Raw genomic sequence first — 288,358 nt, 5'->3', positions numbered from 1 at the left:
AAGTGGAGTGGGGAATCTGGGGAATCATTGAATAGAATGACATGAGGAGCCAGCCACATAAGTAAGATCTAACAGAAGGGCATTCCAAGCAGAGCCCACAGCAATTGCAAAGGCTTTTATATCAGCAACATTGCTGCACTCTGTCTTTTTATTCCAAGATTGAGGCTAAAGGAGTAGCCCGCCTGTGGGAGACATGGTCTTCTCATAGTAGAGGAGAGAAGCCAAAACCTTGCAAAAGCATTTACAGGTTCTTAGACATGTGTGTGTCACATCCATTGACCAGAGCAAGTCACATGGGCAATCTCAAAATCACTTCTTCAGAAAAGTAGAGGTGAATAACTATACAGAGTAATAATGATAGGAACAAACCAGGTATGTTTGAGGTATAGAAAGAAGAAAGGCTCAGTGAAAATAGGAAACCTTGGTTTGTTTTGTCACTGACATATCCCACACCAAAGGCACCAAAGGGTGCCTTGTACACAATACATATTCAATAAATATTTGTTGCATGAATAAACGAAAGCCAGTGTGGTTAGAATGTAAACACGACATGAGGTTGCAGTCACTAGCAATGTATCAGCTGGCATATAAGAGGAGACTTAATTTCACCCCTGCCTTAGAATTTGGTTCTACAGCCAGCTCTTTCCCCTGGCCCTCTGTTGCAGCAATAGAAGCTTCAGCTCCATGTCTTTAGCTCTGCTACAGATTCAGGGTATCTGCAGCACTCTCCCCATGAACCTTCCCGTTGAGATGGACTGCCATAACCTGAGACCCCTCGCTTCTTTTAAGAACATCGTCAACTCCTATTCCCTGGAAAATGCTCTTTTTCCCATTCCAACCATGTTTTTCAGTAGAAGCTAATTTTTTATAGAGGTACTATCCAGGGGTGTTGACAGGTTCTGGCTCAGGGAGCATACCTGGAAGAATCAGGGATTGTGAAGTCAGGTTTGTTACCTTTATTTGAGTGATAGTGAGCACATGAAAAAGACATCATCCAAAAAAAAAAAAAAGTATCATCATTCAGCTGCGTCTCTATACTTGTCATGATCTTGCTCTACACTGCTTTTGCTGACATTTTTTCACCATGGTCTTAACAACCATACTTACATAGTACTTTTTAAATTATTGGGGAAAAGCCACAGTTTATTAGCCAAGGCCAGGTCATTCAGAGACCTTCCCTAGAATTTTCCAAATTGGAGTAGAGAAAGCAATACTCAGTCCCTCTGGTGGTGAAATTGGGAGGCGTGACTGTGCTTTTGTCTCCAGTGGAGAAAAGCAGACCAAGATTGGGTAGAAATGTAGATGAAGCAGAACCTGGTGAGATTCAGGTTTTCTGGCTTCAGTTACCCATAAGCCTAGCTATACTTCTTTCTTTATTGTGGTGACACGAGCTTTCTAATAAATTCCCCTTTTTTGCCTAAACTGATTGAGTTTCTGTCTGTGCAACTAAGAGAACTGGGTAATATGGCTTCAGGAGCTTCAAAGGCATCTATGCACTGATCTGTTTCTCACACTCAAAGCTAGGAAAGAGTGTAACAAAGTTTTTTAGTCAGATTCAGATTTCTGGCAAACTCTCAAACTGGTAAAGTGTCAGTAAATTATGCAATTTTTATGCAATTATTTGTAAAGTTTCTTTTTATTTTTAAAAAATATGTATTTAGGGGATCCCTGGGTGGCTCAGTAGTTTAGCACCTGCCTTTGGCCAGGGCTTGATCCTGGAGTCCCAGGATCGAGTCCCGTGTCAGGCTCCTGGCATGGAGCCTGCTTCTCCCTCCTCCTCTGTCTCTGCCTCTCTCTCTCTCTCTCTCTCTGTGCCATCAATCAATCAATCAATCTTTAAAAAAATATATGTATTTATTTTAGAGACAGAACATGAAAGAGTGAGCACAGGGAGGGGCAGAGGGAGAGGGAGAGAGAAAACTTAGCAGACTCCTCAATGAGTGTGGAGCCGAACTTGGAGGCTGTTCTCATAACCCTGAGATTGCTACTAGAGCCGAAACCAAGAGTTGGACACCTGACTGCATCACCCAGAGGCCTGCAAAATTTCTTTTTAAAAAAAGACCTGTAGGGCAGCCCTGGTGGCACAACGGTTTAGCGCCGCCAGATACCCAGGACATGATCCTGGAGACCCTGGATCAAATCCCACATCGGGCTCTCTGCATGGAGCCTGCTTCTCCCTCTGCCTGTGTCTCTGCCCTCTCTCTCTCTCTCTCTCTCTCTCTCTCTCTCTCTCTCCGTCTCTATGAATAAATAAATAAAATCTTAAAAAAAATAGACCTGTATTTTTTAAAAAAAGACATTTAGGGAGTAAGTGCTGAGGAATGAAGGAAAATGATACTGTGTTATCACTATGGCTGTTGGAACATCAAATTTTATACCTTACATTTTCCATAAACGTAAACCAAAAGTTGTGTGTTTAGTTAGCTTAGCTGGAACTAAATGACTATATATTGATATATCATCTTTCTTGTGATACTAAATACTTGTGTTTATAGGGCATTCACCTCCATATCAAACTTTAAAATTGAAGGAAACGGAAACAGAGCAGAAACCCTATAATGAAATGCACAGTGGAAACACTACCTATAATTGCAAAACACTGGAAGTAACAAATGCCCAAACGATAAGGAATGAATGAGTAAAGTGTGGTATATAAATAACCTGAAATAATATCTGCTAATTAAAAGTGAAAATTTTATGATGACTGAGAAAATTTGTAACATCATTAAGATACTCTGTTAAAAGAAAAGGCAAATGTTTTAAAAATCCCATGTGATTGCAACTATAAATAATGGATGTTTTGGCTGCCCTACCTGCCCAGACAGCACATTAGAGGGTTGCCCATTATATGGTCATTTACTTTCTGCTCCAGCCTAGACCTGAAGTACTAGAGTCTGTTTCTCATGTCTGATTATTCTCTTTATCTCTCTAACCATCAGCTTTGTTATTTCTGTTTCTGACCTTTTCTTGCACTCTTTATCCTTTTTATGCTTGACTCATAGATGTAACAGCTTCAACTTACCCAGCTTCACCGCACCATTTCAGAAGACTTTCTTACCTATCCTATCCCACCTAAAACCAACAGGTCTTACAGGCAGAGTCCTCAAAATATATACAGTTGAAACTGTAGTATACTAGAGCCATAGGATAACTGGTAATATTCTTTCTTCTTTCCAAGTTTTTCTTGTTCGAACACCATTGCAGTAATCATTTTAGAATAGCAATAAGCTTTTCTCATCTCTGCCAAGAGTGGCACCTAGTGGTGAATTTTAGAACTTCACTTTTCAGCCTCAAGTCAACAAAAAAAAGATGCTACTTATTATTTCACTAGCATTTTTGTGTTTATCCCATATGAGAGCAATATATGTATGCCAGGCATTAATCTCCCTGGGAGCAGGAACCAGCTCATGAAATACCTGGTCCAGAAATTATACAGGTCCTGTATAATTATACAGGTCCTATCATATACCTGAGGCTCATACTTAATTCCCCATAGGATCCAGGTTTATTTTCTTTTTTTTTTTTTAATTTTTATTTATTTATGATAGTCACACAGAGAGAAAGAGAAAGGCAGAGACACAGGCAGAGGGAGAAGCAGGCTCCATGCACCGGGAGCCCGACGTGGGATTCGATCCCAGGTCTCCAGGATCGCGCCCTGGGCCAAAGGCAGGTGCTAAACTGCTGCGCCACCCAGGGATCCCCAGGTTTATTTTCATTTCATAAGACTGAATCTACTCTGACATTAATTCTTATATAGTGCTCATTTGCATCTATTCCTGAATCTTGATGTTTTTATACACTATAGGGTGTCTTGTTAATGTTCATCACTATATTAATTTCCTCTGGCTGCCTTAACAGAGAACTACAAACTAAGTGGCTTAAGCAACAAAACTGTATTAGCTCACAGTTTTGTAGACTAAAAGCCCAAAGGCAAAGTGTGCCAGGATTGGTTTCTTCTGTATGATGTGAGAATGAGTCTGTTCATGCGTTTCCCCTAGTTTCTGGTAGTTTGCTGTCAATCTCTGGCATTCCTTGGCTTTCAAAAGCACCACCTCGATCCCTACTTTCATCTTCATGTGACATCCTCTCTGTATGCCAGACTGTCTCCAAATTTACCCTTTGTGTAAGGACACTGTCATATTGGATTAGCCTCCTTGCAACCCATGACCTTAATTTAACCAATTACATCTGCAACGAACCTATTTCCAAATAAGGTCACATTCTGAGGTAATGGGTGATAGGGCCTCAACCTGAATTTGGAGGGGTACACAATTCAGACCACAATAATCATTCTACCTCCAGACTTGATTTCTGCCATGTTGTTATCAGGCATAGCCATGAATTGCTTTGGCCAATACCGTGTGAGTAGAAATGGTATGTGAACATCTAAGTAGAAACTAAAAATTTTTTTCCCTCTGCTATGAAACTGACAGTATTCCAAAAAGAGGCTATTTCATCAGCTCATGTCTCAGAGTGACAGTGACATGGAACAATGCAGCAGCTGACCTTCAGTGAATATGTAGTATGAAAAAGAAACCTTTGTGATTTTAAGCTACCAAGACCTTGGGGTCATTTTTTACTGAACCATAAATCAACTTAAGCTGATGCAATAAGTACCTAACATAATTTAAGTTAAGCCAACTGATACCATACGTTCACTTCTAATGTGTGGATTTTTGCATTCATTCATCAGATATTTGTTGAAAATTTTCTATGTGCTAAGCATAGTTTTATGTGTTGGACACCGTGATAGTTAATTTTGTGTCAACATGGCTAGGCCAAGGAACCCAGATATCTATATCAGTGTAGATGTCTCTGAAGGTGTTTTTCAAATGAGATTAATATTTAAATCAGTAGATTTTAAGTAAAATGCCCTCTATAGAATATGGGTGGGCCTGATTTAATCAATTGAAGGCCTTAAGAGAAAAAAGATTAAGGTTCCCCCCAAGAAGAGAGACTTCTGCCTCTAGGCTGCCTTTAGCCTCTGAGCTGTAACACCAACTCTTCTTGGGTCCCCAGCCTGCTGGACTGCTTTGCAGACTCCAAACTCTCTGGCCCCCACAAGCCGCATGAGCCAGTTCCTTGAATCGCTGTATATATGCACATCCAATTGGCTCCATTTCTGTGGAGACACCTGATTAATACAGACACATACCAGTGAACAAGCTAGAAATCCTCAGTGCTTACAGTCTAAGGAAGGATATAGGTAAATAAACAGGAAAATTATGTGTTATATAATAAATGCTGGAAAGTACTCCATGTAATAGGAGTACATAAGAAGAGCATATAACCTTGACCTAGGGAATCAGAAAATACTCTCTGGAAGGAATGAAGTCTGACTTGAGAGCTGAAAAGTGGCAAGTGGATTAGGAGTTATTCAAGTGCAGAAACAGGGTGGTGGGGAGCAGGGATCAAATTGAGCATAGCATTCTCAACAGGAGCATTATTGCCCTCAAGGGGAGAAAATTGGTGCGTGGCAGGTGAAATCAACCATAGCTAATGCAATGTTTTGTGACCTTGTAAAGCTCAACCCTGCCTTACAAAATCATACTTCTTATTCTATAAGGCAGTGGGGGAGGCGATTAGAAAAAATATCTAAAAGGTCTCTTTATGGGGGCAGTGATGAAAAAGAGGTTGAAAAACATTGGTGTAGAAAGACCATTATGATAGAGGAATGATCTTATGTGAAGGTACAGAAGTAAGATGGAATATCTGAAATATTAAAATGGTTGAGGCATAGAAGTGAGAGGAGTAGAGACCGGGAGGTTGTGAGAGAGACTGTTCTGGACATAAATTTTAAAATTAAATCTGGAAATGTGTTTTGCCTTCAATTATCCAAATATTTTAAGTAAAATTAGACTTTATGTCTAAATGATATGCTGCAGACTTTGCTCACTTTTATATATGATTTTGTACTTTGTAGCCACATGCTAAGTGAATCATTAAGTTTTAAATATTTTTTAAGTGAAAAGGACAATTGTTAAAATATCTTTTGCTGTCTATCATTCTGGGATTTTTTAGTTTTATAATTGTAGTTTCTAGAATAGCATCATGTTCAGGTGGGTACTTAATCATAATGCTATTCTGGAAGGCACCTTAACCTCTGGAGAATATGCATGTGATTTACTTTATTGGAGTTTCAAGGATTAAAAAATATGAGAATAAAAGATATTTTTCTTGGTTCCATTGTTGGAATAAAATGAGAACAATGATCTATTTAATAACCATTATCATTATCTTCTTCCCAGATTGAATTAAAATTGCTTTAATATTCTATTAGGAAAAATCTTTGTAAAAATGCTGCCAATCATTTTTTTCCCTCGCAGCTTGTTAACAGTGAACTCAACGCTAATTCAGTGCTTTGGGGAGATAGTATAAACTTAATTTTAAGATCTAGAGAACTAAGAAATTGTATGCTGTACCATAATTTTAACTTTTAATGTTTTTCTACCATAACCCTAGCCTGCTTGACGTAAGGAGACCCGATCTAAACGTCTAATATACATTTTTTAGGAGGCAGCATTCTGGTAATATTTTTATAAGGTTTTATTACAGAAAAGACAGTATATAGCAATAGATCTGGGGCACCTGGGTACCAATTGGTTAAGCATCCGACTCTTGATTTCGGCTTGGGTTGTGATCTCAGGGTTGTGAATTGAGCCCTGTGTTGGCGGGGGAGGGGGGTGGAGGTGGGGAGGGTTTTTGCTCAGCATGAGTCTGCTTGAGATTCTCTCTCTCTCTCCCTAGCTCTGCCCCTTTCCCTGCTCATACTCTCACTCAAAAATAAATAAATAAAATCTAAAAAGAAATCTGGGTATGTATTCCAGAGTAAAACTGCCTGGGTTCAAATCCTGAGTTGAATCTATTTGAGTTTAAATGTTACCAGCTTTTGTAAACTTGAGCAGGTGTATAAAGTTCTGTAACATTATCCTCTATACCTCACTTTGCTTGTATGTAAATTAGGGATAACAAGAGAACCACTACATAGAGTTGTTGTGAATATGAAATGAGTTAATTATGTACAACACTGAGAACGGTGCTTGGTACATACTCAGTACTCAATAATATGATCTCTTATTATTTGGGACTCTTTATTGAGTAGTTTTAAAACCTTTTTTTTTTTTTGAATGCTTCCTGTATGCCATACAAGGAGATTATTTGTGGAACTGTTAGGACATCTTACCTAAAACAATCCTCAGAGAATAATTCAAGGCATTTTTTTAAGCTGACTTTTTTTTTTAGTATCATTATTGTTCTCTTCAGTATATTTCAGGCCTTCAAACTGGCTTATTTTTTTAGGCTAGGATGAAATTTTTATTCTTTTGTGATAAACATCCAAGGATCATAAGAAAAAACAGCCCTTAGGGAAGTAGGTGGAAGATGATTCCACTTCAGATTTTTGCACTGGGGTCTGGCCTTTGTCATTATGGTACTTCTTTTTCCATGGCAACAATAGGGAAAAGAGGTAGAGTTATCTATGATTTTCTGGCTTTTTTGAATATTGATTAAAGAAATATTACAAACCTTTCAATAATTATATCTTTCAGAAGATGTCTTTGAAAATTACCAATGCAAAACGAATTGAAGGCCTTGATAGTAACGTGTGGTAAGTATCCTAGAATAAACGATAATAATTTGGTGAAGCTTTTTTCCTACATGTTTTGATATTCTTAGTTGGGAATTGTTAGCCTCCTCTATGGTCTACAAATGAAGACATTATAATTTATTCATCAAGTGAAACTGGAAGGAAGTTAAGAATCCATACCCTGATTTATTCATCTGGCACATGTGCTAAGCCTGCAAATAAGGCAGAGAAAAGGATATAGAACTTTCTTGTGATCCATGAGGAAGCTGGTATGGTTGAGGGAAGAAAATAGATGATGAAACTATGGGTATCATGAAATTGAAATTTGTAAGAAACTTTTAAGTTTATTAGTTCAGCCATCATTTAATGAGATAAAGTCGTTTTGTAGGTGGTAAAGTTTTTGTTGGGAACTCACTTCTTTTTTATTTGTAAGACTAAATGAGATCTTAGTTTCTCAGTTTTATGTTAAAATCATGAGGTATAAAAAGCTAAGTTGGTAATTATTAGTACTAATTAGTATTTTTTAATTTTAGGATTGAATTTACAAAGTTGGCTGCCGACCCCTCTGTTGTGAATCTTGGTCAAGGCCTCCCAGATATATCCCCTCCTATATATGTGAAGGAGGAGTTATCAAAGATTGCAGCAATTGATAGCCTGAACCAGTATACACGAGGCTTTGTAAGTATATGAAGACAATGTGGGGTATGAACTTGTATTTTATATTGTATTGTGTAGAATGTCGTCCTATCACTTCTGTATACTTGACTTGCTGGGACCAGCTGTCCCAACCTGATAATCAGAGGAACCCCCACCATTGCCTTTCTCTACTAAAAGGAGCAGTTCCCAACTTCTAACCCCTCCTATCTTGGTCCTTCCTTTACTGCTGTTCTAGTGTAGGGTCTTATGGCAACAAGGAAGGGAGAGTCGCCTCTTTTTTTTTTCCAATTTATTTAGTATTATTATTCCAGTATGGTTAACATACAGTGTTATATTAGCTTAAGGTGTACAGTATTTTGATTCAGCAATTCTATACATTACTCAGTGCTTATCACTATGTGTACTCTTAATTCCCTTCACCCATCTCACCCGTGCCCCTACTGACCTCCCCTCTGCTAACCATCCATTTATTCCTTCTAGAGTTAAGAGTCTGTTCTTTGGTTTGTCTCTCTCTCTCTCTCTCTCTCTCTCTCTCTCTCTCTCTCTTTTTTTCCTTTGTTTTGTTTCTTAGATTCCACATTTGAGTGAAATTGTATACTATTTGTCTTTCTCTGACTTATTTCACTTAGCATTATACTCTCTAGCCCCATCCATGTTGTTGCAAATGTCAGGATTTTATTCTCTTTGATGGCAGAATAATATTCCATAATACATATAGTATATATACTATATACATGCACACGTACATTCCATTTTATATGTGTATGTATATATATAAATATATACACACACATACACTCTACATCTTCTTTATCCATTCATCTCTCTCTCTTTTTTTTAAGATTTTATTATTTATTCATGAGAGACAGAGAGAGGCACAGACATAGGCAGAGGGAGAAGCAGGCTCCATGTGGGGAGCCCGATGCAGGACTTGATCCCGGGACTCTGGGATCACACCCTGAGCCAAAGGCAGACGCTCAACCACTGAGCCACCCAGGTGTGCCATCCATTCGTCTCTCAATGGACACTTGCGCTGGCTATTGTAAATAATGCTGCTATAAACATAGGGTGCCTATATCTTTTTGAATTAGTGTTTTCAGATTCTTTAGGTAAATATCCAGAATTACTGGATCATATGTAGCTCTATTTTTAATTTTTTGAGGAACCTCTATACTGTCTTTCACAGTGGCTACATCACTTTGCAGAGAATATTCTCTTGGCACACATCATATTTTCTCTCCCTTTAACACATGCAGCCTCAGCACTGGCCTCTTAATTAATATTTTATTTTCAGCTAGTTACTTTCTTCCTCTCTGCCTCTCTGCCAATCCCTGTACTTCTGTGATGAAATACCTAGGATATCCAAAGATCCCTAGATTCTACCAAAAAACTACCACAACTTACTACCACAATTGAGCAGGATTGAAGGACACAAGGCCAATGAACAGAAACCAATTGTATTTCTGTATGCTAAAAATGAACAGCTGGAAAGTAAAATTTAAAAAAAATACCATTTACAATAGCATCCCAAAATGTTAAGTATTTGAACAGAATTTTTAAAATATATGCAAGATCTATACAACAAAAACTACAAAACTTTGAATGGAGTGGTATATGATATTCATGGATTGGGAAATAAAATATTGTAGTCAGTTCTCCCTAAATTGATCCTTAATGGAGTTTGGCAAACTATGGCCTTGAGGCATATCTGACCCAGTCTTGAATTTTGTAAATTAAGTTTGATTAGAACATAACCTATGCCCCTTTATATTTTTAAAAATTTTTGTTTAAATTCAATTTAGTTAACATGTAGTGTATTATTAGTTTCAGGGTAGAATTATCAGTTGTATATAACACCCAGTGGTCATTACATCAAGTGCCCTCCTTAATGCCCATCACCCCACTCACCTCTTTCCCAGCAACCCTTAATTTGTTTCCTACAGTTTAGGGTCTCTTATGATTTGCCTCCCTCTCTGTTTTTATCTTCTTTTATTTTTCCTTTCCTTCCCTTAGGTTCATCTGTTTTGTTTCTTAAATTCAACATATGAGTGAAATCATATGGTATTTGTCTTTCTGTGACTAATTTCACTTAGCATAATACTCTCTAGTTCCATCCATGTCGTTGCAAATGGCAAGATTTCATTCTGTTTGATGGCTGTATATTCCATTGTGTGTGTATGTATACATACCACATCTTCTTTATCTGTTCATCTGTTGGTGAACATCTGGGCTCTTTCCATATTTTGGCTATTGTGGACATTGCTGCTATAAACATTGGGGTGCAAATGCCCCTTTGAATCAGCACTTTTGTATCTTTTGGATAAATACCTAGTAGTGCAAATTGCTGGATCATAGGGTAGCTCAGATTTTAACTTGAGGAACCTCCACACTGTTTTCCAGAGTGGCTGCACCAGTTTGCATTCCTACCAACAGAGCAAGTGGGTTCCCCTTTCTCCACATCTTCACTAACATCCGTTGCTTCCTGAGTTGTTAGTTTTAGCCATTCTGACTGGTAGTTTTGATTTGTATTTTCCTGATGATGAGTGATGTTGAGCATTTTTTCATGTGTCTATTGCCATTTGTATGTCTTCTTTGGAGAAATGTCTGTTCATGTCTTCTGCCCATTTTTTGACTGGATTTTTTATTTTTTTGGTATTGAGTTTGAAAGATTCTTTATAGATTCTGAATACTAGCCCTTTATCTGATATGTCATTTGCGAATATCTTCTCCCATTCCCTGGGTTGCCTTTTAGTTTTGCTGATTGCTTTCTTTGCTGTAACCTATTCCCATTTGTAAAATATTTTCCAGTGTGATGGGAGATAAGCACTGGGTGTTATGCTATATGTTGGCAAATTGAATTTAAAGTAAAAAAATTAAAAATAAATATTTTCCAGTTTTTGTAATATATCTGTTTTTATATTGGAATAAGCACAGGGGATGGCATTTGCACTGTCACCAGGCTGTGGATGACATTCATCACCTCAGGGGAATGGGAAGGAAGTGTTGAGGAGAGATCATAATTATTTTTAACACACATCTTTGCCTAATTTTAATTATTATATGATGCATGCATTATTTTTGTAATTAAAAAATTTTTAGAACACAGACCCTTATCATTCTGAGGAAAGATGTGTAGTGTTTATGGTGACTTTCAGATCATCCTTTGCTACAATTTGTTAGACCTGTGATTAAAATGAAATTCAAAGGAAAGTTTGGATTTCTGGGAGTGGTGACAATCTTCTCTTGCTCTTTTCACAAATCATGTATATTTTGTGGAACTTGAATTTAAGTAGTCTTTTTCTCTTGCTATTACTTTTAAGTTTACTGGCTATGTTCCATCACCTTCCCTATTATTGATTATACCCAGTTTCTCTAATATTATAATATCTCCTAATTTCAAAATATGAAAAATGTGCTATAGCTTTGTTTTTATTGATTTTAATTGGGTGAAGATCTGTGACATACTAGCCAACATTCTACCAAAGGTGACAAACAAAAGTATCTTTAACAAAAGATACCTCCCTTTCATGTAAACTAGAATAGATAACTTAGAACAACCAAAGACTATTTTACTTTGTAAACCTGGGGTATATTCCACTAGCCTCCTTCTTGTCCTGTCTCCTGACCCAGTTTATTCCTCCAGAGCCCTAGGTGCTTTGCAAAAAAGGCACATGCTCTGCACTTGGACTCTCACTTGCAACTGACAAAACATGAAGGTGTTTCTCCAAAAGCAAAAAAAGGAGCCACATGCTAGGCAGGAAAAATAAGAAATACTGACTTCAATGCCAAATAAGACAAGGGGGAGAAAAGGAAAGGAAAAGAAAGAGAAAGGAGGGGGAGAGCAGAGAACATAGAAGAAGAGAAGAGCTAATCAAGGAGTTAAGACTTCCTACATGCCTCAGACTTTGTGCATTTATAATCTTTCATTCCTCCTGAGGAACATTGTTCGCTTGGATGAATCCTCCCCTCTAGGCTATCACAGTGGTGAAGAATGCCCTACTTCCTCCTAACATTTACTCTCACATGAGCACTACTGTGCATTTCTCTGAGGAATTTGCTTTGCCCTCTCTGCATAGTCCATTGGTTGGCATAATAGCCTCTCTGGTAACATGGAAGAATAGATTCAGGATATATAGACAATGCAGGTTTTCTTCTTTTAACTGGGGAAAAAGTCCAACTCTGTCCAATCTGATTTAATTATTGTCAACAATAAAGTAATTGAATGTGATTTGATTGCTATCAAAAGTACATTTGATACTGAAGTCAATTTTTATCAAAGCAAATAGGTTGGAACTTTTTAAAATTCCAAAACCAATTGGGTAATAGGATTTTTATTAGTCGTTAGCAAGTTTTTATGACCATTGATGTAGGAATCCTCTGAAAGTAGGGGAAAATGTTTTTTATTTCCATTAAAAAATACAAATTTTCTTTGGATAATTATAAACATAAAACCCAACTTTTAAAAATTCTTTCATTTTAGATCCAGAATACTTCCAAGTAGATCCCATAATCAAATTCAAGGGCTTTTTTTTTTCTTCTTTTGTACTCAACAGGGTCATCCATCACTTGTGAAAGCTTTATCCTGCTTATATGAAAAATTTTATCAAAATCCAATCAATCCAAATAAAGAAATCCTTGTAACAATAGGAGCATATGGATCTCTTTTTAATGCCATTCAAGGATTAATTGATGAGGGAGACGAAGTAAGTATGTTAACATTATCATCTTACCTATATCAATCGTTATCATTTATACTGCCTTTGAGTCTTTTACTTATTTCACACTCTATTTTTTCCACACTCTTTTTAATAATTTTTGTAGTACACACAAGTAAAATTCATAGATACTAAGTATTCAGCTTGATAAATTTTTTACATGTGTATATTTATGTGTGTGTGTGTGTGTGTATATCCATGTAACCACATACCAGATGAAGATACAGTACATTTCCAGCACCCAAAAGGCTCCCTTTTACCCCTTCCTAGTTTATATTCTCCCAGAGGTAACTACTCTTCTATCTTCTATCACCATAGGCTCATTTTACCTGCTCTTTAACCTGATATAAATGGAATCACACAGTATGTATTCTTGAACGGCTTCTTTCATTTATCATTATGTCTCTGAGATTCATCTATTTTGTTGCATGTGACTCATTCTTATATTTACAGCCTGTTTAGATAAGGGTAACTGGAAGGGGCTAGCAATGATGGGGAAAATGGCTCTTTCATTTGCACTACTAAAATTACCCTTATCTGAACTCAATCAGCAAGCACTTGGTTAGTGTGTTTTTGTGCCTGGCATTGTTAGCAGCACCATGTGTAACAAAAAGGATGAGTGATTTTTGCTTTAGTGCTATGACCCACATGGCCCCAAATTCAGTCTCTGCTCCCATGTCCCCATTATCATTCCAATACCTCTGCTTCAGTATTTTCTGACCTCTTCATTCATTCAGAAATCACTGAGGATCTCCTGTACTAGGCACCATGGGAGATTTTTTTTTTAAGTCTGTGTGGAAGGAGTTCCCCACTAGTAGAAGAGATACTGGCAAACTGGTGAATAGGAATGCATGTAATAGTAACGGAGAATGTGTAAGTTATGGTGGTGATGGCTCTGCTAATGCAGGCCTGGAAAACTCCAGAGAGGCATTGCTTAAGCAGAGTCTGAGGAATGAATATTTACCCTGATCTGTGTTGTTGTTAATTCCTTTCTTTGAGCTCTCACGGCACTTTATCTGTGCCTCTTATATAAAAGATACTGCTATTAACTTTGTATTATGTTATTCTTTTACATCTCTAATTCCCTCTACTATGCCAGACAATAAACTACTTAAGGCAACATCTTAAGGAAGTATAGGTATACTTTCATATACGTAATCTCCTTTAATCCTATAAACTAGTTGGAAGTTTTATCTCATTCTTTGATGTTGTTAATCCTTTGTTGCGTCCTCCTTCTGCACTCTGCTGGAGCATCTAGAGGCTCAGCCCTTGACCTTCTTTTCTTTGTTCATTCTTCCCTGATCACTGTATCTGATCACTTTCTATCACATTGACCTGTTTTGTATTCTATATAGCATTTATTAGTATCTGAAATTATCTAATTTACTTCTGTCTTTTCTGGTTTATTGTGTCTCTCTGTAGAATATAAGTTCCAAGAGAACCAGTTTATTGCTGTACTGCCAGTCCCTAAAATACTCAGTGCTCAGTAAATACTCTTTAAAAAAAGAGAGGGGAATTATTCCCATCATAAAAATAAAGAAATTACGGCAAAGAGTGTCAAGTATATTCTTTCAATTTTACCTCCTTGCCTCCCCAATTTATTTTCCTTTATTGAACTCTCACTTCAAATCAGGCACTGTGTTTCTCACCAGAGTTCAAAGATAGGTCATCCTGGTCCCTGAGAATTTCACAGACTAATTAAGAACTTACAGTCCACCTGAGGGAAAGATCTCTTCCCAAAGGGAACAAACAAAGATTCTGAAATCAAGAGTCGACATTCAGCCACCTGAGCCACCCAGGCACCTCAGCATTGTTATTTATCCAAGCAAATTAAAAAAAAAAAAAAAACTATTCTAGAATTCAGAAGACTCCCAAATAGCCATTAAAATAACAAATATTAAAACTATAATAATATGAAATTTTCATGAAATATTACTAGGTTTCAAAAGAGGGGCGCCTGGGTAGCTCAGTTGGTTAAGTACCTAACTTTTTTTTTAAGGTTTATTTATTTTTAAAGATTTTATTTATTTATTCATGATAGACACACAGAGAGAGGCAGAGGCACAGGCAGAGGGAGAAGCAGGCTCCATGCAAGGGGCCCGATGTGGGACTCCATCCTGGGTCTCCAGCATCACACCTGGGCCAAAGGCAGATAGATGCTCAACCGCTGAGCCACCCAGGGATCCCCAAGTACCTAACTCTTGATCTCAACTCAGATCATGATCTTAGGGTTGTAAGATCAAGCTCCCCATCAGGCTGGACATGGAACCTGTTTAAGATTCTCTCTCTCCTGGACAGCCTGGGTGGCTCAGCAGTTAAGTGCTGCCTTCAGCCTAGGACCTGATCCTGGAGACTGGGGATCAAGTCCCACGTCGGGCTCTCTGCATGGAGCCTGCTTCTCCCTCTGCTTGTGTCTCTGCCTCTCTCTCTCTCTCTGTCTTTCTCTCTCTCTGTGTGTCTCTTAAAAAAAAAAAAAAAAGGTCTCTTCCATTTGGCCGTTAGCTCCATGAAAACAAGGAAGGCCAGCTTTTTCACTGCTGCATCTCAGCATGTAGTATGATACCTTACACATAGTAGGTACACAGAATTTTTTTAATGAATGAATAATTGATATGTTATTTTCTTATTTGGTTTTATTTTAGGTCATAATAATAGTGCCTTTCTATGACTGCTATGAGCCAATGGTGAGAATGGCTGGAGGAACACCTGTTTTTATTCCCCTAAGATCTGTAAGTTTGCCAGTACCATTCACATGCTTTAAGGCGTTTTGAAAATATATATAATTACTTTGTCCCTGATAAAATTTCTACTTTGTTTTCATTTTGGGATTTATTATGTATCTCTACTAGGCTAAGGGTAATCAACATCTTCAAAAGGGCAACTTTTATTACTTTATCCTGTGTTTGCTATGTGTCTCTGTTGTATTAGCATTCATATTATATGTAATGTTATCTTTTGTAGTTATGTGGCTCCCCCATCAACATGAGCACCACCAGCTCAGAAACCATTTCTAACTCACTTTTATAGCACCACTCCCCAGTGACTAACAGTGTATGGTGTATGCTGGGTGCTCCATAAATGCTTTTTGAATTCTGAATGAAGTGATTTTTTTATTTTTTTTTTTGCTATTATTTTTAGGAATTTAATAAAGTGGGCTACCACTGTCTTTTTAAAAATCTTACTAAAATAAATAATACATGAGGTGAATCACAGACTCTTATATTAGCCTTACAGTACTAAACATGTTAACCATAGTAATAGCTGGCTCCTTTGAAGGAATACAGATACTTTAACAGCTGTTTATGTGGACAGAGTTTATTTTCACATTTAATATGTGTGAGCATGAGACTCAAGTCCTCTTGGGCTCACCAGGCTTAGTGATTTCTGTTTATTTTCTTTGTTAGTCATGTATTCAGTTACCTTTGCCTTACCTTTCTCTAATATTTTTCCCAGTTAGGTTATTTATTTGTAAGACAGCAAACATGAATTTTTTTTTTTTTAGCAAACATGAATTAATTGAATTAAATCACATTTTGATTCTTAATTAGAAACCTGTTGATGGGAAAAAATGGTCTAGTTCTGACTGGACTTTGGATCCTCAAGAACTGGCAAGTAAATTTAATTCTAAAACCAAAGCCATTATACTGAATACTCCACATAACCCCATTGGCAAGGTGAGTCTTTGATCTCTTTTTACAGCTTCTGACCTATCATTTTCTCACATGTTTAATCATAATTGGCTCTGCTCTCTTATTTTCTTTATACATATAGGTATATACCAAAGAGGAACTCCAAATAATTGCTGACCTTTGCATCAAATATGACACACTCTGCATCAGTGATGAGGTTTATGAATGGCTTGTATATACTGGAAATAAGCATTTAAAAATAGGTACTGGTTATTACATAGAGTCACAAATCTAAATGTGTTTGGGCACGTGTGGAACAACTGATTGGAATGGATCCCAGAACAGCTTTAAAATAGTCCTTGCAATGGGTAGCTGTCCATATGAGCACTTAAATGGTATTTGAATAAATGATGCTTGAGTGAATTAATAAACAGATTGAAGGACAAGGAGTATAAACTAAGGGGAAGAGATTTTTGGATCATACTATAAAGCTATGAAACCAGAGAAGGCATACTCTGAGCTATATCCTTGGCTTTTTATCAAGAATCCATCTATGATTTGGTACATAAGATACAGGGAGCTTACTTGTTCCCAAGCAGGACTGTCTATGCTGAGCAGGTTGCCAAAATGCCAAATCAACAGGAGAAAATTGCAGGGCCAGTAAGCTATTGCTGCTTGATCCTTGATTCTTGGCTGGGAATTCTTCATCACTACTTGGCCATCTCACAAGTGCTTCAGTGTCTTCTGGAGTTGTTCAAACTGATATCAACTATAAGACTGTATGCTAGGCTGCAGACTTTGAATCTTTGCACTTGCCCTTCCGGTGCCAGAAACACTTTTCCCCCTAGATATCCACATGGCTCAGTCTCTCACTTCCCCCAGGGTTTTATTCAGATGCCTGTTTTATGGCCACACTTAAGATAGTTACAAGTTTTTTCTTGCAGCATTGCTTTGCTTTTTTTTTTCTTCCTGTTCTGTTTTTTCCTTTACAATGAATGTGAAGATCTATATTGTTTACTTCTACCTGCTAGAACATAGTGATTTCTGTTTGTTTTCGTGTCTTCTGAATCTCCAGTTTCCAGGAGAGGATCTTGCACGTGATGATGATCAGATGATCAGAATGCAACTGATGAATAAATGAATAGAAATGAAAAAGGAAAGGGAAATTAAAATCACTGTCACAGAAATCAATAAATAAAAAAATTAGTGCACTTATATATCAATAGTTGCATATATCATAATTATCCCTATGGTGCATTATAAGTTGTAGAAATAGGACAAAGCAAGTGCTTGAGGGCATCAAAAAAGGAGTGGGCAAAAGATGGAATTTGTTTAAGCAGAGAGGTAGAAAGAAAATTCATATCAGATATGAGGCAAGGAGATATAACAGGTCAAGATATAGCACGAGTGGTTTATAAGAATATAACAGGAACAGATGATAATGGAAAAGTAGGGGTAATTCGGACAGCCTTGAATATGAGAACAGAGCTTAAACTGGTGGAGGGGGTCAATGGTTCTGAAGCCCAAAGCCTCAATAGAGAGCACCTCAAAGCCACAAAGTTCACATCTTGAAATAAGGATATATTGTCTTCCACCACAAAAAGCAGTTTTCCTAACAGGAATTTAATAATTAGAAGAATTCATTAGGGGCTCAGTGGGTTGAGCATCCAGCTCTGGTTTTGACTCAGGTCATGATCTCAGAGTTGTGAGGTTGAGCCCTGCGTGGGGCTCCATGCTTAGTGGAAAGCCTGCTTGAAGATTTTCTCCCTCTGTCCTTTTCCCCAGTTGAGCATGCAAACATGCTCGCTCTCTCGCTGTTTCTCTCTCTCTCTCCCTAACATAAATAATTTTTCTTAAAAGTCAGTATAAGGGCAGTATAAGGGCTCACCGTTCTAGCGCTACTTTCAGCCCAGGGCATGATCCTGGAGACCTGGGATCGAGTCCCAAGTCACGCTCTCTGCATGGAGCCTGCTTCTCCCTCTGCCTGTGTCTCTGCCTCTCTCTCTCTCTCCCCCCCTCTCTCCATGTCTCTCATGAATAAATAAATAAAATCTTTTTAAAAATTTTTAAAAATGAAAGTCAATATAAGAATCACAGTTCACTGCATATTTATAACAAAGAGCCATTGAAATAAATACATCAGAGGTTTTGTTTTTTTTTTAATTTTGCCATTAGTATTTACTTGCTAAATGTTCATTTGTTTCACTGATGGTAGCATACACTATCAGATAAATAGTACTTATTTTAAGTGCTTAAGAAAATTTCATGGAAGAAAACTTAAAATTGATTTAAAAAGAATTATCCACATTAATTTGATCACCAAAGTTCTAATGAGCGTACTTTGAGAACTGCTACAAGAGGTGTGCCAAGGCAGGGGAATTGGTTATGTGATTGGATTTGTTTTATTTTTATTTTTTTATTTTTATTTTTTTATTTATGATAGTCACACAGATAGAGAGAGAGAGGCAGAGACACAGGCAGAGTGAGAAACAGGCTCCATGCACCGGGAGCCCGACGTGGGACTCGATCCCGGGTCTCCAGGATCGCGCCCTGGGCCAAAGGCAGGCGCCAAACCGCTGCGCCACCCAGGGATCCCGATTGGATTTGTTTTATAAAGCTAAAAACCGGTATAGGTGAGGATCTGAAATGAGTCAGATTTGCTAGCAGTAGAGTTGATGCTTGTGGGTTATTTAATAGTCAAAACAATGGGCGGGGGTAGGAGAGAGTATAGCATTTGTAGATGGGAAGGGAACAAGCAGGTATGATTCTGAGACCTCTGGTCCGGCCCCCTTGGCAATGATGAGGCTCTTAAGCAGAGGTGGAGATGTGCTCAGGAGGAGATCTGTGAGGAGTAAGGAATATTCCTGCCTCTCATGCTTTAGTCTTGCTAAGTTTTAGTGTCTGTGAGACATGGAGATGTCTGGAGACAAGTGGAATTATAGGCCTGATAGGATCGAATTATGAGGGGAAACAGTTTTGTCAGTCAACAAAATTTTGTTGATGGTGGAACCCACAGAAGAGCATTTTGTCAGAAAGACTGGATAAACAGAAGACAGCCAGAGATTTGCAAAGTGTGGTGGTGCTTTGACACAGCAAACTGCTGTTATGTGTCAAATTGCAATAGAGTTCATCTTCACCCTTCTTTTCGATGATCTCTGAGGTCATTTGAACTATTTCTGGGCAAAAATCAGATCAATATGGACAACTCATTTTTTGTAACTTCAATAATTAAGCAGAGAGAGGAATAGGCATCTAATTTATGAATACAGTTTTTATTTAACATAAAACATATGTCCATGTCTATGCAATAATCCCTCAAATCTTTAGAGTTTTAGTTAACTCAGTTTAGCAATATTTTTCCAACAGATAACTTTAAATGATCTTGGGAACCTGGGGGGCTCTGTCACTTAAGCATCTACCTTCAGCTCAGGTCATTATCCTGATATCCTGGGATGGAGTCCTGCATCGGGCTCCCTGCTCACCAAGGAGTCTGCTTCTCCCTCTACCCCTTGTATGTGCACACACTCTCTTTCTCAAATAAATAAAATCTTCCTTTAAAAAGTTTAAAAATAAAGATAAATGATCTTGAGATTTATTATTTGAACCTTTATTACACTGTTTAAACCTCATGTTATAGAAGCCATCATAGTAGAAATGTAGCAGATATTACTTGCTGAAGATATCAAGACATACATTATTAACTCAGAATTTTTAGTTGTTATAACAGCCCATAAGCAAAAAAAAATTATTTAGAAAGTACAGTTTGGTTCCATGAAAACTTAGCTATTCTATCAAATACAGTGGCCTTTGTTACACGAAAGATGCAAAATGGCTATTTCATCAATTTGCAGAGTGTGATAGTATTTCTTTAATATAACACAATGAGGCTTTCTAGCCATACATCATGAATTAACATCATCCTCATGCTTTCACTGAGAGTTTTCCCTGGGGTAGCACTCATCCTCGTGTCTCTAATCTTTATCTGACTTCCACTGAAGCCTAAGCCACCTGTGAATGACTCATCTAGCTGCCGTGGCTGATTTAAGGATCATGGGTCATAGATGAGAAGTGCAAAGAACAATTAGTTGCCGTTCAGATATAAATGCGAGCAAGCATACCAACACTATAACTGGTGTTTTGGGTTTGGTTTTATTTTGTTTTTATATATTCATTTAAGTAATCTCTACACCCATTGTGAGGCTTGAACTCACAACCAATAATGTCATGCTTTTCCAGCTGAGCCAGCCAGGTGCCCCTAGCTTTTTTTGTTTTTATTTTTGCTTTTGTTTTTAAGTAATCACAACACCCAACATGGAGCTTGAACTCACAACTCTGAGATCAAGAGTTGCGTGCTCTACCAACTGAACCAGCCAGGTGCCCCTAGGCATTTTTTTAAATGATCAGACCTGCAGTTTTTTTTTTGTAAAACGGTCTGTAGATTCACAGACAATGCTGTGGTATTCTGCTCTGTTTACATGAATTTCTGTAGCTCCCCAAATCTCTGAGATGGAAAGGACATGAACATCCGTATGTTTTAAGATTCCTTAGGGCCCTTTTTATTGAAGTAGTAGAATTTGTTCCTGGATCAGATTGATTCAAATGATGTCTCCAGGTTTCTGTAAAATAACCTTTCTGACTGAAAGGTTAACAAAAAAAAAAAAAAAAAAAAAAACAACCCTCTCTAGAAAAAAATTATATTAATACATTGATATTGATATATGAATCTTCTAGCATCTGGATAATTAGTATAAAATTCTTTGTAAGTTATTCAGTCGATCAGTTTACTGCTGAATAAAAAAGTCATCCACTCTCAGATGGCTAAAATAATCATCCAAATGACTTAACCCTTTTTTTAAAAATATTATGCCTATAACTTGATATTTTCTGGGAAAAAAAAACCCTACATTTGACATGTAAGTAGTTTTGATTCCCTTTGTATATAATTTATCACGAAAACATGTTAGGACTGTGTTCATTTCTCTGGGTGATTGTTATTTTCAAAGAATTTTTTTCTAAATATTGTTCTTATTATTTCCTGGTTTGGAATATATATTATTTCTCTTTTTATTCATTCATTCATTCATTTAAAAATTTTATTTATGGGGATCCCTGGGTGGCGCAGCAGTTTGGCACCTGCCTTTGGCCTAGGGCGCGATCCTGGAGAACTGGGATCAAATCCCACATCGGGCTCCCGGTGCATGGAGCCTGCTCCTTCCTCTGCCTATGTCTCTGCCTCTCTCTCTCTCTGTGACTATCATAAATAAATAAATAAAAATTAAAAAAAACTTTATTTATTTATTCATGAGAGACACAGAGAGAGAAGCAGGCTCCCTGTGGGCAGCCCATTCTGAGACTTGATCTCAGGACCCCAGGATCATGACCTGAATCAAAGGCAGATGGTCAACCACTGAGTCATCCAGGTGCCCCTCGTTTATTTTTTTGAGAGTGTGCAAGTGACGTTGTGGGGGGTAGGGCAGAGGAAGAAGGAAAGAGAATCTTAAGTAGGCTCCACACTCAGCATGAAGCCCCATCCAGGGGTTAATCTCACAACCTTGAGATCATGACCTGAGCCAAAATCAAGAGTTGGACACTTAACTGACTGAACCACTCAGGTGCCCCTATATTATTACTTTAAAGAAGGTAATACTCTGCATTATATGTCATTTATATTTTTCTCCCATCAAATAGGTGGGACATGTATCATGAAATTCTTTTAGATTACTTTGGAAGACTAGAAATGTCCTAAAGTTTGAAAGGATATGATAATTAATATCAAATGTTAGAATATTCTTTCTTCAAGTCAATCCTCTAAATATTTTCATTTATCTTTTTGTTTTTTTGGATACTCCACAGAAAATACAACCATAACTTTTTGGATTTATATAATATTCCTACCTTCACAAATATTGGCAGATGTTTCACAGTGGACTGAGATTATGTATGAATCCATTTTGGAAATTTCTTTAGCTACCGTACATTTTAGTAGGCACTTTACTTGCATATGAGACTAAGAAAACCGTAGCTTAGGCCACACAGATACGGCTATTTGTTTTCTCTTTGTGTTTAACACTCTTAGAACAACATAGGTGTTTCTACCGTACGTCTAAAAAACAAGTGAAAAGCTCATGGAATTGCATGTGAAGAATTTCACAACTAAATTACTTGAGGAATCCAAAGAGCAGTGTAAGTAGCATTCTCAAAAGATTAACAAGGGCATCATTTATCAATGCCCAGCAAAAATCACAAGCTTTTACATTCTGTACCTCCATGACTTTGTTACCTTCATTCCCTTTATCCCAAATACCTTTCTTCCCCTTCTGTGACTGGCAAAGTCTATATGGTCTTCCATGTCTCAGCTCAAGCATCACCGGCTGCAGAAAGCTACTCCTAACACCTTCTTCTGTTTTTGTGTGACAGTCCATGTGATTACAGAACTTACCTCACTGTATTATGATTGTTATTTTACTTTTCCCCTTCCCCCACTAGACATTAAACTCCTCTAGATCTGACTTAGTCCCTGGCACCTGGTCATTGCTAATTAGTGTTTGATAAGTTATTAAGTACACGAAGGAATGATTTTGTTAAAGATATCAATCAACTTGAAAACCTTTATGCAGTCATTTCTCGTTATATGTGGAATCCATATTTGTGAATGCCCTACTCACTGAAGTAGATTTTTAACCCCAAAGTCAATACTCTTGGCACTTTGTTCATAGACATACAGAGAGGGGTAAGAAATTGGAGTCACCCGATACACATGTTCTCAGTTGAGATCAACAAGGCAACACTCTGCCTTCTTATTTCCACTGATACATAAACAAGTATCCTTTTCATGGTGATTTTGTTGTTTAAAATAGACCCTAAGTGTAGTGCTGAAATGCTGGCTAATATTTCTAAGGGTAAGAAGGCCATGGTGTGCATTGTGGCTCCTTTCAGGCACAGGTTCTTGTGCTGTTGGCCATGGAGATATTAAAGGGTGATACCCAAAAGGTATGGGCTTCTTTTGGGGTGAAAAAAATATTCTAAAACTGGTTGCCCAGCTCTGCAGATGTACTAAAAACCATTGAATTAAACAGTTTCAAGAAGTAGATTTTATGGTGTGGAACTTATACTTCAAAGGTGTTAGTGAAACACGCATACACCACACACGCGCATGCACACCCAGATTGCCCTATCCCCCAGAGTTTCTGATTCAGTAAGTCTCGGATGCAGTCCAATAATTTGCCTTCCATACTAGTTCCCCACTGGTACTGCTATTGCTGGTGTGGGGACCACATTTTAAAAACTATTGCCTTAGGAATCCTCGAGAAACAGACTCAGAAAATGGGCAGAGTAGAGGTGAGTAAACAATAGCCAGGACCCATAACCAAAACATTGGCACAGGAAGAGAATATTGAATGCGCAGCTACCACTGACACTGAGCCCTGGGTGCCACAGCTTGTGCAACCACTGCCGGGAACCCTGCTTACTGACACTCCTGCCCCTGGAAGTAATTTTGCTCCTTAAAATTATCTAATCTATCAGATATTACAGTGTTTTTTAAAGCACTGTAACATTTTCAATTGTGTTTGGGTTAAAGTTACACGATAGTTTAAAAACCTATTGAAATACACTGATGACTCTATGGTTACGTTTTTAGATTATACTGAATATATATTGCCTGGAAAGCAATTACGTAACCTTATTTTTTCTCTCTTTCCTATTTAGCTACTTTTCCAGGTATGTGGGAGAGAACAATAACAATAGGAAGTGCTGGAAAGACTTTCAGTGTAACTGGTTGGAAGGTAAGATGCAAAAGAATGTGATTGCTTTAAAACAGGCATGTATTTTATTGCTTATAGAGTTTTTGTATGGTGTGTTTTAAATGCGTATATAATCAGTTTACACAAGTTTTTAGACTTAGACTTTGATCTTTCCCTTATTATTTACTAATTTAGCTTTCATGTTGGCCTTTATCCTTTTTGAGACCTGATCGTTTTTTTATTAAGAATGTTTTTATTTGGGACACCTGGGTGGCTCAGTAGTTGAGCATCTGCCTTCAGCTCAGGGCGTGATGCTGGGTCCAGGGATGAAGTCCCGCATCAGGCTCCCTGTGAGGAGCCTGCTTCTCCCTCTACCTATGTCTCTGCCTCTCTGTCTCTGTGTCTCTCATGAATAAATAAGTAAATAATAAAGTTTTTATGTCAAGTTCCAGTTAGTTAACATAAAGTATAATATTGGTTTCCAGTGTGCAATATGGTGGTTCAGCACCTCCATACAACTTCAGCGCTCCTCACAAGTGCCCTCCTTAATCCTCATCACCTATTTCACCCATCCCCCACCTACCTCCCCTCTGGTAACCATCACTTTGTTCTCTATAGTTAAGAGTCTGTTTCTTGGTTTGCCCCTCTCTCTCTTTCTCTCTCTCTCTTTTCCTATGCTCATTTGTTTCGTTTCTTAAATTCCACGTGTGAGGGGATCCCTGTGTGGCTCAGCGGTTTAGTGCCTACCTTTGGCTCAGGGTGTGATCCTGGGGTCCTGGGATCGAGCCCCACATCGGGCTCCCTGCATGGAGCCTGCTTCTCCCTCTGCCTGTGTCTCTGCCTCTCTCTCTCAGTCTGTGTCTCTCATGAATAAATAAATAAAATCTTTAAAAAAACAAAAATTCCACGTGTGAGTAAAATCATATGTTATTTGTCTTTCTCTGACTAACTTATTTCACTTAATACTGTCAGGCTCCGTTCATGTCATTGCAAATGGCAGAGAAAATAGGTAATTTTTCATTTTATAAGTAATGAACTAATGGCACTCATTTCTTTGCAAAGAATGTTCAGATTATTGCATGTTAATATAAAAGGAGAAAAAACAATAATAGCTAATATTTTGGCACTTATCATGTGCCAAGTTCTAAGTGCTTTACACATGCTCATTCTCATGATGGCCTTATGAGGTGAGTATAACTTATTTCCCCTGTTCTACAGGCAATAAAACTACTACAGAGAAGGTAAGTAAGTTGCCTGAGGTTATATTGCTGATCAAATCAAGCCAGTGCAGGCAGTCTGGCTTCAGAATCCCCGAACTTGAGCCCTGCACTATGTAATACAATAGCAATTTACCCAGTTGAAACTTGGCTGTCTGCCAACTGGCATCTCCTGAACATGGTCAAGAAGCAGGGAGTATCAAAAATGGAGCCTGCAGAACCAAGTTATGGAAGAGTCCCTACGGCCCTCATCCAGAGTTACTTTTATGTAATTCAGATAAGCTTTGTTAACAGTTTTTAGACCCTCAGAATATCAGAAGTAGCAAATGAGGAAAGAAAAGGGTAATAGTGATTAAGGATACTGTTTACCTTCTGAAGGCAAGGTTTAGTCCAGTGGGAAACTTTCCCGCTAAAGAACAGTGTTGCAATGATGAGTAAATACTAATACTGCATTACTTTCATGGTGTGAACATTTTAGGCTTGCCTATATTTAATAATTACATTAAGCTGAGCTACTCAGATCTGATACAGCCAGTTAGATTTGTTTTTTGAAATCTGCTTTTTATCTTTTCCTTTTCCAGCTTGGCTGGTCCATTGGTCCTAATCACTTGATAAAACATTTACAGACAGTTCAACAAAACACCATTTATACTTGTGCGACTCCTTTACAGGTAGGTTTTATGGTAACTTGGGATTGAAGCATGGTCTTTTGGTAAAGGTGTTATTTTTTATGCTGTGTATTCAAATTGGCTTAGTTCTTCCCATGATGACCTTTTTGAGGCAGGCGGCTAGTATTGTTTGGGAATTTAGGAGCAGACATGTATTTGTTGCTATCAAGAATAGATTTTTTTTGTTTATTTAAATATATCAAGTTTTAACTCTGAACCCTCGTACATTGCTGGTGGGATTGCAAAGTGCTGCAGATTCTGTGAAGGACAGTGACGACACCAAGCAAAAATATAGATGTGCATACCCCCCAAAGCAGCAATCCATCTTCTGGCAATTTACCCAGTGGCTATTATCTGTACACATAAGAAGCTCTATATGTATATGGCCATTTATTGCAGAAGATAGGAGTTAGTCATTATCCATCTTTAGAATTAATTAAACAAACCATGGTTTATCCAAACATTTACATATAATGTGAATTTTGTATTAGTTTCCTATTTTTCTGTGACAAATTGCCACATACTTGATGGCTTAGCACAAATTTTTTGGCTTAAAGTTCTGGAGATCAGCAATCTGAAATGGGTCTTAGCTAAAAACAGGGTGTCTGCATTCTGGTGTTCCTTCTAGAGGTTGTACGGGAGAATTTGTTCCTTGTCTTTTCCATCTTCTAGGGACTGCTCACATTCCTCGGCTCATGGTCATATCATTCTAACATGACTCTGACTCTTGTGCATAGGGACAGGGGTGGGTGCAAGACTTTCTAATGTATATCTTTTTAACACTGTTTCTGTGTTTTTAAAAATATATTTATAAAACAGGGATCTATGTATCATCATTCTGTGAATAATCAGAACACCAAAAGAAAAAAAAAAAGAAGTCTTTTTCTGGAAGGCAGTTAAAAGGCCAAAAGAGGATTTTGGCTACAGTGCTAAGGGGATAACATATAATATTAAATCGAGTAATCTTTGAAAGCCTCACTGAGAAGGTGACATTTGAACTATGAACTTAAGTTCATAAGTAGTGACATGGGTTATGTAGGGAAGCTTAAGTAGTGACATGGGTTATGTAGGGAAGAACCTTCCAGACTATGAGAACAACAAGTGCAGAGGCCTTGGGGTAGGCAGGCTGGCTATCAGTTTGCATCCACGAAAAGCACAAGAGTGGGATGGGTTGATCAAAGGACAAGAGTGGGAGGAAATAAATCAGAGGGGTAGCTGGGAACCAGATCAAATAAGGCCACGTTTGTCACTGTAAAGGCTGAGTGAGATAGGAAGCCACTGGAGAGTTTGAGCACAAGAGTGGCATGACCTAACTTGTACTATCAAAGGGATTTGGCTGCTTTATTGAGTCAGAACACTGTTGAAGCGATCCAGGAGAGAGACAGCAGTGACTGAACCAATACAGGGATGGGGAAATGGTGGGACGTGATGGGGTTCTGAATACATTTTGAAAGTAGAGTTGACAGTATTAGCCATTAGTCACATGTAGGGTATGAGAAAGAGAGGGAAGTCCTACATAATACTATACTTAGGAGAGATGTTTATGTCTCTTGAGCTTTGACTTTTCTAGGGCAATATCTCCTGCTATGGGGAGTGAATAAGTTGCTGAGAAAAAGAAAGATGCAGCTAAGAATCTGGAACACCTTTTCCTGACCCTCTGGTCCTCCATTTTAGCTAAGTGTCTGGCATTTTCCATGTACTCAGATGACTATTTGGAAACGGGCTCAGGCTTCCAGGGGAACCACAGATTCCTAGGCTGACACAGCTTGATCCTTATTTATCTAAGAATTTGTTAATCCTGGGAATTATTATTAATTCTTTTTTCCTGCTGGCTTCTTTTAGCATACAGTCTTCTCAGTGATCTTACCCTTCACTGTCTCTCCATGTCATCTCTTACCATGTTCTCTTGCTACTCTTTGGCCACACCAGACTCCGTTCTCTCAACAGAACAGACTGTTGAAAAGGTCCTGCCTTTTTCATGTATTTGTTTCCTTATCCCTCCCACTTACCTCTCCAGTAAACATTAACTGGAATCTCCGTAAAAGCAAGGACCATGTTTATCTTGTTTACAATTATATCCCCAGTTTTTAATCACAATGCCAGTATTTAATATTGGTATTCAGTCTGTGTATATTTACTGGGTGAATGAATTTATCCTTTAATTCTTGATATTTCTTGGTTCTAATAAATTTCCTTAAAATTTAGCCACTTTGCTGCATTCTTCTACCTCAACTATTCCAGGTTCTTTATTATTTGCTTATGTCTCCTTCTTTGCACTGAGAACCAGTATTTCTAAGTCATTTCAGTTCACACTTTCCTATCAAGCTTCTGCCCTTCTGCTTGTACAGATCCTGTTTATGCGTGTCCTGTTTCAGACTTATTTATCTTTCCCTGACCTGTTGCCTTCTCAGACACCTACCTGACCGTTAAAAGCATCAGTTTTTTCCCTTGGCCCAGTTTCTCTCCTGCCACTTCTGACTTTCCTAAGGAATGATAGAGAAGTGACTCCTGGGGGGCCTGGGGGGCCTGGGTGGCTCAGTCAGTTAAGTATCTGCCTTTGGCTCAGGTTGTGATCCCAGGGTCATGAAATGGAGCCCTATGTCAGGCTCCCTGCTCAGTGGGGAGTGTTTCTCCCTCTCCTATCCACTTGTCCTCATTTTCCCTCTCTCTCTCCTCTCCCTCTCTCTCAAATAAATAAATAAATAAAATCTTAAAAAAAAAAAAAAAAGAAGTGACTCCCCATACTCCGGACACTCTTTTCTAATCGCTAAGGCACTTAGATAGTTCTGGTATATGAATGCTTAGAATTCAGATTAGAATGTCATACCTACGGGGAGTGACACAGTGGGTCAGCTTTCATTTCCCCTGCATCCTCCAAGGTAATGGGAACAAGCTGGCTAGTTCATCATTTCTCTGGTCATCTTTCAGACTTAGATCTAGCATGTCATTCTACAGCTCACCTCAACGGAAAATAATATATCTTTTCAATTCCAAGCAAGCCATCTTTATACAATACCTCTTCTTCAGTTTGAATCTTCATGGCTCATTCTCAGTTCTTCACATCAGATTTAATCATTTACATGTAACTGATTCCTCCATTAATTGATACAGTCTAATATAAGCTCACAGGAATTCAACTCTAATTCTCTGAATGACTTCAGTCTTTATTATACCAATAAACTTAGCAATAAATAACATTACCATATTTCCTTTCCACATGTTTCGATCTTAAAATGCAGGAAGCCTTGGCTCAAGCTTTTTGGATTGACATCAAGCGCATGGATGACCCAGAGTGTTACTTTAATTCTTTGCCAAAAGAGTTAGAAGTAAAAAGAGATCGGATGATACATTTATTTGAAAGTCTTGGCCTAAAACCTATAGTTCCTGATGGGGGATACTTCATCATTGCTGATGTGTCTTTGCTAGGTTAGTAAGAATTTTTATTATTTCAAATATATGGAAACTTATGGGTGAAATTATATTAGAATTAGGGAGTAAAGATTGGTGTCAAAGCTATATCAGCTTTTTATCTACAGAAAAATGGCTTTTTGCAATGCCAGTGTGTTTGTTTGTTTTAATAATCATCTTGAGTTTTAGGTCCCTGACCTTAAAGTGATTGTTAACATGGCTATGGAGTTAGTTATTTTAGGTATTCTATTAAACATAGAATTTGGGGGATCCCTGGGTGGCTCTGTGGTTTAGCGCCTACCTTCGGCCCAGGGCATCATCCTGGAGTTCCAGGATCGAGTCCCACGTCAGTCTCCCTGCATGGAGCCTGCTGCTCCTTCTGCCTATGTGTGTCTCTGCCTCTCTCTCACTGTGTGTCTCTCATGAATGAATAAATAAAATCTTAAAAAAAAAAACACATAGAATTTGCTATCATCTTGTTCTTGCATGTAATTACATGAAATAATATATGAACCCAATGTTTCTTTGAGTAAAATTTTAGTTTCCTTTCTACTTAAGAAAAATAAGATTACTAGAATGTTGATGCTATCAGAGAATGTTTGCTATTTTAAAATATACTGAAATCTCAATGTGGAGCTGGGCAGGTGGGAACCCCCTGGATGCCTGTGGGGTTGTAAAAATAAAAAAAAATGTTTAATTAAAAAATACATTATATATATATATATACACACACACACACACACACACACACACACACTGAAATGAAGTAAAGAAGGAAAATAACGTTTATTCAGACTCTACTACATGCCTAGCATTTTCAAACACATTTTTGAAGTAAGCTTTGTTAGCTCCATTTTTAAAGATGTGAAGACTTGGGAAGTTTTAAATAACTTACCTGAAGTCACAGAACTAGATTCCAAATAGTTTTGTCTCCAAAAAGCAATCATCTTTATATTACCTAAAGCTGTTTTATGTACTTCTGACATGCCATACTAATCTACAATTAGAAGCATGAAACATTTTGTATAGAACTAATTTTCTTAAAAAAAACTATAATAATAGTACATTTAAAAGCATAATTTGGGATCCCTGGGTGGCGCAGCGGTTTGGCGCCTGCCTTTGGCCCAGGGCGCGATCCTGGAGACCCGGGATCGAATCCCACGTCGGGCTCCCGGTGCATGGAGCCTGCTTCTCCCTCTGCCTGTGTCTCTGCCTCTCTCTCACTCTCTCTGTGACTATCATAAATAAAAAAAAAAAAAATTAAAAAAAAGCATAATTTATTCTGACAGAAGTTATAGCCAAATAGTTTAAGTTTGTTTGTTTCTTTCTTTCTTTCTTTCTTTCTTTCTTTCTTTCTTTCTTTCTTTCTTTCTGTATTCATTCATTCATTCATTCATTCATTCATGAGAGACACAGAGAGGGAGAGACACAGGCAGAGAGAGCAGCAGGATTCCCACAGGGAGCCCAATGCAGAACCTGATCCAGGAACCCCAGGATCACGCCCCGAGCCAAAGGTCAATGCTCAACCGCTCAAGGGAGCCATGCAGGCATCCCTTGTTTTAAGTTTCTAATACAGTAAAGTTAATATTCCACTGAACTTGAAAAGCCTTTTATATACCAAATTTTATAAGGCTGGGAACTTGATTTTATAACAAAACTGTGACTATTATTTTTTTGATTTGTTGTGAGAGAAGCAGAAGCCACGATGCCCAGAGAATTTTGCTGTACTATTGCCTGAAAGCTGTATATATTTGGTTCTCCCAAGCTCCATTCTTATATAAAACCCCTTAAGATGTCCTATACTCTGAGGTTTAGAAATCACTTTCCCTATGTCATGTCTAAATATATAGCTCATTTCATGAAATGATAAAAAAGAAAAAGCTGTTTTATCACCTTTAGTTTTGCTTTTGAATCGGAAATCCATAAGATTTTCAACATGAAATATTTTTAAAATAAGCGATTTATATTTTTGATCTGCTTCCAAAAAACATTTAAGCTAACTTATATTAAAAAGTTTTCTATGTAATAATATATGTGTGTGTATGTAAATGTATATAATAGAAAATCAATGTCACATAGGATGGGGAGAAAGCAAATTTTTCATATAGGTTCATATGGTATTATGAATAGTTTTAACCTAGGACTGAACTTTGTGGCTGCAAGGGCAAAAAGAAAATAGAATTAGTTACATAATTCTTGGATAAAGGGAAACTTAACAGATTTTTAGATAAGAATAATTCTTCCCTGGAACCAAACTTTTACAGATAGTAAATTCTTTTTTTTTTTTTTTAAGATTTTATTTATTCATGAGAGACGCAGAAAGAGAGAGGCAGAGACACAGGCAGAGGGAGAAGCAGGCTCCATGCAGGGAGCCTGACGTGGGACTCAATCCCAGAACCCCAGGATCATGCCCCCAGCCGAAGGCAGACTCTCAACTGCTGAGCCACCTAGGCGACCCCAGATAGTAAATGCTAAAAGGAATTCATTGCAGTATAATTCTAACCATCAAAAAGACAGCAATGCAACTTTTGTTAGGATGATTGCATTAAGCTCTTAAATAGTTTTCCATTTTATCTTCAGTCATTCCACCCTGCTTGAAATACTAGTTTAGGTGTCAGATCCCGAGTATGTGTGGTTGTAATAGGAGCAGAAAGGACTTTGGTTAGAAAACCTTTTATGATAATTGGGGGGGGGGGATGTCACTTCCTTTTCACCTGTGGAAGAAAAATGTTAATTTCTATAAGATATTCCTACATATGAGAACAATTTATTTTATTTTACTCTTTTCATCTGTTCAGATTAATTTGAATGTGAAAATTCTTACAAATACTAGAGGTTGGTCCCACAATTTACTAAAGACAAAAGCAAGAAACAAAATTTTCTTTTGATGGTACCTTGAAAATAAAAATACACCATAAGATTCATGAACATAATAATTAACTCCCTTTACAATTCATAGCAGTGGCCAAGTGGTTAATATTTTTCAAGTACTTATGATATAATTAGTATTATACTAAGAACTTTACAAATATTCCATTCTAACAAAAGCACAATGAGATTGATACTATCCGTTGGTTAAGCATCCATCTCTTGATATCGGCTCAGTCGTGGTCTCAGGGTTGTGAGATCAAGCCCTGTGTCAGGCTTCACATCCAGCACAGAGTCTGCTTAAGTTCATTTCTTCCTCTCCCCTCTTCTTCTCTCCTTTTCTCTAAAAAATTTTAATTAAAATTTTTTTTTAATTAATTAATATAAAAATAACTGTTCTTGAAAAAAAAAAAAAAAACCTATCTGTGAATTCTTTACTTCACCATACAGTATGAAACTCCAGGAAATTCTGTGAATATCTTCTGAGAATATTATTACTTGTGACAGATTTAAATGAAATACATCTTGCCCTCACATATAATACATAGACCATTGAATTTTCATTTTTGTTTTAGATGCAGACCTCTCTGATATGAAGGACAGCAATGAACCTTATGATTATAAATTTGTGAAATGGATGACTAAAAATAAGGTAGTGTTTATTGACCTTTGAGATACTGTGCTATATTTTATGGTTAATTTATGAAGGATACTTGCTGACATGTTGTAATATGATATTCCACTTATGGCTATGTGAAGGATTTTTAAAACATTTTTCTTTTTGGAAGTTGTACATATTTAGAAATATCTATTTGTTTTTAACATTTAACATCCTAAAAATACATTTGAAGTAGAAGTAGTTTTCCTATTTTACTTTTCTATTTATTTTTCAGAAACTGTCAGCCATTCCAGTTTCAGCATTCTGTAATGCAGAGACCAAGTTACAGTTTGAGAAGTTTGTGCGATTTTGCTTCATTAAAGTAAGTTCCTTGTTCTATTCCAAAACACATTTATGATGTCCTTCCTTCTGATTTATAAAGCATTTTTAAAGCATTTTTTTCTATTTTTAGGAATGATGTAGTTATATGCAGTTTTCAAATTTTGGCCTGCTGCCATGAAATTAACTGCCCACCAGAACAAAACCCAACACTTTGAAGTGTTGAGTGTACTGTGTATTACAGCATGATCAGACTCCTTGCCGTGTAACAATACAGTGTCAAGCATGCAATCAAAAATTACTAAACATGTGAAGACATAAGAAAATGTGGCCTTTGGGGTGCCCAGGTGGCTCAGTCTGTTAAGTGTCTACCTTTGGCTCAGGTCATGACCCAGGGTCCTGGGATCAAGCCCTGAGTCCAGTTCTCTGCTCAGTGGGGAGTCTGCTTCTCCCTCTCCCTCTGCCTCCTCCCACTCCTTGTGCTCACTTGCTAGCTCGCTCGCTCTCTCTCAAAAAAAATAAATGAAATCATAAGAAAAAAAGAAAATGTGACCCTTAATAAAAAATTAGTCAGTAGAAATAGATCACAAGGTGACCCAGATATAGGAGTTAGCAGACAAGGACTTTAAGGCAGATACTGTATGTATGTTCAAGAAATTAAAGGAAAATATATTCATAGAACAAATTATTATAACATAATCAAGTGGAAATTCGGAACTTAAACATGTAATATCTGTATGAAAAATGTATGGGGCTTAACAAACACAGAGAATTGAGGATATCAAGAAAAAAGGGCTTACTTGAATTACAGATTCATAGAATTATCCAATCTGAAAAACAGAAAAATTATTTTTAAGAAATGAATAGAGCCTTAGGTCTATCAGACAATATCATGTGATAATACATGTAATTAGAGTACCAAAAAAAGAATGAATGTGGCAGAAAAAGTATTTTAAGAAGTAATGGCTCAAATTTTCTCATATTTCATGAAAAGCAACTTAGAGATCTAAAAGTTAGTGAACAAAAAAAAATAAAAAAAATAAAAGCGAACTAAAAAATTAAAAAAATAAAAGTGAACTACAACAGGATATAAAGAAAGCCACACCTAGACACTTTATACTCAAACTGCTGAAAACCAAGGGCAATGGTAAGATTTTGTAAACAGCCAGAAAAAAAACTATACCTCACATGCATATGAATTTAGCAACTTCTTATCAGAAAAAAACAGAGACCAGAATACAATGAAATGACATCCTCAAAGTGCTGAAATAAGAATATATCAACCCAGAATTCTTTTTTCAGGAAAATAACCTTTAAAACTGAAAATGAAATGTAACATTCCTGACAAATGAAAGCTGAGTGAATTGCTTACCATCAGATCTGTACTAAAACAAAAATCTGAATATATGCATTATTGCTATTTTTAAGATATGATTGCTACTGAAGACAGGCTCAACAAGATCCAGAAACTCTTTTTACCAACACATTCATCTATTAACCTAGTCAGAATGATGTAAACATTGTTTTCAGCTTTGAGAGACAATCTCAAATCTACAAACTCTGGAAGACTGATCCAGAAGACAATAAATATGTTAACAATCTAATAATGTCAACATTTAATTGACTAAAATGTAGAAGAAAGAGTAAGGCCATTAATATTCTCATCTTACAGTGGATCTAGAAATAGAGGTGTATCTTTTGAAGTTATAAGCAGAACTAATAAAAGTAACAAGATTTCCTGTTTTAAAAATCATAAACACAGCCCTTCCCCATTCTCTTCTTGAAAATTATTAAAAACAAGTAGGAGAATGGAAAACAGATTCACAAATTCCCAGTAAATGAAGAAGAGTTGCCAAGTACAATGAAGGTTAAGGGAAGACACCTAGAAAGTCTCTTGTGTCTACATCTTCAAGTTATAACCAGAGCCAGGAGGCAACCTACTCATCTAGAACAATAAGACAGTAAGTATATAAGTACACTGGCAGTGGGAGCTTCTCCGGACTCATTTAGCATCATGCAAGGCAGGATAGAAACATACAGCTATATAATCTAAAGTGGAGCAGGGTGGAAAGGAGATTCTGGTTGGGTCATAGATTTTCTCATTCACTCCTGTCATTTTTGCTCCAAGCTATGTTAGAGCAATGTGGAGGAGATAGATTAAATTGGAAGTAGCCACTTAAAATTAGCCGAGAGGAAAGAAAAATATATATCCCCTTCTTACCACTGAAATCCACATCAATCTTATTAAATTTTACTATGAGCCAAGGAGGATTTCTGCAGTCCTCTAGTGCTACCCTGGCTCCTCCCTTACACATATCTGTAGCTAAGTCTTCAAATCATAAACGAAGTCAGTAGGTGGTATTCATTACCCAAAACAATAGGAACAGTAGGTGTACTAGCAGTAGGAGATTACAAAGGTAATTCAATAAAAAATAACTAATGAAAAGGAATCAGCTGTGAATCTGTAAAATATACTATTAGGAAAAAAGGAGAAAGGTACAAGGAAAACCAAGTGTCGGAAAGAGAATATTTGGCCAGAAAAATGTTGCTATAAGAGCAAATAAAAACTGATAGTTCAAATCCAAAACCTTTAAAATGAGATTAAAGTAGAGATTTAAAAAGTTCAGGGAAAATAATGTCAGATAATATAAGAAGATAATATAGGGGCACCTAGGTGGCTCAGTGGTTGAGCATCTGCATTTGGCTCAAGTTGTGAGCCCAAGGTCCTGGGATTGAATCCTGCATTGGGCTCCCCATGGGGAGCCTGCCTCGCCCTCAGCCTATTTCTCTAGCCCTCTCTCTCTCTCTCTCTCTCTCTGTGTGTGTGTGTGTGTCTCATGAATAAATAAATAAAATCTTTAAAAAAAAAAAGATAAAAAAAAGATGAAATGGCAACTTGTCAGAGCTCAGGCACAAAACTGAAGGAAAACAATGAAGCTATTGGTAATTGTAGTGACATTGGAAACAGCACAGAGAACAGTGAATACTTCTGTAGGCATGATAAGGATTAAGAAAAGGGAGCAAAAAAAAATAGAGAAGAACAATGATTTTAACAAGTATTAGAAAAATCATAGATGTAGAATCCCATGGTGGGGAAACAAATGGAACTTAAAAAGACTTTTATAGCTTTATTTTAAGAATGTTTTCCATTAAAAAAAAAAGACAAATCTAGCAATTGAAAGGAAATGACTTGTCTCAGGAAAAAACTGTCACAGAACAATTAACATTAGAATACATTGGACTTAAAAGATAAAGAATTCTTCAGCATCTGCACAAAAAGACCAAAGCCTTCATGGGGGCAGGGTAAGAGGATCAGTGTGGACACACCCCCTTTACATCAACACTTGATATTGGAAGATAGGAAAGCCATAGCAAGAGGTCTCTAGGGAAAGCTAACATACCTGACTCACCCTCTTGGAAAGGCTAAAAATAAAAGAATGGCAAAACATGCCTAGAAAATGGAAATTGAAAGAAAGTAAGTTCAATTTAAGGCAAAATGAGCCAAAACAGCACTTTACAGTAGTTATGGGTAAAATCCTCAGCAACTATCAAATATATGAAAGGATATCTCACTTTAATCATATTACAAGAAATGAAAATTAAAACTGCAACAAAACTGTATGTTATCTATTAGATTGGAAACAACTGAACAACTGAAAAGTTCCATAAGACATTGCTATAGAGAGTGGGGGTATAATTTATAAAATCTCTTAACAGTGGTTAGTTTGGCCATTCCCATCTAAATGTAAACGCACCTACGTCTTGACACAGAAGTTCTACTTCTGGGATCTTTTTCTGTGGATTTACTTGCACATTTTGAATGACTTATGCTCAAGGATTTTCCATATTTGTAACTCCCTTCTTTGACAGTGAAAAACCCTGGCTCTCATCATGGAATCACTTCTTGAATCACTCTCTCTCTGTATGGGCCACTCCCCCTCCAGCCACCACCCCTGATGGACATCCTTTACCCCGCTCAGGCTTTGACACTTTGTGCTAGACTGCTACTGCTGTCACGTCTTGCAGAAATTCCCTCCTCCGACTCTCCAGCACTTCACACCTGGCACTGTCACCCACTGCATGGAATCCTTCACCCCTCATATGCTCTGACACCCTGTGCCAGTCTACATTGGCAGATGCCTGCATCATCCTGTCTAGGTTCTAACATCCTGCACGGAGCCACCCTGCCATACAGATGCTGGCTTACCCAGCTTGGATTCCAACATCCTGTTCTAGTCAACACCGCCCCTGCCATCACCAACACCTCATGCCACCCACATCGGAAACCCTCCTTACTCCACTCTGGCTGCAACATCCTGCACCAGGCTGCCTGGGCTCCCCCCTGCCTCCATATATGGACACCTGCTTCACTCAGCCCCACCTAATGGCTTTTCGATTACTTCATTCTGTAGAGAGGAAAGAGAAAAGAAGTAGAAAAAGCAGAAGAGAAAAACGAAAGCTTGATTTTCATTGTTTATCTGTCAGTTTAATTTTATACCATGAATATACCTATTCAAAAAGCAAATGGATTTTACTAGTAATTATAACTGAAACATTGAAGGGAGTGGGGATAGTAATGTGAGTGAACAATTTTTCCTCATTCAGAGCAGAGAATTGTGAATTTTGTCTGAAGTCAATAAATAAGGAAATAGGGGATCCCTGGGCGATGCAGCGGTTTGGCGCCTGCCTTTGGCCCAGGGCGCGATCCTGGAGACCCTGGATCGAATCCCACATCAGGCTCCTGGTGCATGGAGCCTGCTTCTCCCTCTGCTTCTCCCTCTGCCTATGTCTCTGCCTCTCTCTCTTTCTCTCTCTGTGACTATCATAAATAAATAAAAATTTAAAAAAAAGAAAGAAAAAGAAAGAAAGAAAGAAAGAAAAAAAGAAAGAAAAGAAAGAAAGAAATAGAACCAAATGCATTAATTACATCTTGGAGATAACCACTAGAACTAAAACCAGAAGTTGTCATAAAAGGTTGTCTTGGCATGGTGGGCATAGTGGAAAGGAGTAAGGAGAGGAGGAACAGATGATTCTTATTCTGTGTAAGCTCTTCTATACTTTCTGATTTGTTTCTATAACTATATATTAATTTGATTGTTGTCCTTTTGTAGGTCTGCCTTTTCATTTTTACTTTGAAAAATTCTCTTCACTTGGGATCAGATATTCACTTAAATCTTCATTTAGTACTATTATGTTTTATATTTTTCTGTTTATTTATGTTTTACTTTACCAAAATCTATCTTTATTTTAAAGTCCACAGATCATTAGAGTACCTGTCCAAAACTTAATTTAATGAATAATGGCTGTAATTTGCTGAACTTGCCTATTTTCAATTAGGCAAACAAATGCCAACTAGTAATACCATTCACCATGATTGTGTGTCAAAGAATTATCTTCATATTTGTAAATGTCATTTTACCAAAGGAGAGACTACAGATTTTAGTGCTTTTAGTGAACTGGCATTTTCAGTAAACTTTTATCAGCAGCAAGGAAAAAGAATTTTTTCAGAAATCTTAGCATTGGATATAAATGTTGGCGGTAAACACAATCAATAAATATCACACAATTTTTCAAATGGAAAGGATTTCACCCTTATTAATTCCTTTCCTAAAGACATTCAAATATCCCAACTGGATATTGAGTCTCAATCCTATAATCTCCCAAGCTTATAGCTGGACATAATGTGGCGTGTCAGGTCATACACAAAAGGGGGTGAGATGAGAGGCAAGAAAGCAAAAATAATAAGTATTGATCCCATCAGCACATCTCTCAGACTCGCTTCCAGCATCATGTCATTTATGAGTCTTGGGTCTTCTTTGGCACCGCGGGTTACTTGGGCTGCTACAATGGTTATAAATAGTAAGAGTGTCCACACTGGTGGATGTGGTTTTGACTGGGATCAAGTTAAACTGTTTTCAGTCTGAACTGCATTTAACAGTTTGTTGATCATTTTTTTCGTGATGTTTTTTGGCCACATGCCAGTTGATTTGTACATTTCTTTAGTGTCAGGATAGTGGCAATAAATTGGCAGCCAGTATCACAAAACAATATAATGTAGTGATCAGTGTCACACTTCTCAGGCTCCTCTAATATTGAATTCTTAGGTTCATTCACTTTTCCAGCCAGGCAGTAATGGGATATAACATTATAAATAATTAATTTGTTTGTTTTGCTGGGCTCCTTAAAGAGCTTCAGACCTGTGTAGTAGACCACCGAGGCATGGGAAGATGCTACAGATGCCATTTTCCAGTTTCTGTCCATGCTCCTCCAAGAGTTGTGGCTTTAAACAGGCAAGGCTTCCAATGACTCATCTGAAGGCATGACCTCCAAATAAACACTCTGGAGTTCATTGCTGCAGAGGCCAAGGACAAGCTAGAGTCCAACTGGGCCTTCCTCAAGTTATCAGGGGTTGAAGAGCACCCAGTTCCCAAATCACTTCATGACTTTTCCTGATCCATTGACTGGTATATTTTTAATATTTAAGGATTTACTTCTCTTGAATTTATTTGATATGTAATGAGATTATTTCATTTATTTACAGAAAGACAGTACACTGGATGCTGCTGAAGAAATCATTAAGGCATGGACTACACAGAAGTGTTAATAAAAGTCGAGTTTCTATTAGATGACCTAATATGGAATTGTTACTTAGTGCTGCCATCTGCTGGATATTGAAAAACAAATATTTCAGTACAAATGAAAATTGAACAATTTCAAAATGTTAAACCCACTGGGGTTTTTTCATTTTGTTGTTTTTTCAGTTAAAATGGTTGAAAACACCTTCCACTACCATTTTACATCAGGCAATGTAGGATTGTGGATAATAATTATGAGGTGCTGGTTGATGCTTAAACCTCTCAGTGCTTCAGTTCCCTCATCCTAAAAGGGGAATAAAATATAGCACCCACTTTATGACACCTGGCTGGCTCAGTGGGTAGAGCATATGCAATTCTTGATCTTGGAGTCATGAATTAGAGCCCCACGCTGGACATGGAATCTACTTGAAATAAAAAAAAAAAAAAAGCACCTACTTTAGATGAAGTTTGTGAGGATAAAATGGATTGATATATGTAAAGCTTCAATAAACACTCAGCTTATTAGCCAGTTCCATTTCTGCACTGTTGTGTAAAAACTCTTAGCCAGTTCCACTCCCTCAACTCCAGGTCCTTGCTTTGTCTATCCACAAGTCTAACCCTCCCCTTTGTTTACCAATGGCTTTGAACTTTGCTCACAATTTTGCTTCTCTTTCCCAAATACTGCCATCATCCAGGGTGACTTCAAGGTACACATGGATTACCTAGGCTTTTGGTACTTTGACCTCACCTTTGGCAATGTTCACCTCCACTCCTCTCTCCACTTCAGCCACCCACCTCCTTGGGTACGCCCTGAACCTTTCATCATTTAAGGCTGTGCCACCTATGAGATAATAAATTAGTCATCTCAGACTGTACCCACTTATCCCTATAGTATTCTCTGTGTGTGTCCCATTTGTTCTCAAAATATCACTTCATCAAACTCACTATAATTTCAAATCCACTCTTTCTCAAAAAATGGTCTATGGCCCTCTTAGAGCAGAATCATAATCAATCTGTGAGAAGAGATGCTGGTCTTCACCCTAGACTTGCTGAAAATAATTTCAAGATCTGGTCCTTCCAAGGTAATTGTTTTACCCACTGAATTTTGATAATCACTGCTCTAGTCCTTGGAACCCTCTATTTTATTCCTACTAGCCCACTTATATTTTCCTTGCCCAGCTTAGATTGCATCATCTATCACTTCAGCCAAGATACTTTTGCTGCCTTGAATAACTTGCCCATTGTTCTATCTCACCCAACTGGTCAAGAAAAACCCAAAACTCCACCCTGGAATTGAAACTCCATGCTTGCACGGGGCTGCTGAACACTGCTGTCACAAAATGCACAATTGTGCAGCTACCAACAACCATGAATGCACATTATTGACCTTAACTAGATTTAATCCTTCCGTGATACCATAATGAGATTTCTCTACATTTTACCACAGCAGGAATTCCTAATACTCTCCTTTTCTCCACCATAAAAATATCCAACCTCCCTTCTCTTTACACCTTAAAGCCCACCACTACCAGCACAATTAAATCATAGCTAATGACCTCATCTCCCACTTCTGTGAAAAACAAAATGTAAAAACAGATATTACCAGACAGCCCTACCAAATGAGAACCTACCAAAACGCCTATGACTTAGCTGCACCAGCATTCATCCTTAATTCATCTCATCCACGGGGATTCGGGCAGAATGTGGAGGATTGGTAGGAAGGCAGAACCAGGACCTCAAGAGCTAACTACTGCGTAGCAGTATAAATCCCATATATAATTTTTAGCCTGTCCACTCTTGCTGGGGATTTGATACAGTTTTTATCAGGGTTTAAGTCTGCTCTTCACAGTCATGGACTTGTCCGGTGCTAATCCTCCCACCATTTCTCACAATCTCATTTGGTTCAGTCTGTTCCCTTGTATCTTCAGCCTCTACTGGCTCCCTTCCTCAGCAGTGAGACACGTCCAAATTTTTCTAATATTAGAAAATCCTTGGTGTGTCTGGGTGGCCTAGTAGGTTAAGCATCTACCTTCAGCTGAGGTCATGATCCCAGAGTCCTGGGATCGAGCCCCTACACTGGGCTCCTTGCTCACTGGGGAGCCTGCTTCTTCCTCTCCCTCTGCCTGCTACTACCCTTGCTTGTGCCCTCTCTGTCAAATAAATTAATAATATAAAAAAATTTTTAAAAATCCTTTCCCTAATGCTATCTACTACTCTATTATCTCTTCCTCTTCAGGGCAAAATTTCTTCCTTCTTTCCTCCTTCCTCCCTCCCCTCTTCCTTCCTTTAACAAATATTCATTGAACTCCTACAATGTACCAGACACTAGTGTATGCACTTAGGATATATCAGTGAACACAAAGATCCCTGCCTTCCAGGGCTTTCCTTCTGACCAGGGGAGGGAGACTAAATCATAAACATAATGAAATATATTGAATGTTTTTTTTAGTTTGTTAAAATTTTAATTTTAACTCCAGTATAGTTAACATACAATGTTATTAGTTTCAGGTGTACAATATAGCAATTCAACAGTTTTATACATTACTCATTACTCAAATGTAATGTATACATTTATACATTACTTATACATTACTCATTTTATACATCCACATCAGGATGAGTACTCTTAATCCCCTTTACCTATTTCACCCATCCTCCACCCATCTCTCTGGTAACCATCCATTTGTTCTCTATTGTTAAGAGTGTTTCTTGGTTTGTTTCTCTTTTTTCCCTGTCTTGTTTCCTAAATTCCACATATGAGTAAAATCATATGATATTTGTCTTTTTCTGACTTATTTCACTCAGCATTGTACTCTCTTGCTCATCCATGTCATTGCAGATGGCAAGATTTCATTATTTTTTATAGCTGAGTAATATTCTATCTTCTTTATTCAATCATCTATAATGGATACTTAGGCTGCTTCCCTAGTTTGGCTATTATAAATAATGCTGCTGTAAATATATCCAATAAACATATATCCTTTCAGATTAGTGTTTTTGTATTCTTTGAGTAAATACCCAGTAGTATGATTACTGGAGCATAGAGTAGTTCTACTTTTAATTTTTTGAGGAAACTCTATACTATTTTCCACAGTGACTGCACCAGTTTGCATTTCCATCAACAGTACACAAAGGTTACTTTTTCCCCACATCTTCACCAACACTTGTGTTTTTTATGTTAGCCATTCTGACAGGTGATATCTCATTGTGGTTTTGATTTGCATTTCCCTGATGATAAGTGCTATTGAGCATCTTTTCATGTGTCTGTTGGCCATCTGAATGTCTTCTTTGGAGAAATGTCTGTTCATGTCTTTTGCTTATTTTTATTTTTTGGGTGTTGAGTTGTAGCAGTTCTTTATATATTTTGGTTGCTAACCTTTTGTCAGATATGTCATTTGCAAATATCTTCTCCCATTTAGTAGGATGACTTTTAGTTTGGTGATTGTTTCCTTCGCTGTGCAAAAGCCTTTTCTTTTGACTTAGTCCCAGTACTTTATTTTTGCTATTTCCTTTGTCTCAGGAGACCTATCTAGAAAAATGTTGCTATGGGCCATATCCAAGAAATTACTGCCTGTGCTCTCTTCTAGAGTTTTTATGGTTTCAGGTCTCATATTTAGGACTTTAATCCATTTTGAGCTTATTTTTATGTATAGTGTAAGAAAGTGGTCCAGTTTCATTCTTTTGCATATCAGTTTTCCCAACACCATTTGTTAAATAGACGTTCTTTTTCCCATTGCGTATTCTTGCCTCTGTTGTTGAATATTAATTGACCATAATATCATGGATTTGTTTCTGGGCTTTCTATCCTGTTCCATAAATCTGTGTGTCTGTCTTTATCCCAGGACCATATTGTTTTGATTATTACAGATCTGTAGTATAACTTGAAATATGAAATTATGATACTTGCAATTCTGTTTTCCTTTTTCAAGATTATTTTGGCTATTTGGAGTCTTTTGTAGTTCCATACAAATTTTAGGATTATTTATTCTAGTATTGTGAAAAATGTTCTTGGGGCTTTGGTAGGGATTGCGTTAAATCTATATATTCCTTTAGGCAGTATGGACATTTTAATGATATTTGTTCTTCCAATTCATGAGCATGGGTATCTTTCCATTTGTGTTGACTTCAATTTCTTTCATCAGTGTTTTGTAGTTTTCAGAGTACAGGTCTTTCTCCTCATTGTTTGATTTTATTCCTAGATTTTTTTATCCTTTTTGATTCAATTGCAAATGGGGTTGCTTTCCTAATTTCTCTTCCTGTTGCTTCATTAGTAATGTATAGAAATGCAACAGATTTCTGTATGTTGATTTTGTGTCCTGCAATCTTACCAAATGCTAAACTTATACATGGAAATTGTATGAAGAAAAGAAGTAGAGCAGGACAGAGGAAAATGAAAGTGTTAGGGAATTGGAATTGCAATTTGGAATGTTAAGCACTTGGTCAGGTAGGTCTCAAGGAGAGGACATGGAGACAGACTTAGAAGAGAGGAGGGAGGGAGCCTCATGGAGAACTTGGGGAGGAACATTCTAGCCAGAAGGAATAGCAATGTAAAGACTCTGTGACACGAAGGTGTACTCAGCATGTTTGATGAGTACCAAGAGTCTGTTGTGGCTGGATGTAATAATCAAGGTACAAACTAGCAAGCATGAGGTCAGAGAAGTAACACAGTATAAGGATAGTGCTAGGATAACAGTTTTTTTTAAGATTTTATTTATTTATTCATAAGAGACACAGAGAGAAGGCAGAGACATAGGCAGGGGGAGAAGTAGGCTCATCCCAGGAGGAGTATATATATACTCACACACACACACACACACACACACGCACTGGCTCTATTTTTCCGGAGAATTCTGACTGATACAGATGGATCAGTAAAAATAAGATAAGTTGTCTATAAATTCCCAAAGTTTAGTGAGAAGTCATTCAGTGACATCATGCCATATGATAGTAAGAGAAATGGACTTTGTAGAGTAAGCAGTGATGAATTTAAGCACATTTTTATGGAAGAAAGGGAGTATGGAAAAAAGTATGGGTTGGTTAACCGAAGGCCAGCTACATATCCTCCTCCTCTGACCACTTGTACATGGAGGCTAAAAAGCCAAACTTCCAATTTCTCAGCTTCCCTTACAACTAATCAAAAGTGCCTGAAAAGAGCTTCCCTTCATGGAAAAACATAAAAGGCAAAGTCATCCTGAGACTTTTTGTCTTCTTTGTCCTCTTCACCCTTCTACCTTCTTCCTGCCTGGAATGTCAAAGTAAAGTCTGGAGGCACTGCAGCCATTCATGCAGCAACTGGCATGAGAGTGAAGGACCACATGATAAGGATAGAAGAGCAGAAAGATAGGAAGAGACTGGGACCCTGGACTCAATTTGGAGCCACTGTACCTACTCCCAGACTTTGTACTGAATGAAACAAAATAAACCTCTAAGCCACTATATTAAGGTTTTCTATTATTTACAGATGAATGTATTACTACTTGATGTAGAGAATATAGCACAAAAATCACATTTTTCTTCTGGAAGATAAACTGATGAAAATTCCTTTAGTCAGAAAGAGATACTGATCAGAAAGCTCTTGCTCCTGCAGGAAAAGATGGTGAGAGCCTGAAGAATCCTTCAGTACCAGAGAAAGGCAAATAATCACAAATCTTTGTCAAATTTGTGAATTTTCCCCATCATTCTTATGATGAAAACAATTATATACTACATAATTACCAAATATTTAAATCAAAAATTATTCCCAAATAAAGCAAGAGTCTCCCTGGTCTCAGTTGGATAAACCCAAGGGTGAAACAAAACAAAACAAAAACCTCAACTATGTTCTTGAGACATGAGAATTGGATTTTATTGCTGCTCTGAGAATGCATCTAATTACTCAATCATGCCAATTAAATAGGAAGTTCACCTGCTGACAAACAGCTATCCTGGGATATAACAGAATAAATTGTAGAAATAATTGAATTTTCTAATCAATATTAACTTCATCATATTACACAGCTGCTACTTTCCTTTACATTATTTGGATACAGCATTTTTCCCTATAATATGTAAAACTTCATTTGTAGCAAAATCTCAGGGTTAAAAAGATGAATAATAACTTTTTCCCCTTGTCAACGAGAGTGGTTATACTGTCTGAAGCATTATTTTCACTCTTATCCTTCTCATTAGTTACATTAAAAGTATAAACACCATATTTTAAGCTGAAACTATACAGCTGTATCTTGTAACACCACAACTCAATTTTGTGTGTGGGTTTCTGAGATAACTTATTATAACATCACTTTTATAATTATTCTTGGAGCATTCCGCCCCAGTGAGGGGCTCAAACTCCTAACCCCAAGATCAAGAGTCATATGCTCTACCAACTGAGCCAGCCAGGCACCTCCAGATTAGGTCCATTGCACCAGAAGTCCCTTCTGCCTGGAATATTTTCCCCTGATGTCCACCTAGCTACCTCAAATCTTTACTCAAATGTCACTTCAGGAGAACTTAGCTGACCATATTTAAAATTGTAAACCCTGCCCCTCCCATCCCCTTTCCCTGACTTATTTTTCTCCTTAGCACTTAGCATCATGGAACTTACACTGTGTTTCTCTTATTTAATTTATCATCTATATCCTCCCGAAATATACCTTCCATGAGGCCAGGGATTTTTTTTTTTTATGTTCTGTTCACTGCGGTATCTTCAGCACCTAAAGCAGAGCCTGGCATATGGTAGGCACTCAACAAAAATTTGAATTTCTGCAAATGGAATCTGACCTTCAGAACACATTGGTTCTTTGTTGTTGTTTTGTCTTCAACCATTGGCTCTCTCTTTGACTCATGTCCTTCACTTATGAATGATTTCTTGAAGTAACAAAGATTGTTTCTAAAACTGCAGATATGACTGGCATGTCTCAGAGTCTTCTTGGTTTCTGAATCATTTGTGTTGAGGGATCCAGCTAATCAGTAATGGACTTGGTCTAATCTCTGAAAGCCCAATCCCAAAATACAGAACCCAAAGTTGCAATTGGCTTCTGGCCCCAAGATAATTAGTGGTCTGCAAACTTTTTTAAGCCATGTGGTGCACATATACACATGCAAATACACACACATGCACACACATAAGCTTGAAATTACATGCTATCTCCCTTTTGCCTGGCAAATAAATATTTCTCTATTTTTAAGATTATTTATTTATTTGACAGAGAGAGAGAGAAAGCACAAGCAGGGGAGCAGCAGGCAGAGGGAGAGGGAGAAGCAGCCTCTCCAGTGAGCAAGAAGCCCAATGCGGGGCTCAATAGCAGAACCCCAGGATCGTGATCTGAGCTGAAGGCAGATTCTTAACTGACTGAGCCTCCCAGTGCCCTACAAATAAATATTTCTAATCAAGGTTTGCTTTTCTGTCTAGAATGATATTGAAAGGTTATCTCTGCCCCTGCTCTCCAAACATGGGAAAATAAACACTTAAATCAGAGCAACATTTCTAGAAGGCAATTTCACAATACCTAGCAAAACATTTCAAGCGTGCCATTCAGAGCCGTGATTCTACCACTAGGTATCTATGCTCTTTTTTTCCCGTTAACATTTTTAAATTTAAATTCAAGTTGGGTAACATATAGTGTAGTTTTGGTTTCTTGAATAGAATTTAGTGATTCATCACTTACATATAACACCCACTGTTCATCCTAACAAGTGCCCTCCTTAATACCCATCACCCATTTAGCCCCTCACCCATCTCACCCCTATCTCCCCCACCAGAAACCCTCAGTTTGTTCTCCCAACTGTAGAGTCTCTTATGGCTTGCCTTCCTCTCTATTTTTATCTTATTTTTTTAAAAAGATTTTATCTGGGGCACGTGGGTGGCTCAGTGGTTGAGCATCTGCCTTCAGCTCAGGTCATGATCCAGGGGACCTGGGATCGAGTCCTATATCAGGCTCCTTGTGGATTGCCTGCTTTTCCCTCTTCCTATGTCTCTGCTTCTCTGTGTGTGTGTCTGTCATAAATAAATAAATAAAATCTTTTAAAAAGATTAATAATAAATTTTTAAATTTATTTTATTTAATTTTTTTAAAAAATCTTTCTTAAAAGATTTTATTTATTTATTTGTTTGTTTATTTTAGAGAGAGATGGATGGGGGGAAGGGAGAAACAGACTTCCTATTGAGTGGGAATGAGTGGGCCCAATGAGTCTCAATCCCAGGACGCTGAGATCATGACCTGAGCTAAAGGCAGGTGCTTAACCAACTAAGCCCCCCAGGCACTCCTGTTTTTATCTTATTTTATTTTTCCTTCCCTCTCTTTATGTTTACCTGTTTTGTTTCTTAAATCCCACATGAGTAAAATCGTATGATATTTGTGTTTCTCTGACTGATTTGTTTCACTTAGCATCATACCTTCTAGTTCCATCCATGTCGTTGCAAATGGTAAGATTTCATTCTTTTTGATGGCTGAGTAATATTCCTGTGTGTGTGTGTGTGTGTGTGTGTGTGTGTGTACAAACACCTTCTTTATCCATTCATCTGTCAATGGACATCTGGACTCCTTTCTAGTTTGGCTATTGTGGACATTGCTGCTATAAACATTGGGGTGCATGGACCCCCTTGACTCCTTTGGATATATACCAAGTAGTGCAATTGCTGGGTCATAGGCTGGTTCTATTTTTAACTTTTTAAGGAACTTCCATACTGTTTTTTACAGTGGTTGTACCAGTCTGTACTCGTACCAGCAGTGCAAAAGGGTTCCCCTTTCTCCACATCCTTGCCAACATCCGTTGTTTACTGAGTTGCTAATTTTAGTCATTCTAACAGATGTGAGGTGATATTTCACTGTGGCTTTGATTTGTACTTCCGGATGATAAGTGATATTGAGCATTTTTTCATAGTCTGTTGGCCATTTGGAGAAATGTCTGTTCATGTCTTCTGCCCACTTCTTGACTGGATTATTTATTTTTTAGGTGTTGATTTTGATGAGTTCTTTATAGATTCTGAATGCTAACCCTTTATCCAATATGTCATTTGCAAATATCTTGTCCTATCTGTTGGTTTCCTTTTAGTTTTATTGTTTTTTTTCACTGTACAGAAGCTTTTTATCTTGATGACGTCCCAATAGTTCATTTTTGCTTTTGTTACCCTTGCCTCCAGCGATGTGTCTAGTAAGAAGTTGCTACAGGTGGGATGCCTGGGTGGCTCAGTGTTTGAGCATCTGCCTTTGACTCAGGTTGTGATCCCGGGGTCCTGGGATCGAGTCTAGTATCAGGCTCCTTGTGGGAAGCCTGCTTCTCCCTCCGCCTATGTCCCTCTGCCTCTCTGTGTGGGTCTCTCATGAATAATATAAGTAAAAGTTAAAAAAAAAAAAGTTGTTGCAGCCAAGGCCAAAGAGGTTGCTGCCTATGTTCTCCCCTAGGATTTTGATGGTTTCCTGCCTTACATTTAGGTCTTTTATCCATTTTGACTTTATTTTTGTGTATGGTATAAGAAAGCTGTCTAGGTTGATTCTTCTGCATGTTGCTGTCCAGTTTTTTCCAACACCATTTGTTGAAGAGACTCTCTTTTTTTCCACTGGATATTTTTTCCTGCTCTGTTGAAGATTAGTTGGCCATATAGATGTGTGTCCATTTCTGGGTTCTTTATTTTGTGCCACTGATCCATGTGTCTGTTTTTATGCCAGTACCATACTGTCTTGATGAATACTGCTTTATAATACATCTTGAAGTCTGGGATTCTGATGCCTCCCACTTAACTGTTCTTTTTCACCATACTTTGGCTATTCAAGGTCTTTTCTGGTTCTTTTTTTTTAATATTTATTTATTTATGATAGTCACACAGAGAGAGAGAGAGAGAGAGAGAGAGAGAGGCAGAGACAGGCAGAGGTAGAAGCAGGCTCCATGCACAGGGAGCCCGACGTGGGATTCGATCCCGGGTCTCCAGGATCACGCCCTGGGCCAAAGGCAGGCGCTAAACCGCTGCGCCACCCAGGGATCCCCTTTTCTGGTTCTATACAAACTTCAGGATTGTTTGTTCTAGCTCTGTGAAAAATGATGGTATTATTTTTATTAGGATTGCATTGAATGTGCAGATTGCTTTGGGTAGTATAAACATGTCAACAATATTTGGTCTTCTAATCTATGTGCATGGAATGTTTTTTCCATTTCTTTATGTCTTCTTCAATTTCTTTCATAAGTGTTCTATAGTTTTCAGTGTAAAGCTCTTTCTTTTTATTTTTATTATTTTTTTAAGATTTTATTTATTCATGATAGACAGAGGGGGGTGGGCAGAGACACAGGCAGAGGGAGAAGCAGGCTCCATGCAGGGAGCCGGACACGGGACTCAATCCCGGGACCCCAGGACCATGACCCGGGCCAAAGGTGGCGCTAAACCGCTGAGCCACCCAGGGATCCCCAAGCTCTTTCTTTTTTAAAGATTTTTAAAAAATTATTTATTCATAAAAGACACAGAAAGAGAGAGGCAGAGACATAGGCAGAGGGAGAAGCAGGCTCCTCGCAGGGAACCCGATGTGGGACTCGATCCCCGGACCTCGGATCACGTCCAGAACTGAAGGCAGATGCCCAACTGCTGAGCCACCCAGGCATCCCCAGTGTACAGATCTTTCACCTTTGGTTAGGTTTATTCCTAGGTATCTTATGGTTTTAGGTGCAATTGTAAGTGGGATGAATTCCTTAATTTCTCCTTCTGCTTTATTAATATATAATAAATATTTATTTATAGAAATAAAACAGATTTCTGTATGTTGATTTTATATATTGCAACTTTTCTGAATTCATGTATCACTTCTAGTAATTTTTTGGTGGAGTCTTTTGGGTTTTCTACATCATGTTGTGTGCAAAGAGTGAAAGTTTGATTTCCTCCTTGCGGATTTGGATGACTTTTGACTTTTATTTCTTTTTTTGTCTGATTGCTATGGCTAGGACTTCCAGTGTTATGTTGAACAACAGTGTTGTGAGTGGACATCCTTTCATGTTCCTGATCTTAGGGGAAAAGCTCTCAGTTTTTCCCCACTGAGGCTGAGTCTTTTGTATATGGCCTTTGTGATGTTGAGGTATGTTCCTCCTGTCCCCACTTTTTGAGGGTTTTTAATCAAGAAAGGATGCTATATTTTGTCAAATGCTTTTTCTGCAACTATTGAGAGGATCATATGGTTCTTTTCTTTTATTAATGTGGTGTATCACATTAATTTGTGTAGGGTGTCAGAAAGTTGTTCAGTTTCATTCTTCTGCGTGTTGCTATTTTGGGCTTTCTACATCATGTTGTGTGCAAAAAGTGAAAGTTTCGCAGATACTGAACACCCCTGAAGCTCAGGAATAAATTCCACTTGATCGTGGTGAATAAGCCTTTTAATGTACCATTGGATTCTATTGGCTAGTATCTTGTTGAGAATATTTGCATCCGTGTTCATCAGGGATATTGCTCTATAATTCTCTGTTCTTAGTGGGATCTTTGTCTGGTTTTGGAATCAACGTAATGCTAGCCTCATAGAAGGAGTTTGGAAGTTTTCCATCCATTTCTATTTTTAGGACCAGCTTCAGAAGAATAGGTATTTTGGGGCACCTGGGTGGCTCAGTGGTTGAGTTTCTGCCTTTGGCTCGGGTCATGATTCTGGGACCCCAGGTCCCACATTGGGCTCCCTCCCCACAGAGAGCCTGCTTCTCCCTCTGCCTATGTCTCTGCCTCTCTATGTCTCTCATGAATAAATAAATTAAATCTTTTTTTTAAAATAATAGGTATGTTATGCTCTTTTAACATGTAAACATTCACTCATGGACAAGAATGTTCATGACAACATTGTTTATAATACCAAAAAACCTGGAAAGAACCAATTCCTCCATTATTGGTGGTGTATTTATGTAAATTATGATATCTTGTCAAAGAATGCAATTCATTTATGTCACTTGAAAAATAACTAATAGACTACTGAATATGATCTGTTTGTACAAAAAAAACAAAAACACATAAGTAGATTAATATGCCTCGGCTACAATATGGGTACATTTACATGAATCTGAATGTGCAAATTAGATATTGGAACATGTAAAATTTTTAACACAGGTTTTCTTGTGCTCAGAATTATAAATACTTTTAATTTCCCCAAATTAAAAAAATGTGTTTAATATTTTAAATAGGCCCAGTGCTTATGCAATTGCAATATGGCAGTGTCAACTGAGCTGTAAACAGCGCCATCATTTGACCAAAGTGCTGAGGTGGCAAGGAGTTTGGGAAGTCTGAGGAAGTGAATGGCCACCAGTGTGTTACGGTGCCCCCTCCCTGTTTTAGGCTTCAGGTTTTGTTCAGGATATGGGAGTAGGTGTCTACAGTGTTTGACAATTGATCTTTAGAAGTCACATAATCTTTCTCTTTCTTTGATTTCATAATTAGGATTTACAATTAATGAAAAAGTAAATTTCCATTAATAGATCCAAAAACTTTTGAGTTCTAAAAAAGTACTTAAAAATATGATCACAGTGTAGTTTAGTAGCTTGAAAGCAAACCATACCTAAATTCTCATTAACTTAACTTTAGCTCTTGTCGAAGTGGAGCTAATATGTCACCCTGGAACAATTTTATGAAAATTTGGAAGAATCAAACAAGTCTAGTTATTTTAGATGTAGAGACTTTGACCATATAGTTTGGCGGGAAATTCTCAGGATTTCTATTGTAAAATCAAACTCATGACCTTGGGCTTGTGGGGAAGGGTTTTTTTTTTTTTTTAACATTAGTTTCCACATAACAGGAAAGAAAGCAGAAAGATATAACCAATCCCTCATTTGCAAAATAGGCAATAACGTAAGAGTATGGCAAGAGTTTAACTGGACTGAAAGAGTAAAGATGATAATCCACAGACCTGCAAGAAGAGAGCATTTGATGAGAGGTTCCATAGTTAGCCTCAATGTTCAGAACTGATAAATGCAAAAACCGGCATGGGCCTGTTACGCAGGTTTTACACTACATCTTGATGCAAATGTCATAAAATAAAGTAATTAAAACAATGGAAGATGTCTAACCCATTGCGAGCTTTGTCATTTTAATTAAGAAGCTACATTCAAATTTACTTTGGTTTTGCTTTAACTTGAAAAAAGTCACCCCAAGTAAAAGAATTCTATATAACCGATGGTGTACCAAACATCACCTCTATTAAGCTCTATTTGGGAATTGGTTATCTTACTGTCACACTCATTAAGAGACTTGGTTTAGCAGTGAGTACACTGTTAGTACTCAGATAATAATAATACCAGTAGTAATAGCAGGGACTCTTGTGATGTTTAAACATAAGGCACTGAGCAGTCTACACATTTTGACTAAGATCACTGGTACAACAGTGGGTAGCAAATGCTTTACTTTCCAAGTGTGGGTTAGGGTCTTCTCATCTTATTAATGTGAAAGAGAAAAATAGAAAAATGCTAGGTAGGAAAGGTCAGAAAATAGCTAGAGTGAGCTGGTATAATACATAGTTTTGTAGAAGGAAGAAAGCATGAAGGAAGCAAAAAAAGAAAAAGGAAACACTACAATTGGGAAAACCCTCTTGGTAAACCTCACTAATTTGATCTAATTATTGTGAAGAACAGTCAGAATAATGATATTTTAAATATATTATTTCATTCATTCAACCAATAACCCACACAAACCAACATATACTGGATGTCTTCTTTGTGCAAAGGATTAGTCACAAGGTCGGAGGAAAATTATGATGACTCAGCCCTCCGTGAGCTCACTGCAGCTTCCTTCCAGGCATCTGAAATAACAGAATCAGCTGTGGCCAAGCATTGCTTAGAACAGATCCTTGGTATATACATTGGTTTACCACTTGAAAAAAAGACTTAAGGGACCTTCTGTATATTGTTCTCCTATTTCAAAGATAAAGATTGCTTCCTGTTTTATAGTATTATTACCAAAGCTACAATTTTCCTATTTGTAGCATTTATCTTGCTTCCAATCTTATATTATCATAAATAACATTGCAATGGACATCTTCATGAATACAGTGTCTCATATTTTAGATTATTTCCTTACTCTGGTTCTCAGAAGTGGGATTACTGGCTCAAGAGGCTTTAACCACTAAATCATTCTTGGGGTAATGCCAGATTGCTTTCTAAAAGGTTGTATCAATTTATAATATTGAGCAATGCATGACAGTAATGAAAGGAACAATTTTATATTCTCATCATGTAGTCATTCTTCATAATTAATACTTTCAGAGTTTTCATTTAATATTCAAATCGCATGAGGTTCTTTGAAAATAGGTACTTTTTAATTTAATTTTATTTTAAGATTTTGTTTATTTATTCATGAGAGACACGGAGAGAGGCAGAGACATAGACAGAGGGAGAAGCAGGCTTCCCACAAGGAGCCTGATGCAGGACTCAATCCCAGGACTTCGGAATCATGACCTGAATTAAAGGCAGACACTCAACCACTGAGCCACCCAGGTGCCCCAGATACTTATTTTACACAATAAGATTTTTAGCATGTGATTTTCATGGAAACAGCAAATATCTAATGTCAAAAATTTAGTCTGTAAGAAAGTGTCAGTCACAGGTCCCATGAATATGAACATGTTTTATGTTCTCATTTTCCCCCATAGTTCATCAGGGCACTCAAAAACCATTTAGAGAACTTTAGAGATAAATCTTATCTAAAAACACATTTTTAGGAAATTATAATCTAATATATCATTCAATTTCCCCTTATTTTTCACTGTAAAATGAGAAAGTTGGTATTTTAGGAGCAACATTAGTTTTAAGACAGAATAAAACAGCACTTAACAGGACAGCATAACTTTTGATGCTTAATGCCAAATGATATCTTTTTGGAAAAATATTAATTTTAATAGTCATTAGGCTATCAATATGAATCTTTTAAAGTTCTTTTGTTCTGTTTTGCTTTTATCAGAGTAATTTAGAGTTTAAAAGAAAGTTACTGCTCACTGAACATTGAATTAGAAAATGAATTAAAAAAATAAATAAAAATAAATAAAATAAATAAATAAATAAATAAAATAATAATAAAAAAAAGAAATGAATTAATTTCTAGGAATCTTCCTCCCTGATCCTGTAAGGAGATAAGTGACAGTTAATATTTTCCATATATATTATTAATGTTTTAAGCGTAAGTTCTACTTCAGCATGTGGAGAAGCTACTGACTTTATTCAGTGAAAACCAAGCTTTATTCTCAAGTGGAGGACAAGCTGCCAATACTGGGGAATAAAAGATGTCACATAAATCAACAAACAAATGGAAAAGTTAAATTCAGGATCACATATGCAAGTACATTTAGTGATGGGATATGAGCCAGGCACATTTCAGTGTACACAGCGCATGGGCTGACAAACACAAGTATCCTTATGCAGACAGCTGATCAGAATATTTTACAGCACAGCTGTCCCATAAAATCAAGCCCACATGATTGCTGCAGGTACACTGTTTGTTGAATCCATTCCCTGATATTAAAGTCTGTAAACTGAATTTCTGAACAATGAGTTTATAGTAGGAGGCATATTGCATGGACTGTGATGCCAAATTGCAAGGGTTCAAACCCCGGGTCTGCCATTTACTAGCTGTGTGATTTGAGGCTTTTCCTAACCATCCTGTGTCTCAATGTCCCTATCTATAAAATGAGGACAAGCAGAGTAGACAACTCATAGAGTTGTTGTAAAGATTAAATGAATATGTGCAAAGTCTGAAAATAGTACTTAGCACATAGCAAGCACTTTATGAGCATATGTTACTATTACTAATTTCACGATTATTAATATTTATTACTACTTCTATGTGAATTTAAAAAAAAAACTTTGCCTTTATTCAAGAGTCAAAATGATAGTGAATGCCTCTACAAATATAACCTCCATTTTCCGAGGCACAGTCCTTTGGGCCCCAAAATACAGTCCTGCAGTATCAGTTATGCAGTTGGCCTGCATAGAAGGGGGAAAATTTTAGAGTCAGGCATCTCTGGTTTTGATTTCTACCTCCACCACTAACTTATCATGTGACTCTGGGCATTTTATTTACTCAACCTCTCTAAGCCTTTAGAAGGAGAATAATAGTATCTTGCCTGATGTGATAACCAAGAATGAGATAACTGAAGGAATGTGAGGTACCTTACAGGTGGCCTGATGCATAAGGACCTCAGTCCTTGCAGTTCCATGTGGAGTCCTCCTTTTCCCTCTCTGGCCCCCTGCCACCTTCAGCAGGGTCTTATTTTTCTGCCTGATGAAACCAAACCCCCACAAAGCAGGCCCAAGGACAATCACCAACTGAAAATTTAGTGTGTAAAGATATCATTGGTAATATAGTAAGCATTATAATGTTATAATAAAAAGGTTGACAGGTCCATATTTTTTAGACAGGCACACTAAAATATGTATAAGTCAAGGTGATAGATGAGATGTGTTTTTAAAATGCTTTAGGGGTGCCTGGCTGGCTCAGTCAGTGGAGCATGTGACTATCTCAGGATCATAAGTTCAAGCCTGACGTTGGGTGTGGAGCCTATTAAAAATAACTAAAATAAAATAAAACGCTTTATCAAGGGAAGACATGAAGGAAGAAAAGGATACATGATACAAATGTGGCAAAGTCTTGATAATTATTCAATCAGGAAGAGAGGTACATAAAGATTCATTACATTATACCTCTAAAAAACTCACACATTTCTAGGAGTAATATATATTACACAGGGCACATGAAGTTTATCTAATATTCTAGGCATTTCATCCCATTTCCAAGAGTCCAAGTCAAATCTGGTCAAACATTTCACTCAATCCTCCTTTCTTCCTTGTCTAGCAGAATATGTCATACAATTTCCAAACAAATATTTGTCAAACTTTGCTTAGGTTAGGAAAATGTTATTTTCTCCAATTTCACCATAACAGATACTTCAGTATCAATGTTTCCAATAGTGAGGCCACAAGAGAGATTTAATGAACCTCCGCAACATAACGCCAAGTTATGACAGACATAAGAGACAACATATTGTATGATTCCATTTACATGAAAAAGTCCAGAAAAGATAAATCTACAGAGACAGAAAGTAGAAGGTTGATTCCTGGGGCTGGAAGTCCAACTGGCATGAATTGTACATGGGCATGAGTGCTCTTATTGGAATGATGGAAATGTGCTAAAACTGGATTAGGGATACAGGCACAAGTTCTTAAAATTACTAAAGGGGAGCCTGGCTGGCTCAGTCAGTAGAGCATGGGACTCTTGACCTCAGGGTTATAGGTTCAAGTTCCACATTGGGTGCAGAAATTACCTAAAACTAAAATCTTAAAAAAAAAAAAAAAAGACACTTTCAATTACCAAATGTCATTGATTTCTAAACAAGTTAATTCTATAGTATGTAATACCTCAATAAATTTTTTAAAAATATACCTAGATGGATCACAACTTGTAAAAAATAATTTATTAGCTATGTAAAGCATTTTATACTTTAGAAGTACTAGCACATCAATTTTGACTTCATTGTAGTAATACGAACTTTTAAAATAAGTATTTAAGTTAAAAAGATGAGTCAATTTAAATAATTGATTTGAACGAGTTATTTTACTTAATTCATTCACAGATTTAAGTTAACTAGAAATGACGATACTAACAAACCGGAATTTTATGTAAACACTAATCTGGATCATTGATTCCTATGTGATAAGACCCCAACTCTATGTGCTTGTGTGTGTGCGTAGTTGTGTATTTTAATCCCAGGATCAGATGTAAAGATTAAATGGGATAAATGTTGATGAGATGCTATATAAATTGCCAGTGTTGTACAAACAAAAGAATGGCCTACCTAAATTGTTTCTATTTTAACAAAAAGAAATCCTAACTGGCTTATGACAGATAAGAGACTCTCCAGGTGGGGCAGAAGTAATGTAACAGGCCGTCCAGCTTCTTTCCTCCCGGGTTTCAACTTCTCTGATATCTTTCTTCTGCAAACATTACTGAATGCCCACCACAAACCACTAGGTGGTATAGGTCCTTATTCTTGATCTTCCAGAAGGGCCTAGCTGTCCTCCTTCTGGTCTCCCCCTTCTTCTTCCAAGTCTAGGTGTTCTATCTATAGAACATCTATCTATAGGGGCACCCCAAACCCTTTTCTGGTTGCATTTGGCACAGCTGAAATGAACTGTTATTTGTGAAACTTTTCCAGGTATTAAGAGAGACCCTCACCTCCCACCCCCCACCAGCCAAAGTACAGTCAAGTAGTCAAGTTTTTAAATTACAGAATTACAGATTGGAAGACTGGGAGAAGAAAAAAAAAGAAAAAGAAAAAGAAAAAAGAAAAAAGCGCTCTCTCCTCTCCCGCTGGATTTCAGTTCCTAAACTTCTGCTTCTTACACCCTTGTTCTAAGGAAGTGAGCCTTTCCCACCTTTCAAGAATACAATGAGGGCTCAGTGGCATGTAAGCCCCAAGCCCAAGTGAACAAAGCAGCCACTATATTCTGTCTTCATCCCCATAGAAACCTGGAGCACCCTCTTTCCTCTGATTCCCACAGGGTCAAGGTTGGTTTATTTTCAGCAGATGGGTGGCGAGGTTATTGTTATTTATTACCACTGTCCTGATGTTAGTTTGGCTAAGTAATAAACCGAGGGTCCTACTGGGGTATGGAACCTTCCACGGAGCTCTCTGTGCTTCGGCTAATCAGCCAGATTTTGCAAAGGCCACAAAAAAAAAAAAAAGAAAGAAAGAAAGAAAGAAAAAAATCAGGCCGGCGCCGACCTCTCCCGGCCTCCCCTCCGAGGCCCGAGCGCCCTCCCAAGGTCCTGCTCCACCTCCCGCCAACTCGGAAAGCGCCTGCAGAGCAGAGGGGGTCACCGCTTGCACCCAAAGGGGAGAAGAAACAGCTCGGTAGCCGACGGCAGAGCCGACATCGACACCTGTTCAGGCGGACTTAAGTGAATCTCTCTCTTTACTCCTGATTCCTTACGTGGAATCGCCCCTAAGCCCGAGTAAGGGCTGCGCTCGAACCCCCGGCGGGGAGGGAGCCGGGCGGTGCAGGGGGAGCCTTCGGGGGTGCGGGCTTTGCAGCCACCGCCAGGCCCGGGCTGTCTCCGCGTCTGAACTCCGTAGCCCGCCCCTAGAGTCACCGCGAACCCCCCCCCCCCCCCAGGTCGTCGAGCGGGCTCGCGCCGCAGCACAGCGAGTCAAGGCAACGCAATAGGGAGATTAAAAAAAAAACGCAAAGCACGTGGCACCCAGAAGCTCACTTTTGTTGGCCCCTCTCCCGACCCGTAGCCGCGCCCTATTAGGACCACGTGGGCGGCTCGCTCTATAAAAGCCGGGCTCCAGCGTCCCGTCGCCACAGTCGCTTCCTGTTCTTGGCGCGTCGGTCGGCTCGTCGCTGAGGCCGCGGGGGCCGTGAAGATGGCGTCTACCAGCCGGTTAGTATGTCCGGCCGAGCCGCGCTCGCTGAGGGGCGGGCGGAGAGTGCCAGAGTGGGCAGGCGGGCCCCGGGGGGCCGCGTCGGGCAGAGCGTTCCGGAGGTGCGGGGGGAGGCGGTGGACTGGCTGGCCGAGCCGGACAAAGGCGCTTGCAGACGGCAGGGCTGTCAGGGGCGGCGCAGGGGCTGCCGAGCCGCGGCGTTCCCACAGCGGCGCTACCACCCGACGTCCTGGCTCGAGGGCTCATCCGGACGCCACCCTGTGAGGGCCGCTGTGTCCCCAGCCCCCCCTCGCTTCGCGTCTTTTTTTGGGGGTGGGGGGTGGGTGGGTATCTTAACCGTCGTGTTTTTGTTTTTGTTTTTTTTTCGTGTTGATTTTTTTCTACGCTCGTTTTTCCAGCTGTGGCTCAACCAGCCCACGATCCTTTCCAAAAAGCGGGAAAGGGTTAGTTCCAGGCCCCTGTCGGTCTGACAGCTGTAAAGTTAGGGACGTCAGCCCGAGGGGAACTGATTGCCGTCCCAGAGGCCTTCCGAAATGGAAGCTGGGGGCATTTCCGAAGAGTTGACAAGTTCCCTTCTAAGAGGTCTATATTTTCACAGAGGTCTTCTGCATCCTCCTGAGGAAAATCTTGCCTGCAGACAGTTGCTTACATACGCTGGGAAGTTACTAAGTTTTTTTTTGTTTTTTTTACACTAAGATAATATTTTTTTAATGTGATATACTCCTATCTGCAGGAAATAAGTGCAGTGCCCTTAAAGACAGCCTTTAATCCTGTGGTCCGAAAAAAATGTTTGTAGACCCTAATTAAGTCTCTCATTACCACTACGAGGTAGATATTAGTATTTTTGCATAAGTGTAAACTGAGTCATGCCGGTGTTGACTTTTCCAAGGTCAGTGTCAGAACAGAGTGTAGAATCCCTTATCAGCTTCCTGTTACCACGCAGCTGGCCTCTAGTTAGCTCATAATGTATTGAAAGTGTCAAGTTCTGTAGCTTCTGGGGAGGTAACCGGCATAATTTTTTGAATTTGTTATCCTCTGTGAGAATTGAGTTCCCAGTGAAAGCCAGTATCACAAAACAGCAAACTGGAGAAGTCCGGGCCCTTTTGTGGTACTGCTAAGACTTACTGCTTTATGTTACTGTACTTTTTAAGGGAAAAAAAAAAAGTGTTGGGGGAGGCAGTGTTAGCTAAAACAACTTGGAAACCACTCAAAGCCAGGGACACTCTTGTTTACTGATTGTACTTCTGTGATTGAATACTCAATCATTCGGTCTGGGTGTGGCTCTGTTGGGAAAGGCTTTTCTGGTAGGTAAGTGGAAAACTTGAGCTTCCTGAAGACACCTAACTACCACGTCTTAGGGCAGTAGGTCTGAAAAGTAAATGTGGTCACACTTGGGCACAGCTTTTCCATAGGATAGGACAGGAATTTTGTAAGAAAAATTTGCAGCAGTTAACTGTAGTTAAGTTCATGTGCTAGATTCTTTATCAAAAGAATACACTTAAAAAAAAAAAAAAGAATACACTTACCATTGTGTGCCTTTATTTTCTTCATTTGTTAAAAAATAATTTTTGGAATAAATTGTTTCTGGACACGTCCAGGTCTTAAATCTATGTGTCATTGAGTTGTCCATCTCTAAATTTTCTACGGGTGAGAACAAAGGTAAAATGTTAGTATTTCTGCCTTTTAGCTTTTTTTTTTTTTTTTTTTTTTTTTTTCCCCTTGAGGGAGAATAGTTACTAGGTTATGAAACTGCCTGGTGTTTTCACAGAGAAAAACACAAATGTTGTGAGTTCAAGTCTAAACTCCACCACTTATTCTGTAATTTCAGGCTTATCGTTCTGTAAGCTTAATCTTTAGAAGGGAAATAACCTTTATTTTGCAGGGTTGCTATGAAGATGAATAATATGTGTAGCACTAGGCACACAGTGGGGACCCAATAAGTGATCGTTATAAAGTGAGATTTGGGTTTATCTGGCTCCTTAGGTACTCTGAATTGTTTTAATGTCTTGGGTGGTTGTTTACTCCATTCTTTCTCTTTCATTTCTCTCTCTTCCTTCCCCCACTGCCCTACTCTTGTGGCTCCTTTTTGATTACTCTTGTGGATATTCTAATTAAAGTTGACTGCTGTATCATGATTCGTTTTTTTTTTATTATTTTTTTATTTTTTAATATTTATTCATGAGATACACAGAGAAGAGAGAGGCAGAGACACAGGCAGAGGGAGAAGCAGGCTCCACGCAGGGAGCCCGACATGGGACTCGATCCCAGGTCTCTAGGATCACCCTGGGCCGCAGGCGGCACTAAACTGCTGCGCCACCGGGGCTGCCCCTCATGATTCATTTTATTTTGGATACGTAACACACAGTAGTACAAAAACAAAAGTGAAAAGAAGTTTCGTTTCTTGCCTAGCTCTCAGCCATCTAATTCTCCCCTGAAAGCAGCCATCATAACCAGTTTCTTGGTGTTTTCCTAATAGTTTAACAAACTTGTTTAACAGTGCCAATCTCTCTTGTTCCCCCAAAGTCCATTGTAAACAGTATGCTACCTTTTTACCGTTTTTGTGAAGTTAGCACACATTTTAGGTGCGCAGTTCAGTTAAAAATGAGCGCATAGACATAGCTACCACCCCGGTCAAGAAATTAATTGCCACTAGCACCCTGGAAGCCTCCTTGTGCCCTCAGCCATTACCCCCTTTCCAAACATAACCATATCCCAACTTCTAATACCATAGATTTATTTTGCCCACTTTAAGGTTTATATAAATGGTTTGTTTTCCTCTGCCTACTTTCTTTTGATCAGTATTTTTGAGAATCATCTTTGTTACTGCATATAACTGTAATTCATACTTTTTCTAGTTTTGTATAAAATCCCTATGGGTGCCTAGGTGGCTCAGTCGGGTAAACGTCCAGCTCACGGTTTCAGCTTAGGTCCTGGTCTCCTGGTTGTGTGATTGAGCCCTACATCGGACTCTGTGCTCAGTGCAGGGTTAGCTTCAGATTGTCCCTCTCTCTCTCAAATAAATAAAATCTTTAAGAAAAAAAATCCCTAACTTTTTTCACTTACCGTATCTTTGAGATGTTTATATATCATTTGTATGCATACATACAAGATAATTCTACTTTTTTTTTTTAGATTTTTTAAAATTTTTATTTATTTATGTATGATAGAGAGAGAGAGAGAGAGGCAGAGACACAGGCAGAGGGAGAAGCAGGCTCCATGCACTGGGAGCCCGATGTGGGACTCGATCCCGGGTCCCCAGGATCGCGCCCTGGGCCAAAGGCAGGTGCTAAACTGCTGCACCACCCAGGGATCCCGATAATTCTACTTTTTAATAGTGCAAAATATATGGCCTTATCTTTGTATGCTTTGTGCCATATGGCTGCCTATTTGTAATTATTGTTACTCTGTTAAGATTTTCCTTTATTTCAACATAGTTTTTCATAATTTATACTAACCTCTTAATTTATGTCATAATTTTTAAAATATTTTCCTAATAGGAATTTATGGAATAAGTACGATTATAAAACAAACTTCTATTTCCCCATTTCCCAATGAACAGATCCAAGACATGTTCTGGTTAACTTGAATTTATACATTTTGGGATGTGGATTATTTTATCAGTTATTCACTGGGAATCACCTATGTTGAGAGTTGATATTCTGAATTATATTTGCTGATATTAGAAAAATTTACCCAAACCACAACTATCTGCTTGCTTACTGTAACAATGTTTAATAATGTCTTTTAGATGTATATTTGCGATGGCCATAATTTAACCTTGTGTTGTAGTATTTCAAGTGAACTTTTATTTTTATTTTTTAAAGATTTTCTTTATTCATGAGAAATAGAGAGGCAGTGACACAGGCAGAGGGGGAAGCAGGCTCTTCACGGGGAGCCTGATGCAGGACTCCATCCCAGCACCCTGGGATCATGACGTGAGTCAAAGGTAGACACTCAACCACCGAGCCATCCAGTGTCCCTCAAGTGAACTTTTAAAGAGGGCTTATTTTCCATGATACCAAACGTTTAATTATTGTGAGAGAAATAACTACTAAATCTGTGTTAAATATCTTTGTTGCTTTTTATTTAAAAAAAAATTTTTTTTTAAGTAAGCTTTATGCCCAGTGTGGGGCTTGAACTCGCAACCCTGAGATTAGGAGTCACATTCTCTACTACCTGAGCCAGCCAGACACCCCTCTTTGTTGCTTTTTAAAACTGATTTTGTGTCATTTAAGATTGATGGGTCTTTCCCAAACTGCTTTATTTTCAAAATAGAATAATTGAGCACATTAGTACTATCACAAATAGATTAAAAAGTAGCTTTTGAAACCATTTCTTGAATGGTAGCAACTCATTTTTTTGACTAAATGAAATCTTCAGGTGCTAAGTTCAGCAGATGCAGGCACATCCTCCGTTCTATCTACCTGTTAGGTTCGGTCTGCTATTCTAAATCTATTACTAAGATATTCAGCAAGTAGGAAAAAAAAAAAAATTGAAATGTATTCTGACCAGAAAAATAAATGGTAAGTCACACAAACCAGATGATTATATGTAAATGTCACAGGTTATTATGGTAGCTAGTCATTTCTATGCTAATCAAGATTTTTAAAAATCGAAATAACCTATGTATTAAAAGAAAATTCACTTGCTTTCCCCTTAGGTTTGTTTGTTTGTTTATTTATTTATTTTGAAGATTTATTTATTTATTTATTCATGAGAGAGAGAGAGAGAGGCAGAGACACAGGCAGAGGGAGAAGCAGGCTCCATGCAGGGAGCCCGACGTGGGACTCGATCCCGGGACTTCAGGATCGTGCCCTGGCGCTAAACCGCTGAGCCACCCAGGGATTCCCCCCTTTGGGTTTTTAAAGCCTTTAATGTCTGCAGACCTGAAACTGTTCTTAGAAAAAACAATTGTAATGGAATCTATCTGTTAATTAGTAGTTGGAATTAAAAGTTAGCTAACTGGGATGTTTACTTTGCAGATTTAGCTTAAGTGTATTACACATGTATAGTATTGGGGAATTGTTCAAATCTTTCTTTACCCTTTCACCCTAAAAGATTACTTTGTTACATTGGGAGAATATAAAAAAAAATTTTTTTTTCATTTAGTTTGGATGCTCTTCCAAGAGTCACGTGTCCAAACCATCCAGATGCGATTTTAGTGGAGGACTACAGAGCTGGTGATATGATCTGTCCAGAATGTGGCCTGGTTGTAGGTAAGCAGTTACTATGGTTTTAAGTGAAATCACTATTTTGGGTACTTTGCTTTTGTGCATTTCCTGAAGTTTCTTTTAATGAATACATTTTGTTTTTTCCCCTACAGGTAATTCTTAATTATTTTACAACCAACATACAAAAAGAATTAGGGAAAAAAGTCTAAAATCAGAGATACCATATTTTATTGCCTATACAAATGCATATATTTCATGATGTTGGATATGAAAGAACATTTAAATTTGAGACAACCAATCCAAAAGACCTTCAGTCCTTAGTCTTCTTTTTTTTTTTTTTTTTTTTTTAAGATTTTATTTACATGAGAGAGTGCAAGCATAGAAGGAGAGGGAGAAGCAGACTCCCCGCTGAGCAGAAAGCCTGAGGCGGGGCTGGATCCCAGGACCCTGAGATCATGACCTGAGCCAAAGGCAGTTACTTAACAGACTGAGCCACCCAGGAGTCCCTCCTGAACCCCTCTTAGTCTTAAGTATTTGTTGAGGGTAGAGTGGGGGTGGTGGTGACACTTATTTTTATAAAATAATGAATTAGGGGTGCCTGGGTGAAGCATCTGACTCTTGGTTTTGACTCGGATCATGAACTCCAGGTTGTGGGATCCAGCTCCATGTTGGGCTCCATGCTCAGTGCAGAATCTGCTTGAGATTCTCTCTCTCTTGTTCCTCCTCCTCTGCCCCCTTCCCCCTGCTCTCTCTCTCTAAAAAGAAATAAATACATCTTTTAAAAAAATGAATAAATTTAATCCAACTTTTGTGGCTTTTAGATATTTAAACAAGATTTGTTTTAGGGTAATAAAGGTGTATCTGCACTGAATCTTACCCAAGGCCTTTTAGTTAACGGATCCAGTTGCTTATATAGAATGATTTATTTATGAATTTCTGGTATAAGATTGTTATTGTCAAAAACACTGCTTAACATTTTCATTTTGTTTCTACTTGCTCACTTATCCAGATATATAGCCAAACTTTTGAAGAGAAATGGTCTGTTCAAAAATTATTCTTATGGGGGGGTTGTAGCTAGCCCTTGAAAAGAGTGGGACTTATTAGCCAGTTGAAATACTTAGAAATGAAAGTGCTAGTAGGATTATGGGAGGTATAACAGAAACATTGGTGGTGATACATTGTGGAATTGCCTTACTTGGAGGACATTGGCAGTATTCATCCAAGTAGACTGCTCTCCTCAGACCTCCAGTGGAAGTTTTAAATCATACAGAGTCACTAATAGGAATTATAATCCACTTATAATTAATTGAATTCTATTCAGGAAGCAATATTAATAGCTTAAATATGCTGGACACTGTTTTAAATGATTTATGTATTCACTCAGTTTATCCTCAGAGAAACCTTTGCGATAAGTACTACTAATATCTTCATTTCAGAGATGAGAAACTCAAGTTTAGTGTGGTAGTGTAACTCCACTGTCTGCATGGAGTCACATTTCTATCCTAGATTGCCTTCTGTAGTAAAATGAGTTCATTTTGAGATTGGCATTCTGTGACCCACCACCTTTTATTATATATGGCCTGCCTGCTAAGAATGGCTTTTACATTTTTAAGTGGTTGAAAAAAACTCAAAAGAACAATAATATTTTGGGATATATGAAAATAATACCAAATTCGAATTTCAGCATTCATACCTAAAGTTTTATTGGACACAGCCACACTTGCTAGTTATATATTGTCTGTGACTGTCTTTGCATTATGACAGCAGAATTTAGTAGTTGCCACAGAAACCATATGTGGTGCTCTCTTCACTTCATACTGCTGCCCAGTGCACTATAAATCCCAGTAATGCAGTTAAAATTCCTTAGCGTTTTGAGTACAAAGCCTGTCTCCATACTGCAACATTTTATTTTGTTACCATACCCATCATGTCAAAACAAAAAGAAAAAAGTGAACTTTGAAAGTCATGCTTTTAAAAGTACATGCTTTTAAGGGTTATTTTGTTATTGAATCAGCTGGCAAAACTTTGAATTTATTTTGCATTGATACTATAGCTCTGCTAAAAGAATATAATAAACTTTCATGTTACCTTACCAGATAAACAATTCTCATACCAATTTAGTAAAACAATGATCAGAAAATTTAGAAAATGTGTAGTGGAATATCTCATCACAGCAGAATTTCTTCACAACAATACAAGAATACAATAAGGCTGCAGTTAAAGTAAGTTTCTGAGTGGCTTATTTGTAGCCCATATAGGGTAAGCCATTTACCAATGATGAGTTAGTTAATTTGTGTTTGTGATAGCTGAAGAAATATGTCCAGAAAAAAACTTATTTAAGACAATTAGCCTCTCAGCAAAAACAGTTGCTTGAAGAATTAAGGACCTTGGGAGCAACACTGATAGTCGATTAAAAGTCCAGGCAAATTTCAAGTATTTTTCCTAGACTTTTTTTTTCTTCCCTAGACTCTTGATGACTAGATAGATGTTACTGAGTTGTTGATTCATTGTGTCAGTGCAGAGTTTTTAAGAGTTTGAATCATCTGCATGGAACAACTACAGGAGAAACTATTTTTAAAGAAGTTAGAAAAATGCTAATTGAGTACAATCTGAAGTGGAATCTGCTAAGATGTGTTATAACTGATGATGGTAAAAATACATGTGGAAGAAGACTTAGTTGGACAGAGATTGTGAAAGTGTAAGATTTGTAAAGCCTGTAGTTATTTATTGTATTCGTCAGCAAGTATATAGTAGAAGAGATTTGAATCTGTTCTGTTACTGAGCAGTATATCAGTAGTGAACTTCATTCACTCTCATGGACTTAACTGTCAGCATTTCAGTGAATCATTGTCAGAAATAGAAGCTGAGTATCTCAACTTGCCTACCACAGAGTAATTTGATAGCTTAGTGGTAGCAGTTTTCTTAAAATTGTTTTTGAGCTCAGGGCCAAGGTTGAAATTTTTCTGAACTGAGTCCTGCCTTCGACCACTACTGTTGAACACTGGATGGCTTAGAAATTAGCTTTTGCTGCAGACTTGCTAATATTTCTTAATTCAACCTAGAATTACAAGGCAAAATAGTGCCTATATGTTAAGATTGCACTGTAATAAAATCAATTTGGCAACAACATTATTTGAATCACAAATAACGTCAAGTTGCTTTAATATATTTTATAAACTTTCATTACTGTCAGAAGTTAAAACAGGAACTAGGATCTTCATTCCCACACAAATCTGCAGCAGCTATATTTTCCAAACTCAAACTATAATCAGTGTTTTCCAGACCTGGATGCAAAGGAAATTTTCATATTTCAGAATCTGTTTAACTCTGCAATTAAGGACCTTCCACCTAACCTTCAATTGGGAGTGATTAATCTACAATGTAATGACATGTTAAAAGGCAAAATATCAGAAGAATGTAATAAAATTCTATAAATGCCTTTCAAGCAATGAATATGCTCAATTAAAATCATATGCTTGCAGATTAATATCAGTATTTGGCAGTTCTTATCTGTGTGTGAAAAAGACTTTTTAAAAAATGAAATACATAAAATCCTTTTAACACAGCATTGACAGATGAACATTTGTAATTGATTTTGATGATAGAGAACACTAACTGAATTCCAATTAAGTGAAATATTATCACCCCAAAAGAGAATTCTCTTCTTTCTCAGTAGTAGATATGTATTACAACAAATTATACTCAGCTATTATTATAGTTTTAATTTCATCAATAGAAAAATCAGTGGAATTTTCCTCTTCATGCAAGTGCCTCAGTTTAGCCTCTTGACCCACAAAGCCTAAAATATTTACTATATGGCCCTTTAGAGAAAAATGTTTTCCAACCCATAAGTTAAATGAGAACATTCTAATTCCATAGTATTAGGATCAAACTGGTAGTATGTAAGAGTTAAGAGATAGAGGTTGCAGATAATTTCAGCTTCTTGGCTCTCCTAATTTAAAAAGCAGTTCAGGAATTTTGCATTCTATTCCCAACCCTTCCATCAGCTTCACTTCAAACTAGCATGATAGTTCTGTAAGATTAATCAACTGGAGAAGGAAGATCTAATTCATAAGGCTTAAGTCCTTTTTTTGTGCTTGGAATCTCTAATCTTTACTTGCATTTTTCTGCTTATATCAAACCAAACAAGTTAGTTTACTTTTAGTTTTGTTTTATTTACTTATCAACCTTGAACACCAGCATTGAAACTATTATATTTTATCCTAACTAAAGCAATTAGGCTAAATTGTAAGGCCTGAAAATTAAAAAAAAATAATAATCTGATTAAATTTCCTTTCTGTATACAGAAATATCTTTTTATGGTAATTGATTTTTCTGGGGATACCTGGGTGGCTCAGCAGTTTAGCGCCTGCCATCATCCCAGGGTGTGATCCTGGAGTCCTGGGATCAAGTCCCACATCGGGCTCCCTGCATGGAGCCTGCTTCTCCCTCTGCCTGTGTCTCTGCCTCTCTGTGTGTCTCATGAATAAATAAATAAAATCTTTTTTAAAAATTGGGTTTTTCGGACAAAAATATAACAGACACCTGTTTTAAAATACACAGTAGCTTCATCCATGTATTTGTGGTTAAACATGTAGTGTGTCCTGCAAATGAAGTATCTATTCCATGAAGGTGGAAGGCAAGAGTCTGCTAACAAAGTTCCATTTTGCTGAAGAGATAATCAAATTATGTTGAAAACTTAAATGAACATTACAATCCATGAGTCTAAATTAAAAAATACATGTACATGTGTACATATATACATAAATGCATATGTTACTGTCATAGATTGATCATAAATTTAGATTGTATTATATATTTAATTGGCTTTGCATCAACTTGCTGATTTAAAGGAATATGCTCTTTGTTTCCAGTTCAGTTCTGCCTTTATCTTTTATGCTATAGAGACAGGGAAGAAATTAGTCTGGGCAGATATCCTCAACCCACTAAGGGCATAAAGTTTGTGGCATTTTTTATATTTGAGATATTGATGTTCACAGAGATTTAAATACAGATGTCATTCTGTGCTTCATAATAATCTTGGTTTACATGATTTGAATGTGCTTGCTATAACATTTTACCTTGTCTGAAACTTTTTAGATTATGCCATATTTATTGAATAAGCATTTTCAATAGCTTTTGATTTAAATAATCAGACAACTATAGAAACTGGAACTCTTAGATTTGTTTTTGAACAACTCAATACTTAATATTTAATTTGTACTTAAACTTAGGGCAGACTGTTGTCACTAACTCCTCTTAATTTCAAACTCAACACTAGATACTGCTCAACTGTTGATGAAAGGTATTGCTGCCATCTTTGGAGATTACATTTTGTCAAACCTCGAATGTCTTTTAATTTTCCCCCCCAGTATTTAAGTAGTTGTGTGGTATTTAGTTTCACCTGTAACTTGGGTGGTTTCCAATATTTTGTGGCTATTTTTAATACTATTTAATGTGTAGTGATTGCCTACTTGACTTCTCTTTTATTTGAATTACGAGACTTTTATTTTAAACATGGGAAGTGTTATGATTTGTCATTGGCTGTTTAATCTTACCAATGATTCTTAGGGTATTGGTAGTGATCTCTAAGGCCAATTTTTGGGCAGCCCTGGTGGCTCAGTGGTTTAGCACCACCTTCAGCCCAGGGTGTGATCCTGGAGACCTGGGATCAAGTCCCATGTCCGGCTCCCTGCATGGAGCCTGCTTCTCCCACTGTGTCTCTGCCTCTCTCTGTGTGTGTCTCATGAATAAATAAAATCTTTTTTTAAAAAATTAAATAAAATAAGGCCAATTTTTAAAGCAAAGCTTTGCCATTTCTACCATGCAACTGTTGGCTCTAACAGCACTGTTTTATGGTGTTTCTCCCCCCAAATCCTAACTGTGGTTGTGTCACTAAAAATTGAGCACTAGGTGGCAGTGTAATCATATTTAGATTATCTGTTCAAAATTTCACCTTGTACATTGTTTATAGCCAGCAAAGTATTAAGTTAGTAAGCTGCTGTTAAAGCATAAAATTGGTTATGATGTTTATAAATTAGGATTTCAAATCAGGTGGTGTTTAGATGTAGTTATCATTTCCAGTTAAGCCACTTTTTATGTGCCGTTTAAACCTGAATTCTTTCATTGTTCTTAAAAGGAATATAAGGAAACTACCAGTAAATAGTATAGGTATATTTGAATGAAAAAGATGAGCCAACGTGACTTCTTTTTAAAGTCATTCTGGATATTGTTTATACCAGGGCATCTGAAGTATAAATGTGCATTAAGAATCAGCTGTTTAAAGATTCCAAACCCCATTTCTAGAAATTCTAGTTCAGATCATAATCAGTAACATATTAAGAGACACACATCTGTACTATTAATTTACCACATTTTTTGAGATCTTCTGTACATTTGGGTTTTCATCTTTTCCACGTCAGCAGACTGCAGATCCCTGTGGGGCAGATAGCTTATGCGTGTCCATAGCTCCTAGTATAACTAGTGGCCCTCGAATCTAGGCTTGGCTCTATAAGTTAATGAGCTATGTAACTATAAGCAAGTTACATAATTTCTCCAAGCTTAACTTTCTTCATGTGTAAAAATAAGTCATCCCCCCACCCCCACCGCGCACCCCAAACGGGGAGCAGCTACCATACCTCTCAGAATTGTTAGGAGTTGTTAAAAATCAAATGAGATAATGTGTAAAATGTATAGTATGAGATTTCTGTGATATTTTGGGGGTACCAGTACTCCTTTTCTCTTAACCTTGTAGAAAAAGCAGGTGATTCTGAGATGCCATTCATCATAGCACGTCAGTTTGCAAAATGTGTTTGGGTGAGTCTACCAGATTGAACGCTCTCCCTTTTAAAGGATTTTATGGGGTTTCTCCCCCCATAAAATTTTAAAGATTACCAGATTACCATTTTTATTTTATTTTTTTCTTCTCAGATTACCATTTTTAAATTTGCATTAGCAGTGTTTCCTAAAGGAAAAAATTCAAGAATATTCACTTTCAAATTCTTGCTTAAGCCCTCAGAGATAGCGGCCTTCCTTCCCCTCCCCCCCCCCCCCCCCCAAATAGCTGCCTTAACCTAAATTTAGAATTTTTAATTTAGGTGCTATTTTACCTTAAGCATCAGAGCATTTCTAAGTTTATTTGGTTAACACAGCCACTCTTTGGGGGTAACTGAAGCTTGCAATTCTTAGGTAATTAGTGTAAGATTTTACATCTAGTAGGTGAAGGAGAGCCTTTCAAATCCAGATCTGTAGGACTTAACAAGCCTGTTTCTCTTAAGGTGCTATGCTGGTCAGGGAGAGGGAGGGAAGGATCAGATGCTATAAGCAAGCTCTAGAGCAATTTGGCTACTGTGTGGAAGGGAGGAGAGTGTATTAATACATCACAGCATGGTAAAAGCTCTATTCCAGATCTTCCAAGTTTGTTGAGAACACAAAGGAAGGAAGCAGTGACTTCCTGGGGAAATTATTGTTTAATTTACATTGAAACCTGATCGTTAAGCATGAGGAAGGGTTTATGGAGGGAAGGTCATTCCAAGTGGAAGGGTAAAGAAACACGTCCCATAGGATAGAGGCCTGAAAGTGTTAGTATGTGAATGACTCAAATTATTTTGACCAAGGTTAGGATGCATCTTCCATCAGGGTTGCAGTTCTTCAGTGTAGACGCTGCTGCTGCAAACCTGCCTGTATTTGAGGAAAAAAAGAGATTTATTCAGATACACAGGGCTGGAATTTACAATGCATTTTCCTTTACAAATGGTTTTCTGAATGGTAATTGTACTGACTTATATGGATTTTTGTTTAAGGCCCCAAATCAGGGTAAAGTAGGCTTTTGTGGGCTGGTCCGGGAAATTAACTATGATGTGGTTCGTTTCTAAGTGGTAAATCATTTTGAGTTTTTACTCAGTTTACATTGTGGGAACATAAACTGTGATTTAGAGACTTGCTATAGTATTAATGGTACTTCTTTTTAAAGTATCTATTGATCAAATAGCTCTTGAAAATTGTCTTTAATGCTAGCTTTCTTTTTTAAAAAAAAATTATTATTTGACAAAGAGTACAAGCAGGGAGAGTGGCAGGGAGAGGCTCAGCTCAGTGGGGAGCCTGATGTGGGGGCTCGATCCCAGTATCCTGGGATCATGATCTGAGCCAAAGGCAGGCGCTTAACTGATTCAGCCACCTAGGTGCCACATAATGCAAGCTTTCTGATAAGAATGTACAGAAACTAAACTAAAAAATCAAGGTTCTTTGAAATAGCATAAGGAGGAATGGTAGAAGGGTAGATGACTAGGAAGGTGTGGAAGCTAATGATGCATTTCATTTCAGCGTTAGACTAATACATGTAGTGTGTTGACTTAAACAATTTTTCAAAGCACCTAAATTATCTTTAAAAAACCTCAATGCTTAGGGTTTGTCCACCTTGAGTAATACATTCTGATTATTGAACTTTCAGACATGACATGTTTTGAAAAAATTTGTAGTTTCAAATCAAATCGTTTTAATTTTAATCTTTTGAAAACAAGTAATTTGCAGAATGTTGTTCTAAGACTCCTACTTCTGAATTCTCTACTGCTAGTTGTATACCAAAATGCTCAAATCACTTTCTAGGAAGATGGCAGAAAGAATTAAAATTTAGGGTAACTCATTCTAATACTCTTTTTAAAAATTTCTTTATTAATTTACAGTAAGAAAAATCTGAGGCTAGGTCAGGCCTTAAAAGATCAGACTCTTCAGTATTGGTTTCCTGGCTGCTTTTGGTATATTGCAGTTTTCCCCTGCACTGTTCAGATTGCTACTATAAGCCATTCTGGTTTTAATATTGTACTACAGAATAACCTCTGGTTGGATTTCTAGTTTATAGCTTGCATGGTAAGAAGGTTAGATAAGTTTGTCTTGAAGTACTGTTTCCTTTAGACTATGAGGCAAAGTACCTTAGTTCTACTGGACATTCTTTCTCCTTTCTCTCCTACCCCATAATTCCTTGTAGTAGTAGAGGCCATGGGTTGTTGGCCTGCTATCTATTTCCCCACTCTTTGTTTAGTAGTAGAATCCCCACATTTTAAGCAGGCGTGTGGCTGCCCAGCTGGACTGTATTGCCCACCTCCTTTGTAGCTAGGCATGACCATGTGATCTAACCAGTGAGTTGTAGGTAGAACAGGTATGTGCAACTCTGGATCCTGCCATCAGGGATGTACACTCCCTTTTTCTCCATCCCACTAGGTAGAATGCAGACATGATAAAGGGAACCACCGGTAGGCATCTTATGCTGCAAACGCTAGTCATGATCAAGATGGCTTATTAAAAAGGTAGAAGGTGCCTGGGTCACACTAGTCTAGTAGGACTGTTCACTGTGGTCTCTTAATGTGAGGAAGTTCTATCTTGTTTAAGCAATTATTATTTTTGCTTTAATCACAAATCTGCCTGTATCCTTCCTGATAAGTTTCTAGAGTCATCCTGGGAATTCATTTTATTTAGGTCATCTGTTAACTGCCAGTGGCTATGGGTACCCAGAGAGATTGGGAATTCCTGGTGGCAGTGGGTTAGGAGGTTTTCCACCATGACTGCCACCACTGGGCATGGATTAATCGTTCTTTAGTACAGGATGGATAAGCAGAAAAGTCAACCTGAGGCTTATGAATAAAAACTACAGTGAAGAGGAACAGTGATCCAGTGGACTTAACAAAATTCTGCCCCTGGCATAGTTTACTAGAAGAAAGTTAGAAAATAACGGATATTTGGGGGATCAATGAAATATAGCTTCCATAATATTTCTATTAAATGTTATCAGGAAGAAATAAGATAACCCAAGGAGACAAACACAGTAAAACTTTTATTTTTTAGTTCATGAGAGCCAAAGGCAGATGCTCAACCACTGAGCCACCCAGGCGTCCCAGTAAAACTGTTTTAGATAGTAATTAGGTGATTCAACATTCTAGAAAATTGAATCAGCAAAGCAGAGAAGCAATCTGAATATAAAGAATGAATGAGGAAGTGGTAAAGACAAGATAGCCATTATGGTACTACTTGAAGATCCAGGTGAATATGATAAAGTATTAAAGGTGCAGCAGAAGAAAATGTACATTTGTGGCAGTAGACCCTCATGGTTGCAAATCAAGAATCCTGCACACCAGTTGGGAGTGTGTCTTTTAAACACTTAAAAATATATTCTTGGTGAAGACTTGCAAATCATGAACCAGTAATGTTAACTCTGATTCCTTGGTTTGTTGTTTGACAGAAAAAGGAAGTCCTAGAACAATTTCCCACAAAATACAGTGCTTAAATTCTGTTTGCTAATTGTTGTATGGAACAGCATTGATGACTATTTGCTGATATTCCTGGTTCTTTGAGCTACCTGGAATTTTATGCTTTTTCACCTTCTTTGAAGTTAAGCATCACTCCTTGACTGGCTTTGGCCAACGGCATGTGAGTGGAAATATTACTATTCGAAACTATTAAGTCAGTGCATAACTTAACCACATTCTTTTACCCCCCTAGCTTGTCTCAAGTGGTAGGAATTCTATCATTTTGAGTGAGGATGGCATAGCAAGCTGTCCTATCCCTATATAGAGACATGTGGTATGAATAAGAAAGAAACCTTTGTTTTAAGCCACTGGCCTGAAATTATTACTCAAGAACAACTTAATTTATCTTAATGCGTAAGCACTAGAAGAATAACTCACGAAATGCTGTGCTTTGCTAAGATGACAAACATTTAATGAACTCAGCACAATCCCAATATAAGATAGTCTGCATTATAGTAGACTGATGCTTTAATAAATGTCTATTTTAGTTCACCTAAAATAGTTCACCAGTTCACCAGTCTGTTACTTTTATGCATAATGTTGAAATATTGGAGACATTTCTGTTTTAAATCAAAGGCATTGTTTTGAAAGTTCTGACAAGTGCTGTAGATATAAAATAGAAACGGAAGTTAAGCATTGGAAGAGGAACAAGTTCTTTGCCACTGATGATGGGATTCTATATCTAGAATATTCAGATCAAATTTTAAAAATTAATAGTCTATTAAAAGTGGCTGAATATAAGCATATAAAATATTACAGCAATTACTAGTTAGAAAATGGGATTTTTACCGGAAAAAAATTAGATCTAGTCATAAATGTGACATACATATAATCTGAAAGTAGAGCTTAAGAAAGTATTGCCTTGTCCAAGAAGATTGATAATTGTTCTGCCATTGCCAAAATAATGGATAGGTTTGGTGCAGCTTAATTCAAAATCAACAGTATTTTGGTGGGAGTGAGTTTTCATTTGTAATTTATTGATGTATAATTGCATGCAGTATAATGCACAGATCCCAGATGTAGAGTTTGCACCTTGACACTGCATATACTGCTCTCATCAACACACTAATCAGGATGTTTAGACCATTTCCTTCCGTTCTCAGAAGTTCCTTTATGTTTCTTTTTAGTCAGTCACCTCTGTTCCCCTACCCAGTGGCAGCCACTGTACTGATTTCTATCTTCATAGATTATTTTGCATGTTTTTGAACTTCCTATAAATAGAATCACGTAGTATGGTTTTTTAGTGACTTTCTGGGCTCAATAGTGTTTTTGAATGCATTTACATTACTGCATGTCTCAGTAGTTTATTTGCTGAGAGATATCCTATTGTATACATTTTCCTGTTAATGGACATTGGATTGTTTCCAGTTTTTAGTAAAATGAGTAATGCTGCTATGAACATTCTTGTATGAGACTTTTGTAGGTAAATATTTAAGAGTGGAAATGCCAAATCATGAGGTTGGTGCCATAGCAGTTGGTGTGAATGGTTTTGGCAATTATTCTCGAATTGTTCTTGAAAAAGAAATGAAACTTACTCTCTTAGAATATGGTAAAAATATTAGTTTGCTCCCCCAACCTAACGTCTCTGCTGCAGGCTTCCACACTGCCGCCATGGCCAACGTAGAAGATGGTGAACAACCCTGCACCGGGTCCTCTCACTCTGGGAGCTCAGGCTCCAAGTCTGGGAGGCAACCAAATGTTCTGTCTCAAAAAGTGGAATGCGGTGGCCATGTGGAGCTGGGACATGGAGTGCAATAGGTGCACCATCTCCTGGGTCCAGGTGATGGATGCCTGTCTTAGATGTCAAGCCAAAAATGAACAAGAGGATTGTGTTGTGGTCTGGGGAGAATGTAATCCTTCCTTTCACAACCACTGCATGTCCCTTTGGGGGAAACAGGACAATCACCACCCTCTCTGCCAGCAAGATTGGGTGGTCCAAAGAATCGCCAAATGAGAATGGTGGAGGACTTTCTTAGTGCATTTGTTTAGAGCCCTGGTGGATCTTGTTATCAAGTGCCCTGTGAAGGCCAGAACATTCCAGGAAACTAATTCTTCAAATAGGAGGAGATGGCTATGTGGTCTCTTGGTACTCATCAGAGGCGTGTTAGTATTTGTCAGTTTCATTTTCAGAAATCCTCTATAATAAGACAATTTATTATATTAAAGATGGTCATTCCTACCTCTGTAGTATATGTCACACATACTGCTTAGAAGTACTTTAAAGGAGAAAAGAGCCACAAATTGAATGACTGTAATTTATTTATTGATATCCAAAGGGCTGTGGAAGCAGTTCCATTTGGAATAGATGTATGCTTATAGTTGATCGGTTGGGAAAAAAAAAAAAAAGACAATGTTATAGTAACAAAGTGAAATTTAAAACCCAACCCTTATCCTTTATTATTTATTTTTGGCTGAGAGGGGGTGATTGATGAAATTTGACCTCTCCTTCCTGAAGTCATTCTGGATATTGTTGATAACCAATAATAATAATAAGTTTGGGCCAGGGAAATAAAATTTAACCTTTGGCCATATGGGATTTCAGTTGTCTTTTAGGCTGTCATCCTGTCTTTGGTTCATCAAGAAACCCTAAATCTACACTCACCTTACTGTTCAGTCATGAAACAGAAGTATTTTCAAGTTCCAGTCAGATTATGTTGTAATTAGACTGTGTTTTAGGTAGGAACGTTAATGAGGGGAAATTGTTTACCACTGTAGCATTGGATCAGAAGTTTACTTTGTAATAAAAATAAATGGTTTATTCTGTTCACTTCAAAAAATTACTTCATTCTCTTCCGACAGCTCTCTATACATGGATTGAGAAGTGTACCTGTGTGTAATGTTATGATATACATATTGAATGTGTTTACTTTTTTGGCTCGGGAACCTGGTCAAAGTGGTAGCAGTCCCACTCTAGATGGAGGAAGGAACCGTTCTGTGTTCTGTATGTTATAGTAGTGGTTTTATTTTGGCTATTATAAATTTTCATATATAGACTTTCTATCTGGTGTTCATTTTACAAAAATCAGTGTTTGGTTAAGAATGGAACTTGTAAAAGTTGGCCTGTTCCTCTGTTCATGTTCCTCGAACATGAAAGGATATGGGTGGGAGGTTTTGTGTGTGTGTGTGTGTGTGTGTGTGTGTGTGTGTGTGTGTGCGTGCAAGTGTTTATTGGCAGGCTGCTGCTTTTTCAAAGGTTGATTATACCCAAACATTATGGCTGCCTTGTGTACTTACCCTTGAAAAGTTTATGTATTGTAGTTTTCTTCCAGAGCAACTTCTAAAATGCTGCCACATTTAGGTTTTCTTCAAATGAAAATCCATTATGCACTCTGATTTTTTTGAATGGTCAGCCCTATTTTGTTACTCATGCACTTAATCTGTTGGTCCGGTTACAGTTTCATGATATGCTATTTGAGTTATTTTGGAAATTTTATTTCTTACCAATGCTATGTTTTGAGCAGTAAAATATAAAAAGAGGGAATGGCTCTTAGCACAAATCACAGATTGTTGAATGAGTCATGTAGATTGTTCCCACGTATGTGGGAAAATTACATCACTACCAAGTTTTGGGTTTTCTATTTATACTATCCTAGGCCAGCTTCCTTGCACTCCTCTTTTCCCACTAATTCTGTTTCTTTTTAAAGGCAGTACAAAGCAACCAATAAAAGAAACTCATGGTAGGTTATTTTGGGGCCAAAAGGAATATGCTATGAAGTAAAGTACTAGTTAGCCAAGATGCCTCATTTTTAGATTTCTAGAGACACTTGAAAGATGTGAGCATACCTCCCTATCTTTTCATTTATGCTGTTCTCTTAATACATTCTTTAAAATATTACAAATTAATGATACTTGATTTTTTTAATTTAGAATTTGTCAAGTAATCCCAAATATGAAGGCCATAGTAGTTTTCTGTTGCGTGCATGTTCCTGTGTTTTTATTTCTCTAACTAGCAAAGTTAGATTCCCATTTTTCCCTTTGAAAACATTGTGCATGGGGAACCTGGGTGACTCGGTTAAATGTCAGACTTTTGGTTTCAGCTCAGGTTGTGATCTTAGGGTTCTGGGATCCACTGCACAGATGTCCTGAGATGTTCTGCTCAGTGGGGAGTCTACCTGAGATTCTCTTTCTCCCTCTCCTCCCCACCCGACCCCCCGCCCATTCTCCCACTCATACGCACCTGCGCACATTCTCACTCTCCCAAATAAATAAATAAAATCTTTAAGAAAATGAAAATGGGCACCTGGGTGGTTCAGTCAGTTAAGTATCTGCCTTTGGCTCAGGTCCTGAGATCAAGCCCTGCATGGACTCTGCTCAGCAGGGACTCTGCTTCTCCCTATGCCTCTGTCCCCCCACCCCACTCCTGTTCTAGCTCCTTCTGCTATCTCTTAGATAAAAAATATTTTTTTAAGATTTTATTTATTCATGAGAGACACAGAAGCAGAGACATAGAGGGAGAGAAGCAGGCACCTTAACAGGGAGCCCGATGTGAGACTTGATCCCCAGACCCAGGATCACGCCCTGAGCAAAAGGCGGACGCTCAACTGAGCCACTCAGGCATCCCAATTCTTTTTCTTCTACGAGTTAGAATATCTTGGCATAATGGTTAAAGAGGGTTGTTATTGGACTGGCATAATAAAGGACTGTTTGAGGATAGATGTCTGAGACATGAAACTTAAACTGGAGCCCAGATGTCCATGTTGAGATTTCCTAGGAATAAAAGGTCTTAGACAGTGTTCAGTAAATCCTGTCTTGACAAGACCATTTTGATTTGTGTTTATATTCTTAGGTGACCGGGTTATTGATGTGGGATCTGAATGGAGAACTTTCAGCAATGATAAAGCAACAAAAGATCCGTCCCGAGTTGGAGACTCTCAGAATCCTCTTCTGAGTGATGGAGATTTGTCTACCATGATTGGCAAGGTAATAAATCCACTTGGCAGGAAACAAACTGTGGACTGAACTCCCAGCCTTTGAGAGTTTGGGAACTTTGCAAAAGTATCCTTCACTGCCCGCCCCCATGAGGAATTTTGACCTGAGAATAAAACTTACCAGTAATACTATTGTGAATGATTGTTCCCTTACACAGGTCTTCTTCTACCTTAAAGGGGAGACCAACAGATTGAAATTACAGTCGATCTCAGGCCCTTGTTTCCATGAGGCACATTTTGCACAAAAATTGAATGTATGATGATCTTTGTGAGTTCATATTGATATGTTCCTTGAATATTATGGATGTCTTTCCCTCCCCCCCGCCCCCCACCCCCCACATTACCTAAGATAAATTATAGCTCGGAATAGCCTGTTTTCCAATGGTGGATTCATGACTTACCTAAGCAATGTACGTTCGTCATCAGTAAGGTGAGAGTAAGAGTATTTATTAGAAAGTTGGAAGGTTACATGGGAATGTATGTAAAGTATTTATAGCCCAGCATGTAGCATGTGTTTAGTAAATGGTAGCTGCTACTGTTAGATAAGACAACAGCATAATTTGTCTGGCAGCTTGGCTGTTTTTTGCTCTCTTATCTGAATTGGAAGGAGTGGTGGCAATAATCCAAAGAACTAATCAAAGAAGGGGTACTATTTCAGGACTTGAGCTATACTACTGCATAGTCTGTCTTCAAGAAAATGTTATGAAAAAGCAGGCTATTAATTCTTTTTTCATACCCTATAAAGTACATATAAAATTTGAAAAACATAATGTAGACTTGGGTAAGAGTTGATAGTGTTATATTCAGAAATATCTTTAGCTGATTTCTGCATTTGTTTTAGCCTTATAGGCTTGGGGGAAAAGTATACTAAGGACATTTTAAAATCTGAGATTGCGACTAATTGACACTCTTTTTTTAGTGTTCAATTTTTTTTAAATAGAAAATTCATGAGTCAAACGTCAATGGGAGACGAACACAATTTTCCAAGATTTTCTTCACCCTTAACCCCCAAACTCAGTTCCCACTGCAGCCCTCTTTCCCCATCAGAAACCAGTAACCACTATCGCTAGTTTTCTCCTCTGTCCTTTGACAGTTTATCTTATGTGGCAAAAGAAGCTTTTTAAGATGCTACATTTGTCCTGTATTAGATTCTGTAGGTATTTGGGAATATTTCCGGACTTTGTATTTCTCTGTCCTGGCCTAGTCAGTCGGACATCAAATCACACTCTTAGTATCCAGTAGCTTTAGTTCTCCTCACTGCTCTGCCTTCTCAGCATTTGCTTCATTCATCTTTTCCATTTAAAGGTTAGGATCACTTTATTTAAAAAAAAATAATTGGTTATTATTTTCAGTGAGGTTTTGGTTAGATATATTTGCATATTGACTTAGGGAAGATGAGCTTCTTCCTGATAAATCTTCTGTTCACAAACATAGTATGCCTTTCCATATGCCTTTAGTCATATGTGTCCTTCTAGATGGGTTTTCTTCATAAAGGTCTTGCATGTGTAAGTTGATTCCTAGAGACTTCTCTTTTTTGTTGTTTGTTTCTTTCAGGGCCTTATAACTGATTAGTTATGCATATGAAGGCTGTTGATTTCTGTTTAATTTTGACTTTGCCTCTAATGAATTCTGTTATTTATAGCAGTTTTACAGTGATTTTATATACAAAAATACTATCTGCAAAAAGTTTATCACTTCCTTCCCAAATTATTCCTCCTAATTTTTCTCTTGCCTAATTTTATTTTTATTTTTAATTTTTAATTTATTTTAAATAAACTCTACCTCACAGTGGGGCTTGAGGCTTGAACTTAAAATCCCCCCAAGTTTGAGTTGCATGCTCTACTGGCTGCACCAGCTAGGTGCCCCTCTGCCCTCCCTTGCTCTGTTGCCTAACTTTAAAGTAATTATACCAGTATGGTTACATAAGTACATTATGTAATTACATCACATTGGCCAGTTTTCCTAGTATTCGCATATCTCAAGACACTGTGGGTATAGTTCCAATCCACCATAATAAAGTAAAATACCACAATAAAGGGAGTCAATTGCTTTTTTAAGCTTCCCAGTACATATAAAAGTCATATTTACACTATACTGTAGTCTGTTAAGGGTGTAGTAGCATTATGTTTTAAAAAAGTAATGCGGGCAGCCCGGGTGGCGCCGTGGTTTAGCGCCGCCTGCAGCCTAGGGCGTGATCCTGGAGACCCGGGATCGAGTCTCGTGTCGGGCTCCCTGCATGGAGCCTGCTTCTCTCCCTCTGCCTGTGTCTCTGCCTTTCTCTCTCTCTCTATGAATGAATGAATGAATGAATGAATGAATGAAATAAATAAATAAATAAGCAATGCATATACTTTAGCTTAAAAATAGTGCTAAAAAATGCTAACCGTCATCTGAGCTTTCAGTGAATTATGGTTTTTTTGCGGGTGGAGGGTCTTGCTTCGATGTGATGGTTGCTGAATGGTAGGTGCCTGTGGCAGTTTCTTAAAAAAAATGAAGTTTGCCCCATCAATTGACTTTTCTTTTCACATGTGATTTCTCTGTGGCTTGTGATGGTGTTCACTAGCGTTTTACCCACAGTAGAATTCTAATTCCAGAGTTGGAGTCTGTCCTCTCAAACCCTGCCACTGCCCTGTCAACTAAGTTTATTTAATATTCCAAACCCTTTGTTGTCATTTCAACAGTCTTCACAGCATCCACACCAGGAGTAGATTCCATCTTAGGAAACCACTGTCTTTACTCATCTGTAAGAAGCAGCTCCTCATCCTTGAAAGTTTGATCCTGAGATTGCAGCCAGTCAGTCCCATCTTCATTCAGTCCCTTCTCTTCATGAGATTGCTACTTGTCCTCTTGCTGCTTTCATCACATCTGCATTACTGCCTCCAGTGAAGTCCTGAATCCCTCCAAGTCCTCATGAGGGTGGGAATCAGCTTCTTCCAGTCTCCTGTTTATGTTGATATAATGACCTCTTACCATGAATCACGAATGTTCTCAGTGGCATCTAGAGTAATGAATCCTTTCCAGGTCTTCAGTGGACTCTGCCCAGGGCCATCAGAGCAAACACCGTCTGTGGCACCTGTAGCCTATGAAATGTGTTTCCTAAATAAGAAGACTTGAAAGTTGAAATTACTCTTTGATCTACGGGCTGGAGAATGGATATTGTGTGAGCAGGCACGAGAACAACATGTAACCCCATCGTCCAGCTCCATCAGAGCTCTTGGGTGACCAGGTGCATTGTCAATGAACAGTCATATTTTGAAAGCAGTCTTTTTTCTGAGCAGTTATTCTCAACATTTGGGCTTAAAATAATTAGTGAACAGATGTGCTATCATCCAGGCTTTATTGTTCCATTTCTAGAGCACAAGCAGGGATCCCTGGGTGGCGCAGCAGTTTGGCGCCTGCCTTTGGCCCAGGGCGCGATCCTGGAGACCCGGGATCGAGTCCCACATCGGGCTCCCAGTGCATGGAGCCTGTTTCTCCCTCTGCCTGTGTCTCTGCCTCTCTCTCTCTCTCTCTCTCTCTCTCTGTGACTATCATAAATAAATAAAAAATAAAAAAAATAAATCTAGAGCACAAGCAGTGTAGCTAGCATAACTCTTAGGGGCCCTAGGATTTTCAGAATGGTACATGAGCATTGGCTTCAACTTAAGTCACCAGTTGCATTAGTCCCTAACAACAGAGTTAGGCTGTTGAAGCTTTGAAGCCAGGCATTGACCTCTCCTCTCTAGCTAAGGAAGTCCTAGGTGGCATCTTCCAATAGAAGGCTGTTTATCTACATTGAAAATCTGTTGTTGAGTGTAGTCACCTTCATGAATTCTCAAAGCTTGATCTTCTTGATAACTTGCTGCAGCTTCTACATCAGCACTTGCTGCTTCACCTTGTGTTTTATGTTTTATATTAGAGAGAGAGCTTCTTTCCTTATGTCTCAGGAACCAACCTCTGCAAGCTTCCAACTTTTCTCCTATAGCTTCCTCACCTCTCTGAGCCTTCACAGAATTGAAGAGAGTTAGGACCCTGCTCTGGATTAGGCTTTGGCTTAAGGGAATGTGGTGGCTAGTTTGATCTTCTGTCCCAAAGCACTACAACTTTCCCCCATATCAGCAAGAAGGCTGTTGCACTTTCTTATCATTTGTGTCTTCATTGAAGTAGCACTTTTAATTTCTTTGGCATTCACAACTTGGCTGTTTGGCACAAGAGGCCTAGCTTTCAGCCCACCTTGGATTTTGACATGCCTTCCTTTACTGAGCTTAATCATTTCTAGTTTTCAACTTAAAGTGAGAAACGTGTGACTATTCCTCTGACTTAGAAGCCATTATAGGGTTATTAATTGGTCTAATTTCAATATTGTTGAGTCTCAGGGAATAGGGAGGCCCAAGGAGAGGGAGAGAGATGGGGAAACAGCTCCTCAATAGAACACACAAATTTATTAAGTTTGCTGTCTTAAAAGTGTGCAGTTTGTGGAGCCCCAAAACAATAGTAACATCAAAGATCACAGATCACTGTAAGAAATACAGTGAATAAATTTGAAATGTTACAAGAATTACTAACATGTGACAGAGACCTGAAGTGAGCAAATGCTGTTGGAATAAGGGCACCAATAGACTTGCTCAACTTCGGGTTGCTTTAAACTTTCAATTTGTTAACAGTACAAAAACACGGTCTCTGCAAAGTGCAGTAAAGTGAAGCACAATAAAACAAGGTATGCCTTTTCTTCCCATTAATAATTGTGCTGGCTTTGGGCCTGGGAGAATGATTTTCTAATACAAAGAAATACCCATTTGTAATATTTTGTGAGTTTGAAATAAAAAAATGGCTTTTGAGTTTTGTTTGCTTGCCTTTATAGCACCTTTGGAGATGATCCTTTCATTTTTCTCCTTAGGTCTATTAGGTGATGGTTTATACTCTTGAGCTCTCTCACAGTTACTCATTTACACCATCTCAACCTGGTACTTACTCTACTGAGGATTAGAGAGGAGGCACAGGGTAGATTTCTTGGGCTTACACATTCAGAGCGTTTAAGTTATGTTTCCTTAGAAATGTCTATTAAGATTCAAAAATTTTTTTGCATAAAGTTATAAAACCTTGTTTTACAGGGTACAGGAGCTGCAAGTTTTGATGAATTTGGCAATTCTAAGTACCAAAATCGGAGAACAATGAGTAGTTCTGATCGGGCAATGATGAATGCTTTCAAAGAAATCACTACTATGGCAGACAGAATCAACCTCCCCCGAAATATAGTTGTAAGTTTTTGTCTGTCTCCTTTAAGCCATTCTGACATTGACTTAGTGTAATTTATTGAACACATGAAATTTTGATAATGCAACTAATTAAATGGCCTAGAGTTAATTAAACTTAGTTTCTTTGCTTTGAAGGATCGAACAAATAATTTATTCAAGCAAGTGTATGAACAGAAGAGCCTGAAGGGAAGAGCTAATGATGCCATAGCTTCCGCTTGTCTCTATATTGCCTGTAGACAAGAAGGGGTTCCTAGGACATTCAAAGGTAAGTTTTTAATTGCAAAGATACAAATATTCTCTGTGTTAAAGTAACAGACCAAAGTCAAGGAACTTGGACACCATGTAACTAAGTCAGGTTTCCCTGGTTACATACGGTATCCATCTTGGTATCATTTCCAAATACCTCTTTAATTTGTTCTCTGACAAAAATTAATTCTGTGATCTGAACCATGTTCTTCTCAGGCTCTTTCCCCATGTAAAGTCACTTTAGTCCATGTAAGCTCTGTGTTCTTTGCTTGTGAGATCTTTTGAGCTGACTGCATTTTGTGGCCTTTGAGGCCTGGTATCATAAGCCAGAGTATGCCTTTGTTACTGGTTAAGTCTGTACACTTGATGCACAGAAAACTATTTCTAAGACCATGCACAGGTCTCTACAGGTGAAGGAGTCAAGCCTTAGAAAACATCAGGGACATTTTTCTCAAGTTATACAGTTTGCACATTCACCCTTAAGTTGGAGGGTTTGAAAGAACTAGTATTTTTCATCCAGTTTGTATTCAAGATGAATATAGGACAGCTTATTCACAGTGCTGCTGTCTGTGACCCTTATTGCTCTGACTTTCTCTGCCAGAGTTCATTTCAGCTTAAGATTTTCATTACCTTTCATTCACCCATGAATATCTTACAATGAAGCAGTGGCTTTTTTTTTTTTTTTAATTTTTATTTATTCTTGAGAGATAAAGACAGGCAGAGACACAGGCAGAGGGAGAAGCAGGCTCCATGCAGGGAGCTGATGGTGAGACTCGATCCCAGGTCTCTAGGATCACGCCCTGGGGCTGAAGGCGGTGCTAAAGCACTGAGCTAAACCACTGAGCCACTGGGGCGAGGCAGTGGCTTTTATCCTCATCATCTTTTTGTTTATTACAACTAAAACTAAGGCTTTTGTTAAATTTGTGTTTGGTAGTTTAATTTTTAGAATAACAGAGTCAAATACTTAATCTCGTTTTGTTGTTATAGCCTATGACCCCAGGGATTGCATATACATATGACATTGGGTAGCTTGAGAAGTATCCTTTAGCTTTGAGTATATTCTTTAATCTCCTTGATACACACTCCTTACAAAAGATTTATACATAAATATCAGTGGAGTTTTGGATTATTTGAAAAAACTTGTTTCTTTGAATTGAAACTTGTTAGTATTTTGAAATAATAAAAACCGACATTTAACTCATTTCAAAGACTTCTTTAAAGTGTGATAAACAGGGATCCCTGGGTGGCGCAGCGGTTTGGCGCCTGCCTTTGGCCCAGGGCGCGATCCTGGAGACCCGGGATCGAATCCCACATCGGGCTCCCAGTGCATGGAGCCTGCTTCTCCCTCTGCCTCTCTCTCTCTCTCTGTGTGACTATCATAAATAAATAAAAATTAAAAAAAAAAATAAAAAAATAAAGTGTGATAAACATTTAAATTAATTGAGGGGGTGCCTGGGTGGCTCAGTCAGTTAAGTATCTGATTCTTGGCTTTGGCTCAGGTCATGATCTCAGGGAGATCATGTAATCTAGATTGATCAAGTGCCGCATCAGGCTCCAGGCTCAGTGCAGAGTCTGCTTGAGAATCTCTCTCCCTCCTCCTCCCCACTGCTCATGGGTGCTCACTCTAAAACTAAATATATCTTTTTTAAAAAAATTAACTGAGAAATTTTAAATTAGCTCTATGGGAAGTATTGAGAGGATTAGAGATTCATTTTTAAGGCATGTTTTGTTCTTTATTGAGGTAACTGGTATGTTATATACCGGTGTGTGTGTGGTGTGTGGTGTGTGTGTGTGTGTGTATACACCATATATACCATATGTACCATATATGCCATAGGTGAGTTCTGGGTGCACAATATTATACATTTGACCCTTGAACAACACAAATTTGAACTTCACGCATCTAATTATATGCAGATTTTTTTTTTCACATAGTGCAGTACTGTAAGTGTAGTTTCTCTTAGCGATTTTTTTTTTTTTTTTTAAGATTTTATTACTCATGAGAGGCACAGAAAGAGGCAGACACAGGCAGAGGGAGAAGCAGGCTCCATGCAGGGAGCCCGATGCGAGACTCAATCCCAGAACTACAGGATCATGCCCTGAACCAAAGGCAGATGCAACCACTGAGTCACCCAGGCGTCCCATCTCTTATGATATTATTATTGTCTCTAGCTTTTTTGTTAAAATACAATCCATAATATACAAAATGTTGACTATTATTGCTAAGGCTTTCAGTCAACAGTATGCTACTGGTAATTCAAGTTTTGGGGAGGGTAAAAAGTTATTCATGGATTTTTGACTGTGCTGGGAGTTGGCACCTTCTAATCCCTGAGTTGTTCAGGGGTCAACTGTAATTTGACATATGTTACATACTACAAAGTAATCGCTAAAATCCAGCTACCAGCCATCACCATTTGGTTGATTCCCTTCACTCATTTTGCCTACTCCTCAACTCCTTTCCCCTCTTGTAACCACCAGTGTGTTCTGTGTCCATGAGTTTGTTTTTGTTTTATTTGTTAATTTTTTGTTTTCGTTTTCCACATATGAGTAAAATCATATGGTATTTGTCTTTCTCTGTCTTCGTAGCATAATGCTTTCTAGTGACAAGATTTTATTCTTTTTTAAGGCATAATAGTATCCATTGTATTGATATACCTCCTCTTCATCCATCTATTAATAGACTGTTTCCGTATCTTGGGTATTATAAATAATGCGCAGTGAACATAGGGGTGCATAAATCATTTTGAATCCTTGTCTTTTTATTCTTCATATTCTTTGTATAAATACCCAGAAATGGAATAGCTGGATAATATGGTATTTCTAGTCTTAGTTTTTTTGAGGAACCTCCATCTTTTTTTCCATAGTGGCTGCACCAATTTACATTCCCACTAACAGTGCATGAGGGTTCCCTTACTCCATGTCTTCTCCTCTCCAACAACTTGTTATTTCTTGTCCTTTTGATAATAGCCATTCTGACCAGTGTGCAGTGATACCTCATTGTGGTTTTGATTTTCATTTTTCTATAATTAGTGATGTTGAGCATTTTTTCATGTGCCTATTGGCCATGTGTATGTTATCTTTGGAAAAATGTCTATTCAGATCCTATGCCCATTTTTTAATCAGGCTGTTGAAGGCATGATTGCATTTTTGCAATTAAAATTTATTTTATAATCAGAAATGACATATTTTTAAATGAATCATATGACTGTGGATTTAAATTTTTTTTCTTTCAGAAATATGTGCCGTGTCACGAATTTCTAAGAAAGAAATTGGTAGATGTTTTAAACTTATTTTGAAGGCTTTAGAAACCAGTGTGGATTTGATTACAACTGGGGACTTCATGTCCAGATTTTGTTCCAACCTCTGTCTTCCTAAACAAGTACAGATGGCAGCTACACATATAGCCCGTAAAGCTGTGGAATTGGACTTGGTTCCTGGAAGGAGCCCGATCTCTGTGGCAGCGGCAGCCATTTACATGGCCTCACAGGCATCAGCTGAGAAGAGGACCCAAAAAGGTAGGATTCTTCCTCAGAAGGAGTAGTGATGAAATTGTGAAGGCTTGTAGTATATAATTGTGTTTCATTTTAAGCACAAAGCAGGTAAATAACTCGATCCCACATTTAAGAAAGAGTTTCTCAGTTGAGGTGCCTGGGTGGCTCAGCCAGTTAAGTGGCCAACTCTTGATTTCCGCTCAGGTCATGATGTCAGGGTTGTAAGATCGAGCCCGATGTCGAGCTCCTCGCTCAGTGGGCAGTCTTCTTGAGAGTCTCTCTCCCTCTCTTCCTGCTCGAGTTCAGTCTCTCTCCAATAAATAGATCTTTTTTTAAAAAAGTAGTTTCTTAGAATAAAATTTAAAAGCAAAATACTGTATTTTCCTTAAGTGGTTTATAAAATGTTTGGAAGCATAACTGTATGGACACCCTTCCCATTCAAATTAAGTATTTTAGTTTATACATTTTTCATTTCTAGGAGCTGTTTTTGTCACTCCAAAACATTATTTTAAATTTACTCCCTCAAAACTTGGTCTTGTCAATCTTGAAAGGTGGGGGCCATGCTTATTTCGCACTTCCCAGTGTGGCCTCCTACAGCTAGGCACACTAGGAATTTGTGCTGACCATGAGGTGTAACATTCTGTGAAGCCCATTCCCTTTCTCCTTTTGAATGGTATGCAGTTTCTTAAGACACTGACATAAGTAGTTTCAACCTTCTAAAGGCAGTGTTGAGTTTATTGTTGTAGGGGAATTTTCAAACAGAGGCACTAAGTGAATTTCTTTACAAGCACTTATTAATTACTTCTGTGAGCCTCAAAAAGATTTATAAAGAAAAAGAAGCAGTCATTTCTAAATTTAAAAGGTAGTGAGATGACTTGCTGCACCGACTTTGTAATAACCTATTAAGAACAGCCTTTCACCTCCGCTTAGGCTGCAGGTTTCTATATTAATAAAGTAATAAATTATATAGAAGAATGATTAGAAAGAAGCAGCCAACCATTAGTTATTTAAATGTGCCATTATCCATTCCTTTTGGCCTCCACTCATATTTCTTAAGGAAATTTTGAGTCTTCTGGTAAAATTGAGAAGTTGAAGCTAAGCAGAGCATCCTTACCTTTATTCCTAGTTGTAAAGTTTATCCTAATCAACTGCACAGAAGTGTTTATCTTGGCACTTTCTGTCGTTTGTGTTTTACATGAAGTTTGTTTTTTTGGAAGTTAAGGGCCTTTTCTTCCTCTCCCATCAGCCAGTTGACATTCACCAGTATGTGTGTCTACAAGAGAGATAATAAATGTAAGGCAGCATGAGATAATGAAATTTAAAACTAGCTCATGGCACACTGATGGCAGGCGTCCACACTGAAAATCTGTAAACCCTTAGGAATTGAACCGTGAAAAGGTGGTAAAATGAGTTTGTGTTAAAAAGACTGTTTTAAAAATCCATTTTGATTAAGTATTTGTAAGCAAATAATTGTCAAGCAGTAGTCCTTTGGGACTTCTAATAAAAAGGAAGAAAGCAGATGCCTGGGTGGCTCAGTGGTTGAGCATCTGCGTTCAGCTCAGGGTGTGATCCCAGAGTCTGGGATCAAGTCCCACATCGGGCTCCCTGCGAGGAGCCTGCTTCTCCCTCTATCTCTCTGACTCTCTGTCTCTCAGGAATAAATAAAACCTTTAAAAAAAAAAAAAAAGGAAAAAGGTGACAATGACTTTGAAGGGTAAAAGTAGACCTACTTTTATATAGGATTCTGTAATAGACTAGAAATACGTGAACTCTCTGTGCTCAGTGTTAGCTGTGGGTAATAGCGAAACATCCACATTATGCTGGAATGTACAGCTGTGTAGTACCTGATGAACTAAGTAGAAAAAGGTTGAAGGCAGTGCTAAACCGCTGAGCCACCTGGGCTGCCCTCCAAAGAACTTAACAGAATTAACCCAGAGATGTTACAGGGGAACTTTTAAACATGGAAATAATAAAGTGAGTTTCTTTATAAGAATGTATTCATGGGAGTACTTCCATGATCGTCAGAAAGATTTACTGTGAAGAAAAAGAAGTCACTTTGCTACAGTAGTTCTCACTCACGGTGCTATGCCCGGAGCACAGTTCAAATATTCTGTGTCTAGCAAACCTCTTCATGCCGCAGTGACAACCCTTTGAGGTAAGAGGGCCAACTGCCGTCATTACCAGCTGTAGCCCTCTTTTCTACCTTTTGGCATGGATTTCCATTGATAGGTTTTAAAATTCACCGTTTCTGGGTTTTTCACTGTGGATTTTATACTACTGTGTCCCACAAATTGGAACAGAGGTAGTAGAAGGGAGATGGGATGGAAGTTATAATTAATATTTTGATTTTTTGTCTTTTAGAAATTGGGGATATCGCTGGTGTTGCTGATGTTACAATCAGACAGTCCTACAGGCTAATCTATCCTCGAGCCCCAGATCTGTTTCCTACAGACTTCAAATTTGACACCCCTGTTGACAAACTACCACAGCTGTGAGCCGCGGCAGCTAATGTCAAACTCTTCTGAACACTGAACTTGGCCTGTTGTACATAGCCTATACCAAGTGCTGGATTGAGCCTCTTTAATAAGGAAAAACAAAGACATGGTACGCATTCCAGGGCTAAATACTAATTGCTTGGCATTCTGTATGTATATACTAGTGAAACATATTTAATGATTTAAATTTCTTATTGAATCTGCTTTCTTTTGTAGCAATCTAGGAAACTGTATTTTGGAAGATATTTGAAATTATGTAATTCTTGAATAAAATGTTTTTCAAAACTAAAGTTTTTGTTATAATTACATGTTATCTGTAATTTATAATATAATTACAAATTATGCATATCATTGCAGCTAATAAAGCTGATAGAGGTCCTTGTTTTCTGTTTCTTTCCATGTATATAGTTTTGTTTTTATAGCAGAGTTCGTCTTTGGGACCCACTCTTGACATCAAGAACATCAAAGAGGGTGTGTGCAGTTTATTAATATATATATATTAAAAAGCCAGAAGTGATGAACTGGGTCTTGAAAGGCATTGGTTGAAGAGAAAAACGTTTAAAGTTTTTTTCCTCCCCTCAATGAGCTGCTTATTTGAGCAGATAATTAAGATTGCAATTTTTGGATAATATATAGTTATATAGAGCCTGCATATCTACAATTACTTATTTTTATTTACTGAGATACTCCTAGGGTAAAGAATATTTGGCCTGAGGAGGCCCAGGAATTTTTTTAGTAAGCACCACCACCCCCCTCCCCGAGTGATTGGGATTTGTAGGTGTTTTGCCAGCACTCCAGACTCAAGGTCTTGACTGGCAGGCATTGTAGGCAAAGATCAACAGGACTTTGCCCTTTTACCAACCAGGTACTTTGTGAGGGGACTTGAACCCATGCTAAGCATCACCGCTGTACACTGCTCAGCCTTAAAGCAGGTGTCACGGTTCTTCCACCTCTGTGAAGAGGTTAGTACCAGATTAGAACAATGGCTCCTACTGCGGCCCAGTAGACAGGTTCAGACTCTGGTTCGAAACGGGACTTTCCCCCCAAGAAGCTCAGACTTTCATTTCTATTGACAATGGAAGACAAATGGCATTTCTCCTTTGCACAAAATGTAGGACACACAAAGCTGGGCGCGGACCCCAGAGAAACAAACGCCAGAATAGGGATGACTCTGGGCAGAACCCATCCCACCCAGAGCAAAACCCGGGAAGGAGGGGAGGGATCTTAGGTCGGTCAGTGTCTCCCTTCCAGGCACCCCCACACATACCCATCTTGCCGAGCATGGACTGAGAGCAGTGGTCCTCCCCTCGGATGCTCCCCAGTGTCCAGTGATTGATCACAAAACTTCCCGACCTCTGCGGGCTGCAGCCAGTCAGCTAGATCTTAAAATAGTTATTTCCGCTGTTATCAAAAGGCAGTACAGGCACATTAGTGAGCATTTGGAAAATGGATAATGAAAATGCCCGTAATTCACTTAGAATAAGCACCAGTATTTGGTTCTTTCCAGTTGTTTGGCTATGCTGTGTTTTTAAAATACGGTTGCAGTCCAGGTGTAATAATAGGATTTGTTTAGTATTTTCATTTTCCTGCTTACAAAAATATTCAATAACCAGAAAAAGAGATAAGCATAAAAGGGATAGAAACCCTAGCCCCTGCCACTCATGTGTGCCACTTTTATTTTTTGTGTTCTAGTTAAAAAACTTGGATCAGCAGAACTGATTTTAAAGTTTAATCTGGGGACAGAAAGCATATTTGGGGGATGGAGTTTCTTTTAAGAGCTAACCTACCAGGATATAAGTAAAATTAGTTTGTTTTTTTTTAATTGTCCCTGTGCCACTCAATGTGGTTTAATCAGTTTAACTCCATTTCGGATATCGAAGGAAAAATGCCAAGCCAAACGGTAGTAGTAGCGGCGCCCCTTCCTCTCTTCTCCCATCCCTGGCCTCCAGAGTGTGGGTGTTCTCGAAGCGGTGTGTGTGTTTGGAATCCATTTTACTGGTACGGTTAGTGCCCTTTAGGGGAGTCATTTGTTGTGATGACTGGGACAGTTTCAGTCGGGAGGGGGACAGCCCACAGCAGGTCCACATTTTGCAAACCCCCCCCCCCCAGCATTCTCCATCTCAGCGGGGCCTGTTCCTTGTTTGTCCATCTACTTCAAGGCTGTTACAGAGATCTATGGCTCATTAACTACTGAAGTCACTCATGACGTAGAGAGTTCAGTTGTAAGGACGTGATCTCAGCGCGGTAAGATCACCGACAAAATCAAAAAATCAGGCCAGGTCTTTGTACCCAGTGAGGGGGCCAGGGGCTGACATTTATTCTGAACTAGTGGTTGTGCGTGGTTGTCACCTACCTCTTGGAGGGTGGAAGATCTCCCCATAGCCAGGGGCGCCCGCCTTGCTGAGAGCTGACCACACTCCGAAGCCAGCTTCTGGCTGGGCCTACATCTCAGCAAGTTAGGGGCATGAGCCGCGCGAGGGACGGAGACGTCTGAGGCGGCCCCTCCCGTCCCACTGCTTCACCGACGATCTCCACGATCTCCACGATCACAAGTTTGAGGATTTAATCGTTTCACTGAATCTGAGCTCGAGCCCTCTGGCCCAGGCTCCCCGTTGTAGAGGTTTGAGCAGCCTGGAGAGATCAAAGGGGCCGTCCAAGTCCACCTGCGGCTGGCACCGGACTGACTCCGGTCTCGGTCACGATCCGGCGCTGGCTGTCGTCACGCCGGTTGCAGAGGCTGCTTTGCCGGGAGGCTGCCTCGGGGCTGCCTCGGGGGTGCCTGCGGCCGGAGCTTTCAACTACCGCTCGGTTCATTCCTGAAGTACCAGCCGCTCCGCTCGAGGCCACGGGATCTGGCCCCGGGCAGGCTCGGGGACGGGCCTCTGAGCGCTTCGGGGTGCGCCCGGGGGCCAGGAGCTGGCTGGCGGGCAGCTGCTCTGTAGCTCTTCCGCCAAGGCAAATGCTTCCCGACCGCGATGACCGCGATGCCTCCCGCAGGTGAGCCTTTGTGTTCAGACCAACAAATGTACTTTGCCCACGGCCGCCTTTGGTTTCTGAGCTAATTTCCTATCACAGGTGCAAGATTTACTTTAATTATCAAGATGAACAGCTGAGGGGGCAGCCTATTACCCCTCTGGTCCTAATCCAGCGGGGGCCTCCCGGTGCCCCATGCCAATATTTCCAATTGTCAGTGGCCCTGGCTTTTCCTGTTGCTGGAGTTTTAATCTCCTGTGCCACTGGTGGAGCCACCGGCAGATTCCCCGGCCCCGCCGACACCCCCTCCCTCTCCCCCTCCGGGGTATTCCCACGGACACACTCCCCTCCCCAGGATCTCAAGATGCCGAGGTGTCGCCATACAAGTACCGTTGGAGGCCACCGAGGCCGGCGGGCCTCACAAACACACTTCCATTCCTAACGCCCCCAGCGTCTCTCTGGCCTGGGGAGGGACAGGGGGCTCCAGCTGCCGTCGCGGGGGGCGGAAACTGCACAGAGGGCAAGAGGAAGAAGGAAAGGAGACCACCGAGTTTGGTCTCTCCCCGCCCGCCCGGCGTCAGCACAATCCCCACGCCGTCTGGGGCCGTCTGGGGCCGTCTGGGGCCGTCTGGGGCCGCAGGCGCCGGGGCTGGCACAGCGTCTCCTGGAAGGGAGGACCCCCGGTGCGCAGGCTGCTCCACCGGAGCAAGGAGCCAGAGGTGTTACGTTGAATTTGATTCTGCCAAGAAACATTTTGTTTTAAATTGACAGGTGACAGCAGCCCCGAAAGAACTGGGTCTAAAGCTCTTAGGGGCACTGGAAAGGCTCGGTGTGCTCTGTTCCAGGAGACGGGGCTAGGACGGAGTCACCCAAAGCTCCCTGGGGAACGCGTCAGTCCCGCTGCGTACTCCATGGAAGCTTTTTCCCATATAAAGACCCGGATACAAATGATTATAGCAGTTTCATTCATGATCTCCAGAAACAGGAAATAGCCTAAGTGTTCATCCACTGGGAAGTGAAAACCGTGGCCTAACACATCTGCTGCTACTCAGCAGTAACGACAAATGAACTACTTACTGGTCTCTGCAATATTGTCACTAAGACTCCGGCTCTCTGCTCACCTCTGAAAGGTCAATACCAGAGACAGTGTCGACTGCAAAGGTTGCTTTACTCGAGGGCCCAGCCACCTGGGGAAACAGCTGTGCGATGTCCAGAGGCCACCTCTGAGGTTCACGGAAGGTATTTAAGCAGACCCTTGGTGGCTCTGTCAGAAGTTTCTCTGGAATGTTCTTAGTCCCTCTGTGGTTCCTTCCAGCTCGATGGCTACGAGACACCAGAAAACCTAATGGTGGACCCAGAGCTTTCAACCCCTCCCGCATCGCTGGGGCCAACAAGCCTTACCTGCTATGCAATCCGCTCCTCTCGCTGTCCTAATTTGTTAACGTGGGGGTGACCCTCACACACCGGAGTCCCTTCTGAGGTCTCCCGTAGGAGCCCCGGGCCTCCGTGGTTTGATATCCAGGCCACTAGAGGACCATTAAAATGCCTTTTAAAAACGTTACTAAAAACCATGATGATAAAGCCATTGAGGAATACCCACTATCTCTAACCTGCAGATGGAGGACACTAATGATAGGCCCAAGTCACAGCCCAAATGTGGTGTCGGGCCCAAAGCCCCAGCGCTGCTGTGCCGGGGTCGGACCCCCCTCCTGCGTGGGCTCTGGGTAGCTCAGGTGGTTGTGCTTGAAAGGGAAGGTCGGAAAGCAACGAGCAACTCCAGCTCCTCGTTACAGATGAGAACACTGGGGTGAAACGCTCGCCTACCTCTAGGGCGGTGCGATGCCATGTCCAAGGTCGCCCTACTAGCAGCCAGCAATGATGGCCGGTCCCAGGCCTCTTGCCACCGCCACCTCCACGTCCTGCTTTTCGAAATGCTTCTAAGTCTCAAGGGACGGGACGTGTCAAGGGCTCTGGGCGAGGAAGGACACGCCTGAGTAGGGGCGATTCCCGTGGGCTTGTCCGAGGGCTGCCCACGTCTCGGAGCCCGGCTGCGTTTCATGCCAACGACTGACCTTCGGCTGGCCCTCAGCCGCCCCCGTGCCTGTCCTCCCCGCGGAGACCCTGGAGGGACCAGGGAGCAGGGCACAGGGCTGTGTGCACCTGGGCGGCAGGGAGGAGACGCCCGCTCCACTCGTGTGGGAGGAGCAGGGAAGCGAAGCGGGGGGACCAAGGCTTCCCTTGGAAGAAGGCCTTTGGGGGCTAAGTGGAAGTCGCACTCCTGGGACGGGGCTGCTCTGCGGCCCCTTTCGGGCCCTAGGGACTGGGCCCCGGCCCCGTGTCTACACCTACACGGCGCTGTGGGCCTCCTCCTCTCTCCCACCGCCCGCAGCCCCGAGGGCCGCTGTCACGTCCACAGGGGCTGAGGCGGCTCGGCCAGCGCTCCCGCCCTCGCCGGGCCCCTCCGACCCGGCCTCCGGGGCCAATCTACTCACCCTCCAGCAGCCGGCGGACTTCAGGGGCTCGGAGGCAGACACTATGAGGAAGCTAATGAAACTTGAGGTGTCCTGGCCCAGGCCTCTTCCAAGGTTCTGAACTTCACTCTTCTGGTCATAAATACCAATCGGGGATTTCTCCAAGAGGGCCCCAGAACTCCGTACACTCTGGCCCCACAAAACTTAGATTTGCTCTTGCGGTAACTAATGCTCTCTGTGTGGTGCGTCCAAGGCCTGGGCTTGAGGAAAGCCTCGTGGTACCTGCCTACACCCCGGCAGTTTATCCATAGGCTCCAGCCACTGTCAGGTTTCACTTCCTCAGAAGTGCCATGTTCTTTCATCTGTGGGCAATCTCAAGTAGAGCTCCCCCACTTAGAGCCCTTCCTGGCTCCTGCTCCCCTGGGCTCACTCCTACCCAGGTATCAGCCTAAGTCCCAACACTTCTGGGAAGCCTTTCTGAGGTACTCCCAGAGCACCCCATCCTCCCCCGGGGGAGCTTGATCACACTGGACTGTCATTACCAGGTGACTTCTAGGTACCCCTACTGGACTGTACACTTTACGGAGGCAGTAACATGGTCTTTCTTGTCGGCACTAATACCTGGTGACCGGTAAGAGAGGATCAATAAGTATGTTTTGAATGAATAAACATCAAACCTTGATTTCTAATGCTGGTATGCAACACGTAATGAGGCTGAGTACTCCCCTCTGGACAAAGTAGTAATTGTTTTTTTATACTTTTGATGGCATAAAACTTAGCTGTGAAGAAAGTTCTTTGACTCTCAAGTTTCCCTTTGAAATTGGCTGTTCAAGAAATAAAACAAAAACAATACTAAAATGTATGTGGAACCACAAAAGACTGAATAACTGAAGCAATCCTGAGAACAACAAAGTTGAAGGCATCACGCTCCCGATGTCAAGCTGTATTACAAAGCTACAGCAATCAGGGATGCCTGGTGGCTCAGTGGTTAAGCAAAAGCCTTCACCTCAGGGCATGATCTTGGAGTCCTGGATTGAATCCCCCGTCCGGCTCCCTGCATGGAGCCTGCTTCTCCCTCTGCCTGTGTCTCGGCCTCTCTCTGTGTGCCTCTCATGAATAAATAAATAAAATCTTTAAAAAAAAGCTACAGTAATCAAAACAGTATGGTTTTGGCATAAAAACAGACAGAGATCAATGGAACAGAATAGGGAGCCCAGAAATAAATGCATGCATATACATCAATCAATTTAAGACAAAGGAGCCAAAATTCTACAATGGGGAAAGGACAGTCTCTTCAGTAAATTGTGTAGGGAGAACTGGACAGCCACAGACAAAATGAAACCTAGACCACTGTCTTACATCATGCACAAAAATTAATTCCACATGGAATAAAGACTTGAACGTAAGACCCGAAATGATTAAACTCCTAGAAGAAAATGTAGATGGTGAGCTCCTTGGCATTGGTCTTGGCAATGATTTTTCAGATTTGACACCAAAAGCAAAGGCAACAAAACCAAAAATAAACAACTGGAGACTACATCAGACTAAAAAGCTCTGAAGAGCGAAGGAAACTCATCAACAAAAAGGAGCCTACAGAGTGCCCCTGCCGAGACTCACGTCACCGTCATGTCCTGCTACCTGCACCCCCCCAACACGTCTCTGTTCAGAAGGAACGTGGCCGACGACACCAGGTCTGAAGATTTACGACGAGAGTTTGGTCGTTATGGTCCTATAGTTGATGTGTATGTTCCACTTGATTTCTACACACGCCGCCCAAGAGGATTTGCTTACGTTCAATTTGAGGATGTCCGTGATGCTGAAGATGCTTTACATAATTTGGACAGAAAATGGATTTGTGGACGCCAAATTGAAATACAGTTCGCACAGGGGGATCGAAAGACTCCAAATCAAATGAAAGCCAAGGAAGGGAGGAATGTGTATAGTTCTTCACGCTATGATGATTATGACAGATACAGACATTCTAGAAGCCGAAGTTATGAAAGAAGATCAAGAAGCCGGTCCTTTGACTACAACTATAGAAGATCTTATAGTCCTAGAAACAGTAGACCGGCTGGAAGACCACGGTGTAGCAGAAGCCATTCCGACAATGATAGACCAAACTGCAGCTGGAATACCCAGTACAGTTCTGCTTACTACACTTCAAGAAAGATCTGAGAAAGCGGAAAAAGAACCAAAGAAGGGCAGTTCAAGCGACCAAAGGGTGGGTGGAAGGTGCTGCAGTATGAATACTGTACGAATATTTTGACTCTGGTCTGAAAAGATAAAAGAATGTTATTGAAACTACATGGAATAATTGAAGTCCCTTCAAGTTTAAAAGTAAGCATTTTAGGACAAATAAAAGGAAATTCAACTTTGTACTTGTGGAAACTAAAAAAAAAAAAGGCAGCCTACAAAATGGCAGAAAATATTCGCAAACCATATTTCTGCTAAGGCATTAATATTCTAACATATAATGAACTCAAATAACTCCATAGGAAAAAAACTCTAAGTAATTCAATTAAAAAATGGACAGAGGACCTGAATATTTTACTAAAGAAGAAAAACAGCCACCAGGTACATGAAAAAAAATGTTCAACATTACTCATTATCAGGAAAATGCAAATAAAACCACAATGACCTATCACCTTATAACTGTTAGAATGGTACTTGTGAAAAAGACAAATGAGTGTTGTCAACGACGTGGAGGAAAAGGAACCCTTGTGCACTGTTGGTAGGAACGCAAACTCGTACAGCCACTCTGGAAAACAGTATGGAGGTTCCTCAAAAAATAAAAAAATAGGACTACCCTATAATCCAGCAATTCTACTCCTGGATATTTATCTGAAGAAAACAAAAATACTGACTTAAAAAGATACTTGCACCCCATGTTCATTTCAGCTATATAATAGCCAATATATGGAAACAAATGCCCATTAATGGATGAATGGATAAAGTAAAAAATATATGCAATATAAACACATACACAATGAAATATTATTCAGCCATAAAAAGAAGGAAATTGTGCCATTTGTGACAACATGGATGGGCTTTGAAATAAGTCAGAGAAAGACAAATTCGGTATGATCTCAATTATATGTGGAATTTGAAAAACAAGACAATACACCAGACTCATAGATAGGACAGATTGGTGGTTGCAGAGGTAGGGGGTAGGGGAAATGGGTGAAGGTGGTCAAAAGGTACCAACTTCTAGTTATAATAAGTCATGGGGACGTAATGTAGAGCATGGTGACTACTACATAGTTAATATTACTGTATTGCATATTTGAAAGTTGCTAAGACAAGTATATCTTAAAAGTTCTTATCACAAGAAAAAAGTTTTTGTAGCTAAGTCTGGTGACATGTTAATCAGACTTACTGTGATGATCATTTTACATTATATACAAACGTGGAATCATCATGTTGTATGCCTGAAAAAAAATGTAGTAGTATATGTCAATGATACCTCAATAAAAAAAAAGAAAGAAAAAGAAAGAAAGAAAGAAAGAAAGAAAGAAAAAAGAAAGAAAGAAAAGAAAGAAAAGAAAGAAAGAAAGAAAGAAAGAAAGAAAGAAAGAAAGAAAGAAAGAAAGAAAGAAAGAAAGAAACTTGGTTGAATATAAAAAAATGGAGTTGGTTTGTTTAGGGGGGATTATAAATTTACAACTAAAACTTTATTCATTTATGGATCAAATAGTAAAGCACTAAACTGTTTAGATTTCTTTTCCCATCCTATGCAAGTTTCTGGAACAGAAGTAGTAGACTTTAGTTAAAAAGAGAAAGTTTTCTGTAAAAAAAAAAAAAGAGAGAAAGTTTGGTGTACCTGGCTGGCTCAGTCAGAACATGTGACTCTTAAACTCGGGTTCACGAATCTGAGCCCTGTGTTGGGTGTAGAGATTCCTTGAATAAACAAGTCTAAAAAAAAGAAAAGTTCGAACTCTTACTATAAAAATGGTTCTGAAAATATTTCAGAAGAGAAAATGAGCTGGTTTGGTAAAAGCCCACCTTGTACTGAGTGATCTGAAATAGAGATGAATTCTATTCTTCTCTTTTGGTTGCCTTTAGCTTAAAACTGAAGAGACAGTTCAAAATTTTGAAAGACAAACAAGTTGGGGGAGGGGAACAGGAGGGAAGTAAAGGGAAACTTTAGGATGATTTAAGTAAGCCTAAGTCAATCTGTAGAATACAGTGCAATTATTAAAATGTGTAAATTTCATCACTGAGAAAATAGTTCACATAACATTCCAAAGAGAAATAGAATGAAAATTTATAGCCCAGGGGTGCCTGGTGGCTCAGTCAGGTAAACACCTGCCTTTGGCTCAGGTCATGATCTCTGGGCCCTGGGATGATCCCACATTGGGCTCCCTGCTCAGTGGGAAGTCTGCATCTCTTGCTGCCCCTCACCCCACTCGTGCACTCCCTCACTCACTCTCACTCTCTCTCACTCTCTCAAATAAATAAAATCTTTAAAAAAATTTATAGCCCAAATTAAGGGTTTGTGGGTCAATGAAGAGCCAGCATATTAGAAGATTAAACATCAAGCTGAGGGAAAAACCTCTCACTAAATCTCCTAGAGCCAAATTTCTCATTTCTTAGATGAACAAGATAATAGTAATCATTAATGCTCTATGGCAACTGGTGTGGATTGGCTTGTCCAACACTGAAACTCCTTCTAGAATGCTTTCTTGAACAGGAGGCTAGAAGCAAAGACTACACCCCCACAAAAAAGAAAAAATCCCCAAGTCCCAGATTTCTCTGAAGCTAAAATTTTAGATATAAGTTCTTACCAGTCAGATGCACCCACATGATACTTGAATTCGAAGAGGAGTCCAGTGGGAGAGGACACACAGCACCCCTTCTCTTGGTATATATTGTGTAGCAAAAGCAGCTGCCAGGTTCTCTGAGTAACAGCTGTGTTATATATAGCATGAGCAGCAACTCCTTGGCCCATCACTGGGGTGCGTGGCTGTTGGTCCTGGTTCAGCCTGGAGTCAGCTTCCTGGGTCCCCCCAGTCATTCTCTTAACTATTTAACAGCTGGAACTAAATCCTTTCTGGGGGATGGGGGTTTCTGTTTTCTGCAAGTCCTAAGAAGCAAGGAGGCCAAGGTCATTCAGGAGTATTACTGTCATGGAAGTTCCAGAGCAGCTTAGTGAGCAGGAACTATCACTACTTCCATCTTATAGATGAGAAAACTGAGGTCTAGGGGCCCCTGGTTGGCTCAGTCAGTTGGGAGTCTTCCTTCAGCTTGGGTCATGATCCCAGGATCCTGGGATCAGCCCCGCATTGGATTCCTCACTCAGCAAGGAGTCTGCTTCTCCCTCTCCCTCATGCTCACCTCCTGCCCCAATAAATAAATAAATGAATAAAATCTTTAAAAAGCAAAAAGCAAAAACTGAAGTACAGAGTCATATGCCCAGGACCTATACTTTGATTCATCACTCTATACTGCTTCCCAACTAGATGATTCCAGCGAGTGATTTCAGATCTGAAGTTCTGACTGTAACATTCTGGATCCTGGGATTGAGTAGTGATATAAAATTATGAATCAATGACTGGAAGCAACTGGAGGTCCTAATATTCTCAAAACCAATTCCAGATTATTTCAGACATGGAACAGCTTAAAGATGATACCAGCAGGTGGTGGTCTTGGGGACCATGAGTTTTTCTTTTCAGAGACTGTGTGGCAGTTAGGCCAGCATGTAGTACGGGCTCTTGGTGGTTCTTTATGTCTGGAGTAGGAGTGGACAGATGGATTTGTGTGCTCACTGTAGGCAATCATTTTATTTTATTTTAAATTTTTTATTTATTTATGATAGTCACACAGAATGAGAGAGAGAGAGGCAGAGACATAGGCAGAGGGAGAAGCAGGCTCCATGCACTGGGAGCCCGACGTGGGATACGATCCCGGGTCTCCAGGATCGCGCCCTGGGCCAAAGGCAGGCGCCAAACCGCTGCGCCACCCAGGGATCCCTAGGCAATCATTTTAAACCAAAAGGTGTTTTCCTTTCCCAGGAGAAACTGATCTTTTCAGTACCAATAAGTTCTTAGACCAGTGTGTTCACAGATGAACAAAGAGAATGGATGTTAATCCTTTTTGTTTTCTAGAAAAGAAGAAGGGAGCTCTAGTGGTTGACAGCCTGGAAGTTTACAATCAATTTCAGTTTTATAATTGTTCCTTTTTTCTTCCCCAAAACAAAAAGCATTTATTGAACAATCAGATCCTGTGAGTATGTGTTATGTTTGCCAGGTGCGGGGGTTCACTTGTGGGAATTTTTTCCCTTTGAATTCATTTCCATTCATTCACTTACTCATTAAGTATGGTGAGCATAAGAGCATGAGTCTTGCTAGCAGGTGGGGTTTGAGTCCTGGTTCTCCCAACTGAATATGTGCTTTGCCCAAGTTAATTTAGCTCTCTCAACCTTTTGGTTCCGTATTTCAAATATGAGAATACCTACAGCGTTTTTTCACAGGATTGCTATGAAGATCCAGTATGATCACATAGAATACTTCATTTTTTTATTTTTTAAGATTTTATTTATTATTCATGAGAGAGTGAGAGAGAGGCAGAGACACAGGCAGAGGGAGAAGCAGGCTCCATGCAGGGAGCCCGACGCGGGACTCAATCCCGGACTCCAGGATCACGCCCTGAGCTGAAGGCAGACATTAAACTGCTGAGCACCCAGGCGTCCCAGAATACTTCATTTTAAAAATAAAAATTATTACTTATGAAGGCTACATTACTATTTATTGAACACCTACAGTGTCAGCCACAGTACTGTGCACTTGGAATCTAAGTTGAATAAATGTGAATGGAGAAAAGAGTTATATAAATAAATAAAATGCAATGAGGCATTTGGGTGGCTCAGTTGGTTAAGTGTCTGACTCTTGATTTAGGCTCAGGTTGTGATCTCAAGGTCATGAGATGGAGGCCTGCTTTGGGTTGTGCACTCATCTTGGATTCTGCTTGAAATTCTCTCTCTCACTCTCTGCCCCTCCTCCCACTCATGCATGCTTTATAAACAAACAAACTTAAAAAAAAAGTAAATGCAAAGTATGAAGAGTCCTTGTAGATTATGGTGGGGGGCACAAATGAGGATTTGATTAAGTCTATTTGGGAGAAGATTGATCAGAAAAAGATTCAAGTTTTCCTTTAGCAGAACCTGAAAGATAATTAGTATTTAAGGTCATTGGGTTTACTTCCATCTCTGGGATGAGAGAAGATGGACATTATGAACCCTGGAAGCCCAGACTGCAGGGATCCTGTGAGAGTTACAAGCATGTTGGCAACCTTCTTCACATCCTTCCTATCCACATGTGAACACATTCCAATCACTGCTGTGTCCTAATCTTCTTAATCTCTGGCACTTTCTTACCCTTCATGGCCAAACTTCTTAAAAGATTCCCTCCCATTCCCACTATAAAACATTGCAGGCTAATTTCAACCCTTGATACACCCAGTAGAACTACTCTCACCACAGTCTCAGTAATATCCGTATTGCTAAAGCAGGTGGAAATGTATTAGACCTCATATTAACTGATTAATATTTGATACTACTGTCCATTTTCTCCTCTTTGAAACTCTTTCCCTAGCTTCCATGACAGTGCTTTACACTTTTCATTGCCTTCCTATCCCTGGCTACTAATTTTAAGTCCTTGTGGAGTGTTCTTCTACTCGTCATCTTGTCTTGGGTTGGCCCCTTTATCTACACAACCTTGGATGATCTCATCTCCTCCTGTGACTTCAGCTACCATCCAACAACCCTCATATCTCTGGTCCAGTTCCATTCCTGTACTTTAGACTTGGACATCTCAGCATGGATAATTATGAAAATAACTACAGAATACATGTATATTGTTTTATTTTTAATTAATCTAAGGCTTTGCTAACTAAGCTAGAAGTAACTTTCAGTTTAAGAGAGTCATGCCCACTGTGATTCAGACTGCTCTTTTCTTCACAGGCATCATTTCAAAGGTCTCCAAGATGGAGTATCAACCTCAAATGACAACTTTTAAAAGGCCATGACTGAATATTTCTTATTTTAGGGATAAGAAAAACAAAACAGTATTTTTCACCTTAAATAACCAAAGCAACATTAAATAATTCCAAAATATATACTTATGATAGCATCAAACAAATTTAAATACCTCCACTAAAATAAGAGATGCCTGACAAATATCCCTCAATTCCCCCTTAACCTACTAGGATTTTTCTCAGATCAAACTTAAACCTACTTTTTTTCCATTATAATTTAAGATAGCAAGCAGTATATGACAACTAAACACTGTATAAAATGATTCTATTTTAGGTGATCTGAAATTACCTTCTTTTTCAGTTCCACATTTAACTTGTCTGTTCAACAAATACTATACACCAACCAATAGTATCTGGAAGTATTTTGCCTGCTGAGGATATGTGTTGACCAAGACAAGGCCTATGCTCTCATCCTAGATGGAGAAACAAATACATACATAGTTGAGAAAAAAATTGGATTATTATAAAAATATGATAGTGACTGTATGGTTACTTCTAAATAGGTGATAGGAAAAGGACTCTTTGAGATGTTCAAAAAAACTTTTTATTATGAAAACTTTCAAACATATTTAAAACAGAGAGAATATTGTAATAACTTTCCTCTGTTACCCATGTGTCCATCACATACTTTAGTCAATTAGTAGTAATGTTACACAATTCTTGTTTTATCTACTCTCTTGCCTTTTTCTGCAAAAGTATTTTAAAGCAAATTCCAGAAATCTTATCCTTTCATCCATAAAGAGTTCAGTATCTACTGATGAAGAATTCTTTAAAAACCCCTATAACCTTGAGGTGCCTGGCTGGCTCAGTTGATGGAACATGTGATTCTTGACCTCTGGGTTCATGTTGGGGGTAGAATTTACTTAAACCCTCCTACAAACCCCAAATAACCACAGTTATCATACCCAACTAAACTGTCATGTGATATGCAGTCTCATGGCTCTGTATTTGGTCTCAAAATTATGATTCTTTTTTCCAAATTAGGATCAAAGTTCATACATTGTTGCTAAGATTCATATTTCAATAGGAGTTGCAAGAAGACAATGCCCTAATTCTGAATTTGTTTCTTTGTTTTTTAGCTGTGACTCTTCTATACAATAAAAGAATTCTCCCTGTATCAATTATTTGGTTACCCTGAAATATAGAATGGTACAGGAAAGACGAACGGATTCTTGATTATTTTATTGGTACATTTTCAGAGTAATAAACTGGAGCCTTTGTCTGAAGAAGTGACATTTAAGCTGAAATTTGAATGTCAAAATATAGCCATACAAGAATTAGGAGAAATAGCATTTCAGGAAGACAGAACAGTTAGTGACAAGGCCCTAAGGTAGGAAAGATCTTCGTATGTTTATAACCTAAAAAGGAAGTCATTTTAGCAAGAGGGAAGTGAAAGGACCAGAGTTAAATGAGGCAACATTGAGAGTTAGTTTGGACCACATATGCCTTTAGGTTTGCATTTTTAAAAGAGAACTCTATACTTTGTATGGGGCAGTAGACTATAGGTAGACAAAGTGAAAGCAGGGAGACCAGATGTTAAGAAGCAGCATAGGAGGAAGATGGTAACAGTTTGAACTAGAGTGATATAATAGAGCAAAAGTGGGAAGAGGGAGTCAACACTCTGCATTAAGCATCTTAAATTTGATCTATCTCCAGGCCACCTATGTGTAAATGTGGAAAAGTCACATAGGTAACTGGATATATGTCCCTAAATTTCCTGGAAGAATTGGGACTAGAAATATGATTTCTGACTTAGTGATATATGAGTTGTATTTCAAGTCTTGGGACTAGAGGATTTTGGTATTGACCAAAACAGGAAGGAGATTAGAACAGAGCCCTGGGGTACATGAGCATCTACAAACCAGGTGAACGTACAGTGGTTATGAAGAGAATGCACAGATACAACACCTAGTATGTCCTCCCTCCTTAGAAAGTAATAGAACACACATATATATATGTACCAGCTAAAAATTATCTGTGTCAGTCGTTCTTGCAGTAAGTTTAGGCCAATGCAACAAGAGTGCAAGTGATGTAAGCAACTTCTGATTCATTCCAGTAAGGGACAAGGGTATGCCCCTCTTCCTTTTCCCTCCTTCTACTGGCTGAAATGGAAATGTGCTGTAAGCCATCTTGGACCATGCAGACTCAGGGCACCTAGAAATGGCAGAGCGATAAGCTAAAAGGGGTCTAAGTCACAAGGATGACCTTGTGGTAAGTGCAGCCACACCCATCTTTCCTTAAGTCATTCCTCTTTTGTGTCTCTGGTATAGAAGTAGCACAACCTATATTCTAATTTAGAGTCCAATCATTCTGTGAACTGATAGAGATCTCTGAATCTACAAAGTGGAGGACCACACTATGAATCTCTGGTAACTTCATTATATGCCAATGTTTAGAGTACTGAATGGTTTAATTTTCTATGCATCCTAATTATACTACGACAAACTCAAGGGAGTAGTTAGGCAGTAGCAGCAGGTGTAAAGAAAGAGCAGGTACCAAGGAGGCGCCAAGGATTCCTTAGAAACCAGACTGCAATTTATTTATCTTAAAGAGCTCTGGATTTGGATCCCTGGGTGGCGCAGCGGTTTGGCGCCTGCCTTTGGCCCGGGGCGCGATCCTGGAGACCCGGGATCAAGTCCCACGTCGGGCTCCCGGTGTATGGAGCCTGCTTCTCCCTCTGCCTGTGTCTCTGCCTCTCTCTCCCTCTCTGTGTGACTATCATAAATAAATAAAAAATTAAAAAAAAAAAAGAGCTCTGGATTTGATGAACCCAGGATTGCAGATGACAAAATAAAGCCACAACTCTCTCCTACAGTATCTCTTACAGATATCCCTAGAAGTCAACTAGATTTATAAGCAGTTTGGTGGTCAGAAAAATAAATGGGAATTAGTTTTTTAAATATAATTTCAAATTTATAAAAGGTAAAAGTAGTTGCTATTTCCACAGAAATTCAGTTCTTTTGTTGATAATTCTTAAATATTTCATGCACATGAGCACAGATTGCCTTAGGTAAGGCAATAAGGCATTTTTGTGTCATTTATATATTAATCTTGGTATGCATTTTTTATTATTTTTATAGTGTTCTATTATGTCCACATTTCACAAGAAATAAACTGAGACTCAAAAAGCACTTCACTGAAACGTGAAAGCACAAGGAAGCAAATACTACAGCTCAGCATAATGCAGTAAATGTCAAAAATACTGAACTGGATTCCACTGGGAATCTAAAATGTGAATCTTTACAGTAGCACAAGTAAATTTGTGAGTGTGATGATTTTGCACAAACAGCTAAAAACATAAGTTAGAAACTGTGACGACAATCACCTGAAGACTGGATTTTTTTTTCAGGACCATTGGACCATTTACCTTATTCTTATTGGCATGAAGGCATTTAAACTTTCATATATTTTCAAGTAAAATATAGTGATCTCTTTGGCAATCAAGTTTTTCTAGGGCAAGCAAAAAATATTGCTTTCTAGTATGAAATTGAATCACCCAAATGCAGACTCTTATAAATGAGAGTCTTTAGTGGTAGGAAAGAGATGTAAATATGAAATGAGAGTAAACTGAGGAAGAAGCCTGTGATGCTCCATTTAAATCAGCACGAACTCATGATTTTAAAAAATGTTTATTTCTTAGTTCTACCAAGTGAAAAGGTCTAGAAATCATGATTTCACAACATTCAGATTTTAGTTTCTAAATATCCTTTCTCCACTAAAAAGAAAAAAAAAAAAGACTACTTTGAGATTTGCAGGGACCATCTAGGCCTGGAACATCTTATAGTGCAGGAAACCAAGGAGGTATTCAAAGACCAATGGGGTCAGATTTTGAGACAATTTAAGCATCCACTGAAAAAATATTAGTGGATTGTAATACAAAGAATTTTTAAAAATGTACGCATTACAGTAATATTAAGGAAAAAAGTAGGGGGCAAAGAGGGAAGGAGGAAAAAAGAGAAAACTTAAAAAAAAAAAAGGCAGCTAATGTATGTAGAAGGAGAACTGGAGTTGGAAAATTCTTTTGCAACTTCCAGTGTAATAATTTTTTCAGATGAGGCTAATCGATTGAAAGGATAAAACCACTAGAAAGTTGCTGGGAAGTAGAATATTTAAATGATCTCAAGTATTATCTCAGATGCCTGTTAGTTACAAAGGCAAGATAAATCTTTACAAATAAAGATCTGGTAATCACCACTTTAACCAAGTGATCAAACTTATATCAAAGAGTAAAAATTTGAGATTACAGATCTCCTAATGTGATACACTAAGAAGTATGCAATATCACTCACACAATATTCCTGGGGATGGGGGTGTTACCTTTACCTTCATCATACTTTTGGGGGGTGGGTGGAGTGTTGACAATTGACTGTATATTGATTATTGACAAACTGTCTAAATCTAAAATCAACTTAAAGGAAGGGTTTGTAGTGTAACAGGAAAAAGCATTTGGGCAAGTAAGGGGTTCTAAACTGGCTCTGCCACTTAGGAGCTGTGTGAACTAGGGCAGCTTACTTCATTCTACCAATTTCATAGGAGTGGTTCTGAGGATTAAGTGAGATCATATATGGGAGATGTTTTAAATTATAAAATACTACTATTGTACTTCAGGAGAAAAATTTGGTCATGTCACAAGCAGACAATGGTGTCAGGTCAGAGATCTGATTAATACCGGATGATGAACAAATGAGTTGAGTAGACCTGAGCAGAAAGGGAAAGATAGGCAAGATCTAAAAAGTTAGCAAAAGGAGGAACATTTAAAGTGCCGTAGAAAGCCTGCTGCCAAAGTGGTGATCTTGATATTTTGGACTTCTGGTTTTCTGTTTGTGTATGTTCATGATTAGGAAATAAGCAACGTTGACTGTTTGAAGGTAGAAGGGATATTTTATAACTACTCTGCATAATTAGTATTACCTTAAAAATACTGAAGTAGGTATATAATTAACATAAATGCAACTATACCTACTTGGCATGCATATACACACAAGAGAGATAACTTACATTTTATGACTAATTTTGCCTAAGTCTATTCTATCTATCATCTATCTATCTATCTATCTATCTATCTATCTATCTATCAATGAATCTTTCTTTCAGATGAGCATAAGAGAGCCAAGTTTATGGTCCCTTGGTTGGTCTCAATTTTGCATGCCTTTCACAGTGTGTACATCTCACTGTGCTAGGTGATTCTAGCACTTAAGGATTTGATATATCTATCTATATGTCAATAAACATACGCACACGTATTTTTATGCGGGAATGTACAATACAGCTCCTAAATGCAAGCCCATCACTTTATTTTTATTTATTTTATTTTATTTTTTATTTTTTTTTGCAAGCCCATCACTTAAACCTATGCTCAACTTAAAAGATGGCATGTGTTCCAATGCTGGAGGACAAATTGATTCCTTTGACATAGAGACAGTATTTGTCTCCAAAGTATAAAGAAATAAGGTTACAACAACATCAGCAAGCAATCAAAATTAGAATGAGAAAAATACCAGTCAAGAAATAAAAAAGGCATCCAAATTGTTACTTCTAATAGGATCTTAAATAAAGAAAATGCTAAAGACTCAACCAAAAAACTGTTGAAACTAATCAACAAACTCAGCAAGGTTGCAGGATATAAAATCAACATACAGAAATCAGTTGCATTTCTTATACACTAACAAAGATCTGAAATAAAGAAAAACATCCCATTCACAATTAGCATCAAGAACAAGAAAATATTTTGGAACAAATTTAACAAAGGAAGTGAAAAATCTTTCCAATGAAAACTCAAGACTTGATGAAAGAAATTGAGGAAGACATATACAAATGGAAAGATATCCTGTGTTCATGGATTCAAAAAATTATTGATGTTAAAATGTCCATATTACCTAAAGCCATCTGTAGATTCAATGTAATCCCTATCAATTTCGAATGGCTTATTTCACAGAAATAGAAATAACAATCTTGGGGTGCCTAGTTTTCTCAGTTGGTAGAGCATGCACCCTTTGGTCTCTTCTCAGGGTCATGAGTTCAAGCCCCATACTGGGCAGGGAGCGTATATTAAAAAATAAAAAATAAATAGAAATATAACAATCCTAAAATTTGTATGGAACCACAAAAGACCCTAAAAAGCCAAAGTAATCTTGAGAAAGAACAAAACCATAGGTGCCATACTTCCTGATTTCAAACTATGGTTGACTCTTGAACTGTACAGGGTTAGGGGTGCTGACCGCTGTACTGTCAAAAGTCCACATATAACTTTTGGCTTCCCCAAAACTTAACTACTAGTAACTTACTGTTGACGGGAAGCCTTACCAATAATATAAACAGTTGATTAACCCATGTTTTGTATGTTATGTGTATTATATAGTGTATTCTTAAAATAAGAGAAAGGAAAATGTTAAGAGCATCATGAGAAAATACATTCATAGTATTGTTCTGTTTATAGAAAAAAAATCCACTTATTAAGTAGACCACACAGTTCAAATTGGTGTTGTTCAAGGGTCAACTGTATACTACTACAAAGTTCTAGTAATTAAAATAGTATGATATTAGCATGAAAAAACAATGACCACCACCAAACACTACAAAGACCAATAGAACATAATGAAGATCCAGAACTAAACCTCTGCACTTGTAGTCAACTAACATTTACAAGGAAGCTAAGAACACGCAATAGGGAGAACCTCATCAATAAATGGTATTAGGAAAACTGGACAGCTGCATGCATAAAAGTGAAATTGGACCCTTATCCTACACCACTCCCCAAAATTGACTCAAAATGGATTAAAGACTTAACACATTAAGATCTGATACTGCAAAACTTCTAGAAGAAAATGTAGGGAAGAAGTTCCCTGACACTGGTATCTGGGCAATTATTTTTTAGATATATGACACCAAAGCAAAAATCAACAAGTGGGCCTGTATCAAACTAAAGTGTTTCTGTGCAGCAGAAGAAATAAAAAGGTAACCTACAGAATGAGAGGGAATATTTGCAAACCATATATTAGATATTTAGTTTTATATCTCTACATAAATATATCTAAGATATAGTATTATATATAGATATATCTGTATTAGTATACTAATATTAATATTATACTATATATTAATAATATATAATATACTGATATATACTATGGATATATTTATATTAGATTTATATATTAAATATATTTATATATAAACCATGTATTAGATATTTGGTTAAAAAATGGGCAGAGTAACCAATAGATGATTTTCCAAAGACAAACATGGCTAACAGACACATGAAAAGATGCTCAACATCATTAATCATAGCAATGCATATCAAAACCACAATGGGGTATCACCTCACACCTAGAATGGATATCATCAAGACCAGAGATAACAAATGTTGGCAAGGATGTTGAGAAAAGGAAGCCCTGTGCACGGTTGGTAGGGATGCAAACTGGTTCAGCCATTATGGGAGTAAGTTTCTCAAAAAATTAAAAATAGAAATACCATACAATCTAATAAAGTTAGTTAAATTTAACAGTTTAAATACTGTTAAAAAGAAAGACACAGGCCCCAAATGGAGATAGTTAATGCTAGGATATGTCACCAAATGAGCTTAATACCTACCCTAATTGCAGTTTCATTATCCTTGAGAAAAAACATAGTTTTAATCAACCAGTCAGGAATTTTTTGGTCAGCAACAATAAGCTAATCTGTCACAGGGGCTCTCTCCATCTCCTAAAAGAAGATGAGGTAATCCACCAAGTAAGACCTGTCTCAAAGTAAGGTGACCTCACCCAAAATAATCTGTTTTTTTCAGTTTAGGATTTTCTTGTCCTGCCTTTAAAAACCACTCCTTTTCTGCAGCCCTATGTTGCTCTCCTCTACTTGACAGGGAGAATGATGCCCGATTCATGAGTTAATAAAGCCAATTAAATCTTTAAAACTTACTTGATTGGATTTTCATCACTTAAGTTTATGTCCAATGGAAATGAAAACAGGATATCAAAGAGATATATGTACTCCTTTTTATTGCAACATTACAATGATCAAGATACGAAAATAATCTTGTGTCTGTCAATGGATGAATGGATACATATATATATATATATGATATATATATATATATATATATAGTGGAATATTACTCAGCCATTAGTAAGAAGGAAATCCTGCCATTTCGAACAACACAGATGTCCCTTAGACATTTGCTAAGAGCGAGGTATTTGCTAGTGCTACAGTGGTAATCATATTGCAATATATAAATATCAAATCAACACATCGTACACCTTTAAACTGCCTCAATGTTAGGTCAATTGTATCTCAATAAAAATAAATTTTGAAAAGGGAAAAATGTCAAGCCATGGCATCAAATGACCCAGTATCCCATAATGTGATGAACCAAGTTTTTTTTACAAGACTTTGAAGGAGGTAAAAAATATATTAAGCTTGTGGTTGGAAGACACAAACAGCAAATGTGTGCCTATAGTTGGTTACACATTGTGAGAAAATGAACTTTTCGAACTTCCTATGTTCTGATAAGCCAGTCAAAATTGGCTGTACTTTTGTCAGTTACTCTTGTTTTACTTAATTTCTAAGCATATTGATTGCATAAGATTAAACTGAACTTTAGATATAGGCAGATTCATATATTGTGAACTACCTCAAATATTGCTGAATTAAGTGTTACTGTATATTTTTGGCACTGACAGCTTCACAAAAGAAACATTTTTAGAGTTTACAGTTACTAAAAGCATTAGTACATTAGTCTGATTATTCCCTTTATGACTTTAACTCTTTTGCTGACTTTAGCAAGAATAATATGTGACTATGTGTTTTTTAAGCAGATTACATATAATGGATAGCCAATAAGGAAAGTTGTATTTCCTGGACTTTACCTTACATGTGAATAGCTTTGCCTCCACATGACATTCTTGACATTTTTATTGCATTAGCAACAAAGCTCCTAGAAGAAAACAATTTCCACATAACCATGTTATAATTGTGAAACTGTTTGGATTGTAGGTATCGGTATCAAAGTGATTTTTTAAAATTCTAATCTTTTAAAATTCATCGAGACATTTTAATACCCAAATCAGAAGAATCAGCAGAACCTGGGAACTTATTAGAAATGTAAATTCTCAGCCCCAACTCCAGACCTACTGAAACAGAACTAGGTAGTGAGGCCCATGTACAAGCCCTTCAAGGGTTTATGATACACACTGAAGTTCGAGAACCACCGGACTAAGGAAATTTAGTACTGGTTCACTTCATGGTAGTGAGACGAGTTAGCATGGCCGCTAGGATGCAGAGGTGAACTGAACAGAGGATGGGGGTGGGGGTGGGGTTAACAGGTTTGTACAAAGAAGCAAGAGAGTAGCAGGGAGCTGAGGATATATATGAGTGATTATGGATATGGGAATTTAAGCTGGAAAAGGAGAAAAGTGGGGACTCACAGGGGATGAGGGGCATATTATTTGCTCTTAACCTACTGAAGACTGACCAAGATGAAAACCTAAAATACTAACAACTACCTACGAATGTATTCCACTACTACCATATTCTTTTACCTCTCCATCAATCACTATCTTTTGTTTTACATTCCCTTGCTTAAAAACAAAAAAACACGTTTTATTAGTTTCATTTGGTTTTAGTGTTTTTTTTTAAAGATTTTATTTATTTATTCATGAGAGACAGAGAGAGAGAGAGAGAGAGAGAGAGAGAGAGAGAGAGAGAGAGAGGCAGAGACACAGGCTGAGGGAGAAGCAGGCTCCACGCAGGGAGCCCAACGTGGGACTTGATCGGGGGTCTCCAGGATCATGCCCTGGGCCGAAGGTGGCGCTAAACTGCTGAGCCATCCAGGCTGCCCTTAGTGTTTAACTTTAAAAAATGACATCATGCTGCACGGTCTCTTCTTTTTAGCTTCTTGCAGTTTGTTATATATTGTCCTCTATAGCTGCACTTAATTTTCATTGCTCTATTGATATTTCGTGGTATAAACATACACCATGTATATTACAAAATAGAAAACGTTTTATTAAACCATTCTCTTCCATTGATGAGCATTTGTGTTGCTTCCAGTTTTTGATATTACAAACAGTGCTATTGAGTATTCTTGTTCATGACTCTTGTACACATTTATAAAGAATTTCTTTAGGATATAGCACTTAGGGGATGCCTGGGTGGCTCAGCGGTTGGGTGTCTGCCTTTGGCTCAGGTCGCAATCCCAGGGTCCCGGGATCAAGTCCCACGTCAAGCTCCCTGCATGGAGCCTGCTTCTCCCTCTGTCTGTGTCTCTGCCTCTCTCTCTGTCTCTCATGAATAAATAAATAAAATCTTAAAAAAAAAAGGGTATAGCACTTTGGTGGAATTAAGTACCAAAGTACACAAACGCCCAAATTTACAAGATAAAACCAAATTATTTTTCCCAAGTGGTTTCTTTCTTTATACTCCTAATTTATATGGAATCTCATTGTTCCACTCCATCTCCTCTTATTAGAACTTAAAATTTTTGTCAATTGAATGCGTACAAATTATATCTCAGTGTTTTGTAGTTTCTGATCAGTGTTTAGACTGGGCACGTTTACTGTCCATGTGTAATGTCTGTTCCTATATTTTGAACTTTACTATGGTTTTCCTTCTTGAAGTTTAGTAATTTTTAATATATTAGCTTTCGTTCTTTCTGTTGTGATGTAAGTAATCTTTCAGTTTGAGCCTTGTCTCTTCACTTTATGATGTCTTTTGATAAAAATAAGTCCTAATTTTGTGATAAATTCACCGATTTTTCTTATATTCTCTTTTCCTATATATGTATTTTCAACGTTTTAAAAGTTTTGCTTTTGACATCTATGTTTTAATTCATTTTAATTATTTATGGTAAGACAAACCCAATTATTTTTCAACCCTTTCCACATGGATAGCCACTTTTCCTACTTCTGTTTAGGAGACATTTTTCTTTCTCCATTGACTTCTTTCTTTTAAAGATTTATGAGAGAGAGAGAAAGAGAGGCAGGCAGAGACACAGGCAGAGGGAGAAGCAGGCTCCATGCAGGGAGCCCAATGCAGGACTTGATCCTGGGTCCCCAGGATCATGCCCTGGGCTGAAGGCAGCGCTAAACCGCTGAACCACCCGGGCTGCCGGACTTGTTTCTTTTATATATGTGTGGATTTGTTCTTGAGGTTCTACTGTTCCATTTGTAATATGTATCAATATTTCATTAATTGCTATACCTTTATAACTCTTGATATCTTGTGGGGCAAATCCCCTCCTCTTTTTCAGAAATTTCTGTCCTTTACTTTTTGCTCTTCTATATATACATTTTATTTATTTTTTTTTTAATTTTTATTTATTTATGATAGTCACAGAGAGAGAGAGAGAGGCAGAGACATAGGCAGAGGGCAGGCTCCATGCACCGGGAGCCCGATGTGGGATTCGATCCCGGGTCTCCAGGATCGCGCCCTGGGCCAAAGGCAGGCGCCAAACCGCTGCGCCACCCAGGGATCCCTATATATACATTTTAGAATGAGCTTATCAAGTTCTACAAAAAATTCTAATTGGAGATTCTTATTGGAGTTGAATCTGCAGAGTATTTTGAGAACTGACATCACAAGATAAATTTGTATTTGTCTTCTTTAATGTCTTCCAGTAAAATTAAAAAAAAATTTACAGGTCTTGCACATCTTCTGTTAGATTTCTATATAACTTAGTTTTGTTGCTATTGTAAAGTTATGTTTTAAAAATATTATGTATTCTAATTGCTTGGTAGTATGTATATGTCATGGACTTCCATATCTTCATCTTCTAACAAGCATTTTGGGTAAACTATGATTGCTAGTCAATTGTAATCTTTTGAGTTTTCCAGGTAGACAATCATATCTTCAAGTAACCATTTTGTTTCCTTCTTTAAATCCCTATACTCCTGAGAACAGCACAGTTCAATGTTGAAAAGTAATAATAATGGCTGGCATCTTAGTCCTATTCCTCAATTTTAAAGGAGGTACTTCCAGTGTTTCCATGTATGGGATGATGGCACTGATTTTAGTTTTGTTGTTGCTTTAACATAGATACCATTTATCAGTTTAAGGACCCCTCAACCCCTTTAAAAGCAGAAATGTGATCAGCTTTTTCTAAATCTATTATTTTCTCCTTTAATCTGTTAGTATGGCAAATGACAATCACAGATTTTCTAATATCAAGCCAATCTTGTATTACTAGCATAAGCCCATTTTATAGTGCCATTTTTATATATCATTGAATCTGACTTGGTGTTATTTTGCTTCATATTCTTTTTAAAAAAATATTTTAATTTATTCATGAGAGACGCAGAGAGAGAGGCAGAGACAGGCAGAGGGAGCAGGCTCCATGCAGGGGGCCCAATGCGGGACTTGACCCCGAGACCCAAGAGCACAACCCAAGCCAAAGGCAGATGCTCAACCACTGAGCCACCCGGTGTCCCTGTTGCATCTTCTTTTACTAGTATTCATGAGTGAAATTTGCCAGTAACATACTCTCCCTTCTATATTGTTTACTAGCTTATAGTGACTTCAGAGAATGAGTTAGGAACTATAGCTTTTCCCCATTACCTCAAAAGCTTTCTATATGCTTGAAATAATATCTTCCTTGACAGTTTGGAAGATTTCACTTGTAAAGCCATCTGGATCCAATGTTTTCTTAGTGGACTTTTAATATCTGCCTTTATTTCTTTATGTGATGAGATTACTCATTAACTTCTTCCTAGGTTAATAATTTTATATTTTTCAGATTATCTCTATTTTTGAGTATTTATTTGCATAACTGATAGTTTTTTTTACTTTCAAGAATCTTTTTATATTTTAATTTTTAATAGCATTTCTCTCATTTTTCATATTTTCAGAGCTCTATTTTGTTAGAATTTTCAAGGAATAAGCTTTTGGTTTGTTTATATGTTTTTTTCTACTGTTTGTTATTTTTTCTGACTTTTTCAGCTGAGCAATTTTTAACCTTCCTCTTTCTTTTTTTCTTTTTTTTACCTTCCTTTTTCTAAAAAGCATTTAGTTTACCAAGTTCCCTGCAGGAACCACTTTTGCTGCATTTAATGACCACCATTATTTTTTTCTCTGGGCCATTAAAGGGTATTTAACATTTTTTTCAAAGCTATTTATCTATTAAAATCTATTTGTTCTAACCAGTTAGAAAACACACTTGGTATTACTATACTTTGCAGTTTTCTATGATGTTTTATGGCTCAGTTTCTATAAATGTTCCATGTATTCTTGATAAAGAATGTGTAATCTCCTAATTGCTGGATGCAGAACTCTATAAATATCCATTAGATCAAACTTTGTTTTGTTCAAACATTCTGTATCTTTCCTCTTTAAAAGGTCTATTGTCCAAAAATGCAAGTTGAAACCTTCCAACTGATAGGTGTTTTTAGTAGTTCTATCAATTTCTGCTTTAGTCTGTATTTAGGGACTATTTTATTAAATATATATACATGCTTAGAATTAGTATCTTTTTGGTGAATTGAATCTTTTATCATTATGTAGAAACACTACTCTTGGTGATATTTTTTTCATGATGGGTCTAAAATCTGTTTTAATATTAAGTAGAGCTATGATAGCTATACCTTGATTTGCTTTTGCATTGTGTATTTTTTGTCATACTTTCTTTCAATTTCTTTATATACGTAGATTTTATTTTTTTTCAAAGATTTATTTATTCATGAGAGATAGAGAGACAGGCAGAGGAGACACAGGCGGAGGGAGAAGCAGGTTCCATGCAGGAAGCCCGATGTGGGACTCGATCCCAGGACTTCAGGATCACGCCCTAGGCCGAAGGCAGGCGCTAAACCGCTGAGCCACCCAGAGATCCAATATACTTATATTTTAGATGTATCTTCTTATTAATATTATAAAGCCAAGTTTTCTTTTTGAAACTATCTTGCTTTTAACTAGTAAGCTCCATTTACAATTATTTGCTCCATTTACAATTATTTTGATTATCAGTATATTTGAGTTTATTTCTATCATCTTCTTGGTTTGAAATTTATATGCATTATATTCTTTTCATGAATATCCCTGACATTTTATGATGTACATTCAACTAAAGTTAATCAACACCTTGACACCCCAACAATACAACAGAACACTTCAGCTCTGATCTTCCCTATCTCAACTGTCTTACTACTGCTGTCTAGAATTATTGACTTAAAATAAACAAGTCATCTATTGAGTTGTGTTTATTTTTATTTACTTAAGCGTTTTACCATTTTATTTTTTCATAAGCCTGTTTTGGTCTTAGATCATCATTTTAGGATCATTTTCCTTCTTCTTGAAGTACTTCTTTTAGAGTAGGACTATTGAGAGTAAGTAAACCCTTCTTTAAAAAACTTTCATTGGCTCTTAACCTAATTTCACTTGCTATACAATTCCAAGCTGATGTTTTCTAATGCTCTAAAGAGAATATCCTACTACTTTCACTGTTAATATTGAGAAATCAGCTGTTAGTCTTTCTTTATAGACAATTTAGTTCTTTCTCTTCTGGGTTTTCAAGGTGTTGATTGTGGTTTCACTACAATGGTTCTTTGTATACATTTATTTATATTTATCCTTTATGGAGACTATTTTGTACTATTTAATATCTCTGCAAATACCATCTTGCTTCCATTCTTTCCTCTTGGGTCTCCACTCCATTTTCCCTATCTTTTAATCTTCTTTTCGTATTTTCCATCTCTTTATCTATTTGGAATTGATTTTTGAGATACATCATTTAGTTTTCCAGTTCTTTCTTCAGCTATCTCTTCTGCTGTTAACCACCCTTTACTAAGTTTCAAATTTGATCAATGATATTTTTCATTTTTGGAGTTTAAAAATGTTAATTTCTCTAAAATTTCATTTTACTTGTTTATCCTCATAGTTTTAGGTATATAAACATTTTGTACATAGCTATTTTATATCTGAGAATTCAAATCTTTGATATCTTTCGGAGGGGATATGTAAATTTACTACTTTGTTAAGCTCTCATTCAAGTTAGTTTGCTGTCTCTTGTGTGTTTGGCTATCTTTAACTATGTATTATTTGGTCTTAATTTGTGGAAGTCCTATGTTCCCATTCTGGAGAAGCTTTCTTCAAAAAGCATTTCATTTTACTAGTAGAAAAATAGTGACTTGAAAACTAGAACTTGAGCGCCTCTAGAGGATTTTAACTCAAAACATAAGTACTGCTATTGCAAGGTTTATCATCTTCGTAATGGTGTAACTATAAGGAATCCATCCTTGGTAAACTCATTTCCTGAATGCAGCATGTCCAAAGCTAGCTCCTTGCCATTCTGGCTCTTACCCTCTTTCCAACTTCCTACTTCTCTGGTCCACTCTGTGGACTCAGCTTCCAATTTCAACCTGTGAGTGCTCTCATATTTGTGCTTGAGTACTCCTTAATTCGTAGGTGCTAAAGCTCCAGCTTATCCAGATTGAATCTCAAGTGTGTCTGTTTTGAGGTGAGGGGTTGCCAGATACCACTCTTACCTTTAGTGAGACCAGCAGTGCCTCAAATTATGTGTCTTATTGGAGGTCTTAGGAGCTTAGTCATGATACAAGAAGTGGAAAACATGCAAGATTTTTGACACTTTGAAGTTACTTAAGAACTTACCTCTATTTTATATGTATAGATTTATATATGTATATTTATAAATACATATATTTATATACATATAAGGCCACTACCTCAGAGATACATTAGATTTCAAAAGAGAACTAGAAAGTAAATAAGAATTCTAATTAAGATTATGATCTATGAATTGGTATTTGTTCTTTTGGGCTTCTCATACTCACCCTCAGTTGCTTTGGGAAGATCAGCAAGACCTGTAAAAATTTTGTTAGATTTGAATCAGCTTTCACCTAGTCAACATATAATGAAATTTCACTGTGACCTCAGTTTGTGTTACAGGGTTAGCAAGGATCATTTTATATTCCTAAAATATTCCATTTGCAATATTTGAATAAGATGACTATAAAATGACTAGCATTTTGTTTTCATTTGCCTCTTTTCTGAAAGGTCAGGTCCTAAAATAAAGTTAACTTCAAACAAGAGAATACTACATATATTACTGGTGCTTGCATTTTAATGCACACTGTTTTTCATTTATTAAGACTTTGATCTTTTTTCACCTTTCTATCCTCAGTGTGTAGCACACTGAAGGTATCCTATAATATCCACTGAATAAAAGACATTATTGATCTTACAGAAGTAGAATGCAAACTTTCCCCATTACTAACAGTGAAGTGGACAATTTGCTCTGAATCAGATTTTGCCCTACCAAGACAAAAAGCACTTGCAAGAAAGCTAAGCAGTTAGTCTTTGAGATCTTGAGTATAGTTGAGCTAAGACATATTTTGACCAACAGGAAGTTTCCAAAAGGAAATAATACTTAAAAACCAAAGTTACAAATTATAATCTATTTAAACTTTAATTTGTGCATTTGTGGTAATTTATGACTGCAAAACACTTTTTCTTAGAATGACATAAAGGCACATTTCATTTGAATGCATAGTGTACCATTCTAAAATATACTAATAATTTCCTTACAAAGTGCTTGAGCAGTCACTTACACATACAGTAATAGCAAAATATATTTACACTCTATAGAGTTTAAAATTTTTAAATCTGACTAAAATATATATATATATTTTAAAAACTACAGAAAATATTAGTGCTTTCTTCAGCTTAATTGTGTGATATACCCTGCCCTCTAATCTTTTTAGTGATTGACTTTAATTAAAAATTTCTGTACACTGTGTAGTTACAAAATGCTATGTCAGTTTTTAATGCTAAAAGCCTATTTTAGACATTGCTTTCTATGCATATTTGAGAACCAGAAAAGGTGAGCAGACTGTACCTCAAAAGTATTTAGTGTTTTTTAAATGTGTTAACACTGTAATTTCGCCAATTAAGATAAGATCCTCTACTGTCCTTTAACAAGGAAGTTAACTGGCATTTTAAAATAACTTTAAGTAACATATCCTTCCCTCTTTCTCTAAGATTTCCCCCCAAAGAATCTTGGGTAATAATCAATTTGGATGGAAATATGAATTATCTCTGAACAATTTTAATTGTTCTCAGAGTACACAAAAATATGCCAACATACCCTAGCAAGACTGAAATATTTATAAATCTTCTATAAATCAATGTGCTTTTATGTTTCTCATAGAATTTAAATTTGAATAATTTTTAAGACATGAGATCACTGTGATTAAATGGTTAATTCAGTATGGTTAGTTAACAACTTGCTATTCCTGAGATATGATGATCCTAACATGCTGAGCATGGAATCAAAGATGTTATTATTGAACTAAGGAAAAACAGTGAGGTCACAGACTAGGAGGAAAAGAATGAAAAAACAAAAAGAAAAAACCAAGAAAACTCCAGGCAAGTGGAAGAGTCATGGCTTGCCAAAAGACTTTCCTATAAGAGCATTAAAAAAAAGCCACAAATGGATCCTCTGAAAAGTTGTAAAAGGTATTTGATCAAATTATTTTTGAGACTTTTGAGGTACAGCTTTAGTGTTATAATAGTTTTTATAAAATATAGACTGTTTTATCAAAAATATTTATACATTCTGTTACAATATATTGCTTTTGCCCTCAGTAACTGCCAATATAAAATCTGGATCCAGTAGCCTAAAATGTACAAATGCACTTAACGTAAATGCTGGAGTTTGAGGTGTCTGCTTGGCCACTGTACAAAAGTGATGAAGGGATGAAATTAAATAATAAACCTACAACACAGAATACATTACAACTTGCACATATACATGTTCACAGCATGTATACAATGATAATCCCTATGTTTTAACAGATATAGTTCCCTTCTACAGTAGACATAACAGATAAATTGGGTTGGTAAATGTACAATGAATATCAAAAAAGGAGTAATTAGTTCACTGATTTTGGAAGAAGGTATGATTGAACATATTAACTGTCTAGACTTTGGGAATGCATACAGGTAATACAGTATCTTGGTTCAGGCTAATCAGAAGTCCTCATTCTTAAAATTTTAAGTAAATGCTGATGTTTTAGTTGTTCCTGTTTCAACATGGTTTAATAAACAAAAAATTGTTTGGCAAGTAGCTCTGTTGGAAAGCTATGAGGCTCTATTACATGGTTGGAAAGATAAGGCAATAAAAATTTTCTCCTAATAAATATAGAAAATTTATAAAACAAGATATCAAGTTGTTTTTTTTAAAAGCCAAAAAAGGAGCACAAACTACCACTACATTTTTTTGATATTACAGTAATTTCATTAAAAAAATAAGAGCATTTGCCTTATTCAAGCAATTACTATGTGTGAATAATAACAGCATCCCAAGCCCTTTTTGTTCTTTTTTTGTAAAATATAGCTAAATGACATGAAATGATTAATCTTCCTTCCACTTAAGGCAGGCATAAGGAATAGATAGGGACTGTGGAAAAGTGGTTGTTTTTTTTTCTTTCTTTAAAAAATAGACTATTGATCCAAAAGTATTCATTTGTGATAGGTTTTCATGGCCGATGTTCATTCCACTTAAACTCCATGAAACTGTTTCCAGTGCTCAGATTTACGTTGAAAATACATTAAGAAGCCACTTTCAAGAAGGTTTTAGAATAGTACTTTTAAAGACATCTTCATGTGTTTAAACAAAAAACTCAGAAGCTACTGGTGGCACAGACAGCAAATGAAGGGTTGCTATTGTTAAGAGGTCTTCTTGTGAGTTAGTGTGCTTGGTTTCACAGTGTCTAGGAACTTAACACCAATCAGCAATGTAGTCAAAATCTCTGAACATTTCTTGCTCCTCTTCTGAAAGTATCCTTGGTTCTCGAGGTGGAGTCAGAATAGGTGCCTCTGAGGTAAATTCATCATCAAAATTACTAACATCTTCTCGTCCTCTAATGGTAGGTACAAACGGTGGCTTGACTTTTTTGTCCATGAGAGCACTCCAATCAATTAGCTAGATTGCAAAATATAAAATAACCAGTTTAGTTTCCTATATCTAATTGCTAGTTTCACAAAAAATTTTAAACTTTCACACTTACCCGGAAAAATGGGTGCTTTTTTACATCCTCGGCATCTTTCTCACCAGCTCCAAGGCGCCGCTCAGGATTTCTTCTTAATAGCTAATACAACATAAAGTATAAAAGTTAAAATAAAACCAGTGACTTCGTTGATAAAGATTCTCATAACCTACAAAGATTTAATGTTTTTTTCTTATGTGTTTGTCTAAACTATGCAACATCTATGAAGTGAAAAATAAAAACCTTCTAAAATTCTAACTGAGAAATGTCCTTCAATAGAAGAAATTTAAATAGTTTATAAATCATTAATTCTTACCCTTCTCATTATTGATATGGCTTCTGTAGATAAGAACCTTGGGTACCTTACTTCATCATTTACAATACTGTCAAAAACCTCCTCTTCATCATCTCCAGGAAAGGGAGACTAGAAGAAATATCTTTGAGTAAATCAAAATGAATTTCAAAAAATCTTATCACTCATCCAAAGTACAGCTAAGAACCAGGTAGTGAGGAAATACCAAAACACCACAAAGACTACAAGAAGTCAGAAAAAATACACAATAGATCTATTACCCAGATGATACATCACATAGTCTCATTGAAATCTTCTTCAACTTTATTTCCCAGACCTTAATAGCAAATTTGGTTATATTAGTAATACAATCTTTCATTTAATTCCATTCTATTTTATTTCATTCATGCATCTGGCCTAACAGTCAATATTTTGAGTGCTACTAGATAGTAAAAATTATTTAGATAATCGACATGTTCCTCAAGAAGCTCAATCTTGTGGAAAGACAGAAGGAAATGGGTAAATACAGTAATAAGTGTTACCATAGAAGCAGAGAGTTTGTGGGAATACATTTAATATGGATGTGCTTTGAATGTCACCATCAATAACAAATTAATTAGCAAAACACAATAGGAGATTTAAAGGTATAATGACTGCACTAAGAAGCAGATGCCAACGAAATTACACTCAAACGCATACATTAGGCTTTTTTAACTTAAGCCTGATATACAACCAGTCTTAGGGTATCTCAGGAAGCAGAGTTTAAAGTAAATGACCCTAAGCCATAAAAAAGTAGTTAAATTACATTCAGTATAACAATTTGATACACAAAGGGACAAGCTAAACCATGTTGAAATGTGGCTATGAAATATGGCTTATTACCTCACAATCTGAGATGACTTAGATTTACTTCTTCTTTACAGGCTTACTTCCTGTTATTAATGATTAAGGACCAAAGAGAAAGCAATACTACTGGAAAGAGAAAGATCTTTGATCTGAATCTATGAAAATGAATTTAGAACCCAACTTCCTAAAGCTGAGCTGCCAATTTTATTGCTCTTATCTAAGGAAATTTCAAACTTTTCAATGATCATAACCTTAGTTTGTTCATTCACTCACTCAGAATAGATAAATCAAATAGATAAATGAAATATATACTATGTGGGATAATATAATTTCTTTCTGGGATTGAGACAGCTGCAAATTAGAGGAAAATTCTATTTCACATGGATTCTCAATCAGAATTTCAAGTGGTAACACAAAGCATTGGTCTCTCTGATCAATTTTGTATTTAAAAAATACAAATCCTTGAATAGTGAAGATATACCCACATATTCATTAAGGTGTTAAAGTTCCTTGTTTCTGCAAATCGATTATAAGCTAGTAGAACTAACAACAGAATGCTAACAAATGTGTTTTTTTTTTATTTTTTTTTATTTTTTTATTTATTTACGATAGTCATACAGAGAGAGAGAGAGAGGCAGAGACACAGGCAGAGGGAGAAGCAGGCTCCATGCACCGGGAGCCTGACGTGGGATTCGATCCCGGGTCTCCAGGATCGCGCCCTGGGCCAAAGGCAGGCGCCAAACCGCTGCGCCACCCAGGGATCCCCTAACAAATGTGTTTTAAGCAAATATAAAAAGAATGCAATGGTCTGTTCAGTATCTAAGCTTACTTTAAACTTCTCTGATACTTTCATTCTCATTTGGCACTGGGAAAGAGGACCTAGTATGTTAGTTTATTCCTGGAGTCTTTCTAGTTCTCAAAACCCAAAGAAACATAAATACAAATTTCAAAAACAAGTTTGAAAATGCATGATATATCCAGTGAGTTTTCAATTGTTTGTAATAATAGAGAAATTAGATATAAACTTTAGCCAAACCTTTTATCACAGTTAGTAGTTACTGATAAAATTTTACCAATGCCATAATATTATAAAGTATAAAAAAAAATTATAAAGTATGATGGTTAAGTTTTAAGTTCAGTTCTTATCCTAACTATCCTCTTACAAAGGTGCTAAAGAGAATGGATATTGCAATAAAAATTTGTGATGGAAGAGCTGAATCCCTTGTCTTTTATATTCTTGTAATTAGGAGGTTAATCAATTAGAGGCTCTCTTAAAAAAATATAGAACAGGAGCTTCATTTGTCCATTGCAAAGTTTTCCAGTCATTTTAGGATAGGAGGAGATAGAATCAACTGGTTCTTAATTCTGTAGTATTTTATAATAAACTCACATTTTTTGCCTATCAGCTTCTAATATGTGGAATAAATTTTAAGCAAGCATATAATTTTTGGTTAACTTAATTCCATACTCTGAGGTAGCAAAGCATAATGGTTTAGAGAGGTTCTTAAAACAGAGAGCCTTAAAAATCCCAGCTCCATCACACGAGAGCTCTGTGACTTCAAGCAAGTTATTAACTTCTTTGTGCCTCCATTTATATACCTTAAAATGGGCCTAAGACTAGTATTGAGCTTGTTAAAGTTTGCTGAAAAGCTAAATGAGCTAATATTTGTAAAGTAAATAAAATAGTGTCTGGCACATGGTAAACATTTTAATTAGCTATTTCTTTTCCTCTTCTAAGTATCCACTCCAATTTGACATACCAAAAGGGCTATCGTTTGGATGGATTAAAATCCTTTGTCTGGAACAAATATCATTAAATGATAATACAGAGTAATACTTCGGAAATTTCTGACATTCAATAATTTGGTCAATCATTTATTCAGCTACTAATTTATTCATGCTTAGAATGTTCAAAGAAGATTGCTGGTACTGGGAAACCTGCAAAACAATGAACCAACCTCATTTTTTACAACCCCAAATCAGTAAGCCCCTCTAAGCAGTTTTCAATGACTTGTCTAAATATTTACCCTTTCCCACTTCCACTCTATCATTTCCAACAATTTATAACAAAATAGACTAGCCAATTCTTGCTGCTTTATTAGATATAACTCACTGTTTCCTAAGGAGTGACAATTTCTGTGTAAAACTAAGCTATCTCCATAAATTGATTAATTTTTTCAGAGAGAGAGAGAGAACACATGCATGAGTGGGGGGGTGTGGGGAGGAACAGAAGGAGAGGGAGAGAATCTTTTGCAGACTCCATGCTGAGCAAGGAGCTGGATGCAGAATTTGATTTCATGACGGAGATCTTGACCTAAGCTGAAACCAAGAATCAGACACTTAATCGACTGAGCCACATAGGTGCCCCCTCCCCCCAAGAAATTTAAGTTAATCTAAAAAAAAAAACAGGAGGGGAAAAATGTTAATCTTTTTAACTCTGAGGTACTGTTTTTGAAGATAATATGTATTTTGATCAACACACAGCTGACTTTTTGTTACAGGTATAGAGGTATAGAGTACAAGATAGAATCATAGGCAATTATTAGTATATTATAAATGTGTATAAAACTTAAGTTCTACTTATGTGGGATACATTAAGTCATTTATAAATGACATCTTTTGTTCTTTCAGTCATCTTTCCTCATTTCTCTCTCATCTATTTTATACTGCTTACCTCACCAACGAGCATTTCATATATAAGAACACCAAGTCCCCACCAATCTACAGCCCTTGTATAGGATGTTTCTGTTAATACTTCTGGGGCAAGAAATTCAGGAGTGCCACAAAATGTGCTTGTTCTATCTCCATATCCCATTCCTGAAAAGGTAAAATTTAAGTATTTGTTAGCAAAGAAAAAACCTAGATGATAGATAAAACATCAGACTATATCCCTAGGAAACAAAATTAAATTTCCACATTTGTGTATGGTGACCAAACTCAAGATATATCAGACTTCTAAAGAAAATGTTAGGTCTGGTGTAGACAAAACTGTGCAATAGGTAACTCTACTATTTAATTAATAGGTAAAAATAAATAAAATTTTTATATTTCATTTTAGTTATTTTCTCTTTCTTGTCATTACTTTAGAAGTGATGCTAAGAAGTTATAACAAAAAACTGATTTTTAGCTTCAATTTCTATTATCTTTCAAATTCAGTCTTTCAAATATTTTATTTGGTTCATTACAAAAATAACATTTGGTATAGAAAATACCAAAAAAGCAAATCCTTGGATAACTAGGAGTTAGCCATCAAAACAACCTTGAAAAAGAAAAACAAAACTAGAGGTATCACAATTCCAGATTTCAAGTTATACTACAAAGCTATAGTAATCAAAACATTATAGTACTGGCACAAATACAAACACACAGATCAATGGAACAGGTAGAAAGCCCCAGAAACAAACCCACAATTATATGGCCAATTAATCTTCAACAAAAGAGGCAAGAATATGCAATGGGAAAAGAAAGTCTCTTCAACAAATGGTGCTGGGAAAACTGGTCAGCTACATGCAAAAGAATGAAACTGGACCACTTTCTTACATCATACAATAAACTCAAAATGGATTAAAGACCTAAATGTGAAACCTGAAATTATAAAAATCCTAGAAGAGAGCACAGGCAGTAAGTTCTCTGATAACGGCCATAGCAAAGTGTTTCTACATACGTCTGAGACAAGGGAAATAAAAGCAAGTGTAGGGGCACCTCGGTGGCTCAGTGGTTGAGCGTCTGCCTTTGGCTCAGGTTGTGATCCCAGGGTCCTGGGATCCAGTCCTGCATCATGCTCCCTGCATGGAGCCTGCTTCTCCCTCTGCCTGTGTCTCTGGCCTCTCTCTCTATGTCTCTCAGGAATAAATAAATAAATAAATAAGCAAAATCTTTAAAAAAATAAAAAAAAGCAAGTGTAAACTATTGGGACTACATTAAAATAAAAACTTCTATACGGCGAAGGAAACAATAAACCAAAGTATAAGACAGACTATTGAATGGATTGAATGGGAGAAGATATTTGCAAAGGACAATCTGATAAAGGGTTAGCATCCAAAATATATAAAGAACTGATACAACTCAATACCTGAAAAACAAATAATCCAATTAAAAGATGGGCAGAAGACATGAATAGATATTTCTACAAAGAAGACATACAGATGACTAATAGACACATGAAAAGAGGCTCAACATCATTCATCATCAGGGAAAAAACAAATCAAAACCACAATGAGATACCACCTCACACCTGTCAGAATGGCTAAATCAAAAAACACAAGAAACAAGTGTTGGCGAGAATCTGGAGAAAAAAGAACCTTATGCACTGTTGGTGGGAATGTAAATTGGTACAGCCACTGTGGAAAACAGTATGGAGGTTCTCCAAAAAATTAAAAATAGAACTACCTTATGATCCAGTAATCATACTACTGGGTATTTGCCCAGAGAATATAAAAACACTCAAATAATTTAAAAGGATATATGTACCCCTATGTTGATTTATAATATTCAAAATATGGATGTAGCCCAAGTGTCCATTGATAGATAAATGGATAAAGAAGATGTACACACACACACACACACACACACACACACAATACGGAATATTATTTAGTCATAAAAAGGAATGAAATCTTGCTATTTGTAATAACATGGATGGAGCTAGAGAGTATAATGCTAATTGAAATAAGTCAGAGAGAGACAAATACATAAGGTTTCACTTGTGTGGAATTTAAGAAACAAAACAAATGAACAAAGGGAAAAAGAGACAGAGAGATAGAGGCAGAGACACAGGCGGAGGGAGAAGCCGGCTCCATGCAGGGAGCCTGATGTGGGACTCGATCCCAGGACTCCAGGATCACACCCTGGGCTGAAGGCAGGCACTCAACTGCTGAGCCACCCAGGGATCCCGATGGTCAGATTTTTATTTACATGGGCCCTTTTTTAATTTTAGCAACTACATGACAGGTTGATTTGAGGCAGAAAAAAAAATCTAGAGAGAGTAAAGGCAAAGAGGCTATTAGTTTTGTCCAACAAGATGATAGCTGGCAATAGTAGAGGGGAAATGAAAAATTTAAGAAATATTAAGAAGGCAGATGTCAGCACAGTTTGGCCATTAATTTGATGTGGAAAAGTGAAGAGAACAGAATCCAAGATAATAACACATTTTCAAGTTGGGAGCCTGAGAAGACTGTGGCACCATCAACTACAAACTAGACTATTTGAAAAAAAGAAATGATTTTGGTTTGTATAGTGTTAGAGATAACTACTGACCAAAGCTGTCAAGTAGATAGTTGAATATATATGTTAGGAAAGGAATAATGGATCTGGTAATTATTAGCATATTGCCTGTAGTTAAAAACTAGCAGTGAAGAGCAATAGGCTAAGGACAAATTCTGGGGAACAAAAAAGCATTTATATCAACAGTGTTCAATACAAGGAAATCCAGTAAGAGAAAAAAAGTATTACTGGATTCAGATTAAGAGGTTGGTGGGTAACTGATGGAAATATATTTACAAAGTTCACTCATTCATTCACCCAATTACTTATATTAATCAAACATTCACTGAATACTTAAGATGTGTCAAGTACTATATTATATATGCACTATGGAAACAAAGCTGAATAAGAAACAAGAAGCTACCCAGTGTAGAAGGGAGACATAGACAATGTTCACTACAATGCAATGTATTAAATGTCAAGATGAGAGTACCTATTTACTATATGCCACATATCTCCATTAAACAAGAAGAATTATATTCATTTTATATATGAGGACACAAACTGAACGAGGTTCCAAAGTAATTCATCCCAAAACACAGTAAGAGGCAAAGCCAGGATTCAAACCTAGGGCTGTCTGTTGCCTAGGCCTACAGTCTTTACACTTTTCCCACCTCTGATGCACATTTCCCCAGTTTATTTATTTATTCACTTTTGAATATGGAGAAAGGATTCTGAAATATATGTGTATTTTCTTCCTATTTAAAAACATTTTAAGTTTTAAGAAGCTGGAGAAAAGTTATTAGGCCTATGTAGTGTACTCTGTACAGTCTTGGAAAAGTAAAAAATTTGGTACTTAACCAATGTTTTTTCAGAGTAGTGACAGAATCATTAATCATACAAAGAGGATCTTAGGTTTTATACTACGATTTCTGAAAACCTAACCTTATTTTGTATCCAAAAAAAAATTTTAATTATGTGATAATCAAGTCACACAAACAGTCCATAACATCTTAGTAAAGAATCAATTAAAGTTAGAGATATATTTTACTTTCCATAGACAAACTTGGAAAGTACCAAAGTACAAAGGGATAGTAATCTATTAGAAAAGGAACTCCAATTACCTTCTTTGCAAAGACCAAAATCAGCAATTTTCACAAAGCCCTCTGTATCTAGCAATAAGTTATCCAATTTCAAATCTCTGTTCAGGATTAAAAAAAAAAAAAAGCAAAATGAAAATGTATTTTAAAACATAAAAGGAGTTCAAGCATTTTTTTTTTTTTTTGAGTTCAAGCATTTTTAACTCTGGTTCTATTAATTTGTTATTTGTGATAAATCTGACTTAGACTAAGTTTGAAGTTTGCTAACACACCACTCATAGGAAAAAACTCAAGCTAACACTATTAATAAAGTATCAAGAGGGCTGATTTAACCTTCTAAGAGAATAATGCAAAGTAAAGAGAAAGCTATCTATCTATACTAATAGATTTAAAAGTCAAAAGTATCTTATCCTTTAAGTAAACTAGGACCATGAGGAAACCCTTACCTTAAAAATATTGTTAGAAGTTTGAATAAACTAATGTTTTTAGTTTTCTAATTCTTACACCATGGCCTTCCTGAATTTGTCTAATCCAGAGCAATACTATTCGACATGTAGTCCCTTGCTTGGCTACTGGGCTAGTAACAAATAGTTACTAGCAACCTGATAAGGAACTTCCACTAATACACATATCAGGTATGTCACCAAGTACAGTATTTAGTTCAGAGCAATACTTAAGGAAGATATTTTATACTCTGACACAAGCTACTTATTTTATCAAGGACAAATTTTGAGTAGAATTGGTCTATCAAAGTTTTTTGCAGTAGATCAGTTGAACATAAAATAATCACCAGAATGAATACTGTTGGTGAATTTGTCATAGGTCAACTTACAATTTTTAGTTAGGTAATACGCAGAAGAACAAGAACAAAGAGGTTCATCATATAATTACTGTGTTAACTATTTCTTTGAAAATTGGAACTTAACATTTTTAGAGGTCACTTATCATGTGAAAGAGAAAATTAAAAAGCTGATTAAACACAAAATATCTTTCTTATTTTTAACTCAAATTCACACCAAGGTAAGCCATTAGAAAATATCAAAACTTTACTCACCTATAAACAATTTTGTGTTCATGTAAATACTGCAACCCAAGAACTACACATGCAGCATAGAATCTGTTTGAAGAAATAAATCAAAAGAAATTTAATAAATTCCACTGCTCTCGAATCCCAGTTTATACTTTTATGCTTCAAAGCAGAATTCTGTAGTTAATTAATTTCACCAATATTTATTTAGTCCTTACTATGTGCTAGACACAGTAGGACATATGCTAAATATCAGGGGTAAAATTAAAAAGTAAGAAAAATACGATCTCTACAAAGGAAGCCATTAACTTTGCCTAGGGGTGGTGTCATAAAATCCTTAGAGTAGACATTTGATCCTGAGAAATTGCAATCTACATTAAGGGCACGAGGACAGTGTGAAAGGTAGAACTGCTTAAATACAGGGCGTTTATTCCTTAAGAGGGAAAGCAAAAGAGATGTAAAATGCATAATGTTTGACAATCAATAACAAGTTTGTTGTGGCTGAAGTAAGAATGGGAAAGAAGTGGAAGACAAGGCGGAAAAGATACCCTGGGATAACGTTGTGAAGGACCCCTGAATGTCATATTATGGATACTGAAATTTCTTTTCTTAGCAATAGAGAATCACACAATTTAAATCAGAGAATGATCATATTTACAAAAAATGGGACCATAATTTGGGAGAATTTAAAAATGCAAATATTTAGAAATAATTATACATTAGCTCTTAAAATTCTTTGTTGAAAGTTTAAAGGATTTAGCTGAAGTCCATTAAAACAGATGTGAATCTAAAATTGCTTAAGGTAGTTTTTTTTTTCTTTTTAAATATTTTTATTTATTTATTCATTATAGACACAGCGATAGAGGCAGAGACATAGGCAGAGGGTTGGGAGCCTGATGGGGTACTTGACCCAGGACCCTGGGATCATGCCCTGAGCTGAAGGCAGGAGCTCAAACACTGAGCCACCCAGGCGTCCCAAGGTAGTTATTTTAATACTTAAGTTTTTAGCAAACTTATTTTGGTGACAAAACAATATTATAGCAATTATAAAAATATCTTGATTTATCTTTTATTTCATTTTTTGCAAACATACTGCCCAAATGATACTCAACAAATAATGGGTATGTTGTTTAAAATAAATATTTCCCTGAACGCTTACTATACCATGTGTCAGGTACTATGTTGGGTATTTTCACTTATCAGCCTATTTAACCTTCAAATCAAGCCTTTAAATCTTTTACAAAAGCAGAAAATGAAGCTTTCAGAGAGTAACTCATTTGTCTAATGGTGCACAGCTAGGAAACAAACTATTTTTGATACTACAGTCTTGGTCAATAAAAATTCACTCATCACCTAGTATGTGCCAACCACACTTCTAGGTGTCCCACTAATACACAGAATAGACATTATCCTCCCTTTGAGTGAGGGGAGACAGGCAATAAAAACATAAAAAATAAACAGATAATTCCAGGTAGAAATAAAGTGAGATGGAGATAATAAAATAGAAAATAGAATAGGACTCATCTGATTTGGACATTAATCATGTAGTGGTATTTTTGATACAGTACTCAGGAAAACATTTCAAAGAAATAGCATTTGAGGTGAGATCTGATCTAATCTAATGGGATCTTATAAGAGGGGAAGTATTTCAGATTTGAAGTATTACAATATAGCAATTTATTCTTGTATTCAATTGGGCTTAACAGTTTTGTTTGTATATGACCTGTATTTGCAGCATAAACAAAGTTCCTTAAGATAGAACTGAATTTTAAATTTCTTTTAAAAAGGGCAGAGCATAGCAAAATAAAAACAGATTTCCATGTTCAGTTAGCACAGGCTAGATATAGTCTAGATGCTCTGCTTTGAATTCTTAAATATTCAGTAAAGAATTCTACTTTCTGGCTTTTGTCTTCTTTTTGAAAGTTGAAAGCTTCACTAACCATCAGAACTAATCCCTCTATTTCTTCATCTGAAATGTGAAGGTACAAGAGTACTCCTATTTGCTCTATATACTTCTAATCATCATGTTGAGAATCAAATAAAGGAGTGAAAGTGAAAATGTTACACAAATGTCAGTTGTCAGAATATAGACAGGTGATGAATCAAGAATATACCCAGTAAAGGTTTATTAATGGTTTATGATTTGAGATGTTTCGAAAGTAGGTTGATCAGACCCACTAATAATTTAGATGTTTTATGTGAGGGAAAGAGGATCATGAGTGACTCCTTCAAAAAAAAAGTGACTCAATTCAAGAAACAAGACTCTTATCTATAAAGAACACAATGATGGCTACCAGAGGAGAGGTGGGTGGAGGGATAGGTTAGATAGGTGATGGTGACTAAGGAGGGCACCTGTGATGAGGACTGGGTGATGTATGAATTACTATAGTATACACCTGAAGCATAATATAACACTATATGTTAACTAACTGTAATTAAAATAAAACCTTAAAAAAAATGACTCCCTATATTTTAGTTTGAACAACTTGTGCTGCCATTTATGAAGAAGGGGAAGATTAGAAGAGTAGCAGGCCTGGGAGTGATGGGTAAGGTTGGTGGGAAATGGGAAAAATCAGGAATTCAGTGTGCAAAGAGAAATACTTATTAGCCATATGTATGGAAAAGTCAAGTTGGTGCTGAATGCTATTAGAGTTGGAAGATTAGGTAAGAAGTCAGGGCTGAAGATAGAAAGTTGGTAAACATCAGCATACACAGTGTGTATGTCTATTCAGAGCACTTTCCCATATTCAAATCCTAGCTTCAACTACTTGAAGAGCTATAAAACTGTGTTGGATAATAGTAGGGGGGAGATATATTTAATCTCAAGTATCTCCTATTACTTATTTTATGCATTTCAAAAAGCAAAACCTTCATATAATATTGAATTCAAAAACTTTAAAAACAGAGTGAAAAGTTTGCTTTCTATATCTTTCACTGGACGCAATATGCATAAAAGTTTCTTTTATGTCCTTTCAGAAATATCATTTGCACATGCAAACAAGTACTTACTATATACCTTTTAATTTATTACCCTTTAAAATGCAAATATAAATATTTCATACAAATACACAAGAGACTCCTTTTTACTTTCTTTTTTCACTTAACAATATACTTTAAGTATAATTAGTATTTAAAGCCATGGTTCTAGATGGCATTCCCTAGGAAGAAAATACAATAGAAAAACTGGAAGAAATTTTACTAAATTGTGTATCTAAATTATCAAGTATGATTTAGGGTAATCCATAAAATTTTCAACATGGAAAACTGTAAAACAGATACATTTATATATGGCAAAAAGGCAAGTGAGGGAAGTTCTCATATTCTTTGCAAAAATATATTTTCCATTTGGAAAGAAAATAAATTCAGAGTTTTTTCCTTCCTGGCATAAAATCTGTCATGAAAAAACTCAAGAGAAATGTCTAAAGCATACTCACACAGCTCTTGGTTCAGAAAAGACATCAGTATGAATGTGCATCATTAGGTCCCCACCGGCAGCATATTCCATTACAAAGCAAACATGCTCTTTGGTTTGGAAACATGCAAAAAGGTTCACCAAAAAGGGATGTCTTACACTATTCACAGTTTCAAAAATTCTTTTTTCACACATCAGGCTGTAAGAGAAAATATTTAAAAATCAATAGGTTTTTCAAAAAAAGTTCTAGTTGGAAATAACATTCTTTAAATTAGTGAACTCTAAAATAAGCAAAGCTCTTACCTATTATAACTTTAAAACCATAAAATGTGCCTTAGTTCTGCTTTAAAAAATTTGGTCTACCTGATACACATAACTTTAATTGAAATATATCTATATATTTATTTATATTTTATTTATTCATGAGAGACACAAACAGAGGGAGAGGCAGGCACCCCATGGGGAGCCTGATGCGGGACTCAATGCCAGAACCTTGGGATCAGGACCTGAGCAAAAGGCAGATGCTCAACTATTAAGCCACCCAGGTGCCCCTTTAATTGAAATATATTAATGAAAACTAAAATATATGATTAGCATGACATAAAGATTAGAGTTCACATTGATAGTATTAGAGTAGAACCTACAGGGCTAGTGGTCATAGTTAATTAAAAAAGTCTTACTTAAAAAAAAAAGTCTTACTTAGAGGTTAATTGTGAACATTTATCAGGAATCAGTAAGAATAAAGAATAACTAAAATAAAATTTTTTAAGGTTTATTTTATAGAGAGGAAGAGAGTAAAGCACATGCCACATGTGCATGGGGGAGGGGCTGAACAAGGAGAGAAGCAGACTCTTCACTTCGCAGGGAGCCCCTGGGGCTCAATCCCAGGACCCTGAGATGGTGATCTGAGCCAAAATCCAGAGTGGGATGCTCAACCAACTAAGCCACCCAGGGGCTTCAAGAATAATTCTAGAAATATAAAATTTGTGATGAAGGTAATTTCAAGGACTGTATGTATAATTCATAGGCTAAAGTATTCATATATTTTTTCATATAAAATATGAATTTGAGACATAAAGATATGTTGCATAAAATTTAAATTTAGAAGGCTGACTGAAAAAGAGGCTATAGGAGAATTCTACCAACATGTTTCAAGGAAGCTCCTTGAGAATGATCTAACTTGTAAAATCTATAGCTCACAGATTTTGCCTTTGTAGCAGCTTATGACTCTTACAAGCTGCTACAAAGAACAATGGTTAACCTTACAGACTCTGGAACATTAATATGTCTAAATAGCAAAAAATACTATTCCTTTCCTTGAAAATATTTAGTAATCAAATTGACTGTAAAACTCAACATAAAAGAAAATCAGATCAAATATTATTTATTTTTTTAAAAGGTTTTTTTTACTTGAGAGTGAGCAAGTGTGCAGAAAGGGTGGGAGAGTGAGAAAATCCCAAACAGATTTTGAGCTAACTGTAGAGCCTGATGCAAAGCTTAATGACCCTCAGATGACCCTCAGATCATGACCTGAGCTGAAACCAAGAGTTGGACACAACCAACTGAGACATTCAGGCCCCAGATATTATTCAAATACAAGTTGGAATTAACATACTTTAAGCACCTAATCAAAATGAAGATATTAATATACATTTTATTAACAATTAGGTTATGTTTCTAATATAAATAGGCACTTGGTTTAAAAGCATTAACAATGCCTTTATTTTTAAAATTAGAAGATTGCTTAGATTTTTGTTGTTACTGTTAGTTTTAAAATGTCAAAAATGCTAATATTAGGGGGTGGTAGATCCATTCTTCTTTCTTTTGAACCTTTTAAGAAGGAGCTATTTTTTTAAAAGGTAATTTTAAAGGAAAAGCCTTTATTTGGGTATCCAGACTACACTGGTATGACTCAAAACGATTTATACAATTTTGAAAACATTTAAGAGCATGCCCATTGTGTAGAAGATGCATGGAATGTTTTTTTTTAATGTATGGAATTTTTAATGCTATATTAATAGCATTCATGTTAATAGCATAGTCTTCTGGACTATGAACCAAAACATCTATTCAGTTTTAAATACTGACAGTAAATGCAGCTATTATGAAATAGTGTTTAAACCCCACTTAATAAGGTCACATTCTAGACAAACTCTTGGCCTCTCTCTGATTTCATACAACCTACTTATAAGTTTATACATACTCAGAAACAGAAAGCCCTATTATAATTGTTTTAAAGCTTTAGGGTTATGTCTACATATATTTGGAAAGATTTCTAAGTGTTGTTACAAAGTGAGTCATTATTAGAAATAAATTCATAGAACAAGTTAATAGCTCTGATTTTCATCACCACTTAAATATATCAGAAAATAATGTCCAATTTAAGATAGATAACATGGCTTCTAAAACAATGGATTCATGAAATCAATCTAAATTTGGGGTACTATAGATGAGATATTCAGACAAAATAAAAACAAAATGACAAGATGTTTGGGCTCAAGCAGATAACAAACATAGTCTCTTCAATGTCTATATGGTTTTTATTTATGGGTGAATTACTAATTTACTATGGGTGAATCACTAATTTTCATTGATGGGTATTAGATTAAACCTCTGTTGAACATGTAAATGATGTAAAAGAGTGACCATCACCGATCATAATGCCTCTTAAAATGGCTTTAATGCCGGGATCCCTGGGTGGCTCAGCGGTTTGGTGCCTGCCTTTGGCCCAGGGCGCGATCCTGGAGTCCCGGGATCGAGTCCGACGTCGGGCTCCCAGCATGGAGCCTGCTTCTCCCTCCTCCTGTGTCTCTGCCTCTCTCTTTCTCTCTCTCTATGTCTATCATAAATAAATAAATCTTTAAAAAAAATGGCTTTAATGCCATTCATAGGAATGCTTTGATGAGGACTAGTAATACTGATGAGGACTTGTTAGATAGATGTCACAAGACTGTTAGGTAAAGGAGGCAGGCTCCTTATAGACCAAAATTGTCACAATAATTTTAAGCACTTTACAGTACACCAAAAAGCTACTCTGTAAGAGTCTAACTTTTCCCAACCTTATCTAAATTGTATCTTAAAAGTTCATGGAACAATCCAACCTTATTCAAAACTTCAAATTTTATTCATTCTGTCCAGAACATTTCCCTCTAAACTGTCACTTAACTTTTTTCCATATTCCCAAGCCTCTTCTATCTGCCAAAGAACAGCACAAATCCCATCTTTTACCTAAATCCATCAGCACACCATGTTTCCCTTTCTTTGAGCTACTACTATCTGTACTGTTTAAACTCAAACATAGCTAGCCTCTTTTATTTACATAACTAATGTATTTATATCTTATTTCCCTGACTAGTTCTATCCTTTTTTTAAAAAAATATTTTATTTATTTATTCATGAGAGAACAGAGAGAGAGGCAGAGACATAGGCAGAGGGAGAAGCAGGCTCCATGCAGGGAGCCCGATGTGGGACTCAATCCCGTGATTCCAGGATCACACCCTGGGCCAAAGGCAGGGACTCAACCGCTGAGCCACCCAGGCGTCCCTGACTAGTTCTATCCTAACATTTTTTGTGCACTTCCTTCAGTTCAATATATCATTAGACATGCCAGAAACTTAAAAACTTGTATAGTTATTTTGGTCAATGGAAAACAACATTGTTAGTAAGATTAAGGTCTTAGGTTGAATCATATTCATGTATATTTTATATGTATACATAGATTTTTAAATATAAAGAAATAAATGTATAATTTATACATAAACATTTATTTCTTTATATTTAAAGATAGATTTATTTATTTATTTATTTATTTATTTATTTATTTATTTATTTTTATTTATTTGAGAGAGAGCATGAGCAGGCGGAGAGGCAAGGGGAGAGGGAGAAGCAGACTCCCCGCTGAGTATGGAGCCCTACTTGGGACTTGATTGCAGGACCCTGAGATCATGACCTGAGCCAAAGTCAGACACTTAACCAACTGACCCATCTAGATGCCCCAATATATAATGTCTGGTCAGCTGTGCTTTTGTTCTATGACTGCAAGAATATACTTCCAACCAATATAATTAATATTCTGTTGACTTGAATTATAAACTGGTAAAAAAAGAAAGCTGAGTGAAGAGGCACTACCGGGACATGAATGTAACATTCTTACTCAGGACTAGGCATAGACAGGACTCACAGAGAATTTTCTACTAATGGTAGGTGGGGAATGCAATCTTTGTACATGAATCTTATTACTTTGGAGTTAGTCCATAATTTTCATTTTAAAAAGAGGTTGATTTGAAATTTTCTATGATCTGTTAAAAAAAAAAGGCAGTTTTCTAAGCTAAATAATAAAATCCAGACTAGAGGAAGAAAACTTAGAAAGGAAACTGTCATTACATATTTTGGAAACATTAAAAAAAAATAGGGTGGGGCTCAGTGGCTGAGTGTCTGCCTTTGGCTCAGGTCATGATCCTGGGGGTCCTGGGATCAAGTCCCATATCAGGCTCCCAGCAGGGAGCCTGCATCTCTCTGCCTAAGCCTCTCTCTCTGCCTAAGCCTCTGTTTCTGCCTGCGTCTCTCTCTGCCAAAGCCTGTTTCTCTCTCTGTGTCTCTCATGAATAAATAAATAAAATCTTTTAAATATTACTTTTCAAAATATGTTAATCTATTTTTTAGTTTTCTTTTCTTGCTTTCTTCTGATTACTCCTTTTTGCTGCCTTCTTCAAATTTCTTCTAACAGTGAGTTTTATTTCTCAATACAGATTTTCTTTTTTTTTTTTTTTTTTTTAATTTTTTATTTATTTATTTATGATAGTCACAGAGAGAAAGAGAGAGAGGCAGAGACACAGGCAGAGGGCGAAGCAGGCTCCATGCACCGGGAGCCCGATGTGGGATTCGATCCCGGGTCTCCAGGATCGCGCCCTGGGCCAAAGGCAGGCGCCAAACCGCTGCGCCACCCAGGGATCCCTCAATACAGATTTTCTATTTCTCTATTTTGTACCAGTCCTACTGAAGATTATTTTACTTCCATGTTATATGTGGATTTATAACTGAAGTTAGTAAGGATCATTTATCAACTTTTCACCAAGGCTGGATTAATTTTCAGTAAGGGTAATAGCCTAGGTTCTGGCTAGAGCTTCATCCTCTGATCTGGACATTCTTCAGTATTAGTAATATTAATGTTATTCTGTCTAGATTTAATTAGAAAGTGTTCTATAAAGACTTGGCTCAAGTAGTAACAATGTAGCAGGAAGCTATATAAACCACCAAGATTAACAGAGGTAGTACCAGCTTACTATTGTTTTTGGGAAAAAATGAATTTACCATTCACGGATCTGGAATAAAGCAAACATTCTTCCATAAAAGAAAAATATTTGACCCTACTATTATTGCAGTTATAAACATACTGACAGTGTGATTAAAGGTTTGCTTTAACCAACTACTTCAGTAAAATAAAAACACAGTTCTATACACATCATATGGTGCACAGAATATTGTATAAATATTCAACGAAATCCTCTCTGGGTAGTTTTACATATCAAGAAATAGTTTATTTTGATGTAATTGAGGAATATGGAAAACAGGTAAAAAATAGGCAAACCAAAAAGGAATTTTTTTTTTTAACATAAAAAACTCTTTTTGTTTTCAAAATCTATCCTAATTCTAAGAACTTCTTGGGGTGCCTGGGTGGCACAGTTTGAGCATCAGACTATTGATGTCAGCTCAGGTCATGATCTCAGGGTCGTGAAATCAAGCCACACAATGGGTTCTGCACTGAACACAGAGTCTACTTGAATTTCTCTCCCTCTGCCCTTCCTTAGCCCATGTGCATGCACTCTCAACCTCTCAAATAAATAAATACCAAAAAAGAAAGAAAGAACTTCCCATGTGATGGGAAAAAAACATTAAAAGTAAAACAGCAATTTGGGGTGTGTGTGTGTATGCGTGTAGCACTTAATACAATTCATTAAGGTGAGGATTACCAAAAATATATATTTTAAAAATATGCGGGTTAACGGAGGTTCAAAGATGGTCAGTGAATTGCCCTGGGGTCAAAGCATTAATTAAGGAACAACCACAAATAGAGAAGCCAGTCTTTTCATTCATAGTCCTAGGCTCTTTTAGAGCTGTCTTTTATTAATATCAACTGATGCTTTCAAGTGGTTTAAAACAAATACTGCTTATAAATATCAAATGAAAGTCTCTGTCATATATGTCACTTGTTATACAATAATTTTATATTTAATCATCTTATTAAGATAGTCTTTTTAAAGATATTCTCTAACCTAATTATAATATTATCCCCCAAATCCTTGCATTTTAAAAATTGCATATAATGATGTATCCATATCAGTTTATATTTATTAAACCCAGACAGGTAAGATGCTCTGGTCAAAAAATATCACTTTAAGAAAAATGAAAGAAAAAATAGATTTGGCGCATTTTAAAAAGCAGAATGTATTAACCATTCAAGTTGAGTGCAGATTACCTGTAAATGACATTGTATTATTTCTGTAATATGAAATGGGAAATAGTCTCCCCCAACCACAGATGAGTAACAGTTCCTATTCCATATAAACACTTTACCATCTCCAAGTATAAAAAACTTAATACAATTAACTTAAATATTTCATCATCTTTCCTTGGTAGCCACTAACCAATAAACCTTCATAAGAAGTTGGCTAGAAAGAAAAACAACAATTAATGCCTACCTTACATCAAGTATAGCTACATTAATTTAGTTTCTCCACATATTATGGAAATGTAAAGTTTTGCTGTTGCAATATATACGTCAATTTTCATGATCTTTTTTTTTTTTAATTTTATTATTTATGATAGTCACAGAGAGAGAGAGAGAGGCAGAGACACAGGCAGAGGGAGAAGCAGGCTGCATGCACCAGAAGCCCAATGTGGGATTCGATCCCGGGTCTCCAGGATCGCGCCCTGGGCCAAAGGCAGGCGCCAAACCGCTGCGCCACGCAGGGATCCCAATTTTCATGATCTTAAGTTAGAACTTCAGAAAAATAAACAATTTCACTAAAAAAAAAAAACTAACCTGTCTACTTCATCTCGAGCCACAATGTCTCCTTTCTTTAAGGCTTTTATAGCAAACATCTCGTTTGTGTGTTTATATTCAGCCAAAAGCACCTGAAATGAGATTAAAATAAGTATTTTCTATTTGAGTTATTACTTTGTAGTCAGTCCAAGAAAATTTAAGAGATTACCTTTCCAAAATGTCCTCTACCCAAGACAGCACAACATCTGAAGTCTTGTAGATTAAACTGAAACATCTGTTGAGATCTGAAAACAGTATGTCAATTAAAAATAAGGCAAAACCATGGGTTACAACATGTAGTAGCAAAGCTGTATATATATTCTTTACCTTCTATCCTCAAGTTCTTGAATACCACTGTATCCTAGGCCTGGTTGAGGAATATTAGGTTCATATTCAGACGGAGATTTCGGAAGTATACTATTTCTGTCATTCTCAATATCAAAAACAGTTTCTGAATCCTATAAAATATTACATACTTATTTAATTATAGAAATATTGAGAAATGAATTATTTGGTAAAGATAAAGTTTAAAAATGTCAAAAGCCAATACAAATATTAGCAAGAATGTAAAATTCAGAAAATGGATATTTATTCTTAGTTATTATTCTATATTACACTTATCTAAAATATTTGAAAAATGAACACATTACTGTCATCTTCAATGAATATTTAGAAATCATGTTAACCAAGTTACAAGATAGAGTTTTTGAAGCAATATATCATCTAATATCAACCATGTTCCTGTGATTTTAGCTTCAGCAGCCTATTCTATCTGTACTGGCCCATGAGCATCCAGAGGTTTTACGTTTCACTCACAAGAAACATAAAAACACAGTTCATGCAATTTTTTAATTAACAGAAAGGTACATCTCATTCAGTATGATGCTTTTATCAATAATTCATTTGGTAAAAGGAATTATACAAGGTTTAAAATGCCTTACCTGTGCTGGTGTATCTAAATCTCTTAATTTAGCAGATTCATCTATTTCTCCAAGGGAAGAATCCCGTGGTGGGGCAGGAGGAGGTTCAGGTTCGAGATCAAAGTCCAACTTGGTTACTGTAGAATCACTTACAAAAGATAAAGTAATTCACCAAAAACAGTAATCAAAAGTATATATTCTAAATAGCTTTGAAAATAAATCAAACAATTTTATCTTTTACATTTTTTTAAAGTAAGCAGAACATTAATTTCAAAATACTACTTGGAAAAAAAATCAGACTTTTAATAGACTCATTGTCATCAGTATATATGAATGTTACAATAACTATTTCATAAGAACGATGCCTAAAAATCTTAGACACATACCTAGCTGGAGGTGCTAGTTCAGGGATGCGTACATCAACCACTGGCACTGTAGTAGGCACAGGAGCTTGAGGGCTGAAGGTGCCAGAATGATTTACTGTAGGAATAGCTCTTCTTACTAGCCTTCCCCAAGTGGCAATATTAATATTCATTTGAGGAGCTCTGAGAAATGTTTTGCCTGTGGATATTGTGAATAAAGAAAATAGAATAAGTAATTTTTATATGTTACCAAAAGCCATAATTTAAAAATCCATATTCATTGGTTTATAATTTATGAAGAAAAAATAAAATTTGTCACTTAAAAAAATAGTTCTTAACTATTTGTTATTAAAGGCTAGTGCAAAATAGTGAATATAGTTTTAAAAATAAATAAGTAGGCACTGTTAGTTTTTTTAAGTCTAACAATGATATGCGGCTAAAGTTTAAGAAATAATTCTCTTTAAAAAAAAAGAGAGAATGGGGCACCGAGGTGGTTCAATAGGTTGAGCATCTGCTTTCAGCTTGGGTCATGATCTCTGGGGTTCTGGGATCAAGCCCCACATGGGGCATCCTGCTCAGTGGGGACTCTGCTTCTCCCTCTCCCTTTGCCTCTCCCCTACCTCGTGCACTCTCACATGCTCTGTCTCAAATAAAGAAATAAAATATTAAAAAAAAAAAGTTAGAGATACTAACTTTAATACTTATGGATTAACCAGTATATGGATTAACCAGTATAACCAGTATACATGTCTGCTTCATGTAATCTGAGGTATATATGGATGGGATATAGATAAAATCAGCCATGAGCTGTTGTTGAAGCTAAGTGATGATACATGGTACTAATCTCTCTACTTTTGGATATGTTTGAAATGTTCCTTAATAAAAAAAGTTAGAAACGAATGAATAAAAGGAAAACAAAAAAACAAAGATGGGAATCACTTTTAAATGCAGATTTCCTATGTATAAGAATACACTAAAAGACACTGTATTTGATTCCTTAGTAACTACCTTGTTGTTTTGAAAAAATTTTCTTTTGTCTTTGGAGTTTGGGTCTTCTTTCAATAACTGGATTAAAAAAGGTAACCTGCAGGGAAGAAAATTCAATTTGACATGAGTATAGCTTTGGATTTATGGTTCATGAAATTTGGAAACTTAAGACATAGATATAATTTAATCCCAACTTCTCATTTTCTAGGTGAGAAAACAGACCTATAGAGGATAAATGATTTGTCTTAAGGTAATACCTATGCAGTAGTGGAGCTGGGCCAAGAATTCAAGTTGTCTGTTGTTCAGCTTAATACTCTTTCCATTCTACATCATGCTGCCTACATGTATAATTTCAATTATAGTAATGCATATTTAATAAAATACATTTATTACCTCTGCAAATAAAGTACCCTGTGGTTCCAAATAGAGACACATGCCATGCCGTTGGTTGTCTAAAAAATCTTCTAACCTCAGAAATTTTACAGCACACAGAGATCGCCAATCACGCCAATAAACTGAAATTTCCAGTTCACGTGACTAGGATAATTAAAAAAAAAATAAAGAAAACAGAAGACATCATTGGACACACACTTGAATAAAAGATCAAAAAAATATAAAATACAAATACAATAAACAAAGATAACACACACAAAAGTCACACTATTTTAAAGAGTGCTTTGTAATGTTTCTCTACTATATATTAATACACTTATATATTTTAACTCTAAGGAAGAAATTTACATTCCAACAGTCTCCAGCTAAGATATTCCTTTTTTATAAAGTATACACAACTAGGAACAACCAATACAGATGTATGACCACAGAAACTCTTCTCAATGCCATAGCTTCTGTCTTTCAGATTCTCCTTTTCCTCTTGGTATCATTACTGTGCTACTACTGAAAGACCTCAGTGCTCTCTTCAAAGAACCCATTTCAAAACTGTCTTATTTCCTTGTCCCAACTTGAGTCACAGAAGGTCTGCAGATAGTATTTATTCTGTAATTACAGTGTGCCACACACTGTGCTAAGCACTTTAAAAATATTAGGTCCTTTAATCTTCAAAAGAGTACCACCAGGTAACAGGACTAGTGATAGCAGGGGCCTGTGCAGGTGAGAAAGGAAAATTCAGACTAAGTTTTGTTTAAAAAAAAAAAAAAAAAAAAAAAAAGATGTCCACTTACTATAACCACCCCCCTGCCCTGCAAAAGGTAGCAAATTGGCAACAACCTGAACATCCAGAAACTAGAGACAAGTATATAATACCATACCCATATGAGATACTCTGTAAACATTAAAAATAATGCTTATGTGGAAAAACATAAAGTTTTATCAATTAGAACACAGTTTATAAACTGGGTGGGGGTCAAGCCATAAACTGACCTCTACGTATATGTTATAATTTACATACATTTTAATTAGAGAGTACTAGACTTCTCCATTACTTTGCTTTTCAGGATTTCACAGACCATCCACAAGAAGAGCTAAACATTTCGCCCCCCTTAGTCTCAACAAAGTAATGAGTTACTTCTTTTATAGAAGAACTTCCAATTTAGGAATTTATGCCTATTATATAGTATACCCAATAACAAATCTTTTTACTTTAAATAATAAAATGAATTGATACGAATAAACACAAAAAAAAACCACATAAAAAACAGAACATGAAAAAAAAATGAGTCAAGACACACTGGACTAGAAGGTATCTTAACTAATCAGAAAAAGCTATCTGTGGCAGTATGTGAACCCAGGGCTGCCCACCTCCTTCATTTCTTCTCTCTGAAATAGAATTACTGTGAGAGAGAATATTTGTCGCAAAAGTATAAGTAGAGTATAATTCTTTAAAGATCAGCAAATGGCATCTATTCAAATTAAAGGTTTAAGTATTTTGGGAATTTATTGTAGGAAATAAACCAGAAGAATAACTGAATCAGGGACTGGTAATTTACACTGTTTCAGACTAGAGGAGAGGTATATTTTCTCTTGTTTATTCTAGTGTCAGGAAGGAAGACCTGTGATAGCTTAGGCAGACAGACGCAAGGGGTATAGACACTGGGGATGGAATTAGTATTTGTTAGAAGTTCTTATACTTTAGGCACTGCCAACACTTAACACAAAGTTAAGATTGTATCTTTTTCTGGCTGAGAAGTCACTTCATGTATATTTATTCTACCAACTCCGATTGGAATATATCGACTCATTCCTGTTTCTGCTTTTACTTCATTCAATGTTTTAAACTGAAGGGTGTTAGAAAAGAGCTAACATTTGAGATGGAAGGCTAGCTTTCCTGGCGTTCTACACTGAGGTTTTAGGTATAAAGCTCTTCACTTTTTGTAACTTTGCACTGTTCCTTGTGAATAGGACTCTCTACAAATTAAGGGGGGGGGGTGACTGACCTATAGTAGAAAAGTTTTTTTATGTCAATACTTCTAATATTGTTTCACAGAAGCCTAAACCTAATCCAATCCCTAACATCAGTGTGATTTGGATAGGTAAAGCAGGAACAGAGCTCCTCAAAAGGAAAATACTTTTTATATAAAGAGATGTCACTAATGTTTATTGAATTTAAACTCTAAGTGTAATGCCTATTTGCTGGCAACTTTCCAGATGAAGCAGGCCATAAAGGACATCCGTCTAGGTTATGTCAAACTCTAAGAGAAACAAAATTCTAGATGGAGTAAAATCATAACCAAAATAGCTAAGCTATTTTGTTCCAGCTTGTGCTTCACTTGGTCTTACTATGAATTTGAACCTAGGATCAAAGAGAAAACTCTGTGGTAGATCTAAGGCACCTGTTTGATCTGTCTGAAGTCTCTATAAGGCCTGAAAGTAAACAGAAAAAGACAACGGGGGGATGCCTGGGTGGCTCAGCAGTTGAGCATCTGCCTTTGGCTCAAGAGAGTGATCCAGGGTCCAGAATCAATTCCCATATTGGGCTCCTGGTGAGGAGCCTGCTTCTCCCTCTGCCTACGTCTCTGCATCTCTCTGCGGGTCTCTCATGAATAAATAAATAAAACCTTTAAAGACACTGAATTAGCCCTATAAGTAGGAGAGAAGAGAACAACTTAAAAAATGTGCTGCATTAAAAAAAAACCTGGCACAGATCTAACATAACAAGTGAAGCACAAAGAATGCTGACGTTCCCAAACTGTGAGGAACTCTTGGGGCAATGGAGGATATTTTAACTTTACAAAGGAAACACAGTGACATCTGTGGGACACCCTAAGAAATACTAGCTCATGGTTAAGTTCAGTTTCAACATCAGAATGTACTGCTTTCCTTTTGATGACATCTTAACTTTGCTAAACTGGGTTTTCCACAATTGATTTTTCCACATAAAACAAATCAATGTGTAAGAGGACACAAGGGTGCCTTGTTCAATCTGATCCCATGCTTTGCGAAACTATAGTATACAACATGCAGACCAGTAAATAACTGGTTACATAAAAATAAAATGTTTTCTCTCAGTTTTTTCACTCAAAAAGTACTAATTTTTTAGGACATAAATACTAAATACATTTTTTAAAGTAACTACTTTTTATATGAATCATGACATATTTAAAGTGTATATCATGATTTTTTAAAAATATATTTTGATATATGTATACACTATGAAGATTCCTCCCATAGGAATACATGGGAGTAGTTAGTGAATACATCTATCACTTCAATATTTTATATCTGAGAACATTTCAAGTTCTATTCTCTCAGTAAATTTCATGTATACAAAGTTATTAACTATAGTTACGTTATAACCTGGATGCTCAGACCTTATCCATTTTATAAATAAAAGTTTGTACTTTTTTACCAACCTCTCCATATTTTCCTCACCCTCTAGCTCCTGGCAACCACCTCTCTACCTCATTTCTGGGTGCTTGACTGTTTTTTTTTTTTTTTTTTTTTAAGATTCCACATATAAGTGATACCATGCAATATTTTTATCTTTGGCTTATTTCACTTAGCATAATGTCCTCAAGGTCATCCACGTTGTTGCAAATAGTAAGATTTCCTCTTTCTCATGGTTGACTAATGTTCCATATATATCTCACATCACATCGTCTTTATCAATTCATCTGTTGACAGACCGGCTGTTTCCATAACTTGGCCATTGTGAATAATACTGCAATGAACATGGAAGTGCAGGTAGCTCTTTGATATTGTTTTAATTTCTTTTGAATATACTCTAGGGAGTGGGGTTGATGAATCATATGGTAGTTCTATTTTTATTTTTTTTGAGAAACCTCCATGCTATTTCTCATAATGGCTGCATCAATTTACATTCCCATCAATGGTGCACAAAGGCTTCTTTTTCTCCACATCCTTGTCTACAATTATCTCTTGTCTTCTTGATGACAACCATTCTAACAGGTGTGAAGCTATAGCTTACAGTGGTTTTGACTTGCATTTCCTTGATTAGTGATGTTGAGTACTTTTTCATGTACCTGTTGACTATGTGAATGTCTTCTTTAGAAAAATGTCTACTCAGTTTCTGTACATTTTTTAATCAGATTTTTTTTTGGCTATTGAGTTATAGGAGCTTTTCTATATATTTTGATTGTTAACCCCTTATCAACGATTTGCAAATACTTTCTCCCATTCTGTAGGGTGCTTTTTCATTTTGTCTATGTTTCCTTTGCTGCACAGAAGCTTTTCAGTTAGTAAGTACTTGTTAACAAATGGAATTGTTGGACATTTCTTTTGGCCTGGTCACACATCATTAAAAAAAATAACAAATCAAAACTAGAACACTGAGGATGCTGTGAATTGAGAAAGTCTGGGAACCTCTAAGAGAAGAAAATGAAAGCTATGCTTCATTGCTGAAAAGAAAAACAAAGGGGCAAAAAGCAAAGCATGGAAAATTAAAGAGCCAAGGAAAGTAAGACTTTGTAAATGTATAATATGGCAGATATCACATTAATTCGTCTATTAATTGGCCTTCCATGGGCTTCTGAAGACAACACAGGCTTGAGAAAGACTAGTTAGGGTCCCGGCAGCAAAGAAACTGCAGACTCAAGAGAGTAAATTTTATTTATTTATCAAAAGATCTTCTTTGAGAGAGCGGGTGTGCTCACAAGTCATGCAAGTGGGAGAAGGGGCAGTGGAAGAGGGAGAAGCAGATTTGATACCAGGACTGAGCCACCCAGGCACCCCAAAGAGTTTGAATTTCAAAAATTGGCTATTTATGGAGGTTTGATTAAGGTTAAGGAACCAATAAGGATGAGAAGCAACTGACATCTAGCAACAGTAGAAATCCATTACTACCCCTGGCCTCAATGGGCAAGAGGCAATAATTACCAATGAGAACTGAACTTTGGAAAAGGGACTATACAATAGGAGCTGTAGCCATAGTTGAATGAATGCTGTGAAAATAGGCCAGAAAAGAGGGAAACAAACACCTTGACTACCCTCTCCTCCTGGTCTCATACTTCCTAACAATGCCTTGCATTGTAAGTCAGAGCCTAGTGGTTCAAGTTCACAGCTGTTAGCCTCCAGGGAAAAGCACAGCATAGGGAAGGGAGCCACTGAAATCCACTAGGGGCAAACAGGAAACAACTGCATCAGGAAAAGGTATATCTCTTTTGAATTCAGGAGTCCAATAAGGGTGATTTTCCAGCTGAACCAAATGTGACAAAAAGAGGGAAATTTAAGATCTTTGAGGAGGATGGGAAATACAGAGAGGAGAGTTGGAGACTGAGATAATAAAGAATATGAGGTTGTGATCTTTGTTTGAAAAGTCTGCCTCCTATAGATGTGCATAAATGTTCTCTTCATAAGGAAAAAGAGAAGTAAACAATTATGATACAAGCTAGTACTTTAACAGTTTTATATATAAACTGTTTCCTATTTATATTAATTCATATTGTATAAAAAATTCCAAAACTCTATTATTCCAAACCTGTAAATTTTTCCTGCCTATGTTTTTAAATACATCGTTTCTACATCTAGTACTGTATTTTATCCCCCAGCCAAAACCTATATTGTCATATGATATTTCAAACTGCTCTTTCCCTTGTACCAGTCCAAATTTTCTTTTCATCAGGACCAAATTCAACATCCATCTCTCTCACAAAGGCGATCTTGACTAAATCTAGTTCGTATGTCTTTCCCTTGAGTTTTTAGATAGTATAACTTTTTATTTATCTTTCTACGGATTTGTGTTCTCAAATCTCAGGATTCATGTTTGTCATCATTTCTGGAAAATCCTAGGTCTTTATTGCTTCAGACATGACCACTGCCCCATTTTCTCCACTCCCTCATCTTGGAACTTCACTTAGTCATTTTCATCCTATTCTTTATGTCTCTTAGCCTCTCTTTCATGGTTTTCATCTCTGTCTTTCACTAGGGCAACTTCTTTAACTTGATCTTCCACACTACTAACTCTTCTGTTATTGGGACACCTGGGTGGCTCAGTGGTTGAGCGCCTGCCTTTGGCCCAGGGCATGATCCTGGAGTCCCTGGATCAAGTCCCACATCAGGCTCTCTGCATGGAGCCTGCTTCTCTCTCTGCCTGTGTCTCTGCCTCTCTCTGTGTCTGTTATGAATAAATAAATAAAATCTTTAAAAAAAAAAAACTCTTGTTATTTAACCTATCCACTTAAGTTTTCAATTACAAATGTTGTATTTCTGATTTTTGTTAAATTTATTAGTATTATTTTTAAACATTTTATTTATTTATTCATGAGAGACACAGAGAGAGAGGCAGAGACATAGGCAGAAGGAGCAGACGACTCCTTGAGGGGAGCCCAATGCGGCACTTGATCCCAGGACCCTGGAATCACGCCCTGAGCCGAAGGCAGACGCTCAACCACTGAGCCACCTACGCATCCCTGTATTTCTGATTTTCTGTTAAGTTTTATTTCATTCCGCTTCCCACCAAGCTTCAACAATTTACCAATGGCAATCATGTTTCATTACCACCATTACCCCAATTATTTTGAAGCACATCTCAGATGTCTACTATTTCATTTTATTTTTAAAAAACTTTACCTAGATTGTCACTCACTCTTTTCTCAGGTTTCCGAATTCCTCTATTACTTATTTAAATAAGTTAAACATTTATTTTATATTCTACAAGAAATAATCCCATTATCTATTGATGCTTACTGATGGTGGTTGTATCCTCATGTATTTTAAAATTTTTGATGCATGCTCATGTTAGGCATAATTCTCTAAGCTTCTGAAACACAACTTAATAGTTCATTATTTTGTCTCAAACTTTTTTTTTTTTTAAATCTACCAAACCATAGGGAACTTTATGGAAAGAACATTTCTCACTGTTTTGTATTTCTCACAATGCTAAATATAGGCCTTTGAGCATTACTTTAAAGATCAGAAAGGTAGAAAAACACTAAAATACCTATACTGTGCTATAGGAGAATAACAGGTAAGACATTAGGAAATAAGTCAGACTCAGTTGTATGGGGGAGGTTGGGAATAGGTAAGAAAGAAGATATTTTCAAATTGTGTATGCCACCGCCCTTCAGATTCTTTTTTTTTTAAATTTTTTTTAATTTTTATTTATTTATGATAGTCACATTGAGAGAGAGAGGCAGAGACACAGGCAGAGGGAGAAGCAGGCTCCATGCACCAGGAGCCCAATGTGGGATTCGATCCCGGGTCTCCAGGATCGCGCCCTGGGCCAAAGGCAGGCGCCAAACCGCTGTGCCACCCAGGGATCCCCGCCCTTCAGATTCTAATGTGTGTCATTTTGGGAATCTATTTGGGAATCACTGCACCAACAAGAATGTCACCTGGGTATGCTGAAGTGTGTGTGTGTGTGTGTGGGTGGGTGGGTGGGTGGGGTGGGAATTGAAAAAAACCTGCTTTTTAGTTTTAAAGATATTTTTGCAGAAGTTACTCTCATTCATTCTGTTAATACTCAATGAATACCTATACTAAGTACTGTGATAACGATAGAAAGAGAAGCAATGTATGGTCCTGTTCTCAAATTTTTCATAGTTTTGTTGGGGAAATGTAAATGTAAATAAATACTGGCAACAGAGAGGCATATACAATTGGCACAATGACACAAAAGGGAGAACTGACCAATTTTTCCTAAGGGAAAGGTAGTAGGAAAATCAGAAAAGATAAGAATTGCTCAAATTGGGTTTTCAGATACAAATTACAAAATTAAAGGGGGAGAGAATACAGTAGTCAAAGGGGAAAGAATGTGCAAAGTTAAGCATGCATAAAGTATATTGTAGGGGCAGGAAATAGTTTCATCTAGCTAAAGCCTAGAATAGAAATAGGCATACTTTGGGAAATAAAGATGAGAAGATGGGCAGACAGGTCACAAAGGGCTTTGTATGACTTGCAAAGGTATTTGGTCTTTAACTTAGAAATTATATGCTGCCACTAAGGGATTTAAAATATAGGAGTAGAGGTCAGACCAAATCAGGCTATATAGTAGTTAAAAATAAGGCCTCTAGAACCAAGATTGCTTGGTACTGCACAGTGACTTTCTGTAGAACAAATAGGTTGAAATCTTAGCTCTACATCACTTACTAGTTTTGTGACCCTGGACTAATTACTTACCCTTTTGAGCCTTGGTATGCTCATCTGTAAAATATGTATAATAATGTCATAAAACACCCAGGGCTGTATGAAAATTAAGAGTTAATACACACTCAGCACATACTATTTAGTAAATGTCAGCTTTTATTATTATTACTATTACTATTATTATTACATATGTGATTAAGAAAATTTATACTGGAAACAGAGACGTGTTAGCCTATTAAAAAGAACATACTCGTTTCAGGTAAGACTTGGCTTTTAGTGTCAGATGCCTCTGTGATTCCCAGAATCACTACTTTCTAGCTGTGTGAGCAAAAAAAGTTATTTAACTTTTGGACCTTCAGTAATCCCCAAAACAGTGATAATAATTATACACATAAGATTACTGTGAGGATTAAATGACACTATGTAATGTGTGTTGTTTAGGACCTATTACAGCAGAAGTTTCAGTATAATGTACAATAGGGAGAAAAAGAACAGATTGTGAGCACAAATTACTATACTTCAAAAATCTTGACTATAAAAGAGAGGTCTATCAACAGAGCTATGAAGAAGTAAACCAAATTTTTAATGGGAGGAATGTGAACAGACACAGTAAGAATCAGAGGTGAGAAGAAAGGAGGAGGTAAAAAAAAAACATATATATATATATATATATATATATATGTAGGTGACAGTTGCAGTAACTGATGGAACAGGATTTAGGAGATGAGAAAGAATGGAAACTGGAGAACAAATTGAATTCTTCCTTACAGGATAGAGAGAAATTTCTTTTTCTGAAACTAGTGAGGAAGATACAGAAATATTTGCAGGTGATGGAGGAATTTGAGGAAGCTGCATTCTAATGATCTTAAGTCTTATCTATAAAACAGAAGGAAAGGTGTCTAAGGTGGGATAGAAGACTTGAAAAGATAGGTCGAAGAAAAGCTTCTGGTAATGGGATTAAGATATGAAAAGCAGGACAACTTTTATAAGTCCAGATGAGGTTAGAAATGAAAATTTACAGTAATGGGTATGATTAATATTTCAGCAGCATTCAGTAGATTAGAGTAGAAAAGACAGATGGTAGGACTGATTTGCTGTTGAGGCTTTCTGCAACAGGTGTGATATAAAAAGATTGAAGGATGCTTGATGTGAGGGCATCAGTAAAGAAATGGTTCAGGGTGACACCAGTTTTAGGGTACACAGAAAAAAATGTAATTTGTAAGGCACTGATTGCCCCTTCTTTAGCCCCTTCCTGAAGAATCAAGGAAATGGATATATTTGATCAAATATCTAGTTCTGTGGTAATAAGGAAGAGAACCAGAGGAGTAACAAATAATAACATGAGCTATCATTTACTGCATAACCATTAATATAGGTACTTTATGTAACTATCTCATTTAGGGAAATAAAAGATTTGGTGAAAGTCTGGCATATCAAACTTAAGATTTCAGAACAGTTCACTGCTAAAATGACAAGGAGTAAAGGTATACTGTAGCGGAGATATTCAAACAACTCTGAAAATGATCTTATGCCAAGAGAGTTATTTACATATATAGCCCCCCATCCCACCCCAATCCCCTAGAATAATGTTGAAGCGAAGAATTAAAGTCCTTAAGGAATACTGGAAACTGGTGATCAAGAGATGATAGAGATGGGGGGGGAGGGAAGCAGATGATAATGTAATATAGTTCATCGTCTCAGAGGTCATAGCCTCAGAAGATACTATGATGTGTCATTTGACAGAACTAGGAGGCAGTAAAAAGGTAAGAATGGTAAATATTATCAAAAAATTTTTTTAATTAAGTAGGCTCTACACCCAACATGAGGCCCTGACGACCCTGACATCAAGAGATGCATGCACTACTGACTGAGCCATTCAGAGCCCCTGTAGTTACATTATAAGTTAAAAAACAGGATCTCAGATTAAACGGTATGGTCAATGTCAGACAGCTCATTCACAGAAGTTAAAATGTCTTTGTATTCCTATTCTATGGGCTCCCCCAGGAAGACTGAGGGAATTCAGGGAAAATGAGAAATTGATAGCTACTTGTAATTAAAATAAACATTAAAAAGGACCAAGTTTTATAAGAAAATATAAAAAGGGGAAGTCGAGGGGAGTGACTCTTGTTGTTGGGGTTGTGAGTTGGAGCCCCACGTTGGGCATAGAGATTACTTAATTAAAAAAATTAAAAATAAAAAAAGAATCCTGGGTTATTATTAAAAGGGAAACACACCCATAAATACAGAGAACAAACAGATGGTTGCCAGAGGGATGGGGGTGGACTGTGGGAATGGGCAAGATGGGTTACCGGGAGTAGTAGATATAGGGTTACAGTCATTGGTATTATAATAGCTTTGTATGGTGACAAAGTAGTTGAATTTGTGGTGAGCAGAGCATTAACGAACAGATTTGCTGTGTTACCACATCGTACACCTGAAAATAATGTAATACCGTGTCAACTACACATCAGTAAAAATTAAAAAAAGAATCCTGGATTATATTTTAGGCTAGTTATTTAATCCTTAGCCATACTCCTTATTAATTTATAAAATGAGAGGGCTGAATTACATCAGCAATTTTCAAAGCTTTGTTTTTCTTAAGTGGCAAATTCCAAATGATATCTTAGCTAGGATACCAAAACAAACAAAAAATCTCTGTGTTGCCCCCTAAGACAATTCTACAGAGCCCTGACCTCCCAGGAACAGAATCTGGGTTTTCTTAGATTATTCTAGGTCTAGATCATTTTCAGAATATCTCATAACTCCAAAAAGACCTATGAATCTTTGTATCTTGAAAAGGATAGAAATAGTATAAATAACTTAGTTCCAGAATCCTGTAGAAAAGAAACTTGACATTTGAGGCAAAATGCTAGGCATGAACACGTCAGACAGTTTAAAATAACATTTTCTATAAATATTTCAATAAACATTTTCCATAAATAAATATTCTATAAATGGATAAAGTAAAAGGGTAAAAGTCACATGAAAAAGTGAAATGTACTGTGCAAACACAAGTAGTTATCATGATAAGGAATGTAGTCTTTGCCAAACAGAAGTTTATAATCATATTAAGGACAAGTAACATGCCTATCAGGAACCTGGAAGGTCTAGCTGGCCTCAAGGATGAAAAGCTTTACTTGCTCATGCACTGTTTTCAAACTTTGAAAGGGAAGACTAACCCAAAGTGGAAAGACTGTCTAAAGTCATGGAAAAAAAAAACAATTTTAGGTGAAGATCACTACTGCAAGTACAGAGGAACCAATCAACAGTCTTTCTAGTTTTTGAAGCTTGTAGTGTGGGTTATTTTAAATTATTTTCTCTCTTTCAAGTTTTCATCTTCTTCTATTATTTCCTTCTCTGCATGACTATTATCTATCTCATTCAAATTACCTTAAAGGAAAGAGCATCCATTTTGAAGAGTATTGAGGTCTAGTACCAGCTCTGAAATTTATTAAAATGTAACTACTCTGTACTCCGTTTCCCTAACTATAAAATGATGGTAACTTACTTTTGAGTTCTTTTTTTATTAATTTTATATGTATATATGTGTTACTTTTAAGTTCTATTTTAAATATAAAACTCTACAAAACATAATAATGTGTCTACAAGAGAAATCTTCTATCTTGTTTTCCCTCTAACAATAATTGAGTTTTGTTTTTTAAGATTTATTTTAGAGAGAAAGCAGGTGCACACATAAGCAAGGGGAGGGGCAGGGAGAAGAGAATCTTGAGCAGACTCCCCACTAAGCGCAAAGCTCAATCCCACAACCCTGAGATCACAACCTGGGCTGAAATCAGGGGTTTGGATGCTTAACTGACTGAATCACCCAAGTGCCCCTCTTTGAGTTTCATTTTGATCATATCACTCATCAAAAATCCTATAATTACTTTAAATAGGCTCTGAAGTGAAAGAAAATGACATTCAGCCAATTAATTCCCCATTACCTACCATGCTCTTCTATTATACTTAAATTCATAGCCACCCACACATCAAAGCCTTGGGCTAAAAAAGAATTAACGCCATCAAGTGGTTAGAATGTGCCAGGCAACAAAAGGGATTTTATATACACTACCTCAGTTTTTCTAATAATTCTGCAAAGATTACAGTTGACCCTTGAACAATGGAAGGGTTTTAAAGCACCAAACCTTGTGCAGTCAAAATCTGATTATTCTGACTCCCCAGTACGTTACTAATAGTCTACTGTTGACTGGAAACTGATAACGTATTTTGTATGTATTATACATTATCTTCTTATAATAAAGTAAGCTAGAGAAAAAAATATTAAAAAATCATAAGAGAAAATAGACTTATAGCACTTTACTGTACAATATCCATGTATTAAGTGGGCCTGCGTAATTCAAATAGGTGTTGTTCAAGGATTAACTATAGGTCTTATCCCCATTTCAGAGATGGTGAAACAAATGTGTAGTAGTAAGGTTATGTAACTTGTCTACTATCAAAAGCTAGTAAGTAGCAGATAGACAATGAACTCAACTTTCCTGGCTTCAAAGCCAATGTCATAATCTATTACATTATAAATGAATGGAAATTGAAAGAAACATTTTATGGTCATAAACATTTATACGTATTCACACAGTTTAGAAAGAAGTCACAAATATAACCAAGACATGAAAACTATATCTATCTATACTATACTAACAACCTCAACCGTTATTTCCCTCTTTAGTGGGCTTGACTGAATTATATTGGTTTTATTTATTTATTTATTTATTTATTTATTTATTTATTTATTTATTTATTTATTTATTTATGATAGACACACAGAGAGAGAAAGAGAGAGGCAGAGACACAGGCAGAGGGAGAAGCAGACTCCATGCCGGGAGCCCGACGTGGGACTCGATCCTGGGACTCCAGGATCGTGCCCTGGGCCAAAGGCAGGCATGAAACCGCTGAGCTACCCAGGGATCCCCTAAATTGGTCTATTTAAACAGCTAATTTGTAGCATGTAACAATGCTGGTTCTTTTACCCTGAAAGAGAAAATATCAAAGTCGAAAAAAAATCTTAGATGTGTAACTTTTTTTCTGATATAAAAATTCCTTAAAAATCTTTTTTATAAGTTGCTCACTCAATTTTATTGAGAGAGAACTTACTATTTTTCCATAGCAGCTCATTTCATTTTTTAAACATATTATCCTTTGTAATGAAAAAAAAATCAGTCATCCTTTGACTTTTGGTTTGTCCTCCACAGACACAAAGTATATAGTCAATCTAAGGATGCAACATGTACAACAATTTGTCACTTGCTACTTCTCCAAGAATTTGGCAAACATTGCTGCTTGATCAATATAAACTCTGAAAACCAAGTCCTATCCTGTAAACCTTAACAGTGAGGTCTAGGAAGTCACTACCGATCAATTAGAATAAACACACAAATTGAAATCTCATTGTTCTCACTACCCTAACTTTATCCTCACATTCCTCCTTCTAACTTTAAAGACAGTTGTCAAATTTTTGTTAAATTTCTTCCTTAACAGACTTTTAAAAATCCCACTTTTCTTCAATTGTTTGATATGTAACAGGGTTTTCATCATCTCACCATTCCTGCAATTTATTCACTGGATAAGCTTTTATAATGCTTATCTAAGGTATGATCTGTTTCAACTCAAGGTTTTTCATTTCTCTTTGGCAAACCTTTCTCCTCCTACCCTTGGGATACTGCTTAAGATCTGGTTGTTAAATCTTTGTTTTCTTCCTTTACAAACTCTTTCTTTATATGTTAGTCTTTTATTGGCTTCTATAGTACATGGTACTTCTAGCAGATCATGTACCACAGATAAATCAAATGATGTTAACTCCGCTATTAAAAGCCCTTCAATTGTCTCTCAATTCTTAACTTATAAAGATCCTAGTGATTTGGCATGTAACTACATCTACTTTACTCTACATTGATCTTGTCTCCCAGTTTTTATTCTTAAAACATATCAGGTTCTCTCCCACCTCAGGGGTTGTATATTTTGTCTCTTCTGCTGGGAACACTCTCCCTTGGATCTTTGCAAGTCTGGTAACTTTTCACTCATCAGGTCTCAGGTCAAATATAGCATCCTCAAAGAGATTCCCTAATTACTCCATCTAAAGTAGCCCACCTCCTTATTACACTGCCCTATTTACTTCCTTCACTGTACTTATAGGTGGTTTTTGTTTTTGTTTTTTTTTTTTACTTGTTTACTATTATCTTCCCTCATTAGAATATAAGGTTCCTAAGGATATGGACTTTGGAGTTTTCATTAATCATTACCAGTATCTAGAATGGTGCTTGGCACAGAACAGAAAATCGGTGATTGTTAAACCTAAGAGTTCTCTTACAGCAATGAGCATATATTATCTCTGTAAATCTAGAACATAGTAAAAAGCCTGGTACATATGAGACATTCAATAAATATTTTGAAATGAATGGATTGACTTTACCCACTTGGATGACATTCACTGTGACCTCTACTCAAATGAGCTTCGAAGCTACTTATCTAGCCCTAACCCCTAGTTCTACATCTTTATTTAATTGCTAAGTAATTAGGCATAGAACCCATCCTCTTCCAATACAGATTTTTTTCCAATCACTGTGGCATCATTTTCTTTGCAAATTATAGACAAATTCCTTCCTTTGTACTCAAATCCAACTAGATAGGTTGTTTTGTTTTTGTTTTTTAAGATTTTATTATTTATTTGAAAGAGAGAAAATATGCAAGCAGGCAGAGGGTCAGAAGGAGAAGGACAAACAGACTCACTGTGGAGCAGAGAGCCTGATGCACGCCTTGATCCCAGGATGCTGGAATCATGACCTGAGCTAAAGGCAGATGCCTAAACAACTGAGCCACCTTGGGCCCCATTAATACTATTTTTTCCCTTCATTTTCCACATGTATCTTTTTCGATCCCCACTACCAATTTTTACTTCAAGCTCCTAATCTTACAATTATAGCACTGGAGTAGCTCCCTGCCAATTTGTATACCTTTAGTTCCTCCTCTGTCAAATTCGTTCTTTATACAAATTCCAAGACCAATTTTTCCGTTATGTCTCTTCCATCCCATCTTCCATACCAACAAGTATAAACACCTCAGCCTAGCATTCTAAGACCTCAACATCATTTTAACTGAAATCATCAAAAAAGGTATATTTGGGAAATGAGGTGGCAAACTTTTACAGTTTCAGATGTAATGGTAAAAAATTATGCAACTAAACAGGTACATACTGAAGACCACTGAAATATAAGTTCTTTGAGGAACCTTGAGAGACCTTGTTTATATTGTTCATTGCCAATCTATTACCTGGAAATGCCAGGAATACAGCAGATACCAATGAATATTTGTTGAGTAAATGAGTGAATAATTTCAAGATAATTTTTAATGAATAAATGAATGATCTTAAATGAGAGAATGAATGCCAAGATGAATGTAGTGTTCTTTGAAATTCAGTCTGGTATTCAGACACATGAAGACTAGTTAGTAAATTACTTTAGTACAAAAAAAAAAGCTAACATTAATCAAGTTCTTACCACTTGTCTAAGATTTTTACATGGATTTAATCTTTACACATCTCACTGAAGTCGTTGGATTAAAGCTAAGAAAATCGGTACATAAAGATGAAGTATTTTGCTCAAGTATATGCATTGAGCAGTGCATATATGCTCAAGCAGTGAAGAGGGCCTGATTAGGATGCTGGCTATGAGGAAAGGAAAAAATAAATAGGAAAAATATTTTTAAAGTAGTGTAGAGCAGTAATCACCACCTCATATCATCATTAAGCACTGTAAATCTGCTTTCAGTAAAATATGAATTTAAAAAATGACACCTGTATCAACCTAAGTACTAAATGATAAAAATCTTGATATCTTTCTTAGTTTTTAGACAAAATTAGGTTTAAGTTCTAATATTTTTGTCCTATACCCCAGTGGATGGATTAAAATATAAATAAGAAAGTTAGCAACATGGACTTGAATCTACTGTGGACCAAATTTACTTCTGGTTGATTCTACAGCTACATTTTGCATTCTAGACATTCACATCATTCATGAAAGCCACTGAGACACATGGAAGTCTGTGTAAGTGGGCACATTGGCACATTTCAAATCCAACTTTGATACTATGACCTACAAATGGTGAGTCAAAAGAATTCCCTTAGTTGTTAGAGAGTGCATTACTAAAATAAATATATTTTAATATTAGCACTCACTTGTCTTTAGGTTAATACAAACTAGACATTTTCAAATCAACTGCACAAGCAAAAAGCTACTGCAGCACTCTGGTGTTCACCTGTCTTAAGGTAGACTTATATTACTCACCAGATGAGGAATGTCAAAAATACCTAGATTCTTCTTTTATTGCACTAAAAACAAAACTTTTCAAAGCCTTTCTTCAAACATAAAATTTACATTCAAAATGAATGATAAATATAATGAAAATTCAAGTAAAATGTTTTCATCTTACCCTGTCCAGTTCCAGTGTAAACTTCTGGTCCCATGACTGATTAGAAATGGGTTTCCAGCTCGTTTGACCAACCACAGTATTATCTAGCTTCAAAACTGCACATACATCATCTGTAATACAATTTATAGACTTGTTTAAATATTTTAAAACCTTTAAAATAGAGGTACAACTGTTTAACAGCAACAGAAGCTTATGATCCTCTCAGATAAGGTATATTTTTTCTTTTCTTTTTTTAGAGAAGGAGAGAGAGGAGGGGTTGGGAGGGCTAAAGGAAGAGGGAGAGAGAATCTTAAGCAGGCTCCATTTCCAATGTGAAGCCTGACTCCGGGCTCAATCTCACAACTCTGAGATCATGACCTGAGTGGAAATCAAGAATAGAAAGCTTAAGCAACTGACCCATCCAGGTGCCCTCAAAGTAAGGGCTTTCTTTATCCAGAAGCTTTGAATCTTAACTGGGCACTTTTATACGTACATACACTCCCAACTAGATGCTCTCAACTTATCCTTTGTGTTTGACAAAAACAAAAAGATTAAATGCTATCTATTTTGTATGTGTATATGTTTTTATGTAAATACTAATCATCTAGTTTTTCCCCCTCTACACTTCTATTTATAGAGCTTGTTACCTCAGGCAACTTTTATTTTCATAACTTTCCTAAAATCTCTCTCTATATATATGAAAACACTGACATACTTGCTTCTGTACTCTGTAGCAGGTTGAATTGTCACAGGCCTTTTTTCCCCTACCCCCCAGTTATACCTTTGTATCAGAGTTCATAATTACATTTTAGAATGTCTCCAAAGTGCTTCATAAACCTGTTGCATCATACTTTTACTACCTCCATCCATGCCTCCATTTGTTTGCTAACTGAGCTACTATCCTAGTAGACATGTTTGGTCCCAAGATTATCAAAATCTCAATGTTAATTTAGAAGTGTCACTATACTGTTAAAAGAATCAAGTCTAATAGGCTTTGAACACCTTCAGTTTGGCATAAAGAGTGATATTCAAAATTTTATTCTTCCTAAAGAATTAATGCAATATGTCATTCAGTTTCCTAATACAACTTCAATAAATTTGGTTGTTTTCCTTACAGTATAGCTTTTAAGATTTTAAAAATTAAATTATAGAAATCATAATTGTAAAGCTTTTTGTTCAACTTTGGCTCTTCCCATTGCTGTCCCCATTGCTATGCCCTTTGTATAGACCCTTTAATTTGTTATATGATTTAAAAAAAAATCTGGTTACTGAACTGGACAAGTCGTCGGTTTTTAGGAGATTTCGACTACTTCCACTTTTACTTTTACTTGTTCTGCTCATGAAAGATGATCTGGTTTCACTTGGACTCCAACCAGGTAGTGCAACCGATGTTGCTTTTGACCGTCCAGGGACATTCTCTAGAATATCTTGACAGCCCATAAGACGAACTTCCAAAGTACCTGTTTATCATCAACAAATATCAAATAAGAACATCAATTTTTTAAAAGCTTTTATTTATTTATTTGAGAGAGACAGAGCACAAGCAGGGGGAGGAGCAGAGGGAAAAGCAGACTCCCTGCTGAGCAGGGAGCTCCAAGCCAGCTGGATCCCAGGATCACCCCAGCCTGAAGGCAGACACTTAACTGACTGAGCCGCCCAGGTGCCCCAGAACATCAATTCTTAATATAGAACTATGTCTTTGATAAAAAGAAACGGGGGTGGAGGGGTGATGTGCTAAAATAACAAAATCTCTTCTCCCAGAGGATCTGTGAGGTAACTAATCATCTTTCCTATTTTAATTAGAGAAACTTATTGAAAATTCTTAATTAATACAACTATAAGAAATTTTATGGAAAGAACAGCACCTCCCAAAAGAACTGTCTGCAAGGCATAAAACAACTTACATAAACTCTTGTACATCTGAATACTCATTTATATAATTACATGGAAGAATTACAGAATTATGTCACAGACCATGTGGGAGGAGAAACATAAAGCCAAATAATATGCCTATTAGAATAAACATACAGAAATTAGAAACAAGGAAAACTGTTGTGTTTAGTAGTTATGTAGTTAACACAGAAAAGGACTTTATAAGGGTTTTTTTCATAAATAAATGGGTTTCTGTTCTATTTGAGATGTAAAATAATATTAACTTTCCATTCTAATAGTTTAGCAAGTGAAATAATTACAGACTGTAATTACCTAAGCATAAAATAATTGCAATTTCCTTAGGCAAATAAATATTAAAGGTGTTCAAAAGAAAATGAGGAACTGTGAGTCCATCCAGAGATACAGCTTTGTCATCATTTGGGCTAGACTTAGTATACTAGAATTTAAAGATGGTGCTGCAGTATTAAAATTTTAGATATTAGACAGTGAATAACATTTAAGGAAGAGTATTTCTTGGTCTCATTAGACTTAAACAATTAAAGCTTCATTTTATTTAAACTTTTAATTAAAGTAACCAAAGGACTTTTAACAAAGTAAAAAAGTGTGGATTTATGCTCAATTCAAACTAAAAAAAATTAAAGTGAAAAAAGAATTAAAGACATTGGATGTCAGGCAATGAAGAACACAGATACTCAAGGAATGGGAAACAAATGAGACGAACCTTAAGACTGCTTGAGTTTACTTCCTTGAATATATCTGGGACATAGTACAGGGAGGGGCAGTTTAGGTGCAGCCAAGTGGACTCCCTGGGTTAAAGAGTTAGAACTGAGAGTACTGACACAGAACGAAGACTGAATTGACCAAGGTGGCTAGGACTCACAGGCAGAATAAAAAACAACTCTCCAGAGACAGAAGAACTAAGTTGTGGGAAGGGTTTCCCTGATCAGCTATTCAGTCCCACCCCAGTAGCAGAGATTAATTACCCTTAGACTAAATGATGCTCTGGTCTGCATAACAAACCTTAAAAGCAATACTCAAAAGATCAAATTATTTCTAGGGAACTTAACTGTGACCTATAACAAAGCTCAAGAGTACTTACAGGAATACCAAAATATCTAGCACCAAGAAGCTAATACTCAATGTTAGAGATGACTGGGAATGTATGTTTTCTATTGCTGAATTACCAATTACCACAAATATAGTGGCCTAAAACAACACCCATTTATTACCTCACAATTCTGTAGTCAGAGTCTAGGTAGGCTGTCTGCACTTTCTGCTAGAAATCTCACAAGGCTAAAATCATCATGTCTGTCAGGCTGGACTCTTACCTGTAAGCTCTGAAGAATCTGAATCTGAAGAATGAGCTTCCAAGCTCATTCAGGTTATTGGCAGAATCCAATTTCTAGCAGACATAGGATTGGGGTCCCTATTTCCTTGCTACTTGATGGCCAGGAGCGGTTTTCAAGTTCTAAAGGCCATCTGAATTCCTCACTACATAGCTGGCCCTTTCCATCTTCAAGCCAGCAATGACACATATAATCTTTTCATGATTCAGATCTTTCTTCCCTATCTGGCACTGGCCAGAGAAAATTCTCTACTTTTAGGAGACTCCTATGATCATAATCAGCCTACCCAGATCATTGTCCTTTACATCAACCCAAAAGCAACTGATTAGTAACCTTAATCACATAGGCAAAATCCCCTATGCCATATAACATAATATTATCACCAGTGATATCTCATCATATTCACAGAAGAGGGATTCCATGGATCATTCTTAAAATTCTGCCTATCTTGCCTAGCAAGCAGATAAATAGAAAAATATGATCCATACTAAGAAAAAAAAATCAAATAAAAATCAATCCAAAACTGACATGTTAGCATTAGCAGATAAGCACATTCCTACAATTATATTCCATCTGTTCAAAAAGTTGAATACAAACAGACAAGAAATAAAAAAGATCCAAAACAAAATTTTAGAGATAAAAACTACCATGTTTAAGATTTAAGGAAAAATATACTGGGATGGGATTGGTGGCAGGTTATACATTGCAAAGAAAAGGCTACTGAACTTGAAGCAGTAGAAATTATCAAAAATAAGAGAAAGACTTGAGGGGAAAACAAACAAACCAATGCATATGTAAAATGTGTTTTACTTCAAGAAGTCTAATATATGTGCAGTTAAGTCCCTGATGAAGAGCAGAGACTGGGGACAGAAATATATTTGAAAAAAATAATGGCTGAAATTTTTCTACATTTGATGAAAGCTATAAACCTGGGAAGTATCCAAGAATTTCAATGAAAACCAAGCAAAAGAAAAAGAAGTAAATCACATGAAAGCATAATCTTAATTTCTCTAAACAAATAAAGAGAAAATATTAAAAGCAATCAGAGAAAAAAAGACATGTTACAAAGTTTAGGATGGCAGTGGATTACTCATTAAAACAATGAAAGCAAGATAGAAAAGCAACAACTTTAAAGTACTGAGAAAATGAACAAGCAAATAAACTGTGAAATTAGAACTCTAGACACACTGATATCTTCCAAACATGAAGACTTTTCAGATGTTAAAATGGGTAAAGAATCCATTATCAGTAGGCTGCCATATGATATAGCCATATCATTCCTTAAGTATTTACCCAAGTGAAATATACATTTACACAAAAACTGCACAAGTATGTTATTAGCAGCTATATTTGAAAAACTACAAAATGGAAACAAATCAAATATCTCTCATGGGTGAGTGGATAAACTGTGGAATATCCACACCTGAATACTACTAATAGTAGAGAGGAACCATTGATACACTCAACATAGATGAATAACAAAGTAATTGCTCAGAGTGAAAAAGGCCAGAAATCCCTCTCCCAAAAGAAGACAGTATAAACTGTATGATTCCATTTATATAAAATTCTACAAAATAGAAACTAATAGCAAGTGATAGAAACAGGTCAGTGATTGCCTGGAGACAGATGTGGGTAGGGAGAGCATGAGAAGAGCAGGAAAGAGGGATTACACAGAGGCACACAAGGACAATTTTAGGATGATGGATACTTTCATTATCTTGATTGTTGTGATGGTTTCACAAGTGTAAAATTATGACAAAAACCTTCAAGTTATGCACTTCAAATAAAACTGGATGTTGATGATGGTGACAACTATATACATTTCCTAAAAGCCCTAAAACTGTGGGTGAATCCTACAGTATATAAATTATGTCTTAATGAAGTTATTAAAGATGGAGCAGGAAGCTCCAATTTAATGTTTGGTTAGGCTATGGAAATCTTCTTTAATTGTAAAGTGTTAAGGCAGATTAAATACAATAGATAGCATTTTAATTTTAGTTCAAAAGAATCAACTTGTGTCTGTATGTTGTATTTGCTTTTTTGTTGTTAAACTGACAAACTTAGCTCATTTCCATTGTACATGCTTAGCTGTAAAAGTCATCCTGGGGAAACTGAAAACATCTGGTCACTACTTCAAACCCTGGTAGCTTATTAAATATTTTAGTAATTTCAATATATTAGGAGATGACAATGCTCAGCACACCTGCTTTCATTTAGGAAAAAGAAACCTAGAGGGATTTAAGTTCATTATTAAGCATCTAGAAGTTCTTTTCATGAGGTGACAACAGTTGCAATTGTATATAACCATATTAGAAATAGCTTAAAATTAATTTTTTATTTTTATACTCCACAATATGAAATTTTTAAAACAAGTAATCCAAAAACTAAATGTTTATATTCATAAGCAGTAGCTATGAACTCCATTAGAACATGTAAACGCTTTTTTAGTTTTTTAACATTCTGAAAAAAACTATTCTATATCCATTTTACTAATTCAGTACCTGACAATTTTTTTAATTCTGAGGAAATTTTCTTTCATAAAAACTAACAGGTGTCTCAAAATGTGGACCAAAAAATTTAATACCTTAGATCAAAATATCACCAAATTTGCAAATTTCAATTTATAACCATACAACCACAAAAGAAATCAGAGTATAAATAAGACAAACCACAAATAATAGCATGCAGTGAGAAACTCAGGAGGGTAAATGCTCCTGCTACTTGTCCATGATAATTTTTTTTTTAATTCATGAGAGACACACACACACACACACACACACACAGAGAGAGAGAGAGAGAGAGAGAGGCAGAGACACAGGCAGAGGGAGAAGCAGGCTCCATGCAGGGAGCCCAACGTGGGACTTGATCCCCGGTCTTCAGGATCAGGCCCTGGACTGAAGGCAGTGCTAAACCGCTGAGCCACCTGGGCTGCCCGGTCCATGATAATTCTTCACTGTGTCTAATCCTTTAAGCCCAATACTATTCTCTTCCTGGTTACTCTACATTTAGTTTAAGGTTCACAAGAATTAACTAATTCTAAGTTTCAGTATGAATTTAAAAGGAATCTTTTAAAAAACAAAAATGTCTTAAGAATTGTAAGATACTTCCTTTTACACTGGTGATTTACATCACTTTGAATAAAGTTCAGTAAGGCAATGAAGAACAGAAAAAGAGAGACTCCAACTGGTTAAAGAATTGGGGAGAGGACAATAGATGCAGAGAAAGCATTTGACAAAATACAGCATCCATTCCTGATCAAAACTCTTCAGGGTGTAGGGATAGAGGGAATATTCCTCAACATCTTAAAAGTAATCTATGAAAAGCCTACAGCAAATATCATTCTCAATGGGGAAGCACTGGAGCCTTTCCCCTAAGATCAGGAACAAGACAGGGATGTCCACTCTCATCACTGCTATTCAACATAGTACTAGAATCCTAGCCTCAGCAATCAGGCAACAAAAAGAAATAAAAGGCATTCAAATTGGCAAAGAAGAAGTCAAACTCTCCCTCTTCGCCGATGACATGATACTCTACATAGAAAACCCAAAAGACTCCACCCCAAGATTGCTAGAACTCATACAAATATTTGGCAGTGTGGCAGGATACAAAATCAATGCCCAGAAGTCAGTGGCATTTCTATACACTAACAATGAGACTGAAGAAAGAGAAATTAAGGAGTCAATCCCATTTACAATTGCACCCAAAAGCATAAGATACCTAGGAATAAACCTAACTAAAGAGGCAAAGGATCTATACCCTAAAAACTACAGAACACTTCTGAAAGAAATTGAGGGAGACACAAAGAGATGGAAAAATATCCCATGCTCATGGATTGGAAGAATTAATATAGTGAAAATGTCAATGTTACCCAGGGCAATTCACACGTTTAATGCAATCCCTATCAAAATACCATGGATTGTCTTCAGAGAGCTGGAACAAATTATTTTAAGATTTGTGTGGAATCAGAAAAGACCCCGAATAGCCAGGGGAATATTAAAAAAGAAAACCATACCTGGGGGCATCACAATGCCAGATTTCAGGTTGTACTAGAAAGCTGTGGTCATCAAGACAGTGTGGTACTAGCACAAAAAACAGACACATAGATCGATGGAACAGAATAGAGAATCCAGAAGTGGACCCTCAACTTTATGGTCAACTAATATTCGACAAAGGAGGAAAGACTATCCACTGGAAAAAAGACGGTCTCTTCAATAAATGGTGCTGGGAAAATTGGACAGCCACGTGCAGAAGAATGAAACTAGACCATTCTCTTACACCATACAAAGATAAACTCAAAATGGATGAAAGATCTTAATGTGAGACAAGATTCCATCAAAATCCTAGAGAACACAGGTAACACCCTTTTTGAACTTGGCCACAGAAACTTCTTGCAAGATTCATCCATGAAGGCAAAAGAAACAAAAGCAAAAATGAACTATTGGGACTTCATCAAGATAAGAAGCTTTTGCAAAGCAAAAGATACCGTCAACGAAACTCAAAGACAACCTACAGAATGGGAGAAGATATTTGCAAATGACCTATCAGATAAAGGGCTAATATCCAAGATCTAAAAAGAACTTATTAAACTCAACACCAAAGAAACAAACAATTCCAATCATGAAATGGGCAAAAGACATGAAGAGAAATCTCACAGAGGAAGACATAGACATGACCAACATGCACATGAGAAAATGCTCTGCATCACTTGCCATCAGGGAAATACAAATCAAAACCACAATGAGATACCACCTCACCCCAGTGAGAATGGGGAAAATTAACAAAGCAGGAAACCACAAATGTTGGAGACGATGTGGAGAAAGGGGAACCCTACTGCACTGTTGGTGGGAATGTGAACTGGTGCAGCCAACTCTGGAAAACTGTGTGGAGGTTCCTCAAAGAGTTAAAAATAGATCTGCCCTACGACCCAGCAATTGCACTGCGGGGGATTTACCCCAAAGATGCAGATGCAATGAAATGCCGGGACACCTGCACCCCGATGTTTATAGCAGCAATGTCCACAATAGCCAAACTGTGGAAGGAGCCTTGTTGTCCATCGAAAGATGAATGGATAAAGAAGATGTGGTTTATGTATACAATGGAATATTACTCAGCCATTAGAAACGACAAATACCCACCATTTGCTTCGACGTGGTTGGAACTGGAGGGTATTATGCTGAGTGAAATAAGTCAATCAGAGAAGGACAAACATTATATGGTCTCATTCATTTGGGGAATATAAAAAATAGTGAAAGGGAATAAAGGGGAAAGGAGAAAAAATGAGTGGGAAATATCAGAAAGGGAGACAGAACATGAAAGACGAACTGGGAAACAAACTAGGGGTGGTGGAAAGGGATGTGGGTGGGGGGTTGGGGTGACTGGGTGACGGGCACTGAGGGGGGCAATTGACGGAATGAGCACTGGGTGTTATTCTGTATGTTGGCAAATTGAACACCAATAAAAAATAAATTTATTTAAAAAAAAAAAAAGAATTGGGGGAGAGGAGCCAACAAGAATAGAAAAGGAAAAAAAATCTCCAGTCATATCAGCTGATTTTCTAAAACGTAGTTTTATTACTCTTCTAGAGATATTGTTGATTTCCAAATATTTGACAACCATATCTTATCAATGAATCATTCAGAAACACTCTATTATTACTAATGCGTTCAGCATTGGGCCATACAATGGTGAAACTTAAGTAATAAGTACAGTTCCTTATCATCAAATAATCTTTACCAAGTATCTTCTGAATCTATAAAGTGTCCTGTGCTAGGGGCTAGGATTACATGTAGATAGATGATAAGGTCTTTGTTCTTCACAGTTCTAATTTTTAAAAATACAGTAAGAAGATGGATAGTAAGGCAGGGATCTGTGCACAAACCAGTTTAATAGTGATATGGACTGTGCACAACATGGACTGTGCACAAACCAGTTTAATAGTGATATAAGATTCATGTAGGAATTATAGAAGATGTGACTGGAAAGATAAACACTTTAATAAACATTTAAAACATTTTAAATATTGACCAAAGGTTCCCAAGCTTTCTTATTTCACAGCACCCCAGTGTCTCAATTTTTTCACTGGGCTCCTAATCTAAAATATACCTAACAGTTCTATTTCAAAGGATACTGCAACAAACTAGTAACTACTTACAAAAACAATACACATAACTTGAAAGAAAATAATCTTATTTCACTTGCAAAAAACCATGGTTACCTCCTAATGGGATGTTTGTACCTAATGAGCACAGTACAGCTTCTCAAACTCTGGAACTAGATTGGAAACTGCTACCTTCTTTTCTATTCCACATTGATTTTCACATGGTATTTATTATCAGAGCAATGCAAGAAAACCCAGGCATGTTAATAAATGACATCACTGAAAGGAATATAGCTCCATCTCATGCTGTACCTTGAGCTAGTATTTTGGTGACCAGAGGAAGTGAAAATACACTGTTTCCCTCAAAAAGTTAAAATATCCTGTTGTACTTTGTAAATTCATTCTGGCATCCCAGGATACATTAGATTTAGAAACTCAATTCGGTAACTATAGGTTTAGACTGATTCTAATAGTGGCAACAGCATAGTTTAACTATGAATTTGTCCTTCAAGTTTTAATATAGAAGTCTGGCAAAATATAAAACTGATCAATGATACCCAAAGCTACTAAAATGTGACAGTATACTTTGCAATTCTGAAGAACAGTGTCACATCCTCAAAATATTAAATACCATCATTTTTAAGGAAAAGCCTTTGTTGACATTTCCATTGATAATTTAAGGATTTCTAGGGGTCAGAGAAGTCAGTGTAATGAAAATATTTCACATTCAAATGGACCATAAAAACCTTTGTAGCTGATGGTCAAAGAAAATGGTGCAGTAGCAAAGTCCAAAGGCAGTTTCTCCACAGAAATATGGGAAACAAACAAAACCACCACAAAGTAGCAAAAACTGTTAAGTCAAGTGTATGAGACATTTGCAAAACAATCAAAGGTTTACTGTAGCCAAGCAAATGCTTAATAAAAAAAGCAATGAGTACTCTAAATAGGAGAGCTCTGTGGTATTTTAACTTACCTTTGCCTCATCCTCCCCCTACCCAAATGGCTTGTTGATGGTCATCAATACAGCAGTCTACAGATAAAAATTCATGCTCAAGAAAAGTATGGTTATCTGCTTTGACCTAACTGAGGGCTCCCTTAAGGACTAACACAAAGGTATGTTTTTCTGTTTATTTGTATTTTGCCTATCTAGGAAATCTCTAAGGGCAGAGAAATAGCTAAGTGGCGAGGATTTAATAGCAAATGAACCAGACACTGCAGCCTGGGGAAAAAGATATGAATTGGGACAAACAATAAGATATCCCAGAGAGTCTTGGAAGAGAATACAGAGTAAGACGTTTTGAAAAATAAGGACTTTGCAATGCTTCCACTGGGAAACTAGAAGGCTAGGAGAAACAGACATTCTCATAAAAGACCTGAGAAAGCCCTAAGCTCTTATATCTGGCTGATCTTCGAGTTCTGTGTGAGCAAAGGCATAGTTGACAATGCCTGACTGACCATTAAGGATATGCCCCAGCACACAAACACAGAGCCCAGCTGCAAAAGCAGGGCAATTTTTTTTTTCTTTTTGCCTGCATGCATTAAAGGAAATGTCTGACAAAACACTAGTTGACTACTAATTTAATGGAGACTTCTGTGACCATACATGACAGTGAATACAATCTTTACAAAACAGCTTATAAAAGCCCCTAAACAACTATACTCCACACAAACAACAACAAAAAATTCTAGAAGGGGATTATCTTCCAGAGTTACACATTATAATATTCACAATATCCAGTTTTTAATAAAAAGTTATGATGCAAGTTAGAAAATAAAGGAACATGGCTGATTGACAAAAAAGGCAAAAATTAATAGAAACTGAGGAAGCCAAGTCATTGGATTTTCTAGACAAGGATTTTACATCAAGGACTAGATATCAACTATCTTACCTACAAAGACCTACAAAAAAAGCCCCAAAGCGAACAAACAAAAGAAAGAAAGGAGTACTGTATTTTGACAAATAGAGAATATTAAGGAAGATACAGAATTACAAATAAGAATGAAATGAAATTCTAGAGTTGAAAAGTGTAATACTGAAATTTTAAAAATTCACTAGAAAAGGTCAGTAGTAGATTTGAGGCAGAAAAATCAGCAAACACGAAGATGGGTCAATTAAAAGCACCCAGTCATAGGAACAGAGAGGGAAAAGAAACAAAAGAAAGTGAACACAATTCTATGTTATTGAAGTAGCTGAGTAATGAGGGGGATTGCACGAAAAGATATATTGATAAAAATTACAGCTGACTTTTTATAATAGAAAAATAGAAGCCAGAAGAAAATGAAATCACATTTTAAAGAGCCAAAAGAAAAAAAAAATACAAATTTCTATATCCACTAATAATATTCTTAAAACACGAAGTTCAAAAATATAGGAAAAAGGTGAAAGAATGACACTGTAGCACACCTTCTTTAAAATACATGTTAAATGAAAATTTATAGGCTAAAAGGAAATAGAGAAAATCTTAAGTACAAGATGAAGAAAATACTCAAGGATGATGATTTTTAAGGCATATGTAGAACTAAAATATATTACGACAAGAATACAAAAAGGTAGAGTGGAAAGATTTGAAAATATTTTTTTAAGATTTTATTTATTTATTCATGAGAATATACAGAGAGGAGAGAAGCAGAGACACAGGCAGAGGGAGAAGCAGGCTCCATGCAGGGAGCCCGATGTGGGACTTGATCCCGGGTCTCCAGGATCACACCCTGGGCTGCAGGTGGCGCTAAACCACTGAGCCACCGGGGCTGCCCTGAAAATATCTCTTCATAAAATTCTTAAACTGATTTAGAGTTAAGAGTACACTGGGATCATAGACTGTAAATAAGTTCAATATGGATATCTGATTCTCTAAAGAAAGCAATAAACACACACACACATACAGGCCTAACTAAAAGACTGTTATGGGAGATGAAATGGAAAAACAGAGGGTTTATTTTATGAACAACTACAAAGGGCAGGAAAGATGCTATTCAAACATCAAGTAAATATATATTAAAATAATACTAAAAGAAAAAAGAATAAAAATAATACTAAAAGGAAAGTTTATAAAGTGCACATGGAAACTTTTGGGGGTTGTATCAAAAGTTACCAAATTGTACTCATCAAGAGTGGGCAATTTATGTATATAAAGCTGTTTAAAGGGCAGCCCCGGTGGCGTAGCGGTTTAGCATCGCCTGCAGCACAGGGTGTGATCCTGGAGACCCAGAATTGAGTCCCACATTGGGCTCCTTGCATGGAGCCTACTTCTCCCTCTGCCTGTGTCTCTGCGCCCCCACCCCCTGTGTGTGTCTCTCATGAATAAATAAATAAAATCTTTAAAAAAAAATAAAGCACGGCTTAAGTCACATTTAAAAAAAAAAAGCTGTTTAAAAACGGGAAAATATGGCAGGCTAACAACTTCAATCAGATTTTCAGGACAGATAAAAAGAAGAGTCATCTATATAAAGAATATAAAATTTTCACTTTAAATAAAAAAAAAATAGGTTGAAAATGAAAGGATGGAAAAAATCCTAGGAAAAAATTTTGCTAGGTTATATTGAGCATGAGAAGAATAATGCGGCTCTACTAACATTAGACAAAGTAAACTGTGTGTCTGAATATTTTCAGAGATAAAATGGAATATTTATAATGATAGTGTAATTGATCAATATGATATAACAACACTAAATGGGTATGCTCCTAATTAAAAACAAAATAAAAAGCAGGAAGTAAAACAATGAAACTAAAGATAGTTTGTAACTGACTTAACCAATTTGATGCCTGGCTTGTTAACTTTAAAGACCCTTATGAGAAGCTTCTTTTTGAGCTCTACTAATGCCAGGCTCTTGGGAGAAATCCTGACAGTTCAAACCAGAGAGGCATGGTTCATGTTTGTGGATAGGGCTCATAGGAGCTTGCTGGTAGGAAGACTCTGACTTTTGATGCTTGACTTACTCTTGTAATTTCAGATACCCATGGAAGCTGTGTTTGCATTTACCTGTGTCTCTGGGCCCCTAAAATGTCTGTACATCAATAAACATTTGTTCTTCTTTTTTTTTTTTTTAAAGATTTTATCTATTTATTCATGAGAGACATATACAGAGAGAGAGAGAGAGAGAGAGAGAGAGAGGCAGAGACATAGGCAGAGGAGAAGCTGGCTCCATGCAGGGAACCCGATGTGGGACTCAATCCTGGGACTCCAAGACCATGCCCTGGGCCAAAGGCAGGCGCCAAACTGCTGAGCCACCCAGGGATCCCCCTAAACATTTGTTCTTAAAAAAAAAAAAAAAAAAGTCAACAGAGACAAAGTGACCTCTGGGATACCATGAAGAATATATATACACATGCTATGGGAATTTCAGAATGAGAGAAGAGAGATAAAGTGGCAGAAAAAAATATGTAAAGAAATAATGTCTAAAAATGTCCCAAATATGATGAAAGACATGAATCTACACATTAAGAAGTCAAAAATTCAAAGTAGAGTAAACTTAAGAGATTACTATTTGAGAGATACTATAATCAAAATGTGAAAAAAAAAAAAACAATGACAGAAATCTTACAAAACTACAAGGGAGAGGCAAATCACCACTTCCAAGGGATTCTTAAAAAAAAATAAAAGCTGATTTTTCATCATAAAGTACAAAGGTCAGGACAGACTGGAATAACATTTGTAAACTAATAAAAGAAAAAAACTTGTCAACTAAGAATTTCACATATGGCAAAACTAACCTTCAAAAATAAAGGAGAAAAAAAAATAAAGGAGGAAATAAAATAATTCCCAGGGAAACAAAAGTTAAAGGAGTTTGTCACTTGGATATCTGCCTAGAAGAAGTGCTAATGTAAGTCATTCAGATTGAAATGAAAAGACACTAGACAGTAACTTGAAATTGGAGAAAAAAATAACACAGGTAAATATAAAAGCCAATATTACTGTGTTTTTGGTTTATAACTCTTTGTGCCTTAAAAGACAGATGCATAAAATAGTAGTTATAATGTAAGCTAATGGGCAACACAGTGTATAAACATGTAACCTGTGATACAACATAAAAACAGGGAGAAACAGCTATATAGGAGGGGAGTTTTGCAGGTTACTGAAGTTAAAGTAGAAAAGACTTATAAATTCAGGCTATTAATCACTACGGTAACAACTAAGAATAGAACTGGAAAAGGAAACAAGGGAATCAAATTGTAAATTTGAAAAATTCAAACACAAAAGAAAGCATTATCAGAAGAATTCAGAAAAAAAGGATTAAGACCTGTAGAAAACAAATAACAAAATGGCAGAAGTAAGCCTTTTTGTTGTATGTTAAAGAATTTGGCTGGTTTTTGTTACTGGCTCCTGGGAGTGAGCCTTTAAACCCTTGTCATTTCCCCATAGCAGTGTCTTTGTTATTTACGGTGGGTTCCTCAGGTATCAGATTGAGTTAATACTAACAAAGTGATTCATGGTGGGCCCCTAGACAGTTTCTGGATGGGGGCTGGCTATGTCAGAAAGACAACCATATGATTAGAGGATTGGTGCCAATATTAGCTTGACCTCCTGACCTTCAGAGAGGGGTGGGGGACTAGAGTCTGATTTCAAACAAATGGTTCAATGATTCAACCAATCACTTCCACATAATGAAGCCACAATAAAAACTGTGGATAATCATAGCTGAAGTGAGATTCTTAGTTGGTAACAGAAATTGATATGCTAAGAGAACGATACATGCTGAGGACCAGGAAGCTTCACATTTGGGACCCCCAGATCTCTCCTTATGTGTCTTTTCTAATTTGTGTTTATAATAAATAATAAAACTGTAATTGTAGAAACAAAAAACAAAACTGTAATTGTAAGCAGAGCTTTCTTGAGTTCCATGAATGAGTTCTATAAAATTACTGAGCCTGAGGTGGTAGTGGAACCCCTGAATCTGTAGCCAATTTGTCAGAAGTGTGGATCATTGGGGAAACTCCAAGTTTACAACTTGTGTTACATAGAAGGGCAGTCTGTGGGGACTGTGCCATTAACACGTGAAATTTGACCCAGCTCTAGGGAGTCAGCATCAGAACTGCACTGCCACATAGGTACATAGGTAATTACCTTAAAATATATATGTATTACACTGTTTAAGTAAAAGGAACTGATTTAAAAAAAAAAAAACATGATTACAGGCTGTCTAAAAGGATTCATTTTAGAATGTCTTTAGATCCAAATCTGTGTCTTTAGATCCAAAGACATCGATTAAAAGTGAAAGGATGGAGAAAGACATTCAGTGCAAATAATAACAAGGAAAAGAAAGCTGGGGTGGCTATACTAATATCAGACAAAATAGACTTTCAATCCAAAACTGTTACAGAAGACAAAGAAGGACATTACATTTTGATGAATGAGTCAATCCATCAAGAAGATATAAAAAACTTACAAACATGTGCATTTAACAACAGAGCCCAAAAATATATGGAGCATACATTTACATAATTAAAAGGAGAAATAGGCACATAAATAATTGGAGATTTCACTACCCCACTTTCAATAACAGACCTACTAGAATGGCATAATAAAAAAAAAAGGAAAATAACAAGTGTTGGTAAGTATATGCGCTCTTGGGAATATAAAATGATAATGCAGCCACTGTGGCAAACAGTTTGACCATTCCTCAAAAATATAAACACAGAATTACCACACGATCTCCTAATTATACTCCTAGGTATATACTCCAAATAAATGAAAATAGATGTTCAAACAAAAACACAAATGTTTATAACAACATGATCCGCAAGTCAAAAAGGTGGAAACAACCCAAATACCATCCATTGGTAAATGGATAAAGAAAACTTAGTATATATCCACATACAATGGAATATTATTTACCATAAAAAGAAATACTGATATATACTACAAGAACAAACCTTGAGAAAAGTACACTAAGTGAAAGAAGTCACAGAAGGCCACAAATTATACAATTCTATTTATAGGAAATATCTAAAACAGACAAATGTACACAGACAGAAAATTAATAGTGGTTACCAGAGACTGGGAGAATGGGGAATAGTAACTACTCAATGGAAGTGGGGTTTCCTTTTAGGATGATGAAAATGTTTTGGAACTACATAGTGGTGATGTTTATACAACACTGTAAATAAGCCAGATGTACACAAAAAAGAGATGCACCAAAAATAATTAGGAGATGTATGCAACTTACCTGTTAGGGCTGCTGGTTTGGATAGTGTGCTATACTGGTTTTGTGTCGAAATCATACTTTGACGTGGACTTAGTGTTGGTGATGCAACAAGTGAAAGCTCCTCAATAATAATACTGCTTTTGGGATGATTCTTGGGAAGTTCATTTAATCTTTGCTCTAATGAATACTTTAAAAGGTCCAACTTCTGACTTGATTCATTAAATCTTGCTTGGGCCTTGAATAGGGAAAAAACAATTGTCATTTAAAATAATTACATTATTTGAATAATGTATTTATTAAGTTAAAATATTTAAAATTACTTCTGAAAGTGCTTTCCTGTCTGTTACTTTTCCTGAGCCAAGTAATTTCATTACATTCTTTGCACCTTCTGCTACTGCAAACTCTATCCTAAAATGATGCCTTAATTCTTCCATCCGAAGTTCAAGAGGACTTATGACAGGTTTTGCTAAAGGGGGGAAAAAAAAAAGCAATTGAACCATTTATTTGGTATTCTCATGTGTAGTGATTAGTGATTAAAACTCATGAAAAGGAAATGATTTCTTACAACTTAAGAGAAAGTTCATTATAAAGAAGTCAATAAACATTGAAGTAATACTTAGACACAATGTTTTGTTTTTTTTTTTGTTAGACACAATGTTGAAATAAAAAGCCTTCCATTTCAGCCATCAAAACTCAAGACAAAACCATAATGCCTCCACCTCTTTAATTTTGAGCCAGTGCTTTTTTCCTACATAAAATTTACATGCCCAGAATAATAAGAATGACAATTTATCTCTATTCCATCACCATTATCAAAAGCCAATTCATTGGTCTGGACTGCCTGAAGAATCTGCATTCGTATCACTTCTATTTTTGTCTTGCTGTCCTGGAGCAGTTGCTGAGCTGTGCCATGGAGTTTCCGATCCTATTAAAATAAGTTTGAAATGGTAAGCAGATGAAAAGAAAAAAAATAAAACATTTTCAATAGCTTCTAAATAAGGTCAAATGATTGGCAGCAAGTGAAAAATAAGAGTTAGTAGAACACTAAGTAAATACATTTATTTTAAAAAGCCACCAAACTGATAGGGCTATAAATGAGAAAAACAACTCAGTAAGACAATTTGAGAAAAAGCAAGTGAGTCTTATTACTATTTTTAAAAACTCCAAATTCACATTTATAATGTTCTCTTTTTCGCTTTACACAAAATATAAAGAATTTTCCTGTACCACGGTCAATAATCTCATACTCAGAAGCATTGCATGTAACAGATAGATGCCTCAGTGACTAAGCCGAAACATTTTGAAAATCTCTTCCTGTTCTATAACATTACAGTTAAAAAAAAATTACAGTTAAATTCTTATAGTTTCACATATGTAGGCAAATTTTTTTTTAAATTTTTATTTATTTATGATAGTCACAGAGAGAGAGAGAGAGAGAGAGAGAGAGAGAGAGGCAGAGACACAGGCAGAGGGAGAAGCAGGCTCCATGCACCGGGAGCCCGATGTGGGATTCGATCCCGGGTCTCCAGGATCGCGCCCTGGGCCAAAGGCAGGCGCCAAACTGCTGTGCCACCCAGGGATCCCGGCAAATTTTTAAAATAACTAATCATAGCTGGTATCTGTGTTCCCTTAAATCTGATAAAGGAAACAAGAAACAGCATTTGTCAATGTTAGTGACATAATGAGAAAAGTCTCTCTTGAAATTCTTGAATGTCAAAAAATAAGACCTTCTCAATAAAGCAAGGGAGGAAATTACGGTGAATAAATGTCTGTTATTTTTTAAAACTTCAAGAAAGGTGAATTACATGAAATAACATTACTACCATATCTCAGTTTAGTTCCAGTAACAATGAACATTACTGATGGAGAGGCACGAAAACTTACCATTTTTAGAATTGTAGTCAGCTAAATAATGAACCACCCAAAGATGTCCAAGATGGCAAAGGGAAACTAAGACAGCAGATGGAATTAAGGTTGTTAACCGCCCAACCTTAAAATACACAGATCATTTCCTGGATTATCCAGGTGGGCCCAAAGTAATCACAAGCCTCCTTAAATGTGGAAGAGAAAGGGAGAAGAGGAGGACAGAGCAATATGAGAAGAACTGCACCCACCGTTGTTTTCTTCAAAGAAGAAAAGAGCCATAAGCTAAGAAATGTTGGCAGCCTTTACGTGCTAGTAAGATCAAGGAAACAAATTCTCCACTACATCCCCCAGAAGGGAATGCAGCCCTGCCAATGCCTGACTTTAACCTCAGTGAGATCCATGAGACTTCTCAATTACAAAATTGTAAAATAATAAAGTTATGTTGCTCTAAGCCATGAAATTTATGATAATTTCTTGCAGCAGCCATAGAAAACTAGTACAGCAATTTTTTTTCAAAAATTTTGTATGCAATAAATAACAAGTTAATACCATCTCCTGCTTAGTTATATTAGTTGTCAAAGTCTAGTAGGCTTCAATCCACAAAAAAACAAATGACAAAACTATGCATCAAGTTAGGAAGCACTTATTCACGAAAAAGGCCAATTTTTGCTTATTACTTAAGCACCTCTACTTTTATCACTAAGGTAATCAGTACTGATTTGGAAATAAAATAGGATATAATCAACCTATACTCTCTGAAGAGTTCAAGACTAGAAGCTAAGAAATAAGCATCAGATGTGCAGATCATTTCAATAAAAACACACAGTATATTATGGCACTGTATAAATGAAGAAGATGACACAGTATAAATGAATGAAGATGTGAGGGGAGAAAGACAATACTGCTATTATATAAGGAAAAGAAAAGTGAGCTGATATGTTTTATGATAAATACCAAATTAGGTTGGCTAAAATACAGTGGAAGAAAAAGCAATTTGCATATTTATGATTTTTTCTTCCATTTCTTTCTTGCTCTGAAGGCCAGTCAATTCAATAAAGATCTTCTAGTCAGATTTCATTCTTTATTAAATATTCAGATTTTACACTGAAGGAGTTGGGCCATATAGTTTACTATAAGTCTCTTAAATATCAATTTACACCATGAAGTAAACACATATACTGTATTTGTTAATTATGGTTTACCATTAAAAATACTTGCTTGAGTTTGGTGTTTGGCTATGACTAATTATATATGCTTTTGAGAATATACCTATTCACCTTCCAAATTTAAAATGAAAATATTTTTCTCTTACTTTAATCCTTCCTTTCCAGTATTAGGTACATCAGACAAACTGAATATTTGAAAGTTTTTCTGTTTCTTTGAAATCTCATCAGAGTAAGAGAAAAACTTTTAGTATTCCAAAGCTCCTAATTTAATGAGGCAAATATGTTTCACAATCAGATAGACTGGGGTCCAAATCTTACTGTCTTTTTAAACTAGGGTTAGTTATCTAACCTTCTGCAAGATTTGGGTTTCTTGCAGAAATTATGTAATGGGGAAACCCCTCTAAAACATGGAGCTTTTGTAAGCATTAGATAAAACTGAAATTCTATTGCTTAGCACATAATTGGCATTAAAATGTTCTCTTTCAGATTAATAAAGATGATTATCTTATTTCAATGAAGTCCTAATATAAATGTATAAATATCAAGCAAACTATATAATACCATGTTTTTCAATTAAACCACTCCTTTTACAGTTTTACCACCATGTGAGAAGACAGTAGTTCTGTCATTTACTTCTTTGGAAATGCTTTCTTAACTATTTCAGTTCAACATGCAAAGAAGAGCATTAGTTCATTTTAAAAGTAATCAACTTTTTCCAAACTTCTGAGAGATCTGTACAGATGTCAAAGTATGATGAAGGCTTTTAAATGTGACACTGGACATTACCAATCACAGGTGATTTACAGTTACTACTTGTCAGTCTTATGCTTTCCAGCATTCAATAAATATTTATGGTCAGTTTTATGCTTCTATGAATTCAATGGATTTTTTACTGAGCACCTAATACATTCAAAGCAAGAGACAAGGAAGGTCCAAAATATATGAATTGGTTTATGAATTACAGAAATATTTGCTTTTATGTTAAGCCTTTGGAAAGATTTTTATGTATAATAGGTTGAATCATGAAAATGCCAATACCTGAACAATTTTGAACTACAAAGATAGCAATTTCATATAGTTCTATTGGTAATTAGCATTCTACAATGCCTGATAGTCATATTTTGAATGTACAGCATTTTAAAATTATAAGTTAAAACATTTATAATATATTCCAATTATAGAATATTTTGTTTTATAAAAAGTAAGTTATTATTTTCTAAGTCATAGTGGGACCATTCTAACAAATAAACTACATCACACATGGATTTCTGAAATAAATAAGCCAATCATTATCTTCATTTTTCCATCACATATTTATGGCTTACTTTGCATGTATTTAATGTGGTTACATCCAGTGAAAATACAAAGATCAGTCAGGATTTACCTTTTAAAAGCTATAATTTGGTTGAACAGACACAAATAATTATTGTATGTATCAGAATGTTTAAAGCACCCAAGAAAATTCAAAGGAAGATGGGATGGATAAATTTTAGCTAAGGGAAACCAGAAAGGTTTTATGGGCTATTAATACAGATGAGGAGAGTGAGACTGGGATAGATGGTCAGATATTTCCAATTGAAGAAAAGGTCTGAAAAGACTTGGATGCATTTAAAGAGGTTAACAAGAACCCCATATTTTTAATAAATACCTTGGGTTTGTCATCTTAATACATCAATGGAAAACATCTCTTTGACAGGTCTTTTTTTTTTAAGATATTTATTTATTCATTTATTCATTAATTCATTCATGAGAGATAGAGAGAGAGAGAGAGAGAGAGAGACAGAGGGAGAAGCAGGCTCCCTGAGGGGAGCCTGACGCAGGACTCAATCCCAGGACCCTGGGATCATGACCAGAGTCAAAGGCTCAACCACTGAGCCATCCAGGTGCCCCTCTTTGAAATGTCTTATCAAGCCCTCAGATTATTCTGAAAACCCATGGTGCTACTTAGAGCCATAAAATTTACATTCTAATATTGATAAAGATGATAAAGAAATTGTGGAAATTATAATTTCAGGTATTAGTAATGCAACGAAAGAGATAAGGAGAGACGGGCCTGCTATTTTATACAGGGCAGCAGTAAAGAGCTTGCTGGAGTGTTAGCACCTAGCAGAAACTGTAATGAAGTGAGAGAAAAAGCCCCATGAAAGTACTTGAGAGAAGAGACATCTAAGCAGAGACACAGTAAATACAAAGCCTCTGAGGTAAGAGTGTGCTTGATATGTTCAAGAGATAGCAAAGAAGATGATATCGCTAGAGTATAATGAGAGAGAATGAAAGCGTTTTTTAAAGGATAAAATCAGAAAGTAGCCAGAGTAAATCATGTATGAACTTGCAGAGCCACAATAAGGACTCTGAATTCTGTTCTAAGCATGCCAGAAAGCCAACTGAAGGTTCTGAAACAAGAGTGTGAAAATATGACTTGGCTTTTAGAAGGACACCTCTGGCTATCATGTGTGCTGGGGTAGTAGTTTTGTCATAGAAAATTCAATAACCAGAGTCCTGAAGATGATTTTTACCACCAAACTGAACTCATTATCCCTGTCCCTAAATTTGCTCCCCATTGGAAATTACCTATCCTTGTGAAGGGCACCAGCATTGACCAATCTGCCTACATACTCGATCTAAGAATCATTTTTGACTCTGCCTTCTTTCTCATAACCAGACACCACATACTTATTCTACCTAAATAGCTTGACTCTGTCTTCTTTGCTTTCACTGCTATTACAAGGGGAATGAACTCCTACAAAAGCCTACTTAAATTTGCTGCCTAAATACTTGACCCTTCTCTAATTCTTCAAGTCTGAGAAAGATGAATGTGAACTTTCTAAATTTCAAATATGATTATGTATTTACTCTGCTAAAAAGTCTTTTGGTAGCTCCATGTATCTTATAAGATAGAATCTTAACTGTTTAATTTTGTCCAAAGTACTTTATAATCTGGTTTGTCTTTCAATTATGCTACACCTCTCATTGTAAGTCACTCACTTAAAGCTTTACTGGTGGAGAATGGGGGGCAGGGGGAGAGTCTTGTTGGAATAATCTGGAAGCCTTTCCCAAAATAAATGTGCTTTCTTCTGGAGATTGAGATTCATTTACCCCTGAGGGCACGGCCTTCCACTGAAGATGCCTGCGACTGTTAAAAGTCTATCTACCTACCTCAGATATGTTGGGTAAGAAAGAAGTTCAGAGTTCCTGCTATAGCCATACAGAAGCACTTCCATTTCTTAGACTAAGCCGTGCTCTTCAATAGGTCATTACTCTGTATCACTGGGTTTACCCATATCATCTTCCCTAGAAAGTAATTACCTTTTAAATTCCAAACCATCCTTCAAATCTCATATTAAGACTTTAATAATTTCTAATGGCAGTTAAGTGATTCTTATTCACTGATTCTAAAGTAACATAAACATACCACTATTATATAATGTAATTATTTACATGTACCTTTTTTGGATAGTGAAGTTTTTGAAAGCAGGGTAATTATCTGTTAAGTACCTACTTTGTTATAAGGCATTAATTTTATTACATTTATACTCCAGAGCCCAGCAAAATAGCTAACAAACTGTTAAGTCCTTAACAAATAAATTAATATTCCACATAACTTCAGAGTTTACAATGTTCCCTAATCTCATAGAGATAGACTTTGACCCTCTGAGAGGTTTAAAAATGAGAAATGAAAACAAGACCAAATCTACACAGAAATAACTAGCAGGTCTACCTTGGAAACTTTGGCAGCTGGACCTCCACCTGACCCCTTCTCAAGTTAATAAATCTCCTAATTAAAAATAAAAGGCTATTAGAGTGCCTGGGTGGCACAGTCAGTTGAGCATTCAAACTCTCCATTTCAGCTCAGGTTGTGATTTTAGGGTTGTAGGACTGAGCTCTGCATCAGGCTTCACACTCAGCTTGAAGTCTGCTAAAAGTTTCTCTCTCCTTCTCTCTCCTTCTCCCTCTCTTGTTTTAGTAGAATGCTCATAGTTCTGTTCATTTTGGACCTGTAGTTATCATAAGTTACCTATTTGTTTTCCTTTTAATATGTCCATAAACCTGTTCAAATTGGGTGGAGTGGGGGCAATTACCAATCATTTTGGGAATACAGTGAAACCTATGGCCTTCTCATTTATCCATCTATCAATATACACATTCACTTTTCCTTTAACTTCAAAAGGTTCATAAACTTATCAATCTTTCCATCAACTTTATATTTTAAAATGTTACTCCAAATGGCAGTAGCTGGGTAAATTTAATTTTTTTAAGATTTATTTTTTTGAGAGAGAGAGAGAGGCAGAGGGAGAGCAAGAGAGAGTCCTAAGCAGACCCACTGCTCAGCGTGGAGCTCAATGCAGGGCTCAATCTCATGATCCTGAGATCAGGACCTGACCTAAAACCAAGAGTCGGTGGCTCAACTGAGTATACCCAGGTGCTCCTGAATAAATAATGTAATGTAATGTAATGTAATGTAATGTAATGTAATGTAATGTAATGTAATGTAAAAGATTTTCTTAGGCAGAGACATAGGCAGAGAGAGAAGCAGGTTCCACGCAGGGAGCCCAAAGTGGGACTCGATCCCGGAATCACAGGATCATGCCCTGAGCCAAAGGCAGGTGCTCAACTGTGGAGCCACCCAGGCGTCCTGAATAAATTTAATTTTAAAACACCCAGCATAATATGATGCATTCACAGTTCCAAGAACATATTATTTGCCTTAAAACAAAAAGTCCAAAATAACATTTGATAAAAATGAAAAATGTTCAAAACTAAAGGTCAATACTAAACCTAACAGAGGAAACAACTCTACCATACCCTATGAGTGTTTAAAGTTAATAAAATATGCTATTAAGTCTCATATAATATACCAAGTAGAAACAAATCTATTTCTCTAAAAATAACTTATAAATTCATTTGAAATATGGTATGTAATCTAATTTTCATTATTAAACTTAAAAAATCTTATTAACATAGACACATTTCTTTTTTAGCATCTTTCTAGATTCTTTGGCTGAGTAGGCAGGATGCATGGAATCAAGTACCCCCCCCCCCCATTTTAAATTCTTAAACAAAACAAAACAAAAATACAACCTAGTAACTTTTATTCTGAAATTACTTAGGAAATATCTATTAAAATATGAAAGAAACATTAATTTGCAGAGGCAAGAACTTTAAATTAGTTGAGAATACCAAAGTAAATTTTATAAGTGCACCTTTCTAAGACTTTTTGGAAATTTAGTTATAGAACCTTATATTGGAAAGAACCTTTAAAATAATCTGGATCAGTGGTTCCCAGCATTTTCTCTTCTACATTGTATGGCAGAATAAGGACATATTTCCATTAGTAAAAATTGCTTGTCATAAAATGATTTTCCATTAGGAGTTACATGCCCATTCCAGATTCCCCAAGAACCCACAGCTCTACTCCAAACAATCGCTACCACTAGAATGTCTTGTTTTTTCATTTGTCCTTTCCTAAAAACCTGTATATAGTGATGGAAAATTCATTAAAGTCTAAATTTTAAAAAATAACCTTTTTGTTTTAGAACATTTTAGGTTCACAGGAAAGTTGCAAACATGGAGAGCTCCTGTGTACCCTTAACTCATATAGCTAAATTTTTTTTCTTGATTGGTTTTGGTAGGAGTAAACAATTTTAAAAACATAATTTAAAAAACTATTTTTTTCTAACTTGTTCTATTGTCAATACTTTCAAATTTGAAGGCTAAAATGGTCTTAGAAATCATAATACATTATTTAAAAGGAGCAAAATCACAGTAAGCACAAAAATGTAAAAACTGTGGTACTACAGACCATGAAAAGGATACTTGTTTACAGTGTAGGACCTTAAAGAACAAGGTAGATAGAGCACCTTGTTGGACTTCAGCTGGGAGCATGCACATCAGACAACTCACATTTTTCAGCCCTCTGTGCATGTCCACACGACTGTAAAAGTGCCACAAGTACTGATGCTGGGGTGACAAATAAATTTTATCAGGTAGGTGAATTCACACATACGGAATCTGCAAATAATGAGGACTGTATACATTTACATTTATAGTACTTACCTTTGAAGACCCATTTGAATACATCTGTATCATGTTCTCTGCACCTTGTTTTACTTTAAGTTCTATATCCAACTGTTTTTGTAAGGCCATCAATCTATTACTGCTAGTGGAACAACGAGGGTCACTGCTGGGAGTATCTGGAGTCCTTGGGCAATCTGTAAATTAAATAGTATGTCAAAATTACTAATTAGGCTGCTTAAAATGAAAAGTTAATATTCTCAAAGAATAAAGAATTATAAGGTTTGAGATGAGCTTAATGTCACCTAAAGGGAATCTCCTTTTGCTTACAGATAATGCAAGATTTCTTAAATCTTGATTATTCAAGCCAAGAAAATGTTCAGAGTTGCAAGATCATCTGCCAGGAATACACTGAGTCTGTAACTGAATTAGATCATTGCCTCAAGTTTTCCCAACACTATTATGTTTAAATTAAGTAAAATAATTTGACTCGTCTATTCAACTACTGAACTAAATCTCTACTTACTACCTGATTGGTTAGAGAACAAAGCATACTTAAACATTATACAAATTCCTCTAAAGTAATTCTTTGTAAATAGGACTAAGGGTATTTCAAATAGAAGGCCAGCATTCTTTATAGTAATAACCTAAACATATGTATTAAAGACTTCACATTTTGTTTTCTGCTAGGAGGATGTTCACAATGGAAAGTGTTTCAAGGATACCGATTGAATGATACCACATTGCTGATTGGGGGATATCTAAAGCTTCAAGTCCATGGTTTCTTATAAAGCATACAGAAGTGCTTCTATTGTTAAAATAAAAACAAAAACTTCAAATAGAACCTTCTAATTATTTTGGGTAACCCATTATTGTTGAACTATTTCTACCATATAACTAAAATTCTTTATATTGAAGTTCATCATCTTGTGTTTTATCTACTATAGGTCCCTTGCTTATAAAAAAAGAACCTAGAAGACTAGGGTACTAGACCTGGCTCAGTTACAGCCAAGTAACTTGGCTATCATTGGAAAATTATCTAAAGTGCAAGTTACTTAACCTTTCTGCTTCACGGTTAAGTGCAATAAAAGATGGTGTGATCAACTGATTTTAATGAGTGTTTACATTCCTTTAAAAAAAAATCAGTGAGTTTAAAACATTTCAACAGGGGCACCTGGGTGGTTCAGTGTCTGAATGTATGCCTTTGTCTCAGGTCATGATCCCAGAATCCAGAGATAGAGCCTCGCATTAGGCTCCTCGTGGGGAGCCTGTCTTTCCCTCTACCAGTCTTCCCTCTCTCTGTAGGTCTCTCATGAATAAATAAATTCCTTTAAAAAAAATCTTTAAAAACTCAACATAATTTAATTAACTTGCAAAAATATAGGTGCTATGCTAGATACTGACATAAAATACCATTTTATCATTTATATACTATGTTACAAAGTGTAAGTTTTGATGTAAGGGCTCTATAAACTCATCAATCCTCATAAACAGTTCTATAATAAGCACTACCCATACTATAGAAAAAGAAAACTAGGGGGATCCCTGGGTGGCGCAGCGGTTTGGCACCTGCCTTTGTCCCAGGGCGCGATCCTGGAGACCCGGGATCGAATCCCACGTCGGGCTCCTGGTGCATGGAGCCTGCTTCTCCCTCTGCCTGTGTATTTGCCTCTCTCTCTCTCTCTCTCTCTCTCTCTCTCTCTGACTATCATAAATTAAAAAAAAAAAAAGAAAGAAAGAAAAAGAAAACTAGGGCACAGAGTGGTTAAGAAACCAGCCCAAGGTCATGGATCTAGTAAGTCAGTTCCATATCAAAGTCTACCTTAATAATTGCTGTGCTATGCTGCCTCTTTGCCATTTAAAAACCTTGTAAATATCATACTAGACTCTGCGTGCGCATATTTACATATATAACAGTATAATTATACACAAATATGTATATGTATGCATATTAATCCTTAAAATAACTTGAGACAGATATTATCCACGTTTTACACATCACAAAACAGAAAAGTCACAGTTTCTAGCTGAGATTCAAATTCAAGAAAAGTTTTTATTGTAACTGAATTCCCCACATTACAAAATAGCTGGTCCAAACATTGATTTTATAGGTGACATACTCATATTAAAAATCTAATATTAAGTATAGATAACTTTTCAGATCAGGCTCACAAAAGAACTACTTAACTTACTGCTATGGACAGAATGTTAATGTTCCCTCAAATGCACATGTTAAAGCCCTAATGTGATGGTATTGGCAGCGAGCCCTTTGGGAAGTAATTATATCAGGATGGTCTCTCTATCATGTAAGGATACAAAGATGCTGTCTGCAAACCAGGAAGAGGTCCATTACCAGAACTCTGACCCTGCTGGCATCTTGATCTGAGTTCCCAGCCTCCAGAACTGTGAGAAATAAATGTCTGTTATTTAAGCCACTCAATCCATGGTATTTTGTTGAAGCAGCCTGAACTAAGACATATATATCAGAGTGGTTAAGAGTACCTAGGTCTGAATCTCAGGTTTGGAACTGAGATTTAGTACAAACCATATAATAGGGGGTAAAACTACTTAATAGCTCTTGTGCCTCACTGTCCTTATTGAAACAGTAAAAATAGCATCAAGCTCACAGGATTATTGTGATTAAATAAATTATATTTAAAGAGCTTAGAAAAAGGAATGGTGCATAGTAAATATTCAATAAACATTAACTAGTAGTCCTTATATGAAGTGTAAGCATATCTCTTGTTGTGTCCATAAATGAATTGCACATTAAAGTAATGACTAAAAACTTAGGTGTATTCAGATCTGTGAACAGTTAGGGTTTCTTCTTCTTCTTCTTTTTTTTTTTTTTAGCATAAATGATACTTTTGTAAGAAATCAAAATCACATAAAATTTGGTGTATAAAGTTAATTTATAGTAAGCACATTTTAAAAAAAAGAACTGGGATGCATTCATAGAAGGCCCTCAAATTGAGAAATGTGTGGAAATGTGTTGTCTGTAAAATAGTTGATGGTGTTTAGCCTAGGGTGAGAAAGAGAAAAGATTCTTGCCTAAATATTTAATTATATGCTTATGAAAGAAGCTATCCACCTACTATTTCCCCACCAGGCAAAGAATTAGAACAAATAGGTAAAGGTAGTGAGGATAAAAATTTTATCATAAAGAGAAATTCCTTACATTTTAAGTTATCTAACAATGAAAAGATTCCTTAGAATGTAATAGAATTCCTTGTCTCTGGAAGCATTTACACAAAAGCTGTATTATAATCTGTTAAAGACGCTATATAAGAAATTCTTGCACATTAAAACAGGTTGTACTAAGACACTGGAAAGATACATTGATTCTAATAGTCTGTGAATTTGTAATATTATAAAACCTAACACTATTTTTTATGGAAAACTATGTCCTCAGTTTTAATAAGGATTATAAAAACATAAGAAATAACATAATGATTAGGGGTCTGGGCTCTGGAGGTCAGAATGCCTAGATTAAAATCCTGTGGCTACTGCTTATTGGTGTGGTCTTGATCATATACTTACTTCACATCTCTCTGTTGCAGTTTCCTCAGCCACAAATTGGGGGTTATTGTGACGATAAACCCTGTATAGTGCTTAGGCCAATGTTTAGGGCTCAATAAAATTACATGTCAGGGCACAGTTAAGTAGCTGGTATTTCTCCTCATTTAATCTTCAAAGGAACTCACAAAAGTTTGTAACACAACCTCATTTTACAAATAGAAACAACTAAAACTTAGATCAAGTAATTTGCAAAAGTCATAAAACTATATGCCAAGGCAGAAATTTGACTTTAGATAGATCTAGTTTTATAAAGCCCAGTTTTTACTTATTTAGAAATTAGAGAACCATTTTGCTGTCCACTCAGATTTTGCCTATTTTTCCTTTTAACGAACTACTTTTCTTCTCTCTAGTTTCCCTTCTCATAGGTTACGGTAAATTCTAGCGTTATAAAACACATGGGTACCAGTATATTTGTTAAACTTTTCTTCATGGTGAAACATATTTCAAAACAGGGATAACCAGAACTCCCCATTAATGTTCTCCTTTCAAAAAAGGGAATGTAAAAAAATTCTGTAAGATGAAATTATTTTTCCACTCTAAGAAGAGCAAATGTTGAATCTATTCTTAAGTACATACTTTGCCACTTTAAAAACCCCATGACTGAGAATCATGTCAAATCTCCATTTGCTGCATTTATTTGCTGTACCTACCAAACCAGTTGTGTGTGGTGGTGGTGGTGGTGGTGGTGGTGGTGGTAGTGGTTGGGATTACAGGAATTATTTGCACTTCTTATCTTCTAAACATTATCATACAATTTAAAATATATGTTATACAAATAACAAGGTTTTTCTTTCTTTTTTTTTTTTTTAAGATTTCATTTATTCATTTGACAGAGATAGCACACGCAGGAAGAGAGGCAGAGGGACAAGCAGGCTCCCCACTAAGCAGGGAGCCTGACACAGGGCTGGATCCTAGGACCCTGGGATTATGACCTGAGCTAAGGCACGCTTAAGTGTCTGAGCCACCCATATACCCCAAATAACAAGGTTTTTAGTATAATGTTTATGTATTAGATCAAAAGAGTCCCAAATAAGGTCCTACTTTCATTGCTAGGCGTTAAAATAAAGGCTTTATGCTGACTAGCTCTAAGCTAACTTTCCATTACTGTTTTTTGTCAAATTCTATGTTTGCTTTAAAAAAATCTTTATCTTTCCAAAATGCAATGTACCTGTTTTCCTTCATGCTACTGTTAACTCAGCTTAGGCAACATTTTTTTCTTCCTTAACCATCCCCCAATCTGATCAGGTGCCCTTTACAATATGTCTTTAAGTATTTTTTTTCTTCCCTTCACTGAAATATATATATTATACAGTATTAAAATGGTCTATTTTCGTGTCTGTTTTCCCTCTGAGACTACAAGCATCTTGAGTGCTAGGACTCAGACTTAACTATTTTAATGGATTAGTTTAACAGCAAATTAGACACAGAAAAATAGCAGACTAGTACTGAAAAATACGTAAGCTTAAAAATGAAGTGGAGGGAACAGAAAATAAAAGATTAAAAGGACAAAGGACTGAAAAATATCTAAATATATCTTACTGTATTTCAGAAGAAAAAAAGGAAAAATGATGATTCAAAGACATTTCTGTGAAGAGAAAAAGACAAATTTTTCAGAACTTATAAAAGATACCAATCCATGACTTCAAGCTATCCAATCAACTCCAAGCAGATATATATAGGGAAAAAAGTTCATACTTAGACACATCATGGTAAAACTTCAAAAAAAAAAAATCAAAGACAAAGAGAAAATCTTAAGAGCAGTCAATGAAAGAGTACCTTTAAAGAAGCTACTATAGACAGAGAACTTTTCAAAAATAGCAATGAAAGCTAGAAAACAGAATGAGTTTCTCTATAAGATATAATTATCAAGCTTATATTGCAAAATCAGTGAAAATACCTTGCAAGAATGAAGAAAAACTAAAACACTACCAAGATGGAAATGTCACAAACTCTTGAAAACTCAAAGTGATTCACAAATTGGTATATCAAAAGAGAAATAAGGAATGAAGAGCACAGAAAATGGTTTACATGTGAGAAACTTTAAATTTTTTTAAAATATTTAATTTATTTATTTATTCATGAGAGACACACACACACACACAGAGGCAGAGACACAGGCAGAGGGAGAAGCAGGCTCCATGCAGGGAGCCCGACGTGGGACTCGATCCTGGGTCTCCAGAATCACGCCCTGGGCTGAAGGCGGCGCTAAACTGCTGAGCCACCCAGGCTGCCCTACATGTGAGAAACATTAAATGACTACTATATAAATCAATTTAAAAAGCCATGTAAGGGTTTTAAGAAAGCAAGAATAAAAAATAAGCCAACAATAACAGATATGGGTAAGCCGAGGTATGCTAAGGCCTCTGAATTATATAGAGATGGGAAAGAACAGTGATTAACACTAGTCTTTAATAAGCATGCATTTTGTACTAAATTAACCAAATTTTCCAAAATAATCGACTATAAAAATGGCAAGAAAGAAAAGGAAACACTGAAAGCACAAAATACAAACCCAATTACATCAGTAATTATTTAAATATAATAGACTAAATGATTTAGGTAAAAAACAAAGATCTTACAATGATTAAAAAATTAGTCTGGGTAAAAACAAATAAAACTAAATGCAACTATATGCTGTTTACAAGACACATATCTAAAACATAGTAATACAGAAAAGCTGAAAGTAAAAGAGTAAAGATATTCCATGCCATCAATAATCCCAACCCCCAAACTATATTTATAATGGGCAAAAGATATCTTCAGCGAGAAGAAATTCATGTCATAACAATAGAAGGTTCAATTCACCAGAAAGATAATTCTAAATTTGTAGGTGCTCAAAAACATGGCCACAAAAGAAAGCAAAAATTGAAAGAATTAAAACAGCAACTCCAGATTCCACTAAGTATTAACAGTGTTTTTGGTAATGAATTGAATAAGCAGACACAAACCCAGGTAAAGATGCAGATTTTAACACAAATAAATTCTTAACCTGTAAATATACTAAGAATAACACCCAACTGGAGAATATGCATTATTTTTTTTTTGGCACACACAGAACATAAAGTCTCAGCAAATTTCAAGGGACTACAGTGTAATTAATTTAGAAAAAAATTTAGAAAAAAATCCATATATAAAGGATAACTATAAAGTCTCATGTTTAATTACTAAGAAACACACTTTTAAATAGTTCATGAGACAACAAAATATAATGATAATGAGAAAATATTTCAAACTGATTAAAACTTTAGGTGGTATCAGCATCATGGGTCATAGATGTTCCTCCTTTTTTAACAATAAGTATTAGACACCCATGTATGAAAAGAAATGCCTTTGCTGAATTTGTGGTATCCAGTACCAGAGGCCAAAGGACCTGGGAGCAGTCTCGCCCACATTAGGACCCAGTAATAGGCAGACAAATCTTGGTAATTCAAAATGAATCAAAGACTTAAACACAAAACCTAATACCATAAGACTCTTAGAAGAAAATGTAGGAAAGAGCCCTCAATAATGGTCTTGGCAATAATTTTTTGGATGTAACAACAAAAGCAAAAATAAACTCAATCTACATAAATTAAAAAGTTCTGCAAAGTAAAAGAAAATAAAGAAAAAGTGTCCTTGAAGGCTGTGGAGATACAGGAATCCTTGTATATTGCTGGTTGGAATATAAATTGGTTTAGCTATTATGGAAAACAGTATGGAGGTTCCTCAAAAAATAAAAAATAGAACTACCATATTCAGCAATCCTACTCCTGGGTATATATATTTAAAAGAAATAAAACCGTATCTAAGAGATATGTGCACACCACCCATGTTTATTGAAGCATTTATTCACAATAGTCAAGATCTGAAAAAAACCTAAAGTCTACAGCCATACCACCCTGAATGCGCCTAATCACATCTGAAAACAACCTAAGGGGGATCCCTGGGTGGCGCAGCGGTTTGGCGCCTGCCTTTGGACCAGGGCACGATCCTGGAGACCCGGGATCAAATTCCACATCGGGCTCCCAGTGCATGGAGCCTGCTTCTCCCTCTGCCTATGTCTCTGCCTCTCTCTCTCTATCATAAATTAAAAAAAAAAAAAATGAAAACAACCTAAGGATCTATCAATAGTAGTATGGATAAAGAAGGTGTGTAGTGTGTACCGCATGTATGTATATATAAACACATGCAAAATGGAATATGTATTATTCAGCCATTTAGGACATGGATATTGAGGGCATAATGCTAAATGAAGTAAGACACAGAAAGACAAATATTGTATGATATCACTTATATGTAGAATCTAAAAAAGCTGAGATATCACAAAATGGAATATACAATGGTGGTTACCAGATGCTAAGGGTGAAAAAATTGAGGATGTGTTAAGGGTACAAACATGGAATTGGTAAACAAATGGGTCCTAGAGATCTAACACACAGTAGAGTGATTACAGACGGATAATGCTTTATTATAAACCTCAGAGGTACTAAGAGACTAGATCTTAATTGTTCCTACCACAAAAAAAGATGTGATTTGATAAAGGTGTCAGCTGATTCTATGGTGGTAATCATATTGCAATATAGAAATGTACCAAACCAACACTGTTGTAAACTTCAATGTACACAATGCTACATGCCAATTATATGTCAAGAAGAATAAATTTTTAAAATTTTACATATGGAAAATTTTGTGATGCAGTTAAGTAAATACTGAGAGGATATTCATAAACCCTGAACATATATCAGAAAAGAGAATTTAAAGTTCTAAGCATCCGTCTCAAGTTACTTTTTAAAAAATAGCCAAATAATTCCAAAGAGAGCAGGAGAAAGGAAGTACTAAACATTAGGGCATAGATTAACAAATTCAAATACCCAGAAGAAAGGCTCGGTGAAAAAAAAATTTTTTTTTTTTTTTTGTAAAGAAGCAGAATAATGAGAAGTCTTAGAAAAGTGGTCAAGGAAGAAAAATGGAGAACATACCCATATTAGGAATGAAAGAGGGAATATTCCTACAGATATATGCTGACTTTAAATGGCTAACACAGATATTATATAAATTATATCAATAAATTTGAAAATTATATTAAATGGAGAATATTTTAAGAAATTAATTTCACCAAAAATGAATTTTATAGGAAATTCTCTTTTTAAAAAGTTAAAGTGCTGGGACACCTGTGTGGCTCAGTCAGTTAAACGTCTAACTCTTGATTTCCACTCAGTTCATGATTCCAGGGTTTTGAGATCAAGCCCAGCATTAGGCTATGTGCTGGCATGGAGCCTTCTTAAGATTCTCTCTCTCCCTCTGCCTCTCCCTGCATGCCTGCCCCCCCACCCCAAAAAATAAAAAAATAAAAAACCAAAAAATAAAATGCTATGAGACACCTAAATAGTCAAAAATATTTGCACTTCGTTAAGTACTAACTTCATACTCCATGCTCGCTCTCTCTTGCTTAAAATAAGAGGCAAGTTAAGGGGGAAAACAAAATTTCTCAGTTTCACAGTTGGGAGCTAGGAAGAAGGCACATGGTGCATGTGACCAAATTCCAGGGCAGAAATAAGTAGACATCTGTAGCTTTACCTTTCTGAGAATGCTTTTGCTTTTCTGATAAAAAGAGACTTGTTAAGCTCTTATTATCCTGGTGGACTAAAGCTTGGATTTTAGTAAGAGCCCAAGAAAAGGATGTGGGAAAAACCTACAAAGTGGGCAATCAGATCAGAAAAAACTTAATTTTTTTAAGAAAGATTTTATTCATTTATGCATGAGAGACACATAGAGAGGCAGAGACGAGACACAGGCAGAGGGAGAAGCAGGCTCCTTGTAGGGAGCCCAATGCGGGACTTGATTCCGGGACTCCAGGATCACGCCCTGAGCCAAAGGCAGAGGCTCAACCACTGAGTTACCCAGGCATCTAAGAAAAAACTTAAAGACAGACGTCTTAAAAGGTACCATCCATAATGGCCGAATTATTTGTTGACTTGTCTTTGGCTTGGGATGATGGTGGGGAAGGAGAATGGATATTCTTTAAATTCCTACTACTCTCATGTAGGTTTGACACAGAAAATCATACTATCTACATGGTCCCCAAAAATTTGGCTTAAATTTATTTTAATTGATAACACTTCCAGGTATCTTACCAAAAGAAATGCAAATCTTCTTTGAAAACATTCAGACCAAGGGGCGCCTGTGTGGTGCAGTTGGACAACCTCTTGGTTTCTGCTCAGTTCATGATCTAAGGGTCATGGGACTAGGTCCACATCAGGCTTGGTGCTCAGTGCAGAGTCTATTTGAAATTCTCTTTCCCTCCCCTTGTCCCTCCTGCTTGTGCTCTCTCTAATTGATGAATTAATTTAGACCTAGAAGAATTCCCACAGATAAAGTTCTAGTGAAAGTATGTAGACAATTAGAAACCACAAAGCTCAGGTAGAAAAAAAAAATTCACCATGAATGAAAAAAGCTACAGGAGTAGTAAGGCAAAAATTTCACTTATTGTCATTATCTTATACTGAATGTAAAAAAGCATGTTTAATATGTAAAACTAAATACAAAGGGTATCAAAGGAATGATCAGGACAAGACCTATCAAAAATTACCAAGATTAACAAAACAGAACTTCTAGTATTAAAAAATATGTAACAGAAATCAGAAATACAATATATGTGATCAAGAGCAAACTGGACACAGGTAAAAAGAATACCAGAGAAATGGAGATAGACTTGAAGAAATTATCATGTATCTAACTGGAGTTCCAAAATGAAAGATTAGAGGGAATACAGGAGCTGCAATATTAAAAACAAAACAAAAACAAAAAAACAAAAAACAAAAAACCCAGGGGCTAAGAAATTACCATAACTGATGAAATATGCAAATCCCAGATTCAGTAGAGTAGAAAGTAGGAAAAAAAAAAAAGAAACAGTAAATGCAGGTAATAATTATATCTAATTTGTGGACCTGAAGATCAAATGATAGAACTAGAATATGGACAGCAATGACCTACAAATTAAGAGGAGTTAGGCAAATTGGAGTTACAGTATTGCATGTATGGTATGGGAAGAGGGGAAAAAAAATCATTCAGAGTCTAGCTGATAAACAGAAATAAAAGGGAACTGCGTACATCATATATATCCAGGTGTTATGCAAAGGACAAAGGACAAAATAGTAACAAAGTTAAAGAGCTTAGTCAGGTGTACTACTTTGGAAGTCATCAAAAAACACGATGGAGTTAAAATATCCCAGGCGTTGAGATTTTCCAGAGCCAGGATGAGTAAAAATTAAATTTGTTACTAGTTTTGCCAACACTGTGTAGAGCAACAGATATGCTGTTTTGGTGCTTTCAATACTTTCTCTAAAACCACAACTGAGTAGTTGGCTTCAAAGATGAATTAGAGTTCTAGAATATAGGAGCAGTCCATATGCTTAAAATGATCCTGATTACTTAAGGGCCAGCCTTAAACTGGTTCCTTGATTCTTCTGGAGGTATGACCTGAGTCTTCCCAGGCCCAAGAAAGCTTCCTCAGACTCTACTTATGTCCAACAAGATGTTTCATTTTTAGAATTAGAAGAGCTTAGGTGCTCATAATTGACCTTCCATCAAGCTATTAAAAACACTTTATTCACAAAACACCCTAGAAAGGACATAAATAGTCCATCCTCAGGTTTCACAACTGAGAAAAACAAGGCCTGGAGAAGATGCAAGTGGTATACAACCACACAATTAAATAATGATCCAATGTGGATGAGATCTCAGATCATATAAGCTTTGATCTTTATTTTATACCCAGCTGGCTTCCAATGCTCAATATTAATGAAGTGCTACTTGTACAACCAGGATGTCTGCTTATAGAACACAAGCTATTTACTGTATTTAAAAAAAAAAAAAAAAAAAAACAAGAAAAATATATGGGCAGCCCGGGTGGCTCAGCGGTTTAGCGCCGCCTTCAGCCCAGATGTGATCCTGGAGACCGGGGACTGAGTCCCACGCCAGGCTCCCTGAATGGAGCCTGCTTCTCCCTCTGCCTATGTCTCTGCCTATCTCTGTCTCTCATGAATAAATAAATAAAATCTTTAAAAATAAAATAATGCAAGAGGAAATATAGTTGAAGTAAACCTAGCCAAATTTATATTAATCAGAGTAGTATGCTGAAGCTTTTGCATACTATTTATCTATCTCCTTCACAAACTTCCATCTGAAGTCTTAACTACTGTTCACTTGCCAACATTCTGGTTTTCACCTGGTATTTATAAATTGATATTTTAAGAATAAACTGCTCCAGAATCTTGCCATGTATTACAGTTATATTAACTCATACTTCATACTTCTCCCCAAATTAAGCAAATTAAGCACAAATATGCTTACTTTATACAGCTGTTAGAACCTGCTCAGACTATAATAAATGCTCATTTAGTATTAATGGATGCTTAATCAGTTCTTTTGTGTATTCAGGATGACCTTTCTCATATGTCATCAACTAAAGTAATGTTGCTGAGATCCTCTATAACTAGTACAACCTCCGGTTTAGCTTAATATTTTACAAAAATAGCATAGATAAGATTGTGAGATGTAATACTTAAGGTAAGCAAATGAGGCATTAAAAATTTCAGAATCGCTTTATCTGTTATATTACACCTTGAAGTTTGAAAACTACATATTGCATCTCCTGGTAGAGACAACTTTTTCATTCTGTACCTAACTCTACCTAAGGCATGCATATCTCTTTCATAAATTCTCTTAAAGACGTTGCTACTTTTTCTTTGTTCCTATCTCTGATAACAATAATGTGTGTCATCAATCACTATACACCTGTTAAGACTGGTTAAAAAATATATTAATAATACCAAGTGCTGAAGAGGATGTGGAACAACTAGAGCTCTCATATATTCCTGATGAGAATGAAAACTGATACAGCAACTACTGAAAACATCTTGGAGTTATTTTTTTATTCCAAGTTTTTATTTAAATTTTAGTTACCAAATATGGTTAAAATTGGTTTCAGGTGTAGAATTTAGTGATTCATCACTTAACATACAACACCCAGTGCTCATCATAACAAGTGCCCTCCCTTAATTCCCATCACCCATTTAGCCCATCCCCAGCCCACCTCCATCCATCCACTCTGTTCTCTCTTATGGTCTGCTTCCCTCTCTCTCTCCTTTCCCTTCCTCTATGTTCATCTGTTTTGTTTCTTCTAATGTTAAACATATACTCTATAATATGATTTAGCAATCACACACCTAAGTATTTACTAAAGTGAATTAAAAACATGTTCACACAAAAACCTGTTAATGCGTAGTTCTAGTAGCTTTACTGATAATAGACAAAAACTGGAAAACCATCTTAATGTTCTTAGATAATAGATAAACAAGTTGTGGTACATCCATATAACAGACTTACTACTCAGCAATAAAAAAGAATAAACTATTGATAAATGCAAACACCTGGATGAATCTCAAAATGCAATACTCCGAAAGAAGCAGTCTCAAAAGATTACATACTTTATGACTTCCTTTATATGACATTGTTGAAAAGCAAACAATCTGGACAGAGAATAGACCAGAGGTTACCAAGGGATATTGAATGGTGAGAGGATCTGACTACAAAGAAAAAGCCCTGTTCTTTTTTCTGATTGTGGTGGTTAGATAAACCTGGCATATGTTAAAATTTATGAAATAGTTTACCAAAAAAGAATCAATTTTACTGCATATTAGTTTTAGAAAAATATATCAAAGAATTTAAGTATTAGGAATCTACGAATCATGTAATCTCATGATTTTAAAGATGAGGAAATAAATCTATGAATGTTAAAAGTGACTTGCTAATTAATGATCACAATTACTCAATGGCAATTCTTTAAGACTTCAAAACAATACAAAGTACGGTTACCTCAGAATGAGAAATTCAGTCAGAAACAAAAAATATGTAGAATTATGTAACAAACCAGGCCACAGATTTCACACATATTTTAATACATATAAAATTCAACTACAGTTTTTATGCCACATTTATGTGGATAGGCTAAGAATAAAAAAAATTAAATTCTTACTTCTATTCAAGAAAGACTTTATAAACTGCACCTTAGTCATTAAGAAAAACTCCTTCAACATAGTCATTATCTCAGAATTTAGAGGAATTTCTAAGGTTAACTCTAAAAAATTACCAATATTATTAGTTGTATACTAAAGCAGTATTTCACTTCCGGATATTCTAGATAGTAAAGAAAATATCCATTACTTCAATAGGTAAAAAACAGTCTAAGTTTGGTGTAACATGAGAAAATGGAAACAGGTAGAGGTAGAAGAAAAGGAAATAAGATGAAAACAGAGGGGCCTGGGCTATACTTAACAAAATATGACAAATATTCTTACTCTCTTCTTTAGGGATGACACACAAAAGTTTAATATTCAAGATATTGGTTCTTTCCCAAATATTTCCTTTAGGAGTCTCAAGTGTCAACTAAGACTTAGATTGCCACTCCACTTTACAAAGATCCAGGAATCTTTTTATAAGATGCATTCAGTCTCATTCTAACAATATCTGTATAATTCCCATGTGGGATAATAATACCGATGAGACTATCTTGAAGTATATAGAAGGTAAAGAGGGCATAAGCATGAAGAAAACATCAAAAAAATTAATTTCTTGCTACTCTTAAGGATAAATGAACACTCTCATATATTTTACCAATAACAGTCCAAAATTATCAGATCTTGATATTATAACATGCAACATTTCAGAGTTTTAAAAGTCTTGAAGTTTATCTTGAATAAAAATCCTTATTTTACAAATATGGAACTAAAGATTAATAGAGTTAATTATTGCAGAGGTGAATTAAGCAGGTCTCCTAACTACTTACATAGTAATTTTTCACACAATGCAGACTTAGATTTTATCCCTCTTTGAGTCATTCTGCTTGCATACCGCCAAGATGAGAGGAACACTTGTTATTCCACATACTTTAGAGAACTAAAAGCAAAGAACTATGTCCTTGAATCTTGTCAGACCTAATCTAAAATAAATGATTTTGTTTACCTTAATACACAATATAAAACACGTACAATTTTATGGCAATCTAACCTAAAATTAATGTTGAACCACCTATAATCTTGTGTTGTTGTTTGCTTTTACTGTTGTTAAATAAGTAATGAGGAAAAAAAGGAAAAAAAAAACTTATTACCAAGTTGTGTGACTATATCATTTGCAGAGAGAACTATTTTTTTTAATGAACTCCAATTTTAACAAAATTGTCAAGTTTATTCCACATAAACTTAAAGTATTAAGAAATCATAGCAGAAATTTATATTGTATGTAACATTTGCCCTGCAATTATATGAAAATTCAATATTAAATGATAGTAAAAGGGGCACCTGGGTGGTGCATGTAGTCAGTGTAGTGTCTGACTCTTGATTTTGGCTCAGGCCATGATCTTAGGGTTGTGAGACTGAGCCCTGCATTGGGCTCCAAGCTGGGCATGGAGTCTGCTTAAGATTCTCACTCCCCCTCTCCCTCTGCACTGCCCCACCCACAGGCCCCTAGGCTCAAAAAAAAAAGGAAAAGAAAAGAAAGATCAGTAAAGAAAACTGACTTAAAACTTTTATTCAAGGCTTTGTTCCCTAAGCTATTAAATTTTTAAAGCACTATGATAAAGTCTATTTTGCTATTAATTATAAGAATACAAGAGTTTTATTTGCTGGTTTTTCTTTTTTTGAGATACACAACTAAACAGGTACTATGTTCCAGGCTCTATGATTAGCCTTGAAAAAAGGTGAATAAAAACATGTCTTATCCTCAAGGAGCATGCAGTTTAGTGATTTAAACATGTACAGATTTAAACATGTTCAATTACAATGTAACATGATACAAAAATGAATGTACAAAGCAGAACAAAGATAATCAGAGAAAGTCAGGGAAGATTTCACAGTGATATCTGAGTTGGCTTTTGAGAAAGAAAAATAATTTGATAGGACTTCAAGGTCATTTCCTTATATGAAACTCTAAGAAAGACAAACCTATAAAAGGTAGATGAATGGTTGCCTAAAGCCTAAAGCCAGGGATGCGGACTGGAGCCTAACTGACAATTACTATATACAAGAGTACCACCGATGGGCATTTTATCACATGTAATTTATACTTCAGTAAAGTTAATTTTTTAGAAGGGACTGGGGAAACCAAATGTGTTACTCTTTGCGTGGCAAAAATTCTCAATATTCCAATTACAAGGTAGTTATCAGTATTCTGTGAGGAAAAAAATGTTTTCTCTAAATAAACAGAGTTTAAAGCTCCAGCACCATTTCTTATTTTAGACTTTCCTAAAGAAGTAATGGGCAAAAAATGCAGAGCTTGGCAGAGTTCCAATAGAACAAGCTATTTCTAAGTTTATGTGATATTGCTAAGAAAAGCGTTTTCATAATATGAATTTCCATTTATATATAATTATTGAATGTGTGGGTAAGAGAATACTAGATGAGGAATTTAAGAGTTCTTAGCTAACTTTATTATTCTGGGAAAATTAATTCACATCTTTGGGATTATTTTGGCTTTAAAACAAGAAGACTGGGATCCCTGGGTGGCGCAGCGGTTTGGCGCCTGCCTTTGGCCCGGGGCGCGATCCTGGAGACCCAGGATCGAATCCCACATCGGGCTCCCGGTGCATGGAGCCTGCTTCTCCCTCTGCCTGTGTCTCTGCCTCTCTCTCTCTCATTGTGTGCCTGTCATAAATAAAGTAAAAAAAAAAAAAATAAAAAAAAAATAAATAAAACAAGAAGACTGATTTCTCTATGATTTCTGTCATTTTTAAGATTCAGTTGTTCTTACGAGGTTGAAATCTCTACATAGAGAGTCTCCAAATGAAATCCCTAAGGTAAATCCCAGATGTTGAAACCGATGCATTTAATTAAGTAAGTTTTATTAAGTACACAGAATATCTGAAGTATTTTATCCAATTTTTTAGATTGGTAATTTGAGGTTCTTAGTCATTTTTGCTTATATCTATTATTTTTTATTAACTAATGTCACAGATACTTCCAAAATTTCTATTATGTTGGATACATTACTGTACATATACCACTCCTTTTATCTGCGAATGAAGACATCGAAGATTATAGATTACAAACTTTGCTCAAAAAACTATCTTTGCAAAGACAAAACTATTAGACTAATGTGTCTTTTATGATTTTTTAAATAAAAAGTTTTAGAAAGAATGCATATATAAATGGATAAATATTGGTACAAATATGGGAATTTTTCTTCTAGAAATATATACAAAAAGTTAGTAAGTGCTACCTTTAGGGAGAGAGCCTAGGTGGAGAGAGGTAATTTTTCTATTTTTACTTTCTGTACCACTGAAAAATTTCCAATATGAACATTTGTTAAATCCATTGTTTAAAAATCTTAGGTTGGAGTTATTTATGGGTTATATTTTCCTTTTCTATATTTAATAAAAAAAGTAATGTTTGGTTTTTAAAATTTTCTTCTTCTTCCTTTTCAAACAATATGTCTGGTGGCTTAGTTATTAGAGCACGCAGAACAAAGGTCATAGGTTTGATTAATTACGTTTGCAAAGAATAAAAATATCCCTCAGTCACAGAATACATTTTTAACTTTAAAAAGTCATCTGGCAAACTCGTGTTGCTGATCACAAGGATGAATCAGGTAAGAGCATGTGGTTGACTCAATACAAAACATTAATCTTGGAAAATAACTCTCAGTGATGTCTTACTGACAGAGGGTAAGAGAAAAGACAGCAATGTTACTCATCTCTAAGTAAACATTCCAATTTTCATATTCATCAATTCACTGCACTTCTGAATAGAATATAAACAAAACCTTAACAATCAGAGAAAATATAATTCCTAAAAGCTAAAAACTATTATGTAACAAAGCCTATTCATTTTGAAGATGATACAATTCTTATTAATGTACTATATAAATATCAAATAAAATACATATATACCTGTAACATCTTCTGGATCTGATACGACAATATGTGCATTTAGTTCCTGTAGCTTGTGATGCAGTTCTTCTAATTTTTTATTTGATTTTTTCAAAATGTTGTCCACGTAAGCCAAACTCTTTTTATCTGTTGTGACTTTCCTCAGATTTTCAGCTCCTTCTTTGATTTTCAGTTCTTTCCTTATTTCTCTCTTGATTCGATCTTTGATATCATCCAGTTTCTGTTGCACCACTGTATCTGAAAAGTCTAATTTTTGAACAGCACTCACATTCTCAGAAAATGGAAGACTTCGGGAATCTCCCTACAGAAAAAAGGGAAAAGATATAAATGTGGTAGTTTAGGAAAGTTAGCTGCTCAGTAAAATGTTCAACACAAGAACAAAACTGTATTCAGTGATTCTTTATTAAGTATATTACATTTAATTACATTTAGTTACTTCCTTAATAAGCAACAGACTAGTTACCTTTATTATCACCATACAAAATCCTAAGTTCAAAAACTCTGCCCACTCACTAAACAACATTATCTGATAAATTTATATTAAAGTAAACACATCTACACACAAAAGCATCTTAGGGCTGTATAAAGACAGTAGATTTCTGATATCCTATAAACCCAAGTAAGATCCTAACACCTACACTGTGAATCATGAGCAAGTTACTTGACTTTTCAAACATTCAGTTTAATTGTCCATAAAATCTATATAATACTGCCACCTTCCAGAGATACTGTGATAATCCAAAAGATTTTATGTGAAGCTCCAACTACAATTCTTGGCCCACTGTACAGTCACTCAATAAGTGAAAATTATTACTAAATTCCATAGGTAAGATACAATCCTATTTAATCTGCTATAAAAAAAAACCTCTTAAAAAACTAATATTGGCAAAAATAAAGTTGTATCTTTATTGCCACTTTTTGATTAATGAATTAAACGCATTAGGATTTGGAAAGACTATACTTAGAACTCTATATTATTTCGCGGCTAACTATCCCAATTGATAACTTGGTTAACTCACTACAAAAACATCATTATGGAACGCCTGGGTGGCTCAGCAGTTAAGCATCTGCCTTTGGCTCAGGGCCTAATCCCGGAGTCCCGGGATTGAGTCCCACAACAGGCTCCTTGCATGGAGCCTGCTTCTCCTCCCTCTGCCTGTGTCTCTGATTCTCTTTCTGTGTCTCTCATGAATACATAAATAGAATCTTTAAAAAAAAAATCATTACTGGAAAATATGTCTCAATTATGTCCTACTGATAGAAGCTAAGACAATATACACTATCAGTATTCATCTTAAAATAAAAATCAGATTAGGTAAGCACATCAAATCTACATTTAAAACAAACCAAAGTTATGTCCTTGCTATTTATATGTCATTTGTTATTTTAAACTCCATTATTATAATCTACTGGTTTTTAAATTTTTAATTTCTCAAACATAAACATTAGAAGTAATGTTTACCTTTGGGAAAAGGAACGGAGTTTATGAAGGTTCTAGAAAAGAGACATTTCACTGTGCACCCTTATTATGTACCTTTTAAACCATAGATCCAATTAATTAAAAGATTTTCTTTAGGGATCCCTGGGTGGCGCAGCGGTTTGGCGCCTGCCTTTGGCCCAGGGCGCGATCCTGGAGACCCGGGATCGAATCCCACGTCAGGCTCCTGGTGCATGGAGCCTGCTTCTCCCTCTGCCTGTGTCTCTGCCTCTCTCTCTCTCTGTATGACTATCGTAAATAAATAAAAAAAAAAAATTTAAAAAAAAAAAAAAAAAGATTTTCTTTAATTTCTTTAGGAATTCATCATAACCAAATAAGTAAGTTCTGTTTAAATTCCTGGGTGCAAATACTTTTTACATCTAATTCTTAACCACTAAAAACCAGGTCATCTTGCAGAACAGCTGGTTAATAGATGGGAAGATACGGGCTCTAGTCTTGGCTATGGACCAATTTACCTTGTGCCAAAAGGCATGCAATATAAAAAATGAAGTAGTTGATAAATCTATTCTTGACATTTTTAGGGCCAAGAATCCCTTCTGAACTCTTGACAAACAGTAAAACAAAGAAAATTTCATGTTTGTATATACAATTTCCAGGTTCCAAGGATTGGAGATTAAGAATTTCTGAAATAAGTGATCTATAACTGGCCTTAAATTTCGGATCCTTATTTATGTAGATATAGAATGATCTTCTATCTGGGCTAAAATAGTATCTAGATTTTTCATTACTTATAGTGAAATATAAATCCTATCATCCATTTATTCAGTTTCCAAAGTTTATGAATCTACCTTTGGCTGGTTATCAAAAACAGCACATGACACATGACCACTGTCAAAAATTAAATGCCAAATTTCTGCTATCTGGCCTCAGGTAAAGTCGATTGAGGCAAATAATGATTAGATGAAAAAGTTTAAGCTAACTGCATTCCTTCAGATATTTTTATTTCAATCCTTACAGACTTAGAAAACATGAACTGCTCTCATAAATTTGTTAAGATTATGTACTAAGCTAGAGGTTCCCTAAATTTCTTGGTTTGTGGTGACCTTAGTGTGTCAGTAATTTTTTCCGTATGCCCTATAGGCCAAGAGAAATACCTAACAATTCTGTACTAAATACAGAATACAAATACTAAATACAGAATAGCAATGCCCTAATTACTTAATACTTAAATTATAACAACTTAGCTATTTGAAATAGCATAAACTGAAAGAAAACATTACATTTTTTTCATTCTTTAGCAACTATAGTTACATATTAATGTTAGTACTTTCACCATTTCTCAAACCTTGAAATCAGATTGAAATCAGACACTCCCACCTTCAATTCCTGCTCCTCCATACAAAGGGAATGTAGGATAATCTAATATTGAAACTTAACTGACTCCAGTTGGTTTACGTGATTTCCAACAAATGGTGTCACTATTTGTCACCCTAGAAATTTTCAGATACACTGCAACATCCACAGAGGTACCACAGAGAGTTTAGCCTCAGAGAGAATTGTGATACTAAAATATAAAAGGTGGTTACAAAAAAACTCTTGCAATATAAAATAGCATCAGTACTTGATGTGAATCCTTGAAGGTCTTTTGCCTACTTCAACCAACTCTCATTTCTTTTTAATTGGCTCACTAAATTCCAATTCTATCAAACTACAGAATTTACGGCTAGAGACAATCTCTCTTGGCTCAGCAACTAATACATGCTGCATCTTTCGAATATACTACCTTTCCTTCTTTTCTTCAGCTAACTTCCTAGTCCCTTCTCTGCTAACTTTTACTTTGTTTCACAGTTGACCCCAATTTTTCCTGGGAAAGAATTTCCTGACTGTGCCCTCTTTGAATTTAGATTAGATGCCTCTCTTCACTACCTCAAACACCATGAGCAATTTGAGTGTAAGGCAGCTTATACCTGGCAGAGTAGTTCTGTTTTCTTAATGATTAGTCCATTATATTACTTAATATTCTTTTAGAATTCAGGAAAATCTGTCACTGCTGAGAAACTCCTGCTTTCCTCTTTCTGATAAAGAGAACTTATACTTTAGGAAACTCAAAGGCAAAACAGATATTCAACCATAGCTGGTTAGCATGTTTGCTTCCTCTTCCTTTTCATAGGCCTACATTTTAAGTAAACATATTTTACTCCCATCTTTTGTTATGACATGGTTTAAATATTTTTTGAATAGGAGCAAGAGATATCTACAATACAAAAATAATTTAAGATAACCAAATGTCCCCCTGACTGTGGACAGGAAAGATTACAGTACTATTACTCCTTTCCTAAAAATGTGAGTTGCAATAACCTGTAAAATTTTTTTTTAAGATTTTATTTATTTATTTATTCATTCATTCATTCATTCATGAGAGACACGGGGGGTGGGGGGGGCAGAGACATAGGCAGAGGGAGAAGCAGGCTCCACGCAGGGAGCCTGATGTGGGACTCGACCAGGTCTCCAGGCTCAGGCCCTGGGCTGAAGGCGGCGCTAAACCGCTGAGCCACCCAGGCTGCCCTAACCTGTGAAATTTACTGGAAAATGTAATTTTCTTGATTTTGAAACAAGTGAAATGAGATATTTTATCTATTAAATTATGTCTCTACCCTAAAAAAATAATAAAACAATTATATCATAAATGCCAAAATTAATACTAGGCAATGAAATAATATTCCCAACAGAAGTAAAATAAATTAGCCTCAGAAAATAAATAGCTATTTAACCAGTAAAAACCTTCAGTGATCTTTGTCTCAGTAGGTTCTACTACAGACAATAATAACTGTCTATATCATGTTTACAAGCTTAACACTTTGATCCACCATTCACAACTGTTTTCTACTCTATAAAATTTTATGACTACCCCCAAATTAAACAGTAGGTATCTTTTTTCATCTTTTCAAAACAAAGTTAGATCCAACCTCTAATCACAAACTCCCTTTAAAATTCATTAATATGCTCAGAAAGTACATAGATAGAAAAAAAATGAACTAGTCCTAAGCATAAAACCAAACTCCTAACAGTGTTCATGATGCTCCAATTATCTACACATAAAAGAAACCTTTTAATTCTCATATCTTTTATCACTGAAATCTTAAGCTAGCCATTCCATTCTAGTCAAATTAATCGAACACTTTGCTATTTACATCATTTTACTATGTCTTTCTAATACCCTATTTATCTATTTAAATCCACCATCACAAAATACTTGTTCAAAAAATATGTCAGGTCTTTCATGGTTAATTCTATTTTAAATTTTACATCATCCATATGCTTAATGCATTAATCAGATAGATCAAATCCAAACAAAAGGAAACCATCAGTAAAATTAATACCCTCAGGATTTATAATAGAACAACCGAAACGATTTTTAGTTAAGCAGGTTTCAAGTGGCTAAATAAAAAAAGGAATAGAGACTCTAATGAGTAAGAAACAAAGAGCAAAAATTAGATGAATTTCAAAGGAACCAAAATAAATTAAAAACTCAGTGGGCAGGTTAAATAGCAGATTAGACCAAGATAATGAATTAGCTTACTGACAGGAAGAAAACTGAGGAAGTTACTTTGAATTCAACATATAGAGATATGAGAAACTAAAAGGCAGGGAAGATAAAATGAAAAGATCCAAGATCCATCTAGGAAGAGCTCCAGAATAAGAGAATAAAGAAAATGAGGGAGAAGTACTGCGTGAAGATAAATGAGAATTTTCCAGAATGGAAAAATGATATAAATCCTTGGAGTAGAAGGCCACACCAAATTGTTAAGATAAATGAAAATAACAGAAATAAACAGAGAGAAAGGCACTTTATCAACAAATGAATGATCATTAGAGAAACAGAAGACTTTTCCTTAGTGATAACAGAGGCCCAAACTATCAAACTTCTGTAAGATTTTGAGCTTTTATCTTAAGGTCTTCATATATTGCTAAGGCTTTCTTTAAAAAAATTTTTTTAACTGCCTCAAAATATTAACATTCTGGGAAAAATTACAGATAAACTAACCCAGAGTTCATATTACATTTACATCATTCTCCTGTTCATTAATCATATATGTGTTAATATAAAGAAAAAACTGTGCTGCAGCACAAGAGAATGTGCCACTGTTACCTCTGAAACAAAAGTTTTTCTAATCATAATGTTAGCAATAATCCAAATGTAAACCCTAAGTCTTTATAAAAGCTGGAAATCTGTAATAAGAAACTTAAAAATAGTCATTTTCTTTCTTCTAGTCATTCTAATTCTAGGAATACAACCTAAGCAATAATTAGAAATTATTACTGTATAGAATGGCCAATTCAATAATTTTTAAAATAATCAATAATATATGCAAGGCACTGTTACAAGCATGGACTTACAAGTAGCAGAGTTTAAACCAATTTATAAGAAAGAAAAAATTTCAGGATGCTACTAAGTGTTACAACAAAAGAATTTTAAACAGCCTAAATTTAAAATAAGAAAATATTTCGCTTATTTTCACCCTTTATTATTCCACAGTAGTATGTACAGCCCCATACACTGCTACTATGTACACACAGTTTTATTTCAAATTATGTTTAAGAATGGGGGAGAAAAGGCTAGCAAAAAAAAATCAAAATATTAATAATTATTTCTGGGTATTTTCATTTTATTATTCAGTTTTCCAAATTTGCTCTATTTTTTTTAAGCAATGAATATATGCTGCCTATCTAATAAGGAGGGAAAAACATTATTTAAAAGAAACCCAAAATAACTTTCACTGTATTTCAGTTTTGGCAAATGTAAATTTTAAACAGATATCTGATACTCTATAGTATATTTGCTATGTAGGTTATTTTGAGTCAATACAATCCTACTGCAAAAAGACTACATGATCCATTCTAATTACACCATTATCATGTGTGAGCCAAATATTTCAAATACACAGATGTGTTAAATGTATTTAATAAATACAACTATTTTATGAAATAATGAAATTCTGATTTGTAGACTAAAACATAAATTGGTATTTTCAAATTATTACATTTTAACAAACAGTATAGTTAAGAAGGAGAGTAAAATAAGAATACAATCAGATTCAAAGAACAAATTGGAGAAAAAAGTCTGTCACTTATGATCAAATACTTCATTTAGGGAGAGAGAGGAAAGATGTTTACTTCTCACTGGCCAAGTTCCCAGAGAAGAAGTAAAAAAGCTGTTACTTTCTCTACACTATAGATCAAACAGTCTGACTTGACAGATGCCAAGAAATGCTAGAGCATCCATAAAAACTCACTGGGAACAATGGCTCATATAATGTTTCAGATAGAAGGAACTTCAAAGATCAAATAGCCTAACTACCTTGTTTTAGCTTTGAGGAAAATGGATTCAAAGCAGCTAAGCAATTTGCCTAAGGTTGTAAAGAAAAGTCAGTGACCTTGCTAGGTTTACCATACCAGTCTCCTGACTCCCAGTTTGGTGCTTCTTAGAGGAGATCTTAGGAGTATCCACTGCCTTATTTTTGAACTACATCTTGGCCTGATTTGCATTAATTAACAAATGTTATATACCTTAAATCAGGAATATTGGCAGGACATAATTCTTCTAATTTCACGCTAATCCAATCCCTGTGTCTCAGGGGAGAATGCTCTCAGCCAGAAAGCAAGAAACCAGTTCTAACACCAGCTCTATGTAACTAGCTATGCAATTCAAGTACGTTATCCCCATGTCCCTGTACCAGTTTGCTCATCTGCAAAATGATGTTTGGCTTTCCTATCTTCCAGGTATTTTTTTTTATTTCATTTATTCAAAATGTTCACTGAATGCCAGGCAATGGAAAAGAGCACAATCCTGTTTATGTATGTATGTATAACAGAAAGCTCAATTAGAATGTAGTATGATGGCAAGAACTAAGCATTTGGAGTCAAACTGGCTATGTGTATTCTGATACTGCAACCATGCTAAAGCTTAGAAAATGGAATTATTACAACTACCTTGACTATATTATTTCTAAGTCTCATGATAGCTATGTCTAGGACTAAGAAGTATGTTTTCATAATAACAGTGCAGTTCCTGGCACATAGCACTGAAGCAGATAGTACTAGATTCCTACATAATATCCATCTTCCCTTTATCCTTACTGAAAAAACTTCCACTCTGCTAGATGCAGCAAAGTACACATGAAATTCTCACTTCACCAGACTCTCTGGCGGCTAGAAGTAGCCATATGACAATTTTTCCAAAGAGAAGCCAGCCTAGTATTTTGGGGAAAGCATCTACTTCTTTTTTTGCTTAGAATGCAGACCTAAGGCCTGAAGATGAAGGAGCCATCATGTGACAATAAGGGGACAAAGAGGACAAAACCCAACATACTAAAGATGGCAAAACACAGAGAATGAACCTGGGACCCTGATGGCTTTACTGAACTGCTGCTATTCAGTCCTACATTGTCTACCTTGGATTTGTTTTAGATAGAATATAAATTTCTATCTGACCAAAGATCACATAGGGCCCTGTACACAATATAAAGACTTTGGTTTTTACTGAAACAGGGTAGAACTTAAGCAAATAAGTGATATGCTATGACTTCTTGTATTAAGAGACTTAGGAGTGAGCAGGGCAAAGCAGGGAAACCCATTTTATGAAAGTATCGTGGACGTTTATAAAACAGTCTCGGATGAATCCTGCCTCCCTGCATTTTTATGCAAGCCCCATTTTCACACTAATTGAAAACCAGCCTTTCAACTTACTCTGAGAGTGTGATGATAGTGACATTGTGGTAATAGACAAAGAGACACAAGCATGGACTTCAAGAGGAGCACGGCTTCTGTTTTCACTCTTAAAAACCCAAATACTATTTAAAGAAGTCCAGATTTGTGCTTGCTTCGGCAGCACATATACTAAAGAAGTCCAGACTACTCTGCTAGAGAGAGTGTCCTGGGAGATGAGAGTAACCATGTGGAGAGTGGCCATGTGGAAGAGAATCAAAGCACTCCAGCTGTTCCAGCCTTTGCAGCTAAGGCACTAGACATGTAAATCTGCAGTGGACATTCCAGTCCAGTTTAGGCACCATCTGAATGCAGCTGTATATAAGTAAGCACAGGCAAGATCAACAGAAAAAAAAACAAAAACAAAACACCTAGGATACCCACAGAATCTTGAAAGGAGTTTGTTACATTTAACAGATAGGAGATTGAGGTTGCTGCAGTAATCCAGGCAAGAAATAATGATCACTTTAAAGTTTCTTCAATAACAGTTAATTTAATCCCAATAGATAAAAAGTGTAACAATCTAATTTGAGTAATGAGGATGTCAATAACACTGTTATTATGTTAAAGTTTTTTTTTTCCTTTTCTTTCCCACCCTATGCCCCCGCCATACTTCAAGAAGGATGTAGGTGGAGACAACAATTTTCTTCTTTAAAAAATAAAACAAAACATAAAATCATTACTTTTTAAAATAGACTTACTTAAAAAAGTTGCCTTACTTCCTCACCATCCCTGTGACAAAATTAAGCATAAGCTGCATGTACGTGATTATATTCAATGACTGATTTAGGATTAGTTTTGTGATTGAAGTAGGCCCATTCAGATGTCCTTTTCAAGGGAATTGATAAGGAAGTCCTTCTCCAGAGAACACCAGTTGCAAACATGATAAAAATTTAAAGTTACTGATGAAGATAAGTGCTATTCTTATAGATAACCACAAGACAAAACTAACCCAGAGAAAAGATGAAAATCAAAGAGAAAATGATCATTGTGGACACAGGCTGAGCATCTAATAAATCCAATCATGTTTATATTCCCATACCCCTAAACTTTTAAGTTACAGTGCTAACCAATTCTTCTTTTGCTTTAGTTTGACTTAAGATTTCTCTTATCACAAATCAGAGTGCCAAATAATACATCTGGCTTCCTGCTTTGAAACATGAAGCTTTATCAATTTAGTAATAACTGCAATTCCAGATCTATACAGGTGATTTTTTCCCAATATCAAGATCAATATTCCTTGTAAGTGGCTGTGTACACTACCACTTAAAATAACCTCATTTTATACCACAAAACTGAACCTAATGGAGCAGATTTCTACTTTTCTTTCAAAGGAAGCTACTAGTCATTTTTGGTCTTATTTTGCATACTTTTCTCCCTTGAGTTTCTGGGAAATGTTTCTTATCTCAAACTATGTGATTCTAGTGAGGTTGTCAATGTTTTTACATAACCCTATAATCCCTGGCAACAGGTGAATGATTTAAGTATGGACATCTGACTAAGCTAAACCATAGTGTCCCACATCCTGGCCAAACATGACTGATTCATTCATCCCCCAAATATTTACTGAATACCTATTATGTTTGCTCTCACAGATACTGAATCCACAGTGAAGGAAAAAAAAAGGACATCTATACTGTATTAGGACTTAATGACATCTCCAACTCTAATCCATAATCTATATGTATCATTCTAGCCTCTTTCTCTTGCTCACCTGTAAATTTCCTTCCAGTAAGAAACCTGGCTTCTACTACTTGCCATCCACTTACTTACTCAATTCTAGTATACATGTATAGCAGGATCAAAATTGTTAGCCCGTATCTTAATCACAGTGCAGTGCTTACATGCACCTTTTTTGCTTTTGGTATTGCAGGTTCCCTCCAATTTCAAGTTTACCTAGGTTAGCACCTTTTCCCACCACTTTCTTCAGTGAGATTGTTTCATATAAATATGTGTAATGCACTTTGGTTCTGTTGTAACAGCCTGCATTCCTTTCTCAGATATCTGACCCCCTAATTTTCTAATTACCTTACTTACTTACTTTTAGTGACAGTGCCCAGATCTTGATTTCTGACCCTAGTTTCCAATAAAAGAAATGGACTCCTTGAAGAAATGGTTGATTTCAGGACTGGAGTGGAAAAAGGGGGACACCTGGGGGGCTCAGTCGGTTAACCATCTGCCTTCAGTCAGGTCATGATCCCAGGTGCTGGAATCGAGCCCCACGCCCTGCTCCCTGCTCAGCAGGAAGCCTGCTTCTCCCTCTCCCTATTTCTGCTGCTGCTCCCCCCTGCTTATGCTTGCACACACTGTCAGATAAATAAAATCTTAAAAGAAAAAAGAAAAGAAAAGAAAAGAAAAGAAAAGAAAAGAAAAAGCTCAAAATGAACCTGGAGCATCTTGCAGTCCAAGAAAGTAAAGTACTCAAAACAAAGCAATAAATGCAACACTGATGGAGGTATGTCAGAGGGACACAAGAGCCAGCTGGAAGAGCCTCCCCAACCCCCACTGCTGGCCAAAGCTAGAACAATTTTAGTAACAAAATAAGGTAATATTGGATTATAATCCCAAGTATAAAATAAATAATTTTAGTATATTAAAATTCATTCTAGTATAAATAAATAATCAAATTAAAGGCAATAAATCTCTTGTACATAAGAATTCAAAATAATATATATGTATACATAAACACATTTTAGAGATATATATGAATATTTCCTCCTTTTCACACTGTACTCTTTGGAAGAAGTCATTATGCACAATTGACATAGAAGGGGGGTTATGCTTCTCTTCTTTGATAGTGTATGTGTAAATGTATATATGTTATACACATGTACAATACATATAATGTACTAACATATAAGGTTATGTTCCCCTTCTTTGATGGCAAAGTGTGTGTTTGTATTTCTGCCATCAAAAACAGGAGGATAACCCAACCTCCCCAACTCCTTATATGTCAGTTGTGCATAGTGACTTCCTTCCAACGGCTACAGTATGAAAAGGAGAAAAAAAAAAAAAGAGAGAGAGAGTAACTTTATAATCAGGAGAAACCTGACAAATGCTATCTCAGGTAATCAAGGTTAATATCAACAGTGATAAATTATGTTGATATTATATAACTTTGACACAATATGATGAAAATGGTACTTTAACACTGTAGTTTACCTTCCCAAATCCCACAACTCTGGCCAATAAGGAAAAACAGCAAATTCCAGTAGAGGGGTATGTATAAAATACCTGACTAGTACTCCTCAAAACTGTTATGATCACTTTACAAAGAAAGAAAGAAAAAGTCTGAGAAACTAAAACAGCCAAGAAGAGCCTACAGAGATGTGGCAACTGAATGTAATGTGGCATCCAGGATGGGATGCTGGTGCAGGAAACTGAGAATTATATAAATGAGTGAAGTGTGGACTTTACCTTCTAATAAGATTCATTAACTAGGAGCTTATATCTAGAGAAAAGACAAACATTCAACAAGTAAACCACAACTAAAAAACTGGGATAATTGCAATGAAAGAACTCATGACAGAACAATGAAAAACCCACAAAACATGGAGGAAAGCCTCCCTAAGGCTGAGGATGCAAATTTTATTCTGAGACCCAAGAGATGATTAAGAGGTATCCAAATAAGGTGAAAGGAAGAGGTGTTCCTGCTTGAGAAACTAAAACAAAAATCACACTTGTCAAATTTCTGATTCTGGACAAGATGGAACATGCTCACTTCTTTCTCTCCTGCCTGATACCTATAACAAAACACTCTGGAAATAAACAGCAATCATAAGACTCTGAGAGGTGAAAAAAAGGCAAAGCATTTAGAAACTTCAGATCTTGAGGAATACAAGGTGGTAAATTCTCTGGATTTTCTTTTTATCACAATTTATCCACACTGGGTACCAGACAAGAACCTTCAAAGCCAAAGTTAAAAAAAAAAAAAAAAAAAGTCAAAAAGAGTCTGCTCTCTCTAGAACGGTGAAAGGAAAGTAAACAGCCCAGCAGGACAGAAACCTTTTTTGACAACACCCATCCTATCCCACCCACACACCATGGATAGCCCCCCATCTGAGGAGTCTGGACTTAATTGGTAGCAGTAAACAGTTCAGGGTAGAATGGCAACGCCAAGTACCCTGAGGCAGTGCTCTTCTTCTGTTAGTACAGTGTCAGTGGAGCTGAAGTGAGTATACTGAAGGATACAGCAGGGAATATAAAGGTCCAGAAAGGGGCTCCTCTTACCCATCAAGGAAGAGGCATCAACAGAGACCAAGTAGGGAGTGTGGTCTGCTTTCCCTGACCCTGAGGTAGTAGAGGGCCTGGTATGTAGCTTTCCTTCCCAGTCAAAGCAGCCTAAGTAGAGATTAAGCACAGAATATATACTCTTACTCAATAAGAGTATGTAAATCAGGATGATGCCCCCTTCCCTCATCAATGTGGTGTCAGCAGAGACCTGCCCCCATGTTCAATAGTTAAAGACAAGACAAGGTGAAACTCCCATCTACCACTTGCATGGTGTCATCAGACAATGAAAGGGATTCTGGGCTTTTGCTCCTCATCTAACAGCAATCATCTGAGACAGCAATCATCTCTTCCAATGATGTGCTGTCAATGAAGACCAAGTGGAGACCAAGTCAAGAATTCTACTCCTATATAGCAGGAACAAGCAGTCCTCTTCACTAGCCCAAGAAGACAGTGGAGGAAAAGACGACCTTGGTGGAGAGAGCTGGAGAAAAGAACCCATTAAGCCTGCATAAGAAGTCCTGCACAGACCCATGACTTGGCAGAACCAATCTACAGACCAAGCTGACCAGAATTCATATGCAAAAAGTTTTGAAAAGGGATGCCTGGGTGGTTCAATGGTTGAACATCTGCCTTTGGCTCAGGGCATGATCCCTTAGTCCTGGGATGGAGTCCTGGGATTGAGTCACACATCTGGCTCCCTGCATGAAGCCTGCTTCTCCCTCTGCTTATATCTCTGCCTCTCTGTGTCTCTCATGAGTAAATAAAATCTTAAAAAAAAAAAAGTTTGAGAAATAGACTACACCATAAAACCCAACTTTTTTGGAATAGCCTTCAAGTAGTACACAGAGCCGACCAGAATAATACTGTGAGGGCTCTGGAAAAGGAATAATCATTGGAACTACAGCCCACAAAATTAGGCCAAGAGAGATATGTGCTAAACCTAAACAGAGTGAGTACTTGCTAAAATAGAAGATTTAAATAGGATACAAGGTCTCATAATAGTCAAAATGTTCAGAATAACAATAAAAAGAAAAAAACAAAACAAAACAAAAAACCAACACTCACCCAAGAACCAGGAAAATGACAAACTGAATGGGAAAAGATAATCAATATATGCTAAAATGAAGACATACCACATGCTGAAATTCATTAATAGGATTTTAAAGCAATCATCATTAAAAATGCTTCAACAATTGAATAAATGAAAAACACAGAAAAATTTAAAAAATGAATAGAAAAGCTCAGCAAATAGAAGATAGGGAAAAAAACTAGGAAATTGCAAAACTGAAAAATATAATTAAAATAAAAAGCTCACTGGATGAGCTTGATAGTAAGATAACAACAGAAAGACTCATTAAACTTGAAAATCTGAACAGAAAAGAAACAGATTGAAAAAAACAAAGCACAGAGATCTATAGAACAAAAGATCAGACATTTGTGTTACTGGAGTCCCAAAAGGAAAAGAGCAAGTGTATGTTTGAGAGAATATTGAAAAAAAAATGGGGGGGGGGAGGGTAACTTCCAAAATTTGCCAAAAGGCATAAATCTATAGAGTTAAGAAACTCAGTAAATCCTAGAAAGGATAACCCTAAGGACATTCAAAGAAAGCCAAGATATATCAAATCAAATTTATGAAAACTATACACAAAGAACCATTTTTAAAAGCAGCTAGAGAGAAATGATGCATTTCTCAACAGAAACCATGGATGCCAGAAGAAAGCAGTATAATTTTAAATGCTGAAAGAAAACTGTCAACCTCAAATTTTATACCCAGTGAAAATATTCATAGAAATTAAAGGGAAATGAAGACATTCTCAAAGAAAAAAACTAAGAGAAACTGTCAGCAGCAGTCTTAAAGAATGGCTAAAAGAAGTTCTCCAAACTAAAAAGAAATGGTAACTGAGGGAGATATATTAACTTTAGAAAGAAAGAAGACAAAATAAATAGAGCTAAATGTAACAGACTATCATTCTCCTCATGAATTTTCATATGATCATTTGATGTGCTCAAAGTAGAGGAAAATAAAACAAATTTTAAAATGGATAGAACCTAAGTAGAAATAAGATTCTATATTTCATTCAAAGTGGCAAAATGGTGAGGTGCCTGGGTGGTTCAGTGAGTTAAACATCTGCCTTCAGCTCAGGTCATGATCTCAGGGTCCTGGGATTGAGCCCCACTTTGGGCTCTGTGCTCAGCAGGGAGCCTGCTTTCCCCTCTCCTTCTGCCTGTGGCTCCACCTGCTTGTGTGCTCAAAGGTGCTGTCAAATAAATATTTTTTTTCAAAATGTGGTAAAGTGTCAATCAATACCAATAGTATCTAAAATAAGTTACACATGCATATTGTAATAACCAAAGGAACCACTCTGAAATACCTGGTGAAATGCTCAAAAATACTATAAAAAATTAAAATGGAATTCTAAAAAATGTTCAGGAAGACCACAGGTAGACAACAAAAGGGAAACAGAGGCAGAAGTAGCAGAAGGAACAAACAGAAAATGAACAGTGATCTAGCAGACCTAAGCTCTTACATATCAATAATTACTAGAAATGTAAATGCTCTAAATATGAAAATTCCAAACAGAGATTGGCATAATGGATTAAATCTAGCTATAGGCTATTTATAATACCTTAAATTTGATTATCATGGCATAAGTAGATTTAATGAAAAGTACATGCCATTTAAACATTAATCAAAATAAGAGCAGCAGTGGCTATATTAACATTAGGAGAAGCAGACTTCAAAGCAAAGAAAATTATCAGGGCAGAAGATGTTCATTACAAAATGATAAAATGATCTATCAAGAAGACATAGTAATCCTAAATGTAGAAACAACATAGATTCAAAGTATAAGAAACAAAAGCTAACAGAACCCAGAAGAAAAATAGAAAAACATAAAATTATAACTGAGGACTTCAATACTCTTATCTCAGCAAAACAGAATTACAAGATGAAAACCAGCAAGAAGAATTCAACACCACCATCAAAAATTTTTTAATTAAAATTTTAAAAATTTATAATTACTCCACTTAACAAAGAGATTTTTAAAAATACATAGTACTGGGGTGGCTCAGCGGTTTGGCGCTTGCCTTCAGTCCCAGGCATGGTCCTGGGGACCCGGGATTGAGTCCCACGTCGGGCTCCCTGCATGGAGCCTGCTTCTTCCTCTGCCTCTCTCTCTCTCTCTCTCATGAATAAATAAAAAAAATTAAAAAAAAATACATAGTACTGAGTAAAAATTAAAATACAGTGTAACAAAATGTGTGGGATGTCACTAAACTCCCACCTCAAGAAATAGAAAAAGAGCAAAATAAAAGTAGGTAAAAGAAACAATAAAAATCAGAGCAGAAAGCAATGAAATAGAAAATAACAGAAAAAAAATGAAACAAAAGTTGATTGAAAAGATCAATAAAACTGGTAAACCTCTTTGTCAGCAAGACTGACAAAGATCTAAATGACACAAAATACAGTACCAGGAATAAAACAGTGAATGTCACTGCAAATATTACAGCCATTAAAAGAATTAAAAATAAATCTAAACATATCAACCAATAACTCTGATGAACCAATTCCTTGGAAAGGACAAACCACCAAAACTCACCCAATATGAAATATGTAATCTGAACAATCCTAAAACTGTTGGACAATCTTTTACAGAAAATATGAATACTTCCCAATTTCTTTTAAAAGGTCAGTGTTACTCTAATAGAATAAATGAACACAAAGATCAAATTATCCCATGAATTTAGATGTAAAAATCCTCAAAAAAAGCAAATTGAATCCAGTAATGAAGAAAATTACACATTATGACCCTGAAAGATTTCATGTATACAAGACTGGTTCAATATTCAAAAATCCATCAATATAATCGACCATGTCAAAAGAATAAAGATGAAAAATCATACCAACTGATGCAGAAAAGCATTTGACAAAATTTAACAGGTATTCATAATTGAAAACTCTTAGTAAACTAGGAATAGAGGAGAACTTCTAAACTTGATACAGATTCTACAAATACAGCTAGCATATGTAATATATTGAAAGACTAAGTGCTTTCCCCCAAGATCAGGATCAGGATAAAGACACATGCTCTCAGCAATGTTCTTCAACACAGTATTGGGCATTCTAACCATTTCAATAAAACAGAGGACATACAGATTGGAAAAGAATAAGTAAAATTGTCCCTAGTAGCAGATTACATGGTCATCTACATTAAAAAAAAAATCTAAAAAATTTACCAGAAACTACTAAAAATAATTCGCAATATTACAGCTTACAAAAACACTAAAATAATCAGTCATAATTTAAAAAAAATCAGTCATACTTCTGTGGACTCACAATGACCATGTGGACATCAAAGTTAAAAACACAATACCATTTACAACCACTGCCCCAATACTCCTGTGAGGTGATACACAGTACCCATGTCTGTTTCCTATCACATCCTTAATTATGATACCTTACTTGTCTTCCTTGCTTGACAGTAGGATAAACTCTCTAAAAGCAGGTGCAGCATCTATCTTGTTCACAACTGTGTCCCCAGCACTGTGTCTGACACATCATAGCTCATCAATAAATATTTTTGAGGATATTAAAAAAAGGAATGTGCTTCAAGTTCCATAGCTAGATTAATAATCCCCTGTATCCAAATCCAAAACTCTACCCCTTTGCCAATAAAAAAGTGCTAGGTATATTAAAAGTTTCAGACAAAAAGAAAAAAAAGTATTGGGAATACAAACATCTAGAGTTAGAAATCAAGATAATCTTTACATTTTATAGTATGGAAAGGGCTTTCAGTCACAATTGTTCTTTTCAATTAAGTCACAAGCATATTCAAACACAAAAGAAAATTATATAGTAAGAAACAAAATATGAATTGTTAGTAATTGTCCTTTTAATGACTACTTAATTTTCCTGTTACTTTATCTTTACATTCTAAATTCTTAGACCTTTATGTGTTTAAAATAGAAAAAATGTTATCTTGTCAGTATTCTAAATCAGGGGGCTCATTATCAAGTGACAGGTACCAGAACTACCAATTACTCTAGGAGCATCTAATCACCATCCCATTGATCAATTTTATCAATTTTCCACTAGTAGTGATTCTTAAATATTTTTGTATTATGTGGAGTTGGGGTCGGGTGGGGGCATAGATTACAGGTCTACACTGGGATACTGATGAAAGCAATGGACTCAGAATATTTTGTGTGTAACAAACATGTACACAAACACAGAGAGGGATGAGGCTTCAGGAGGTTCACAGATCCCTCAATCCATCCAGGACCCAAAGTTCAGAATCCACGTAGGTCAAGCCTGTTGTCAACCAATTTCCTTCTAGCTATCAGCTATTTCTTTGGAGCCTAGTGTGCAAAAAAAGACTCTTTAGGAAATATACTCTGTTCACAAAAAAACCATAAAATAAGATTTTGACTAATTAACTTCCTGGAATACAAAATTAACTTCCTTTGTACAAAATTAACCATGTTAAAAATTTAAGCAGAGCTCTGGATGATCAGAGAAATCTTCCTCAGTGCCTAGGTCCTATTTGTTTGCACACCTCTGAAGGTAAAGCAGGGGATCTTCTTCATTCTGAACCTCCTCCATTCCTCAACTTCCCAGGAGATAAAACCATATAAGCTGTTTTGTGTCTATGGTCCTAACAATATAAGAAACAAGAATAATAATCTCATACATTCATTAGTAATCATTATATTTTAATGAGACTCTTAAAAACAAGTTAAAAAAAAGGGGGTCTACTTCTACATTATGGTTTTCTTTCACCTCTAAATATGAATTAAAAGTCATTTCCCCTGGTCAGAGCTTCTCAATAGGGGCTTTATCACCAACCTAGGGCATTTTGGAAAAATGTGGAAATTCTGGCTGTGAAGATTACAATAAAATGGAGGCAGACAGGTGGAGAAGTGACTCAGGCAGAGGCCGAGAACTGTGACAAAAAAGGTTCTAATAAAATAATGAAACCTACAAGTATAGCAGAACTAAGGTTTTTGTCTCAAAGGACTAAAGTGATTAAATCACTGAAATACCAAAAGAGAAAGAGAAGGAAGGAGGAAATCAAACTTGAGATTCTTATATAATGTTTTAAGTTGAAGAAACATAAAGCAAGTTGTCATTTACTGAGAGTTGGTAGGTAGGGAAGGCACAATGAAACTATATAAACAATGCAACAGAACATCCCTATGGAAGTAAAACTAGTTAAGTGCAAGATAAGTTACAACTATTTACAAATAGAAACAAAGAGCCAAGTGACTTGGTTGAAACAACTTAAAAATTATTGAATGATAAAGTATTATACAAGTAATTAGACAAAAATGTGGTGTACCAAACTGAGTTCAACATTCCCACTCTCCTTCATATTGGTCTCCGTGTCCACTGATGACACAAGATACAATATTTTATAATTACTATGAGGTTGAATCTTAGAGTTAAAGATTTCACCAAGAAATAATTTCTGGTATGGAAATGATAAATACTAGATTTATTATAGTAGTTGGGGGTAAAAGGGAAGAAGTTCTAGAGAGGTACCCTTAGACAGTTGCACTGGTAATATTTATATCTTTAGCTCAGTATCACAGCGATTTGTTTTATTATTCTCTATGCATCTTTTGGTATTTCTACAATATTTTTAACAAAACAAGAAAGGAATAATACAAAAAATAAAGAAAAACAAAGATATCTAATAGTTAAGACACTAGATTCCATTATTGGGGAAGTAGATAAAAGTAATCTGTAGAATTCCCAGAAAGCCATCTAAGTAGGACAATCTTCTGTCTGGTATTTCTATAATGCAGTACAGATAATGGCTTCTCAAACCTCTTAAATTTTTTTCTACTCTGAGAATACACTTTCCTGAAAACATGTTAAGAATGGTCGATTAAAAAAAAAAAAAAAGGTCGGTAAATTGGTGCAACCACTGTGGAAAAATGTATGGAGGTTCCTCAAGAGCTTAAAAGAGAAATACCACATGACCCCATTATTCCACTATTGGGTATTTATCTGAAGAAAACAAAACCCCTAAATCAAATAGATGCATGCATCAATATGTTTATTAGAGCATTATTTACAAATAGATAAGATATGGAAACAATCCAAGTATTCATCAACAGATAAATGGACAAAGATGTATTTACACACACACACACACGAATATTACTCGGCCATAAAAAAGAATAAAATCTTGCCACTTATGAAAACACAGGTGGGCCTAGATGGTACATGCTAGGAAAAATTTGTCAGGCAGAGAAAGACAAATGCCATTTGATTTCAACTTTATGTGGAATCTAAAAAACAAATGAACAAGCAAACAAACAAAAGAACACACTTAAATACAGAGAATAAACTGGTGCTTGCCAAAAGGGAGGTGGTTAGGCAGAAGGACAAAACAGAGGGAATTAAGAGATAAAAACTTCTACTTATAAATAAGTCATGGAGATTAAAACTACAGTGTAGGAAATACAGTCAGTAACACTGTAATAAAGTTGTATGGTGACAGACGGTAATTACACTTATCATGGTGAACACTGAGTAATGTACACAATTGTTGAATCAATATGTTGTACACCTGAAACCTAACACCCTGTCAATTATATTTCAATAATAATTTTTTAAGATTTTATGTATTCATGAGAAACACAGAGAGAGACAGAAAGACAGAGCAGAGACACAGAGGGAGAAGCAGGCTCCATGCAGGGAATCTGAAGTGGGACTTGATACTGGGTCTCTAGGATCACACCGTGGGCTGAAGGTGGCACTAAACTGCTGAGCCACCTGGGCTGCCCTCAATAATAATTTTTTTAAAAGAATTTTAAAATTGTTACTGGGTATATTTCAATAAGTAAGAAATATTAAGCATATTTAAATTTATACCCAATATAATATATAAGCTTCTTTTATAATTCCTAAAAATGAAGTCTCCTAGCTATTACTTAAATTCTTAGTAATATCTCATTCATTTTTTTCTCTTCTTGTAAAGCTAGTGTCCACAAATATTAATATATCAGAATACAACAAAATGGCACAAATAATATTAAGGGTCAAGTAAAATCTGCCTAAGTTGGTGTCCTAAATGGATTCTGACTTAATTTTAAATTAAAATACTTTATATTTCATGGCATATTATGTTAATATAATGTTTTTAATCATTTATAACAAACTGAAGGAATTACACATCTAAAGAAATCCTGCACATTCTTAACAATTCAGAATATGGTGTGCTTTAGTTCTTTTGAAATTTTATAGTATAATAATAATATCACCATAAAATAATTATCATCAATATAATACCTGTAATTGCGAAGCACATTTCTCCTACAAGTCATGTTCTATGAGGTACTACGAAAACATATATGGGAAGGGGTGGCCAATAGCCTGATCAGATAAAAATGATAATTCAGCTTTGGCAGCATATAGACACTCTATCTTCCATCTTACACCTCAGATATTGGTTTGCTTTTAAAAATTATTTCATTCAGGGGCGCCTGGGTGGCTAAGCTGGTTAAGCATCTGCCTTCAGCTCAAGTCATGATCCCTGGGTCCTAGGATAGAGCCTCACATAGGGCTCCTTGCTCAGCAGGGAGTCTGCTTCTCCTTCTCCCTCTGCCAACCTCCCCCCCCCCTTATGCGCTCTCTCCCTCTATCTCAAATAGTTATTTATTTATTTGTTTGTTTAAAAGATTTTATTTATTTATGATAGTCACACAGAGAGAGACAGAGAGGCAGAGACACCGGCAGAGGGAGAAGCAGGCTACATGCAGGGAGCCCGACGTGGGAGTCGATCCCGGGTCTCCAGGATCATGCCCCGGGCCAAAGGCACGTGCCAAACCACTGCGCCACCCAGGGATCCCTATCTCAAATATTTAAATAAAATCTTAAATTATTTCATTCAGCAACAATTTATTAAATATCTACTATGCGTAAAGTCCTATTCTAGATATTGATACAAGGATGATCAAGCCATGCTTCCTATAAATTGGTGGCTGAAATGTAAGTTCACGGATGTATATCTACTTTAACTTATTTAAAAACTAGAGTCATATTATCTTGAAAAATGTGATTTTTAAGCTCATAAAATCAATAATATATATAAAACATAAATAATTTTTAAGCCAATAATGTGTCACAAGTTACTCTTAATAAAATTATGAAGTCTTCATAAGGGGAAAAAAAGTAGGTTAAAAATTATTTCTCCACATTGTTTCCATTTCTCTTACCAAGCCTAGACATATATAAACATACCAAGTATAATTTTAAGAACTCATACATATGTTTATATTAGAACTGTAAACGGTAATGAAAACTACATAAAATAGTTTCTTCCTCCTCAAATTCTGACAAAATTCAAACCTCAAAATTCATTTTCCTCCTATAGCTTTGAAACTTGCAGAGATTCATCTCTCTACTTACTCAACAATTATATATGATCACATTTTTTTATTAAATATTTTATTTATTTATTCATGAGAGACACACACACACAGAGAGGCAGAGACACAGGCAGAAGGAGAAGCAGGCTCCATGCAGGGAGCCCGATGTGGGACTTGATACTGCGACTCCAGGATCATGCCCTGGGTGTGAAGGCATGTGCTCAACCACTGAGCCACCTGGGCTTCCCTATGATCACATTTCTATCTACAATTGTAAAGGATCTTATAAGCATTCTAAAAAGCATTCTAAGGGCAGCCCGGGTGGCTCAGCCCAGGGCCTGATCCTGGAGACCCAGGATTGAGTCCCACGTCAGGCTCCCTGCATGGAGCCTGCTTCTCCCTCTGCCTGTGTGCCTGTCTCTCTTTCTCTTTCTCTCTCTCATCTCTCATGAATAAATAAAATCTTAAAAAAAAGCAGCATTCTAAATATATATTCTTTTTATTAAAATGCATTGTATATATCCAAAGTAATAACTTAAATACCCATGGTTTAATTACTTCATTAATATGGAATCACTTTTGCATCCCAATCCTATCTCACGTTTACTACTGGTAAAAATGGTATCTCTATCAAAACTAGAATTGAAAATTTCTTTTTCTTTTTTTTTTTTTAAGATTTTATTTATTTATTCATGAGAAACACAGAAAGAGAGAGAGAGAGAGAGAGAGGTAGAGACACAGGCAGAGGGGAGAAGCAGGCTCCATGCAGGGAGCCCGATGTGGGACTGGATCCGGGGTCTCCAGGATCAGGCCCTGGGCTGAAGGCGGCACTAAACTGCTGAGCCACCTGGGCTGCCCTAGAATTTAAAATTTCTATTTTAGTAGACAATATGTACAAATCTCAGGCTCTCAAATGCTTCCAATACAGAAACATGTTTCACAACCAAAGTACCTAGAAGGATCCAACAAAAGTGGGATACTAAAGGCAAAAGAGAAAGAGAGAAAGAAAGATTATGAATAAGAAATCCTAAATTCTAGTCATGGTTCTGTCACTGGTTTGCTGGAATATTCATAGCATATTCTTAAACTGTTTGGTTTCTTTTCCAAAACAGTAATTGGTTCTAATTTTAATTCAAAGTTTACATGATGTCCATTCTGAATCCTATAAACAACTTTTGCTTTAATGATAATTTGGGATTGTAGACTTCCTTTCTTCCCTTCATTATCTTGATTCAGCAGTTCCCAATATCCACCAGCCCTTATGAGTCCCAATATACCTGTATAATTATTTAATGTCTATCTTCCTCTCCATATTTTAAGTTCCATAAGAAAAGGGAAGTACATTTGGTCATTTTTAAATATTTTGATCATTATTATATTACCAAGTCTCAGAATAATACTTTGAATATAGATTATCAAGCCTCAGAATAAACTTTGAATATAGAAGGTAGTCAGTAAATATTTGCTGAATGAATGGAAAATTGGCTGCTCAAAGTTGACATATTAAGGGAGAAGTAATAGCTGACTGAAAAAGAAGAAAAAAAAATCATACTAACCACAAAGGCCATTTGGTACAGGAGTAAGAAATACTACATACTTTTAAGAAAAGTCCAATTTTCTATGTATATTAGGTAAATCAGGGAACAAAATGTGACATATACTACATAATTTCTAAAAAGTCTTAAATATCAATATTTTAAAGGATTAAGACTAATTTATTTGGAAAATACACTTCATCCCCCATTATTGAGGCATTATAATTTGAATCAATATTTAATAAAACTACTTGTTAATCACAATTTAGAATTGATAATTTTGAAGTATGACTTATTATATCACAATACATCAGGTCACGTACTTCAAAATGAAGAACAAACTTCTGGTTTGTTCTGGTATAAGCAGCACTGCAAAGGAAGATAAACAGCCACATAAGACTCTGAACTCTTACTCTTTATTACCAAGTGGAACAAAGTTTATAAAATGACTTAGTCCATTATGGGTGAGGTTAGGTAACAAAAACCTACAGAGAACCAGTAATACCCATAACTAGTTTCCTTATTTCTATTCACATTAACAAAAGAATTACAGGTTAGACAGGTTGAACCACAAAAACCATAGAGGATAACAGGTAGGCTACCACTGCAGATCTATGGGATGTCACTAAGGCATTAATGTATCAAGGAAACACTTACTAATGAATAATCTGAGCCCCTCCACCCCCAGGATGGCAATCAGCATTAGTGTTAGTCATGCTACTGAATATAACCAAATGACAATCAGTTTTGTTCTTACATATTCCTTAATATTGTCTAATAAACTGGCCTTCCTTCAAATACACAAAACAAGTAAAAACACATCAAAAGTAAAATTTAACAGGGCATCTGGGTGGCTCAGTCAGTTAAGTGTATTACTCTTGATCTCCGTGTCATGAGTTCAAGGATCATGTTTTTGTTTTTGTTTTTTTAAGGAAAATACAAGAAAAATTATAGACCCAGGTACCCTACTAATCCAAATATGAATTATATATGGATTGCTTCTGCCATTATCTAGAGCACTCTGGGATAAGGAAATGCAAAATATTAGTTGCTTTCCCTCAATATTTTGAAGAATATGACCAGGTAATTGGTAATTAACACAAAAGAATTCAAAATGGACAATAAGGATCGTCTTAGGAACTGAATTTTGTTTCTAGACCTCTACTGTCAGTTTAGTAACTAACCACTTGTGGCTACATATATTTAAATTTAAATTTAATTAAACGAAAAAGTTAGTTCCTCAGCTGTATTAGTCACAATTTCATGTCCCTTGTGTCTACCATATTAAACTGTTACCAACAGATATTACAACATTTTTTAATTGAACTGCTGATGACACATTGTATTAGTTTCAGATGTAGAACACAGTGATTCAACATTTATACACATTAAGGAATATTCATAACCATTAAGTCTAGAAGGATACATGTATATTTACATTCACACACACGTACACGATTTCTACCATTCAAGGAAGTTTTTTTTTTTTAAGGATTTTATTTATTCATTTGAAAGAGAGCGAAAGAGCAGAGAGAGGGCAGAAGGAGAAGCAGACTTTCCCCTAAGCAAGGACCCCGATGAGGGGCTCCATCCCAGAAGCCCGAAATCATGACCTGAGCCAAAGGCAGACACTTAACCGACTGAGCCACCCTGGCGCCTCATCCTAGTAAGTTTTAATGAACAACGTATTCTAAAAGGAAGAGGCCAGAAACGCCTGGGTGGCTCGTGGGTGGGCGTCTGCCTTTCGCTCAGGGTATGATCCCAGGATCCAGGATCAAGTCCCAAATCAGGCTCCCCGTGGGGAGGCTGCTTCTCCCTCTGCCTAGGTCTTTCTCTGTATCTCTCACGAATAAATAAATAAAATCTTATTTTTTTTTCATTTGATGTCTATTTGCCAATCATAAGATTGCCTGGATCATAAGAACTGATCACCACTCAGGATGACTTTCCCAAAGACACATCTTAATAATGCAACTTTCGAGATTAATAAAGAAAGTTTCTCTTGGAACTACTGAAACGAAAAATATGTGTTTAACTTCACAATATTAGCACAATTCATTTACTCATATTTGATTACAATAGCAGGTATACAATAGGCATTCCAACCGACTAATGAATTATATCCTCACCTAGATATTTAAAAAAAATTGTTACAAGTGTCATTAGATAAAAACAAAATGTGAGTATTCAAAAACTGAACTGTGAAATTCTGGTTTAGTAACTTTTCCTGAACTCATTGTATCTGCTATTTGTATAGAAGAATATCTATAGTGAGAGAACACTTTCCCTTCCATTTAAATCCATCTTACTCGGGATCCCTGGGTGGCGCAGCGGTTTGGCGCCTGCCTTTGGCCCAGGGCGCGATCCTGGAGAACCAGGATCGAATCCCACGTCGGGCTCCCGGTGCATGGAGCCTGCTTCTCCCTCTGCCTGTGTCTCTGCCCCTCTCTCCCTCTGTGTGACTATCATAAATAAAAAAATTTAAAAAAAAAAATCCATCTTACTCTCTTGGTTGTTGAAGGTTTTGTTATGATATCTAGATTTAAAAAATTATTTACTTTCCTCAGCTTCAGTCACTTATTATTATACTAGCTCATTAACTGTAACTGTCATAAGCCAAATTATTAACAGAAAAACAAAAATTTCTGTCTTTCAAAGAGCTGGAGTATGAACTGGTACCATTTCTTAGCTCAATGCCAGTAATTAAGCCTAAAAAGATACCTATTTCAGAGTTATTACCAATACCACTCTTCTCTTTCCACAAGATCAGAACAGCCTAATTTTTTATTCCTTAATATTGGTTTTACCTAAAAATTATTTCTAAGTTAATGCAATAACAGAAGTTTTGATATTAAAAAAATTACTGAGAGGATCTCTGGGTGGCTCAGTGGTTTAGCACTTGCCTTTGGCCCAGGGCATGATCTTGGAGTCCGGGGATCAAGTCCCACATCAGGCTCCCAGCATGAAGCCTGCTTCTCTCTCTGCCTATGTCCTTGACTCTCTCTGTGCCTCTCATGAATAAACAAAATCTTTAAAAAAATTTTTTTACTGAATTTCCAAAACTAAGATTAAACTTCCTATTTACTTTTGATAAGAAATAGATAAACCATTATTCTTAGAAATAAAGGATTTTATTCTTTTGGCTTAAACTCTTTCAAACAATATACTCAAGGATTTTTTTTTTTTAAATATTGTATCTATTGATTCATGACACAGAGAGAGAGAGAGGCAGAGAAGCAGGCTCCCTGCAGGGAGTCCAATTAGGGACTCGATCTCAGGACCCTGGGATCATGACCTGAGCCAAAGGCAGATGCTCAATCACTGAGCCACCCAGGTGCCCCAATATACTCAAGGATTTAATAGTTTTTAATTACCTAAAAAATGCTAGATTTAAATGCATTCTCAAGCTTAAGCAATTTTTACTGAATTAAAATAATTCTAAACAAGCAGTCTCAAAAAATGTTTCAAACATTTAAAAATATCTTGTGGTATCTTTTTAAAAGTAATTTTAAGATAGGTCAACAAACAGTTATTAATAAAAACATACAATCCAGAGTGATAAAGGGAATGCTACACACACATATACAACATACTCCCCTCCCCCTAAAGATGGCATTTGAGGTTGACGAAAAGAAAAAAGGGGGGAGGGAGGGTGAAAGAGCTTCATCTAATCTCCATGAGTAAAAATGTTTACCAATACAGAATTTCCAATTAAAATAAAATAAAATAAAATAAAATAAAAATTTTAAAAAACAATTTGAGGATAAGCTGTTCTAAGATTTCAACATGCAGAAACTAGACAAATCATTACTAATCATCTGTCTTCTACACCTGAGATGAATTAAGCTTCAAGTCCTAGAAAAAGAATGTAACTTAACACAAATGCCCCTAAAAGAATGAAGGATGCAAAATAGGGGTTTAACCTCAAACAATTTTTCTGTAAATCTTTGATATACGTATACATGACAGTTTACATATATTTTTAAAGATTTTTATTTATTTATTCATGAGAGACAGAGAGAGAGGCAGAGACACAGGCAGAGGGAGAAGCAGGCTCCATGCAGGGAGCCCAATGTGAGACTCGATCCCCGGACTCCAGGATTACGCCCTGGGCTGAAGGCAGGCACTAAACTGCTAAGCCATACAGGGATCCTTAGTTTACACATTTTTAATATAAACTTCTAAGACCCTGATTACCAATTAACTTCACTTGAAAAACTAGTTTATTTAAAATTCATCTAGTGCAAAGTATTTTTAACAGGTTCCAGTTCAGAGTGTGAACAAAAACCACTAAACTCACTGCAAAAATGTTTTTAAACAGATATAATTATTTGCTAAACTATAAATTTCCTTATTCAAAAGTAAATAAAAGTATTTCTATAGTCCATAAAGGACTATTCTGTCTTCTCTAAATTGAAGGTATTAAAATAGGCTTTTGCATTCATTACCCCCGGCTGTTTGATAGGTCTTCTGCAATAATCAAAATATTCTATGTATCAATGCTGTCCGTGGCAGTTGCTAGCCACATGTAGCTACTGAGCACTTAAAATGTGGCCAGTGTGACTGAAGAATTAAATTTTAAATTCTATTTATATTTAATTAATTTAAAATTTAACAGCTACATGTGGCTTGTGACTACAGTACTGAACAACAGTTCCTATCAAATGATTCTGACTAGGTACAATAACCTCCAAAAGTGCTATACCCATTTAAAAAGAAAAAAAGCATCACAAGGAAGCAACCCAAGTATCCACTGGTGGATAGGTGGATAAACGAAATGTGATATATACATATAATGGAATGTTATTCAGGCTTAAAAAGGAAGGAAATTCTGACATATTACAACATAGCTGAACTTTGAAGACATTACGCTAAGTGAAATGAGCAAGTCACAAAAAGGTATTTACTGACTGATTCCACTTACATGTCAAATGCACAGTAACAAAAAGTAGAATAGTGTTTGCCAGGACCTGGGGAGTGGGATAACAGAGTGTTAGTGTTTAACAGGACCAGCGTTTCAGCTAAGATAATAGAATTCTGGAGGTAGATGGTGCTGATAGTTGCACAATATGATGAAGGTACTTAATGCTACAGAACTGCATACTCAAAATGGTTAAGATGGTAAATATGCATATTTTATCACAATTTAAAAAAAGTTTACACATCACAACTTGACCAAGTAAATACTGCTGACAATACAGCTAAATGAAAATATGAAGTCACCAATAAAGGGAATAAAGTGTTTCTCAGAGAAGGCAATAGCAGATTTGCTGAGAAAAAGTTATAGGAAACCCAAAGTGAATCAAGTTGTATTACATCACCACATCATAACTGAAAGCTGAGCATTCCACTTCTACAGGATCAAGCTGGACTAGTATACAAGACAAAGTAGTCACAAGACAAAGTAAAGTCAAAGCAGAATTGTAGAGTGCTTGGTGTTTTGTTGTTTGGTTTGATTTGGTTTTAGAGATGGCCTACAGAGCTGCCCTTGAGCAAGTCACACACTGAGCAACAAGAGAAATAGAATCCAGAAATGTATTATTTGTTATTTGTGTCCAGTTATTTTTACCTTCTTTAAGTTAGTGGAAAGGCATATATTTTAGTGAAAAGGCATAATAAAAGTACACCCTCAGGTGGTAAAGAGCATAGCAAGGGAAAAGTAGGGTAGGGATGACAATATAACTAGGTGGCAAATTACATAGCCTCTTTTATAGTTATTTTCAGTTTTCTTGGGGAAAAAAGTATTTTTCACATTCACTTTTAACATAGCTTTGAAAATGTTAACATTTGTTAGGTATACTAAAGAAAAAAAATGACAACTCTAAAAGTTAATAAAACTAGAATTGTGTGGAGTACTAAAATGAGGAATGGGAATCAGAAGAGTTTAGGTTAAAGGAGACATTGGCTGAGGAAAAATGAACACCTGAAAACTGGGTATAATAATCCCTCCCCATTCCTAACTCAAAGAGTCATTTTAAGAACTAAAGAAATACCAGTGAAAGTGCTTTATAACTCAAAAATGCTTCTTCACATATAACTATTAGTAACACTACTTATATTATTTCAACATTATTCTCTTTATTTTATGAGGTATCTTTATAACCAACCCTAGTTCCTTCTCTATAATTACCATTAAACTATACTAAAATAAAGGATTATCCACCATCTTGCCAACCTCAAAGAGAGCAAAAGGAAAGGTATTCACCCCCTCACCTGCCTCCTTTATTAGTGTAGTGCTTTTAGGGATTTGATAAAGTAAGAATTTTGCTTTAGATTTGACATAAGGTTCCTGTTGCTTATTCCACCACCCTTAAAAGAACACATCAAAACTAACTGTAGGATGTTGTGTAGAGTTTTATGAGGTTTTTAACACAATGAAAACATGCACCAGAACAAAAATTTATAGTAAAACGAACATATTCTGGATGCTGGAGTTCAGCGATAAGGTTTCCATAGCAACAAAATGGAAGAAAGTCAGTTATGCTAACCAATAAGCAACAAACAACTGGACTGTTACTGTAATTTACACAAAACTCAAGCATATTCAACTACAGAATTGATATTATTTATTAGTATTCAGAAGTATATTACCATAAATCTGTTTCTCTAGTGCTGAAATGTGCAGGACTACTGTGGACTCTGCAGATATGTAATCTTAGCTCAGATTTATAGTAAACTTAGCTCAGATGTATAAAAAGTCTAAAAGCTTCTGGGAAAGAACAAAATACAGATCTGAATTTATTTAAACAGTTCCACAGAATCACTGAATACTTCCATACCTCCATATTTGCAATAAATATTTCCTGCATGACAACGCACCACTGATTTTTTTTTTTTTAAAAGCAGGCTCCATGCCCACCAGGGGGCTTGAACTCATGACTCTGAGATTAAGAGTTACATGTTCTACAGACTGAGCCAGCCAGGTGCCCCCACACCACAGATTCTTCCCCCCACCTTCTACCTTGTTAGAAGCAAAAACCCTTCTCTCTACAGCGTTCCAGCTGTCCTCTCTTTAAATCTCAGGTCAAATTCATAGGTTTTCAGGATGGTTTGAAAGTAATCTAGGTAAGTTGGTGGGGCCGGGTGAGTTGAGGACCCCTACTCCTCTGCCATCTTGCCCCACCCTCCTTGACACACCACAGATTCTTAAATGAAAGCTCAACCCTAGAAGTTCATTATGCATAAACCTATGATTTCTTTATCCTTACACACATAATCTTAGCATACTGTTATTTTAAATGAAGACAACCATGAAAATACACACATTTTCAAACAGCTATCCTCATTATACCTTCTGTGGTGCAAAAGAAGAAAGATGGGAAAACAATTAGCCAAAAAAGTATGATCAGCTCTCTATGTCTCTTACAACTAACTTAAACCAGTCTGTCAGCCACACAACTTCAGTATTTAAAGAAAGAAGAAAAAAGGTCCGGGGGGCGGGGGGGGGGGGGGGGGTGTGCCTGGGTGGCTCAGTGGTTGAGCATCAGCCTTAGCCTCAGGTCAGGATCCTCGAGTCCCTCATCGGGCTCCTCACAGGGAGCCTACTTCTCCCTCTGCCTATGTCTCTGCCTTTCTGTGTCTCTCATGAATAAATAAATAAAATCTTTTTAAAAAAATTAAAAAGTTCAAAAAAATGAAGTAATCCTAAAATGTGAATCTGACAGCGGGAGGAGTTACTATCTACTATATCCCAGGCACTCAATGTAAATCATTACAAAAAAAAAAAACCTACAGTAACCTTCTGAGCCAGAAATTATCCCTATTTTTACATGAAAACTTGCCTCATGTTGCTAAATAACACATACCAAAGCCAGATCACTAATATGTGCTAAATATGGGATTTACATCTAGGTCTATTAGGAGTCCAAAACTTGAATTACCTACTAATCAGTGATTTTAATGAGGCCTTCAAATTATTGATCAGTAAATTTCAAAAAGAAATTTGACAGGTATATATAGAGTTACTGATTTATTATACTTCCAGTTAAGATATTACTATCAATTATTTTCATTTCTTAAAAGACAGTAGATATTAACATCAAGAAAGAAAGAGTAGAAAAGGCAAAAATCTCAGAATGGAGAGTCAACCCCCCCACTTACAAATTCACAATTTTATATCAGTATATTCAGAATACATACTCAAATGCTGTCCTTAACATGAAAGTATCATCATGAACAGCACTGGTCTATGACCCAGTGGTTGTTAACATGCTTGAGTATCTTCAAAAACTGCTTACTTTTTTTTTTTTTTTTTTAAAGCTCAATAAGGTTTCCTTTTCCTCAGTAACCAAACTGATAATGCATCAAGGATAGGCTCAAGTATCTTTATTGTAACAGGCTCATTAGCAGATAAAAGAATCCCTCTTCTGCCTCAAAGCTCCCAAGAGAATAAATAACTTTTACTGATTCACCAAGTTTTGCTATGTAAAGGTATATCTACTTTCTAAGAATTTATCCTATTAAATATGTAAGTTCCTTTTGTTTGATGAATATTTTTTGTTGATGTCTAATTTTTTTGTATATTTTTTATTGGAGTTCGATTTGCCAACGTATAACACTCAGTGCTCATCCCATCAATTGCCCCCCTCAGTGCCCGTCACCCAGTCACCCCATCCCCTGACTACCTTCCCTTTCACTACCCCTTGTTCGTTTCCCAGAGTTAGGAGTCTCTATACCATGGAATGTTACTCAGCCATTAGAAACGATGAATATCCACCATTTGCTTCAATGTGGATGGAACTGGAGGGTATTATGCTGAGTGAAGTAAGTCAATCAGAGAAGGAAAATCATTATATGTTTAATGAATATTTGAGGAATTTGGCTATGCTATCTGAGAGGAGGAATCCGTGGAGACTGTTCTTCCTTAGGGAGAGAATTTGGAGTTTTGATGTCAAATAAAGAAGAAAGGACATGAGGCTAAGGAGAGGGGAGCCAGGTACAGGAAATGAAATTGAGTATACCATGGGGGGAAGGACTAAGTATGGTTATCTTTTTGGAAATCAGTTAAATATTTGTATGTCAATGAACATGTAGAAACAAAAACCCAGGGAGCAGAGAGTGCCATAAACTTGAGTGCCCACCACCAGGAAAACAGAAATCTTGAAGAGACTTAGGATTTCCAAGGGTGTAAGATTGTGAATTCAAACCTATCTTACCTAAAACTTGAAGGTAAGATTTCAACATGAATTTGCTTTTCAGATCAACTAGCTAGCTATCAAGAACAATCCTAATGAAAAAGCAAATATTGGCAAGGAAAGATACAAGAGATGCTGCACAAAGTAGAGAGCTAGGATAAGGAACTGGGCAGACAGGAGATATGTTGTGGTTACTGAAGTAGAGATGCATCTGGGATAAAAGGAAGTAGAGAAAAATGCCAAAAGAAAGAACTAAAACATATGGGTTAAGAGGAATTTGTGCGCTCAAGGCAGAGACTGTGGTTTAGGCTAATATGTGACTATGGAGAAGTTATTTAACTTTTCTGAACTTTATCTCTCTTGCCTGTAAAGTAGTGATAATAGCACTACTTCAGTAAAGTTGTCTTAAGTGATATAAGACCAATATGAATTAGTTATTTGTTTTTAATAACAAAACGTGTTACTTTTATTGTTTTTGCTTCAGTTACATTGAGACACAGCCCCTTCTGCCAATGGAAAATTCTCAGTCTGAGATGGGGAACTCAAATATTATGACTGAAGGTAATAAAATTATGTACCTGTCAAGTGGCTCTACCTAAAGAAAAATTATGCAATGCAGTTATGCTCCCTCATAAATACCAGAACAAAAGCAGAAAAAAGTTTAAACTAATAAATGTAAAACTTGAGGCTTTTCCGACAAGAGACTTATTCAACAAACACTGATAAGCAGCTGCTATGAACAAGTTGCTCCGTTCAGAACTAAAGGGGCAAAAGAAAACGATAAGATATTCTCAATAACTTTACTCAACTAAGGAGAGAAAATGAATAGAATATAAACAACTACAGTGCAATGCAATGTACGATAAATATCATGAGATAGAAAACATCCTACTTAAGTTTTGAGGACAGATTATACATGATGAGAGGTTAAGTATGGAAAAAAAATATGAATTGGGCCTTAAAAAAGCATTCCAACAGACAGAATACAGCAAGAATATATAGTAAGGAAACATTACTAATCGTGGAGTGCCTGAAAAATTAGCTGCTTACGTGAAAATAGTCAAGAATTAAAAGGTATTTGGGGACTACAACAACGGCACCCATCAGTGCTAAGGAATTAGGACTATATCTCAGAGGCAGTAAGGAGTCACTGAATATTGGAGACAACTTCTGAATCTGGCAGTCATACATAATCTAAAGAAGACAGAGAGCCTAAAGAGGTGGAATATCAAAACACTGCAGTGGCTACATGATAATATGGGCCTAAACTTGGGTAGTAGCAAAGTAATGAATGAATTCAAGTTACAAAATTAAAAAAAAAATCAACTGATGATAGTCAAATAAAAATGACCAGTAGATTTCTAGCATGGGCAATCAGGGGAAGAATGATAACCTTTAAAAATATAGAGAAGTCAGATATAGTAAATCAGTAATAGAAATCAGTCATGTATCTATTCAAGCATAAGCAGTAGGCCAGGTGCTAGGTATGTAAAGATGAGTAAGACCTAGTTCCTGCATTGAAAGTAAGAGACACACATAGAACTTAATTAAGTGATATATATTCAGTTAACAGGACACATAAAATTGTGACTAGGCTAATTTGCCAATGGATCAAATGCTGCATGACCAATCACTAATTCACTTATCAAAAATGTATCTGAAGTAAAATTTCTGAGTATAGGATATGAATATATTCAATCAATATACATGCTTTTCTTAGTAAATTTTAGATTTTGCCAAAAGCTTTCCAGGCAGATGATCATTGCCACTATTAAAGATTAAAGTCAGAAACGGCAAAGATACAGAGGTGTAAAAGCAGTGTAGTTCCAAGAACTACAAATAGTTTAATATGACAGAATAATATACAGGGAAGAAAAATCTGAAAAGACTGAGAAGGGCTGGATAATGTAAGGTCTAATATATTTCATTGTAAAATTAATGGAAGATCATTAAAACGGTTTCAACAGATGTGCTTTCTAACCTATACTCCCTTCTTAGAGAATAGTTCCCATCCCAAACTCCTACAAGAGTCCCTGCAGCCATTATTGGTACTGAGAACTGCATTCCTCCACAGAGTTTACTGGACCTGGCGTGTATGTTCTGTATGGGGCCAAACAAATTTTCTCATTAAGAATTTATAATTGTGGCATAGAATTAGTGAGTCACTTAACTGTAGATATTAGACTTGTAGAGCTCATGGAAATTCAGAAGTAGGGAGTGCCATTTGGGGGCCCTATGAAAGAACAAATATATAAGAGTTATAAAGCAATATACATACTTAAAGAAGAAGAGATAGGAGGACAGGTAGCCCTAGAAAGCAAGCAAGCCTCTAGCTTCCTATTCAGTAGTCATGGGATAGGGACATATCCCACCTTTGCATAAAGTGAGACGTCCCTGTAGCCTTCTAGTAAATCCAATTTTTGTTTAAGCTAATTTAAATGGGTTTCTATTTCATGCAATCCTGAAAAGCAAGTTGGCTAATTTGAGTGGTTAATCTGAAGAATAAATGAGAGGACAAATAGGCTAGAAACAGGTAGAACATTTAAACTAGGGAATGAGTCATCAAAAGATAGCAATAGTAGCAAATACAGGCAGACTATGACAAAAGAAAAGTAGCCAATATTGTGCAGTCATGTTCCTATCCCATGACTACTGAATAGGAAGCTAGAGGCTTGCTTGCTTTCTAGGGCTACCTGTCCTCCTATCTCTTCTTCAAGTATGTATATTGCTTTATAACTCTTATATATTTGTTCTTTCATAGGGCCCCCAAGTGGCACTCCCAACTTCTGAATTTCTGAATTTTTGTGCAGGGTCCATGAAGCTTAATTTAGACAAGAGAGTTTCAGGAAGCTGAAGCAGTAACAATTGCCTTGACGGACTAGAGGGAGAAGGTCACTGATACTTTTATGAGAATAATTTCAACAGAATAATTGGGACAGAAGTAATATTTTTAAAAGTTAAGAAATAAGTAGTAGAATACAAACACAACTAAGAAATTTAAGGTAGGTGAAGATTAAAAAAACTCTGAGGAACGCCTGGGTGGCTCAGTGGTTGAGCATCTGCCTTTGGCTCAGGTTGTGATGGTGGGATCCTGGGATCAAGTCCCACATCAGGCTACCTATGGGGTACCTGCTTCTCCCTCTGCCTATGTCTTATATTATGTACAACAATGTAATTTAATACTACTGATATACATACTTAAAAATGGTTAAGATGGTACATCGTTATGTGTATTTTAACTTAAGAAAAAATGACCAGGGATCCCTGGGTGGCGCAGCGGTTTGGCGCCTGCCTTTGGCCCAGGGCGCGATCCTGGAGACCCAGGATCGAATCCCACATCGGGCTCCCGGTGCATGGAGCCTGCTTCTCCCTCTGCCTGTGTCTCTGCCTCTCTCTCTCTCTCTCTGTGTGACTATCATAAATAAATAATAAAAAAAATTAAAAAAAAAAAGAAAAAATGACCATCAAAAAAAGAACATAATGAGGTAGATTCACACCACTGAATATCACATTAACAGTAAAAATGAATGAACTGCAGGGCACAGCATAAATGGAACATACAGTGCTGAATGAAAAAGTAACACAAAGGAGCATAAAGAGAATGATGCCATTTACATAAAGCTGAACTGCCTCTCTCTGTGTGTCTCTCATGAATAAATAAAATCTCTAAAAAATAAAAATAAGTTTGAAAGAACATTAAAGAAAAAGTACTGATAAAAAAAAAGGAGAGATGTGAAGTTATTTTTAGGCAAAGAGAAAATGAAAGCCTCATCCTGCAAAAGAATGAAATGATATTCCAAAGGAAGCAGAAGTCTAGAACATTATAACCTCAGTGAGATCAAACATTTTTTCCTTAAAATTGATTAACAACAAAAACCAATGGCTAAAATCCCAAGAAATCTTAAAGCCAAGTGAAAAAAAGTTGAGAAAACTCACATTATTAAATACTATGCACCACGCAGTAGAGGCAATGACTAGGTTAAGTGATTTGCTGAGAACAAAGGAGCAGGAATGGATCAACTTAGGAAATATAGAAGGTCTGAGCTTTATCTGGGGAAAATGACAGGGAGTTAACAAGGAGTAAATCAAGTTTCTTATTGACCAAAAGCTGCAGGGGATTATAACAGAGAACAGAAAAACCACAAACTGGTACTGTAAGGAAAAAGTAAGTTACTAACAATTTAGGTAAGGATAACTTCAAGTATAATTCATTACATAGCGTAATATGATGTACCCTTAACTTTTAACTTGCAAAAAATTAAATAAGGCTATTCAGAAATGTTTCTGCCTTAAAAAATGAAAAATGTTCTATTTTAAGTTTACATTATAAGGAATATTGATACGTATTTCATAATATTTTAAAAATTAAATAATTCAGACCTTTATTTTACACTGTATTCAACAATCAACTCTAGATATGTTGACTTAGATATAAAAAATAGAATTCCAAAACTCTTAGTAGAAAGAATAGTTGACCGTTAGACCCAAAGTAAGGAACAATTTCTTACACTGCAAGTAATTATAACAAGAGAAGACTGACAAATTCAACTAAAATTAAAATTAGAGGTTTTTTTGTTCCACATCGGGCTCCCTGCATGGAGCCTGCTTCTCTCTCTGCCTATGTCTCTGCCTCTCTCTGCATCTCTCACGAATAAATAAAATCTTAAAAAAAAAAAAAAAGGATACCACAGCAGTGACAAGAACAAGATTCCAGGTTTGTAAATACCAGTAAATTCTACAATATTTTATTTCCATAAAATAAAATAATTAAAAATAATATTGTATTCTTTTTAAAAAAAGATTTATTCATGAGAGAGAGAGAGAGAGAGAGAGAGAGAGAGAGAGAGAGAGGGAAAGAGAGGCAGAGGGAGAAGCAGGCTCCATGCAGGGAGCCAGACGTGGGACTCGATGATGTGGGACTCCATACCAGGTCTCCAGGATCACACCCTGGGCCAAAGGCAGGTGCCAAACCACTGAGTCACCCAGGGATCCCCTCCAGTATTAAATCTAATCAACTCTAGTACTTTATTAACAATCTATGTACATAACTAAATAACTGATCCAGTTTGTTCTTTAAAGAAATAATAATAGTTAATAATTAGTTTGCACTAAAGAGATATGGAATGGGAAAACTCAGCAGTTCATAAACTATTTATTATATAATTTTCACTACTTTTCTTCTTATAAATTCATGTTTTAATTGAATCAACTAACTTTGAGTGCCTGGTATGTGTTAAGTGATACAATATTTTATACAACTTTCTACAGTTGTTCATTTGGACAATTTGTGAATCCACAGGTCAAAACCATAGAAGTTTACCCTTTCTATAGAAAATCTAGAATAGAGATTAAGTGCAGGCTTGCTGATCACAATGATATAAATGATTCTAAATATTTGCCAAGTGGTAAAACATTTAAAACCGTCCCTCCTACAAACTCGCTAAAAGAAAGTGAAAAGTTACAAACTGAGAGAAGATATTCACAATATATACAAAGGATTAACATGAAGAATATAAACGACTCCTATAAGTCAATAAGAAAAAAGAGAAAAATAGGCAAGAAACATGAATAGGAATTTCACTGAAAGGAACCATAAAAGGCCAATAAACATAAAAAGAAATGCTCTACATCAGTGATGATCTGGAAAATGCAAATCAAGACCACAAGACAGCATTCTACATTCTTCTGATTTGTAAAAATTAGAAGACAGTATCAAATGTCAGAGAAGATGGATAATCAAAGGATCTTTCATCTCATATATTGCTGATATGAATATAAATCGGTGCAACCATATTGGTAAGCTGGGCATCATCTTCTAGAGTTGTGCATTCACCTACCCTGTGAGATAGCAATTCTACCTTCAGGTATATAATAAAAACTCTATGTATATAATAGGAAAGATGCACAGAATATCCATAATAGCATTCATCATTCCCCATTACAAAAACCAGAAAGTAACTAAATGCTCAACAAGAAAGAGTGAATTAATATCCAAATATCCAACAAGGGAAGAGTGCTAATAGTTTACTCAATGAAATATTTTACAGAAATTAAAATTACTATAGCAACATGCAATAACAAAATAAATCAGTCACAGGTGAAAAATCACATTCAACACAATTATACAAAAGCAACTAAAATAAAAGATACACCTTTTCAAATTACATATCCAGCAAAGGTATATGTATCAAACAAGAGAATGAACACAGGCCTCAAGATGATCACGATCTTAGTAGACAAGAAGGTGGAGATAGCGGTAGGTTAACATCCTAGCTTTTTTGGGGAGGTTGGGAGTGAGTGGTGTTTCATGGGTGCTCACTATAATGAAAGAAAGATGGATAATTAATCCAATGCAGTATGCCTAAGGTTTAATAAGAGGAAAAAACCAAACCCAAATTTAATGAAATTAGTTCAATGAAAATTCTGAAACAGGCAAAATAAGCACCTCCTCAGAGAACCACTAAGATAACTATAGAAAAAGGAAAACAAAATGGTTAATGTGTAAAATGTGACATTTAACACATGTATGTATGATACTTAGATACGTAAGTACATCTTCTATAATCTAAAACAAATTCCAAATTGTCATAACAACTTTCCAATAAATTAAGGTGTTTGTGTGGAGGTTCCTCAAAGAGTTAAAAATAGAGCTACCCTACAACCCAGCAATTGCACTGCTGGGGATTTACCCCAAAGATACAGATGCAGTGAAAGACCGAGACAATTGCACCCCAATGTTTATAGCAATGTCCACAATAGCCAACCTGTGGAAGAAGCCTCGGTGTCCATCGAAAGATGAATGGATAAAGATGTGGTTTATGTATACAATGGAATATTACTCAGCCATTAGAAACGACAAATACCCACCATTTGCTTCAACGTGGATGGAACTGGAGGGTATTATGCTGAGTGAACTCAGTCGGAGGACAAACATTATATGGTCTCATTCATTTGGGGAATATAAGAAATAGTGAAAGGGAGCAAAAGGGAAAGGAGAGAAAATGAGTGGGAAATATCAGAAAGAGAGACAGAACATGAGAGCCTCCTAACTGGGAAACGAACAAGGTGTAGTGGAAGGGGAGCCGGGCGGGGGGGATGGGGTGACTGGGTGATGGGCACTGAGGGGGGCACTTGACGGGATGAGCACTGGGTGTTACACTATATGTTGGCAAATTGAACTCCAATAAAAAAAATATATATATATATACAAAAATTAATTAATTAATTAAGGTGTTTGTGAGCCAGGAAAGCAAAACTTTAACTAATTAGAAAAAGCAAATCAGGAGCAGCCCTGGTGGCTTAGCGATTTAGCGCTGCCTTCAGCCCCGGGTGTGATCCTGGAGACCCGGGATCGAGTCCCATGTCAGACTCCCTGCATGGAGTCTGCTTCTCCCTATGCCTGTGTCTCTGCCTCTCTCTCTCTCTCTCTCTCTCTCTCTGTCTCTCTGTGTGTCTCTCATAAATAAATAAAATCTTTAAAAGAAAATCACTGCCAAGTTTCTAAAATAGATCTTAGTAACAGTATATGTTATGTAATTCTTATGTATCCGTTCATCTTTATAATGTAACACCAACATTTACCTTCAAATCTAAGGTATTTATTCTGATCAAATATACTTATTTGTGCTTTCCTGTTCATTTTAAAGACAATATTTATATACATAACATTACACAATTTTTGTGAGATTGTGAAAAACCAAACATGACAGTAGTTAATTTCACGTAAAATTTTATTAGATAAAATTAAGGGATACTAGACATGTATCAAAATAAATGTTTTCTATTTCTGCTTTTCTAAGATACTAGAAGTTACTTTTTCATTAGTACGTTTTCCTATTCAAAATTTTAAATATCTTTCTAAAGCTTTTAACTACTTTTCAACTTTGCTACCAAGTATGAACTCTGCTCTATATCAAAAGTTAATCATATCAAATGTTACGATTTTTTCATAGAAAATTGGTTTTTGAAATACAATGGACATTTGATAATTGATGCAGTACATCTTACAAGGAAATGATGCAGAACCATTTTTTTTAAAGATTTTATTTGAGAGACAGTGAATGAGACAGAGAGAGAGAGAGAGAGAGAGAGAGAGAGAGAGAGAAAGAGAGTGCACATGAGTGGGGGAGGAACAGAAGCAGGAGAAGGACAAGCAGACTTTGTGCTGAGCATAGAGCCCAAGGCGGGGTTCAATCCCAGGACCCCAAGACCATAACCTGAGCTGAAATCAAGAGTTAGATGGTTAACCGACTCAGTCACCAGGTGCCCCAGAAGTAACTATTCTATTAAAATATCACATACACATGTAAGTTTAAGTGATATTTATCTCTATAAACTACTACTCCACTATTTTGTTTAAAAGGGGGCACATAGGAATAACTTGATAAAAGGCATAAAAATCTACTGTTGCCAAATTTGAAAAGCAAAAAAGAGCCTAAGGAGTCAAACACAAAGCCCTGGGGTGTAAAGAGACAGTGCTTAGAAAGTGGCCCCCTACCTCTCCATTTCAACCCTGATCACATCTGAATAGTAAAATTGTACAAAACTAGAAATAATCTGTATTACACTAATTAGAGATGACAGAAAAACAATTTATTTAGAGCCATCATCTTGTAACACTAGTTTCAGTATAGATTACTACGTAATTAGAAAGTATTTGGCAAGTTACTTAAAGACATGGCAAGTTACTTAAAGACATGGGACTCCTGGGTGGCTCAGTGGTTAAACATCTGCCTTCAGCTCAGGGCGTGATCCCGGGGTCCTGGGATGGAGTCCTGCATCAGGCTCCCCAAAGGGAGCCTGCCTCTCTGTGTGTCTCTCACAAATAAAAAATTAAAAAATAAGGACATGCCTTATTCAATAAAGTATGTAGCATTCTGTAAGAGTGGTAACAACCAAATCTAAGCTGAAAAACCACATTGTATCAAAACGACTTTGTATCAATTATTCAGAGTTGATGCTATGTATCATTGTCTATTACTAAGTCCATTCTCTACTCCTCACTTTTCTTCTCAACTGTATCTTAAAGTATTGACTCAAATCAAAACATTTTGATATAAAAAATCAACAAAGCCAGCTAGATCCACATATCTCTAACTAGTGGCAAGAAATTTTCTTAATCTATATCTACTTCTATCTTAAAATGTCATGAACCTCATTTCTCTTTAAAATTCTTATAAGTTGGATGCCTGGGTGGCTCAATAGTTGAACGCCTGCCCCAGCTCAGGTTATTATCCCGGGTCATGGGATTGAGTCCTGTATCAGGCTCCCTGCAGGGAGTCTGCTTCTCCCTCTGCCTATGTCTCTGCCTCTCTGTCTCTCTCATGAATAAATAAGACTTTAAAAAAATTCTAGTAAGTGGAGAAAAGGGAGGAAAAGTATTAAATCAATACATTGTATACCTTCGAGTTACACAATATTGTACATCAAATATATCTCAATTAGGAAAGAGGGGGACAGGGAGGAAATAGACTGAAATGCCTTGGGACTTAAAAGCTAGGATAGTTTGTCAGTTATCTCTGAGTAACAGAACTATGAGCACTTTTTATTTTCTTTGTGCTTTTCTGTATTTCCAGATTTTCTACAATGAACATGTATTATGTTTACAATGAAAAGAACTACAGGAATGCCTGGATGGTTCAGTTGGCACTTAGTTAAGCACCAATTAGAGAAATGGCTCTTGATTTTGGCTCAGATCATGATCTCAGGAGTGTAGGTTCAAGCCTCATGTCAGGCTCCGTGCTGAATGTAGAGCCTGCTTAAGATCATCTCTTCTCTCCCTGCCCTTCCTGCTTGTGCTCTTTCTTTAAAAAAAAAGAACTGTAAAATCCATTTTACCTATCTTGCTTACTTTCTCATACTACATTCCCAACCCACCATAAAATCTTAATCCTCGCAACAGAGATGTTCTACTTTCCAGCATCAGTGCAAAATTAGGTGACATCCATTTACCCATTCACACTAAATGGGTAAAATAATATGTTGTACGTAGGTGTAATGTAACTATTGCAAAAATCCCTTTTGAACTTTTCAAGGAAATATTTTGTGGACAAGGGATTCAAAATATAAATTAAAGAAAACTAATTTCTTAGAGCAATGATTATCATCAACTTCAGTCAGAACAGTCAAGACATTTCTCATTGTAGGTGACAAATGGAGGAGATCTCATCAACATGTTATTGAGTGCCTACTAAGTGCCAAACACATAGCTTGGTTGGTTACACATGAGCTTAAAATTTTAAAGGTAAGTTTATCTTACAGATAGACTACAAAGAAATGCAAAATCTTCTGAAAGGATTTCAGCAAACATTCAACAACTTTCATCAGAAACAGTAACTGTTAAATGATGAAAACCTGCAAAAAGGTTATTTTGTACTGTTAGTCTCTATAGAATATTACACCTAAATCCCAACAATAATGCACTACTAAGTTACAGACTACCAGAAGACAGTATAAATCATTTTTCCTTGTTATAGAGGAACCTAACAAAGAGTATAAAATTTGCATTAAAGTTAACTATAGTTAATTACATTTTTGGCCAATTTTTTGAAAGTTCATACATAACACTGCAATCCAAAATATTTATGGGTCCACAGAACTGTGGCAGCTCAAAAAAAATGGTATAGTAGAAAACAGTGATGTGATTTCAAACTCAGGTTTACAGTGTAACCATGAACTATCTATCCAACATTCCTAAACAGTTTCTTGATCTGTTAAATGGAAATAACAATACCCACCTTACTGGACTATCATAAAGGTTAAAAACGGTATTTAGAGCACCAAGTACAATGACTGATATAAAGCAAATGTTCCATAAACGTTATTTGTACTCTCTTCTAGTCATATCTTCTCATCTTTATATCCTATAATATGTAATAGATTTTGTAGATAATAAATGTTTCTTGAAATTAATCCCTGTAATTTAAGGCTAACTACCTCAACCTTCCACTTGAGCAAGTCACCTCTACTTAAAATCTGCTGAGAATGTAATTTAAGATGCTTGGCCCAATACTTTATTAGGCATTTTGATGAAGATAAATCACTGGTAATCAACAAGATATGGGCAGCCCCGGTGGCCCAGCGTTTTAGCACTGCCTTCAGCCTGGGGTGTGATCCTGGAGACCCGGGATGGAGTCCCACATCGGGCTCCCTGCATGGAGCCTGCTTCTCCCTCTGCCTGTGTCTCTGCCTCTCTCTCTCTCTCTCTCTCTCTCTCTGTGTGTGTGTGTGTGTGTCTGTCATAAATAAATAAAATCTTAAAAAAAAATCAACAAGATAACTTTATTAGTATGGTATTCAATATCTGGGTTTGCAGTCTACCAAATTACTGTTGTAGCCAATATTTTCATTTTGAGATTCTTTATATAGTTTTCATTAATCAAGTTTCCTTAAGAATAAACTTTAATTTCTTTGGCCCCACAAAAAAATCTGTTTCCACTTCAAATGAAAAACAAGGAGAACAAGATAAAAACAAGCTGGTTACAAAAGATAGGAACTAGAAACTGCCAATTAAGTTTATATTTTTAACAGCCTATTTTTATTTTTACTAGAGCAAATATTCCTCCTTATACATTGAAGCCTCTAGCCATCAAAGTTTATGTGTACTTTATTAATGATTCCTTGTTGGATAATCCTCCTAAATTACTAGCAAGAGTTAGAAACATTACTCCAGAGAAATATTACAGTAATTAATAAAGGCAAAACACTATGGTTTCAGATTTTGTTTTCTCTTTCCACTACTTAAGGTTACTAATAACCCAATTCCAACTCAAATAGTAAAGTATTTCAAATCCTGGAATATAACTTGAAAAATAGTTGTAAAGTGTTGGATATACAATGTTTCTAAAAGTAAGTATCACTTTCATTAAAACTAGGTTGTAACATGTAACTTTCAGAGTGACACAAGAATCTGACACAAGATATGGCAAAGTAACAGTTTTTAACTACTAAACACCAGTTTTAAAACCTGCCACATAATACTTAAAATCAGTATGTCAGAGAGGCATTAAGAACTACGTATCAATTTCTCGATTGAAATAAATTCAGACCTAGAGGCTTTTTAAAAATTGGTTCTCCAAACAAGCTTGATAAATATTTGGCTACTATATACTAGTTCCATGACCCAATGAAACAGTAAAAGATTTGAATAGATGGATATACTTGAAGCAAATTTTATCACCATTTATCTTAAGTGTAAATATAAATAATGTTCTCAATTAATTTAATACATACAATAAAGTCCAAATGCAATAACTTTTATTAAAACCAAGAGTCAAATATACCAAGAAAAATGCTCTGGACATACTTATCAACTTATAAGGTAACACTAAAAATCATTCTTTTTCTGGAAGGAGTTAGACTTATTAAAAGTAATATAACTATAGATTAGGTGTTCCCCTACTTTGATCCCATTTTTAAAATACTCCTATATAAATTTCTTCTCTCTTTGACTTGCTTCCTTCACGTCAAAATTGATTCTATTAAAAGTCCCTAAGTGTACTCATAACACATCTGAAAACATATTTTCAGGTTCAGTGTCAAAATGAGTGTCTTCTATTATAGTTTTCTATAAAATACAAATAAGGATGCCAAATCATCATAATTCTGAAGCCACTCCATTCAAAGAAAAAATGCTCCTGTCCATTTTAGTGGATTTTTCTCAGAACCAAAGTGTGTGTTTCATATCTCAAAACTAGGCAGCGGGAAAGCATTTCCGAGGTGCTTCAAACAAACCTCATTTTAAAAGCTCACGTTAATTAATAAAACAATAAATTCCATTCAGTTAGCACATGCGGTATGCTGTAAGACGTCATAAAAGGGTGAAAGTAATTAGACTACTATATGGCAACATATTCAACGACGTGAAACTCAAAGCTGATTCAAAGGATTCCAAATTTGCAAGCCTGCACTGGTACGCTTTGCTGAAATCTGTACTTTCGGTCACTAAATGTCAAATATTATAACAATGCCTTCAAGCTTACATCCAACTGCACAATAAAAAAGATCTATGGCGGGGGGGGGGGGAATTAGCAGTTGCAATACTTAATTTTGATATCACGAAGAATCAACCCTTCAGTATCTAGACTAAGTCTTTCAAGAAGAAGTAACTGCCCAAAGCACCACAAAAAAAAAAAAGAAAGAAAGAAATGTATGTGTATTTTTTCTTGTCTTAAATCCTATCTTCAGTATTCGAATAGCTAAAGGTGTCTACAGTAAAACACACCGAAATAAACCTAAAAGTCAAGAAAACAAGGGTAAAACTTTAATCCAGATGTGAACATCTCCGGGACACCCCCCGTTTATAAAAAAATAAAAATAAACTCCATAGAGGAGCGTAGGTATCCTTGCAGAGCACAGACTTAAGGACAAAATTCCTGCCTACATCGTTAAATATTCAGCCGCAAATGGAAGACGGTAATAACCCTGCTACTCGGCAGAGACCTCACTAGCTCAGGGACATACTTTGTTCTCTTTCTGCGGGCATGTGGAGCCCAACCTTTCCCCTCCGTCTACTGCTTGCTCTTTTGTAAACAACTGCTGCGGCTTTTCTCTGGTGTTCAAACCGGGAGGGAAAACGAAAGTCTGAAAAAGCATCAGCATCTGTGAGCGGAGCTTCCGGATCTGAGCCGGGAGTTAGCAGAGAAGGGGATCGTCGAGCTAGATCATCTGGTTAGAGAGGCCGAGAGAGAAAGGGAGAAAGGGAGCCCCCGCAGCAGGGGAAGGAGACGGAGTCACCTGGAGAGGGGCTAGCGAAGGGAGGCCAGCGTTCGGTGTGACACGCTTTAAAAAAAAAAAAAAGAAAGAAAGAAAGAAAGAAAGAAAAAGAAAGGGAAAAAAAAAACTTTGGGGGCTGGGAGTTATGGGGGCGCTCTTTGTGCGGAGCCGGAGGGGAAGGGGAGGGACAAGAAAGCAGCTTGGGAGTCATTCAGAGGGAGGTTAAGGCGCGGGGTGCGAGGGAAAGGCGGGGCGGGGCCTGGCCGGGCAGGGCGGGCGGGGCGGGGCGGGGCGGGGCGGGGGGCGCCCGCGGGCCGCGCGGACCCCCGGGAGGGGGCGGCTCCCGGGCCGGGCGGGGGTGGGGGAGCGGGCTCGGGCGGCCCACACGCGCGCGGCCCCCGCCTCCGGGATGCTAGGCAGGTCCGACTCCAGCGGCGGCGGGCCGGCGCTCCCGACTGACATCCCCGAGTTTCCGCACTTAGCGGGTCAGGGGCGCGGCGGCCGCACGCCCCCCCGCCCCCCGCCCCGCGCCCCCGCGCCCCCGGCCCCGCGCCACACGTTCTCCCCCGTCGCCTCCGCCAGCGCCTCCCGCCCGGGCCGCGGCCCTTACCTGCAACTCCGTGAGCAGGATCTCCCCCCGTTCGGGGTTGGACGCCATTGCGCTCCGCTCTGCGCTCCGCACCTGGCCGCGGCCGCCGCTGGCGAGGGGAGAAGGCGGGACGGGACCCGGAGCGGGGGGGGGGGGGGGCGAGGAGCGGGGAAAGAAAGGGGGCAAAAAAAAAAAAAAAAAGAAAAAAAGCCTAGGGATTCATGGAGGCGCAGCCCCTGCTGGAGGCGCGGCTTATTTCGCCCGGTTCATGGAGAGCGGCGGGGAGCGAGGGCACTCGTAGCGGGCTCCCCCGCGCCGCCCGCCCGCCCGCCCGGCCGCCGCCCGCCGCCGCCGCCGCCGCCGCCCGCCCGCCCGCGCCGGATTCTGTTCGCTCAGTCGCTCCCTCTGGGCGACGCCAGGAGCCGCCTCAAGCTCCTCGGTGCGGGGCGCTGCTGCCGCAGCTGCGGCTCCTCCTGTCGCACCATTTGGCTGTCACTGCGTCGCAAAAGCGGCCTCACTTGGCGGCTGCCAGAACACGTGACGGCCGCGGCCGCTACCTCCCGTCGCGAGGCGGGGGCCGGGGGGAGGTGGGGCGGAGAGGACCCCGCCGAGGTGAAAACGAGGGGAGAGGACTGGCCTCGCGTCTCCTGGGAGGCGGGAAGAGGAAGAAGAAGAAGAAGAAGAAGAAGAAAAAAAACCACACGCCCGCTTTTCTGCTGCGCTTAACGGCCGTGCGGTGGACACTACGACTCGGGAGCTTACTCTTTGGGGTTTTTTTGTTTTTGTCCCCCCCTCCCCCCGCCGCAGCTCCACTTGTCGAAGTGTATTTAGGCCTAACGTAAACGAGCCGCTTTTTCTAACCTCCACAGGCCAAAGAGTTTCGGGGCTCAAATTGTGCAGGTTACTGCCGGGCCCTCCCGTCGGCCCAAGCTGCTAATCCTGCCCCAGGCCGCGCCCCCCGCTGCCCCCCCCCCGCGCCCCGCGCGCCCTCCCGCCCGGCCAGGTGCACCGCTGCCCTAACCGGGGCGCGGCCTGGACTTCCCCGAGAACTCAAGGCCCCCGGATCTCTGGCCGTCTTCGGCGCACGGCGTCTGAGATGCGCCTCCCCAAGCGCTGACCTGCCCAGGAAGGTTGGGGCCGTGGAACCCCACCGACTTCAGAATCTGATCCGCAAGGTCTTGGATGGTTTTAACCGAGTGCCAACTGCAGGAGGTGGGGCGGGGCAGTTCCCGCGAATGGAGAAGAGCCAACCTGCCCTTACCGCGGGCAACCTCCGAGCTCACCTGTCTCTTGGTGACGTACAGCGAGGGGATAGTGTTAAGTTGTGGTTGCAGAAAACGACACTGTAGTATTCAGGAATGTCAATAAAGGGCCCAAACAGGTACCTTTTGTTTGAGCAGTGAATGGATGTTCCAGGCAGCTGCTTCACTTTAGATTGAGGCTGGAATACCACGTCTTTGTTAAAAGCTACTTGGAGAAAGCGCTAAGGGTTATTCATCCTTGAAAGCCTTAACTGGCATACTTCTTAAGAAATCTTGTACTTCAGTCTTGTACTTCGCTTACATTCCACGTGAGATCGATCTGTTGGCGGGAGGGGGGGGGATGCTGGCACTTTGGTGTATCTCTTTGTCTTCTCAATTCTCCTGCATTCATTTGACAAACATTTATTGAAAATCTAGATTGCGTCTGGGGCCACTGGGTTTTTGAACTCCAACTCCTAATACGCGATAGGGAATTTTTCTGCTGTATATTTTACATTTTTTTTTTGCAGCATTTTAAATGTTTCATGCATTGCTTTGATTGAAATGATAATTGAAATATAGGCAATGGCAACACTTGGAAAAGCCAGGACATGATTGCCCTTTTTGGTAACTAAGAGCCAGACAGTGTTACAGGCCCTAGAGTTACAGCTAAGATTAAGAGAGTCCTTGTCCTTGGAGTGACTGAGTCTTTTGGAGAAACAGACTTGTGTCCAAATAAATATGATGCAATTCTAAATGGCAGGCACAAAATGTTAGGGAAGCACTGTATTCAAATATGTATACATATGTATAATGTGTGTGTGATAAAATATCACATAATATGGGAATCCCTGGGTGGCTCAGCGGTTTGGCGCCTGCCTTTGGCCCAGGGCATGATCCTGGGGTCCCGGGATCGAGCCTGCATGGAGCCTGCTTCTCCCTCTGCCTGTGTCTCTGCCTCTCTCTCTCTATGTCTATCATGAATAAATAAATCTTTTTAAAAAATCACATAACATGAAATTATCTTTTAAACAATTTTAAAGGTACAATTCAGTGCATTAAATGCATGCAGAGGGGATTCCTGGGTGGCTCAGCGGTTTAGCGCCCACCTTCAGCCCAGGGCGTGATCCTGGAGTCCAGGGATAGAGTCCCACTCCCTGCATGGAGCCTGCTTCTCCCTCTGCTTGTGTCTCTGCCTCTCGCTCTCTTTGTGTCTCTCATGAATAAATGACATATTTTTTAAAAAAATAAATGCATGCAGATATATTTTTGCTTATTTTTGCCCTGCCTTCCTTTTGAACGGATTTGACATGCCTGACATGCATATAGTTTGTACTTAATGATGGAATTAAAAATTACCTATGTAAAGGGGCTAGTAACTGCCTCAGTTGGTTGAACATATGACTTGATCTTGTCGTAGGTTTGAGCCCCATATTGGATGTAGACATTACTTAAAAATAAAATCTTAAAAAAAAATTTATCAATGTAAAGAGTTAGAAACAAAGTTAATGAGTATTCTTTTAAAAAATTCAGGTATAAGAAAATATTCATATTTTAGCACCATGGAATTTTTGAACTAGAAGAGACTTAAAATATCTGCAATGACTCTTAATATAGGTAAAGAAAATAGGCCATAACTTACTTAACTAATAACGAGCATGACAGAGATGGAGACTGAACCTAAATGTATTTGCCAGTCCCAGCCTTGTTTTAACCTACATCGTGATACTATAAATACTTTAAAATAGAATTCTCATTTAAACTGAACTCAAAGCATTATAGTCTCATTATTTTTTACCACAGAAAAAGACTTTAAACTTTACGTATTTCTAGAGCTCAAAAGATATAGATAATAATTTTATATATCACATGTAAATGTAACAAATATAAAAAGTTTTTAAAGCTATAGGAATTATTTCTGATTAGGTATGCTGGAGAAAATAGTGCATACAGAAGGGAGGCCCAGATAATATAAAAACTGCATGACAATCTGGAAAATGTGACAGTTTAAACAATAAATTAAGTTTAAACAATTAATTTCCAGTTCCATGTCACTGGAAATACAATGCTTACTAAGGCATACCTGGTCTTTGTCTTCATGGAACTTTAAAGAAACATAATGGCAACCCAGCTCACAGTCTCTGTTTAGAAAAAAAAAAAGTAATAGGACATGGGACATACTTATCAAAATGAAGCACGTGTGAACTACAACCCAGCTCACAGTCTCTGTTTAGAAAAAAAAAAGTAATAGGACATGGGACATACTTATCAAAATGAAGCACATGTGAAAAGGTTTTAGTGGAAACATATGTTGTTGATTCAGATGAATTGTATTCCGTCCCTATTTGCAAATGTTTTTAGGGAATCCTACATATGTTACCTCAAGTTATGTTCTAATTTATATTAACAATAATAAGGGGATCCCTGGGTGGCGCAGCGGTTTGGCGCCTGCCTTTGGCCCAGGGCGTGATCCTGGAGACCCGGGATCGAATCCCACGTCGGGCTCCCGGTGCATGGAGCCTGCTTCTCCCTCTGCCTGTGTCTCTGCCTCTCTCTCTCTCTCTGTATGACTATCGTAAATAAATAAAAAATTTAAAAAAAAAAAAGAAATTAAAAACCAAAAAATATCTGGACTGTATCACCAGTTATGCAGGTGCCTTTAAAATATTTTCTTGGTCTTTAAGAAATAGAAATGACCAGGATGCCTGGCTGGCTCAGTCAGTAGAGCATGTGTCTCTTGATCTTGAGTTGTGGGTTTGAGACCCATGTTGGGTGTAGAGATTACTTAAAATCTTTCTAAAAAAAAAAAAAAAGTAGAAATGACCAAACATGTTGAAGTAGTTTCAATTAACAATAATCAGATAAAAAAATGTTATTTTCTGTTTCCTCTTTTTGAAAAAGTTTTTATTTATCTATTAGAGAGCATGAGCAGTGGGGGGTGGAGGTGGGAAGAGAATCTGACTCCTCACTGAGCATGGAGACTGATGTGGTGCTTGATCCCAGGATCCTGGGACCACGACCTGAGCCTATGGCAGATGCTTAACTGAGCCACCCAGGCACCCCTGTTTTCCTTTGTAAGTAGAAGAAATGTAACAGGAAAAATCCTAGTAGAGCTGAACTTTATTTTTTTGTCGTTGTTATTTTCTGTGCTGTTGGTGAGAAACATTCAAATATTCAGATGATAAAGCTCTTTTCCCTTTGATCCTAAATGAAATAAGATAAGACCTATATATCCAGGGAAAGAGTTAGAACCTTTTCTTTGTGAGCTACAGTGTTTTTATTGTCTTACGTCTTCCATTTCCCTTTTGCTCTTGCTTAATATTTATTAAAATGTTTTTAAGAATTCCAGCTTATATCTCCCAACAACATTATGGAGTATCAAGGAAAGGTTTTTTGGTTTGGGTTTTGTTTACCATTGTTTCAGTGTTAGTGTTAATAGAACAGGTGAAGAGTAACCCCCTGCTCCCAGGGGATCAAAGTGAAGTAGCAGTGGTAATCAAGTGACAGACTCCATAGGAGAGACAAAACTCAGACAGTCAGAACTACTTGGTCACCAATTTCTTCATTAAGGAACCCCCTGTAGAGATCGTTACCTTGTATGGATGAGGATAATTTTGAAAGCAAGATTGTTAAAGTGAAAGTCACAACAGAGTCAGCTGTTGTGAGTGAAGCAGATACTTTGGGGGGGATGTCTGCACATTTCCTTTCCTCTTGAACTTCCCCGAGTACCTGAGAAGAAGTCTCTGTAGCTATGTCGATTCTGCTTGACCTAGATCTTCCAGTAAACTATAGGCGGATCATGATAGAACATGTCTAAGGTTAGCCAACAAGATTCTCACTCCAAGAGTCTGGAAATAAAATATTGGAATACTGATCAATTCGTGGCCATAGAGTGGGAGGTGTGGTGTTTCAAGGACTAGAATGGCCATTTTCTGTCATATGTACAAAGATGCATAAAAATCAGCTCTTTGGAAAGAGAAAAGAAGTAAGAACCAGCAGGTGATTTACCACTGGAAAATCACCTGCTGTCACTGGAAATACAATGCTTACTAAGGCATACCTGGTCTTTGTCTTCATGGAACTTTAAAGAAACATAATGGCAAAGAAGGTGAATTTGTGATACTTTGTGGGTTTTTTTAAGTTTTATTTATTTAAATAATTTCTGCACCCAACGTGGGGCTCAAACTTATGACCCTGAGATCAGGAGTTGCATGTTACTTTGACTGACTGAACCAGCCAGGCACCTAGAATTCAGAGTACTTTGAACATGGGTCAGGCAGTCCTTTCCTGAGTACTTCACACTTAAGCCGAGATCTCACTGGTGAGTAAATATTAACTGGGCAAAAAAGGGTGTAAAAAACTTTTCAAGGAAACAATAACAGATAAAGTTCTAAGGCAGGGGGGAGAAACTTGTGTAAGCATTGAAAGGCTAGTAGGGCTATAACCATAGCAATCAAAGAGATTGAGCAATAAGACCATGTGTATCAATTAGGATAGGCTAGGTTACGCTGAATAACAAATGATTCAAAAAATATCAGTGGCCTGCAATAAGGCTTATTTATCTCATGCTACATGCCACCAAGGCTCTGCTGCCTGTCATCTTCATGCTGTACTCTGGCTGACAGAGTGGTCTTTATCTGGAACATTGCCATTGTCATGGCAAAAGGAAAAGAAAAGTAGTAAATCACCTGATGATTCTTCAAGTGTGTGCTCACATTTCACTTTCACTTTTCTTCAGCAAAACCTTTGCCATACCTGAAAGTAACAGGGGCAGGACCATACAATCCTCTGACAGAGGGACACAATAAAAAAGGGCACTAGAGGGATGGCTGGGTGGCTCAGTGGTTGAAGTCTGCCTTTGGCTTAGGGTGTGATTCCGGGATCCAAGATTGAATCCCACATCAGGCTCCTTGAGGGGAGCCTGCTTCTCCAAATCTTCCTGCATCTCTGCCTCTCTCTCTCTCTCTCTCTCTGTGTGTGTGTGTCTCTCAAAAATAAAATAAATAAATAAATAAATAAATAAATAAATAAATAAATAAAAATCTTATAAAAGGGGGAGCACTGGATGTGGGTGAATAGGAATCCAGTTCCATACCATGTTTAAGATTTTGATGTTCATCCTAGGAGCAATGGAAAACCATTAAATATTTTTTAAAATCTCTCTGAGGGGCACCTGGGTGGCTCAGTCAGGTAAGCATCCAACTCTTGATTTCAGCTCAGGTCATGATCTCAGGGTCATGAAATTGAGCCCTGTGTCAGGCTCCATCCATGACAGGCATGGAGCCTGCTTAAAATTTTCTCTCTCCCTCCACCTTGGCCCCTCTTCCCCTCCACCCTCCACCCACTCTCTCTCTCTAAAAAAAAGAAAAAAAATATCTCTGGCTGTGGTCAGAACAACAGATTAGAAATGGGCAAGAGTAGTTTTGGGGAGAAAAATCAGGAGGTCATTTCAGTTTTCAAAGCAAAAAAGGATTGTACTTTATAATAGGGTCATGCCGCTGAAAATCGAGAGAAGCCAAGGGATTTAAAAGATAGGAGGATCTACCGCTATGCAAAAAGAAGCAGCAGTGAGAGACTAGGTAGTCCTAGGATGGTGGAAGAAATATAGCTGAATTGGTTTCTGATGTCTTACAATTTGCTGGTTCCAGTTTTCTAGGAAGTCCAGCTACTCTATTTTCTATTTGTTCTTGAGTTTTCTGTGTTCTCCTAATTCTCCCTTTTTACTGAAGCTAATTGTGTGTGTGTGTGTGCGTGCACACGCACACTCACATGCGTGTTATTAACCAAACAGCCCTAACTAGACCATTCAGTCAAGTTGAGAACCATCAGAGGAAAGTGACACCATGGCTCTTGCTATGGGGTAGAAGGAGGTAGAACCAGTCTAATTTGTGCTTTCTCCTCTTCCAATGATTCTTTCTCTATCCAGTCTACTTATTATTCCTCAAAGACCCCAACATCAGCAAATGTACAGGCTACAAACAAGGATTAAACCTGTTATAAATCTTCCCACAAAACTTTCCTGATACATCAATTTGGGCATTTCTTTGTAGAGTCTTGTATAAATTTTTTCTTCTCTTTTTAGACCTAAAGTCACTAGAAAGAGCCCAAGTGTCTTATATGGCCTACAATAGTATCTCTTGTGAGTGGATAGCATAAGTTGTGTGTGTGTTTCTGTATGTATTACAGAAGTATTTTAGGATAGCCATCAGCTAGGAACTCCTCTGTCCCTCAGAAAATTAGATAAGCTTGTGTCATAGCCTCTAAAGTTGAGCCTCTATTTCCCCAATCCAATTTTTGTAACTGTGAGAGGTTATTTACACGTTTGCCTGTTTCTTTCCCCCTTTCAAATAGTCCCACAGTACTCCCCCCACTGCCTATATCCCTTGGTTTTGTCTATATTGATACAGACCTGAAGCTCAACCCATGACCAGTTACTCAACACCAACTCTCATCAAGCTTTTGTGAATACATTAATTTGGTACCAAAGATTTAAGAGGGTTCACTCTATAGTTCAAGGTTCCTCTTGAATCTGGGTCTACCTCTGGTTTTCCACCCTCAATAGGTTAATAAGCAAATCCTGCTCCTTTCCCAGGCTGTTACAGTTTGACCATACCCAGGTTCCTCTGATTCTTAACTGTTATTACAAATAAGATTGTTTGGAACTTTCTCCCCCAAATATACATGTTCTCCTGAAAAGGATACCGGAAAATGCCACTTTCCTAGCTTGGTAAGCCTAACCGCCAAATGAATGGTAACATTTTGAGTTTTATGTATTTGAAGTAATGAAAAAGAAAGTAAGTTTTAACAACCACTGAGAAGTTAAACTTTTTATCTTAACCCTTAACCTCTTAACCCATTTATACTCTTAAAAAATTATCAGATTCCAAAGAGATTTTGTTTTTATGGGTTATATCTTCTGGTGTTTCTGTATTCAAAGTTAAAAGTAAAGCATTTTTAAGATACATAATAGACAAACTTATATTTCATTATGAAAACCTCATCTTACGTCATAAAACCTCTGAAAAACTATCTTATACACGTGGGAGAATAAGAGTGAAAAGGCAGGTAACATCTTAATATAATGAAAATGAACTTGACTTTGCAGATCCCCTGAACCGCACTTTGAGAAGGATGCCTCTGATGATTCTGGATTAGTAAAGTTTCTCTACATGTGGATATGGGAATGTGATCTCTGTGCTTCTGGAGTTTAAGATCTAGGACCGTGCTAAAATTATTACAAGGTTTTGGGCCTTTAGTTGAAACATTGGTATGGTGTATGAGAAATTTCAGTTGTCCTTATCAAAATGAAAAAAGTATATAATATGAAAAAGTTTATGTACCTGACTATTTTACTACTTGTGCTTCCTTTAGAGGAAAATTCTTTTGCAACTGTACAGTGGTAATAAAAATTAATAGGTACAAAGAAGTTAACATTGGTTACACCATCCCTATTAAAGGGTTGGTCCCACATGGACAACAAGGAGGTAGCTTTTCATCTGTCATTTCTTAAGCACCCAGCTATTATTCAACAATGTATCTACTATTTGAATTAGTATAAAGCTAAACTTTTGTAATGAAGAGGCTCCAGACAGATGGTGTAGAGAACACTGAAATTTGCTATTTTGTCACACATGAGGATTGCACAAGGTAAGCAATTCAAGTTATCAAATTGGCTCTGCTCCATGGGACCACCCAAGGATCCAGGTTCCTTCTATCTTACTGTTCTACTATCTGCTATGGCATTATTCTCAACTGCATGGTTGAAGCTAGGTCAGGAAACTCCATAATCTACCTTTATGAAAGGAAAAGAGAACATAGAGGATCTAATGTCCTATGTCTTAAGGTCCAGGCTCAAAAGTGGTACACATCATTTCTGCTCGCATTCCATCGTGAAAATGTCCTCATTTGACCACATCTAGCTTCAAGCAAGGTTGAGAAATGTGCTTTCTAACTAGTCATGGCCCAATCACAACTCATTTACTGAACAAGAGGGGCAGGGTGGACATTGATGGACAATTCACAGTATTTATTGCATAGGCTTTTAGCTAATGTGTATTGCAATCAGCAAAGTGTTCTGTTTCTCAAACTTTAAAATACAAGTTCCAAATCTCTAACTGTCAGATTTTCTAGGTCCCAGAGTAAATACATTTGTGTGTTAGTTAAAAAAAATAAAATAAAAAGGACCATAAGTTTTTTAACACTCATAGCTAGTGTTCCTATGTTTAAATGATGGCTTTCTTAGAATATTCCCTGTAAGCTCTCTTAGAACCTAAACACCATTCTCTGAAAAGCTAAAGCTTCATGGTGAGGTCATATGTAAGTGTTCTGATCAACAGTCCCAGTTGAGCTCAGCCTTCAAATCATCCCAGGCCAGGAACCAGAACAGATGAGTGAAGAAGCCATCTTGGTTACAAACCCATTCTCTGCCATTGTAGCTTGCATCCGCTCAAGTCACTAGCTGTTGGAATCATTCTATTTGAGGCCACAGACATTATGGAGGAAAACAAACAATCCCTGCTTTGCCCTGTCCAAATTCCTGAACCAAATTTGTAATCATAGTAAGAATTTGTTTGTTTTAGGGGTAGGGGAAGCAGTAGATATACATGGCAATAGAAAATTGGAACATACATTCCAAGCTGGATATATAGATAAGCCCTTTTCCCAAACTTGCCATTAATAGATTTTTTCTGAAATATTTAATCGAAATTCTCTAAACTGATCAATTAAAAGCAAAGTTTAGCTTTTCTAATTCCTCCACTCATTTGACAATATTTATAGAGTACCTATAAATTACTGGGATTATATCTGTAAACCACACACCTTAGGACCCAGTTATAATCACTCCTATGTTTCCCAAGTAGATATAAAGCTTCCTGAGTGGAAAAAAACAAACAAACAAACAACAAAACAGACTTCTGTTATCTCCACAGCATTTAGCATATGTAAAGCTCATTATAGGTAGAAAGTACTTGATGATAACTTGTTTGATTGATAATAATTTTGAATTTATAGAAGTGTATATGTGTACCCATTCTTCATGTTCATATTTTATTCAGGTATTCAGTTTATTCAGGTATAGCTGAAAACACATGTATTTTCTAATTAAAACTAAGAACTGCTAGTTATAAGTACTTATAAAATATAAGGATGGCTTTAAAATATGTCACTTTATAATGATTCTTATGAAGGGTTTCCTATTAAAGATGCTATTTTGGAGAAGAGTATTACAGTCATTTGCATATTTATTTTTATATGCTGGTAATTCACATGATCTGTGTATCGCTTTTACAGTTTAACTGTAAGCCTCTCACCAAATGAAATGTTATTTTTAAAGTATCTTATCACCGCACCACATACGCAAGCAGTTTCAATGGTGTAAAATATAAGCTCCACATTTCAATTGCTTTAGTGTGTTGCCTATCACAATGATAGGCATCCTAAAGTTCTTCATTATTAGAGCAAAATGTGGGTGATTCAAATACCATGCTTCAGCTGCCTTCATCATTTGAATGAGATAAACTCTCAGCAAGATGCATTCAAGAAACTAGGGTTCAAACTGTGTTATCCTGCTATAAAGCAATCTGCTAAACATTTCTGAAGCAATTTAGACAGCTGTGACTTAGTTGCAAACAATGTGGACACCTAATCTATTGACTTGAGATTGGGGCTGCAGAGAATTTATACAAGAGTTTTCTCATGAGTTCATTTTCTACATAGGAAAATTCTTATTTTTTACATGCTAAGAACGGAAAGCTAAAACGTATATTAAAACAAAGAATGAAAATGGCCAACCTTACAAGTTAATTTTTATTAAGGGCTATAGTATAGTAGATATAATGCCTTATTCCCCCTATTGTAGGTGTATGTATATATATAAACATATTTTAAGGGCCTTTACTCAAAAGATTATGACATGCTTTTAATTTTGTTCTGCCTTATATTTATCTTAGTAAAAATTCTCCATGGAAATTGGTAAATGGCTTGCCTTTATTATCAATATCTTTCTTTCACTGTTCTTTTTTTATGCTGAGAAAATCTGTATTTAGAGTAAATAATTATTCACCTGAGGTATGCATGCCTTCCTGATTTGAAACACAATTCAAAAATAATTATTTGTACTGAGAAAGTTAATAAAATATGTTACATTAATCGAGTATATGATAAACTTTGATACTGAGTAAGCCATATTAAGATTTGAAATCACTATATATAATACAGTTATCAATTTGTGAAAAAGACAAAGAAGTATAGACACATGACAATAATCAAAATAAGGGTAAATTAAATGTTCTTTAAAAATATTTAGTGAGGGTGCTTGGGTGGCTTAGTCAGTTAAGTGCCTGCCTTCGGCTCAGGTCATGATCCCAGGGTCCTAGGATCGAGTTTTGCGTTGGGCTCCCTCCTCAGCAGGGAGTCTGCTTCTCCCTCTCCCTCTGCTCACCACCCCCACTCACACTCTCCCGCAATCTCTCTCTCAAATAAATATAAATCTTTTTTAAAAATTTTAGCCCATTATTTTAAAAGATACCATTTACGTCGCGACTATGTCAAAATTCAGGTATAGCTGTACAATGTTAAAATTCAGTAATATTTGCTTACAATACCAAGTAGAGAAGCTAGACTGTCTTGTTTTTAACTTCTTGGTTTAGCCTTATGCGGTTATAGTTAACAGAATAATAAAGCAAATAATTTCTTACAGCCTGTTGATTATTTAACAGATTTTACATTGTCTCACATTTTTTACTTTTAACTTTCCAAAGCCATTCATTACCTTTCTACCACATTTTTCTCCTCTCACTGGTTCCTGATATAGACTAGTAATTCTAGTAATGGCAACTCTGAATGAGTCATTTTTCATTAGCACCTGTTTACTTGCCCTAGCTACCAAGTGAAAGGCGATTTCAATTTGGACCTTCTCCTATCACTTAAATGCTCTAAGAATTTAAATTCCTTAGCTATAATGGTATACTCAATTCATTTGTTTTTCGTTGAAAGGTAAATGAAGCCCGAAGTTATAAAGAGTTGCATAAAAAGCAAAGCTAACTCAGGGCATTAAAGATTTGATTTGTTATCTGTATGCAGTTCATACAGGACATCGTCTGCCTAAGGCAGTGTTAATGGATAAAAAGTAGGACATTCCTGGGAAAGATTTGAAGTGTGATAGTCAGGGTTTTTTCTATATATTCATTCCCTTTACACTTGCTGTGATACTGATGTGGTCTCTTTGATGGAGATAGCTTGGAGACCAATAGTAGTTAAATCTTTAAGTGGCAAAATATGTTTTTCAGTATACTATCATTTTTCCCCCTGACATAGGCCCCCTGGCCTCCCCTACTCACCTCTTTCTTTACCCCATATGGTTAGAAATTACTTGAAATGGATTGGTGAAGTAAGACATGTAGAATATGGGTAATATCTCACAGCTACAGCTTCTATTCATTTCAGGGTTTGGAATTATAATTTTAAGGTGATTTGTACCTAACCTATCCCAAGTAAACAATCTTAACCTTAAAATTTTTGAAGGAAAAAATATCCATATTTTCCTTCTAAATTAGTCTTAAAAAGTCTTCCTTGTCTCAAATCTATACATTTTTTTCAATCAAATTTATCAGTTCTCTACTCTCATCTTTAAAAATAAAATAGCTCTCTGATTTTTACATTTAACAATTGAAAACAAGAGAAATAATTTTCAGGTATATGTATATATTAGAATTAGATTAATTGGATGGCTTATTCAACTCTGTCCAGCAATTGTCGATCTCTTTACAGGTAATCCAAACTCAATTTTCTTAAATGTCAAGGGAATGCCTCAGGGCCCCATTTGCTTCTTCTTTTGAGTTATCTTGTAGATCTGATCAACATGATGAGACTAGGTACACAAAAGAAAGTTCATTTCCACTTCCAACAAGCAGAGTCTAAGGTTTGAGCTCTAGCTTTAGAGCTCCTACAATTAAAACTGCCCCTACAATTCTTCTGTTGTTGGATTTACCTGTGTTGCACTATCTTGTACCTCTCTGTCTCACCTTCTTGGCATCTGTTTAACTGAACCACAAAGAGTAAACGGTAAAGAATAAAGAACTACAGGATGAAACTACAGGAGAACTAGGAGTTAAATAAAACACACATTTACTTATTGAACCCAACCATCATATTTGACAACACGTGACTTGCAAGTGTGTGTATTTGTATGGATCAAATATGTTTTTATGTCAACAGTAATGATAATATTATTGTAACACTAAACATTTATGCCAAATACTATTCTAAATACTTTATATTTTATCTTCCCAACAACCCAGTACAGTACCAGTAGTATTTAACTTACATTTTATAGGCAGGGAAACTAACTCAGAGGGGTTAAATGAACTGTCCAAGGCTTCACTGCTGGAAGAGACAGAATGGATCCAAAGCTGTCTGACTCCAGCACCTAATGCTCTCTTAAAGCTACTAACTGACTGATACAGCTATGAATGCTAAAATCCATTTACTAATGGGTTGAAGCAGAACACATGTGCAGAAGCCAAACAAGAAGAATGAGGCAGTTCCTAGGAAAATATGATTTGAGACGTCATTAGAGTAATTCTCCATTTTCTGTCACGTCCTCAGCTACAGTGGACACCATTTTGAATACCTTCCTCTAGGTTATTTTTGTTTCCCTGTTACACCTACTTATAGTAGACATCCAACATTTCTTTGTTGGTTCATTGTCTAGGAAGGCCTGGGACCTTTTGGAGCTATAAGACAACAAATAAGGGATAAGTCAAGAATCTTACTTTCTGACCGTGGACGCAGTGGTACAGTCTCAGGGCTCAGTTTCAGATAGATGAGGCCATGCCTTCCAGACTTCTCTAATATTTATTGACTACATATTCCTTTATAGTAATAAAATCTTCCTCTTTGATAAAAAGCACCAAACTCCTTTATATATATGGGTTTTGGGGATAAGATTATAGCCTGTTTTACAGTGGTTAAGGCTTTCTCTGGGGATATATTTTATTTGATCCCCAGTCAATTCAAATCTATGTAATAGATAGAATGTAGTATTTTATAGTAAAATTACAAAGGAGCTAGGAGACCACTGTGACCTTTTTACCCCTACTTTTTTATTTCAAACCATCTTTATAGGCAGGAACACCATGTGTACATTCTGCTGGTACGTAAAGGACATATAAAGGGCTTATTTTCAAATGCCCAGTGTACTACTTTTGAAGTGTACTACTTTTGAAATATACTTATTACTATGATATTTTTCCTAATTACTCATTTCTAATTATATTCACAAGTCATTAATAATGGCATATTATTTTCTTATTCAGTTAAGCATTTGCATAATGTTTTTTTATACAATTAAACATTAGCACAGGTATTTTGGATTATACAGTGTAGTAAACTCTTTAAACATTATACTTGAAAGAACAAATTTCATTTGCATAACTTAAAACTATAAAAATAAGAAAAGTGAGCAATGATCTTGAAATTCTCTTGATTTTTTTTAAAGATTTTATTTATTTATTCATGAGAGACACAGAGAGAGGCAGAAAGAGAGGCAGACAGGAGAAGCAGGCTCCATGTAAGGAGCCTGATGTGGGACTCAATCCCAGTACTCCGGGATCAGGCCCTGAGCCAAAGGCAAATGCTCAACCACTGAGTCACCCAGGTGTCCCTTGAAATTCTCTTTAAAAAACATATTGCAAATAGATTTAAGGAAAAATGTTATGTGGAGACCATCCACCTATTCATTCAGTATTGACTGGAAATCTTAAATTTTGATGTACCTGACACTAGATTTAGCTTATAATGCTAGTTAGGAGCAACTTTCTGGTATTCAAATATTCTTACTCTTTATATATATTTTCTTTACTGAATTAATCTTTTTGAAATTCATATTCAAGCCAAGGATCCCTAGTGTCTAGGCAATAAATGATCACCAGTTTAAAGCAATGATTTATATCTTTTTTTTAATGATTTAATATCTTTAATCTGCCTGATTATGGTTAGCACAGTATCTTTGGCCCTTAACATCTCCCTCAGTAATCTTATCTACTTTTCCTTCTTCTATTAACATCACTGAGAGACAGCTCTCAATCTAGAATTCTAGACTGACCTCTCTCATCAACTTCAGCCTCAGATCCCCTATTTCCTACTGAATATTCTGAATATTTCACATATACCTCAGACTTAAATTATCTAGAACTGAGAACATCACCTTTCCCCTTCAACTAGTCTCTCTCTCAGGTTTTTCTTATTTCTGTGAAGATCATCTTCATTCTTTTGGTTATTCAAGCCTAAAATAATTAGTGATTTTTAATTCCTACCTCTCTTCTCCCTTCCCACCTCATCCATTGTCCACTGTCAAGTTTTGTCTATTTGTTATTTCATTAGTGTTTCTTATATCCATCCCTTATTTTTTTCTACTGCCACTTCCCTTGTCATATCTCATACTTAAATATTCTCCAAAAATCACAGGACATTTGGATTAGCTATTCCTGCCCAATTTTCTTCTGTTGGGATCTACTTACTTACTGTTGACAATATTATCATCAAATTCCCTGGCACTCTTTCTCCTGCACTTTTTTTCTTAGTTGGTTTTCTTTCTTTCTTTTTTTTTTTTTTCATCATTGGGGCTAGGAGCTATACCTGAATGCCCAGATTCCTTCTGGTTTTTTTTTTTTTCTATTCATTAAATCTTGTAGCAGAGTTTATATCTCTGGCACCACCATTTCTCATTTGGAATTCTCACCTAACTTTAGATCCTCTGTGTTTACAGCTTGTTCCTTTTGAATTACTAGAGGAGTGAGCTGTGGTCTCAAAGGTAGATTACTCTCTCTTTCTCTCTCCTTACCCACAACCCCCATGTCTCCAAATCCAACTTCAGTCTTCTCTTCCTAATCATAAAGTGGGGCTTTCTTTCCCAAGAGACTACTGACATATACTAAAGTTCACACAGGGCCCCAGTTGGCCAACATGCTAACCTCATTTGGCACTTAATGTGAATTTTTCAATCATTTGCTTGTTTAGTGATGACAATTGGCTTCTACTTCCTATCCCATTCAGAGCTTTACCATAATGTCTATCTGCTTCGGAGTTATACTTTCAACATTCTGCTGCTGCTGCTGCTGCTTCAGAGTTATATTTTCAACATTCTGCTGCTGGGGAAGCCCAAATATGTGGCACGTTCATAAATATATGACTATATACTCATAAATGGGCTTCAAACTATGTGAATTAACCAGTAATTCTGACCCCCCCCTTTTTTTTGGTCTCACTCAATAAAGCATATAGGAATCCAAGAGAGAATGCTGTTATCATAGGAAGGACCTTAAATTGTCTCTCTCTCAAAAAAAGAGTACTATCAGCAAACTAAAAGTATATAAAAGTACATTTATATCCTAGAAATTATTTTGAATATACCACATATCCTTCCCAAAAGGTAAATAGAGCATTGTTCCATGATACTGAAATGGAGAACACTACCATTAGTGGGTTAAGTTGTCATTGTTGTTTTTTTTCTCCAAAAGCTTTACAAGAAAAGAGTGGTTGGACCTCTTGCTTAATCTCAGTAGGGATATATATGAGTAGAGGTCTCTCTCTCTTTTGATTAGGGAATGTAGTCTCGAAGTTACATATACGAATGAAGTAGGCAGAGAGCATAAAGAAAACAACAGTGTGAGCTTGAGAATAAATGACACCTGGCACAGAACACATGTCTGGGAGATATTAAGGAATAATGGGGACTAAAGGAAATGGTGGAGTCTTTTGCCCATCTAAAAAATGCAGTTGCTACATGAGGATGGAAGTCATTGTTAAGGATTGCAGAGCAGAAAGACAGAAGGAACCTGGATTTCCGATGATCATGGAACACTATACTAATGCAGGACTGCCTGCAACCACACATAGCATAGCTCTAAGTCTACAGAAGTGACAGCCTTGGGCATACCAGACCCATAGCCCAGGAAGGCTCTCTCCATCTCTTAGGTCTTGCTTTCCCCTGCTTCTGCATGTTAGTTTTGGTATCTCCTATATTGGTTCTTCCCACATGGGGGGAAATATGGCATCAGCAACTTTTCATTTGGAACTTAACATGAATAGTGAAATCATTTGCAGGCCCTACTCTTAGATCTTGTGATCCAAAAGTAACTTAGGGATACTCCTCTCCTTCTAACTCCAGCAGAAAACTTCTGAGGAGGTCTTTGATTAGTTATGTGTCCATTCCTAAACCACTGTGATTGGCCCTTTCAGACCAAGGCAGTGGAGGAGAGATTGTCTGAAGGAACTAGAAGAAGGCAGATACAAACTACAGTTTCCATTGTCCATTGCATCTCCTGTATTGTAATTGTCTTTTTAGTTCTGTCTCCTTTACTTTGTAGGGTCTTGAAGGCAAAAACTGTGCCTTATTAATTTTGTACTCACCCAGCCAAAAACAGCACTTGGCATATAGTAAACCTTCAGTAAATATTTGCTGACGAAAGAAATGAATAAACAAAGCCAGTCAAAGAATTTCAAGAACTCATGACAAAACTCAGAGCAATTGGTGTAAGCTACCAGTAATAAGTAGTGGCATTATGACACTAAGCCAGCCTTAGTTTGGGGAATTTTATACAGTTGTAGTAGAGGCGGGAACTTACTGCAATGTGGCCGTTCATGCTGAATAAACATGTATTTATATGCCAATCAGGCATATAAACTTGTGTGTGTAACAAGCAAATATTATTTTAACAGGAAGCTCCTGAAAAGTCTCTCATAATTTGTTGTTTAATTTTGTTAAGATTTTCAAAAAGTCATATTTCAAAATGTATTTCAGGATGATGGGAATATAAACCACTATGAGAAATCAGTTTGGCTGTTCCAAATGATAATGGGTTATTTAAATTCAGAAGGGCTGGAGAACTGTGAGATCATTTCACAGACAAGTCTCAGTTTTATCAACCCTTTCCCAAGCATGAGCTTGAGTGGGACAACACAATTTAAAGGAGAACTATGCCAAGAAAAGATAAAAATAGAAACTAACATGAATCAAGTTCAAAATTGATGTGTCTGGAAATAGTTTGAGGATAGCATGTAAGGGAGACTTTGTGGGTAAGAATTGCTGTATTCAGGTTCAGTAGAGTATTAGCCACAGGATTAGTTTTGAAAAAAGCTACTGTTGAGGCAATCAATGTTAAATTTGGGGAAGAAATGATTTGTTCAAAAGGTAAGCTGTGGGGAGCTTGGGTGGCTCAGTTGGTTAAGTGTCTGCCTTTGGCTGAGGTCATGATTCCTGGGTCCTGGAATTGAGCCCCACTTTGATTCTCTACTCAGTGGGGAGCCTGCTTCTCTCTCTCTCTCTGCCTGCTGCTGCCCCTGCTTGTGCTCGCTCTCTCTCTGTCAAATAAATAAATAAAATCTTAAAAAAAAAAAGGCAAGGAGAAACAAACCTAGTGCTATGGAAAGTATAGAGGTTAAAAAAAAGTGGAGGGTTTGCTTGAAAGAAATTAATTTTAGGGGCACCTGGTGGGCTCAGTTGGAAGAATGTGTAACTCTTGGTCTCAGGGCTATGAGTTCAAGCCCCATATTGAGGGTAGAGATTACTAAAAATAAAATTTAAAGAAATTCATATTACACTCAAATTTTGAACAATATCTTTAGTCTATAGTATTTAAACTATCCCTGCATTTGTTAAACTTCTGTATTCGCTGACTCAAATGTCAAGTATTTGGTCTACTTTAAATATTTAAAAAGTTAAGATGCACTGAGCTTATTTACATACTGGATATTATCCAGATCTTATGTGATGTTATAAAGAGCAATACTATCATATTGTATTTGTCTTAATATTCTCAGCACCTACTAAAGGTCACAACCCACAGTAGGCATTCAATACATGTTTATTGAATGAAAAATTTCTTAACTTCCACAGTGCTTTACAATTTCAAAGAAGTTTCACACATGTAATTTCATATAATCCCATGGTAACCCTTTGAGGTATTTATAATACAGTTTTTGGATGAGAGAATAGATTCGAAAGAAGAAAATAACTTCCCGAGTCACAAAGATTTTAAATCCAAATCTTCCTTCTGGCTTAGTTTAGTCATAATGTCTCCTTCCAGTGAATAAAATATATTTTAAATCATGACACACCCAGAGACATACAGACAATGTAAAGGATATCTAATTTTTGTCTGTTCACCACTACACCTCCTTAGGGAACTGACAGCTGCCATTTACACTATTCTAGCCTTCTGGTCAGTGGAGTAGGAAAATGATCCATTTCCAGTTAGTAATATTATTCTGATAGAATCATTTGGCTGAAGTAAGCCTATGATCCAAGCTATGCCAACCTGAGTCCTGCTCCAGGATTTTTCAATTTAGAGGTGAAAAGAGTTATTGACCTCGGAAATCACAGAGTCTGAATGATGTGAAGGTAGGTCTGCTTTGGCCCTGAGGAAAGGTTGGTTGTAGTTGGACAAAATGAAGCAAGCTGACTGTGTGATCGAGTGGACAAAGCCCCTGGACTAAAAGGTCAGCTCTGTTCTAGATATGTTGGACCATATGAAATTGCCATTTTTGGTTTAATATCATTTTCATTTAGCTCAGCCTAATATACAAGTTAAAAGACCACATATCAATCTTATCCAGAATCTTATGTTTCCAGCTCAACTCTTTTCTTGTGATAAATGGGAATAGGAAGGCCTAGAAATTTCAAAAGACTTGCCCAAAGTTAGTAGTAATGCCAAGTAATGCAAATTTTCTGAATTTCAGTTCTGGACCCTTTCCATTAAACATAATGATCCACAATTTTAAATTAGTCATTTTCAAATTTTGTAAATCAGTTGCTTCTCACTTTTTTGTTTTGTTTTGTTTTTAACTTTAAATTTTTCCCTTGTTCAGCCTAGGGAAATATGCTGTTATGACTCAAAGCAGGCAAGTTTATTTGTTATAAAGTTTTCTAGGAAAACGAATCTCTAGGTTTTGACTGAAACCATGAACTTTAAAACCAAAAGAAATAAGCTGATGTGAGTTAAACACATGGTTGTTTTTAAGGCAAACCTCACATATGTAAAGTTCTGACTACTTTTCTCTTCTTCCTTTTTATTAGATCTTCTAAAAGAACTTCTCAAACTTCCGTATGTTTAAGAAACACCAGGTGTTGCAACACCACACACTGAATCTAGATCACTGGGGGTGGGTCATAGGCATCTTCCTAGTGAGCTTGCTGTGTATTCTTATACACACTGAAGTTTAAACAGTAGTGCCTTAAATATTGCCACCCTTAGGAATTCTATCATTGAGTTTGTTTCTCAACACTCAAAGGGGAGAGTGCTGAGAGCACATCTCTGAAAAATCACTATATTGTCACAGTTACTGATGGGGCTGCGATGTAACATGCAGGTGTGCTGGGCTGGGAATTGGTCAGGACCCAGTGTTCCCCATGTAGCCAACTAACTCACAGCTCCCATTAGGTTTTATATTATCCACTTCAGTTAGTGGCACCACAAGCCACCTAACTGATTAAGCCAGGACATTCAGAATTGTCCTCACTTCTGTGTTTTACCTGTCATCTAACTCATCACCTAATGTGTATTGAACTTACTTTTCAAACATCTCTCAGATTAGTTTTCTTCTCATAATCATTATGGCCTTTGCATTAAGGTTCTCTCTTAGGTGCTTCTCATCTCTTCTAGACTTTTGAAAAAGCCTCCTGAAAAGCTTTTGTCTCTGGTCTCATTTTTTCTATAATCCATTTTTTACACTGCCATTGGAGGTACATTTCTAAAATGCAAATCAGATTTTGGTACTCCTAACTCCATTCCCTATTTTCTCCCAGATAAAGTGCAATCTACTGGTATAACATAAGTGCCCTTTGTAATCTGGTATAACTTTTCAGAGTAATAATCTCTTGCTCTTCCTGCCAAATCCCATGATTCAAATCTAATAGTTTTAGATTCATTGAAGTATTAAATATTGCATTATTTTCATCTTTTGAAAATGGCTCTAAAAATACTATCTTGTTAGTGTTTATTAACTGTAAAATTTGGGGCTCTCACAAAATATTTCAAAAACTATTAAAGCCAAACCAAACCAAAGACTCCCTGTGAACATGAACAAAAGTGTGTCACTGTTCTCTGTGCAGAGATATGTTGATTTATCTTATAATTTATTACCTATGGGCAAAGATCCATTCTCAGCAAGATGCAAAAAGTGGAAGCATTTCTCTTCTGCCCCAGGTCAGGATTGACCCAATACTCTAAGCACATCTCGTGAAAGATTTGAAAAAGAAAACTGAAGGAAGAAAATACTACTTCTCTGTATTCAAGAGGGGAGCATGAGTTTTGTTCAAATCCACACCAATTGAAGCCTCTGTGCTGTAGGTATCCTAGGTATTCCTTCTATAATTATTCACTTGACGCTCCCACATGTATTTCCAATTTTGCATCCAGCCTTACATAGTATCATTGCTCAGTATTGCTATCATTGTGATCTTAGAGGTCAAGAAATGATATAAGTAAAGTGGGAAAAGAATAAGACAGCCAATTTAGGAAAAGTCAGTTTGCGTTACAGATCTGTCTGCACATTGTCATGAGATTAAGTTCACTTTCAAACAATAGGAAGCAATCAGTAATGTAAGTGTAATAAATTGAAAAAAAAAGTCTTAAGTAAGAAAAAAGCATATTACAAAAGAAAGAACATAGGATTATAGGAAAGGAAAAACATACTGATGTGTACAAAAAGCTGAGTAATCAACATCCTGGGAGTTCAGAAGGGAGAGAGTAAAAATGTTATACTGACCAAGGGCAGTTCAAGAGGCCATAGCTCAAATAATCCTGAGAACACCATCAAAGAAAAGCTATACTCTTTTTTACTTTTTAAATATTATTTATTTATTTATTCATGAGAGACACAGAGCATGAGAGAGAGAGAGAGAGGCAGAGACACAGGCAGAAGGAGAAGCAGATTCCCCGTAGGGAGCCTGATGTGGGACTTGATCCTGGGTCTCCAGGATCACAACCCAGGCTGAAGGCGACACTAAACTGCTGAGCCCCCCGGCTGCCCTCTTTCTTTACCTTTAAATGAAGCATGGAATAATTGTTTAGGCTCTACTATAATATTTAGCACTGCTATTGTCTTTCCCCACTGGGTCTTAGTGTTTTCTCTAAGAGGCTCTACTAACCTTAAACTCCAGTACCTGATCTCAAACCTCTCTCAGCAGATTTGCCGCTCTCTACCAGCATTGGTTTGAAAATCATAAATGCTGGGACTCCTGGGTGGTTCAGTGGTTGGAGGTCTACCTTTGGCTCAGGGTGTGATTCCAGAGACCAGGGATCGAGTCCCACATTGGGCTCTCTGTGGGGAGCCTGCTTCTCCCTCTTCCTATATCTCTGCTTCTCTCTGTCTCTCATGAATAAATAAATAAAATATTTTTAAAAAAGAAAATCATAAATGCTTGTTTTTCAGTTGCTGGGTATCCCTTCTGTGTCTGTTTTCAGAGCTGGTTAAGAGGTAGGTTTGAATTTGATCCAACAAGATCCTACCTTACTTCCAAGTTGCTTCTCCTTGTCTTCCCTTATGAAACACAGCAGACACCACAGACGAGTCCTGGACGGTTGCTGGGCATAATAAACACCCTGTGTCCCTCTTACTAAACACTGTAAGATAAACATTCTAATTGTTCCCAGCCACTCACTATCTGGACTATAATGTCCTTTTGTTTGTATTCAGGAGTAAGGCAAATTATTTACTTCTCAGCTGTGGATAGCTTAGCCACTAGCATCTTCACAACAGCCCGAGATCACTAAAGTTGGCAGTATTCTTAGAATCAAGCAGCACAACAGAAAAATTTAATAAATTATACTTTCAGACCAGGACATTTGACAACCTCATGTGGTAATCCATTTTAATGATTAATAAATCTGCTGTCTAAAAACATTGCCATTTATGGCATGATTTCAAGTCACAGGTTGAGCCTGTTTTTTCTTGTTTTGCCATCAGTGTACACGGCCACTCTTGGCCACTGTCCTATTATTATAGAGCCTTTCCTTTATATTGTCTGTAATTCCATATTTTTTTTTTTTTTACTTTATATGCTTCTTTCTAGCTCTTCTGTCACCTTTGGTTCTAAGATTTCTACTTTGCTCTTAAAGTGGTTGCTGTCAAAGAAACCACAACAAACCAGACTCTTGACTATAGAGAACAAACTGTTGGTTGCAGAGTGGAGGTGGGTGGAGAGATGGGAATAGGTGAAGGAGATCAAGAATACACTTACTGTGCTGAGCACTGAGTAATGTATAGAATTGTTGAATCACCATATTGGACATCTGAAAATGTAGGTTTATTATACCGGAACTTAAAAAAATATATTAAAATCCTCTTCAACAAAATGTCTTTGGGTGAAAAAAAAAACGTAATATATATTTTACATAGCTAATGGGTCAACCAGTAAATATAGTGTCTGCCAGGGTACAGACTAATGCCTAATAAACTAGAGAAAATTTTTGTATAAGAAGTTTTTGGTGGCTGGGAGAGTACCATCAAGGGATTAACATGAATGGGAGCCAGGAACGGAACTGCAGTAGCTAACACAGGATACCAGGAGTGGACAGGGAATTTTTTCAACAATAGGGGTCATGGTGAGAAAGGAAGGTCATTAACAAATAAGGTCCAGGTGTGAAGAGAAGGCACAAATGTTCCCCCAGGGGTATTTGTTGTTGCTGCTGTTGTTTGTTATTTCCCCTGAGTATCTAATATAGTAAACAAACTTAGATTCAGGGGTAACAGCTCCTCAATCTACTGAGGAGACAGGTCTTGGATAAAATATGCCTTGTCCTTTATAGTTGAAACATTTGGAGAGTTGTTAAATTACTATTCTGTAGTATCAATCGCTGTTGATTTGGAAATAAAATGGATTAAAAACCCTCAAAAAAAGAAGTTGTTGTCAGAATTAGCATGTGTCATGGTAGAGGATCCACTAGCATGGAACACACAAGGAAACTGGCCTGATGGTCCTTGCATACCAGAAAAAAGTGCAGTGCTTCATTGCTCATTCGTGGTCTGCTAATTATTCACTTTGACCCCACACATTTTGCTGCTATATGTGTATCTAGCCACAGTCCCTTTCTGCCTTTCCTTTTTGATAGTTCAGTTTGTCCTTGTTGTTTGTGTTGTACCTGCCTCCACTCAATACTGTGCTCTTTGTTTCCAACTCTTCTCCAGGGTCATTTTGAATTCTGATGCAGCCTGATGGATAATGGTTATCCATTGTCTGAGAACACTGAGTTGACAACATAGCTTCTGTCCTCTCAACCAGGTCTACCCTAGGCTCACAACAATTTCCTTATATATCAGTGAGAAAATCTAAAGTGGGAAATTTCACCCACAAGAGCAACAAACTACATGAAATATCTAGCAGTCAACTTAAGAAGAAACATGTAAGACTCATATAAACAAACATACAAAGCTACTGAGCTATAAAATGATATTTTGCACAGGTTTTGTAGCTCAGAAGGACTTAGCACTCACCCAGAAGGCATTACGGTGAGTGAATGAAGTAAATGAATGCTTGGGTTCCTAGTGGAAGGGTGGGAGGCCACAACACTCTGACTTTTTACTTCTAAATCCACAAAATGAAGGATACTCGGAGGGTATCCTGTCACTTGCAACCCAAATTACAATAGGAACACTAATTAAAATGAACATTTGGTCAGGTTGCCTTCTTTTTATTTTTATTTTATTTTAATTTTTTATTATAAATTTATTTTTTATTGGTGTTCAATTTGCCAACATATAGAATAACACCCAGTGCTCATCCCATCAAGTGCCCCCCTCAGTGCCCGTCACCCAGTCACCCCGTCCCCCCGCCCACCTCCCCTTCCACCACCCCTAGTTTGTTTCCCAGAGTTAGGAGTCTTTCTTGTTCTGTCTCCCTTTCTGATATTTCCCACTCATTTTTTCTAAAAAATAGTGAAAGGGAATAAAGGGGAAAGGTTGCCTTGTTTCTTATAGGCAATGGTTTCTAGTTTTGTTTATGAGAAAATATAAGCATTTTTGTTTAGAAATTAAAAAACAGGGGTGTGTGATTGGCTTAGTAGGTGAAGTGTCAGACTCTTATTTCAGCTCAGGTCATGATCTCAGGGTTGTGAGATCGAGCCCCACATGGGGCTCTGGGCTCAGCTCGGAGTCCTCCCTTGCCCTTCTCCTCTCCCCCTCCCTTGCTCTTGCTCTAAAATAAATAAATAAATAAAATCTTTAAAAAAATTAAGCCTGATATCCTCACTGAATCCTCACTGATAGATTTTAAATGTGATTATCTATTTAAGGGCACTCAACATTAGGCTTAGAAACTTACCTTATATGTGTAATAAGTTGGGCATTTGAGCTTCAATGTAGTTAATTTTTTAAAACCTTCACATGACTCATGTTCACTGAAACCTCTGGTGTCCTAAACACCTAAAGAAATGAGTTTTTGAGATAGCTTAATTTTCCCCATTAGTTCAAACAAGTTAAAATATGTGACATTTTTAGATGGAACTTTTCCTTAGGACTATTACATGTTCTCCCACATCTGTGAACACGATATTCAGGAGAAAGCTTTGCCTTTCATTTGCTGTCACAGGTTCAAAAGAACAAGGGGAGCCAGGAGCTTTTTCTAGTCAAATCCTGGTTCTGGCATTTAACAGCTGTGCCCCGGGGGTAAGTCCATCTGTCTCTCTGAGCCTTAGATTACACACAACCTCAGCTATTTACTTTTCCAGGTTGTTGTGAATACATGAGGGAGAAAATCAAAGCATGGATTGTATACTATTAAATGGAACAGTGGTGTTTTAAGTTGATTTGGGGAGTCAAAAGAGAAAGAGAAGTAATATAATTTTTTTGGAGTGACGGTTGTCAAGTACTTCATCTGTTTTATCTTCTTCGATATTCATGACTTCCTTATAAGATGGTTATTATTATTCCCATTTTATACAAGACCTGTTAAAGCTCAGAGAAGTTAAGTAACTTGTTCTTTGTAACCATGACAAGAGAATGAGAGTTAAGTGGGCCAGGCATTTTCTTCATTTTAGGAGAGGTAAAATCAAAGTCTAGAATTTGTCATGGTCATACACTAGGCAAAACTCGGATTTAAACACAATCTTTTTCACTGTCAGCTCATTGGGGCTTTTGTTTTCAACTTTTTTAGTTTTCTGTTTTGGTTTTTTTTTTTTTTTTTTTTTTTTGCATTGATAGCAGAAGTATATGACTAGATCTTGATGTTACAGAACTACTATTTATTTCAAAAGTATAATAGTGATATTATGGTTATTATTAGTTTTTCAGGGACTGAATTTTTGTTTCCCCCAAGATTCCTATGTTGATTCCTTCCCCTTCCAATATGAAACTATTAGGAGATGGGGCCTTTAGATGATAATCAGGGTCAGCTGAGGACTGAAGGTAGAGCCCTCCTGGATGGGATTGATGCCCTTAGAGCAGGAGGGAGCTTACATCATTGCTCCGCTCTCTGCCATGTGAGGACTCAACTGGTTGTTGGAGGAAGGCTCTCACTAGAACCTGACTGTGCTGGCACCCTAATCTCAGACTTCCAGCCTCCAGAACTGTGAGAAATAAATTTCTGTTGTTTATAAGCTCCTCATTTTATGGTGTCCTGTTATAGCAGCCAAGCTGATTAAGACAAGTCCTTTCTTTTAGTCCTTTTTTCTACCTTCTAGCAAATTTACCAATGAATAGTCAACGATTTCCAGAATTTGATTTAAAAATTGCGTGGAGGTGAAGGGGATTGGATTGTGTTGGGGGTATATGTGAGACAAGGCTAGTATGAGTTAATAAATTATAAAACTGGGTGGTGAGATCTGCTTCTAAGTCCCCTTGATTCCAAAGCCCATACACTGTTTTATCAGGCAGGACCTCCAAAAACCATCTATTACTATACCATGTTTCTTGGGTCTTCTATAAATGAAGTGAAGCAGTGATTTTTGAAAACCACCCATTATGATGCGCTCTTATCTTCTGCATCTTTGTTAACCCACTATAAAGGGATCAGGTCTTAGGAAAGGAAATAGAAAGTGTATGTTTTGCCCTTGGGCAATATTCTATAATAGTTCAGGCCATTCTTTCTACTGACCGACATGGTCCAGATTCATGCAATGCTTCCTTTAGTTTACTTGCAGAGATTTATCCCCCAGAGGAAGCTTCTGAATTGTTGCTTATGCTGTGGGATTTAGTTGTTTAGAGACTACCAGTGATTCCCTAAGTCTTCAAATGGCTACTTGTGGAAGTATTGCACTACGAGATGGTCCCACACACATATTTTCTACTGAGCTTTCTATGGCTCCTCAAATCAGAATTGGAAATTATTTGCTCACCCAGAAGTGGCATTATCATGAAGTTATTCAGGCTTAAGCTTCAGGGCTTACCACCTGTTGGGCTCCTTCCAAGGCCCCAGGAATAGGTTAGTGTCATGAATTCAAAGAGTACCTTAGTGTGTCTCTGTCAAGAAAACTTGAATTGCCCTGCCATCTTACAGTTTGTTTATGATAAAAACTTGATATTTTCCAAGTTTGACAACAGTCCTAAAAATGACATTGGGAATGGTGAGCAGTGAACTTGAAAGAAACTTTTCTAATCTTTCAGTAGTGAGAAAAACTTAACTGTTCTAGAGGAAAGTTTATCTTTCAATTTCCTCTATAGATAATATTGTAAAATTACTGTCATTTACAGATGTTATCAGAGATTATACAGCCAAAAATATAGGAAAAAAGATTATAGATTATGTCATAAGATTAACTAGTAAAATATTCTGTTATTTTTCTGGATTTGGGAATGTTTGTCAGCTTTTCAAAATCTGTCATTTGTTACAGTTCCTTTTCTTATTCAGTATGAATATTCATTTTTAATCTAAGTATTTTATATTCATGATTTTGGATTCTTTTTCTTTTTTTTAAAAAAAGATTTTATTTATTTATTCATGAGAGAGACACAGAGAGAGGCAGAGACAAAGGCAGAGGGAGAAGCAGGCTCCATGCAAGGAGCCTGATGTGGGACTCGATCCCGGGTCTCCAGGATCAGGCCCCGGGCCAAAGGCAGGCGCCAAACCACTGAGCCACCCAGGGATCCCTGGATTCTTTTTCTTAAAGGCAGTCCCAAATCATATTAACAACAGGTATCATAACATTTGCACCCACCCTTGTACCCATCCCACTCTCAGAATCATTTGTACACTGAACTTTTTAAAGTATTGTTTTTGTCTTCCTATGGGAAGTTGACAGAGCTCCCCAAAGACTTTCTAGTTCTTCCTTTCTTGGAAGAAAGGGAGACTTGCCCTGAAAAGTTGGCTAGGGACGTTGATCCCAGTGGAGCCAAGCAGCATTATACAGGGGTTCTTTTGTGTCCATTTGACTTACAGGTGGGGGTGACAGTGTGTATTATCACAGCTTTTCCCTATCCTCATCTGAGATATATGTGTGGTCTGGGTTAAGCCACAAGACTGGCAGTGAGACCTGGCTCCTTAGTAAGCATTCCCACACTTCCAGTAACTTTGGCTCTCCTGGGGATGGTTCATATGGCCTGCCATCCTAATGAGATTTATGGTAGCTTCTTTCTAAGAAGCTTTCCCCTTAGCAGAGGCCATCTGCGTATGCTCTTCAGAGTCCAGAAGAAATACTGCTCTGTACATCATGGTCCCTGGTACTTGGGGCACACATTACTCTCAGATAACTTGACACAGGTACATTCAGAACCGACTCTCGTGAACTCTGATCTACAGTATAATCATTGCTAGGCTGTATTTAATGCTGATTAAGTTTGAGGTTTTTTTTGGGTAGCTATTTTCTGAGTTGAAAATTAGGGAAAACAGTGTGAAAATATTGAGTAGCCCTATGGGGGTTATGGAAGCATACTTAAATCTGAAGTGTCCTGAAAAATCCAGAAAATATGTAATTAAAGAGCAGTTTACTGGTACTTTAAATGACTTCAGATTATTGTGCATTTTAAATTTGTATAGCCGCCCTCCACACATCTCTCTTTTCTTGCTGTCAGATTAGCTGTGGCCATTTCTTGCTGCTTCCTACAGGCCTGCAAATTACCAGCCCTTCTTCACAGTAGTTAGTGATCTTGAAACTAAGTCTGGAGCCCAGCTCTTTGGGTGGACACTTCAGATCTGTCACACGTAACCCTGGGCAAGTTACTTAGCCTTTCTGCTCTTCAGTTTTTCCCATGTGTGAACTGGTGGATCATAATAGCACCTAGCTCATGAGGTTGTTGTGAGGATTAAGTGAAATAAAACTGCTTAGAACAATGCCTGGAAAAGTAATGAGTGCTCAGTAAATATTTGTTACTGTCATTCTCTTTCTCATTTGTTATCTCAGATATGCTAAGGACTAAGAAACCAAATAATCAGGCTTATTCATACACTAAATGAGATAAAATTAAATGGTCTTTGGGTGAATGCCTACCCAACTAGCCCATGAGGAAAGTGTTTGAGCATTAGCACAGCTGTCCCCTTCAGGCAGGAAAAGCTTTAATGAGGTATCATTCTGTCAAGAGGGCTGCTTACCTGACATGCTTCTTCTGATCAATAGAATCTTGACTCCTGTTATTGGTCTAGACAGAGAATTTTAATGTTATACAGAAGTATTCTTTATTTTTTATTTTTAAGAATTAAAACAAAATTTAAGGTTTTATTTTAGTTCCAGTTAGTTAACATACAGTGTGATAATTAGTTTCAGGTGTAAACTAATGTATATCACTAGTGTATAGTGATTCAGCACTTCCATACATCACCCAGTGCTCATCACAGCAAGTGTACTCCTCAATCCCCATCATCTGTTTCACCCCCATCCCCTCCAGCCTCCGTTCTGGTAACTATCAGTTTGTTCTCTATAATTAAGAGTCTGTTTCCAGGTTTGTCTCTTTCTTTTTTCTCTTTCTCATTTGTTTTGTTTCTTAAATTTTACATACAAGTGAAATCATATGGTATTTGTCTTTCTCTTATTCCACTTAACATTATACCCTCTAGATCCATCTATGTCATTGCAAATGGCGAGGTTTCATTCTTTTTCATGGCTGAATAATATTTCATTATATATCCCATCATCTTTATCCATTCATCAATCTATGGACATTTGGGCTATTTCCATAGTTTGGCTACTGTAAATAATTCTGCTATAAACTTAGGGGTACATGTGTCCCTTTGAATTAGTGTTTTTGTATTCTTTGGGTAAATACCCAGTAGTGCAATTGCTGGATCATAGGGTAGTTCTATTTTTAACTTTTTTTTTTTTTTTTTGAGAGAGAGAGAGAAAGAGTGTGAGCAGGAGTAGGAGGGGGGCAGAGGGAGAAGAATGGAGAGAATCTTAAGCAGGCTTCAGGCCCCTGATGCAGGGCTTGATCTTATGACTGTGAGATCAAAATCTGAGCCAAAATTGAGAGTCAGACACTTAACCAACTTAGCCACCCAGGTGCCCCAATTCTTAACTTTTTGAGGAACATCCATACTGTTTTCCGTAGTGGTAAAAGTAGTCTTTGGTTCAAGTCTTTATAATGACAAAAAAAATTAGACAAAAATGGCTCAACCTGAAACATTAACATATAACTAACAAGTACTTATTAATGATGCTCAAAACAAATCTTAATGTTCTTTGTGGTTCTGACATGGATCTCTAGTATCTATGTCTAGGATTGTTGACATCCATAGTCAGTAGTGGATAAAGGGGAAGTGTCCCCATTTGGTTTCAATCCCCTTCTTCTATCACCCTTGTTATCATGTCTCAGCACTTATTTCACTCATTCTAGCTGTCCTTCTATCTTGTCTTTCCAGAACAGACCCATGTGATGCTGAAATTTTCAGTGCACAGTCAGCCTGGGCCTAATTCTGAGACAAGGTTCTGTCCCTGAGATGAAAAGTGAGTGCAGGGATCTCTGGGTGGCGCAGCGGTTTGGCGCCTGCCTTTGGCCCAGGGCGCGATCCTGGAGACCCAGGATCGAGTCCCACGTCGGGCTCCCGGTGCATGGAGCCTGCTTCTCCCTCTGCCTGTGTCTCTGCCTCTCTCTCTCTCTCTCTCTATCATAAATAAATAAAAATTAAAAAAAAGGAAAAGTGAGTGCAGATTATAATGCCCAGCATATAATCTTAATAATATCTTAATAAATATTTATTAAGTGAATGGATGCTTGCTCTGGCTTTCACTGAGAGAATAATGCACATGGTCTAGAAAAACTCTCCTGAAATAGGCAGAAATTATCGATTCTGAACTGTTGTGTTTCCTATGCCACACTAACAGACATCATCCCAGCTCTTCCGGCCAGGTGTGCATTTGTTTAACACAAAGCCATCTGTACACGAGGACATCTATACATAAACAGTGTGACATTTGTTCTGGTAGGTCAGAGGTAATTTTTCCTTGGTTCAACGGGATGGGTCACATTATTCACTAGCAGATTACAGATAGGAGAGCAGTTAATATAGTTGTGAAGCATGTTAAAATCTGTGTAAGTTGAATTTCTAATTTATTTTACTTGAAATTCTGAATTTTTGTTTCCCTGTGGTCCATCCTTTTTACACAGAGCTTTAGGTTTATGAGCATCAAATGCACTAACAGCAGGATGTTTTTATTAAATTTTCTCTGCTAGTGACTATAATAAGTGTCCAAACATCTGATAAAGAAAAAGAAAAGGGAGCAGATAAGAAATGAGTGACCTGAAATCAGGACTAAATTCAAAACAAGCTTAAAGTTTTGCCATGAGTGAAAAATTTAAAATTTAGTTGCTCCATCTAGTGGTGAACCGTTATATGACTTCAGTGAAGAGCTTTTAGTTTTTCATGTTGGAGGTTTTATTCAAATTTTGTCCTGGTAGGTAGAAAAAAGTATTTAATAGGCTCCCTGTCTTAGTGTCCCACTTTAGTTAATAGAAAATTAATCCACATAAGAAGAAAAAAAATCATTACTTAATGAATCTACATAGAGTTAAAGACATATTTGCTAACCAATTCAAATTTTAAATCATTGTTTCTTCCTCAATCGGTCTAGGAACTATAGATATCAGTGCTGATATCTATACCTATCACTGTATTTTTAACCCATATATCATCCTGAAAATATAAGAAACCTAACCTGGATTAGTGGGAGACAAAGACTAATGAAGAGATTAGCTCTTTTCCAGTTAAGAACATGGGTCTTTGACTCAGGGCTTAATAAGGCCCAAAAAGTGCTCTGACTTGTGTGAAAAATATCAATCCAGTCAACAGGTGGAGGAGATGAAGAGGTACAAACTTCCAGGTATAAAAGAAATGTGAAAAAGATAAAGATCACTTGTGTACCTGAATGTAATAAATTGTTCCAGTTAGCAGGGGCTCTAGATCAGGCTACTTGGGTTTGAATTCTGACAGCAAGCACTCATAAGCTGTGTGGCCTTTGTATCTCGGTTTCACCAGCAGCACGTAGAATTGTGGGGCTAAATTAGACACTGCATGGAAGGCACTTGGAACTGTATCTGATGCAGAACAACCACTCGATAAAAATTTCCGGGTATTGTTACTGACTTTGTTTTGTGTATTCAGGGGTTTCTTCGTGCAGATCTGATGTGCACTTGAATTGTGTCAAGGAGCCAGGTATTCATCTGGCAAGCCATCGGGAACCTCTTTCTTCCCTGACTCAGCGGCGTTGTACTCACTCTGGGAGGGTGTCTTCAGTGCAATATCTTAAGTGTAACAGCAACCCATATCCCATTCTGTAACCTCATTTTGATGGTCAGTCTTTCATTTCCTCAATTCAGCTTTGTCTCCCAGAATTCCAGCACTCACCTGGAAAGCAGGGATGGCGTGCCTTGCTCCTAGGCATGCCCAAGGCTTGATACTTTTGTCCTCAGAACTTCAGACCCATGGCTTTACTTCGGTCTTTCCTGATAGCAAAGTTTGATCAGAAAAAGTGGAAGGACAGATTCCATCAAGCTACTTGCATACATATTCCAGGAAAACGGCATACTGGGTTGGCCGTATTACACTTTCTTTTACTCTTCCAAAGATGTAAGAGTAAGATGTAAGATGCCATGAAATACCTCCCTTCTTCCAGGATCTAACAGTAGATGCCCCTAAAAGCCTAGTCTATGGAGCCAGACGTGCCTAGTTTTAAGTTGTAGTTCCACCTTTTAGTAGTCAACTAATCTTGGACAAATTACTGACCTCTGTGGGCCTTTGTTTATTCATTTTTACAAGTGAAAGCATAGAAGCTATGTCAAAAGCTCTGCAAATTAAGTGAACTAATATGTATAAAGCTCTTAGAATAGTGCTTGGTAGGCAGTAAGTGATACATGAGTTAGTTGTTACATAGTTATTATTTGTGGATAGTCATTATTCTGTGGAGTGGGAAATGTTGTATCTTTCCAGAAATGTCAAATTATGTATCTAAGACATAATCTAAGATTTATTATTTCACTTTCACCTTTTGTGACATTTTCCCCATATACTTTCTTCTTGACTCTGGTCTTGAATTTTGTCTCTTCCCAGTATTTTTTTTTTTAAGATTTGTTTATTTATTCATGGTAGACAGAAAGAGAGAGAGAGAGAGAGAGAGAGAGAGAGAGAGAGAGGCAGAGACACAGGCAGAGGGAGAAGCAGGCTCCATGCAGGGAGCCTGACGCGGGACTTGATCCCGGGACTCCAGGATCGCGCCCTGGGCCAAAGGCAGGCACCAAACCGCTGAGCCACCCAGGGATCCCCTCTTCCCAGTCTTTGATTCACAATTTTTCTTCTTAGATGGTATTGTCCACTTCAGAAACGCTTCTATTAATACATTTCACCCTATTCTACTTCTTACCAAGGAATTTCTCAAGGATGTAAACTGAGTTTATTCTTTATGTGTTTCTGATGCTTTGCACAGAGCTAGTAGGTGACCAGCAAACATGCATGAATAAAATACACAGAAACACTAGCTTGCATTTGCACCTCAAGTTTGTAATTGCCTCAGAAAAGAATACCTACAATTATAATTATTGTCATTTACTAGTATCTACTCAATGCCAAGCACTATCCTGAGGGTTGTATACAGCATGACTCATTAAATGGCATCAACAATTTTGGGGGGGGGTTAGTTTCATTTTACAAGCCAGGAAGCTGAGTTTCAGAAAATATAAATTGCTTGTTCAAGGTGTTGATGTGAATGACTAAAGCCCCCTTTATTCGAAAAAAAAAATCCTCTCTTGGTTATTAGACATCTCCTTCATTTTTTATTCCTTTTCATTGGCTTAGGGTGGGGCCACAGTTCTTTGGTTTTCCATCTCCTGCAGGCAAATGCCTTTGCTGAACTCTCCCAGAGCTATACAGTTGAGAGGTTGCAAATTCTAATGCTACAGGAGCTCTACAGTGAACAATACATGTCGTGTGAGGGTCTGGGTCATGTCTTGGACATCCAGGGTTTTCCCCATCCTGTCACCAGGACCTGTGAATGTTCTGTGAATAATGTCAGTTCTGGCCTCTTCATCCTCCCCTCCCCCTCCACATCACTCTAGTACCAGTCCTTGTTACCTCATGCCACCAGGATGCTTGCAAGAGTTGCTGAACTCCTTCCTGCAGATTTTGTGTCTTCCCCTCCTGAATCTCGTCCATTTATCACATCACATTTTAGTAAGGACTTTAGCTCCTTACTAAGAAGCCTTTGTGATTTCCCATTGTTTATTACTGAGTTTTAACTTAACTTTTCATTGTACACCAGCCACAACAATGTACATACCTAAGACTTCATTCTTATACCTTTACCCCGATCCTCTGCTTTGGTCAGAGTGGTTTAATTGGCAGTTCCTGAAAATGCCAAGCACAGACTTTCAGTTTTCTGCTATGATCTTTTCTTAGCTTCTGCCAGTTAAATAAAAATCTTATCCTAGTTTCTTGTTCTATACTAGTTTATTTTTAAAGATTTTATTTGTTTATTCATGAGAGACACAGAGGGAGAGGCAGAGACCCAGGTGGAGGGATAAGCAGGCTCCTTGCAGGGAGCCCCATGCGGGACTCGATCCCAGAACTCAGGATCATGCCCTGAGTCTAAGGTAGGAGCTCAACCACTGAGCCACCCAGGCAACCCTGTTTTGTTTCTTTTTTTTTTTTCTTCTGTTTTTGGTGAGATGAATGCTTGCCTGTGTTTTTTTCTTTCTTTCTTTCCCTCAATATGAATTTCCCTGACACTCTACCATGCTTATTAAACCATGAATATGGAATGCACTCTATATACTGTTTCATAGAGAGTTAGTAGAACATAGCAGTCCAACACATAGACTCTGGAGCTAGGCATAGCTCTGACTTCAAATCCTGGTGTTACCGTTCACCTTCCTAGTGACCTTGGTCAAGTCACTAAACCTCTCTGTGCTGGAGTTACTTCTACTCTAGAAGACCACAGAGACAATCAAAGGAATCATTGTATGTAAAACAATGACTAGAACAAGGCAAAGCACTAAATGATGATGATGATGATGATGATGATGATATTATTTGCTCTTTTGTGTGTATGACATTTTTCTATAACTGATTGTAAACTCTTTCAAGTCAGTGATTTCCATATATCCTTGCCTTGTGGGAAGAGAGTGTGATGCAAAAGTTCCTAGCAGTCAGGAGACCAGGCGTATCAGATTGGGCAGGTTTTCAACTTTCAGACTCCCTTTTGCTTATGTATAAAAAGGAAATAACTTTTTCTTACATTTGTATAGTGTATTAAAATTAGTTTTTCATGTACAAAGTTCGTTTATTATCTCCTTACCCTCTTCACATATGGGACGATTTATGCAAAGCATATTAGAAACTGAGGCATTGGAATACAGTGTGTTATTGCCAAGGTGCTTGGTAGTGCTTTTTGAAGAATGGGATCAAATGGTTGTCTTTCCTTCTTTCCCCTCCCCTCTAATCTAAATTCCATATATAAAAAAATTAGAATTTCTTTTCAATATTATTAGTCAGTAGTGACTCCATCTTCTCATGAAGCACCTTACCATGCCCTCTTCCATAAAAGCGTTATTTTTTTCTAGAAGAGCAAGCTGTGAATGTGATGAGAAGGATGTGGTTCTATGGTATACTGGTGCCTGGGGGAATAGTAGGGTTTGAGGAATTATCCTAAAACAATGTTCTAACTTGGTTCCACAGAGTTTGGTTTTTTGGTCTATGGTTTATCTGGGTGATTACTTTTCTGAGATAAAAGGGAGGGGAGCAGAGTGAGTGAGGAATAGAAAGCAAATTATCATGGGAAAAAAGAAAATCAGAAAGTGGAAACTTACAAAGAACAATAAAGGTATTAGATTAAAAATGAATAAAAGGTGGAGTCATACAAAGTGAATATGATTTTTTTAAGGCAAGAAATTGTGACTTAAGTTTTTGAGAAGCAGAATATTATCAAAAACAAAGTAAAATAAGGAGTACAGAGGCTATATGATATGGCCAGCTGTGGGAATTTCCAGGCTGGCTTCTGTGCTACTTATTAAGTATCCCAGCTCTCATTCCATATTCAAACTAAGCATCCATAGACTTCTCTATCTAGCAGGATGAGGCATAGGAGGATATTCAAATGCCAAAG

The 288,358-nt window shown here is 36.8% G+C and overlaps 4 protein-coding genes across 6 annotated transcripts in view; 3 read left to right on the top strand and 1 right to left on the bottom strand.

Moving 5' to 3' along the window:
- The window catches only part of KYAT3 (kynurenine aminotransferase 3), a 70,650-nt gene extending 23,770 nt beyond the window's left edge, over positions 1-46,880 (top strand). For all 3 annotated transcript variants that reach the window (XM_055340333.1, XM_055340334.1, XM_055340335.1), the window contains 12 exons: positions 7,548-7,606; positions 8,119-8,263; positions 12,796-12,945; positions 15,600-15,686; positions 16,506-16,631; positions 16,729-16,849; positions 24,294-24,370; positions 26,127-26,216; positions 29,453-29,639; positions 33,065-33,141; positions 33,383-33,469; positions 39,968-46,880. In XM_055340333.1, the coding sequence (XP_055196308.1) occupies positions 7,548-7,606; positions 8,119-8,263; positions 12,796-12,945; positions 15,600-15,686; positions 16,506-16,631; positions 16,729-16,849; positions 24,294-24,370; positions 26,127-26,216; positions 29,453-29,639; positions 33,065-33,141; positions 33,383-33,469; positions 39,968-40,030 (1,269 nt within the window). In that variant the 3' untranslated portion in view covers positions 40,031-46,880. The remainder of the gene's footprint in view (positions 1-7,547; positions 7,607-8,118; positions 8,264-12,795; positions 12,946-15,599; positions 15,687-16,505; positions 16,632-16,728; positions 16,850-24,293; positions 24,371-26,126; positions 26,217-29,452; positions 29,640-33,064; positions 33,142-33,382; positions 33,470-39,967) is intronic.
- A 12,407-nt stretch (positions 46,881-59,287) lies between these two features.
- GTF2B (general transcription factor IIB) lies at positions 59,288-91,608 on the top strand. The gene is made up of 7 exons (XM_055340943.1): positions 59,288-59,361; positions 64,472-64,578; positions 79,618-79,751; positions 84,850-84,996; positions 85,129-85,258; positions 88,473-88,754; positions 91,092-91,608. The coding sequence occupies exons 1-7, from the start codon at positions 59,345-59,347 to the stop codon at positions 91,223-91,225; spliced, it is 951 nt and encodes a 316-aa protein (XP_055196918.1). The 5' UTR covers positions 59,288-59,344; the 3' UTR covers positions 91,226-91,608.
- A 6,655-nt stretch (positions 91,609-98,263) lies between these two features.
- On the top strand, positions 98,264-99,025 carry LOC129519991 (serine/arginine-rich splicing factor 10-like). Its single transcript, XM_055340857.1, has one exon. It carries the CDS (start codon positions 98,296-98,298, stop codon positions 98,842-98,844), a length of 549 nt encoding a protein of 182 aa, XP_055196832.1. The 5' UTR covers positions 98,264-98,295; the 3' UTR covers positions 98,845-99,025.
- Positions 99,026-121,074: 22,049 nt separating this feature from the next.
- On the bottom strand, positions 121,075-251,768 carry PKN2 (protein kinase N2). The gene is made up of 22 exons (XM_055340447.1): positions 251,626-251,768; positions 204,820-205,120; positions 187,362-187,516; positions 179,083-179,200; positions 178,596-178,741; positions 178,297-178,510; positions 163,071-163,256; positions 161,818-161,927; positions 145,270-145,413; positions 144,898-144,973; positions 143,914-144,088; positions 143,549-143,675; positions 142,935-143,065; positions 142,777-142,852; positions 142,608-142,699; positions 135,588-135,764; positions 132,181-132,243; positions 131,151-131,227; positions 127,499-127,641; positions 124,003-124,110; positions 123,708-123,788; positions 121,075-123,622 (listed from the first exon to the last, which is right to left on the bottom strand). The coding sequence occupies exons 1-22, from the start codon at positions 251,671-251,673 to the stop codon at positions 123,419-123,421; spliced, it is 2,952 nt and encodes a 983-aa protein (XP_055196422.1). The 5' UTR covers positions 251,674-251,768; the 3' UTR covers positions 121,075-123,418.
- Positions 251,769-288,358: the final 36,590 nt, after the last annotated feature.

Source organism: Nyctereutes procyonoides, unplaced genomic scaffold (assembly GCF_905146905.1).
Source record: "Nyctereutes procyonoides isolate TBG_1078 unplaced genomic scaffold, NYPRO_anot_genome, whole genome shotgun sequence".
Classification (NCBI taxonomy): domain Eukaryota; kingdom Metazoa; phylum Chordata; class Mammalia; order Carnivora; family Canidae; genus Nyctereutes; species Nyctereutes procyonoides.
The sequence above is the reverse complement of the archived record's forward strand: the minus strand, read 5'-3'. Positions and strand labels throughout refer to the sequence as shown.

What these genes read in the sequence shown, in the direction of transcription:
- GTF2B (XM_055340943.1), top strand. An exon ending in TGTCTACCATGATTGGCAAG is followed by an intron (nt 79,752 to 84,849) that starts GTAATAAATCCA and finishes CTTGTTTTACAG; the next exon opens with GGTACAGGAGCTGCAAGTTT. An exon ending in GGTTCCTAGGACATTCAAAG is followed by an intron (nt 85,259 to 88,472) that starts GTAAGTTTTTAA and finishes TTTTTCTTTCAG; the next exon opens with AAATATGTGCCGTGTCACGA.
- LOC129519991 (XM_055340857.1), top strand. Translation starts at nt 98,296, where the DNA reads ATGTCCTGCTACCTGCACCCCCCCAACACGTCTCTGTTCAGAAGGAAC.
- PKN2 (XM_055340447.1), bottom strand. Translation starts at nt 251,673, where the DNA reads ATGGCGTCCAACCCCGAACGGGGGGAGATCCTGCTCACGGAGTTGCAG. An exon ending in CAAACCAGCAGCCCTAACAG is followed by an intron (nt 163,257 to 178,296) that starts GTAAGTTGCATA and finishes GATGATAAACAG; the next exon opens with GTACTTTGGAAGTTCGTCTT. An exon ending in ATGAAATGCTCGTTGGTGAG is followed by an intron (nt 124,111 to 127,498) that starts GTAAGCAGTATA and finishes TATTTCTTCTAG; the next exon opens with TCTCCCTTTCCTGGAGATGA.